The 283,926-nt window shown below is 38.2% G+C and overlaps 17 protein-coding genes and 3 long non-coding RNA genes across 25 annotated transcripts in view; 8 read left to right on the top strand and 12 right to left on the bottom strand.

Annotated features, from left to right (window-relative positions):
* LOC309501669 (uncharacterized protein) overlaps positions 1 to 3,035 on the top strand; it is a 12,799-nt gene extending 9,764 nt beyond the window's left edge. Inside the window, exons 3-5 of the mRNA XM_082173837.1 lie at positions 290 to 568; positions 1,084 to 1,250; positions 2,092 to 3,035. Of these exons, the coding sequence (XP_082029963.1) occupies positions 290 to 568; positions 1,084 to 1,250; positions 2,092 to 2,136 (491 nt within the window). The 3' untranslated portion in view covers positions 2,137 to 3,035. The remainder of the gene's footprint in view (positions 1 to 289; positions 569 to 1,083; positions 1,251 to 2,091) is intronic.
* Positions 3,036 to 3,167: 132 nt separating this feature from the next.
* Positions 3,168 to 13,062, bottom strand: LOC309501664 (uncharacterized protein). Its single transcript, XM_082173830.1, has 10 exons — positions 13,008 to 13,062; positions 8,269 to 8,482; positions 8,045 to 8,185; positions 7,893 to 7,959; positions 7,384 to 7,613; positions 5,608 to 5,656; positions 5,079 to 5,145; positions 4,826 to 4,924; positions 4,360 to 4,457; positions 3,168 to 3,447 (listed from the first exon to the last, which is right to left on the bottom strand). Exons 2-10 carry the CDS (start codon positions 8,413 to 8,415, stop codon positions 3,374 to 3,376), a joined length of 972 nt encoding a protein of 323 aa, XP_082029956.1. The 5' UTR covers positions 8,416 to 8,482; positions 13,008 to 13,062; the 3' UTR covers positions 3,168 to 3,373.
* Positions 13,063 to 16,264: 3,202 nt separating this feature from the next.
* Positions 16,265 to 17,854, top strand: gng5 (guanine nucleotide binding protein (G protein), gamma 5). Its single transcript, XM_082173857.1, has 3 exons — positions 16,265 to 16,436; positions 17,145 to 17,296; positions 17,378 to 17,854. The coding sequence occupies exons 1-2, from the start codon at positions 16,356 to 16,358 to the stop codon at positions 17,268 to 17,270; spliced, it is 207 nt and encodes a 68-aa protein (XP_082029983.1). The 5' UTR covers positions 16,265 to 16,355; the 3' UTR covers positions 17,271 to 17,296; positions 17,378 to 17,854.
* Positions 17,855 to 18,000: 146 nt separating this feature from the next.
* Positions 18,001 to 22,080, top strand: zp3b (zona pellucida glycoprotein 3b). Its single transcript, XM_082173800.1, has 8 exons — positions 18,001 to 19,146; positions 19,348 to 19,463; positions 19,544 to 19,647; positions 19,719 to 19,899; positions 20,458 to 20,575; positions 21,211 to 21,296; positions 21,375 to 21,637; positions 21,722 to 22,080. Exons 1-8 carry the CDS (start codon positions 18,742 to 18,744, stop codon positions 21,991 to 21,993), a joined length of 1,545 nt encoding a protein of 514 aa, XP_082029926.1. The 5' UTR covers positions 18,001 to 18,741; the 3' UTR covers positions 21,994 to 22,080.
* Positions 22,081 to 22,187: 107 nt separating this feature from the next.
* On the bottom strand, positions 22,188 to 25,773 carry arl14 (ADP-ribosylation factor-like 14). Its single transcript, XM_082173848.1, has one exon. It carries the CDS (start codon positions 23,357 to 23,359, stop codon positions 22,757 to 22,759), a length of 603 nt encoding a protein of 200 aa, XP_082029974.1. The 5' UTR covers positions 23,360 to 25,773; the 3' UTR covers positions 22,188 to 22,756.
* Positions 25,774 to 26,339: 566 nt separating this feature from the next.
* Positions 26,340 to 36,701, bottom strand: ppm1la (protein phosphatase, Mg2+/Mn2+ dependent, 1La). The gene is made up of 4 exons (XM_082173762.1): positions 35,853 to 36,701; positions 29,231 to 29,405; positions 28,999 to 29,160; positions 26,340 to 27,542 (listed from the first exon to the last, which is right to left on the bottom strand). The coding sequence occupies exons 1-4, from the start codon at positions 36,249 to 36,251 to the stop codon at positions 27,193 to 27,195; spliced, it is 1,086 nt and encodes a 361-aa protein (XP_082029888.1). The 5' UTR covers positions 36,252 to 36,701; the 3' UTR covers positions 26,340 to 27,192.
* A 3,869-nt stretch (positions 36,702 to 40,570) lies between these two features.
* otol1a (otolin 1a) lies at positions 40,571 to 49,012 on the top strand. Of its 3 annotated transcripts, none has more exons than XM_082173802.1 (5): positions 40,571 to 42,250; positions 42,362 to 42,817; positions 42,909 to 42,998; positions 45,162 to 45,233; positions 45,835 to 49,012. In XM_082173802.1, the coding sequence occupies exons 2-5, from the start codon at positions 42,373 to 42,375 to the stop codon at positions 46,716 to 46,718; spliced, it is 1,491 nt and encodes a 496-aa protein (XP_082029928.1). In that variant the 5' UTR covers positions 40,571 to 42,250; positions 42,362 to 42,372; the 3' UTR covers positions 46,719 to 49,012. The 3 variants fall into 3 exon arrangements, with proteins under 3 accessions (XP_082029928.1, XP_082029927.1, XP_082029929.1); XM_082173801.1 differs by having other exon boundaries at positions 42,336 to 42,817; XM_082173803.1 differs by having other exon boundaries at positions 42,317 to 42,817.
* Positions 49,013 to 50,058: 1,046 nt separating this feature from the next.
* LOC309501628 (structural maintenance of chromosomes protein 6-like) lies at positions 50,059 to 89,875 on the bottom strand. Of its 2 annotated transcripts, none has more exons than XM_082173776.1 (27): positions 89,783 to 89,875; positions 85,880 to 86,018; positions 85,581 to 85,698; positions 74,964 to 75,069; positions 74,742 to 74,878; positions 72,369 to 72,430; positions 72,194 to 72,274; positions 71,999 to 72,100; positions 71,738 to 71,857; positions 71,018 to 71,116; positions 69,420 to 69,566; positions 66,803 to 66,891; positions 66,538 to 66,702; positions 64,303 to 64,481; positions 60,958 to 61,159; positions 59,837 to 59,951; positions 59,593 to 59,753; positions 58,759 to 58,894; positions 58,588 to 58,668; positions 58,341 to 58,511; positions 56,599 to 56,736; positions 56,369 to 56,514; positions 55,540 to 55,665; positions 55,218 to 55,323; positions 54,848 to 55,000; positions 50,508 to 50,605; positions 50,059 to 50,405 (listed from the first exon to the last, which is right to left on the bottom strand). In XM_082173776.1, the coding sequence occupies exons 2-27, from the start codon at positions 86,015 to 86,017 to the stop codon at positions 50,321 to 50,323; spliced, it is 3,261 nt and encodes a 1,086-aa protein (XP_082029902.1). In that variant the 5' UTR covers position 86,018; positions 89,783 to 89,875; the 3' UTR covers positions 50,059 to 50,320. The 2 variants fall into 2 exon arrangements, with proteins under 2 accessions (XP_082029902.1, XP_082029901.1); XM_082173775.1 differs by having other exon boundaries at positions 85,880 to 86,026; positions 89,792 to 89,838.
* Positions 89,876 to 92,334: 2,459 nt separating this feature from the next.
* On the top strand, positions 92,335 to 95,827 carry LOC309501650 (serine/threonine-protein kinase pim-1-like). Its single transcript, XM_082173811.1, has 7 exons — positions 92,335 to 93,697; positions 93,971 to 94,237; positions 94,322 to 94,515; positions 94,634 to 94,684; positions 94,804 to 95,182; positions 95,294 to 95,470; positions 95,708 to 95,827. The coding sequence occupies exons 1-7, from the start codon at positions 93,529 to 93,531 to the stop codon at positions 95,806 to 95,808; spliced, it is 1,338 nt and encodes a 445-aa protein (XP_082029937.1). The 5' UTR covers positions 92,335 to 93,528; the 3' UTR covers positions 95,809 to 95,827.
* A 66-nt stretch (positions 95,828 to 95,893) lies between these two features.
* LOC309501692 lies at positions 95,894 to 106,342 on the bottom strand. Its single transcript, XR_014206971.1, has 3 exons — positions 105,853 to 106,342; positions 105,647 to 105,732; positions 95,894 to 96,009 (listed from the first exon to the last, which is right to left on the bottom strand). It is a non-coding gene; the product is annotated as an uncharacterized lncRNA (long non-coding RNA).
* An 8,580-nt stretch (positions 106,343 to 114,922) lies between these two features.
* Positions 114,923 to 117,914, bottom strand: LOC309501673 (structural maintenance of chromosomes protein 6-like). Its single transcript, XM_082173842.1, has 5 exons — positions 117,893 to 117,914; positions 116,816 to 116,994; positions 116,302 to 116,503; positions 115,312 to 115,426; positions 114,923 to 115,228 (listed from the first exon to the last, which is right to left on the bottom strand). Exons 1-5 carry the CDS (start codon positions 117,895 to 117,897, stop codon positions 115,079 to 115,081), a joined length of 651 nt encoding a protein of 216 aa, XP_082029968.1. The 5' UTR covers positions 117,898 to 117,914; the 3' UTR covers positions 114,923 to 115,078.
* A 188-nt stretch (positions 117,915 to 118,102) lies between these two features.
* LOC309501654 (uncharacterized protein) lies at positions 118,103 to 122,938 on the top strand. The gene is made up of 2 exons (XM_082173817.1): positions 118,103 to 119,288; positions 119,344 to 122,938. The coding sequence occupies exons 1-2, from the start codon at positions 119,022 to 119,024 to the stop codon at positions 120,361 to 120,363; spliced, it is 1,287 nt and encodes a 428-aa protein (XP_082029943.1). The 5' UTR covers positions 118,103 to 119,021; the 3' UTR covers positions 120,364 to 122,938.
* Positions 122,939 to 126,610: 3,672 nt separating this feature from the next.
* LOC309501695 lies at positions 126,611 to 131,979 on the bottom strand. Its single transcript, XR_014206974.1, has 2 exons — positions 131,261 to 131,979; positions 126,611 to 127,770 (listed from the first exon to the last, which is right to left on the bottom strand). It is a non-coding gene; the product is annotated as an uncharacterized lncRNA (long non-coding RNA).
* Positions 131,980 to 134,461: 2,482 nt separating this feature from the next.
* LOC309501644 (uncharacterized protein) lies at positions 134,462 to 145,247 on the bottom strand. The gene is made up of 18 exons (XM_082173799.1): positions 145,167 to 145,247; positions 144,976 to 145,048; positions 144,678 to 144,813; positions 144,515 to 144,604; positions 142,752 to 142,826; positions 142,589 to 142,645; positions 142,363 to 142,446; positions 140,498 to 140,590; positions 140,217 to 140,312; positions 140,034 to 140,126; positions 139,863 to 139,949; positions 138,407 to 138,511; positions 135,961 to 136,113; positions 135,781 to 135,888; positions 135,498 to 135,593; positions 135,236 to 135,322; positions 134,934 to 135,029; positions 134,462 to 134,832 (listed from the first exon to the last, which is right to left on the bottom strand). The coding sequence occupies exons 2-18, from the start codon at positions 145,031 to 145,033 to the stop codon at positions 134,763 to 134,765; spliced, it is 1,584 nt and encodes a 527-aa protein (XP_082029925.1). The 5' UTR covers positions 145,034 to 145,048; positions 145,167 to 145,247; the 3' UTR covers positions 134,462 to 134,762.
* A 763-nt stretch (positions 145,248 to 146,010) lies between these two features.
* On the top strand, positions 146,011 to 153,733 carry LOC309501681 (uncharacterized protein). Its single transcript, XM_082173852.1, has 4 exons — positions 146,011 to 147,616; positions 147,776 to 148,095; positions 151,834 to 151,928; positions 152,820 to 153,733. The coding sequence occupies exons 1-3, from the start codon at positions 147,466 to 147,468 to the stop codon at positions 151,888 to 151,890; spliced, it is 528 nt and encodes a 175-aa protein (XP_082029978.1). The 5' UTR covers positions 146,011 to 147,465; the 3' UTR covers positions 151,891 to 151,928; positions 152,820 to 153,733.
* LOC309501676 (serine/threonine-protein kinase pim-1-like) lies at positions 153,725 to 159,617 on the top strand. Of its 2 annotated transcripts, XM_082173845.1 has the most exons (6): positions 153,725 to 154,963; positions 155,043 to 155,116; positions 155,573 to 156,117; positions 156,233 to 156,283; positions 156,406 to 156,784; positions 156,896 to 157,128. In XM_082173845.1, the coding sequence occupies exons 3-6, from the start codon at positions 156,055 to 156,057 to the stop codon at positions 157,030 to 157,032; spliced, it is 630 nt and encodes a 209-aa protein (XP_082029971.1). In that variant the 5' UTR covers positions 153,725 to 154,963; positions 155,043 to 155,116; positions 155,573 to 156,054; the 3' UTR covers positions 157,033 to 157,128. The 2 variants fall into 2 exon arrangements, with proteins under 2 accessions (XP_082029971.1, XP_082029972.1); XM_082173846.1 differs by lacking the exons at positions 153,725 to 154,963; positions 155,043 to 155,116 and adding an exon at positions 157,305 to 159,617 and having other exon boundaries at positions 155,253 to 156,117; positions 156,896 to 157,071.
* Positions 159,618 to 172,432: 12,815 nt separating this feature from the next.
* On the bottom strand, positions 172,433 to 175,300 carry rgs13a (regulator of G protein signaling 13a). The gene is made up of 5 exons (XM_082172828.1): positions 175,142 to 175,300; positions 175,007 to 175,048; positions 174,842 to 174,903; positions 173,460 to 173,626; positions 172,433 to 173,350 (listed from the first exon to the last, which is right to left on the bottom strand). Exons 1-5 carry the CDS (start codon positions 175,210 to 175,212, stop codon positions 173,165 to 173,167), a joined length of 528 nt encoding a protein of 175 aa, XP_082028954.1. The 5' UTR covers positions 175,213 to 175,300; the 3' UTR covers positions 172,433 to 173,164.
* A 21,853-nt stretch (positions 175,301 to 197,153) lies between these two features.
* On the bottom strand, positions 197,154 to 202,291 carry rgs1 (regulator of G protein signaling 1). Its single transcript, XM_082173744.1, has 4 exons — positions 202,249 to 202,291; positions 201,945 to 202,024; positions 201,199 to 201,365; positions 197,154 to 198,495 (listed from the first exon to the last, which is right to left on the bottom strand). Exons 1-4 carry the CDS (start codon positions 202,281 to 202,283, stop codon positions 198,319 to 198,321), a joined length of 459 nt encoding a protein of 152 aa, XP_082029870.1. The 5' UTR covers positions 202,284 to 202,291; the 3' UTR covers positions 197,154 to 198,318.
* A 10,838-nt stretch (positions 202,292 to 213,129) lies between these two features.
* Positions 213,130 to 219,437, bottom strand: rgs18 (regulator of G protein signaling 18). Of its 2 annotated transcripts, XM_082173840.1 has the most exons (6): positions 219,247 to 219,437; positions 219,006 to 219,097; positions 218,022 to 218,114; positions 217,773 to 217,834; positions 215,873 to 216,039; positions 213,130 to 213,639 (listed from the first exon to the last, which is right to left on the bottom strand). In XM_082173840.1, exons 2-6 carry the CDS (start codon positions 219,056 to 219,058, stop codon positions 213,397 to 213,399), a joined length of 618 nt encoding a protein of 205 aa, XP_082029966.1. In that variant the 5' UTR covers positions 219,059 to 219,097; positions 219,247 to 219,437; the 3' UTR covers positions 213,130 to 213,396. The 2 variants fall into 2 exon arrangements, with proteins under 2 accessions (XP_082029966.1, XP_082029965.1); XM_082173839.1 differs by lacking the exon at positions 219,247 to 219,437 and having other exon boundaries at positions 219,006 to 219,210.
* Positions 219,438 to 254,172: 34,735 nt separating this feature from the next.
* On the bottom strand, positions 254,173 to 256,951 carry LOC309500263. Its single transcript, XR_014206521.1, has 3 exons — positions 256,405 to 256,951; positions 255,487 to 255,520; positions 254,173 to 255,238 (listed from the first exon to the last, which is right to left on the bottom strand). It is a non-coding gene; the product is annotated as an uncharacterized lncRNA (long non-coding RNA).
* Positions 256,952 to 283,926: the final 26,975 nt, after the last annotated feature.

The following is a 283,926-nucleotide window of genomic DNA, read 5'->3' as shown; positions in this document are numbered from 1 at the left end:
AAAGATCAAAAAAGATCCTCCTATATAGTGCTAATTAGATTCATCTTTGTTATTCATCTTAATGAACTTTCATGAACCTTTCATGAAATCAACACTGCACACACTCCTGTTTTGAACTGTTGGAGTGTTTTGCATAGATTAGCACCACTCACACTCTAGTTCTATCAAGCTTTTCACAACTTCTTAAAAAACTTCAAATCCTTAAATCATACTTTCTCAAATCTTACCTTCACTACTTTTTCGTTCTATGTTCAAAGCTTGTGTTTCTGTGCCAATCTTTCTCCTGCAGGTTTTTCTGTTGGCGGCAGCTCATCTCTTTCTTATGTGAAGAGCACCGTTTCAGATTCAGCAGCCACAGCTCCTGCAACATCCATCAGTCCAAGTGAAGGACATCAGACCTTCTCCACCTCAACCAGCAGTGCGTCCCAGTCAACACAAACAGCTCCACCATTCACTTCCAGTTACCCTCAGACATCTCAGCTTGCCCTGACCAGCAGTTCAGCGGTCACTGGACCCGCTCCTTCGGAAGACCAGGACGAGCCCTCTGAACTGGACGTGGGTGATCAAGGTGTGTGGATAGCGAAAATAAAAATGATGTCATCATTTAATCATCCTCATGTAATTTCGAACCCATAAGACTTCAGACCATAAGATATTGTGAAAGTCATCCATATGAATCAAGCGGTTTAATGCAAGTCTTCTGAAGAGACACGATCACTTTATGTTATGAACAGATTTAATTTAGGCTTTTTCACTCAAATATGGTCAATTGAAGCTCTGCCTTTTAAAAAAAATGTATTTCAAGCTTTTTTTATTTATGGTTGAACTGACCCTTCATGCTCTGTTTGACTAAGGCTAGAAAGATATTCTACTTAAGTATGAGAGAGAGAAAACCTTTGATAGGTTTGAGTGGTGTCTTTGGTCTTGCAGTAGAGGTCTAATAAGCACATGATGGATGATAATTGAATTATTTTTCCATCTACATTTACTTCTGTGGTCTGTGCAGAGCTCCATTATGTTCCTTCGGTTTTATTAGTTCCTGTGATAGTGATAATTAGTTTCCACTCTTTCTCAATCTTCCAGAATCAGGCAAGGCTCCTCACCGCCCTACATCACCCCTGGACCCCCTGCTTGCGGCTCTGGTCACCATTTTCATCATTTGCACTGCCATGGTCTCGGCCGTCCTCTTCCTCAGGTTTCGCCAGCGGAACGAGCATCCAGAATTCCATCGGCTTCAAGATCTCCCTATGGTGAGTCTCATGCCAATATCACATATCTTGGATATTTACAGATTTCTGCACACATCATTTGGGCAGCAAGTCGTAATACTGAAAGGGATAGTTCAACCGTTGTATTTCTGTGAATGGCATTTTACACATTTGTCACTACTTATCTGCAGCTTCAAATTCAGAATACAGGTTTGTGACTATTGTCCGGGAGTGCAAATCTCAACATTCAACTTTAGATTTTAATTTGACAGGTTTTCACATTGGCGCTGTGAGTGTAAATATTAGCGTACAAGTTCTCAAATTCACATCTACGTGCTCTCGGGTTTTGCTACTCTTTTACCTTCATGAATTACTCACCTTCATATCGTCCCGTTTCAATCAAGACTTCATTTGTGTTCCAAAGATGAACGAAAGTCTTACGAGTTTGGAACGACATGAATGTGAGTGTATAATGACAGAATTTTCATTTTTGGGTGACCTAATTCCTTTAAAGTGCCCCTATTATGCTATTTTAAAGGCTCCTAATTTTGTTGTGTCTCCTACAATAGGTTTACATGAACTTTACAAAACACTTTAATTTTCTCATAATATACATTGCAGCATCACCTCTTTTCTCACGGTGTCTAAACGATAAATGATTCGGTTTCTCTCAACTCCTCCTTTCTGAGAGCCTACTCTGCTCGTGGTACAGTCTGTTGTGATTGGGCGACTGCTTACAGTGAATTTCAGCTTCCTCAGCACTTTATGCACAGTGATACGAACAATAACGATGGCGTCAGTTTTACCGTATCGATTTGGATGTGGCATGTTTTGCAAATCCACAGGCATCTAAAGTAAAAAAATTTATTGCTTTTTTTTGCAGGATGATCTCCTAGAAGACACGCCTTTGTCAAGATACACCTATTAGCAAAATTGAATTCCACCATTTCATTATTTGATTCCTCAGGCAGCCAGTGTTGTTATTGTTGCAATTCCCCTGAAAGACAGCTTTCTCAACTGATCTCTGATTATGGGTTTCGATGATTCTCAGGAGGCCTTGATGCTGAAAAGTGGTTGCGTAATAATAGAAAAAAAGGGTTTCATAAAATAGAATAAAACAAGATATTCAGTCTTATTCGCTGCTCAAATCTGCAGTTCCCTAATAAAACAGTTTAGTTAAGAGAAGGGAATAAGATTCACCGCAAAGTTTTACCATGTAGGAGAAGCATGTAGTATTTTAAAGTAAATTAGAGCATTTGCCGAAGATAATGCTTTTCATTTTTTAGACACTATACTCAATATTATAACACTATTATTTTGGTTAATCTGCTTCACTCTAACAGTGACTTTTATAGAACAGTTTGTTATGAAAGGTCTACATTTCTTGAATCTACACGATAAAATAGTGCTGCATGTTCTTCTTTTCAGGGGCTTATTTTCCAAGAAATGTTTTTTGGAGAAAAAAAGTTCCCTGGGTTTAGCATACATGTCTCTGGACTTTTGCACTGATATTTAGAGCTAAGACAGTGTAGTGAGGAACATTTAGCTTTTTATGTGACAGTGTTCTACAATGAGTGCAATTTTGGGGGTTGAGTTGAATTGTGATTTTGATATTTATGACAAAGGTTGATTGTCTCGATCACTAATGAAGGTATGTGAAATAACTTGAAATGTATTTTAGCATATCCACTTCTGTCTATGCTGGTATTTGTGGTAAACCTAGTGCCTAATGTACTTTGTGCCAAAACAACCTGATAAATATATATTGCATAGTTGTGTTGTTGAACCTGTAAAGATAAGAGTTTGTAATAAAAGAAGAAAACTTTATTTTGTGATGCCTCATGCTATAACACAGAGGACAACATTTAATATTATGATAAAAACAGGAGTATTGTAACAAACATGGTATCATCAGAATAATATAGAAAACATTGAAAAGTTGCATAAGTTAATTTCATTCTTAAGACGAATCTTGTTTATCATAGGTTACAAAATATCACAATATTATAAACAATGACAAAAATCTGTTAAACCATCAATAACATGTTAATACAACTAAAGGACTTTCAGTTGTTTAAAAATTCATAACCATGAACACTGATTTAATAAGTCATGCCAGTTTTGTCTGAAAATAATGGCAAGTCATCATCGATTTTATGATCGATCTATGCCTGTGAAATGATGATGTCACCATACGGCACGTCCTGTCGCACTGTGACCTCTCTTGCAACCGTTTGCTCTGTAAACACAAGACGAAACAACAAGACTGCATAAATTCCCAGGCGACTGAACTTTTCAATAAATTAAGGGGAGCATTTGATTTCATTTATTTTGTTAATCGTGGTGTTCCTTCTCGCACCATTATTGGCCTCTAGCTGGTGATTTTCTCCATTTAATTCTTTGTTAGTTGAAAATAAAATTGGTTTAATTTAATTGGCCCACAAGTCGACCATCCCACCGGGAAAATTGCTCACAATTTTTGAAGCAAACCCTTGGTTTCATAATTTCATTATGTTCATTTAGTCTTCACTAACAAGGGTCAGGCATGATGGGATGGTAAAGCCTGGTTTAAGCTTGGTTCGCCGCGTCCACACCTATGGTCCGCACAAGTGCACAACAAAAATGACATCATCGCGGTGTGGGCAGTCGTGTGCGAGACCCCGAGACCCAAAAGCCAGTTTGCACTTGTCTAAATTAATTGTTTACTTTTACAAAATGAGCCTACAATAGCAGAAACCAGCCTTTTAAAGAAAATAAAGGTCCATATTTAATAAAAATGTTCATGAAATTAAATGAAAATGCCTAATGAAATCAGAAAATATTTAAGAGATTGTTGTTTAATTTAGTTTTATACATATGTTCTCATATCCATATATTTTGTTGTAATGTCACAAGTAATAATCTCAAGGTGTATCGGGTTTAACACGATTATTTGGTTCTTTTGTAGCGTGGGATTGGTGAAGTGTAATAAAAACAAACATCGTCACATGTGTAATTCTCCTCACCACTGCTTCCTGATGGTTTAGAGGACAGTTACTCAGAGTCGCCCCCTGTCGTTTCAAAGAATAGTACAACGGCGAGCGAGTCAAGTATAAACGCCTCATCCGGTTTAGCGAGGCGAAAGTATAAACAAGGCTTGCCACAATCTTACCTAGCAATCTCCAAAAGATTCGGGCAACAATTCTACGGCTGGCCTGAATGGGCAGCAGAGAGCGAAAGGTCACTAAATCTTCAATGACATCCTGCGGCCTTCAACAGAAGAAAGAAATACATTAGAAATGTGTTCAGAGTAACAATCCACTGAAATGGGCAAAGCAACAACAACAACAAAAATCATAAAATAATATATGAATCTGTAAAGCTTTAAAAGACCTATTCAGTAATAATATTACAATAATAGTAACCTAATATTCAGTAATAATATTGATTTGACTGCAGTGACACTACTGGACAAAACTTGCTGGATAATGATAATGAGCTTTATAGCAGAATAATTTCATAATTGACGAACTCTACAACATCTACACTGTTATTGAACTGAACTGAATCAACATTGTACTGCTTTTTTTTTTTTTTTACATTGACATCAAAAAGAAGCAGACAGTTTTAAGCTTTACCTTAATTGTTCCTCAATATCCATTGCAATATCTTCCATCACTGGGACCCTCTCCTCTGGGATGTCCTCTAGACCGAACTGAATTTCTGGAACAGGGGATCTAAACCCATGAAAGCAGAAGTAATTATTCAGAAGGCACTTAATTATGCAGCGACTGAGTGTGAAACTCACACATGTCAAACCAGTCTCTAATGAGAGCGACAGCTACTTCCGTCTCACACTTTCTGTCTCTCTTTTACCATCTCTCTTCTCACCGTCTCATCTCAGGTGTCTCGAGTGGAGAAGAATCCTTGTCTGGTGTCTCCAAAATGACCAAAGAGGCTGCAAATACAAGGAAAAGTGAACATTCTGTAGCAGCTAAACCTGTTATTCTCTTTTCTTTCCCTCCCTTCAAAACAAGCCAATCAACTGTGATCTGAAAAAATCAGCCACAACATTAAACCTCCAGACAGGTGAAGCGAATAACATAGATTTTAAGGGGTGGGATATATTAAGCAGCTGGTGAACAGTCAGGTCTTGAATTTCATGTGTTGGAACCAGGAAAAAATTGCCAAGCAAAAGGAAAAAATAGTGGCTAAACTAGATCCATGGAGGCTCCACCTCACAACTTGCGGGACTTAATGGATCTGCTGCTTATGTCTTGGTGCCTGATCCCCCAGGACACCTTGAGAGGTCTTGTGGAGACCATGCCTGTTCTGGCAGCACGAGGGGGACCTACATGTTATTAGGCAGGTGCTTTTAATGTTCTGGCTGATCTGTTCTAATGTTATACTGATATTTTACCTGGTGTTTCTTCCTGGAGGAGGCCAGACTCCACCATTTCTCTGGGAATCTACAATAGTAAGGATGCCGGAAAAAAGATCAGTCACTAAAACAGAACCACTTGTTATACACTTAATTTAAGTTGTATGCATTTGAAATGCATAAAAAATATCCATCCATTTGGATCACACAAACTAATAGACTATGGGCCAGATTTACTAAACTGGGCAAATTACCGTGAGAGCGCAATTCCAAAAAAACGCCGATGGGAATGAAAAGAGCTGACGAAAGATGTTAGTAAATCTGGCCCTAAATGGGATGCATGTCTTTCAGTTGTTGACACACATGCATCACTTTGTTTATTAGTTTCTTTATGTTTAAACTAAAATCTTAAATTTTTGGAATATTTAAAATTTCTACACTTTTGATGTCACTGGTTGTTAGGGTGTTGTTAAAGTTTTCTGGGTGGTTGATATGTGGTTTCTAGGGTGTTCAGGGTGTTGCTAGGTGGTTGGGTAGCACTGATTTAAAGCCGGGTGCACACTGTGCGATTTATTATCGTCCTTACGATTGTTGCTTTTCAGACTGTACGAACATGATCCTCGCTGTAAGCCATGTCACACTGTAAGATCTCAGTTGTCATTAATGTCAGACTGTATGGCAGGCAAGACGCGTTAAAAACGGACGCAGGCAAGAAAACCTGTCCAGAGTTTTACATCATCAATCAATGACACGTTCGGTGACTGTGAGCTGCGTTACACGCGGGATTTAAATGATGGCTACAAAGAAATCTCTAACGTTAATTTTGGTCACGGCTTGTCTTGAAAAAGATAATTTGTCAACAATTTGACGGTTGTTGTAGGAGAAGTCACACTGCAGGACTGAGAGTCAAATCTTCTGACACTGCCAGAATTTCGTCGGAGGTCAAATTTGATCGCAATGGTAATTAATCGGCTGTCTGTGAACATGTCAAACTAACGATCAAAGACTTCATATTTTAGCCTAGGATTAGAGGAATCTTTTAGGATTTGCTAAATTTGTCTCAGACGGCCAAATCGTGGCCAAAATTGCACAGTGTGCACCCAAGACAGGGTTTCCCAAACAGGGAATGGCAGAGGGTTTGTGAGCTGATGGAACGCGAATCTTAAATATAATATAAATATAACTCATAAAAATTCAATATTAAAATGAATAAATAATTTTAAAATAAAACACCTTCTAAAAGTATATTTTATTTCTCTACTTGCATGTCATGTGACCACATGCAAATGTGTTATTAAATTATTCAAATATTAACTCAAAATCTCAGGGTAATACAAGTAAATATTTTAGGTCAAAGGGGTTTTAGCTGAAAAAAGAAAGTTTGTGAATCCCTGCTTTGAAGGGTTAGTTCACCCAAAACTTCTGTCAGTAATTACTCACCCTCATGTTGTTTCAACCCCGTAAGACTTTCGTTCATCTTCGGAACACAAATTAAGATACTTTTGATGAAATCTGAGAGCTGGCTCACTCCTATGTCTTTACTAAACAATGTCTTTACTAACTTTTCTGGGATGGCAGATATCGATTACCTAACAGCCTATGAAGGAGTGAGCCAGCTTTCAGATTTCATCAAAAATATCTTAATTTGTGTTCTGAAGATGAACGAAAGTCTTACGGGGTTGGAACAACATGAGGGTGAGTAATTACTGACAGAAGTTTCATTTTTGGGTGAACTATCCCTTTAAGGTATTAACACAAATGGTGTGGGATGAGTTACATCTTAAAATGTAATAGTTAGTGTTAGTGGAAGTAGACCTCTCTTGGGCTGAGCTCTCTCTCCTCTTCTCTCTCTGCTGGTTCTGGTCTTTCCTCTTCTCTCTCTGCTGGTTCTGGTCTTTCCTCTTCTCTCTCTGCTGGTTCTGGTCTTTCCTCCTCTCTCTCTGGTATCTCCTCAGCTGCGGGAACGTCCCAGCGCGGCCTGGATGGAGGGATGGGCCTCACGACCGCGGCCTGTTTCCATAGCGCCAGGATTTCATGTGGAAGGCCTATGTAGAAAGCAGAACACTAAACTGTCAATATTATGCGCTTTAGCTTTAGCTCTGGACTGTATAAAGGGATAAAGCTTAGGATGATTTAGTGAATATCATGGAAGCTATCATGAAATATCAATAAAGGTCATATTATGACATTATAAATGTCTTTGCTGTCACTTTTGTTCAATTTAATGCATCCTTGCTGAATAAAAGTATTAGTTTCTTTCAAAAGCAATATTATGATTTTAGGGTGAAATATGACTGTATTAAGTCGGATATTCACCGACTTACTCATGCAAGGGTTCCCTAGCAGTTCTTTAGCACCCTTTTTTTCAAAGCGTGGTTGGATGAGTGTCGCCTAGGAGAAAAAAAAAAAACACAACTGACAACCATTTTATTCACAAAAATAATTCTGACTTGAATACAGACTGTTCTGGACTTACAAAAGGCCTGGTCTCTGTCTCCGCATCATCAATCCGGGCCTTCATTTCCTCTTGAGATAACTGTGTGTGTTTATCGATGAAGAGCAGCTGTCTCCTCCTCTTCCTCGTCCCCTCAGGAGATTCAGGCCTCGCTGCAGCAGGCTGACAGAGGGACAGATGGCTTGATGACAAATGTGTCAAATGCTTTAATGTTTCATCAAGACAGACCTCACATCCTAACACACCTGAGGAAGAGGGCTCCTCTCTCTCACCGCCCTCTCTCTCTCGCGTTCAACGGCCATTTCCTCCTCTTCGATGGGCAGAGGGGATGGTATGGGTACAGCCTCAGATACTGGCGTCCTTTCTCTTTCCTCTAACACAGGCATCTCCATGGGAAGCCCCAAATCCTCCTCAGGCAGCAGGACAACTTCCTGGCTTGATGCGCCAGTGATTTGTGCCCTGGGAAATCATAATCTTAGAGCGTAACTTTGGCGTTTTTAAACCGGTATAACATTGTGGGCCAGATTTACTAACAGCTTGGGTAAAAATGCTCTTTTGGCGTTAAAAAACTACTGTCAGGATTTACTAAAGAAAAATCAGGGCTGAAAAGGCGTGGAAAGGGTTATTTTTGCGGCTGATCTTGTTGCATATGCATTTGTAGGAGTTTCCCTTCAGACGCAACATTTATGGGAGTAGAGTATTTAAATGAATCATGCACGGTGATTTTATTTACTAAGGTTTGTGCTTGTCAGTTTACTGGTGTTTGCGCCATTATTTACCGCCCAAAAAAAGCAGGTCTTAAACCAGACACTAATTTTCTTGGTAGATTGTGTTGGTCATTATGGAAATGATCTGCTGCGTTTGTTCTTTAATTTGCTCGTCGTCAGTAAATCACGCGCAGAACTTTCCACTCCAATCTGCGCTTTTATGGGATTGCGCTCTCACGCTAATTTACCCTGTTTAGTAAATCTGGCCCTAAAAGTGAAAACTGTTTTTTTGCTTATACATTTAATGCATTTAATTTTAAAACATGAAATAGGGGCTGGACATATTAAAGAGCTTGCATTTAAAAAAAACTTTCTAATAGCTTTAAATGTATGTCTTTGCCAGATAAAACCACACTTGACAGCTTGTATATGGATAGGGATGCATGATAATGGTTAAACTGATAACCATGATTATTTTGGTTAGAAGATATAAATCGCAATTATTAAATCACGTTTGTTCTCATTTGAGAAATTTCTTTTTAAATTACATCGGAATTATTGCACTTTCATGTAAACACAAATCACGAGAACGTCAACTCAAACGTAGGGTATATTTGACCTCATCTACACTGTAAGAAAATCTTGTTGGTTTAACTTAAAGCAGTGGTTCTCAAAGTGTGGGGCGCGCCCCACTGGTGGGGAATAGAGACGTGACAGGTGGGGCGCGCAAAACGGGAGGAAATTTTCCTTTTTATGGCTTTATATCTTTATCCAGACATCCCAACTGTCCCGGAAGTTCCAGGAGTCTCCCACATATTGATAGCTGCTCCTTGACGCCCGCAAATGAGATCCAATCTCCCGGAATCGTGCACTAGAGAGTGACTGCGCACGCATGTGTGTGTGTGTGTTTGTGTGACTATAAAGGCATATTAATATTAGCGGAACAAACTTTCACGCCCATAGCTATATCTATGTTTCGTGCCGATGGGTAGCATGCTAGTGTGGGCAATAAATAAATTGTGCAATGCAAAACAGGCTCATTGCAGCCACTAATGCAGGGATAAATAGACCTGTCTTGCCAAATGGATTTATCTTCTTTTCTTTTTTAACAGATTGCAAAGTGGCACTTTTATTGCTTTTCTATTTTTGAACTTGATACAAATTTTGACACAGCTGCACTTTTATTTTCTCTTTTTTTGAATTTCATGCAAATTTTGACACAGCTGCACTTTTATTTTCTCTTTTTTTGAATTTCATGCAAATTTTGACACAGCTGCACTGTGTATTTTTGAACTTGCTGTTATTTGATGTAGATAGTTAGTTTGTATTTAGATATAACTTGTTACTATACTGATACTACTTGTTAATTAAATAAATTTAAACATTTTATTTCTTAAGCATGTTGAGGCAGGTGGGGCTTGGAAATTCCCCCTTGTCCAAAGTGGGGGATTACCGAAAAAGTTTGAGAACCACTGACTTAAAGTAAGTTACATGGTTACCTTAAATTTTTTAGTTCATTGGTAGTGCAATGAAGGAGATTGGTTTAATCAATAAAAACTCCAAATATGTTATCTGAACCACATTAATTATCTTAAGTTGATTAGATAAAAAATTAAAAGTTAAAATAAAAAATGTTTTACAGTGTAGTTTCCTGATTTATTATATTTATTATATACATTAACAGATAATTAACAACTTTCATTAACAACTTTCTCTTATGAAAGTTGGTAAAACCTTAAGAAACTTCTCTCAAAAGCTAAAACAGTGAAATAATCAAAATATATGTAATAAAAATGGAAGCGTCTAAGAGTGTGCAGACGAAACGCAATAAACGCTGTCATGTTATCTTGCGTTCGGATGCTGGTGTTTGGGAACACAATCATGTGAACAACTTTGAAAGGTCATTATACCAAATCATTCTGATGACACACTTTGGCTCACGCATTTCAGAAAGATCAAACCAACATTTGAGATGCTGTGAGATTTTTCGTAGCGCACTGTCGGATTTATTTAGTAAATGTGTTTCCATCATAGTTTCAGCGCATGTCTTCTTATCGGATAAAACAGTTAGCCGCCTCAATGGAGCGCATACGTTTTTTATGCTCATCTTGGCGTTTCCATCCAGCTTTTTTATGTGATATCCCAAAATTTGCATGAAAATAGGTGGATGGAAACGGCTACTGAGAAGGTTTGATCGCAGATTTATTCACAGAAAATAGTATAAGCGGCATTGTGAAGAAACACAGACTGGTTATTCTGCACCTTCATTTGAGCAGAATATCGCAGTGGAGGTTGCTAAAAATGCATGTTTGTTGGTGTTTCAAATCATCAAAGTCTGGGTGGAAAATGCATCCATTTAGGAGACTGTGGAAATGAATCACTTGACATCTGAGAAGCCCAAGCTTGAAAGCTTGTGGAGGCTTGCTATACCAGTGCAAGATCATGAAATATCAAATCAAAAAGGATATATTTAATGACTACGATTATGCTTAGTTAATCGGGAGAAGCAGAAATCATGACCACAATTAAATCATGGTTAATAGTACAGCCCTATCTATGGACTAACCAAGGTGAAAACTACAGCTTCTGGATTCAAGATTTAGATTTCATGAGGGACTTTGAAGCTATCAACCCTAAAAGCTTTCTTTCCAAAACTGGGAAGTTTTCCATTTTTAGTATCTTTTGTTTACTGAAAGCGTAAGAGCAAGTTTCTGAAGTGTAGTTGTCTAAACGTACAGATCTAAAGAGGCTGATGTTGTCAGATCTCTTGCTGCCTCTCTCTCAAGCGCTGCTCTCTCTTGCTCTCTTTCATCAGGCATCCTCGGCTCTTCTGTCTCTTTCTCTATTTGCTCTCTTTCTCTGTCTATCTCCGGCTGCCTCTCATCTTCACCTGCAAAAAACAGTCCCTTCTCAAGTTTAAACCTGAAACTGATTTATAATGTATGCAAGACACAACGTGACAGAAACCGCAGAGATAAAACCACGTGAACTGAGCACTGACTCATAATGAGTGTTGGAGCAAATCTCGCCAAACCTGACATCAACAAATTCTCATTATCATAACAGATGTGGATGTTTTATTTTTGGGTTGCCTCATTATTCTTAATGGTTATTCTTATTAGATTCTTATTACTGCAATAACAAAAGAGTCTTATTGTAAATTAATTTGTTCCTTTTTTTTTTTTTTTACATTTATTTTACATTATAGATTATTTCATTTAAATTAGTATAGTTTTAAGGAAACACAAAAAGCTACAAATAAGTATAAATACTTCATTTATTTATACTTAAGTATAAGTATTAAAAAATATTTAAATGAGCATAGTTTGAAGCAGCACAAAAAGATACAATGAAGTTTAAATACTTGACATTTTATTTTAGTTATTTTTTATTTAATTATATATATATATATATATATATATATATATATATATTATTTTTTTATGAGCCAGCCAGCACAAAATACTACAATGAAGTATAAATACTTGACATTTTATATAGCATTTTTACTTATTTATTTAGTTATTTATTTTACATTTTTTTATTTAAAAAGGCATAGTTTAAAGCCAGCACAATAAGCTACATTGAAGTATAAATACTTTTAAATACAATACTAGTATAGATACAATTTATATAGTGTTTTTGAATAATTTCTTAAATGTTTTATTTAGATTAGCATCGTTTAAAGCCAGCATAAAAAACTACAATGAAGTACAGTATAAATACTTTATATTTTACATAGTATTTTTAATTATATATATATATATATATATATATATCTTTTTTTTACATTTTTATTTATTTAAATGAGCACAGTTTAAAGCCAGCACAAAAAACTACGATGAAGTATAAATATTTCACATTCTTATGAAATATAAATATTACTCTTTATTTTAAGCATTAATGTATTTGTATTAAAGTAATGAGAATCAGAGAGTAATGTGCTTAATTGTCATAAAAAAAAATATTTTGAAGAATATCGGTAGCCAAACAGTTGATGGACCCCATCGACTTCATTAGTATTTTTTTCCTACACTGGAAGTCAATGGGGTCCATCAACTGTTTGGTTACCGATATTCTTCAAAATATCTTCCTTTGTGTTCAACAGAAGAATTTATTTATACAGGTTTGAAACAACTTTAGGGTGAATAAATTATGACAGAATTTTCATTTTGAAGTGAACTATTCATTAAGTTCATTATATATCTGTGCAAGTATAATCTGCCTCTTCATCTGGCACCAGGATAATTCTGGTTTTGAGTGAAAGCAGCACTCACGCTCAAGAAAGTGTTCGGGCTGCTCCAGCAGTAGTTCCACCAGGTTGGACTCCGGGAGATCTGCTCCTTCAAACTGAGGAAACAGAGAGACGACACCGTGGAGACACACAACTGGAGTTCAGGCAGTGATGCTGACAGTGACTGAGTGACAGCTGTACCTCTGGCTCAGACATGACGACTGGTTCTCTTTCTGTCAGAGTGATGGACTCCTGACTGGCCGTGATGCCTAGAGGGGAAACAAGGAGCTAAAAATACACTTACATTTCTATATCCTTCTTTATATTGTTGGTGCTTATCATTTGTAAAATCCCATAGCATTACTTGAAAGACTATGGATACATGTAATTATGTGCTGCAAATGATAACATATCACTTTTCAGTGTGAAGTAATAAGTGCTCACCATCTGAAGGTGGTGTTGTTTCTCTAGCGGGCGAGACATGCTCTCGTGAAACCTCTTCCATTCGCTGAGACACAGTGTGACAGGTTAGACTACACATGACTTCATTTCATTGTTAAATTATAAAATAATGAACAACACCTAGAAATGAAGTTTGGTGTCAGTAGGATTTTTTGTAATATTTTTGAAAGGCTCCCTAAGGGTGCATTTATTTGCTTAAAAATACAGTAAAAGCAGTAATAATGTGGAATATTATTACAATTTAAAAGAACTGTTTTCTATTTTAAGATATTTTAAAATGTAATTTATTCCTGTGATGCAAAGCTGAATTTTCAGCATCATTACTCCAGTCTTCAGTGTCACATGATCCTTCAGAAATCATTCTAATATGATGAATTTGGTGATGAAGAAAACAGTTGTGCTGCTTAATATTGTTGTGAAACCATTATACAATTTTTATAACTTTATAAGAGTCTTTACTGTCACTATGTTCAATTTAATGCATCCCATAAAAGCATTTCCTTAAAAAAGATCCTCCTGGCCCCCACCTTATGAATGGTACGTATGGCAGAACTTTAGTGTTTCTTTGAAATTGTGAGTTATATTGCACCTGAATGAGGTTGCTTGGACTCGGCAGGCTGTACATGCCTTCCATAACCCCGAAGAACGGATCCCTCGCACCCTCGGTTTCATCAAACAGCGCAGCAGCATCAGGGATCATGTGACTCTGCCTGAAAGGAAAGAGGAGGAAACTGTAAATGTTAAATACATCTTATACGCATCAAACTCTGAATCTCTTTTTCATTCATATTTCCAATCTTTGTCCTGTTGCTGCTCTCGCCTAAAATTCTGGATGTAAAACTGTACTTTTTCTTTAATTTTAACCTTGAAAAAGGCCTCTAACTAAAGTTAGAATGGGTTGCAAATACTGCAATGTTGTTTTGTAATCTAAAAATAACATGAAATGTTCATTTTAATCTTTTTTGTAGGCTATGTGTTTTCAGGCTGATGCTGTGACATTCTGTGCAGGGACTACAGATGAAAAACCATTCTGACACTATTACAGTAATGTTTATTAATGTACCCTGTTAAATAAACTAATAAATAAAAGAATCTGAAGTATTGAATCCAAAGGTCATTGTTTAAAAAGGATCACAGACAACGTTCATCAGACATAATGGTTCCATTCATCTGCATTAGCACTATTGATATCATGACAACATAAAGGATGCTCATGTGTAAATGTAAATGAAATAGTGTCTGACCTGGTTTCCTCATCCATCAAATCAATGTTAGCCTTCCGGTTAAGGCGGAAGAGTCTATCAATTGCCCCCTGAGTGTCCTCTGAGAAAAGCACACACAAAAGTCTCTAAATGCTATAAATATCATGATCCTTATCAGCCCACAGTGTCATCTTAAAGGATAAATATACAGTCAAAACAGCAAAAAACATCATTGTTATATGTAAAATATGTTATATATTTTTGACACATGGACCCAGCCCACCTAACAATAAATCGCACTGTCTGTGGTAGACCAGCACCACTCCATACTGCAGCTGAGAGGACAGGTACAGGGAGAACCGGGGGCGGGGCAATCCTGACAGCGGGGGCGGGACTCTGACCAACACGTAATCCATGATGTCATCGCTGTTTGAGAATAACGCCATTCATTTATTTTTTTATTATAATTAATTTTATTCAATAAAAAAAAAAAAACTTTATTGTTGTCTTTAAATGCGATCATGTAGAACATTATTGACAAGTCATTTATTTATTTAATTTCGTTGAAAGGATAGGCTGCTACTAACCAAGTGCGCTGGACATTGACTTTAAGCATATCTCTCCGACTGATCTTTCGTCCTTTAGTGGCCGCCAACCTGAATAAATATATATTTGGGTAGATATTAATAGCTATGCCTCAGTTTTAGGATTAGACCTTTTAAATGGACAGATTATAACATTTATCCTTCATGCAATGGATATGTTAAGCACACCTTCTCATACAAATAGTCAATAGGCCCAACTCTCTGAAAGAAATGAAAACTCACCATATCGTGGCAAAGCACCCAGTCCGATGATTGAGCACCGTAGGATAGAAAAACATTGTGAACAGGTTGATAAAGACAGGGTAAATTTAAAGCAAAGATTCAGCAAAAACTGCAATAAAGTGATCATGAAACAAATGAAATCTCTGAGGTGAAATCCAAAGTGTTTTGATTGGAAATGGGGACTAGCCTATATAGTAGGCTACTTCAAAGGTTGCTGTGGGGGAAATTGTTTTGAAAGATCTACCAATCAGTTGAGCTTTGTGAATAAGACAAACCAATCTTATGAAGACTTAGTCTAGGAAGCATTTTATTGGACTGTCTTGTTTCCATAATAATTCCAGTTTTGTTATACACGTTACAACATCATAAATATTGAGAAGCATTCCAATATTTACAGCATTCTAGTCATAAAACAGCATCATTAAGGGCGGGTGACAAATATATAAATAGGTTATTACAATATAAATATAAAGAAGCAAAAGCGAGAAAAAAGGATGAGTAGTGTATTGCATCTAATCTCCATCAGGTGGCGTATGTTGTTGTAAGCCATGACGTCTGTTGAAACCTATGGGGTCGCTGTGTCCAGTAACAGTTTATATACTGTCTATCTATCGTCTACTACGAATACTTAAGTTATGAATATTAATTAAGTTCGCCCAGTAACCTTAACTGATTTGCTGAATGGCTGTACAGCAGCTAACGCATGAACCAATCATAGTATGCTAAAAACCTAGCCTTATTAATATTAATGACTGTAGCCTTCGCCATAGTAGGGTTCGAATTGACGCGAACGGAATCGTTTCAGTAGTGCACACTTCCGGACTGAACCAAACCGGAAACTGCCTTCTTACAACTTTTGTCTTCGCGGTTGCACATCGTTTGGAAATATCATCAGACAACATGTCGGGCTCATCAAGTATCGTTGCGATGAAGAAAGTCGTTCAGCAGTTGCGCTTCGAAGCAAACATCAATAGAGTAAAGGTCGGTTGGTTTCTGTTAGCGGTTTAATCACGAATGAGACCGAAGCTAGGTAGTTAGCAGCCGGGTTGAGCTTGGGCGTGGACCGGGAACCCGTTAGCTTTGTTTTATCGGCTTCTCAGATTATTTATTAAAATAGTTTTATTTTCCAGTGAAGTAGTACAGATATCTACTCAACAAACTGAATATTTAACACGTTCTCGGGGGGAAAATACTGAATATTTGATCTACACCAGGTCTAGCTAACTACGATGGGTAACGTTAGTTTGTTTATCTAGACCAGAGGTTTTCAATTTTTCAGATCCCATGGACCCACAAAAAGATCATCCTAATGTGAGGGACCCCATCCCTTAACATTTAAAAAGCAGTTATAGATTTCAAAAGTAGGCTATAAAGACCCAATTAATGCTGATAATTGTTTCCTATTCTCTGTAGTTCGGTTCTATGTATTTGAATCAAACTTTGTTTTAATAATTACAACAAATCTAATTTATTTTAATCTTAATTTGTTTGTTAGATTTTCTTTATTTTTAAATGTAGTTAATAGTTATATATTTATATGTTCCTCCCTTATTTATATACAAGAAAAGTTGGCAAGAAATACACACTTCTCAGTTAGTATGAGCTTGTATTTAGCATTGCAGCTGATTGTGTATAATATTTTCTACAGTTTCCAGATGTTTGACCTGTTGTGCAATTTTGGCCATTTAGGTTTCTCAGGCGGCCGCAGAGCTTCAGCAGTTCTGCATTCAAAACGCCGTTCAGGATCCGCTGCTGACCGGTGTGTCTTCAAGCACCAACCCCTTCAGGACACAGAAGGTTTGCTCCTTCTTGTGAGGGTCCACGACGGCCGTCTGCTATTGGTGAGGATCATTATCAAATTGCATTTGATTAAAAGCCTAAACATTACAAAATTGAAACTAACAATTAAAATGTCTTTTCAGGCTTTTTTTCCTGTTCCTGTGAAAATTCCGCTGGGGGAAAAATAAGAAAACCACTGCCATGTGTAATCGAAAAAGCAACAGCACAAAAGCTGTCCACTTGCCAGTTAATACCTCATGCCATAAACACCGAAATAAGAACTGAAAGGATTTTGCCGATCTGGCCGCTTTATGTCTGTTAATGGTGCATTTTCTTTCTCAAGTTTTCATTGTAGAACAAGAAACTTTTTTTTGAATATCTCAACTTGTGTTTTACTCTTTCACAACCTTCAGATTTCTGTTTGAAGACCTCAAACTAAAAAGTCTGCCTTAATGAGTGATAAACAACGCTCCAGTTTTTTGGAGGGAAGGCTTTTGTATTTTTTATGTGGCACAGCAGAGGAAACTTAGTAATTTATTGTGCCTTTTAACATTGTAGTCTATTTCTCTATCTTCTCTGCCTTAGACTTTTTATAACCCAAATAAACCCATTGATTTCTACATGTCTCTATTGTTTGAATAATTTGATTACTGTGAAAGATTTGCTCGGGATATGTTAGCTTGATAACCAAATAAATTACATGAAATTACCTCATTTGTTTAATAGATTGTGAATATACACTCAGGAAAAAAAGGTACAAAAGCTGTCACTATAGGGCGGTACACTTTAAAAAGACACATCTTTGTACCTGAAGAGTGCATATTAGTACATCAAAGGCACATATTAGAACCTTTTTAAAGGGTACTGTCCCAGTGACAGCTTTTGTGCCATTTTGTTTCTGAGAGTGTCATGATATATTTTTATGAGACTATTATACCACACAAAATGACATGGTGTTTTGGCAGGCTTTGTGTTTATTCATATTTTACATATACTTCATAAAATAGTTATTGTCAGTGTGTTGCAAGCAGTTTCTTGCTATGTGACATCCTGTACCCCCACCTAAAACTTATTTTTAATGTACATAGTTGTTCGAAGTTCACATTGAATAAGTTCATTTGTCACACTGCATGTGAAGATTAAAAGCTGTACAAATCTAAAACATCACATTTTGAACTTGATTTTCAATGTAATGTTAGTTTTCATCAGAAGTTTTAAAAAATAGGCTATTCATATTTTAAAGTCACGCCATATTCCGACCTCCTCGACACAGGTGCGTCATCTCACAATAATTACTTATAAAATTTATGCATGGAACCTAATTGGCCTGAATAAATCGAAATCAGGTGTAGGAATCAGGTGTAGGTGGTTTGAGTGATAAAGCAGTAACTGCTCAAGCAAGAAGCAGTTTCCATAAATACGTGGTAAAAACGACGACCAATACGGTTCTTCATTTGTATGTCCGAGAAGCCGGTTTTGTGTGTAATATAATTATTTAGCAGGCGTGATGTGTCTGACTAGCACGTTAATATGGTGGATAACTGTCTTTCTCATGATATCCCTCCGCACTGAATGTTATCCTCGCATGTACCCTCGTACATTCCAGGAAAGAGGATTGTCTTCGGCAAACCAGCAGCTGTTCAACAGTCAGTTTCAGGCCGCGGTTCCTCAAAGTCAGCCTAAAATAAGCGACCCTGTTCCACAACAACGTCAGAAAACGGTGTCCGTGCTTTGCCATGATGCAACGATCGAGGTCGTGATAAACGCAGACCTGTTTGCCTCGGGCTTTCCTGTCTACCCAGGGGAGCTGTGGTTGGGTCCCGGAATGTCTTCATCATGTGGAGCTGTGCAAACTGGAGGATTAGTGTTTACCATAATTGCTTATTTCAAAGATTGTGGAACCAAACTATCTGTAAGTTTAAACAATTTCTGGTTGTCTGATTTTAGTTTGTTGAAGACCCAAGTTTGGTTTGAAGATGAAAAATGTACCAAGCACAATGTTCTCTCCCCATTCCTGATTTTTAACTGGAATTAAAAATCCCCCCCCAATCCTGGCTTAATCTAAGTCCCGTCTGTGAAACCAGGCTCATGGGTTTAATTTGTTTTCTCACAGGTAACTGCTGACTCTCTGGTGTATTCAAATGTCCTTGTGTACTCTCCTTTACCATCTCCTGATGGTGTGCTTCGCCAGGAGGGTGCAGTCATACCGGTTCAGTGCCAATTCCAGAGGTAAGCTGACCAAACTCAGATTAGTTAATGACTGATTTTGAGCTCTTAACATTTATTTTTCTTTCTCAAATCCTCTTAAGGCGGTTTAATGTCGACAGTGCGGCAGTGGCGCCTGCTTGGGTTCCATTTGCTTCCACTGTTTCGTCCACAGATTATCTGGACTTTGCTCTCCGACTGATGAGTGGTATAGTATTTAAATTTGCCAAGTTCTGCTTCAGAATTATTTATTATCACTAATATTTGTTTGTTTTTAAGATGACTGGCGGTATGAGAGGGGCTCAAACATCTATTTTTTGGGGAATGCGATACACCTTCAAGCATCAGTTACCTTGTCCAATCACTTGCCCCTACTTCTATATATTGACTGGTGTGTGGCTACACCAACATTCAACTTTGATGCCGATGCCATCAAATATTCCATTGTAGATTCTCATGGGTGAGTTGATTCAGACTTTGCAGTGTTGCTTTTATTACATCAATTAGATTTAATCGAACTGTTCCTTTTAAAACCTGTGCCTGGTTTCACAGACAAGGCTTAAGACTCTTAACTGAAAGAAACTTATCTTAATGTCAGTCAGTGCCATTGTCTGTCTCAAGATGCACACCAGTAATGTTTAAGGCATGTTTAAAAAAGCTACTTAAATGTCCTAATTGAACTAAGGCATAATCCTGGTTTAATCGAAGTTCTGTCTGTGAAACCGGTCCCTGGTCTTGTGTCTACCAGTTTCGTGATGAATGAAATTGGTCCTGTGGCGTAAATGAATGGTGCATTCAAAGGATGTATAAAATTGAGGGTTCCCCAAAGAACCTTTTGGTGAACTCCTCTTAAAAGAACCACTTTCATTGTGTGGAAGACATTTTAATCTAAAGAACCTTATGCACCTTGTTTCATGGTTCCTTGAACATTTAACATCCATGGATCGCCAATATAAAACCCTTTAGTACACTTGAATTCAGCATTTTGAGCTCCTCTAATCATGTAGACTGCTTTCAGATGTCTTTCAGACAGTAGGAGTTCATACTCCCACTCCAAGTTCTTGCAGAGGAGTGAAGGCAATAAGTTAAACCTACTGTTGGATGCCTTCAGGTTCCACAATTTGACGAGCAACATGGTGAGCAGAACTTTTAAGATTGATTTCAAAGGATGGTTCACCCAAGAATGAATATTGTAATTTTAAAGCTTGAATACACAATTTGACACTTCGGCTTTTTTTTTTTTTTTTTTTTTTACCCACATTTGCATTCTTGACAAGTCTGCACTAGTTGCCAGTTTGCAGATTTTAGGCAGAGTTGGCAGATATAAGTGAATAAATTGTGCAGTGCTTATAATTGGAACAATTAAGCTTCAGATTTTAGTTCCATCCAGTTGGAAAATATAAAACCTGTTTGATATTTTGAGCTGGTTTAAGGGCTCATTGGTTTAATTTGCCATGCATCACGGTTTCTGCTTGAGTTTGTTCAGAATGAATTTAAATCTTGTAGTGTTTGATCCTCAGTCGTTTAGTGTACGATGCCCAGATTTTTCTCTGAAACAATTTACAAAGTCGTCAAGTGTATGATGCCTAGTGTTTTAAGTGTAGTGAGATTGTCATGAATCATGTCATTCTAAACCTCAATGACCTTTGTTCTGTGAAACGCAAAATTCATCAATCTGGCTTTTTTTTTGGGAGCCCTTTGATTACCATTGAATGGACAAACTGTTGAAAATATTGTTTTCACAAGTCATACAGATTTTTCTTTGAAACAGGTGTACATCACATGTTACCTAAAGGCCATACCTGCTGTGTATTCTGAGAGCACTCAAAATCGAGCATGTTCTTTTATTGATGGAAGGTAATGACTTGCTCAAATATTTAAATCTTGGTATATCAATCGGTGGTTCTTTATGTAAGAACCATATGAACTCTGCAGGTGGCAGTCTGTGGATGGAAATGATGGGGTGTGTAACAGCTGTGAGCCATCCAGACAAGGTGCGGCCGAGCCTGAACAAAGCAAGCATTTCCGCATCACACAAGCCCCTCCTGTCATGCAGCCAAAGGTGGGACACAAATCTGGGCCTGCCGATTTTGTTGAAGTGAGACCCGGTCAGTCATTGGAACCCTATAGAGCTCTCATGAAGTCAAGGCAAAATGCCTATGGCGGTCCGACAAAGAGAGGAATCAACACGAACGAAGGTTTGCATGATTTTAATGTTTCATTCTTCATCCGTATTAATTCTAGCTATGTGGCAATCAAACACCCTTCTCCCTTTATAACAGACTGGAAGCTTGCTACCTTGGGTCCTCTGCTTCTGATCCCAAAGGAAGAAACCACCACCCAGTCAGTTGCACGCCCAGCTGAGGTCTTCTCCGCGTCTGTTAACGAGGAGCCAGAGTTCTTATTCAACTTGACCCAAATGAGTCCCGTGACGGATGAGCTGGAGTTTGAAACCGCTCCGGAGACTAGAAGCTTCCATCCCTTTGAGGACAGCCTGTTCCTTGATGCTTCTGATCTTTTTTCTTCAGAAGAGGGAAGTGGGCTTGAAAAATGACCCACCCTTCCACTTAAAAATGGGCAAGAATAAAAATGGAAACTGACAACATGACCTTTTCTAAAAATAAAAGTTTTATCACATCTCGTCTTGGTCCTTGCCATTTACTGTGGATGCTGCAGTCACAGAAAAAGTATGCAAGCTAGTTTGTTGAATTTGTTTAAATTTATAAAGGCACAAAGTTAGTACTAAAGTAAAATTGCACAATAGTACGTTTATTTCACAGCGTATACTGTAACATACATTTATGGATTATAACTGAAGGTAACATTTAGCACCTTTTATGGTACCTTAAATTTCTCATCCAAATCACATAATTGTGTACTATAATTACATTGTGTAAATGTGAACATGTTTTTGTTCTAAAATAAAGAAAATGGACAACTTCACAGCACATCAATAAATATATTAATGAATTCAAAATCAAGGTAACATTTAGCAGCTTTTACAGTGCCTTAACTCAAATCACATGACTGAACATGATGTAACTTTCTGTGAGTTACAGCAACAGGTTTTGATGTTTGCATAGGCATTTGTTTCTTTATAAAAGATTTTGTATCTTTATATATTTCAAAGGCTTGGTTGCTATATTCATGAATTTCTGAATTCATTATAACATTTCAAGGTAGCTTTCAGTATCTTGCAAATGTGCAATTCTTCATTTAAACCTTGTAGGGTTGCACATGATTATGAACTGTCCAACTATATGTAGTAGGATAGTATACAACCTTCCATAAAAGTGATTAATAAGTTACCATGTGGGCTATTTCTTCATAACCGATTTTGATCTTATATACTTCACAGTCTCTTTGATGTTATTGTCCTCGGGTGTCTTTTTCACATGGTGTGCCATTCGTCTGAAGCCGTCCACTAGACCTGCTCCAGTCAGCGCCGAACACGGCTGAATGAACCAGTCTCGTTCACTGCAACTCTTTCTCAGGTTAAACTGCTCTGTGATCTCTGTTACTGTAGCAGCTCCTACAATATCTTGCTTGTTGGCAAGAACCACCACCGGGAGTCCCCTGAGGTGCTCGCTCTTTAAGGTCTGTTCCAGGACGCCCTTGGCCTCGTCCAGACGCTTAATATCAGAAGAGTCCACCACAAACACAATTCCAGCTGTGTCTTGGTAAAAATTCCTCCAGTGCGATCGCATCTTTATCTGACCGCCAACGTCCCACACGGTGAGGATGATTTTGTCCCTGTTCTTCTTGGCTTCGATCATTTCTACATTAAATCCAATTGTAGGAACTGTGTGGAAGTCCTCATTGTATTTCAGTTTGTAAAGAAGAGTTGATTTTCCAGCTCCGTCAAGTCCTAAGAGGAGGATACGTGCTTCAGGTTTGTGTCTGGATCCTGAAAGGCCCATTGTAAACGTCTGATGTTTTACACACACCAATGTTTCTTACAGTCTTCTCTTGGCAAATGTGAGTTTACTTAAGATGGAGTCGGCCTGCGTTACTCAGTGATCTATTATATCTTGCTTATCTACATAGAGCTTTATGAATAATGGGTCAAAGTATCACAGGACACCTCCCAAATGATATGCTAAGAATGCCTGAACGGTGTCCTGTGGAATTCATCACTGTACAAAACATTTAAACGGAATAAAATATTCCGTGACAAATAAATTAAATTCAATTGCATCTCTTTCACAGAATCTCATGTTCAACCTCATGTTCAAAAATCTTTCACTGTTTAGTTTAAGATCCAAAAGAAAATAAAGATGATGTCAATTGACATAGCCTACATGAAGGAACTTGAAATTCCTGCAAAATAAATAAATGAAAACAAGGTTCTCAGTTAAGTTGCCCTGAGACTGGGATATGTGACCATAAGTTTAAAGAAATAAGTATGGACTTCCCATTACTTCTATCAGCTGACCACATGCATGACCATGCGTGACCTGGCATGAAGTCACAAGTGGACTAGTTTTAAAAATATAAAATAACATTTGATGATAAATGTCTTGGAAAAAGTCTTCAAATAAACATTGTTCAATCTTTCCATTCCAGTAAATGGAAACCAAAAAAAAAAAAAAGAAAGAAAGAAAGTGAATGGTATGTCTCCCTCAGATATCTAGGAATGACCATCCCAAGCCTTCCAGATACTTCCAATTCCAGCACTGGTTTGACTGTATCAGCGTCACCTTTAGAAACCCTCAGGTCAGGATAGATTTCAGGAAGCAACAAGAACAACAGCGACCATAACTTCACATCCACGGCACGGGCTCACCGTTGTCTTCCGAGGGTTTTATCAATCCACACCCCGCCCGTTGTATCTGCCACGAACACCAGTCCAGAGCAGTCCCCGTGCCCGTGCCCGCGGCGTCGTCTGTCCGCGGCCGCTTCATACGGAGAGTCGTCCGTTCGCCATTTCCCGTGCGGAATGCCAGGAGTGCGTTTTTCACACATCTTCATAGATGTAAGTGACGTGAACTCGTTAAACTGCTCGGGTGTCCTTGAACTGCACTGGCCCATTCTTGTGCTTGGGCTGCGTGTGGTAAAATCCAACTAAATAGGCCTCTGTAAACTCAGTGCCAAAGCGGACCCCAAACGTACAATTTATACGTTACGGCAACTGAACTACTAGTGTCAGATCCAGTAAGAGTGTGTAGGGGGAGATTTATAGAAAGCTTACTCAGTGGCAACAGGCACTTAGGGGCTTTAATACTGGACTTCACAATGCTGGTGCTATTCTGAGGCTTTACACCTGCTCTCTGTTGTCACCATGGACTGCTCAGCATCATAAAGCTCGGTATGCTTCAGGAATACTGCACTGCAGTGTAAGGTTACTGTGCAGATCAGTATGTCACTCTGACTGGAAGAATGCAACCATGCGTCATACGCTTATTCTATTTGTTTATTAATTTCCTCTTAATCTATGAGCTTATACTGTACCAGGTTCCCACATGAAAACAAAGTCACTGTCTGATGAAAATACCATCTTGAACGTCTGGTTTTGCTGGTCTCCCAACCTGCTCAGGCTGGTTTTTAGAGGGGTTAGGCCATATTTCAGCTGGTGTAAAATGGTTTAGTGGTCCCCTGGTCCCTGGAAGAGGGTACAAATTGGTCAATCACATTTGTTTATATATCATAACACCACATGTTGGCCAAAGTGCTTTACATATTGAGCCTACTTGGATTTATAATTGTATGAATGTGTTAGGTCCTGGTGTAAGGCAAATACAAAATTGCACAAAATGAAGTAGTCGAATGCAAGTGAGAAAAGATGAGTCTTTAAATGAGTTTTAAACGCAAATTGGTATCCCATTTTTTTAAACTGATGCACAAATATGATAATTGGGGAGAAAACTATAAATGTACACATCTTAATTAAAACCGAACAAAATAAAAAATGTCGGTAACACTTTACAATAAGGTGGTTCATTAGTTAACATTAGTTAGTGTATTAACTAACATGAACTAACCATGAGAAATACATGGGTTACTGTAAAAATCCAGCTGTTCATTGTTAGTTCATGTTAGTTCACTGTGCATGAACTAATGTTAACACGATTTTAATAAAGTATTAATAAACGTTGAAATTAACATTAACAAAGATTAATAAATGCTGTATAAGTGCAATTCATTATTAGTTCATGTTAACTAATGTAGTTAAACTAATGCTAACTATCGAACCTTATTGTAAAGTGTTACCAAAATGTCTTATGAATGTTACATGTTTGTTCTGCTGTATTTTTGTTACAAAGACCTATCTAGGAAATCATTAAAACGTTACTGGTACATAAATTAACATAAGTACCAAGGTTTGACCACAAACTGAACCCATTTAAAATATTTTAGTTATTGAAATGCTTATAAAAAGGTTAAAGACAACAGCTTTTGTTTAAAGATACTAAAGATTTGATGGAGGAAAGGGGCATTTTTCCAGTTGTCCCCTAATATAATCTATACACTATATGGATATAACAGCTTGATTGTATACACCTGTGGCAATGGGTCTGATCTAAACAACTGAATTCAGTAATTAAGAGGGTGTGTCCCAACACCTTTTAGGGTCAGGAGGAGTTTATTTTTATATATACATTTTTGAAAGAAGTCTCTTATGCTGACCTTGAATATATTTTTAAATGTAATTTATTCCTGTGATGCAAAGCTGAATTTTCAGCATCATTACTCCAGTCTTCAGTCACAGGATCCTTCAGAAATCATTCTAATATGATGAATTGATGCTCAAGAAACATTTCAATGTTGACAAAATGCTGCTTAATATTTTTGCATAAACTGTTAGACTTTTTTCAGGACTCTTTAATTAATAACTTTTTTAATTGTATGTGTCCTTGCTGAATATCATATAAATATCAGAGAGAACAAAGACAAGCAGTATGAGCTTTGACTTGTTAGGTTTATTTATCGCTTTAATCTCCCACATACATTTCACACAGTGCAATATAATTCAACGTTTGTGTAGATCAGGGCTGGTGCCAATCCCAGTAAACTAGGAGGAAACTTGGAGGACTGTCCGCCAGAATTAATTCAACAGTCTTCACAAATGAATGACATAACATACGGTCTTCAATCCGGCCACATTTTTATTCACATAACCATTAAAACAGTGATTTAAAAGAGCAGGACTGACTGGAAAACTCTTCCTTCTCACAATAATGATTGGGACATAGACCAATTATGAAGTTTAATCAAAGATTAACATTCTTAATCTAACACAAACTTATACCACCCTCATTTAGACAAACCGATGAGCAGCACCAGTGTAAATCGGCATAAATGCCCTGTACTGATATGAATGGATCATGCACATCCAAATTCAAGAGCTGGATACATTTATCAGCTCTTTAATTCACAAAAACAAGGGGGGAAAAACAAACGAGCAAAAATATAAAGCTCTGATCTGTTCTTCTGAACAAAATATTACGAGTGCATTTTCAAGGCAATAAACATCCTTCTGCCATTTATGCCAATTGCTGTTTCACAAATAATATTGCTCTATATAAGGAAGGCCAGGATACGTCATCTTTACAGTGTCAAATAATTTTTTGAAGTGTCCATTTGGCACGCACACAAAAACAAAAAAACAAAACTGGGAATGCATGTGTTTGCACATGCGTATGTGTGCCAGTTTATTGTAATTGTGAGAAAAAAGGTTTGTCTCTTACATTACACCATCTAGCGATATGCATTAATGGAAAGACAATCAAGGCTGTTTATTGGTGGAGTAAAACTACTCTCCAGTTTTTGTCCCAGAGCTGCTCTTGAACTTCACCACCATGACGGTGATGTTGTCGGGGCAGCCGCGGTAGAACGACTGCAGGACGATGCTCTTGGCGCCGAAGTGCGGCTCGTCCAAGCGTTCCCGCACGAAGCGCACGGCCTCCTCGTTGCTGAACGCGTCCCACAGGCCGTCCGAGGCCAGGATCATGAACTCCGGCTGGAGCTTGTCCAGGTCAAAGGTCAAGATATCTGGGTCTGGGATGACTACATTCAAGTTCTTCAGAGGGTAGTCACCGAGCGAGCGCGACATGGCCAGGATGCCTTGCACACGCCAAGAACCGTTGAAACTGATGAAGCCACCTGATGGATGAGATCACAGACACGTGTTATATTCACACTGTCAAGTCATCGAGAACTGCCAGAAAGGCCACCACAAGTGCAAAACTGTTCAAATCATAGTCTTAATCACAGATCTGATAACTGTATTAAACTTTTGTAAATATGCAATAAAAAAAAAAGGTAAATGATCAAGCTTATTAAATATGCACACATCTGCATATTAAACTAATAATGTGATTGTGTACACTACAGAAAATGTTACAACTCCTATTATAATATGCAGAGGTCAAACTCATCAGAAAAAGGTGACAAAAACGAAAACCCCATAGCGGGCTCTGGGGGCAGTTATTGTGATTATTATTAAAATAACAATTTTATTTGATAATAATAATAATAATAATGTTATTTTATGGGGGTTTAAAATTGAAAGGTTATTTAAAAAAATTATATTATTGTTGTTTTAACAAACAAAGAAGTTATCATTATTAATATTAATAATTATTATTATTATAAAAATTACAGGGATTTTAAATCAAAAGGGTATTGAAAAAATAAACGTTGTTTTAACAAACAAAAAAAGTTATCATTATTATTAATAATAAATTAATTTAAAAATAAATATTGCCGTTTTAACAGAACTTATGATTATGATAATAATAAGACAATAATAATAAGTTATTTTATTTTACAGGTTTTATAAATCAAAATGTTATTAAAAAATAAGAACTTGTTTTAACAAACAAAAAAGTTATTACTATTATTATTATCATCATCATCTTTAATAATAATAATACAAATACAAATATATAATAATACTATGTATGCAAATAAAATAAAATGCCTTTATGATGCAATGGCCCATAAAATGTCAACTGTCATATCAAACTACCAACCACTGGAAATCAATGTGTATAAATTAAAATGTTTTTGTTTTTTTGTTGTTGTTCTAACATATAAATAATAATAATAATAATAAGAAAATACAAAATGATACATGTTCAAAAACCCCTCTAATCAGAATGGCCCATAAAATGTCAACTGTCATATCAAACTACCAACCACTGGAAATCAATGTGTATAAATTAAAATGTTTTTGTTTTTTTGTTGTTGTTCTAACATATAAATAATAATAATAATAATAATAAGAAAATACAAAATGATACATGTTCAAAAACCCCTCTAAAAAAATTATTAGCTTTATCATTTAAGAAGTAATTTGTCTAAAAATAGAGATCTCAATTATACACCCTTTACTATATGATCTTTTAAGAAAATGGCCTTAAAAAAATTATCATAATCATTGATAAGACAAAATCAAGGTGAAAAAGTTAAATACATTTTTTTTTAAATGTCAAAAAGTGTTTTTTGTTTTGTTTTTAAAGAAGTTTTTTTTGAAAGTCTGGTAGCTGAATCATTTTGGTTTGTTTGTTGCTAAAGTCTAAAGCAGCTCTTCTCCCCTTGAAGTGGGCAAACTCACCGGCTCTCTTGATCCTCTTGCGCTCCTTCAGCTGGTAAGGCTTGTGATCATGTGACAAGGCCACAGCGTTGCCGTCCTTGTCGCAGAGAACGCCGCGCGAGTCTCCAACATTCGCCACGGTCAGTTCACGGTCTGACAACAAGGCGACCAAACATGTTGTGCCTGAAAACAAAGGGGAGGAGTTCAGCTTGGTTTACTGTTTCCCTAAAACACACGCTCATCCCCTGCTCACCTGCTTCATCATGAGAGGCGGAGAACTTTTCCACCATGTCCCGGTCCACAGCCAGAATGCGCTGCTCTAGGATGGAGGGGTGGGAGAGAGAGCTGTCTTTCTTCTCCCGCTCGTAGGCCTGCAGCTGCTGTTTCAGAGTCTCGGGCAGGTGGGCCTTCACATAATCAGCAGCCGCCTGAGAGACAGACAACAAGAACAAATGCAGATGAGCTCACGGGGGAACAGGAATCTCATAAAAGTGTCACGCTTCACCCCCAAAGCTAAAGAAATAATATTTATTAAAGACCATTAAGATTTTTTGGGACATTATTTTCATGACAATTTAACAACTATTTAGCACCCACTGTATTATAAGTCACTATAATTCTGGTCAATATACTGAGATCACGCTAATTTAGAGGAATTACTCACTGATTCCGGAAACTTCATTCATTTACTGAACTTTTTTCTTTTAAATTGTATTTTTGAAATTTCCATTCTTCAATTGTGATTCTCATTATATTCTCAATGATGAATTACTGCAAAATAATGATTTTTATATTTAATTCAGCATAAATGAAAGGCAGTAAAACAAATACCACACACATTAAATAATATATTCTTTCTCATTACAGTTTAATATTAAATAATAGGATTTGTTTTTAAATTTTGGAAATTAGATTTACAGACAGACAGAGAGACAGAAAGTTGACAGAGACAGACAGACATATATACATATATATATATATATACATAGATAGACAGACAGATAGATGATAGACATACAGATAGATAGATAGACAGACAGACGGATGACAGACAGACAGATAGAGATATAGATAGATAGACAGGGATGATAGACAGATGACAGATAGAAGATAGACAGATAGACAGATGACAGACAGACAGATATAGATATAGATAGATAGACAGATAGATAAATAGACAGATAAACAGACAGATAGAAAGAGACAGATGACAGACAGATAGACAGACAGACAGATAGAAAGAGACAGATGACAGACAGATAGATAGACAGACAGATAGATATAGATAGATAGACAAACAGGCAGATGACGGACAGAGACAGACAGACAGATAGAGATATAGATAGATAGACAGATAGATGATAGACAGATGACAGATAGATAAACAGACAGACAGATAGATGATAGACAGATAGACAGACGGATGACAAACAGGCAGACAGACAGACAGATAGAGATAGACAGACAGATGATAGACAGATGACAGATAGATAGATAGACAGATAGACAGACAGACGGATGACAGACAGAAAGATATAGATATAGATAGATAGACAGATAAATAGACAGATAAACAGACAGATAGAAAGAGACAGATGACAGACAGATAGACAGACAGACAGATAGATATAGATAGATAGACAAACAGGCAGATGACGGACAGACAGACAGACAAGACAGACAGATTGATAGATAGATAAACAGATAGAGATAGACAAACAGGCAGATGATGGACAGACAGACAGGCAGATGACAGACAGATGACAGACAGACAGACAGAGATGTATAGACAAACAGACAGATGACAGACAGACAAACAGACAGATGACAGACAGACAAACAGATGACAGACAGACAGACAGAGATGTATAGACAAACAGACAGATGACAGACAGACAAACAGACAGATGACAGACAGACAAACAGACAGATGACAGACAGACAGACAGATGACAGACAGACAGACAGAGATGTATAGACAAACAGACAGACAGATGACAGACAGACAAACAGACAGATGACAGACAGATGACAGACAGACAGACAGATGACAGACAGACAGACAGAGATGTATAGACAAACAGACAGATGACAGACAGACAAACAGACAGATGACAGACAGACAAACAGACAGATGACAGACAGACAGACAGATGACAGACAGACAGACAGAGATGTATAGACAAACAGACAGATGACAGACAGATGACAGACTGATGAGGGTGAGGAAATGATTTTTTTTGTGAACTATCGCTTTAAGAGAGGCCTAGAGCTCTTGCCAGTTGGAGTTTGCAGCAGAATACAGATGAAGGGACAGAAAGTCTCTAGAGATCGAGTGCCCTTTCCAAATACTGCCAGATCACCAAAACAGAGTCAAAGAGCATTATTCCATCGCCTAGCTCTGTTGTCCGCATCATCAGTCAGGATGGTTTGGATTCCTCTCAGCAACTCACACTACAGCCTTGTGCATCTTCAACTGTAAACCTTCGCCAGTGACTCAGCAATGCCACGCTATAAATACAGTGATGAAACCAGAGAAGCAAACATAATACCTGTCTGCCAAGAGAACGCTGCAGTCTCGTTCCAAACACACTTCCCGGCCAACACGGGGCTGCTGCTTTTCAGAGAAGACAAGGCAGAGCCTCCTCATGAAGCCATGCATTATTTACACAGAAGCCGTGCTCACGCAGAACACTTACAGAATAAGCATACAGCTCAGGGGCGCTTTGCACATAGCGCTGATTTTAAACCTGTAAATAGCTCAGCGTTGCTATGAACAGGAGCATTTCAGATCAGAGATTGAGGCCTTGCTGAATTCTGCTCCTCCTAAATTGTCCAGATTGTAGGTATATAATGTCATAATAATCAAAATAATTATGTTTGCAATTGCATAAATGACTTTAGCATAATTAGACTTCAGCTACCATCTGAAAAGGGCAAAGTAGTCAATCAACAATAGCCAATAACAATTATGTTCGTCAGTATATCGTGAGCCTGGCAATAGCACAATTTGCAGGGTGTCACAGTCTGAATTGTTGAAACTATGTTCATCATTGTGTCTCAGGAACAAAGACAGTGGGGCGGGGGTGACCCGCAGTGACCTCTTTCCGCTCAAGACCCTCCCACCGCAAACACACTACAGTCAAGCAGCCATTTTACTTCATTCACACACCAACACAATGAGTGCTTTATTACTGGTGTTACGCACCTGTGTGTGTTTGGAAGATTTAGGGCTTTAACAGGTTTAACTCAAACATAGCAGCGCCAGTGCATTCCTGTCAATCTCATGAAACATCTCAAGTTTAAAGAAAGCAAGTCTATTTTTAGGACCATCAAGATTTTTTTGCACAAATTTTTTTTTTATTATTATTTATTTATTTATAGACTAAGCTTATTTATCACCCAAATTCTGATTACTACGATCTATGAAAGCTTGTTTCCGCCACTGAGAAAAAATTAGAAAAGGTAATTGCGACTTTATACCTCGAGTTTATATATCACACGATTCTGAGACAAAAAGTCACAATTACCTTTTTTTTTTTATTATTCTGTGGTGGTCGGAAACAAGCTTCCATAGCAATCCTGCACAAATATCGTTTTTAAATAAATAGTAAATTACTACAAGTATTCATCTTGGCAGTATTTGCTGCATTGCATTTATTGTAATCAAAATTTCCCAATGCAAAAAAATTTAAAAATGATGGTTTCCACAAATATATTAAGGGACACAACTGTTTTCAACACTGATTAATTATAATAAGAAATGTTTCTTGATCAGAAAATCATCATATTATAATGATTTCTGAAGGATCATGTTAAACTGAAGACTGGAGTAATGATGTTAAAAAACAAGTATTTATTTTAAGTCAAGTCAAGTCACATTAATGTATATAACGCTTTTTACAATACAGATTGTTTCAAAGCAGCTTTAAAGAGATAACAGGAAAATAACGCAAAAAACTTTGTTTCCAGAAGAAAATAGCATGTTTAGCTATAGGATGTTTAATTTTTGTTGTAAAAAAGTTATAAATTTTGTTAATTTATATATATATATATATATATATATATATATATATAGCCACTCTGGAGTAAACCGTGATGTCATCATCCAGCTCAGTTCAGTTCTTGTATAATAGTGTCAATGCAGATCAATATTATTGTTGAATATGAAATTAAATGTAGTAATCATATTTCACAATATTACTGTTTTTACTGTATTTTTCCATCAAATAAATGTAGCCTTGGAGAGCATAAGAGACTTCTTTCAAAAACATTACATAAAACTTTTGAACTTGCTTTAAATTTTTAGGTACAATCAACTTGGATGTTTAAGTTAGCCTATTTCATCTTATATTTTATATAATATTATATAACTTTTAAAAAAGGTAGAAAATTGCTTAACTTATTGTAATGAGTTAAAGCAATATAACAACATATGTTGTCATAACTTACTGATCCAAATTTTTTACAGTGAACTCACACTTATTTCATACTACCATTGCTAATTAAAAGCTCAATTTACCAGGCCTAATTCAAGATTCGAATGAGGAGAAAACCAGAGCACCAGGGAATAAAGGACGAGCACGTGACAGAAGAGTAAGAGAGGCGTTGATTAGGCCGACTGTGCTAGTCACTGTTAGCGAGAGCTCTCATCATTAGCAGTCACCACAGGGCAAAATCATGTAACAAGACTCTATTTAACAGGGTATTTTTAACAGGCCCCCTGGATCAAATATTTCCAGACCTAGTTTTCACTTCTGACATTTCAAATCACGACTTATATTTGCATATATGTTGATTACACATGCAAATTCTAACCAAAGTATGATTTGTTGACTATCATCTACTGCTGATCAGTTGGCTGTTGTTCAAGAAGCCAATCGCAGCCCTTTCACAGCTGCAATAAATAATAATAAAAAAAGATCATTGCTAATTGCAAGCAGCTTAAAAAGTCAATCCAAAAAATCGGCTCAGACTTTTGACTGGGTTGGTTGGTCATACTTTTGTTTGGGTATCAGATTTATGCACTGAACATCGTGGGAGGCTGGAAAGACTCCCTCTATAATTTCTGGACAAATAAATGTATAATTAAACCTAAAAGTGTTGCTATTCTGCTCCTCTGGTGCTGTTGTGAAGAAAAGAGAAAAAATTTGAAAAGGTAATTTCGACTTTATACCTCGAGCTTATATCACACGACTCTGAGACAAAAAGTCAGAATGCATATTTTATATATATATATATCCTATATATTTCTTCTTTACAACATACATAATCCTAATCTGGTCAGCTCTTCTGAATCCATCTCATCCCTCTTTTCCTATTAAAGTCTACAGTGTTTGAAGCCCTGCTCATAACAAAACAAGTTCAGCAGTAGTAAACAAATCCAGCACTCTTCTTTCCAACGAGTGGATGTGCAAGTTACCCAACATTAAGAGTTAAGTTCAGGAAATAATAATCATCATGGGCTTTCACAACCAAAAAACGAGCCAGTATCAACATACAGATTAGACTCAAAATGTCAGGACGTTTGAGTCAGCAAACATTAATGAGAGGAGATAGTGTAGATTAGAAGACCTTTTACAGGGGCCGAAGAGCATGAGGTTGGCACATTTTAATCTATTAACTGCCTGGATTGCAGGGAGGCCTCTGGTCATTTAAACAAATAACACTATAAATAGATTTTAGGCATTCCATATATGATCGTGGGAGCCAGAAACAGCAGACTTGAAAGCGGAGGAAAATGGTGGATCGGTAAAATTCAAATGAAAGAGTTTTCTGAGCTGTTTTAATAGGTTTCCACATGCATCGGCTCTTGTGAGCTGTTAATTTCATCACTCAAAAGCATGAACATCTGTCTGAGCTCCATATAGGCTGGGGAATAAGGCTGGTCGAAGCAGATGTGGGGTGGGGTGGGGGGATTCTCAATAGGCTACATTAGATACTAATATAAATATAACCATTATAAAAGGCAGATTGTTTTTTAATTTTTAACACACCAAAAAAATGTGTGGGTTAACTGTTTATTATTTGGAAGCAATACTGAAACATAAGTATTTCGAGGGAGGTGTAAATTGTGGTCAACCAAAAGTATATTTTTAATGGCTGATACCATGATCATACCAGGAGCACGAAAAAAAGAAAAAAAAAAGAAAAAAAACCCACAACAACAAAAAAGTAAACAGAAAACGTGCAATGCCTTCACAGTAAATTTTTGTACTAATTCAAGTCGGTTTGATAATATGAATTAGTGTATAAACTCTTGAAAATAGTCAGTCTTAAAGGGACAGTTCACCCATTATTTACTCACTCATGTTGTTCCAAATCTGTACAACCTTCTTTCTTCCTTCTAACACAAAAGACAATTCACTCATTGTATGGAGTAAAATTACACCAGAAGTACAATAAAAGGTTATACAGGCATGAACGTGTGAACATTTTGCGAATTAGGCTAACGTTACTCCTTTAAGAATATCCACTCTCTTATTCGTTACTACTTCGGCACCTGTTCAAAGTGATTTTTGTGATAATTTATTAACTTTTGGGATTTCCAGTCCCCATCCGCTTTCAGTATATGAAAGAGTGTCCATGATTTGCTTCGTATTTTTCCCTTTTATGTTCCACAGATGTGAGTCAGTAATACGGGTTTGGAACAACACGAGGGCGAGTAAACACATTATTGCATGAACTATTCCTTTGAAGGTCGTCCCAAATAACACAGAACGTGTTTGGTTATTCTGGGAACCAACTCCTAACGTTACTCGAACATTATTTTTATGCTTAACATATCAACAATGGTAACGTATCGTCCTGGGAACCACGGACATTTCGTATGTAAATCTTTCACGCCGACTCTCCTCAGCATCCACACTTCTTACCTCCCCGCCGTGTCCGTCAAAAATGGCAAAGATTGAAGGGTGGCTCCTGTTGACCAGGTCGGTGAGGACCTCGAAGCGGTCCTCCATGTGGTCTCTTCGGCCCTGTATCGAGTACACCGCGACATTGTTGTTCTTGAACTCCCATGTCTTGGAGAACTCCGCGTCCAGCACATCCAGACCGCCGAGCCTGTCGTTCATCATCATCTCCGCCACTTTCCCCTTCACCATCTTCACGGCATCCCGGCTGGACTTAACGATGGTTTTCACCTCGTCCGTGTGGAAGAAGTAACTCCAAAGGGCCAAGCTTATACACAACAGAAACAAGGTCTCTGGCCTGAGCAAGAAATAACGCATGATGCGACCCAAAAGAGACAAAAGCGTCATTGTGTCTCCTATCATCACACGCTCAAGACTGCACACGGGGACTGGAGTATGGGCTTCAAATTACTTCATTTGACCGATATTAAAGCCCATCTGCAGCCCGACGTGTGAGATCCCACCTGAAAGCCCGAACACAGCGACGCAAACGCCTAAATGTCCGGCGGTTATGTTATAATCTGCAGATGGAGAGAGATCCCGGTGCTTTCAGTTGCAGTATGGTTTTGCTCTGCCCTACCGACGGGCTGCATATAACCGCACAGATCCCATTACCCCCAACAACAGCGAATCCTTTCCCTCCCATAAAGCCATCCGTGCCGCTAGCTAGCGTCTTCAACGCGTCTCCGCTCCAAACTGACTGTTATTTGCCCGTTCTCGTGCGTCACTGACAGTTTCAAAGCACTCTATATATCGCTAATTCGTCACTGCACATGTCATGCTGCTGTTCTGACTTCCTCCGCGCGCTGCGTGACCGACCGACTGACTGACTGCAGCAGCACCGGGAAACAGACACAAACGCTTAAGAAATTACATCATATCTGTCCGTTAGCTTGAGAAGCCTACGTCAGACTACATTTCAACAAACCGTTTTTTTTTTTTTTTTTTTTTTTTGTATTACCGATGCCGCAACGTGACGTACCAATCGATGACTATGAAAGGTCGTGACGTCATGCGTAGCTGTGCTCAGGATAAAAACAGGGCCACGCAGAGACTGAAGGACCCTGGAGTATTGTTATATTGTTATGGTATGACAAAGAGGACAATTGGTGTTACTGTTCTTTCATGCATTAAAAAAACAACCAAAAAAACCGGGCCAGGCGGTTGACACTGGCTGCAGAATAGAGGATTTGTTTTGTACTTTGTTTTAGCCTAGCCATTGTTTTTAGGGGGTAAATTTCATAAGCACAAAAACAGTCTTGTGAAATGTAAATTATTTTCAGTATTTTTAAAATTTATTTTTAGAACTTTTAGTAGATTTTTTGTTGGGTTTGTACGACAAATTAGAGAAGAATCGTTTAGGCCTAATATTTCTTTCATCTAGATGTTGTTTTTTTGTAATTAGGCTATAGCATTAATTTATTTTTGTTTTTATTTTTGTCAAAACCAAGGCAAATGAAAATGAAAATGCTAAAAGGAAGAAATAGCCTAGTTAAACTGCTAATAGCTATACTAAAGTATTCTTTGGCACACTTAAAAGTAGTCAAACATTTTTCTTAAAATTTTGCAGTAATTTGCCACATTGTAAGATAATTTAAAATGAACATACAAAGGCAAAAATCATAGAATCATATTTGACGAATTTCTTAATCCTCTAAATTATCAAAAATGTACCTTTTGTACACAGTCTTTTACATTATCCATATATCATTTTCAAGAAAAAAATGTTAAAATGTATAAAATGATACAACACTCTCTTGAGGAATATTTGTACATCTTTCAATCATCATTGTATTGCATTGCATTGCATTATATATTTTTGTTATTTTCGATTTTTGTACATTACAGCTATCAGAATTTCATCTCACTTTTTGGCCATTTAGATAACAACACATGCACCAAATTGCATATTTTTATCCTCAGTTTGGGCCATCAAATTGATGGTTTTTTTCACCATCTATTCTCCAATATGACTATATGGTCAATAATAGCCTTATCAAATATCATACAATACATAAAACATATAGGCTTATGCAAACTTTTTTTTTCTCATTATATCACTTATATTTTGTATCTTATATAGTTCCATTAAAAAGTTTTTCTGACTATTATTTTGTATGTATTGTGAAAAACTGGTGACCCATTATGTCCTAAATACACTTTTCCCATATGTTAATCAAGAGGGAGTGAAAAAATAAGATAATGAATGTCCATGTTACTGTACATGTGTCAGCCACCAACTTAGAACTGCAATGCGTTTTACACATTTGTCGATGAAAGATTGTTGTAAACCTGTAAACCAGACAGTTGACGGCACCCATTTACTTCCATAGTATTTTTTTGCTACTATGAAAATCAATGGGTGCCATCAACTGTTTAATTACCAAAATTCTTCAAAATATCTTTTTTTTTGCTCAACAGAAGAAAGAAACTCATTCAAGTTTGAAACAACATGAGGGTGAGTAAATGATGACAGAATTTAAATTTTTGAGGGAACTATCCCTTTAACTCTTTTATTTTACATCATGCCCTGACATGAAGTTGCATGACTTATCCAGTGAAGGATCCGTTTAGGGATGCAGCAAGTAAACATATGTATAAATTGATGCAAAACTGTGATTCAGAAAAGTGCTTAGCATACTGCTGGCCTTCTAGAGGCTGAATAATGGATGCACATCTTATTGATTTCAGTTTCATCATAGAAGTCCAATGGGATTTATTTTGTGGTGCACTAGTACTGGAAGCTTAGTGAGGTAGATCTTTGGTTTGACTAATGGTTTCCATTTTGCCTACCTGGTCATTTAGCACAGGGCATTTGAGCCTCAATATGGCGTATGCAACGAGAGGGTGTGTATCTCAGGCTCAAATAACAACCCACTGCATCCCCCCACACTTCTCATCTCGTTCTCCCAAATGGTGCCCTTGTGTACACAGAAACAGTGTCAGACCAGTCTAATGGGCACTGTAAGTGGAGAGGGTAATGCCTGCTAAAACATTGAACTGTTTGCTAAGGAAAGCATCACTATGAGCTACTACTGTTAGTAATAGTTTGAGATTTTAATAAACCTGTATAGTATTCAATTTCAGTGCATACACTTTTAAAAATAAAGGTTCTTTATTGGCATCTGTGCTTCCATAAAGAACCTTTAACATCTATGGAAACTTTCCATTCCTAAAGTGGAAAAAGTGTCTTTGGATAATTAAAATGTTCTAAGAAAAAAATGGTTGTTTTAAAACGGTTCACTGAATGGTTCTTTGGGGAACCCAAAATGGTTGTTCTGTGTCATTGCTGAGGACCTGTTTTTCCTTTTTACAAAGTCTTGATTTTGTTTTTGTGGTCTACTAGAATAGGGCTTAATGCTTGAATGTTCAAAAAACATTATTTTTCACATAATTGACATTGTTGCAGCACCTCTATTCACAGTCTGTCAGTAACACTCGTTTAGTTCCTGTCTCTATGAAGCCCCTCCTTCTGAAAAGCACAATGTGCTCTGATTGGTCGGCTTGATCAGTGTGTTGTGATTGGTCAATTGCTTTGATCGTGTTTCAGAAATGTCACGCACCTTACCATAACCAAATTTGATTATGGTTGGAAGTTGGAACTAAAACAGCATCTCTTGGAAATGGCGACACTTCTAATGCAACTCAACCAGGTCTCGCCACTTTATTTTTTTAAATGCCTTAAGGGGCGATCCCACTACACATTTCGTTCCATTGACTTCCATTCATAAGCATTCGAATGCATCAGACTGGAAATGCAATGCATGTTCATCCGAAAAGTTTTGTATTTCGCCGCATTAAAAAGTTCAAGTTTGGTGGACTGCGAATTCGTATCACGTGAAGATGTGTGTCGTGTGACCAGTGGAAGATCGATACGTCACCTCTTGCGTGACCTCTTGGCTGAATTAAATGAATACATATTTTTGCAGTAAAGTCAAGTAGATTGCATATATTTACATTTTGAAAGTATTACTATTAGTTTTATGTTGAATTCATGTTTATAAAAAAGACGCAAAATGTGACGTCACATAACAACCGTTACAGTATCTGTATGTAACTGTTGTAAACCTCACTCTCCTGATCTCAAGAGGCGCTCTAGGACTGATGCTGGACGCCCGCCTCCCATGCCAGAGACCAAGGTTCGAATCCTGCTCGGGTCGAGTAGAACTGGTTACACATAGAAATTTTGTGTGTTCAAAGTTTAGTGTGACCGTGAGTTTAGGCAGGAATAATGTAAATGAGGAATATTATGACTTGTTTGTTCCTGGAAGAAAACTCAAGAATACAATGGAGGAGTTTTAGGGAGTTCAGAAACAGTGTGCACTGATAGAGAATAACTCCCTTTGGAGTGACTTTCAGCTTTTTATCTGAAAATGAATTTAAAAACACTTTAAAAAATCTAGTTTAAAACAGTTGGCAAGTTCTTAATAGATTTTGAAAAACTTTTATACTACTTTTAACAAAAATGTTATTTAATTTCTAAAAATGTAATGTAAAAATAATATATTTTTTCTTACACCTTAAATGTGAGTCACATCATAATCATTTTCAAAATAAATACATTTTAAGATAAAACCTGTTTTTTATTCACAAATACTTAAAAATAATTATTTTGGATCATTATAGATTAATATTAAAAATATAAATAATTTATATATATAAAAAAATGTTTTCCATTCCTAATAATTCATATACTGTATATGGGTGGAGTCAAACATGATATGTTACAACCTCCAACACCCCATAACTCCCAAGCTTTGTGGCAGCAAGTTTCTTCCTAAAAGTTTAGATAACGTGTATTGTTGAAGAGTTTGACTATACCCAGATGTCACACCTTGGTCATGAACACGGGCAGGCTTTAATCACACTCCGCTGATCTGACAAACACTGGAGGTGTAATTGAAAAGTTTTCTCCTTGAATGATGTCATTGCATCTGGGAGACATCATATCGCATCGATGTACAAGATGAACATCTTAACTCTGGGGTTACTCTGGTCAGTAACCCCCTGAGATATAAAAGTCACTAGTGCTGGATTTCCTGAAGGAGGGCCACAGAATGACTGCCATGACTTTGTTTCATGGGCCAACGTCTCATTTGCTTTGATTATTTAGCTTCCCTTTGAGCTTCGGCCAAATGGACCAGTTACACAGAATTCAGGCCACATTTCAGTAGAAGGCAGTTTTGACCCAGGGTTTCTTCGTTCAAATTTTGTACGTTTATACTGTTAGGAAGTAGACTGTGTGTCTGATGGAAGGGTTTGAAGGCGTCTAGGATACACGACCATTCGCCCCCCAAGTGTTAGTGTTTTCTCCGCTGAGACCGTTAAAAAATCCCCCAAAAGTCTCTGATTCTCTTTGATCCTTGGGAAAATCATGACTTACTCAACTTTTGTTTCACATTGTGGAACACACAATTTTGCTTCTGAAAGTTTGCAGGAGAACATTGGTGTTCATGGGCTGATATGATCAGTTAAATATTTTATAATATACAATACATAAACATTTGCACTACCATTCAAAGTTTGGGGTCCATAAACATTTTTTTGTGAGAGGAATAAAAAATGTATTCAGCAAGGATGCATAAATTAATCAAAAGTGAGAGCAAATACGTTTATATTGTTAGAAAATATTATTTACACTGTAAAAAAGTTGTAAACTTCAAAACGTCTTTCTACTTCAAAACGTAATGTTTAACTGTGTTACCTGCCGTTTCTTTGTGATTATTTGTGAAATTTACTAGAAGTTTCTGAGTGAAAATAATTTTCAAGTAAATCCTACAGCAAATTATATTAAGTCTAATTCAAGTAAATGCTTTTCTTTTGGACTTTCTAATGATTAAAGAATCCTGAAGAGAAATGTATCTTGTTTTAAACATTGATAATAATAAGAAACCAGCATATAAGAATGATTTCATGATGCTGAAAATTCAGCTTTGTAAATTACAGCTTTGTATTGTAATACACTGTTTTTACTGTATCAAATAAATTCCTGTTGATTCTTAGTCAAATGAAAAATGAAGAGGATACAGACAGGTGTGTGTGTGTGTGTGTGTGTATGCCCATGATGTGTAAACATCTGCACTTTAATTGTCCTTGTGATATAACACAACTAGGGAAACAGATGCATGAGAATGAGGTGGACTGATATGTTACTTTCTAAAGCCATCACATTAGCTTCTCCTCAGGTATCAAATCCTCCGGTCTGTGCCAAGTGTATGTCACCTGCCCATGCTGCAGAAAACACTCTCATTGGCTGGACTAAGGGGGGACGGGGAGGCACAGGTTGTTAAAAGCTAGTGATCTGGATGCAGATTTCTCTTAGAGAAGGGAACGAAGAAGCGGCACTGAAGATCGACGACTGGGTAAGTATTAGCACAACGTTTTTCTTTTAGAAAATGTAAAGACCTAGTTTATCAATGTCCATTTAGTGTCCACTTCTGTCCTCAGTGCATTTAGCTGCTGTTTGTGTGCAGCTATTGGTACAATGCCCAATATTCTCCACCCTGTCATCCTGCTGATGGCCTTGCTGGAACTAACAACAGGGACTCAAGCATCACTATCCAAGACCACACAGTGGCCGCGACTGAAACCCACTAAGAAGCCTCCGCCTCGAGATGAAGGAGGTCCTCCACAGCCGCCCGCCCGCTTGGGGTCCCATTCGATCACTACCACTGTGAGTCCCACCGCTATCGGCGTCACCGAGGAAGTCACAGACTCCATGATGGATGCGTACTCTATTCCCCCCACCGACAGCACCACTTATTCCAGCGATGCTTATTCTGCTGACTACCACACGGAGGCCATGGTTCCTCCTGGGGCGGGCCCTGGGAACTACACGTTGGACTACAACGAATGTTTTTTCAACTTCTGTGAGTGTTGTCCACCAGAGAGAGGTCCTCCAGGACCGGTAGGAGAAAAGGGACTGGCGGGTAAGATGACGAGTGGTAATTGCCTATAGTGGATCGCAATCTGAGTCAAATGAAACATTAAACTAAACATGCACATTTGTAATCTTGCAAGGCATTCCAGGGGAAAAGGGGGAGATGGGACCTTCTGGACCTCCAGGTCACGATGGACTCACTGGTGCTCCAGGGTCACGTGGAGAAAATGGTCAGTATTATAATGTCATGAGCTTGTGTTTAAGTTCAGTATGAGCAAGGGATGATTAAAATAGTTCAGTAAACAAAACGTAAATGTTGAGTACTTAACATTTTAGACAAAACTTTGTCTGTTTTTGCTCTGCCGAACAAAATCGTCCCATAACAAAGCCAAAGCAGAATCAACTGTTGCGTCTCCGAGCAACAAACAGTAGTTCCTTAGGTTCCTTAGTTAACCATTGAACTTGAACGAATTTGGTTGAGTGAACCATTCAATAGATATGTTTCCATTCACCTATTTTTATGCACATTTTGGGATATCGCATAAAAATGGATGGAAACGCCATAATTCGTATGAATTTCTAAAACGTATACGCATCATGGCGTTTCCATCCACCGGCCAATTGAAAACCTGCGTATAAACTACAATGGAAACACAATTACCGAACAAATTCTTTGATGCGCATCAAAAAAGACATGTGACTTTGCGATGGGACGGGACACCTGGACCAAGCAGCGGACGCAGACCGACCTCATTGCACATAATCTGAAATGCTGTTTTGGTCATTCTGAAATGTCTGAGCAAAATCTGTCATGGTTCCAAAGTGGTTCGGTATAATTACCTCCCAGAACTGTCTTGGGTCGCCGTCTGCGATTCCCAAAGAGCAGGCATTCGCCTCCGAAAGCAAGAGACTGTTTATTGCATTTCATCTGCACACTCTGAGGCGCAAGTAATTTATTATATATGAAAATTGGGTTCTCCTACTGTAGTTACTTCCATTTTTCTTTGTGAAATTTAGCGACAGTTTCTAAGAAAGTGACGCTTTTGTTCTTGTCGACTCACTAGATGGAAACAATGCTTTATTTGCAAATGATTTATGCAATATTCCAAGTTTGCGCATAAGTTAAATTCGCAACTTTGGATGGAAACATAGCTTATTACTCATAATACATTAGTTTGTTTCTAAATAAATTAGTGCCTGCGTCTGAAATCGCAACAATTACATACAGTACATTTGACAAGGAATGAACTTTGCAACCATTAAAAATGTATGTTCTGTATAGTATGAACGAAATCAGAATGTCGTGACAATGTGGATGTGAACTTTGGAATCTCAGCAGAAATACGTCATATCTGGGTACTTATCACATTGGCACTGTTTTATGAAAACTACAAATTTGGACACACTACTCATTTCACGTGCTGTTTTACTCCTATTATATAGTAGATCTGTAGGCGTATTTGGATGCAGAGACTGTTTTTGAACTAAAAGGTTGAGGGACTGATTCAATGACCTACTAATTGTGTAACGACAAAGTTCCTTTAAGTGTAATTCTAGTCTTTGGTAATGATCTAACCTGAAAAATCCCCACCACAAATACACACACTGACAGTCTGTCTAGAACACACCAGCACAAACAAGAAGAGTAATACAATCAGTGAAAATTCCCAGTCTAGTTGGACTGTATTTCAGCAACCAAATTCAAGGACTGGAAATAACTGTTGTATCAAAGATATTAGATCTTTTATAAGATATTATAATAATAAGTTTTACATTTAAGATTCCATATAAAGGAGTCAAAAGGAATTTAGCCAAATACTTTTTACACAAGGACCATCATTCTTTTTTTCACATCTTCTAGTTAGTCTATCCAAAGTTATAAACAAACGATTAGGGAAATCATGTTGAATGTGTATACAAATATATTTGTGTTGCGAGGACAAACACCTGAGAAGACCTTGACCTTATCTAAGGAGAATTACATGGAGTTTGTGTGTATTTTTAAGGCTTCTCCTATGTCCATATTAAAAAAAACAATTGCCACGCCTAGATCAAACAGACTGAATCTTTCCCTTTCTTGTAGTCCTGCATGCTCACACAAGTTGGCAAAACCAATTGTTTGTCTTGAAACCGGCAATGCTAGTACCCTGAGATTACACAAAAGGTTGTCTACAAAATTGTGTGTCTAGAGCTCTCTATCTCTGATTCTTCCCTCTTTCTAGCCTGAGCAAGCTGGAGTAACCACTGAAGTTAATAAACACACCAGTGTTCAGGGTTTTTGTTTGCTTGTGAGCCTTGTGTATTCTTAAGGATTGAGATCTATTCAAAATCACTGTGTCGGTAAAGAGTAGACGTGCAAAACATTTGTAGACAGATTTCCTTTCCTCCTTTAGGAGAGAAAGGTGATCCTGGAGTGAGTGGGCTACCTGGGATTCCCGGTGTTACTGGGAAACAAGGAGAGAAAGGTACATTCATTTGTGACAAAAGCTCTAACCCAGTCTTTGATGCACTTTATGATATGCCTATTATGCTGATTTATGGACTGTTCTCAGGAAACTGTGCCATTACTACTACTACTACTACTACTACTACTACTATTATATATATATAGATAGAAGTACTATCAGAATTTAACCAGTTATCAAAGTATAAGAAATGCAAATTAACTGTGACCGGGTTGAAATAATATAGAGCTTTAGGGTTACAAGTAATATCTAACTATTGGTATTTATTTTATATATTTATATATTTTATCATATTCAAAGTCATCAGTCTTTTTTACCACACCTTTCTAACTGATATAGGTTTGTTTTACAGTCTTTCATTACATTTACATTGACCTTATCAAGCTAAATACTTCAACTCTGTAATGGTGAATCCATAATAAGAGCGAAGATAATCCTTCTTTTTTATTACAATGTGTAATTTCTTACCAGGCACACTGAAACTGAGCGATACTATATTCTCTAAATACATTAAAAATGTAAATGTGTTCACCAGTAGCCTTTTAGAACAGTAAAGAATTGGCCTTAAATTTCGAATTCTAGTCTATGTTAATGTGTGCAGGTGAAATGGGCCTCCAAGGAGACAAAGGAGATACCGGTTTACCCGGGCTGAAAGGAGACCCAGGGGACAGGGGAGAGCCCGGCTGGAATGGAACAAAGGGAGAAGTGGGTGAGCCTGGCATACAAGGACTGACTGGCCTCCCCGGACCAGATGGCATCAAGGGGGAGAAGGGTGACAAAGGAGACTGTCCATTTGGAGAGAGAGGGCAGAAAGGCAGTATGGGGGAGCCAGGGCATCAAGGGCCAAAAGGAGACATGGGTGCGCCAGGTCTGAATGGCACAGATGGGCTTCCTGGGGCTAAGGGGCTGAAAGGAGACCCAGGACCCCCAGGTAAGCAGGGAGAGCCTGGTCCTCCAGGACCTCATGGACCACCAGGGCAGAGGGGAATGCCAGGGATGAAAGGCACACGAGGCCTAAAGGGAGCACGAGGTGTTAGGGGATTCAAAGGCCTTCCAGGCGAACCTGCCGTTCAGAAGCGTTCAGCCTTTAGCGTTGGTCTTTTTCCTAGCCGATCATTCCCGCCACCTGGCCTGCCTATCAAGTTTGACAAAGTCATTTACAATGAGGAGGGCCACTGGGACCCCCACGGCAGTAAGTTCAACTGCACTCATGGGGGAGTTTACGTCTTTTCCTACTACATAACCGTGCGTAATCGGCCCCTGCGCGCAGCCCTGGTGGTGAACGGCATTCGGAAACTGCGAACTCGGGACTCCCTTTATGGCCAGGACATTGACCAGGCCTCCAACATGGCAGTGCTTCGCCTATCATCTGGAGACCAGGTATGGCTGGAGACTCTGCGGGACTGGAACGGTGTTTATTCCAGCAGTGAGGACGACAGCACGTTCTCTGGATTCCTGCTCTATGCTGATGCCACCAAGGACTGATGGCCAGGAATCGCACTGACCTCTGGATGAACCATTTTAGACTTTTAGACTTTGTTTTGTAGGGGTGAATTGGAAGACACCTATATTAACTAAATACTTGAGCCCTGAACTTAGATTTGTCTACTAACAGTTAATTGTACAGCCACTAATTATTATGCTACCTGTTTTATCACCAGAACAATCGTTGCTTGATTGTGTTTATTTTTTTTTAATAAGCTGATGATTTGTGGCAGCTATTTGTGTAGGTCGTAACATATTTATACAACTGGCAGCTTATGCAATAAAATAAATTATGCTTTATTTTGGTCTTGCTTTCTTACCTAAAGTTCACACTATGATTTGTAATTTTTTTGTTAATTTCTTTTTAAATAAATACAAGTGTTAGTTTTGTTGATTATAAGTGATATTTTTTTTAACCTATAAAATTAAATCTATATATCAAATAGGCTTTGCATCACAGCCATGATTTCTGATTTGGGTTTCACTTTATTTTGATGGTCCCTTTAACACATTCTGTTGACTATAAGTAACATTGCACCTACATGTCTACTAACTCGCATTAGGGTGTCAGTAGAGTATTAGTAGACTGTTAGGGTTAGAATAACTTGACATGTAGTTGCAAAGTTACTTAAAGTCAGTAGAATGTCTGTTGGAGGAGCATCACAATAAAGAGTTAGCAGACATTAAGCAGACAGTCAACTAATACTCTAATGAGAGTTATTTTACATCTAGTTGCAAAATTACTTATAGTCAACAGAATGTTCAAAAGGGACCATCAAAATAAAATGTTACCGTGATTGTATGTTTGTTGGTCACAGGTCGTATTAGGGGGATGGACATTCTCATTATAGGGAGGATTTGATTGGACAACGATCTGTGTAGTGCATGATGAGTCATTATTTTTGGTTTATTTTTTCCGGAGAAGAAATACTATAAAATGATCAAATGCATGTTTCTGCTAAAAGATAGCTTTGGTAACTATAACGATATAAATATCTGATTAAAGATAACACGCAGACAAAAATTCACAAAGCTCTAATTTTGATTTCACTTTAAATAATTGTTTGGTTACCATGTTTGAACATTAGGGAACAACGAACAATGACTGAGCAATGACCAGGCAACAAAAAATGCAAAATGTTCAGTCGCCAGTTGGCACACCAATCAATCACAAAAACCACAAATGTATTTATCAAGGGGAACCGCCTCAAAGAAACGACAGGATTTAATCAATGACAAGCTGAATCAACAAAGAGGAACTGATCAGTAAAATAAGAGACTCACTGAGAGATAGATGCTTATCGCAACTGAAGTACAAACTCAGATTACCACAGAACTGAATCAGTGCCATTGTGACTGTATCATAAACTGCACTGGGAAACCACAATTCACAGCATTATTTGCATTCTGACCATTCAGAAGACAGAAGTGTGAACAGCCAACCACCATGAAACATGGAGATCATCAGATGATTCACTTCTCACGAGTCGGCACAATTCGCTTCTCTGTTGAAGATTAAGAAATCGGTATGAAAATGATTATAAACACATTTACAAGGCAGGAAGAAACGGCTGCAGCCACACATGTTTGAGAATGCAGCTGAAAGAAATGATGGCTATATTAATGCAACTGAATCAACTGAATTTAAAAGAAAATATGTAAATGTAGTAGTTTTAAAATCTTTATATATTCTAAATGTATCAAATAAACAAACAATTTGCTGAGATAGAGATAAGAGATACAAAGGGTGTGGCTTTACTGCATAAAAAACAATCTTGAAGCCCAAAAAACCCTTGAATTTAGTTTGCTCCATCTAAACTCAACCTTACATGGGGTAGCCATGACATAGTTAACTTTCCCCGTCAGCGTTTGTTTTATAAAGCTGCCAGCCAGCACAAGGATTATTGATCATTTTCAGAAAAAAAAAAAAGAAAAAAAGTCATGGCCCATGAATATTCTGTTGTCAAAAGAAAGAACCTCTGCTTAAAAATAAAATAAATTTGTATCAACACTTGAATGTGGGCAAGTTTCATAAAAAAAAAGCAACATTTTGAATTTGAACAAAAAGCTGAGAAAATCGTATGTGTCAAAAACTACGTCTGGATCAGATTCAGACCGATGATCAAAACACAGATGGAGTAGATCGAGTCCATCAACACCCCTTAAACACAGTCCAATAGCTCGTCATGGGTCCACATTTCATTCTGTAACATTAGGCAGCTTTGATTTATATGCTGTTTAATGTTGATAAACATGTTAGCTCACATGTGCATAAGCAATGCTTCTATGGCTTGCTTCTGCTTCTTCTTCACCAGTGTATTGATCAGGAGATTCAGTACTCTTTCAGAAGTGTAATGGCGCCCCCTACCGTAGAACAGTGAAATACAGAAAGCCGGAGAATCTCGTCAGTGGCAGGGAAAGAGTTAAAGGAACACTCCACCGTTTTTTGAAATAGGGCTTATTCACCTTCTTTCCCACATTTAGATAGGTGGGCAAATGCATTTTTGTCTCAGTGCATGCATTGTTTTAGTTTGACAGGGTCGGCGTGAGCTTAGCTTAGCATAATGAATGGAATCCTTTGTTGCCAGCTAGCATGTCCTGAATAAAAGTGATATAAAAAAAAAAAAAACCCCACCTAATTACTTCTTGTGGCCTGCGTATTCACAACAAGTACAAATAGCGATGCAGATTAACACTAGGCGATTTCCTAGGCAGATATTGACTTATATATTAAGGACTATATTAGGGGGAAGCACAGGCGAAGCACTGCTACTTGGGCGTGATATCTCTGCGCCCAAGTAGCAGTGCTTCGCCTGTGCTTCCCCCTAATATAGTCCCAAGTCAAAATCTGCATAGGAAATCACCTAGTGTTAATCTGCGTCGCTATTTGTACTCGTTGTGAATACGCAGGCCACATTAAGTAATTAGGTGGGGGTTTTTTTATTCTTTATATCACTTTTACTCAGGACATGCTAGCTGGCAACAAAGGATTCCATTCATTATGCTAAGCTAAGCTAAGCTAGCGCCGACCCTGTCAAACTAAAACAATGCATGCACTGAGACAAAAATGCATTTGCCCACCTATCTAAATGTGGGAAAGAGGGTGAATAAGCCCTATTTCAAAAAACGGTGGAGTGTTCCTTTAAGGTAGTTTCATGAAATAGACCACAGTGGTACAATGAATGAACAAAATAAAGTGACAGATGATTGTTTTAATTTCATCAATTTAGAAATTAAAATGTTTCCCATTTGAACAAAAGAAAGTTCAAATAGTAAACATTTTAATTTCTAAATTGATAAAACTAAAACAATGGAAGACTGAAAAAAATGAAGTAAAAAATGACTTATTCAAAAGGTTTATTCAACCAATTAACAACCAATGCAAATAACATTGTAATAACATTTGTATTATAAAACTTAAAAACTATTATTTTTAGAAAAATTTAAAGTGCAGCACTAAACAGAACCTGCAAATGTTGGTCTTAAATAACTAAATTAGTTTATAAATGTACAACTTTGAAAAAGAAAACTGTAAACATGTATAGGTGTAGATGGAACTGTAAAGTGCAGTGGTGTAAACCACAGTTCAGCAGACAGCAGCTTTATTCTGAGTTCCTCTGACTCGACTGGCTACGGTCAGGGTCGTTGAGACGCAGGATGCGGATCATATTGTTTACAGGAAGCGAGCTGGGAAAGGGAAAGCAGAACAGTACGTTATTAAGTGTAAGAATAAGGCAATGTCTTCTAATCCAACTCCAGTTTTACATTAACACCAGAGAAGCGCTTTACCTCATGCTCTGCGGCGTAAGGAAAATGAATTGCCGGTACCGCTGACTGGCAGCGACTTTAAGCATCATATCCATCGATATTCGCCGGTTCACCATATCCTGAGAGACACACACACACACACACTAGAGTGACTGGCTGCACACTCTTCATCATGACTCCAGTCACATGATTCTCATCAGTAGCAATGACAAATGTCTTTTTGTATTCACACAATGCTCTTTAGACTTAATTCAAATTCATTTTGATTTGGATGTAATATCTTTTTAAGCATGACATTAATTCGACATGTTATTGGGTACTTGACGCATCAAGCAGTGACAGCAGAGTCCTTCAGTGTGACATGCAGTTTTTAACGTGCCCCATTATACTTTTTTGAATATTCCCTTTCATGCAGTGTGTAAAATGGCTGTTTGTGAAGGTAAAAGGTCTGCAAAGTTTTAAAGATCGAAGTGCACAACAAAGTTAATGTCTTCAAAAGAAAGAATCGATTCTGAACTGCTGAAACAATCAGCAATTCTGTTACAAACCTAAATTTGCAAAATGCCAGTTTATGGTCTTCATTGGGAACCAAGAACAACGTCTGATTTGATCTGCCCTCAAAAACTGTAGATGAGGCCTAAAATATTTGAGTTAGTCTTCTGGTGATGTTTAAACTAACAGGACTTAAAAACACATGCAAATGATAAACTTTCACTTGATGGTGAAATTTAGCAATTAATCCGCGAACCAGGGTGCAGCTGGCCCGTACAGATCACAGATCAACTACAATCCCGATACTTGACATCGCACATCCTGCGATGTGACTAATGTGGTTGAAACGATATATAATGCAACCCTCGTTTAGAGAGACTGAATCTTAGAACAAACACTTTTTGAGAAATGAGGTGATGTGCAATGTATATTATGAGAAAATACCTTGGATGTATGTAAATCTATTGTAGGAGACCTCCAAAACAAAATTAGGAACCTTTAAAATAGCATAATAGGGGCACTTTAATTCAAAACAACTATAGACTTTTTTTTCTACTGGCATAATTAATATGTATGCACACTTTACTGCCACCTATTAAACTACACTTAATTTTTGTATGTGTAAAAAATAATTTATTAACATTGTAGAAGCTTTTAAATAAACTACAAAAAAAGCTAAATTATGAAGAAATAGTGATCAATTACAGCACCTACCATATACACTGAAGACAAAAATAAAAATAAATAATGCTACTTAAATTTAATTAGTAAATATTACTTAAAGGCCGGAGAATGCGTTTTTCAGCAAGGTGTTATTTTCAACACAGTTGTTTCTGAGAAGAAAAAAAGATTGCCGAAATGTATTTAAACTACCATTCAGAAGTGTGGGTTTGGTAATATTTTTTTTAATGTAGATCTCTCTTATGCTCAATAAAGGTTGCATATATTTGATCGAAAATACAGTAAAAACAATAGTAATATAAAATATTATTACAATTTGAAATAACAGTTTTCAGTTTTAATAAATTCTGAAGTGCAATTTCTTGTGACGGTAAAGCTGAATTTTCAGCATCATTACTCCAGTCTTCAGTGTCACATGATCCTCCAGAAATCATTCTAATATTCTGATTTGGTGCTTATTATTATCAATGTTGGAAACGGAATAATTTTTATATATATATATATTAGGGCTGTCAAAGTTAACGCGTTAATAATGCGTTAACGCAAAATCATATTAACGGCACTAATTTTTTTAACCCGCGATTAACGCAGCGCGTATTTTCTGTTTGACCCGTGGCCCAACCTCTAGTTGGAGAAATGGAGATACACAGTGTTGCCAACTTAGCGACATTGCAGACCCCTTTAGCGATTTTTTACCTTCAACAAAGCGCCCAAACCTTATTTAGTTTCTGAGAATCTACCGGTACTGCTCTCTCAGCACGCGCGCGCACCTCTCGCGCTCTCTCTCTCTCTCTCTCTCGGAGGAGCAGCGCTTTAATTCAGTTAAGCACAGATATTATGTTGCTTCACTAATTTTACAATTATAGCCGAAATCAGAGCACAGATATTGTCTTTATCTTATGTGAATTTGATTTCACCAGACGACGGCTCGATTATCAGAATTGTTGTGCAGATTAACTTAACATCTTGGAAGGGAGAGCTGGTTATTTCTTAATGGGTCGCGTTTCAGTCACCATTTCAAATTCATTCCGTTGTTTGACAACAGAAACAGTAAAATATACCAATGAAAACAATTTTATTGAGAATTTAGCTTCATCAAAATGGGCACAGAGAGAGACAAACTACAATGTAATAATAAATAATAAATGTACATTTATCATTTTCAGAAGAGCTGCCCTGTCATGCAAAATCTAAACATGTTTGTGTTAGTAAATTGCTCAGTGCAAAGAAAGAGAAGTAATGGTAACCTGGTATTTCTTTCTACATGTGTCTAATAGACATGAACAAGTTATTTGAAAAACATCTATGACCTTTGAAACATGTCTCGTCCAGAGGTGGAAGTAACGAATTACAACTACTCACGTTACTGTAATTAAGTCGTTTTTTGGGGTACTTGTACTTTTTTGAGTATATTTTTAAATCTGTAATTGTAATTGTACTCAAGTACATATTAAGCTAAGTAATCTACTTCGCTACTTGTAAAATCACATTTCGTTACTGAGTACAATTTGAATTGATATTCAAATCTTTGAATGGCATTTCGGTAGCCAATAAAAATATTCGATCGTAAACGGACCAATAAAACCCCTGATATTTGGCCTGAATGAAAGCCGCCGCAGTCGCAGCAGGTTTTGAAGAGCTGATCATGAAGGAGGAGAGGAGCTCAGAGTGATTAATGGCTGGACTGAAAGTTTGGAACAACAAACTACATAGTAGTACTGTCAAAATATCTATATTTTGATACATATCAATACTGAAATATCTGTCAATACTCATTTTGGCATATACACCAATACGATAGCTACCAGCTGCGCGTTCTCATTCTCTCATCTCAACGACAGCGAGTTTGACACACCCGCCTCCCCTCAGCGCGGGATTGCAGGTAGGCCTATTACGCATAATTGTATTAATACCTGCAAGTTTCTATGGCATATTTTAATGGCAAATGTCACGAACAATATTATAACGCGAGGGCACATTCATGTAATCGCAGAAAACTGGACGCGAGCTCTCAAATGTAGGCTACGAATGACCTGGACTCGGATATTGAGTGTGCGCTCTCGGACTGTGTGTCATATCATGTGTAAACGCGAATCTCTCCAAGTGGTTCTCACTGCAGACTCAAATGACGTCCAGCTCCAATCTCTCTATGCTCTTGAATTAAACGCTGTCAAAAGTTATGAAAAATCTAGTCTTTTTGCAAATTAAATTCAGTTTGAATTGAAATCAAGCTTCCTTGTGCTGTGTGTGAGCTATTGCAACAGTTCACGTTACCCTATTGTAAAGACAAATACACTGAGTGAATAAATATTAGATTATTGTAATGGTTATTGATCAATGTTTAAATATGTAAACAAAAGCCTAAATTAAAATCTCACCTTATAAAGTGGACGTGTCTCTTCAGAAGACTTGAATTAAACTTTTCCATTCAAATAGATTACTGTTACAATGAGTGTTGTGCTTTTCAATGCTTGAAAATAATGATTGCCTTGACAAAATGGATGGACAAAAATGTAGATATTAAAATATTTAGTATGTAGTAGTTTTCCCGATGGTATTAAAAATTATAGGCTAGGCCTACTGAATATTGACATATTTCAAGGTGTCATATTGAAGTTAGAAATTCCAGTATCCACTAATTAATGTCCTTCGACAATAAGGTAAAAATGTGTTAAAAGTAGCTATTTTCTACATAAATCTATGATTTGGTTGTATATTTTTATCGGTAATGCATTAACTATCGCCAGCTAAAAAGTAATTAGTAACTAGTACTCTGAGTAGTTTTTGAGAAGAGTAATTTGTACTTTTACTTAATTACTTTTTTGACACCAGTACTTTTACTTGTAATTGAGTATTATTTCAGCAATGTAACGGTACTTGTACTTGAGTACAAATTTTCAGTACTCTTTCCACCTCTGGTCTCGTCCTTATGCTCTATATTGACTATGGTTTCAATAATAAACATACATTTGCATAAAGCATCTATATTTATCCATGCCCACGTTGATTAGAGTATTACAAACTTAAAAAGTATTAATTTAAGGTACATTTAGAACAAATAAAAAAATGTGCGATTAAATGCGATTAATCGCGAGTTAACTCATGACAATCATGCGATTAATCGCGCTTAAAAAAATTTATCGATTGACAGCCCTATGTATATATATATGTAATTTAATTTTTTTTACCATATAAACGTCAAACTCATCCAATGCCCGGAACGGAGCTTCGGCTATGGCCCACAGTGATAGGACGAAGCACACGGTAGAAAATGAACGCTCTCCTCCAGACAGAGACCGCATGTCACTCAGAACAGCCTTCCCACCCTCTCCTGGCTGAACCTGAGGAAGAGACCGATGACGATCATCAGGGAAAAGTATTGTCACGGTTTCATGCATAGTAAAATACTGACCCCAAAGACACACTGAGAGCATGGGCCAATTAATAAAATTCAATAATACTAGCCTGCATGAATCTATGTATATTTTATCTGAGTCATCCAGTGCTAATTCATCAAGAAAACAACTACATTCATGATGTTATCATGCAAAGTCTTACTGAGATGGAGAGAGCCTCATTTTTGTGATCAAACGCCATCTTCCCTATGTACCCTCTCTGGGACAGCATGGAGTCAAAGTAATACTTGCAGCGTACAGAGAGATACCTGGAAACACAAAATGCACAAACCTTTGCTGATTTAATAGGAAAAACACATGCAAATTTCACTTGATGATGGTTAAACTGCAAATAATCCGCGAATCACATGTGTGCCGAACCGTGGGGCCGTTCAGTACGGAACAACCACGATCCGTTTAACCTCTACAAATCAGTCAGCAAGAATCAACCAAGAGCCTGTGATGCAGACAAAAGTGAAACTTACATTCGCATTTCAGCGTAGACATTGTGTCTGGTGTTCATGATCTCAGACAACTGGCGGATGAAAGCCTCCAGACCCTTTACCTGTCGGGCGATGTTATTGAAGTTTTCCTTCGCCTCATGGTATTGCCTAGAAGTTTCAATGACCAACAACTTAAGTATTATAACGGTATAACAAATACACCTCACCTGCATTGTATATATGATAAACAATATATGTAGATGCACTTCACAAATATGCAGGCAAAACAACCCTTAAATAAAAGTACTGTGTCAGCACCATAGTACATTCTCAGATAATATCATGTAAAATCTGAATGATTACCATACTCATTTATCATGGTATGAACATAGTAAGCCAACATACTTCAAAGAAAACCCCAACACTATGATGTTACATGTCCAAAAACATGTTTTTGCCTGATACTTTTAGCTACTTTTGTTCATTTTGGTATTTTCTCATAATTTTTTGTATTCCTTTTTAAAAGATTACACACATTTGGAGAAAAAAATGTGTCAACAATCCTAAAATATTTACATTTTGGAAACATCCCTCTTTGAAAATGTAAATTTTTTTATTTCTTATCTGGACATGGATATAATTATTTGATATCTATAGAAAATAGTTTCATATAAGGATTAGTTAATTTTAAGATCTGAGAGGAAATGTGTTTAAATGTCATGCAAATAGTCTCAATGCAACCGATCTTAACCGTTCTAAAAATAGGCTTCTGTTTTCTTCATGTCAAATATGATTTCTTATTTCTTTCTTTGATTGTGAGGTGAAATATCATCCGGTCGCATTCTTTTGACATGTTTTGTGAGATCTGTACCTGACGATAGTGTCTCTGTGTCCTTGTTGGTCCTGCTGTGTGTTAATCTTGTGTTTAAGGCGGCTGATTTCACTGTCCAAACTCTTAGCCGTTCTCCTCACATCCAAGCGGTCAGGGCAGATTTCAGAGGCTTTTGCAATGGATGCCTGTCGAAAAAAACAGATTCAGTCAAACAAACGCTATTCTTTTCAAATCTAATGAATTAGTGTAAGATGTCAATGTTTGGTCACTTGTAACTCCTGCTCCTTGACATTCAGGTTCCTCTTTAGTGTCTCGATCATTTCCACATGAGTTTTGCGTTTGTCTTCATAGTGACTTTTGTGGTGTTTACTCCTCGACACCTCCTCATCGCTGTTGCTCAATTGCTCCTACACAATCACATAAAACAAAACTGGTTACTAGGTTGGATACATTGATATTTAATAAATACTAAAATTTCATTCAGAATTAAGTGAACTTGAGAATCATGAGCCTCATTTTAAAGAGGACTTATTCTGCTTTTTGATAGTTCTAACTTTCTTTAGTGTGTAATGTTGCTGTTTGAGGATGAAAAAGATCTGCAAAGTTACAAAGCACAAAGTCACTCCAAAGGGAGTTATTCTCTGTATTAGGGATGTCAACGATTAATCGACGATCGATTAATTGTCGATAATACATTTAATCGATACAACTTATCGATCATCGATTAAGCAGGTCTTCATGCGCGTGCGCGCTGCTCAACCGCGAAACATGTAAAGCGAGCGCGCCGGAGTTATGTTTGGGACCATTTTACACCTTCATCATGACTATAAGTTTGCGTGTGCATTCGCAGCCTTTTGTTTTGTGCAAATGTAAGTTGTAATACGGTTTATTTTCTGTAGGCCTATCTATATCTGATTGATCTCATATTGGATGCATTTGGTTAAGAATTAACTCTGTTGTAAAGCGTCAGCTTCAGCGCGCGCAGCTCAAACGGCAGTGCACGACTAATAATGACTATTGGGACTGTAATATTACATAACATTATAAAGATTACAATATTGTAATAAAACATTGTGAATTATTTGGGTTTAGTTGCCGTGTCGCGTTGCTCCAGGAAGAGCGCGTCCACAACATGAGTAGTTCTGAATGAATGGCACGTACCTTAGTTCAAGTTCACTTGTGCATGAATTTGCGTCATTTTGTGCAGATATAATTTGTAATATTATGTTTATTTTGAATATATCTGATTAATCTCATATAGATAAATAGTTTCTTTTAGATAAATAACTTGCTAGCAAAGTGCTCCAGTTTAACGGTAGAAGATTCATTCAGCGCGTGCGGTTGTTCCAGGAAGAGCGCGTCCACAACAGTCACACATTCTAAGCGCATATGAGGCGGCGTTGGTGACACGTTGTATTAGTAGTTATATTTGATTATTAAATAATTAATTTAATTATCAATCACATCGAAACATTTTACAATCCTACTAGCCCTTTATTTATATTTAAAACCATTCTAATTGATTTGGTGAGGAACAGCGTTTTGAGCAGCATTTGCAGACCCTGTCATGCTGTCATAGCCACTGCAGCAGACGCATATCGCAGTATTAAGGCTAACGATTAATCGATTAATTGATCGTTAATTTAAACGACGATCGATCATGGGAATTTGTGAAAATTGACATCCCTACTGATCAACACACTGATCCAGCCGACCAATCAGAGCACATTGTGCTTTTCAGAAGGAGGGGCTTCATAGAGACAGGAACTAAACAGAGTGTTACTGACAGACTGTGAAGAGAGGTGCTGCAACAAATCAAATATGTGAAAAATAATGTGGCTTTTTTTTCCTAGTAGACCTCGAAAACAAAATCAAGACTTTCGAAAAGGGACTTGAAGCTTGACATATTTAAACATTAGCTGAGAGGAATCTGGTGGTTAAAAGACGCCCAGAAGCGGCTGGTCAGGAGGAACTAATGATGTTACACACTCTTGAATAAAACTTCTCTGACCTTAATGGGCTCAGCTTCCTCTGCGATGCTGTTAAAAGCTTCCCTCTGCTGCCGGTAGAGCTGCTCAGCCTCCTCATATTCCCTCTTGAGAGTCAGCATCTGCTTCCGCGCTGCTTCAAATTCCACTTGACACGCACTTATCCGGCTGTTGAGCTCCTCCAGTTCCTCCTCCTGAACACAGAGACATAATGAGACTTAGAAATGCACCATCACACTTATCTTCATAATGAGGGAATCTGTTTGTTACCAAAGGTTTCAAGTCCTCAGACTGTGGTTCCTCAACATTCTGCAATTCTGTCAACTCTGCCTGAAGCTTCCGACAAAGTTCCTGTTAGTCAAAATAGACAAAAAAATACATATTAGGCCACATTCAGTCAAACACTAGGATGTGGTCTGTGCACGGCTGGTATTTAGTGACCTGGGCCTTCTTTTGGTCTTCATAGGCTCTGTGAAGATGAATTCGGTTCTGTTTCTCGTCTTCACTAATCTGCTGCATGTCTTGCTGAAAGCGATCCAGATGTGTTCTCTGGGAATGTAAGGCAGACTGCAAATGTCTGCAGAACAAAGAAAAAGGGTTTGATCTATCTTGACAGTTTATAAGTCCATAATAATATCAATTTCAAATTCAAGTCACCATCAAATTAATGAAAAACATCCAAGTAAAATAACAACAAAAATACACACACACACACACACACACACACACACACACACACACACACACACACACACACACACACACACACACACACACACAGATATTAAGTATCAGTGCAAAGTCTTGTTTTAAGAGAATTTTGAAAACAGTTGTGCTGCTTAATATTTTTGTGGAAACCTTGATATATTTTCTCAGGATTCTTTGATGAACAGAAAGAAAATCATTATTTAAAATTGTATTTATAACATTATAAATGTCTTTACTGTAACTTGATCAATTTAATGTGTTCATTTAATCAATTAAATTGTTTCTATGTGCTGTTATCATTATGGAGTGGACTATTCTTTTACATTTAGAAAGTTATTACATTATAGTCATCTTCCTTTGTATGAAAAGGGATTTTCTCTCCAAATGTTTTGATGTAAAAATATCTTTTTACTTTTTTAAAACTACAGTTGTGGGTATCGCCCTGCAGTTTAGTTACATGTAGAAATTTTCATTTAAAGTTAGGGATTTTGAAAGATCAAAGACTAGGATAACCATATGATATGTTTTTAGCCATGCATCTCAAAAATGAGTTGAACGTTTTCAAACCTGATTTCCTCTTCGACATCTTTGCTGAGGTAGAGCGCTCGGTTCTGATCGCAGGAGTAGTAACGGTTATAGTAGACCTGGTCCCCTTCTTGTGTGTAAGCCTCCCTGCAATTGCGTGGTGGATGTCCACTCATCATGACCCTTCTCGCATCTTTAGAGTTCTGTGGAAAAGATGAACAGAGTCCTTCACTTCACAGGATGTGGAAAAGCAGTAAAATGCTCGTGGTCCTCCTCCCAGTCTCACCTTGATGAGCAGAATGGTTTCGATTCCCCTCATGTCGATCAGGCAGTTGGCCACAACTGGATTCTCAATGTCAAGTGCCTGGAGGACTGATGGGTATTCAGGGTGATTGACAGCCCTGAAAAAAAATGAAAAAGATGCAGATATTTCATCCATCTTCACAATCAGACAAGTTTCCTTTTGTACTTTGAAGGACAAACTAGTACTGTCTAAAAACCAGCATGAGATGAAACCAACCCGACAGTGACTACATTTACATGCACCCTCATAATGTGATTATTATGAGATTTAGGCAATATTGCGATTATACTTTACCTCATGTAAACAATACTTTTTTTGCGTATTAAATTAATGTGATTAAGCTCATACTTGTAGTTACCATAATCGTGATAAAATGTGGGATATACAGATTTTAAATCACAGTAATAAACAGGCATTTAAACACTTAAATTTTATCTATTTCATTGACAAAAGTGAGCATGTGCTTGTGACGTACACAGATGACTTTTTCATGTGTAGATTTGTAAACAGCAGTGAAGAAGGCAGAACATTTTTTGTGTGCTGAAGTTCATGTTAACAACATTGCACGACATGAATATAATGCAGTATATTAATAGTCAAATATATTGAAATTAAGACATTTTAGACACGCCCATAGAAATGTGTTTTCTATTTGATGCAAGTAGATTAAACAACTGTATGTGAGTTCATCATTTGTGCTGCGCATTGGGGTAAGTGAATAATGGTGGTAAAAATAACCACAATTCTGTGAATAATCAGAATAATGAAAACCATGTGAACGGGAGTGAAGAGGTTTGCTCTTGACATGTAAGCATCTAACTGTGCTTAAGTTCTTACTCTGATTATTAGAAATAATCACATTACTGGTGCACATGTAGTCATGTTTCCAGGTGACATTAGAAAGAAAAAATTCCTGCAAATATGACCTTTTACAAAACAACTCAAGATGCAAACCAAATGTGGATTTACCAGTATATTAACAGCATTTAATACTGTCAAAACACATTTACAGGAAATTAAAATAAAGCAGAAAAATAAGAATAACAGAAAACATTAGGTAACCATTGCTAAATAAGTTTGCAGGTCAGGTGATCTTCAGCTACCTGCTGCCGACATTGTAGAGCGTGTCAGTAAATGCGCTGACGATGATCTGAGGTCTTCTGCCAGGCGGGAAGCAGCGACTCATGATTTTCTGTAACTCTCTCTCGTCAGCGTAGTTATCGCAACAGAAAGCTAACATCAGAGATTTCAGACAGCTCTCCACTGCAAGACCCAGCTCTGGATCCCGAAGTCGGATGCAGAATCCTAGAAACAAAAGAATTCCATATGACATTGCTTTTCAAAGTATTAGGGGTGACCCCGAATAGTCGAAGATTCGATGCTTCGATAGGAGGAGCCTGATTCGACTACCGAACTCACGGTCGAATCTTCGCAGAGGTGTTATGAAACGAGGATCATGCCACGTTGGCTATATGAGGGCGCTCAATGTCTGATTTCACATAGAACTAGCTTTTATGTCAATACGTTAATATTCAGCCTATTATGATAATGCTGTATATAAAAATGTGCAAAGAAAGAAGCTTTTAATAAATATTTTTTAACGTGCGTGAATAAATCCAAACACCCCGTGACAGATTTGAGTTTCACTTTCAATCCGTGACCGACAGAGGAGCGTCTTCGCGGCAAGGATTTAAATCTTTAACAATGTCTGGGATAAGAAAATCTAAAGAGTGGATGTACACCATCAGAAAGGATATTCTCCAAGGCTGGATTTAGCATCAGGAAAACCATGATCGCTATGTTTCACGCTTAGACTGGGTTTCACGTTAGAATGTATTTTATCCGCGCGCACAATTTGAAAAGACTCCAACGGACAGACAGAGTGAAAGACTTTCAGGATTTGTTCTCTCGATCAGGTACAAGTGATTTCAAAACTTTTCAGCCGGTTCTAATTTTATTTTTGGATGCTGTGAACATTTTTAGCTAAAAAGACTGCCTCTCCAGTTTAGCATTTATTGTTGTTTCTGCAGTTAAAAAGACAAAGTTGAAAATTCTGGATACTATCGTTATTTTAATCATTTCTTTATTTTTATTTTATTTATTAATCTGTCAGGGTTATCTAATCTAACTATTTGTGACTTGTGTTTTGAATGTATGTTCCCCTGCACTTTAGGCATTTTGCACACATTTGCTCCTCATCCTGTGACTTGATTCTGATTTATTTCGTTTTGTATTTTTATTTATTAGAAAGGTATATTCTGTTCTAATTTAATTTAGTAAATTAATTGTTTATTTTTTCGGTGCATCAATGTTGTGCTGTAGGCTGGCCTGCTCGCACAGGTCATTTAGCCGATTTAATTTGATTTGCATGTGAAATGCAAATCTGCAGTGTGGCATTTCTGGAGTTATTTATGTTATTTCTTAGTTTTATTGATCAAAAATGTTTTTATAAATTTTCTTCTTTATCTTTGTGTGATTTTCTGTACATCGCGGCTTTGAAACGTTAAAGCCCCGCCCCCATACACATGATTCAACTATTAGTCGACTATAGGCAAGACATGACGATTCTGATTCGACTATGAAAATCCATAGTCGGGGACAGCCCTACAAAGTATACTCCATTTGATGGTGTGTGTGAGTTTCATCATTGTCTAGTATTTGATCTTTTTCTCTTCAGAAGTTATGATGAATAAAACTGTCTTTATACTAATTTTAACTAGAGTTGCGGTATATTTTGATCATTTCACATAAGCGCGTGTCAACATAGGCATTGGCATGAGCAGGGATTAAAGTGAAAAAAATTCTTCTGACTGAAATTTTTTTTTAGGCCAAGTCATATACCTTTTTAAATAGTCGAGACCAATAGCGTTTTAAGGGGATACGTTTTAAACTGCTTTAATATTGCCAGTAGGCGTATCAGTGAACAGTTGCAAAATCAAATGAATAAATAATAAACAGGTTTTTTCACCTAAGTTAGGGCTGCACGATTATTAGAAAAATCATAATTGCCGATTATTCCCTTCGAATTGTAATTGCGATTTATTAATTATGATTATCAAAGTTTACATCTAATATAAACAAATTTTGTTTAAACTTGTTCTAATTTGCCTATATACATACATATATATACATACATATACACGTATATATTATATAGGCAAATTATAACACGTTTACACAAAATTTGTTAACACACACAAGTACTTTTCCCCTTTATTTAACATAAATTGTAAGAATATGACTAATAGTAAAGACTAGTAGCCTACTAATAAATAAACATTATGCTAAAGCTATTAAATAGCAGTTCCAAACTAGTTTTTGTTAATACAATGTTGGAATGAGCCACTACAGTCATTTAAAAATATAAAAAATAACACAAAGAAAAATAGTGGCATTTTGGGGTTAATATGGAAACGACAGTTACCATGGTGAATACACAATATTAACAATAACTGTTAATGAAACATGGAAACTGCTCCTGGTGAATAGAATGAAAATCATACCGGCATTACTTTTATTTCGTGTAATTTACAACGTAGCTAATGGCGTTGCATGCTCGTAGTTTCTTTTGCACTTTATATACAGTGAGGCGATATACAGCACGCGCCGCCGCATTTGCGCGTGCAATTGAAGAGTGTGCGCTACGAGAAAACGATAACGGCTGACAGGACAAGAAAGTCCGTCTTTCTGAGGTGAAAAACTTTATTTCAGCGTACACTTATGTCACTGCCAATCGTATTGTGCTGGGTTTTCTGAAGTAGTCATTATTCGCCTCTCATAACATAACATGCTCTAAACGCACGCAGAGTGGAAAAGGAGGAGCGGAGGAGAGGGGCGCGGGGAGCAAGGATCACAGCGCAAATTTGAACTATATCGATATATGCGATATGGTCTAATTCCATATCGCATTTAAAAATATATCGATATATCGCCCAGCCCTACCTGCATTATAAGTGTGTCCACGGTAACTGAAATATAGTTCTCTACCTCAGCGCTCAACTGTAGCCTGACATGCACTTTCCGTGAGCGGTAATTGAAAACCCGGAGTGGACCATAAGCGAAGTGATTACAGAATGCTTAGAGTGGAGAGAGGAACGTGCTTTTGCTCCACTCCAGGCTTTGATCACATCCCCCTCAGAAGGGTGAATACAATACACCTCGTCTTTCCTTAATTTAAGACCTATTCAAACTAAAATTAAGACATTTATTACACTATTTGAGAAATGAAAGCCTATTTACGGCCTTAAATTTATGAAAAGTGAATTTAAGACATTATGGACAGACTGGAACCCTGCAATTAACGGAAATCCGTCGTAGCGACGGAGAACTTTAATCCCTGCATGAGTATGCGTAAACTGAAGTATACTGTGGGCTTAAGAGCTAAACTACATCCTGAAATAAATGAGAGAGAAGTAACTTGTCCAAGCTGTAAAGTTCAGGATACTTACCGAGTGGTCCAACGGGTTTCCTCTTGAACTGACCCCGGCGGTCAACCTCATCTATAGCCCTCAGCAGTGCTGGCATGTGCTCTCCAAAACGACAAATTTGGTTATTTCGACTGTTTTCCATAGCAGCCAGGCCACGTTGCTTAGAATCTATCAAACGCTGCAGGTCCTGCTTTTCACGGCTACAGAATGAAAAGAAAGTAAAAGTGAGATAAGTCAACAGACAAGAAGCATTTGTTCAAGATCCAGTGGAGCCCACATATTTTTTTTTAGAAATGCTTCATTTTGACCCTTTTCCCACCCAAATTTAATACGTTTCATTATGAATTATGTGGTCAGAATTTCAATAAAAGCAAGAAACTCTGCTGGGATTGTCTGTATAAAGAGTTCCCATGGTCAGTGTCAGTAATAGAAAGCCACAGTCAGGTTCCAAGAGTAAAAATCCCATTCATTTTCTCCATAGGGGAAATGATTTTGAACGATAACGAATAACGATAACCCTTAAAAAACAGACTTACTGTGAGCTATGAGGTTGTTAAAAGATGGTATTATGGTTCTGTTGAAGCATCGGCCTGCTTTATTTCAGCTTTTTTAAAAATTTTATAATCATATGAAAGCAGAATTCCTTGTGAAAAACTACATAACCCATTATTTTTCAGAGAAATGTCCACCAATCAGAGAAGTAACACCAAAATAACTTTTTAGCACCCCAGTGCTTTTTTCCAGCTGTGTTGGCAGGCCCATGGGGAGGGGGCGTCGCCCATGAGGTGAATTGCCCTAGGTGTTTAAACCTCCCATAAGTATTATAATATGATAGGCTCCATTTAGAGCGGCAAAGCGATTATGCGCATCCCGTGCACAGAATGATGCACTTTAAGCAACGTGAGGTTACAGCGTGCAGCGCTTCGCATTGAAAAGTTCAAACCACAAAGCGAAGAGATATTTGGTGCTTAGTGTATTATATCTCTGCAACAGTTTAATGAGCCTTTTCTTTTAACAGTTTTAAATTTCAGTTACAGTGCGCATGAAGGACAATTGATAGTGCTCTCTACTCCAGTGCTGTAATCTAACAGACACCCGGGAGAAAGGAATATGATTTAGAAAGCGCAATAAACTCCAAGATAAAGTCATTTTATGTAAACCATAGACCTTTATCTACAAATAAAGTATAATAATGGGAACATTGATCTTGGAGAGAGTGTCATCGCGTTACTGTCGTAACCGAACACGAAGCGCTGTTTGAATGCTGAATGGAGAATGACTGAGGAGAGATGAGTTTCCATTCACTTTAACTTAACGACTTAAATATTCATTTTTACCTCACATTATGCTCTCGAATGACTTTAGAAGTCTTGAAATATAGTGCACGAAAACTTTATGGTACTTCACAATTTTTTTTTATGCCTTTAGTGGGGCTTGACAATAACACAATAGTATGCACAATATCGGACCTCAATGAGAAGCTGCAGCCGTGGCGGGATGATTTTTGGTGTGGCGGACCACCATGGCAGAATGAATGTAGCGGAAACACTGCACCCACTCACTTCCATGAAGCTCTGCGAATGACGTAGAGTTCCTACACTCTCAAACTACTTAAATATTTGTATGCATAATATACATGTTTTGCAATCAATGTAAAATAAATAGTTTCTATATAATCAACATCTGTGAATAAAAAGATTTATATTTCTCCATTGTTCTTAATGCGATTATGTAATTTGCGATGCTTCATGAGATTGTTCATGAGACTTAATGTCCTTTCCCTCAATAAAGCCACAAAGTACAGTCTTGAACCTTTGTCTTTTTGTTCAATTTTAAAATTTGCTTTAAATAAAAATGTGCAATGCTGTGTTTTTCTTATACAGTACTGTGCAAAAGTCTTAGGCATGTTAATATATATATTTGGAATATTAACATACCTAAGACTTTTTCACAGTACTGTATGTCTTACATGTAATGTCTAACTCTTAAACATAGACTTTTATAGAATCCCTTTGGGAAAAATATTTCCTGAACTAAGGCTGCTGAAAAAGTGGGCTGGCACTCTATAGAGAGGTTTCAATACCACTATTTAACTACCATTACAAGTCTATAAAAAACATGGAAATTTCCATAAAAAAATATTTTAAATGGTGTGACTTTTCCAGATATGAAAATGTTCAATTTCCCAGATATTTCAAGGCTTGATCATGGAAGACCTTTATTTAGTGAAACCCATTTACCAACATCTGCACTAACCTCATTCTGCCCAGTCTTTCTTTCGCAGAGTCGCAGGCCTGTTTAAACTGATCGATCTGCTGAGCCAGAGTGGAGTCCTGGAAACTAAGATCTTCCAGCTCAGCCTGAATGTGATTCATCCTCTCCACACGAGCCTGAGTGTCAGCTGAGTTCGCCTGACTTATGCTGGACAGAGAGGAGGGGAAGGGTCATAATGTAACAGCTGGAAATGGTACAAGGATAATGTTGTGTAACATTGTTTCCTTTCGGTGCACTTTTCAAGTACCTCCGTTTGAGTTCTTGGATACGCTTGTTGAGCTGAGCTTTATCCTTCTCAAGGTCTCTTAAATTCGTTTTTTTCCGATGAAGTCCAGCCTAAGCCAGAAAAACAAAAACAAAGAGAATTTCTCCTCCGTCAACCAATCACCACTGAGATGTGAGAGCATAAAGGCAACTGTTCAGATCCGATTTGTGTGTCCTGTGGATACATTTTTCATTTAGCAGAATATCTGCATTGGTTTCTATGGTAATGACGTTGTGTTGGTAAAAGCTGGTTTAAATTTTTTTTTTTTTTTTTAAATCTCATTCTAAAGAACCGATATCGATTCATCTTTCTTACGTGTACTTTAAATGTAAGCAGCCAACAAATCAGTTCATTTCAACCTTTAATATTATAGTGATGTACTAACTGGGCTTCCCTGAATAGGTTTACAGCATTATTTAAGATATTTTTTTCCCAGTTAATCGATATCAAATCAAATTGAAACGTAACATTTTTGAATCAGAATCAAATCGTGGAAATTGTCAATGCCCAGCCCTAAAAACACAACAGCAACATGGAGGGGTTTGTAATACAGATGTTGTCTTACAACATGATGTGTGGCCATGGCACTGGAATAATATGCCTAATGAAGCAGCAGCAGAACGTAGGAGGCTGGCATGCACTGCTTTAAGGCCCTTTGACACAGAGCGTGACGCGATAAAGTGAAGCAAATCATAGACAAATGGTGCTTTCACATCGAACGTGAAATGATTGTTCGCCTTCGGCTAATTCACGCCTGCTCGATAGATGGCTCTGACCAAGAATGCATTTTTTTCTTGTGTATCTCGTAGGTTTTTCCACATGGCTTTAAGCTCACCTGCTGCACAACATACAACAGTGAATTGAGATAAATAAATGTTGTTACTACACCAGCAACACAAACTATCTATAATGCTGACAAGACCTTACAATAATTATTTAAATAAATACATCAAAATACATCATAAAATATAATCAGCTAAGTAACAGGTGCATTAGAACTACAATTAGCATCAAGATACACACAATTTATAAGATTACTGTTTTTGCTCAAAACCCACTTTAAACCATCGGGTGCTTGTAATGACTTCCGATTGCGATCTAAAGTGGATTTTGATACTATGAGAAATATTGGTATAATTGTCTCGTTTAATAAATTTCTTTTCTAATAGACCTTGAGTCTTGAAATAAAGTTGAATTCTATATAATGGGCAGACATGCATTATTTTTAGTGTTTTATAATGGACTGAACGCTACACCTTCTAACCATTTCTAATGTAAACATCCTTTGCTATAAAAATACCCGAGCCACATACATAAAGAACATTTTATTTCGTTGTAATCACAAGTCTATTTTGCTTCATGTTTCATTTGTAGAAACGTTTCTCTCAGTTGTTTATGTATGGAACTCAGAACGAGGAAGAATACAGGACGTCGACATCCAGAAGGGAAAAAGTTATGATCACATAATATGATTGACAAATCTAGACCGAATGAGCGCTCTCTGACTCATAACACACTGGCACCTGGAAGAAAACAGGTTGCATAATTCAGAGGAAAATGAATAGAAATTATATTCTGTAAAAAATAAATATGAAGTAAACATGTGAGACTGTTACGTTTTATGCGTGTTTGTTGCTTTGCTTCTGTATGTGTTTTTCACTCACTCTCTTGTGTTACGTCTCCTATTAAATCAATATTTCTCCAGATGTGCACACTTTTCAACTAAGATTGCCACTGGAAGTTGATGGGAAGAAGAGAAGCCATGTGAACTCAAATAAACTGGAGCAGATGCTATTGAATGTGTGTGTGTCATATATTCTATTCAAAATATCAATAAATACTGATTGTTATTTTGCACTCCTCAAAAAGTTCTCTGTCACAGGCACCAACGATAACAAGAACTCAACATCTATTCTCTTCTCTCTTCCGGAGTACTATTATTCTGTGTTTACACTGGTTTTCTATTTATATTTGTGCAACAGCAACTGCTCCGGGCACGTGATCTAAAGCTCAAATCTAATTGGACGGCCCATTTTATCACAGGGCGACAGGGAAAATAATCATAAAACTAGTCAGAAAAAAAATTATCTTGCTTTGTCAAGCCACTATTGATCATGCCCAGTGTGAATAGCTCCATAGGGATCTATTGTTTTGTTTCAAGAGAGTCGTCGCATTGTTTAATCGTGTGTAGACCAGGCCGACTATCAGCATATTGTTATTTTCCACTCAACCTGCACTTCGCAGCAACAATACAACCTTGTTTCTGCAGCGACTTTCAGCATGTTTCCAACATCCTTCATGTTTAGGTTTCACTTGGTAAAAAAAAAAAAAGAGACAAAAAAAAAGCAAAGCTGTGCGAAATCAGATCAGAGCGGTCGGACTGAAATGGATTTCCAGAAGTGTGATTTGAATAGGATTTCAATAGCTTGCAACTGATTTATAAAAATCGTATTTCACACCTGCTTGCTAAATATGATCCGATTCCAATCGTATATGCACAAAAATCAGACCTGGACTATCAGTCTGAACAAGGCTAGAGTTTCCAACCTATTGTGCTGTGCATGCATGTTTGTGAGATTTTGAGAGTTGGATTTTGCACCTCGGCTGCTTTGAGATCTCGGTTGCGCTCCTGTGCTCGGCTCTTCAGCTCAGCACACTGTGGCTGCAGCTGCTGCATCCGCTCCGTCACACCCTCCAGCTGATCCTGCAACTGCTGGAATATCCTGTTGGCCTCCTGAACTTTCCCCTACAAACAATCAAAACCCAAAATAGACACCGCACATTACTGTCAGTCAAACATAATTAGATTTGAATTAGCATTTTCTTCACAATGAGAGAACTATTAGGGCTGTTGGTGGTGTACAACTCAACAGAGCTCTGTAACAATGGCAGAAAGAAAGCTTTGAGGCTGGAGCCGAGGGTTGCTAAAAGATGACAGTATGAACGCAACTGGAATATCAAAGAGGTTGCAGGCCTGATGTACTGTGCCCGAGAGCATATTTTGGCAGTAATGGCCTCCTGTTACAAATGGTCTCTACTCTACATCATTATGAAAAAAATTGATGCATGTTACAGGAGCATTAATAACTGTGTTTTGTCATTTGGGTTTCTGAGTGTTTCTCATTGTTATCAAAACACAATAAGAATAAGGAAATCCTGGTCTGCCGAACCTGATGATGATCTTTAAATGTTAATGAGCAGATGAAAAAAACAGAAGTCATGTCATCATTGTGTTTATAAATTTGCAGCAATGCAGCCCGATAGAAAAATGTGCCTGTGCTTTCTTCAGAGGCTTTGTGTCAACAAACTAATCTTATAGTAAAACTAGATGGAAAGAAATGGCAAAACAGGCTGTTTAAATCTGATTGGCTGGAAGGGAAAGTTCACCCAAAATTTGTGTCAACATTTACTCACCCTGAAGTTGTACCAAACCTGTATGAGTTTCTTTCTTCTGCTGAACGCAAAAGAAGATATTTTAAAGAATTTCGGTAACCAGACAGTTGATGGACCCCATTAACTTCCATAGTATTTTTTTCCTACAGTGGAAGTCAATGGGAACCATCAACTGTTTGGTTACCGACATTCTTTAAAATATCTCATACATGAAGAAACTCATACAGGTTTGGAACAACTTGAGGGTAACAGAATTTTGATTTTTGGGTTAACTATGCCTTTAAGCACTTCTGAGGAAGCACTCAATGGTTAGCGGCATACAATTTTGAATGTTTTACAGACTTTTGTGTTTGATGCACTTTTAAAATCATTTCCAGAAATTTGACGTATTTTCAATACAACCATGTGACTGCTGTGCTATTACTTACATTCCATTTGGTTACACTTTATTTTAAGGTGCCCTGAATACAGTAATAATACAAATAAGTACTGAATAACACTAATCAATTACGATATATCTTATTATACAAATTGTCTTCAACTTAATGTTACCAAAGCTTTGTCAATGTAAAGATTTTTTACGTCTGAATCTGTATTGTGGAATAATGTAATTCAGAAAAACCCGACCCTTAATTGTGAAAACAAAAATTGTAAGAGATGGCTTTACACGTCGTTCTCATTCTAGCCAAAAAACACCTACTTAAAAGCTGAAATCTGGACCAGATTGTATCCTGTAGTCAAATGTCTAGCTACATGACACTAGAGGATACTGGATCACAGGAACTGCAGATAATATTCAATCACCTCCCACTCTTCCACTTTCTTGTCATATTTGACGGTGGATTTCTCTTCAGCTGCGATTCGTTCTCTCATGGGCTTCACCTCCTGTTCCATCTCTGCCACCTGATGTACACAGACATACATTTCAGTATGAGATGACAATGACAGCAAAAGCAACTCACAATCTTCAGTAATATGAGATATTTAAAGAGCTTTTAACATTTTCAACTTTCTTTAGTGTGTAATGTTGCTGTTTGAGGATGAAAAAGTTCTGCAAAGATACAAAGCACATCCAAAGGGAGTTATTCTCTGTATCAGTGCACACTGTTTCTGAACTCCCCGAAATGCCTCCATTGAAGGTTATAAGTTTTCTTCTGAGAACCTGCATGTCACAATATTTCTCAATTCAATAATTCCCACCCAAGGCATATGCAAAATAAAGGGGCGAGGCCTGGTTGAGTTGTGTTAATAGTGTGTTGAAACTTGCGGTTATGGTTTTCTTTCAAATTAACCATTCGTTTGTGAATCAGACTACACTGATCAGGCTGTATGTTTTGTTGTTGTGTGCAACTTAATTGAAATAGGATGTTAAAAGTACAAAATTTGCTTTACACCGTAAAAAAATTACAAAGCCATTCCAAATATAATACAAATTAATAAATCGATCAAATCTGGTTCGGAATTTGGAATTTTGATTAGATCCATGCAGTCAGAGCTCATGTTGTGCTGGCGGTGATTCCTGACCAGAGCCCAGGCCATCTGATTCTTCAGCTCATCCAACTTCTGCTGCATTTCATCGAGTGAAGCCAGGTTTTTATAGCGCTCTTCTTTCTCGTGGTACTTTCTCTTTAGTTCTTGCAGAGTCTGCGTGAGAGAAAAGGGTGTGTCAGAAATAAACTATGCAGTCGTCTCAAAGAACAACTAGTTCAGCAATCCAAATCACAAATTGTTTTCCACAGCTGCTCCACCCAAGGCATAGAAAGGTGTGATTATTTTAGCACTCACTTCCCTGTGTTTCTCCACTGTATTATGGGTCATGGTCTTGGTCTTCATGATGTAACTGTAATCTTCCTTCATCTGATCAAGCTGAGTGGCTTTCATGAAAAACTACCAAAAAAAAAAAAGAGCAATACAAATTTCAAGTTTGCATTTGTCTTAAGGGAAGCAAATTCACACGTACACACAACCATTAAGACTCACTTTGTATTTGTCCCCCTCTCCTTTGGAGTGGAGAAAGTGTTTACTCATTTCCTGGGTAAGGATAGAGACCGGATTGTCCACCTGAGGACGGAAGAACCAAACAGATTCATCAAAACAGATTCCTTAAATAGTTTTGAGCAAGCATTTTGAAAACTGAAAAGATCTTGAGCAATACCTGGATGTTAAAGTGATCCAAAATGAAGATCAGTTCTTCCTTTTTGGATGACACTAGGTGACCTAATTATAAAGGGAGGCAAATAATAAATCAAATAGTCAGACTTCTGTGCTGATTTATCTGTCATGTGGTAGAAGCTAAGCAAATCGGGCAGATGCAAACACGTACAGGTTGTGTTACATGCCCTTTCCCTCAAAACCCATGAAAAAAACCATGCAAGGCAAAATAAATATGAACCAGACTACTTCAAATACAGGTTGACTAAAGAGTATAAACATGGTTCATACCAACCAACCACAGTGCGTTTTCTGCAGTGAATTACTAAGCAAGAAACTATTGAATTTGGTATGATTAAATATGAAGTACCAACGTAGCACTGAAATTGTCCATCTAAACCAGTGGAGCACCACAGACGCCACATATGTTGAGCATATGTGCACATCTGACTCGACTGGCTGTCGATTACACATCAGGAAAGAATTAGATCCTGGCTTTAATTACGAGCACTTCAGCAAATCTTCACTTGCCTTTGTCACGACAGCACAGACGTTAAAAGTTCAGGGCTCCATCGTTTGGAGAAAAAAAAAAATCATACTGAGATTATGATTTTGAGATGAACGCTTTTTAAAAAATAAAATTCCTTCAAAAATAAAAAGCTTCAGGTTTGCTGTGCTTGCTTGAAGGGCTACACAATCTGACCAAAAATGTTGTAATTATACATCAACACAGGGCTCCAGACTAACATTTTAGAACAATGAGCACTAAGTTCTACAGATGGTGGCGCCAGTACCTGATTTGGTTGCACTTAGGGGGATTGTTAATCAAAAAGGCAATTTAATCCTAAAAAATTATATTATTAGTAACTGCATATAAAACTGCAGTTACTAATAATATTACATGTTTATTTCTTAGAAATGCACATTTGAACAGTAAAGCACTAAGCTTCAGTTGAGATGCAGATCAAATTTACTTTTAACAACATCCTAAGTTTTATAGGGAAATTTTTTATATTCTACTCTAATTAAATGTACCATTGTTCTTCTAAAGAATCATAATGAACTGACTGACATCTTCATTGATTATAAAAGGAGCACTCTTTACTTACTTTCTGTGTAATTCTTCGCAATTTGAAGAAGTTTTTTTATGCGACTTCGTGTCTGTTCCTACTTCATAGTTTAGTACAAAAAGTGTCAAACTTTGACAAAAATTGATTTCTTGACGATTAGATTTTTTATAATAGGGAATTCACAATATCTAAACATCAATTTTAAAGGCAAAGCGTGGGGAAAAACACTATTTTATGGAGTGGAAATGGCTAATAAGTGCTCCTCTGCCACCATCTACTGGTTATAGTGGTAATTTCTTACTTTTTACATTTTTAAAGGCACACTATGCAGTTTCCGTTTTTCTCAAACAGCGACCCCTAGAGTCGCTGTGGAGTACTTGTATTTAACGTTACAGCCGTAAATACCACTCACGCAGAGCTTTCTCTGATTTTGAGCCTTGCTGATTTTGCCATTGGCTTTGCTATCGGAATGATTCGCCCTACTACGAGTTTGTTTACCAGCTAAATGATTTCGAAGCTGTTATATTAAGGTACAAATCTTGCATAGTGTGCCTTTAAATAAGAACGTTTGTTTGGCACGTGTTAGTTTTCCTACATCTTTAAACTTTTAGTTTTACAAATGGGGACAATCTTTGATAGATGAACAAATAATGTTTTTGGTCATCACATTAAAAAATAACATTTAGACTGGATTATATTTAGAGCTTTGAAATGCTGGAAAAAGTGTAAAGCACTTGAAAGTCCTTGAAAAGTGCACAAATGTCACTCTCAAAAGGTTGTACGAACCCTGAAATGAATTAATGACTATGACTATTTCTGCCACAATACCATGGTTACAGTTAGCGTAACTACATTAAATCCATGGTGAATGTTTCTGATTTGTGGACTGAAAAGCCTAACTTCTTAGTTCACGGCACAATGTTTCACCTGGTTTCCACGTCAACGCTGTTTGATCTAAAATGTATGAAAAAAGGACAACCGACAACATGCTGAAAACACAGACTCATGATAATTACACTAAGCCATAATGGCAATTTTGGTTTTATTTTGATTTCGGCACTACTTATCCCAGGTTTAAACCTGTTTAAGGACTTATATCAACTGATTACCACTTTCAATTGAATTTGTTACATGATTAATCAATCACTATTACCAGACAAATCAATATTTGCTGAAAAAATATGCCTCTTGAAGAATGAATTCCTCTGAAATTAGTTCTAAATTAACGTTATCTCACAGCCCTAGATTAAACTACCCAAAGTAAGTGAGTACCCAAAGGTAAAATGGTTTTGTAATTGTAAGTATACCTGTTTTACTTCTTAGTTTATAAGTCCGTATTCCCTCGCTGGAGATACGAAGATCTACGATGATGGATTCGCCAAAAACTTCTGGTTTATACGCATCACGACCCCTGTTCCTCAGAGTGATGGAGACGTCTGCAGAGCTGAACATTAAAGACACAAAACAGTGTGAGAGACTATAAACAGACTGTGACAACATGCAGAAAAAGCAGGATAGGAGAGCTGTACCTTTCTCCTTCCTTAACAAATCCTTTGAGTGAGGAGCCTCTGTTGGTGGCTTGAGCTTTACCGCCCAGGGCCACAATCAGAGCCGTCAGCACCGCACTTTTCCCACCTAACACACAAATACACATGAAGCCATTAAAAACTTTCCAGCATAGACAATGTAAAACAAGCTTTCACAAAACTCATAATAGGTTGCTTTCTTATTATTACCTCTGATAGGTCTATTTAAAAATCTATGATTATGTAATCTCTCTTCACATTTGGTAAAACTGAAGTAAACTAATCTAACGATTTTAAATTCCCCCCTAACCAGACATTACAAATATTCATTTTAGGGCTGTCAACTTTAACGCAATTAACGCAGCATCCGTTTTTTCTGTCATCCTTCGGCTAGTGTAATATTATATGATCACGCTCTTCTTCATGCAAATGCTTTTAAACCTTTAAAGGGTAACTAAACCCCTGGTCAGAGCCAGACTCCACCCACTGGCAATATTTGAAAAATGCTGGAAAAGTAGGCAGAGCCCAGTGGAGAGGGGGTGTGCATCTGTGACGTATCTCTCTGTAGGCAAGGGCGTGGTTAGCTGGTACCCTCTGACGTCAGAGTGTACCACAACTTCCAATAGGAAAATTCAACTGCAGTAGCCACTGTTCAACCTGAAGAGGGCAGCACTCAGACGTTTTTACACCATATTTTGTAAAATTAAAACACTTTCAACACAAATGTCAAAAAAACTACTTGAATCAATGAACAGCACTAATAAAGCCCCATTCTTACAGATCATTAACTAAAAAAAGTTGGTTTAGGGTTTAGTTACCCTTTAAAGCACGACAAGACAAAAGAGAATGCGCTGTCAGCGTGCCAGAAACGAGTTCTCTTTCATGCTTGAACAAACAATAACACAATTATGCCAAAATGTCCGTTTTGTCGAGTATCCTCATAAGAGCAGTCTTAAATTAGTTAAATGAAGTCTCAAATGAACGTAAAGAGTTGTGAGAGAATGAGACGTGTCATGTGCAGCAGAGGCTGGTCTTAAAAGTATTCAATTTCTGTATATGTCCTACCTGTTAGGCATTTATTATGGGTTTAGGTGAGGATTGTTTGAAGTTCACTTAAATGAAAAGTTATTATATTTTTTGAAGCCTAATAAATGTTAATTTATAAAAAGATGCCATTAAACAAGTATTTAAAATATACTGTCTTTATGTTGTCTCTACATTAATTTGGAGATGAAAATCTGTGAAATGATTACATTATAAAATGTATTTAAAAAAAAAAAAAACATATAAAAACTGTAAAAAGTGTTTTTTAAATTGTGATCAATCACAGAAAAAAATTGTGATTAATCTAGTTCATTTTTTTTATCGATTGACAGCACTAGTTTATTTCAAAAAGATGTCAGCTGATTAAGGTTCAAACTAGAGAGCTCTTATAATTAATGCAAGAAACATTCCTGAGAGCCACATTTCACACTCCTACAGCTGATGTTCCTCAACCAGGGGTCTGTGGCCCTCTAGTGGTCTGGACTGTGGTGTCCCTATTTTATCTCGAAATAGAAATTCTGTCATCACTTACTCACCCCCAAGTTGTTCTAAACCTGTATGAATTTCTTTGTTCTGTGGAATTCAAAAGAAGATATTTCAAATAATGTTGCTAATCAAACAGTTTCTGGACCCCATTGACTTCCAAAGTTTTTTTTATACTACGGAAGTCAATGGGAACCATCAACTGTTTGATTAGCAACATTCTTCAAAATATCAATTTTTTTGTGTTCAACAAAAGAAAGAAACTTATACAGGTTTAGAACAACTTGAGGGTGAGATTCATTTTTAATAACGATTTAAATATATTTTAGTTACACTTGACAAAACACTGTTGATTCTGTTTTATCATGCTTTTATCGAATCAATTTTGTTCTTTTCTTTGGTGTCCTGGTATGGGAATTTATCTTTCAAGAGCCTGAACTCTTTTAACCAAATTGTGAAATGATCCAGTGGGTTGATTGGGGAGTCGCTACTTACAGGTACAGCGAATAGGTGTTTCAATTTTAAAGGTGAACTAAGTCACTTTTTTTACCTTAACTGAACAGCTTCGGAGTCATTGGAATGGTTATATTACTTATTTCGGGTTGAATGGTGGTCGTTTCGCACCCCCCTGGTGCCCGTGAGCGGAAAATACGCACTTGCAACTTTGAGCCGGCGGGCTGCGTCAGGAAGTCTCACGTGATATCAGGTCTCGCGATGTAAACAATTGCTTTACGGCCAAAAGAAATCTGCTAAAATGCTGTCATCATTGCGCTCCCTCACGCTGTCCGAACCCGAATGAAGAAGACGTTTTAAAGAACGTCCCGTCTGCTTTGATGTCGTTGATCTATAGCCTCTGGTGTCTGAGAATCAACAACGAGTTTTTACAACAGTGTTGTCAAATATCTATTCCGAAGCTGTGGGGGGAGCTCTAGAGAGAAACCTGCGAGCAAAAAGCGAGAATACAGCGAAGAAGTCCCGAAGCTACTGAGTGCTGCTTTAAGGGACATGCATCATCCCCTGTATTGAGTTCCCGCACCTTCCGTTTAATCAACGGTTTAGTGTACAACAAAAAGGTATAAGAACAGCTTTGTCCCTGTAGTGATTAATCATATGAGTAGTAATAAGATGAAGTAGTGGGTTTATCATAATGTTTTATTGGTTAGTGTTGTTTTTATAGTGTTGTCTTATGTACTGTCTAAAGGCCAATTTATACTTCTGCGTCGAGTGTACGCCGTAGTGTACGTCGTAGGCTACGCACGTAGGCGACGCCGTCGTGAGCATTTATACTTCTGCGAATGTCTGTGTTGCTCTGCAGTTACACCGCCGAAACGCTAGTTGGCGCGGGTGGGTTTTAATGTTCCACTGTGTTTACATTCCTCGCGGCTGTTTTGAGTTTAGGTTTCTACGAGCAATGGCGACTGAAGGAGTCATACAGATGGCTGTATTTCCGCACTTCTTCAAGCAATCTCTCGGTCACTTGGTCTATTTCCATGGCTCTTCACTGATCTTCGGAATTTAAAAATGGCGGGCGGGCGGTGCAGAGTGCAGAAGATCATTCCGGAAATGCGTAGGAGGAAACGCGATGCTATCCAGCCGACCAATCACAGATCTTGCGGTCCGCGTCGCCACGACGCGTAGTTACATTTTTGAGGAGGTGCTCGTCAGGGTACGGCGAAGGGTACGACGTATGGTACACGTCAATGCGTATGCTACGCCGTACCTTCTACGCGCACCCGACGCAGAAGTATAAATTGGCCTTTAGGCAGCACAATATATCGAAATTATCGAAATATCGCAAATGTGTATATCACGATATGCATATCGCAACGGCTTGCAATAACTGGGGTCATGAACAAAAGACAAAGAGAAAATCTCTCACTGCTCTTGGCTAAATAACTTTTGTAGCTTTAATAAAAATCAGTATATATTTAGGCCACATCCACACGAAGCCAGAGCTTTCCCTATCCGATATTTTTTTTTCCCGTTCAAAAAAAAAATTCCGTAAACACGGCGTCGTCTCAAGAAATATCTGCGTTCACACGAAACCACTGAAACCGACTCAAAACGATGTAGTATACATGCCAGACCAGTATGTGGCGCTGTAATTCTGCCTCAGACATACACTAAAAACGGAGAAGAAGACTTGGAGCTCGCGCATAAACCTTGCGCGCTGTATACAACAATAATATTAGGCACAGTAGCTTCTTTTTTTCTTTTTTCTTTTTTAATCAAGAACTTTGTTGAACAATATGAAAAACCATAAATGTAGTTGCTGTGACTTAACGGTGTCTGACTAGTTGACACTTGGTGTGATGACATCATCGTTTCGCAAAATATACGGATTGGCCGTACACACGAAAACGCAAGGGCGGCGTTTTCAGATTTATCCACCTTGGGACCCGGTTTAAAAAAATAGCGGTTTCAGTCTCCGAAAACGCCGGATCCGTGTGGACGAAACACCAATACGATAAAAAATGTATACGTATACAGCGAAACGCGTCTCCGTGTGGACAGGGCCTTAATTCATACAGTGAAAACTAAGCAGTGTTTTATTTTTACATTTGATCATTATTCAGTTTCTGTTGTTAATTACACCTAATGTAGGCCTACCTAGGGGTGTGACGATAACCGCATCACCGCAATATCGCGTTAATGAGATGCCTACCGCGGTGTGAGGTCATCACCGCACTTCTTTTCTTTTCTTTTTTTTGTTACAGGAGTGCATATGATTAGATTAGATTAGATTAGATTCAACTTTATTGTCATTACACAAGTACAGGTACAAGGCAACGAAATGCAGTTTAGGTCTAACCAGAAGTGCAATAGCAGCAAGTGCAGGATATACAGTGGTTCCATAAGTGCAGAACATGGATATGTACTGGATAAATATAGAGTTGAATACTATTATAAACAAAAATTTACAGATAGATTTGTCCTATGAATATAATATACAGATAACTATTACTGTGAACAGAATTTACAGCTAGATATGTACTGAATATAATATACAGATGGCTATTACTATAAACAGAATTTTTACAGATAGATATGTGCTATGAATACATATACAGATGGGTGTTACTATAAACAGAATGTGAGCATAATATACAGATGGCTATTACTATAAACAGAATTTTACAGATAGATATGTACTATGAATATATATATACAGATGGGTGTTACTATAAACAGAATGTGAGCATAATATACAGATGGCTATTACTATAAACAGAATTTTACAAATAGATATATGTATAAGTTAGGCTAAAATGAGCAGTATAACAATGGATTTAAAGTAGTGCAAATAAAGTTTGGACAGAAGCTATCCGAGTGAAAGTGCAGTGGAAGTAATTGCATATTACAGTTAAAGTATGATATTGCAAATGTATATGTAAACAGTCGGTACTGTAAATAAACAGTCGGCCGTGCAAATTGAGCATATTCCAGTCAAGGTAGTAGTGCAAGATGCATATGTAAACAGTTGTTTCTGTAATAACAGTCAGCAGTGCAAATGAACATTATAGTATTGCAAATAACAAAATGGAGGCAGGTGTGAGGAGGGAGAGGAGAGTCAATCAGTATATGAGGGGAGTGGGATCAATGAGGGTTAGAGTTTAATAAAGAGACAGCTCTGGGGAAAAAACTGTTCTTTAGTCTGCTGGTCCTGGTCCGGAGGCACCTGAAACGCCTGCCGGAGGGCAGGAGAGAAAACAGTCTGTGGGCTGGGTGAGAGGAGTCCTTAAGGATGCTGCGAGCTCGATGCAGACAGCGTTTCCTCTGGATGTGCTCGATGGCAGGTAGTGGAGTCCCAGTGATGCGCTGGGCGGTTTTCACCACCCGCTGCAGTGCCTTGCGCTCTGCAACAGAACAGCTCCCATACCACACTGTAGCACAGTTGGTCAGGATGCTTTCTATTGCACAGCGATAGAAGTTCACCAGGATAGTGGAGGAAAGCTGATTCTTCCTCAGTGTCCTCAGGAAGAAAAGGCGCTGGTGAGCCTTCTTGACCAGGCTGGAGGTGTTGGTTGTCCAGGTCATGTCCGCCGAGATGTGGGTCCCCAGGAACTTGAAACTGGAGACACGCTCAACAGCCATTCCATTGATGTGGATGGTGTCGTGTGTGCCTCTTGACACTTTCCTGAAGTCCACGATGAGCTCCTTCGTTTTGGTGGTGTTGAGGAGCTGGTTATTTTCAGTGCACCATGTGGCCAGGTGCTTGATCTCCTCCCTATAGGCAGTCTCATCGTTGTTGCTGATGAGACCAATCACCGTAGTGTCGTCCGCAAACTTGACGATGGAATTAGATCCGTGCACAGGCTTGCAGTCAGAGGTGAAGAGGGAGTAGAGAAACGGGCTTAGCACACAGCCCTGTGGTACACCAGTGTTGAGTGTGATGGACGTGGAGCAGTTGGAGCCTGATCGAACATTCTGGGGTCTGTTGGTCAAAAAGTCCAAAATCCAGTTGCACATGGAGGTGTTGATGCCCAGGTCTCCAAGTTTGGCTATTAACTTAGTTGGGATGACAGTGTTGAATGCTGAGCTGAAGTCAACAAACAGCATGCGTGCATAAGTGTTCTTATTGTCCAGATGTGTGAGCACAGAGTGCAGTGCTATGGAAACTGCATCCTCTGTGCTCCTATTGCTACGGTAGGCAAACTGGTGTGAGTCCAATGTGGATGGAAGAGAGTCTTTTAGGTGTGCCAGGACCAGCCGCTCAAAGCACTTCATTACGATGGGTGTGAGTGCTACAGGGCGGTAGTCGTTAAGGCACTTCGGGCTGGAGTGTTTTGGCACTGGCACAATGGAAGTGCATTTAAAGCATGTTGGTACAGCTGCTTGGGCAAGAGACAGGTTGAAAATGTCTGTAAAAACCCCAGCGAGCTGCTCCGCACATGCCCTGAGTACGCGTCCAGGGATGTTGTCTGGTCCAGCAGCCTTGTGCGCGCTGATCCTGCTCAGTGCATTGCAGACATCTGTGGAGGAGAGTGTGATCGGCGGGTGGTCAGCTGAGGATTTGAGCTTGGTGGCAGTTTCTCTGTTGTCTCTTTCAAAGCGAGCATAAAAGTCATTTAGCTCGTTCAGGAAGTTGACATCAGTGGCTGCGGGGGTGGAGTGAGAGGGTTTGTAGTCACTGATGGCCTGAATGCCCTGCCACATGCGCCGAGGGTCAGCGTTGGAAAAGTGTCCCTCTATCTTAAGCTTGTAGCAGTGCTTGGCCTCTTTGATGCCCCTTTTCAGATTTGCTCTGGATGTGCTATAGGCTTGTGCATCTCCTGATCTGAAGGCAGTGTTGCGTGTCTTCAATAGGAGTCGCACTTCCCTGTTCATCCATGGCTTCTGATTTGGGTATGTGGTGATCTGCTTCTGGGTTGTAACACTGTCAATGGTGGTATTGATATAATCCAGTACAGAGGAGGTGTAGCAGTCAATGTCCGTGTGAGAGCCCCTGGTGGCTTGAGAAGCAAACATACTCCAGTCTGTGTGTAGAAACCTTTCCTGGAGTGAGGAATCTGCCCCCGCAGGCCACACCTTGATGGTCTTCACTGATGGCTTCACGCGATTGATGAGAGGTGCATATTTGGGGGTGAGGAACAAAGAAAGGTGATCTGACTGTCCCAGGTGGGGGAGGGGTGTCGCGACGTAAGCTCCAGCCATGTTTGTGTAAACATGGTCTAAGGTTTTGTTTCCTCTGGTGTGACAGGAAACATGCTGGTGAAATTTCGGTAGCACTGACTTTAAGTTTGAATGATTAAAATCACCCGCAACAATAAACGCAGCTTCCGGGTGAACGGTCTGTTGTTTACTGATGGCTGCGTGAAGTTCTTTCATAGCAAACTTGGCATCAGCATCCGGGGGAATATAGGCTGCAGTTATAATAGTGGAAGTGAACTCCCGCGGTAGATAAAACGGTCTACATTTAACCATGAGAAACTCAAGGTTAGCTGAACAATGTCTCCCAACAATAGCAGAGTTTGTGCACCAAGCTTTGTTAATGTAAATGCACAATCCACCACCTCTGGTCTTACCGGAGCCATCTAATGTTCTATCCGCCCGGAATGTATGGCGTCCCGCTAGCTCAATAGCGTTGTCCGGTATTCCGCTGTTTAACCATGTTTCCGTGAAAATTAGAACATTACAGTTCAAAAGTCTCTTGCTGTATGTGATGTTGAGTCGAATCTCCTCCATTTTGTTCAACAGCGACCGTACATTGGCAAGGAAAATGCTGGGTAAAGAGAGCCGGTGTGGTGTTAGCTTTAGCTTAGCTCTTAGTCCTCCGCGCTTCCCCCGCCTTTGTTTACGATCTCGACACCGCCTGCGAGCACTTCCGCCCGGCCGGGCAGAGTGCATAGCCCCGGGTGTTTTGGCGATCTCAGGAAGGAGTCGAAGGTTGTCCATAAAACTGTCGGAAATTCGCAAACCAATATCCAAAAGCTCACCTTGGGTGTACGATGTTAAGGCACAACTGTTCTGCACGAACAGACCCGAAATGAGCAAGAAAAATACTACTAAATTGCAGAATCTGGAGAGACCGCGAGCCTCGCGATGTACTCGCGCCGCCATCTTGGTTTCCCAGCCCAGCTATGGTGTGTGATATGAACTATAAACACATTAATATTTGCTTATAATTTACTGTATTCTGCGAGTCCCATGTTCAAGTGCTTCTGGAGAAAAAAAAACCGCTTCCTGCGCAAGGGAGGGACTGTCCGTTAAACATATGGGGGATTTATTTTTTTGTGTGTTTCTGATTATTATTAATGAACTGCTAGGTTTCAGTACTTGTGATGTTTACAGATAATGTTCAATTAAATACAAACAAACACAGGCATAAAAGACAAGCATAACGTAAACAGTTGGAGTTAGATTTTAATTGCAAGTAGCGATCTCTCTTATGTGGTATAGGCAATAACAGTTGACGGCGCTAGCCGAATGACATTATTCCAAAAATAGCCACGAATCTAGTGTCTAAGCCAAATACTGTGTCGCCTTTGAGGCAGGTGACAATTAAGGGCAATATGCCATATTTGTCGCACAAAAGTATCCGTCTCGCGAGGACATACCACTAACTTAAGACCACATCTTAGAAAAATTAACCATCCTGTGGCGTTTGCTGGACTTAAGTGCAGCACACCTACCTTAGGTCGGCGACACTAGCTGCGTGGCGTGTCTGTTTTTATTTCGGCTCCCATGCTAACAGGTTAGAGCTTGCACACTGCCTGCGTGAGATGCGCGTCTCAGTTGCGGCACGAGCCGCGCGGAAAAAAAGCGTGCATGCTAGAAATAGAACCGACGCCTATTTTTCACGCAAGCCTGTTGGAAGCGTTTCCTGGCAAAATAGAATAGGAAAAAAAAATGTGTATGTCATTTTGACATGAATACATATTAATAAATTACATTTTGATGTTTGAAAGTTTAGGTTTTGACATAAATGCAGATATAAATGTAATTAAAAAAAAAATTATCGATTTTCAAATATTGCACCTGTCAATACAGAACGAAATATTCTGTAGCCTATTTTGCCATCAATACTGCCCACGCTGTCTTTGCTGTTATATATTTATGTTTAACATTAAGTATAGGCCTTCCACAACTCTCTCCCCATATGTCGAATATATCACCAATGAGGCTTATATGTCACCTAGCAGCAGCAGCGCTGTTTCTGGTGTGCAAAGACATAAAAAAAGCCACGCAGCTGACACGCAACAGAAACGCCACACTCACACCACGCAGCCAGTGTGTCGCCGGCCTTAATTAATAGTTAATTATTAATATTTAAAATTTAATATAAATGTTAATTTGTTTATTTGTTAATAAAGAATACTGCTTTATGTTATTCATTTCCATTGTCATTTACAAGCTACATGCGTTCTTGATCGCGTCTGCAGTGTGTGACGCGGCCGCGGGTGATTTTTTTTTTTTTGGGGGGGTGGGTGGGGGGTCGGTTAACCGCCAAACCGCGAGATGTGTTGCTTCTTTACCGCGGTAAGAAAAAATCCCATACGTCACAGCCCTAGGCCTACCTGAAACCCTGAACCCCGGGGTTTACACTGATGTTAAAATAACACTTCTTATGCTACAGTAAAACACTGCTGTTCACTGTCAGAAGTTGTAGGGATGTTTTCTTGTCACAAAAAGAATGTGAAACACTATGTAGGTAATATAATTTTAAATATATTTGAAGGATAATTTAAGTTTATTTTACACACTTTAAGCATTATCGTATCGCATATCGAATATTGCATTATTTAATGAGTTATCGCATATCGCAATTTTCTTCAATATCGTGCAGCCCTAGTATTGTCTATGATATGTATGAGAACAGCCTGAATTTGTTCCCTGAAACCTAATTTACCTACGGGTATAAAATAAAGGAACCTGAACCATATTTTAGTTACACTGCGTTATTGCTTAAAGTGTGTTCACTAACTAAGAATGTTCACTAACTAGAGGCTACATTTCAGCTAAAATGTGGCTTGGTTTTTTTCACACTGTCACGGTTACAACCAACAGAATAAATTAATCTATTATCATGTCAAATTACAAAGTCTTAAAGGGATAGTTCACCCAAAAATGAAAATTCTGTCATCATTTATATGTGCATATTTATATTTTTATATTTATAACAAATGAAGATCTTTTAATGATATCTGAGTGATTTCTGCCCTTCTATTGAAAGTCTATTCACCCAAACGTTCATTCTTGCAGTCACTCCACCACATTTGAGCTATCACAAGATCCAATGAGATTTGTTCTCACACATCAAGCAAGTACGGCTAAGCTTCTGTTTACCTTATTTGACGTGCTCTATGTATGTTCGCTGATCAATGTTTATGCGTGTATAAAAGCCAAAATTAAACCTGTACATCATATAAAGCAATTGGGTCTCTTCAGAAGACTTGGATTAAACCACTTCAATTGGATTAGATTTACGATCTCTTTAGAAACATTTTGAAGCATCAAGAGTTTTGGGTGAATAGACTTTCAATGGAGGGTTTCATTAAAAATATCTTGTGTTTCGAAGATGACTGAAAGTTTTATAGGGGTGAACTACCCCTTTAATGCCATTTAAAAAAAGAAACATGAAGAACAACTTACTTCCATTGTTTCCTACGACAAAGTTGACGTTTGGACCAAACGTAAAGGGACCAAGCAACGAATGACACATGAAGTTCTTTAGAGAGATACTCTCTATGATGCCCACCTCACCTGTGGCCTGAAAACATACATACATACGCACATGTGTAAGCAAAGTCTATGCACAATGTGCATACTTACGATAAGAGTACAGCCACTAGCACACATTCTCTTATTAGGACAATAAAGTACAAGTAGGGTATTTTACAGGTCGAAAGAATATCAGTTAATACACTTGTTGTATGCTGCGAATGTCTTACACTCTGTGATGAATTTGTGCCATCTCCTGAACTGAAGTTGCCCGTTTCCTCGTCGTCGTCCTCCTCCTCCTCGGGTATAGAAAACCGGCTTCTCTTGTCAGGCTTTTGCCTTGAATTACTGCCCTTCCTCTTCGACATCCTCTCCCTCTACACACATCAAGCAATTATCATTCACAATAAACACACAGTCATATACTCCCATATCATGCATCAGAGTTTTGTGTGAATTAGGGCTGGGCGATAAATCGATTTTATTTTTTTGAATGAAAATCGGTTTTCTCTTTAACATTCGCCGACGCTCCCCTCTGGGCTCCCGTAGCTCCGAACGGGCTCAGCTCTTCCCCCGCGCGTTTGGCAAAGAGATACACAAACAACACGGCAAGGCCGCGGCAGCACAAGCACACCCGACAAAAAACAACCTACAGTCTTACAAACTGAATCCGCAGAGCTGCCAACTCTCAAGAATTCACTGTGAGACGCACGCAATCGTCACTTTTTACACGCTCTCACGCCACACATCCATTTTCTCACGCAGAGAAAAGTCGCGAAGCAAAGAGGACACTGACACCGACAGACAAGACAGAGAAGGTTACTATTGCTATGAAACAAATTCTCAGCTCTCAGATTCTGTCGATTTAATTACGAAATTCAAACAATAAACACCGTTTTGGCGCTTGACAGATCGCTGACAGAGTTCAAGCGGCACGTGAACCGATCATCTGTTACTCTTTACTACTAGTTAATAGTAGGCTAAATAAACAGGAATGATCAATAGGTAATTTGAAAGATACAGTTCAACTTACCGAAATGAAATAAAATCGATCGATCTGTGTTTTTCAACTGCGGAAAGAGGTCTATAATAACAGCTAGAGGACAATACGTCACGTAAAGTTACTTTTACCTCTGGAAAGCCCATTAATGACCATAGCACGTTAGTTGGACTTTAAAATAATTGCTGTAGAGAGTAGTATTTTGCTAAATATGATAACTATATTACATATTTATTATATTTTTACCTATATCATTAAAATATTATAATGTTGAACTTGTTATTATAAAAAAACGCATAATATTTAATTTGAGATGTTATTTTTAACCTTTAATAATAATACCAGCTGACAGGGCTTTAAATTAACATGTATCTACTGTACCTAGTATTTATCCAAAGGAATCGATATTGAATCAAGATCAGAATCAAATCACAAGAATTGAATTGAAATTGTGAAAGCAATAATAAAAACAGTAGCATACCAGTCATTGTACCATGTAAACATTGTGTTGTCACTAAACTTAATAAAATTCTGTTTAGTTACCAAATGTTTTGACAATCACAATACACTTTATTGTGATGTACTTTTTTTTTTTTTTTCACGTTCCCCACCAATCCCAATCCACCCATTTCATGTTATGTTACGTTATGTTATGTTACATTTTCACTGTTTACAAAGGCAGGGCCTGCCATCTTGTCTTTTTGGCTTGTTGTTCCCGATTGCACTTTAACCCCAAGGGGAAAATCCAAATTAAATCCCAGAAGGGAAAATCAAAACAAAATAAAGTTAAAAATTGTTTTGAACAATTTCTTTGTCATCTGCAGATTGATTTTAAGTAAAAAAATAATAATAAAAAAAATCGATTTAAATCGTAAATCGGATTTTTTGCAAAAAAAATCTGGGATTTTTTTTTTTTAGGCCATATCGCCCAGCCCTAGTGTGAATAGACTTTCAGTAGCTTTGTTTCCATCTAAAGTTACAAATTTAACTTGTGTGCAAAAATAGGAATATCCATAAAACATTTGTGAAAAATGTGTTTCCATCCCACGTGTTCAAGAGAACAATATCGTCACTTCCTGGGAATTTGGGGCAAAATATCTGTAATAAAAATGGCTGTTTTGGCATAACCTCTGGCTGTTTTTCCTCCATCATAAATGACTTGCGTCTCAGAGCACGAAGACGAAATGCAATAAACGCTGTCATGTTATCTTGCGTTCGGATGCTGGTGTTTGGGAACACCAAATTTTTGTCTAAAATTATAAAATGAAGGTTTCTGTTTGTGACCAGTTCAAGGTACGTGCTGCAATAATCATGCCTTGAAACTGTTGATGGTATGTCATATTTGTATATCTCAAAATGTCCATTTCTATACACAAAACTTGCCAGAAGTCATGGTTTAAGGTAAAAAAATAACCCCCACCCGCACCTTGGTAACCACCTCCAAATTTCTAGGGGAAACACTGAGGTTCACTTCACATTTGGATAGAAACCCCCAGCTAGTGTATGTAGTGTTTTATGCTATTGCTTACATTTGTTTATTCAATTTCTTACTTGAACACTACTGTTAAATACACCTACTGTGAAATAAAATAAAACATTTTTTATTTAATTTGTAATGTGCTTCTTTGTTCTTGTTTTTAATAACAAAGATAAAATAATAAAGATTTTCATCTTCACACACCCCTACTTTGGCCTAAATGGCCTGTCACTCTTTTTTCTTTTATATTTCGTTACCTTGTAAGACTACATTTTTAAAATAGGGAAATTAGTTTAGCAGTACAGCTCAGTCACTTGCAAAATAGTAAAACCAACATGATTTTTTTTTTTTTTATCGTGATTTTCCTTAAAGAAATCATGATATTTGATATTTATAATATATAAACTTACGTATTATCATTTATCATTAACAATTATCATAGTTTATGTGCATGTCTGTTGAGGCAAAGTCAAGTTTTTTTTTGGCTTGGATTTATTCGGTAAATGTGTTTCCATCGTAGTTACAGCACGTCTTCTTATCAGATAAAAAAAATATCCACGTCAAATAAGCGCACAAGTTTTATAGGCAGATTTTTAGACTTTATTCGCATCTTGGCGTTTCCATCCAGCATTTTATTATGCAATATCCCAAAATTCACATAAAAACAAGTGGATGAAACATGGCTAATGGAGGGACAGAAAGCTCTCAGATTTCATTGAAAAAGATCTTCACTTGGGCTGCGAAGATGAACAAAAGTCTCATGGGATTGGAACAGCGTGAGGTTAAATAAACTGATGACAATTTTCATGTTTGGGTGAACTAGGCTATATCCTTTTAAGAATCTTTGACCAACAGGCAAGTCAGAACATGTAGGATGGATATCATTTTTATAAGTTCTGATTACAACATGGAAAATTTACAGGTAAAATAGTGTAACTTATGTGTAGTGCAGTTTAAAGATGTTTAATACAGGTATTGCATTATACAGTAGGGTGACAAATAAGGAAAGCTGTAAATGTGGCATGTTTTGGTATTGGTCTAGCTTTGATTGGACATTAAGCTGGTTTTGGGCTAGTTTTGAGTTGTCATTGAGCGGTTCTGGCCATACAGAGACCAGATTAATCACGATCACAGAAATCAAGACTGTAAAACCACTAAAGGAAATGTGACATAACTGATGCCATCACTGTGTGCACCACAGAAAACCATTCTCCTCTTTCACGGAAGGAGGTTGAATCACGAATCATCAGATAAAGACACAATCCCACACATACGTTACATCATGTATTATACTAACAGACACTTTTAACTGACAATGAAATGTAAGTTAACGTAAAGTCAAATTAAATCAAAACATGAAAACGAAACTTGTGACATTATTAGAGCCTAGTTCGGAAACTTTAATACATCAAACTTACTATGTGTGACTGGCATTTACATCGTTGCTTACGTTTTATAAATAACAAACAATTATGTCACGGTGAAATTCGCTCTCTGCTAAAATGTTAGCGAACGCTCGAAAGACCTTAAAAGTTGAAACCATTCCTCAAAACCACCACAGACATGACAACAGGATAAGAAGGAGCTATATGTGTGTGTTTTAATGTATTTATTTTAAATATATGTAAGTAAATATGTCAAGTGAGTGAAACGGACGACACATACCAATAAACCCTCCTGCTCCTCCGCGCGCGCTTTGAAGCCTGCGTCAGTGAGCGATGGCGTCAGATCGCTTCCGGCTTGTGCCCACCAATCAGATAACAGCCAAGCGATTGGTGGATAACCATATATTATACCATTTTTTTTTTTTTAATGATTTTAATATTATCCGTATAAATTATGTCCAATTGGACATTTTAAGAGCGATTCTTATAATTACCCAACAGAGAGCTCACCTTTTTTTTTTTTTTTTGATGTTTTATTTCATTTGGCAATCGTGCGCTGTCTATTCATAAAGTTTGTTTGCACTGGAACTGGAGCTGACTTTTATAGCAACCTCTTTATAAAACATTAAAAAGACTTTAAAGACTGCTTCTTTAAAACGAGTATTATAGAGAGCATTATCATCATTTGATGATTAAATAACACAACACATAAAACAATGAGCTTGCAAGACGTTTGGAATGTCAGATTACTCCATGAGTTGAAAACTAATAACATAATATTATATAATATAATATAATATAATATAATATAATATAATATAATAATTAAACTGGCAAAAATGAACTGATAAAATGTATGTACATTGACACATTTAACAAAGTGTTTGGCAAATGCTAAAATGTAAACCACTCGCCACTAGATGACGCTATTGACCATATTTTATTTTAAATCAATCCTTTGAACGGCATGGGATCATTTAACATGCAGCCTGCAGATATTGATTTGTTTAAATTCAATCAGAAGTGTTATTTCTTGATACCAACAAAGACATGCATTATCATCATCATTCTCCGTCAGCCTATAGATTCTCTTCTGTGCCTTCAACCTTGTTCAGGCCATTTACACTGTAAAAAATTATATGGTCACTAAGTTATAACAGCAATGGTTAGAATATTTTTTTGGGTTTACATAAACCAGCTGCGATACAATTAAAGGACACACCAATAAGGTTGAAAGCAGGAACATTATAATTGTTAATGAAGATCATGCTATCATAACCATGCCAATAAGTACGGCTTATGTGTCCCGCTGGCTTCCCTAAAGTGCCATAGACTGCACACACATCTCCATCAAGGCCCCACCAGGCCCCAGTGAAGGGGATTTTGTAAACCAAAAGGGGTTCACAGAGTACATGTGCTGGTAAGTAACTATTAGGATTCTTCAAATTCCAGATTAGTAATATTATATCAAATTAATAAAGAAATGGAATAAAAAAGTATGCGGTTGACTGACTAAAATCTCTTAGATGGTGTGTGACTCTATGTGTCATATTACAAATATGGAAGCAAAATAGCCAGGATCTGTGCATGACTCAAGAATTTCCAGAGAGACACATTCATGCACATTATTTGAACGTGGTAAGGGAAATATAAATGCCAAGCTCACTGTATTACATCCACTTATTTAATGACGCCATTCCCTGACCCAAACCCGTTACGATGCAGCTCTAGCCAGGATAAGGGCATGCATTGAAATGGAAAGATTTCAGCGTGTGAAAAGTCTGAGGGTTGCATCTGCGACATTATTGTTACACGTGCCGTATTACACAACACTGCCCCCATCAGAAAGCAGAGGACCCCTGTGGTGGAGGAGTGCAATCTCATGATGACCTCCAGTAGTGCACAACATAGTGTTTAATAAAAGACAAGACAAATATACTTAGTGCCTTGAGAGTTTTATTTCAATTATTCATTGGGAAAAAAATGTAAACAGTAAGTCATCTTTGCCACTGATAGAACTTCATCAAGGTCTATTTCTCCCCTTTTTTTCAGGGAAAAATACTCTATTGTGTTGAAGACTCCGTTTATATAGGGAACGCATGTCACCCTTTGCCCTCAAAACAATGAACACAATACATGTCTCATTCATCAAAAATAAAAAGGAAAAGCACAACACCGCCCCTGTATCACTTCTGGGCCTTTCTGGACTCCTGTCACTCATATTGCAGTCAGAAAATACTAGGATCATGAGTAGCCTACAAATTAAGTTATTTATGCACTTACAGATACTTCCTCCAAAGGACAGTCATCTGAAGGGTTTCTTCACTGTCCTGTGCAATGGAACGCATTACAAAGCAGGGGTGTGTGGACTCGAGTCGCATGACTGGACTCGAGCCCCAAATTTGATGACTTGCGGACTCGACTTGATATAATCAAAGATGACTTGCGACTCGACTTAAACTTTGACAACAATGATTCGCGACTTGAGCCCTGTGACTTGGAAAGACTTGACCTACCTTCTAACGGTACTGATCCACTTGTCCGTGCGACACTTCTGTCGCGCCGCACTGCACTTTTTTCGGCAAATTGTAACAAATGTGTTATGCAATAATAATAAAAATAAATAAAAAATAAAAATAAAAAAAGAAGTCTATTTTATGCTGCCCGTGAACCTGTCAGTATTTGCATGCTTCGCGTCAGCTGGCGTTAGCCTATAAGACTTCAGCAAAAGTGGAGAAGGGAGTTCCCATACGTCACCTGCCGCCTCTCAGGGAACCGAGGTTACTATAGTAACCGGATAACTATAGTAACCGATACACAACTATTGTCTCGCGCACAGACTTTTAAAGCCGTAAAGTTCACAGTAGTGCATAGTTAGTTACTATAGCTCATTCTGCAGTTGTTAATATCGAGTTATCGGGTTAACGTTAATTGACAGCGTTTATCATGAGTGGACTGAAGAGAAAACTGAGTTTTCGCAGCGCTCAGGTGTACGACTTCCATCAAAGTACCGGTTCACCTTCAACATCGAGCAACGAAGTGGACGTGACATTTGAGAGTGAGTTTACTGCCATAACTTTAAACATTTAACTTTACACACACTGCTGCCAGTGCTTGAAATATTTATCTTTTAATAGATGACATTTTGAAGCGGTATGACTGCAGAGTGTTTGGTGAGGGAAGATACAGAAGCTTGGAGGATGTCTTTGAGGTAAGTTAACACATTTTACTTAATGTTTATCTAGGAAATTGTTGCAAATCTCACTAATACCTTATTGTTAATTGTTTAATTTATATATATATATAACGTTATTACTCTAACCCCCGGGTTCACAGACAAGGCTTAAGTCTAGTTTCAGACTAAAATGCAAGTTTGAGCAGTTTTAACTTGCATTGAGATATCTTAAAATATGTCAGTGCCATTGTTTTGTCTCAAGATGCACTCCTGTTGTGTTTTTTCCAAAGCATGTCTATAAAAGCTACTTAAATGTCCTAATTGAACTAAGGCCTAATCCTGGCTTAATCTAAACCCGGTCTGTGAAACCGGTCCTTTTTGTATAAGTCCACCATTCAGTGCAGTTTACATGCTTAAAATGTGATTGACCAGCTCACTGTTTCTCTTTCCTATTTTTTTACCTACTGTTTTATGTTTGATATTGTGACATGGAAAGAGTGTGAAGTCAAATATCTTCTAAGTGTAATGCATGTAAACAACAACCCTGATTTCTGTGTTTTTGTGCTCCATCAGCCCTCCAGTGTTAGTAAGGGAAATGATAGTCAGGAGAGAAAGAGCAGGAAGAGTAGTTTTGACACGAAAAGCAGCTCAGGTCAGCAAATGCAGAACCTAAATGTTCACCTAAATATGGGTTTCCATTAAGGATGACTTAATTAGGGGAACCTTCTCATTATATGACATGAATGACCATAAGCAAAAATAATCCACTCTATCACACATTATATCAAAATTCAACTCAAGTTTGATTAAGGCCATGATTAGATTTTTATTCCAGGACGTGTATGTTAAAATATTTCCACACAGATGAATCCAAGTGTTCCACCAGCTGGAAGAGAAAATGGTATCAGGTGCACAAGTACTATAAGAGTACAGCCAGCAGCAGTGTGGCGGAGGACCATCAGCCCGTTACTACCCAAACTGCTTCTCCAGTGTATGAAAGAAGCGCTGATGGTAAATCAATTATATTTAGAGCTCTGCGCATCAAAAACGACAGCATTTTCATCTAATTTTGTCTAGCCAATAACGTATGTGTTCAGGGTTTGAAATGAACCTTTTGACTCACCGGCCAATTTGGCTACAACATTTTTAAGTTACCGGCCATTCACTTCTACTAGCCAAAAATGAAAAGAAATGAACCTTGAAATGAAGACATTTTTACATGCATTTGGTGGGCTTGCAGGTGTTAATTTCAAACCCTGTATGTGTTAAAATATTTCCACACAGATGAATCCAAGTGTTCCACCAGCTGGAAGAGAAAATGGAATCAGGTGCACAAGTACTATAAGAGTACAGCCAGCAGCAGTGTGGCGGAGGACCATCAGCCCGTTACTGTTGATGAGGAGGAAGAGAGGCCGGAGAGAAAGAGGAGGAGGACTGATAGTGTTGAGGAGGAGTCCTCTCTGTTTTTCTTCGACCGCAGAGGCAGCCCAGGTCAGGCTGAGGAAGTGCAGGACCAAACTGATGTGCCATTATATGAGAGAGGCATTGAAGGTAAATCAAATAACCTCGTTATGAGAATAATCATAATCAAAAAATGCCCCTAACTGAAGAATCATTTAATATTCCCCGCTTTAGATCCCAATCTTCTACAGGACATTGTCTCTTCTGTGGCGGATCATGGTCATCAGGAGCCTCTGTCTATCGGACTTGATCTTCCTCCCCATGAAAATCAGCAGAACATTTTAAGCCGATATGAAATTGGCAAAATGCTCGGGAAGGGAGGATTTGGCGCCGTCTATGAAGGCACACGCTTGGAGGATGGCCTTGAGGTATCGTAATCGTAATTTTACTTATAATATTTAGCTAGCAAATTGTTTGATGTCACTCTGTACATTTCAAGTCCACTATTTTGTGCACATGTAACCAATTTTTTGTTGTGTTGTACAGGTGGCGATAAAATTTGGCAAAAAGAATAGGAACACGCGACGCATCAACATTGTAAGTAGACTACTTCTTTTCACAGTTTCTCACTGTAAACAATTAGTCCAAGACAGGTCTAAATCTTTATTTGAGAAAGCAGCTACATTGAACAGTCCTAAAAATGATCTCTCCTCTAGCCTGGCCATCCCACACCCCTTCCATTAGAGGTCGGCCTTTTAATCCTGGTCAGTCAGGATGCTAAAGTTCCTCACATCATTGAGATGCTGGAATGGCAGGAGCAGATTGACCAATACATAATGGTCTTGGAACGTCCCTCGCCATGTCAAGATCTGGGGAATTATGTCCATCGCTTTGGAGGGACCCTCGCTGAGGACTTAGCGTGTCTTGTCATGTGGCAGGCAACTTACGCCGCTGACATGTGCTGTCGCCGTGGAGTTTTTCACAGAGACATTAAACTGAACAACCTGTTGATCAATTCAGAAACCCTTGAAGTCAAGCTTATTGACTTCGGGTGCGGGGATCTGATGAGAGAATCTGGTTACGACGTCTTCTGTGGTATGTATTATGCATCAAACCTGTAGTTTAGGACTTAAATTCTTGTGACGAGTTCAACTATATCCCACTGTTTTGTAAGCTTACCCTTCAGACAAAATGTCTTTCTTTCAGGCACACGAAAGTACTTCCCTCCTGAGTACAAAATGGAGGGCAGGTACCACGGGAAACCTGCTACTGTGTGGTCGCTGGGAGTGCTGTTGTTCGTCATGGTGTGTGGACGCTATCCAGAAACCAACGACCTGCTGGCGATCGATCGGGGGAAATGGTTTCAACCTGGCTTGTCAGATGGTAAGATGGCATTCATCACAACAAAGAAGACCAATTGTGATTCTAAACTGTACAAAACAGAAAAAAAAGAAAGAAAAATAAAGGGTAAAAAAGTAACATCTTAGCCAAGTGGTTAGAATTTTCCAAGAATTTCTGACCTTACAGTTTAGAACAGTCAAATCTTGCAGATTATTACAAAGACAGCAGGTGTAAGGTTCAAGTCTCTCATCTCTCCTGCTCTCCCATTGTTCTGCACAGAATGCTGCCTTCTGATTGGATCCCTCCTGCAGCAGAACCCAAGCTGGCGGATTGAACTGGATGAAATTCTTAACCATTCATGGTTTGCAAAGTTTCACTGACCCCTCCCACACCTTATCGTCTTGCTGGGCTGGCAAGCCTTGGTAACACTAGTCCCAAAATGCCGTCAACTGTCATAAGGGTCCCAGAAGTTGCTCTTATGGTCGCTCCAGAGGTTTCCTGTGAAAGCTGTTCCTGCCACAGCTGCTCCAGAGGTTCCTGTGTTGGCCGGGACAGAGATTCCTGTCTCAGCTTCTCCATCCCTCATATGGGAACAAAATACAGAGAGAAAATGTGTATTTTGTATCCGGGTTCTGTTGTATTTATTATCGCTTGTTTCTGACCAGCAGGTGTCACCAGTGTGTGGCGTTTCAAGTCCTTCTAAAGTGAATCATTTTAACAATCAATTGGCTCAAAGGATTTGTTTGTCACTAGCACACACAAGATGGGATGATTTGATGAATGAGAAAATCCTGAGTAGTCATGCAAGTTGTTTCTTTTTTAAGGACAGCTTAAGGAAATAATTATTGTATAGAGTTCTCTCTAAAACTCACTAGCATCATTGTAAATTACATAAAACTCAGAGACAAGATAGATAGCAGTGCAGTGTCTAACACCATTGTGGTACTACTGAATACCCCTTTAAGGACCCCATGTTGGAGCTGTGTTGTCTATATCCTCTCTTGTGTTATGGCTGCGGTCGTAACATAATTGGGGGCTCGTCCTAAACGATTACGTTTTTGTTTTTGTTTTTCCATGTGTGGAGGAAAATGTGTGACGTATTTTGCCCGTCCTGGAAAGTGTTTGGTGTAATTGCTGTGGTCCCACGTGAGTATTTGCCCTGTATTTTGTAGTCGTCGGGTAGGTTGGACCTGCCACTTTGTTATTTAGCTTTTTTTATTTTTAGTGGTTATTCGGAGTGGGGGTACGTTTCAGTTCACGTGTGGCTGATCTTGTTAATGGGATCGGTGCGCAGGTGGGCATGAGTTTAGCGTTTAAAGTTGCCCCGAGCCCCTAACGCCACTGAAGACTAGATGGTAAAAATAAAACTGTTACAGGGTAAATACATTTTTTTGTGGGATCGCTGTTAGTTACAATTAGTGTTAGCCGCGTTTGTTTAGTTGCGTAAATGATCGTTAATTAGTGAGAGCAAGTTGTTTGTATACGTGCATGTACGTTTGACATTTATTCGTTTATTCGAGTGCGGATAAAAGTTCGTTGAAATGGCTTCGGTGGTGGATACTTTTCATGAATCTCCATCTGAAAAACTGCTTTCTTTGTATACAAAGGAGCAGTTGTTGCAGATAGCAGAGTTTTATAAAATAGAAATAACCTCTAAGGACAGGAATTTAAAGGAAACTTTGCGGACCGTACTGAAAAGTAATCTTGTTAAATTGGGTATTCTAGAAAGGCCCTTAGCAGAGGAAACGGTTGGTCCTTCTATGGGAGATCATGCCATTCGTTTGAGAGAATTAGCTTTGAAAGAAAAAGAGTTGGAGTTTGAAAATGCAAAATTAGAGTTTCGAAAACGTGAGTTGGATCATGAGTTTGCATTAAAACGAATGGAATTAGAAATGGCCACTAAGAAGGGTACTGCTGTCTCTGAATTTGATGTGGGACGAAATCGGAGGATGGTTCCTCCTTTTTGCGAAAGGGATGTTGAAAAATACTTTAGTCATTTTGAGAGAGTTGCGATTACTTTAAAGTGGCCTGCAGATTTTTGGTGTTTATTACTGCAATGCGTGATCACTGGTAAGGCGCAAGAAGCTTACTCTGCCTTGACTATAGACAAAGCAGCCGATTATGAATTCTAAAAGCCTATGAATTAGTTCCGGAGGCGTATAGACAGCGTTTCAGACATTATGTAAAACTTTCTGATCAGACTTATGTGGAGTTTGCGCACGAGAAAGAGATATTATTTGATAGATGGTGCGCGTCTAAAAAAGCTGAAAGCAGAGAACAGTTGCGACAATTGATGTTGGTGGAAGATTTTAAAAATGGCTTGCCTGCTGTTCTTTCTACATATTTAAATGAACAGAAAGCTGAGACACTTCACAACGCTGCTATGTTAGCTGATGACTTTGTGCTGACGCATAAGGTAGCGTTTAAGGAGAAGTCATGGGACCGATCTCCTGTTTCTTCATCAGTCTTAAGTTATAAAAAGTCGTCTGGCAATAAAACAGTCGTTACTTCTGGCGACAGGGCTTGTTTTTATTGTAAAGCTTCTGGACATTTAATTGCAAACTGTCCCATTCTTAAAAAGAAGTCCAGCCCAAAGTCTGTTGGTTTGATTTCAGGTGATTTTTATTCGAAATCTGTTCTTCCGTCTGACTCCATGACTCAGCCCGAGAAGGCTGGATATGGGCCATTCCTGAATAGTGGAACTGTGTCCGTGTCTAGTCCTGATGAGGGTGTGCCAGTAAGCATCCTCCGAGATACTGGGGCCGCTTTGTCATTCATTTTGGAGGGAGTATTACCATTGTCTGAGAAGACCGCTACTGGTACTTTTGCTCTAGTTCAAGGTTTCGAAATGGGAGTTCTAGAAGTTCCGTTACACCGTGTTCACTTGAACTCTGAATTGGTGTCGGGGAACGTGATAATAGGTGTTCGTTCGTCTTTGCCCATTCCTGACGTAACGTTCATCCTGGGAAACGATTTAGCTGGAGGCAGTGTGTGGAGTTGTTCAAATGTGCCACCAGAAGTTGTAATGTCACCTCTTGCTGCTTCTTCTGATGAGTGTGCTGTAAAGCACCCTGATGTGTTTTCAGCATGTGCGGTTACACGATCTATGGTTAAACCGGATGTTCACCTCTCAGAGGAGGTGGATTTAAGTGGTACGTGGTTTGAAAATCCTGATTTAACCAATTTGTCTTCTGTTGCTCCACAGGAGGAACTGGATTCGCATCGAAAGTGGGTGCCTTCTAACTCGTCTGGTATCTGGAATGTTGTTGATCAAATTGTGATTCCAGTGGGTTATCGAGACATGATATTAAGTGTGGCTCATGATGGTACGGCTGGTCATTTGGGTGTAAGAAAAACATACCATCGAGTGTTGCGTAACTTTTACTGGCCTGGTTTGAAGAAAGATGTGTTCCGCTATTGTCAAACTTGCCATACTTGTCAAATGGTTTGGAAGCCTAATCAAACTATTCCTCCTCTTCCGTTGTTTCCAATTCCTGTGGTGACTGAACCTTTTGAACGTAATCATTGACTGTGTTGGGCCTCTTCCTCGTTCAAAGTCTGGTTGTAAATACTTGCTGACCATAATGTGCGCGACTACACGTTTTCCTGAGGCGGTACCTTTACGTACTATAACGGCGAGAACGATTTCTAAAGCACTTGTTAAGTTCTTTACACTGTTCGGTTTACCGAAAGTACTCCAGAGCGATCAAGGTACTAATTTTACATCTCGTATGTTTTCGCAAGTGCTCAAACGTCTCCACATTAAACATAATTTTTCATCTGCTTATCATCCTGAAAGTCAGGGCGCATTAGAAAGGTTTCACCAGACCTTGAAATCTGTGCTTCGCTCTTACTGTTTCGAGTTAGGACGAGATTGGGAGGAGGGAATTCCATGGCTACTTTTTGCTTCACGCGAGGTAGTGCAGGAATCACTCGGGTTTAGTCCTGCTGATTTGGTCTTTGGCCATACTCCGCGTGGACCTTTAACAGTCCTGAAAGAAAGTTGGCTATCCGATCAAAAATGAAAATCTCTTCCTGAGTACGTTACTGATTTTCGTACCCGTCTTCATAGAGTCCGTGAGTTGGCTAAACAAAATCTTGAGAAAGCACAAGGTAAAATGAAGGTCTGGTATGATAAGAAAGCCAGAGAACGAAGTTTCAGACCAGGTGACAAAGTGCTGGTTTTGTTACCTGTGCTGGGAGGGTCGCTGCAAGCCCGGTATAGTGGTCCTTATGTAGTGGAAAAGAAACTTTCCGACCGTGATTATGTTATTCATCTCCCAGATCGCCGTAAAAGTTCCAAAGTTTTCCATATTAACATGATCAAGATCTATCATGAGAAGGAGTTGAGTATTGAGAAGTCTCTGAAATGTGTTCCTCCCAGTATTAAACCAGGACCAGCTGACATGACTTCTGCTGTATGCTTAGTTGTACAGGAACCGTTGTATGAAGAGGTGGGACCTTCTAGGTGTGTAGTTGAGGGTCGGTTGAAAAATTCTGAAGCGTTACTAACCTTGACTAGTCAACTGTCACATTTATCTGCTGTGCAACAAACTGACATTTTGGAATTAGCAAAGAACTTCTCGATATTGTTTAGTGACATTCCTACACAAACGTCTGTTATAGAGCACGATATAGATGTGGGGCTTAACACTCTTTTGAATAAAGAAGTTCAGTATATGCTAGAGAATCAAATCGCAGAGCCTAGTATTAGTCCCTGGAGTTCACTGTGTTTGCTGGTGGAGAAGTCTGATGGTAGTTATCAATTCTGCACTGACTATCGGAGAGTAAATGCTGTAACCAAGGCTGATTGTTATCCATTGCCGAGAGTAGATGACTGTGTAGATCGTGTAGGTTACGCTACATACGTCTCAAAACTGGACTTGTTAAAAGGATACTGGCAGTTACCTTTAACGGAACGTGCTAAGGAGATTTCAGCGTTCGTAACTCCTGATGCGTTCCTTAATTATAGGGTAATGGCTTTTGGAATGCGAAATGCTCCTAACACGTTCCAGAGACTCGTGAACACTGTTCTAGCCGGCGTATCTGGTTGTGAAGCCTATTTGGACGACCTAGTTTTATACAGTTCTTCCTGGGATGAGCATTTGAACTTGCTTAGGGAGGTTTTTTTCCCGTTTGGCAGATGCAAAGCTGACTGTCAATTTAAGTAAATGTGAATTCGGTAAAGCTAACCTAATTTATTTAGGTAAAGTGATTGGTGGGGGACAGGTTCGTCCAGTTGCGGCAAAGGTTACTGCAATTTGTGAGTTTCCACCACCTGTCGATCGAAAACAACTGCGACGTTTTCTAGGGATGGTCGGTTATTATCGAGCATTCTGTAAAAATTTTGCAACTGTGGTTTCACCCTTTACCGATTTGCTAAGTCCTAAGCCGTTATTTCACTGGTCAGATTCGTGTCAGAGTGCTTTTGAGAATGTTAAGTCCTTGTTGATTTCAGCGCCTGTTTTGATGGCACCGGATCACTTAAGACCTTTTTGCCTCGCAGTGGATGAGAGTGACGTGGGTATCGGGAGCTGTTCTCCAACAGAGGGGTTCTGATGAGGTAGAACACCCTGTCTGTTACTTTTCAAAGAAGTTCGTTGCTGCCCAAAGGAATTATTCTACTATTGAGAAGGAGGCTTTAGCTTTAGTCCTCGCCATCTGTCATTTTGAGGTCTATTTGACTTGCTCTCATCCTATTGTTGTGTATTGTGATCACAATCCTCTTCTTTTTTTGAATTCAATGCGCAACACTAACCAGCGTCTTATGCGTTGGAGTCTGACGTTACAACCATATGACCTCGATATCAAACACGTTCGAGGTAAGGATAATGTGGTGGCTGATGCCCTGTCCCGGGTCGGTTAGGGGCGTAAACTAGAAAGGTACTGAAAAGGTGAAGGTTCACTTTTGGGGGGTGAAGGTGTTACATATTCATGTATTTGTGATTCGTTTGTTCTGTTATGATCTGTTTGTCCTCTTGGGGGCGAGTATGTTGTGTCTTTGTTTTATTAGGGACTGATTGCCGGCACCTGTGGATCCTGTATGTTTGGCATAAGAAGTTCAAGCGGCCAAATCTGTGCGGCGGGCGGGGTGTTCGGCAGCGGTTCTGTGTGCTCTCCTGTTGTGTCTAACCCCGGTTAATTTTCCTATCGTTATGTCCTTATTATTTTTGTAATAAATCCCCTATTGTACGAGCTGTGTTGTCTATGTCCTCTCTTGTGTTATGGCTGCGGTCGTAACACCCCTTTAAAGGGGTGATCACATTCAGGGCCGTGCAGAGACCTCTGGAGGGGCAGGTGCTCAAAGTATAAAAGGGGGCACGTGGAACAAGGCTTTAAATAGGGCTGTGCTCAAAATATCAATACAGCAATATATCAATATGGATGATTCTGTATCGATATGGCAGCAAATGCATTGATGCAGTTTTGAAAAAGAAACAGAACAGAAAAGACTAATTTTAAGTTTAAAAGTAAAACAATTTAAAATGTATGTGCACCAATTAATAACTCTGGGATTAGAAACTGAAGTTATCTTAAGTTGTCCCAACCTGATGGATTTTTCTTCTCTGTTATACAGAATAATAAAGAACAGCTGTAACAAAGAGTATAAAGCCCAAGAGGCGAAACTCTGTTGTGTTATGGGTAACAGTCTGTAGATGGCGCTGCGGAGGCGCGTCCGCCATTATGGACTGAAAGCTGCAGAAATCGTTAGCGGTAATAGATGGTGGTGTCTGATTAATTACTGAGATCTTATGGCACCACTTCCATTTTAGTACTGTTTATAGTTCATGTGTGCACTTGCTAGATTGCACATCTTTTTTGTACCTTTCCGCCAGTAATAGGACATTCACAGATTGTTTTTGTTCTTGCCATTGAAACGTTCACTGTGTGCACTTTCACTGAAGATGTTGAAAAAACAAGTTGTTAATATTTTTGTGATATTCTATGTAAAAGATTAACTGTCTTCAGAAATGTTCATTTATAATTGTATTTATTTATTTATTTATTTTTCCAAATCATATATATGGTGATGTTCACTAATTTCAAAATCAACATTAATTTGAATAAATATCTTATTACTGTGTGTCTGCCTATATATTATTTAATTAATTTCTGTTATTCATATAACAAGGAAAATGCATAATAGAACATAAATATTGATAGATTAAAGGTTTGCAGTAATTTTATAATTGTATCTTTGCAAACCGTAAGTGGTAGGCTAATGAAGCCGATTCGGTGGGGCACATAGCCTACCCTTACGAAAAAGTACTATAGGAATCTTATAGTATTTTGGGACAAAATATTATAGTAATCTTATAGGAATACTATAGTAATTTGGGACATACTATAGAAGTACGATAAGACTACTATAGAAATACTATAGCAGCTTTAAAATATTTTACAGAACATCACAGAAGTATGTTATGTTCTGTAACACCTCTATAATATCCTAGAGCCGCTATAGTATTTCTATAGTAGTCTTATAGTACTTTTATAGTAATATTTTGTCCCAAAATACTATTTTCCTAAGGGTAATTAGGCCATGCATAACCAACACAGACGTAACATTTTCTGTCATTTAACGTCGGTCATCCTCATTAATGTATTTTAAATTGTTTAAAATATGACTTTTAACAATTTGTTGTTAAAATGACTTTTAACAATCATATCTAAACGAATTGTTTATATATGACGGCCAGAAAAAATTAAGTTATGTTAAGTTTTTGTTATGATAAGTTGGTTCAGTGCCATTGACTCCCATTCTTTTTCGGCGTTTTCCTTCAGTTTTCAGTCCATAATGGCGGCCGCGCCGTCACGTCATGGGGGCAACTGTTGCTATGGAGCGTTCTATTGAGTTTCGCCTCTTGGGCTTCTATACTCTTTGGCTGTAATAGTAAACTGTGTAGGACAAAATCAACGTGGCCCATGTTTCGTTCAGTACAGTATAGGTTATTTAATGCCATGTCAGCATCTGTGGCTACTTTCATGGCATTAACTGATTTACAAAAATACAAGAGTTACATTTATACGCCCACGTATAAATATAATTAATTATTATTCATAACGGATTATGATCAATAATTAATAATTTAATTATTTTCAGAATTTACTGTAGCAGAATCAATAGTATGATCATTTTATCAGTTCATCCAAGGAACAGAAAGCATAAACGATTATTAACTCTAGGAAATATAATATCTTCCTGGCCAAGAAAGAATAATCCCCAGCTAACAGTAAATAAAGAAATAGCCTAAATTAAGGGTAAAAGCATAGGTAACTTAGATCGAAGTTCAAGACAATAAATTCGTAAGCACACAACACAAGTAATGCAAACAATACTTTATTGATTATCTAGGCTACTCACACATAAAATAATATATCTAAAATATCTAACACAAACACACGCACACATTCATACAAGTTACAGAAAGAAAGAAAGAGTTTGGAAAGAATGAGTTTAAGGGTAGAGGAAGAAATCCCGAATTTCTATATGCACTCAAGACATGACCTGAACGAACCATCAATCATTAATTTAACCCTGGTCGTTCCTTATGCAGGTTATAAAAGTTTATAATGCACCAGTTCAGTTAAGAGTCTGGAGGTTACTTGCGTTTCTGCGTTCCGTTTGAGGGTTCCCTTTTGTTGGGTACAAGGGTGTTTTTCGGGGTCCGTTGGTTGATCTCCTCGTGCTTGGATATAGTTCAGGGAGAACCAGTCACGTGGTGTGCTGGCGGATGGTTGAAGCGTCTTTGAAGTTGAAAGCGTGCGTTGCCGCCGTGAATCGTGGACCGAAACTTTGCCGCAAAACTTAACTTAAAACCGAGACTTTCAATCGGAAAAGAAGAATAACACCAAGAAAGAAAGAAAATGAGATACGAAAGTAGTTAGATGACTGGAAATGAATCTAACCCATCTGATCTTAATTTGGGTTGGTCTGGTCGTCTGTTACATAGTTAGGCTATAACCATCGTCTGCTCTTCTTCATCTTTGTTCTGCCCCCGTTCTGCTCACTTCTGCCCAACTTCTGCTCACGTTCTGCCCAACTCTCTAACGCTCTGAGCTGGGTTTTTAAAGGGTTTCTGCAGTTCTGACTGCTGCTTTGTTTTCAAAGTCGTAAATCATGTCTTCCCTGGGGGTGTCGGTTCTCTAGCTTTAATTAGAGACCAGATGCAACAGTTTAGGCATGATTTCTAATTATCAGAATATGAAACATTTTACACAGATTTAATTCCAGCCATCTTTTGAATTAAGAACATACGCTGACAGGAAGCATGACACACTTTCATTCACACACCTAATAGTTTTTATATGGCATGTAAGTATATTAGATACACACAGATATTGTAGAAACAACATAAAATGATGTAGTTGCATGATGTTTGATTACAAGTCCATTGAAAATTGTTCTTGGATGATTTTATGTATAGTTATAGGCAAAATCTCAGTTCTCTGGTTTAAAGAGAAGAGAACTCTGGTTTGGTCCTTCAGAGGTCCTACCGGGGGAGGGGTCAGGAATGTTGTGGGGTCCAGCAACATCTGCTGATATCTTGACAGGGCACTGAGTTGTGCCATCTCTGAACCAATCATTCTTTTAAAAAAAAACTCACATTGACAAGTTTTTCCGTTCGTTTGGCCCTAAAAAGTTCTCATTGTAGCCTTACTGGCGCCGGGATGGGTGATTTGAGCCTGGAATGTGAGGACTCTGTGTGGGACCTTGGTCTCTGTCTTTCTCTTAACCAATCAGTATTCGGCAACAAAGCTAGCATTGACCAGTTATTTCGTTAGTGCTGGGGGCTCTTCTAAATAGTCAGACCGGTGATGCCGGACCCGATGGCAAGATTGATGATGATCATGAGACGTTCTGAACAAATCTTGCCCCTTCATTCGCGAGAAGCAGAGAGTTTGAATTAATCTTCTGGAAGAAGATTAGTCTGTGTTTGGTTCATACTCGCAGTCGTTACAACAATTAAAACTAAAAACAAAGCAAACAGAAAAAATACAGCAATTAATACTTTACAAGATTTTTTAACATTAAAGGTATAGCGGAGGATGTTTTACTTCCTGGTGGGTAGTCTAAACTATTGGTCCTCCTAATTGTCAATCATTCTGGTGAATCAATCAAACTTTTCAAAAAGTGGAGAGGGCGGGTCTTATCTAAAATTTGGAAAGATCCTCCGCTATACCTTTAATGTGATACCTGTTCTGGTAAATTCTTACTAAAGTCCTTAAGTGAGTTTGCTGCCTTTGCTGTTGTTGTTGTTGCTGCTGCTGCTGATGATGATACTGCTGGAGCTGATCTGAGACTGTAGACATTAAAACAAACATATAGAAGATATATTAGATGATTAAACAATTTGTATGTGACCATGACAAGATGTAAAGATTGCTGACAGTGTATAGAACTGGCTCACTAGCTCACGGACCTGCTGTAAAGCTGCAGATTCTGCCCAGGCTGCTAGAGGAGATGTTCACAGAGGCTGCTGCACACAACAAAACATAAGATACTGGGGTAAGCCTTACCAGTGTTGTGATAATAATTTTTTAAGGCACTCTACGGTTTTTTTTAATGAATACTGTAGAAATAATAATAATAGTTTAAAGTATAAATAATAGTTTTTAGTCAAATAACATAAAAAGACCAGACCCTCTGAAACTTTTCTCCCTCAAACAGCAAGCTAACGTTACTTCTACAGCCTACACACAGCAATATAAACAACATCTCTGTCTGCATGCTCTCTTCACGTCGTTCTTGTAAAATAATAATAATAAGTAAACAAACATCAAAAGCACTTCGCTGAGAATGAAACACCACTTACCAGCAGCCGCAGAGTTGAAGATATCCTCTGGTAGTGCGCGTAGCGGCGCGAAATTAAAAAATGCGCGTGCAGCGTGAGGAATCGTCCCGGATGAGTTCGTCAGGTCATCATGTGGGTCATTTTATTTACGGCTAAATTATTATTCATTAATTTTACTAATAGTTAGATTGGGCAGGCATCCACAAAAGGGCCTTTAATAAAAATAAAAAAGGGCAGGTGCTCGAGCACCCAACGCCCAATAAATATAGGTTTATTATAGGTTGTGGCCTATGTTTTAAAAAAAAGACGGCGCAGAGTGTGACATGCTACATGTGTCATGCTATTTTTGCAAACATTTGCTTGTGTCTAGTGTGGAATTGGACAGAATGTCGTGCTGTGACTGAATGTCGACTCTAAATACTGTAGAGTTTTTCAAGAGACTGAATGCACTGATTCACTTTAGCATAAGACAGTCTGAAGGAAAACAAACACGAGGCCTTATATCCAGAAGTTCACAGCCCTTAATTATAGTTTAAAACAGATGTCAATCAATACCTTCCTGTACCTTCTTGATTTACTCCTAAGAAGTGACTTTGCCATTTCTGGGTTTTCCCAGAGTAGGTGCAATTTCTGTGTCTAAGATATGCATCTGTGAATGAGACAGCTAAAAAGATAGTGTATTTGTGGTTCGAATGTTTTGCTTACGTGTTTCGAAACGTATGTAAATGTGCTGTCGTTTCTAAATCTTGCGACCTCCATTTGTGCTGTTTTGGTATCAGTACCTACATCACCGAACAGAGTGAACTGATGAAAGGATGTGGCTTTGCATGTGCGCTTATACACTGTTAACCTCTGCTTTGACGTCTCAGCCACACGAATCGTGTCAGCCTGAGCGTGTATTATGACGCACTAGACTGATTCACACTACATGTGAATGCCTGAGTAGAGCCTGATTTAACACAATTATAAGCATTGTTAAAATCACCATTAAATCTAAACTGACTATTATTTTTTAAATTTGTATTATTATTAATTAAAAATGGTTTATCCGTGCACATTATTGTTTTCTTCTCACTTTATTTTTTTAAATAGCTTTTATTTGGTACTATTTTCACATGTAAGGGGTACATTTTCAAAACTCTTAGTACAAAACTTTAAACTGATCACACTTAACACATAGTCATTCTTTCAAAACCTGATCTCATGCTTTCATTCTAGTTGCACACATTTTCATTTCACATAATCATTGTTTCAAAAAACACAAGATCATTGTGATATGTAATGAGAACATTTGGTTTAATCACCAAAACACAACAGTTAGATCTTCTTTCAACTTAGTACTTTTAACAATCAGTTCATTCAGTAGCAAATAATACAAGGTACAGGTTTAAAATCACCCTCGGTGCTGAATGAATGTTACTTTACTGCAGAACTGTACACAGAGACATCACAATGAATGTTACACTTAGGTTCAAACAAACTGTCAAAAGTGTTTTAAAAAAAAAATGTTTTTAAAGTTTATACAACAGGATAGCCTAGAAATCTAGACGCACCCTAGCGGCAGCTAAATGTATTTTGCAGCCAGGGTAGTCTAGCAACTCTCCATTGACTTTCGTGCTGGAAAAACCTAAATTGGGTCAGGCCAATCACGTCGTGAATAGAGTAGGCGGGGTGGGCTTAACATAATGACGACAGAGTTGCGACGGTTCCCTGCCACTTGAAAACAAAGAAGAGCTGCTGCTGGAGAATAGTCTTTCGAATTGGCTTTGGCCACGACTCTGGAGGACTTGGAGTTAAAGGGTTAGTTCACCCAAAAATGAAAATTCTGTCAGTAATTACTCACCCTCATGTTGTTCCAACCCCGTAAGACACAGAACACGAATTAAGATATTTTTGATTAAAGACATCGTTAATATAGTCCAAGTGACTCCAGTGGCTCAATCTTAAGTTTATAAAGCGATGAGAATACTTTTTGTGCGCAAAAAAAAAACTAAAATAACGACTTTATTCCACTATTAATTTTCTTCTCTCTGGGCCTCGAGTCTTTTCACGTAGTGTAATAGCGTAGCGCTTCTGTGTTGTGCATCACACGCATCACACACATGACCAGCGTCGGCCAATAGTGAGCCTACGTGTGATGTATAACACAGACGCGCTACGCAGTTAGTCTACGTGAAAAAACTCGAGGCCCAGAGAGAAGGAAATGAATAGTGGAATAAAGTCGTAATTATATATATATTTTTCGCACAAAAAGTATTCTCGTCGCTTTATAAACTTAAGATTGAGCCACTAGAGTCACTTGGACTATATTAACGATCTCTTTAATGCATTTTCTGGGCCAGTAAATCTGCTCTTTACCTTAAAATGTACTAAGACCACCATAATAATACAGGAGGTTTAACAGAAAGCCACACGATGAAACAAGAGTTGATCGAGTGGCCTGTTCACTAGGCCATGGGTCATACACAAATGCTAAAATAATGTCATAAACCTTAATTAAATAACAGAAAGTGTGATACAAAACACCTGAATGCACATTACTGATAAGAAAAACAAGAAGAAACAAAACGATTTAAATAACATAATCATATGATATGTGTCATGCAGGGACTCCTGGGAAGGTCCTTTTACTGTGATTTTTTATTTGTTATTTTACTGTAAGTTATTTGGTAATACATAGTTTTTATATCCAAAAACACACATTTAACAGTATTTTACAGTAAAATTACATATATAATGTGAAGTTAAACCATTTTAAATTTTGACAATTTTTATTTTTAATAAGCATTTTACTGTAAAAAGCATATACTCCATATACTCTTATATCGTAGATATCACATCACAGATTTATTGCCATCAAGGTAATCTTGAATTAAATGTGTTTTTCAGATCACATTGACATTCAAACATATAGCTGACAGCATTAGCAGCTACCGGATTAATTTTTCAAAAACAATGAAGTTCAAAATAAGGAACAAGTGACAATTTGGGGTGATTATGGAGTTTTCTGACTGGTACAATGTACACGTATCATCAACAGTTAAAAAAAAAAAAAAGAATAGTAATTTACACTATGCTGCTTATTGTGGTGAAAGGTAGGCCTGTCACGATAACAAATATTACTGGACGATAAATTGTCCAAGAAATTATTGCGATAAACGATAATATTGTCGTTCGAGACCATTTTCATCTAATATAATGATAATGGCATAATAATGCAGGTACACCTTTTCAAAGATCTATAAACTTTTATTTCTTAAGAATATTAAACATTGAAAACGGAAAACATTTTAAATATCCACAAAAAATGAACAAAACAACCAAAAACAATAAAAGCATTGGACTCTCAGTGTCTGTTAACAAAAAAAATCACTTGAATAAATACCAAAAACAATAAATAAAATGGATGTAAACAAAATTGCACTTCAAAAAATATTAAACATTAGGCTCAGACATAAATAGTGATACATTCCATAACAGGCAAAACTGCTGGTTAGGACATTTGTAAACAAATAAAAAAAAAAGCCTCAACAGGCCATATCACACTATTTTGCACTGTCCTCCTGTTACTTTGTCCAGGGGCGTGTCTAGGGGGAGGCAGTGCCTAGGATAAACCCTACCTCCCCTGAGAAATGATCTGTCCATCTGATGATAAATAAAAATGTAAAAGTGGATTTTTTTTGTGCATATTTTTCCATCGCTAGCAGATGGGTCTGACCCAACAAAAATTGACAAAAACAGCAGACTCATACCTTTTCTTTTGCATTTAAATTTTAGCACAATAAATCTTGCAATTCACAAAGAACTTGTTTTTCCACCTAAGGAAGAGAGATTTGGTCATTTTGGCACAAAAAAAAAAAAAAAAAAAAAAATCACAAAAGGTCTGGACATGAATGAATTTGTTTCTGAATTTGCCAAGACTAGCCGCAGACTGGTCCTGTAGATAGGATACACTGGATGTATCAGGGACCTGATGAAATCCATGAATAAGTACTACAATAGTTCACAAAAAGGGTAAAAGAATAATAATATTTGCCTATGGCAAGCACCACTAATAATAAAAAATAAAAATAAAACTATATTTAAAAAAAGTTATGTTGCCTCTGCTAATCATATCATAATTTCAATTCTTATAGTTTCACAAAAATAGCTTTTATTTCAACTCTCTAGGTCTCCTGAACCACTGTAGCCTAATATGTTTCCTTTAATCTAGACCTACATGTTTAAATTTACATTTAATTATTTAGCAGACACTTTTATCCAAAGCCACTTACAACCGGAGAATAACATTCAAATACTGTTCTCATTCTGTTCAAATAAGCATATCAAAATTTTTTACCTGGGGCCGCATTCACAAAGAATCTTATAAGAGGCTACAAGTAGCTCCTAACTGGCGAATTTAAGAGAAACTCATAACTTTAGACTCCTAATGTGTTTTACTAAGAGTAATTCACGAAGCATTCTAGCCCTAAAAGTAGCACCTACGTCTGGAACAGCTTAGAAGAAGAAACAAATTAATTTACCTCTTGTCTATACAAACGTGACTTCAGATTCATTTAAAAAACTCTCGTCCTTCTCGGTAGCCTATTCGTGTACATCTTCTCACAAGCAAACACCTGTCACTCATCATCAGGCAATCACCGTGATCTGATATATATATATGAATCTGTCAATAATAATAATATCATCATCATATTATTAATGTTGACCTGGTTTAACTAACTTTTATGTGATAGTCCTATAGTCTAATAGGGGCCCTGTGCCTATCTCTGGGTTCCTGGCTTAGAAAAAGATATGCACTAAAACAGATTGTGTGTAGTATAGCTTAATTTTGCGCCGATTTTTTCAATTGTTAATGTTGCCCCCCCCAAACAAGCCAAATGCCCCCCCAAACATGACATCCTGGTAACCCCTCTGACTTTGTCGACTAAACAAACGCCCAAGTGATTGTGTAACTTACTGTCGGGAAGACGGAGATGCACTTTATTGAGTGTATATGCTACGCACTGAAAATACTTGGTTAGGATTAAGGCCAATTTATACTTCTGCGTCGGGTGCGCGTAGAAGGTACGGCGTTGCATACGCATTGACGTGTACCATACGTCGTACCCTTCGCCGTACCCTGACGCGCACCTCCTAAAAAATTTAACTACGCGTCGCGGCGACGCGGACCGCAAGATCTGTGATTGGTCGGCTGGATAGCATCGCGTTTCCTCCTACGCATTTCCGGAATGATCTTCTGCACTCTGCACCGCCCGCCCGCCATTTTTAAATTCCGAAGATCAGTGAAGAGCCATGGAAATAGACCAAGTGACCGAGAGATTGCTTGAAGAAGTGCGGAAATACAGCCATCTGTATGACTCCTTCAGTCGCCATTGCTCGTAGAAACCTAAACTCAAAACAGCCGCGAGGAATGTAAACACAGTGGAACATTAAAACCCACCCGCGCCAACTAGCGTTTAGGCGGTGTAACTGCAGAGCAACACAGACATTCGCAGAAGTATAAATGCTCACGACGGCGTCGCCTACGTGCGTAGCCTACGACGTACACTACGGCGTACACTCGACGCAGAAGTATAAATTGGCCTTTAGGGGTGAGGAGTGCGTGCGTATTACACGCCATAAAGTGCGTTTCATATGCACGCAAAAACAATTGTTTGCGTATAAATCAATATTGAAATGGCACGAGAAAAAACATTTGTGGTATAGATACGCATTTTCATGAGATCGGGCTCGCTGTCGCGTTTGGCTTTGAAACCAATTCCATCTTTTTCTTTAACTCACAACTAGTGTCTTTTCTCTCTCCCGGCAGTCGCCGCAAGCAGTCCCGCCGGCGCTTTCCCATACAAAGACCATGTGACTGACAAGTGCCGCCTCCCCACACAAAGACCATGCAACTGACAAGAGGGTTCACTCCTCCTATACGCTAAGGAACCGAGAGTGGTCATCCAGTCTCTTTGGTAGAGAGAGAGAGAGAGAGAGAGAGGAGGAAAACAAACAAGCATGCAAATGGAATTATCGCGGCCGGAAAAATTATCGAGCTAATTGTTTTTATTGTGCGATTAATTGATTTATTGACTATCGCGACAGGCCTAGTGAAAGGTACAAGACAATGGAAGTAAATTACGCAGAATTTTTACCAAGCACCTGACCGGCCATAAAACTTGCAATATTCTCACAGAGGAAATACAAAATTGGGTAAGTTTACACAACAACTATGTACTAGAAACGTAAAAGTTTACTTTTGCGTATTCCGCAAACAGGCGGCAATGTTGTCAAAATGGCCCCCGTTAACATGGATCCACAAAAACGACTAAAAACGCGGTATTTTCTATAGTAAGAAATCAGTGGTATTGTGTGATGAATCAAGGAAAATACAAGCCTTTTTTGAAATTTGTTGGCCTGATGAAGTAATATCCAACTGAGGAAATCTAGACAATTTGAAATAGTTAGGTGTGTTATACAGATTATTGTGTGAATAATATTTATAATTAATAATAATAATTGTGTGAAACCTTGATATATTTTCTCAGGATTCTTTGATGAACAGAAAGAAAATCATTATTTAAAATTTTATCTATAACATTATAAATGTCTTTACTGTAACTTGATCAATTTAATGTGTCAATTTAATCAATTAAATTGTTTCTATGTGCTGTTATCATTATGGAGTGGACTATTCTTTTAAATTTATAACGTTTTTTTTTAGAAAGATCATTATAGTCATCTTCCTTTGTATTGTAGCGTAAACGACTCGGGGTAAATGTGAATTAGCTCAAGAATATAGGGGATATTAATATTTATGACTCATGGTCATAATTCATAAGTCGCATGTACATTTATTTTATCAATTATCGAGATTACCTTGTTCTGTACTGTCTGATCATTACAGTTAAGAAGGGGTTATCTCTTTTCAAACTCCAAGAAAGTTTTATCTTCTGGCCGCGAATATCAAACTTTCTGAGTTTATGAATTAAAACTACTCAAGGTAGTCAATATCGAGCTTGTAGCTTTATAGATCTTTTGTTTCATTGACTTTATAAAAAGTGGGTTTTCAAACACAGAGCCAGTTAAAAGTATAAATGGGTTTATTAATAAAATGGCACACACTAGAGATTATATAAACTACAAACATAAACGTACGTAAAAATGCAAACAAACGAATAAACATTTAACCGAACAAAAACATAAACATAGCGTGATCAGAATGAAAATGGAATGAAAGAAAGAAAGATATAGAGGGAAGATAGAGGGTAACTTAAATCACAGACCTAAGACCTAGACACCTGGAACAGCTTTTATAGGAATCAATATACTTGCGAGATGTGGTACTCTTTCAGTGTGATGCTGAAAAGGGGACGCGCGTGCGCGTGTCCGGCTGGTTTGCGTCTAGCTTCTTCTTCTGGGTCGTTTTGAAAAACGATGTAAAGGCTCACTTGAATTTAACGTTACCGAGAAAGTTCAGATTCGTCTCCCGGGATGGGAGAGGCTGGAAATCTTAGTTGCAAAGACCGGCTGTTACGACTCGAACATGGGTTCGTTCGATGGAGAAGGCCAGGGCCTCCTTCAGATGTTCCTTGGAGAAGCGCTGCGCCGGGGAGGAGGGTCCAGAGAAGTTGGATGAGTTGAGAGGAGGGGATGAGAGAAGGTTTAGGACTTTTATCAGTGTCCCAGGTGCCGTCCCCTCCTTCGTGTAGGACGAATCAGCTGTCGAGATTTTTCGAGCGGGAAGATTCCTTTGTCCGGTTAGACACGCCCACTCGAATGAGTCATGATTGACTTTAACTGGAGAGGATTTTCTCCAGACATATGAACTTATAAAACAATGCGCATCACTGAATTCTGTTATTGGAATTCAACTCCGTTAGCTGGAGAGGATTACAGAGATATCAAAAATAGAATCTAGGCGTTGTAGCCATGCAACGATACATTATTATGCATTTGTATAGGCAATAGCAGTTCTATTAAGGTCACAAATAGGACATATGCTTTCCTATGGTTTACACACACCTCTTAACACACACATTTATATATTTAGTACCTTTAAGAGTGACTTTATGGGTAAAAGTCCTTTTCTGTAGGGGGTTTCTGTTTCACAGTCCAAAGTGTGTTTGTATGTGTGTGTGTTGGAATGTTGCGACCCTGTTATCTCATGCATAGGGCTGGATAGCTCTGTGGTCAAATTTTATGACCTGCCAATGAGCTCGGGTTACGGAATGCGATTCTACTGGGAGAACATCCTTCAAAAATACATTTCAGATCCAAACACTCGAAGATCAGAACTATATGATCAAAACAACATTAATCACGCATACATTCAGGAAGTTCAGATACCAGTCTGAGTTACACACATTTTAAGTTAAACACAACAGGATGTTGGTGTGTGTGTGTGTGTGTGTGTGTACGTGTGTGTGTGTTCTGGAATGTCACGAGTCTGTGAGGTTGTAAAAGTCACAGGGAGTCCAGAGCTGAAATGGGGGTTTTAGAGGGGATTCTAAGAAAACAGGGTTTCCTTATGTGACTCAAATGTCCCTCGGGGGAGCCACAAAGATGCAATTTTGACCGTTCAAGCAGACTTGGAGATCAGGATTTACTAATTTGAACAGCATGTGACCGCATGTCATAGTCATTGTCGTTACAGTATGAACAGGGATTTTCTCTCCAAATGTGTTGATGTAAAAATCTCATCAATACAGTTGTGGGTATCGCCCTGCGGTTTAGTTACATGTTACATGTAGAAATTTTCATTTAAAGTTAGGGATTTTGAAAGACCAAAGACTAGGATAACCATATGATATGTTTTTTGCCATGCATCTAAAAAATTTGTTGAATGTTTTTCAAACCGGATTTCCTCTTAGACATCTTTGCTGAGGTAGAGCGCTCGGTTCTGATCGCAGGTGTAGTAAGATTTATAGTAGACCTGGTCCCCTTCTTGTGTGAAAGCCTCCCTGCAATTGCGTGGTGGATGTCCACTCATCATGACCCTTCTCGCATCTTTAGAGTTCTGTGGAAAAGATGAACAGAGTCCTTCACTTCACAGGATGTGGAAAAGCAGTAAAATGCTCGTGGTCTTCCTCCCAGTCTCACCTTGATGAGCAGAATGGTTTCGATTCCCCTCTTGTCGATCAGGCAGTTGGCCACAACTGCATTCTCAATGTCAAGTGCCTGGAGGACTGATGGGTATTCAGGGTGATTGACAGCCCTGAAAACAAATGAAAAAGATGCAGATATTTCATCCATCTTCACAATCAGTGAAGTACCTTTGGTACTTTGAAGGACAAACTAGTACTGGCTAAAAACCAGCATGAGATGAAATCAATCGTGATAAAATGTGGGATATACATATTTTAAATCACAGTAATAAACAGGCATTTAAACACTTAAATTGAATCTATTTCATTGACAAAAGTGAGCATGTGCTTGTGACGTACACAGATGACTTTTTCATGTGTAGATTTGTAAACAGCAGTGAAGAAGGCAGAACATTTTTTGTGTGCTGAAGTTCATGTTAACAACGTTGCACGACATGAATATAATGCAGTATATTAATAGTCAAATATATCGAAATGAAGACATTTTAGACACGCCCATAGAAATGTGTTTTCTATTTGATGCAAGTAGATTAAACAACTGTATGTGAGTTCCTCATTTGTGCTGCGCATTGGGGTAAGTGAATAATGGTGGTAAAAATAACCACAATTCTGTGAATAATCAGAATAATGAAAACCATGTGAACGGGAGTGAAGAGGTTTGCTCTTGACATGTAAGCATCTAACTGTGCTTAAGTTCTTACTCTGATTATTAGAAATAATCACATTACTGGTGCACATGTAGTCATGTTTCCAGGTGACATTAGAAAGAAAAAATTCCTGCAAATATGACCTTATACAAAACAACTCAAGATGCAAATCAAATGTGGATTTACCAGTATATTAACAGCATTTAATACTGTCAAAACACATTTACAGGAAATTGAAATAAAGCAGAGTAACAGAATAAGCAGAATAAAGACGAATAACAGAAAACATTTGGTAACCATTGCTAAATAAGTTTGCAGGTCAGGTGATCTTCAGCTACCTGCTGCTGACATTGTAGAGCGTGTCAGTAAATGTGTTGACGATGATCTGAGGTCTTCTGCCAGGCGGGAAGCAGCGACTTATGATTTTCTGTAACTCTCTCTCGTCAGCGTAGTTATCGCAACAGAAAGCTAACATCAGAGATTTCAGACAGCTCTCCACTGCAAGAGCCAGCTCTGGATCCCGAAGTCGGATGCAGAATCCTAGAAACAAAAGAATTCCATATGACATTGCTTGTCAAAGTATACTCCATTTAAAGTGTGTGTGTGAGTTTCATCATTGTCTAGTATTTTAGCTTTTTCTCTCCAGAAGTTATGATCAATAAAACTGTATTTATACTCATTTTAACTAGAGTTGCGGTATATTTTGATCATTTCACATAAGCGCGTGTCAACATGGGCATCGGCATGAGTATGCGTAAACTGAAGTATACTCTGGGCTTAAGAGCTAAACTACATCCTGAAATAAATGAGAGAGAAGTAACTTGTCCAAGCTGTAAAGTTCAGGATACTTACCGAGTGGTCCAACGGGTTTCCTCTTGAACTGACCCCGGCGGTCAACCTCATCTATAGCCCTCAGCAGTGCTGGCATGTGCTCTCCAAAACGACAAATTTGGTTATTTCGACTGTTTTCCATATCAGCCAGGCCACGTTGCTTAGAATCTATCGAACGCTGCAGGTCCTGCTTTTCATGACTACAGAATGAAAAGAAATGAAAAGTGACAGAAGTCAACAGACAAAATAACTAGACTAGAAACAAAAATAAGCATTTGTTCAAGTGTGTTCAAGCATTTGTTCAAACAACCTGAAGTTGTTTAGTGGAGCCCACATAATTTTCTAGAAATGCTTCTATTTGACCCTTTTCCCACCCAAATTTAATACATGTTTCATTATGAATTATGTGGTCAGAATTTCAATAAAAGCAAGAAACTCTGCTGGGATTGTCTGTATAAAGAGTTCCCATGGTCAGTGTCAGTAATAGAAAGCCACAGTCAATAAAAATCATCCCATTCGTTTTCTCCATAGGGGAAACAATTTTGAACGATAATGAATAACTTTAAAAACAGACTTACTGTGAGCTATGAGGTTGTTAAAAGAAAATTTTTTATAATCATATATAAAAGTAGAATTCCCTCAATAAAGCCACAAAGTACGGTCTTGTACCTTTGTCTTTTTGTTCAATTTAAAAATTTGCTTTAAATTAAAATTTGCAATGCTGTGTTTTTCTTATATGTCTTATATGTTATGTCTAATAACTCTTAAACATAGACTTTTATAGAATCCCTTTGGGAAAAATATTTCCAGAACTAAGGCTGCTGAAAAAGTGGGCTGGCACTCTATAGAGAGGTTTCAATACCACTATTTAACTACCATTGCTCTTGGGTTAAAAAAAAAAAAAAAAAATGTTACTTTTTTTTTTTTTTTACATTTACACCATTTACATATTCTGCTATAGAAATATCCATGATTTTGTTTTACTTTTATGTATTATAAGTCTATAAAAAACTTTTTTTAATTTCCCAGATATTTCAAGGCTTGATCATGGAAGACCTTTATATAGTGAAGAAGCCATTTACAAACATCTGCACAAACCTCATTCTGCCCAGCCTTTCTTTCGCAGAGGCGCAGGCCTGTCTAAACTGATTAAAGAAGTAAATGTAATTTACTCATCCTCTCCTGTGAATTTGTACCCTGGTCGCCCGCCTGTTATACGTGGTGTTTTGAGTATTATCACTGTTTTAACCTGTCGTCAATAAACTGCTTGCTTGCATTTGGATCTACGACTCTCATTCTGACAGAACAAACCAACCATCAATGGATCCAGCAAGCACGGCGGAATTGCAGAATGTACTGGCCAGTTCAGGACTCAGCAGAATGAGCATCAAGATCCTGCCACCTGCTAACATGCGGGAGAGAATGGCTCGTCATCGTGGTCTCACTGCTCTTCGCCAGGATGGCTCTGAGGTGGGTTTTTTTGCCCAATTCTTTTGGACCATGTCTGTGGGGCTAGATTATAATGACGCTGCTCTCAAGGACATTTTTAACTCCTGCTTGGATGACCCCCTGCCTGCAGGGGAGATGGATTCTCTCAGTATTCTGGATTTCTGGGGTTTCTCTAGGTACCTTGTTAATCGCAGTAAGTGGGGAATGCCAAGTGGACCAGAATCTGCTTGCTGCAATCACCCTGCCCTTCATCACCTGACACGTCAAGTTTATGATCCTCCTCTGGCTTCTACCAAGAAACTAAGATCCAGAGAGAAGAGGGCAGTCCAGTCCATCACAGCTACCCCAGAGTCAGTCAAACTAACCACCATCTTCTCCCAAGCATCCAGGTCAGTCCCAGTCACTTCAAAATCTGGAATCAGAAGTGGGTGCTGGGACCGCTCTCTCAGCAGCGGGGGCGCTGGGACTGAGTTCAACAGAGTCAATTTCTGTTATTCAAGAACCAGGCAAGTCAACTACTGTCATCTCTCAGACATTCAAGTCAGTTCCAGCCATCTCTGAGTCTGCTGACTTAAACTCTGTCTTCTCTGTAACTGCCAAGAGTTTTCCTGTTACTTCAGAGTCTGCCAAGTCTGTCTCAGTCACTGCTGAGTCGACGAAGGTCACTGCTATTCTGCCTGGGTTGGCTGAGTTAGCTGAAGATGTTACAGAGGCAGTCCAGCAAACAGTATCAGCTCGTCGAAAGAGGAAGAAGAGAAAGGCCCGCACAAAACAGTCTATGATTCTCTATTCTCAAGCTCCAGGTCCAGTGGTTCCTGAGGTATCAAGTCCAGTGAAATCAATTTCTAAGCCGTTGACTAGTAGTGTCATTCCCTCCGAGACAATTTCTACCAGTCCTTACATGTTCGCAGAGGCCAGTTCCAAGATGCCTGTTATCATTGCTGCAGAAGCCTTCTCTGAATGTCTTACAAATCTTGTCAAGTCCCTAGAAATTTCTGCCAAACCTGTTGTGACCACAGAATGCGAGCCCGCTGCTGTGAAGGTGGTCCCCCCGCCCACTGCTGAGAGAGCGGTCCCAGCACCCACTCCTGTGAACTCAGTCCCAGCGCCCCGCTGCTGAGAGAGCGGTCCCAGCACCCACTTCTGTGAACTCAGTCCCAGAGCCCGCTGCTGAGAGAGCGGTTCCAGCACTCACTCCTGTGAACTCAGTCCCAGAGCCCGCTGCTGAGAGAGCGGTTCCAGCACCCACTCCTGTGAACTCAGTCCCAGAGCCCGCTGCTGAGAGAGCAGTTTCCGAGCTAGCTTCAGAGGAGGCTGTTCCCGAGTCTGCTACAGAGAGCGCTGTTTCCGAGCCAGCTTCAGAGGAAGCTGTTCCCGAGTCTGCTACAGAGAGTGCTGTTTCCGAGCCAGCTTCAAAGGAAGCTGTTCCCGAGTCTGCTACAGAGAGTGCTGTTTCCGAGCCAGCTTCAGAGGAAGCTGTTCCAGAGTCCGCTGTTCCTGAGAGCGCAGCCCATGAGGGCGATCCTGAGTCAGTCCCCTTGCACGCCAGCGCAACCCAGGAGGGAGCACCTGAGTCAGTCCCACTACCGGTTTCCAAGACCTTCACCGATCCTACCAGTTCTGTCTTTGCCCCCAAGTCTGTCAAGCCCAGTTGGAAGCCCAGATCAGTTAGGCCAGTTCCTGTGTCTAAGAGTGCCTCTTATCAAGTTCCCATTCCTCCCATCCCACCCTCTGCGTTTCCTGGTTATGGTTCCCCTAAGCCGGCACCTTTTTTGTCAGCCTTGAACTTTTTTCCCGGTTCTGTTCCCACCCGTCCCATCCCTCCCTCTGTGTTCCCTGGTCAGTTTGGGACTTCCATGTTTTCGCCCTACCCACCTCCCCAGTTGTTTCCCCCGTGGACTTCTATGCCTGGTTTGGATGCCTGGAGGCGTCCATTAGAAGGGGGGTACTGTCAGGGTTCTGCCCTGGCAGCTTTGTCTATGTCTTTGTTTCATGTGTCTATGTTTGTGTTGTACTTCAACATATGGCTCTATCTTTGTTTGTGTTGGCCATGTGCTCCTCTGTTCCTTCCTCGTTTCCCTGTACCACGCCCTTGTCTAGTTGAGTCCTCATTTGTCTGAGTGTTGTCACCTGTTCCTTGTCTGAGTGTTGTCATCTGTTCATGTTCTCTGCTCCCTTGTTTGACTCCTTGTTTACCTGAGTGTGTTCACCTGTTCCTTGTTTGAGTGTGCTCACCTGTTCCTCTTGTTCTTAGCTCCCTTATCGACGATTACAATCGCCAGGTAGGCTCTCCTGGGAGTGCCAGGAGGCACTCTTAGGGGAAGGGGGTACTGTCACGGTTCATCGATCCATGTGTTCATTTTGTGTATCTGTTGGTTGTTGTGGGTTTGGGGTCTGAGTGTGTAGTGCTTGTTTGTTGCTTAGTAACCAGCTGATCACTTAATCAGTCCGCAGCTGTAGCTAGTTACTTCTGTTGTTAGCTGCCTATATCTAGCGGGAGTGATTATTGCTGGGTGTCGGTTCGTCACTCTGGTTTGTGCTCTCTTACCCAGTTCCAGTGCCTGAGTTTCCTTACGGAGTTATTTCCTCAATCTCGTCTGTGTTTCCAGACTTCTGGAGATCGTTTGGAGTTCTCTTCATCCAGTTCCAATTTGGCATCCGCATCCCTGCTATTTGTGGTGTTTTGAGTATAATCACTGTTTCTACCAATCGTCATCATATCGTCATCATATCGTCTATCGTCAATAAACTGCTTGCTGGCATTTGGATCTACGACTCTCATTCTGACACACTCACAGTTGAAGAGTACCTATGATAAAAAATTACAGACTTCTACATGCTTTGTAAGGTACATGTTAGTTAAAAATAAAACAAAAATAATCTGTAATACCATACTGTAGCCACTAGATGTATGTATAGCCCTTTACATAAATATACATTCAGGGCTGTGTGTTCCCAAGTTGTGGAAATGAGACATGATTGCTTAGTTATAATAGTTTTTTAGCTACAACATAGATACTCTATTACAGCTATATGACATTTTCTTAAATAGTTTATATTTTGGCAATATTTTACACTGGACCAAATTCTTAATAAAAAAAAAAAAAATGTTTAAATAATATTTCTTCTTGCTTGACTTTATTTAGATATGTGACCTTGAAGCAAAAGTAATCAGATTACATTACTTTAATATTGTGGTACTTGGATTACATTACGGAATACTTTTTTTTATGAAGTATTTTGTAATTGTAACGGAATACATTTTTAAAGTAACCCTCCCAAGCCTGATAGTATGCCTACGCGTACTGCATTAGCTTAAACTGGGAAGAGTCATAGCACTTGCATAATTGTTGTCCTCCTATTGTTAGTTTAACTGTAAATCACTTTGGATAAAAGCATCTGCTAAATTACTAAATGTAGCCTAAATGTAAAATTGGCTTGACATTGGATATTCGCACATTTAGGGGCCGTCTCTAAAGTTGCATACAACATTGGCATACACGTTTCTAACTTCAATAGCAAACTTCAATTTATTTGAATAAATATCAAAAATCGAAAGGATGCGCAGTATGCCTGACACTACATGAACACTTTACAGTTGGTTTTATGACTAAGTCGTTCAAATGCTATTGAAGTTAGAAACGTGTGTATACCAATGTCGTATACACTTTAAAGACGGTCCCTAAATGTGTGAATGTTCAATGTCAAGCCAACTTTATGCCAGTCTATCACTGGGAAACGCTCAGCATTAAACTTTGCGCATTATTCTGAGTCCATCTGCTTGCCTGTGAGTTTGGTCTTTTATATCATTGTAATTAGTCCATTAAGCTATGTTAAGCGTTTTATATGTCCAGCAGGGGAATCCTGAAGTATTGAGGGAAACCCTAATAGCCTGCATGCAGCACATCGCCACAATATAAAGTTAAGGCAACTAAACAACCAAGAAAAATATGTCAACCTCAAAAATGTAACATTGGATCTGTATATCCGCATCGGGGAATAACATTATAATCTCGTTCACGGTAGAGAAAGATGCATGTAGGCTACACAGGAAAAGTAACCGTGAAGACACTGAATTTAACATAAAACAGCCGTCATAATAATCACAAATACACTTACATTGCTGTAAATTAGTTTTATGAATGAATGGCTTGTTCTAACTGTTGCTGGTCTTTTTTTAACAACACACGCTTTTGTACCCCCTACTGGTCAGATCGACTAACAGCAGATGGAGAGTATGCTCGGTAATCTACTGCTTTTCCTGCAGTTCCTGGATGTCAACATAGTATTTTCTGTCGAATTTGAACCACTGAATTTGTGGAAGCGAACTTGCAAAGCGAAATAAAATGGACCAGAAATTGCCTGTTGAATATTTTAGGTTGTATTTTTAAACAGTTTGAATATTTTGCAAGTGAAATATGAAAGGTGAATATGGATTATTGAATTTTTGTTAATGAAAATGTGTTTGAAATGTTTTGAATTGAAATATTCACAGCTTAAATATTCAACCATGTTGAATTTCAGCCCATAAAAATGCAAGCCCTAAAAATACAATGCATTAAAATGCAAGCATGGTTAATGCAATGCCTATTTTTTTCAAGCAGTGCAATTCAACAGGCTTTTTTGTTTCAAAAACATTTGGCATTATTTTACTTCAATACCCAGCTAGTGCATGTAGTGTTTTATTTTTACATTTGTCTACATTTGTTCTACATTTGTACATTATTTTTCCAATTTCTTACTTGAACACTACTGTTAAATACACCTACTGTGAAAAAAAATAAAACATTTGTTTATTTAATTTGTATAGTATATTGTATTTGTAATGTGCATCTTTGTTCTTGTTTTTAATAACAAAGATAAAATAATAAAGATTTTCATCTTCACACACCCCTACTTTGGCCTAAATGGCCTGTCACTCTTTTTTCTTTTATATTCCGTTACCTTGTAAGACTACATTTTTAAAATGGGGAAATTAGTTTAGCTGTACAGCTCAAAATAGTAAAACCAACATGATTTTCCTTAAAGAAATCATGATATTTGATATTTATAATACATACACTTATGTATTATCATTTATCATTAACAATTATCATAGTTTATGTGCATGTCTGTTGAGGCAAAGTCAAGGTTTTTTTTTGGCTTGGATTTATTCAGTAAATGTGTTTCCATCGTAGTTACAGCACGTCTTCTTATCAGATAAAAAAAAAATGATCCGCGTCAAATAAGCGCATACGTTTTATAGGCAGATTTTTAGACTTTATTCACATCTTGGCGTTTCCATCCAGCATTTTATTATGCAATATCCAAAAATTCACATAAAAACAAGTGGATGGAAACATGGCTAATGGAGGGACAGAAAGCTCTCAGATTTCATTGAAAAAGATCTTCACTTGGGCTGCGAAGATGAACAAAAGTCTCATGGGATTGGAACAGCGTGAGGTTAAATAAACTGATGACAATTTTCATGTTTGGGTGAACTAGGCTATATCCTTTTAAGAATCTTTGACCAACAGGCAAGTCAGAACATGTAGGATGGATATCATTTTTATAAGTTCTGATTACAACATGGAAAATTTACAGGTAAAATAGTGTAACTTATGTGTAGTGCAGTTTAAAGATGTTTAATACAGGTATTGCATTATACAGTAGGGTGACAAATAAGGAAAGCTGTAAATGTGGCATGTTTTGGTATTGGTCTAGCTTTGATTGGACATTAAGCTGTTTTTTGGCTAGTTTTGAGTTGTCATTGAGCGGTTCTGGCCATACAGAGACCAGATTAATCACGATCACAGAAATCAAGACTGTAAAACCACTAAAGGAAATGTGACGTAACTGATGCCATCACTGTGTGCACCACAGAAAACCATTATCCTCTTTCACGGAAGAAGGTTGAACACATATAATACATGTAACGTTATTAACAGACACTTTGAACTCACAATGAAATGTAACGTAAAGTCAAATTAAATCAAAACATGTAAACGAAACTTGTGACATTGTTAGAGCCAAGTTAGGAAACTTTAATACATCAAACTTACCATGTATTTACATAGTTGCTTACATTTTATAAATAACTAACAATGAACGTTATATCACGTTGAAATGTGTGTGTGTTTTTAGTGAGGTATTTATTTTAAATATATGTAAGTAAATATGTCAAGTGCGTGAAACGGACGACACATACCAGTATGTGCTCCTGCTCCTCCGCGCGCGCTTTTGAAGCCTGCGTCAGTGAGCGATGGCGTCAGATCGCTTCCGGCTTGTGCTCAGCAGAGCCACAGAGAGAGAGAAAAACAAAAACTTACTGACATTTTGATTCTGATTCTGAGATGAACGCTTTTTAAAAATAAAATTCCTTCAAAAATAAAAAGCTTCAGGTTTGCTGTGCTTGCTTGTAGGGCTACACAATCTGACCAACAATGTTGTAATTATATATCAACACAGGGCTCCAGACTATTGAGAACAATGAGCACCAAGTTCTACAGATGGTAATAAGTGCTCCTCTGCCACCATCTACTGGTTATAGTGGTAATTTCTTACTTTTAACATTTTTAAAGGCACACTATGCAGTTTCCATGTGTGAATAATCAGAATAATGAAAACCATGTGAATGGGAGTGAAGAGGTTTGCTCTGGACATGTAAGCATCTAACTCTCTATGGCTCTGGTGCCCACCAATAAGATAACAGCCAAGCGATTGGTGGATGACCATATATATATATATATATATATATATATATATATATATATATATATATATATATACCACTTTTTAATAAAAAAAAAATAAAAAAAAATTAATATTATCCGTATAAATTATGTTCAAATGCCCATTTTAAGAGCAATTCTTATAATTACCCAACAGAGAACTCACTTTTTTTTCTTTCTTTTTTTTTAAATGTTTTTATTGCATTTGGCAATCGTGCGCTGTCTATTCATAGAGTTTGTTTGCACTGGAACTGGAGCTGACTTTTATAGCAACCTCTTTATCAAACATTAAAAAGACTTGAAAGACTGCTTCTTTAAAACGAGTAATATAAAGAGTATTATTATCATTTGATGATTAAATTACACGACATATAAAACAATGAGCTTGCAAGACGTTTGGAATGTCAGATTACTCCGTCAGTTGAAAACTAACAATATAATATAATATAATATAATATAATATAATATAATATAATAATTAAACTGGTAAAAATGAACTGATAAAATTTATGTACATTGACACATTTAACAAAGTGTTTGGCAAATGCTAAAATGTAAACCACTCGCCACTAGATGACGCTATTGACCATATTTTATTTTAAATCAATCCTTTGAACGGCATGGGATCATTTAACATGCAGCCTGCAGATATTGATTTGTTTAAATTCAATCAGAAGTGTTATTTCTTGATACCAACAAAGACATGCATTATCATCATCATTCTCCATCAGCCTATAGATTCTCTTCTGTGCCTTCAACCTTGTTCAGGACATTTACACTGTAAAAAATGATATGATCACCAAGTTATAACAGCAATGGTTATAATATTTTTTTTGGTTTACACAAACCAGCTACGATGCAATTAAAGGACACACCAATAAGGTTGAAAGCAGGAACATTATAATTGTTAATGAAGATCATGCTATCATAACCATGCCAATAAGTACGGCTTATGTGTCCCGCTGGCTTCCCTAAAGTGCCATAGACTGCACACACATCTCCATCAAGGCCCCACCAGGCCCCAGTGAAGGGGATTTTGTGAACCAAAAGGAGTTCACAGAGTACATGTGCTGGTAAGTTACTATTAGGATTCTTAAAATTCCAGATTAGTAATATTATATCAAATTAATAAAGAAATGGAATAAAAAAAGTATGCAGTTGACCGACTAAAATCTCTTAGATGGTGTGTGACTCTATGTGTCATATTACAAATATGGAAGCAAAACAGCCAGGATCTGTGCATGACTCAAGAATTCCCAGAGAGACACATTCATGCACATTATTTGAACGTGGTAAGGGAAATATAAATGCCAAGCTCACTGTATTACATACATTTATGCCTAACAGAACTGCATTTTCCCATTATACAGGTGATTATGACGGGATCCTGCTTTGAGACAGGGGCTACGCTTGCATTTTATGACGCCATTCCCTGACCCAAACCCGTTACGATGCAGCTCTAGCCAGGATAAGGGCATGCATTGAAATGGAAAGATTTCAGTGTGTGAAATCTGCGACATTATTGTTACACGTGCCGTATTACACAACACTGCCCCCATCAGAAAGCAGAGGACCCCTGTGGTGGAGGAGTGCAATCTCATGATGACCTCCAGTAGTGCACAACATATAGTGTTTAATAAAAGACAAGACAAATATACTTAGTGCCTTGAGAGTTTTATTTCAATTTTTCATTGGGAAAAAAATGTAAACAGTAAGTCATCTTTGCCACTGATAGAACTTCATCAAGGTCTATTTCTCCCCTTTTTTTCAGGGAAAAATACTCTGTGTTGAAGACTCCGTTTATATAGGGAACGCATGTCACCCTTTGCCCTCAAAACAATGAACTCAATACACCGCCCTCTGTATCACTTCCGGGCCTTTCCGGACTCCTGTCACTCATATTGCAGTAAGAAAATACTAGGTACATGAGTATATACAAATTAAGTCAAGTTATTTATGCACTTACAGGTACTTCCTCCAAAGGACAGTCATCTGAAGGGTTTCTTCACTGTCCTGTGCAATGAAAACAAATGGGCATGAAAACAAGTGTTGCAATTTCTTCCCTTCTGATGTAAAAAGTCCACTTACTGCACATGCTTCAGCCAGCACTTGCTTGGGAACAGGTAAAAGTGTTGGTGTGTAAAACTGCACAAAAGGGGAAAACACAATGTCATCACAATGAACTACACTGTAAAAAAGTGATCAATAACTCATGGCGGCATTTGTTTTTACATTAACTCTAAATAAGTTTAGCAGTTTAAGTCAAAGCAATTAATCACTACTCCAGATTTAACCGTTGAAATGACTAGCAGCCACTTGGATTATTCTTATTACAGCAACAAATTATTTTACCACTGAGAGAATTGAAAGCTCATTTACCATGAAGGTGTTGCTGCTACTGGTCCCTGGATGTGGGTCTAAGGAAGAGCTGAACCCAGGCCGGGATGCCCTGCACAATGGGTCGGTTCACATTCAACCCAAGCGCCGCTGCCGGGGTATAACGTGGGGGTGCAGGACCACCACGTGTTTTTGTTTTTCCCCCAGACTTTTTCTTGGTTGCTAAACAGACAAACACATAATTTAACAGTGTCTTTTTAAAAGAGACTAAGAACAGTATAAGTAGTAAAGATTATCATTTACAATATTCATGTATTTCACTTTTACTTGTTCCCTTTTGAGGCGGCTACTTCAACATTACGTCCGCGTGACGTATGGGAACTCCTCCCTTCTCCACTTTTGCTGGGGACAGCTGGCCAATTGACGCGAAGCATGCAAATACTGAGGGACTGAATTTAAACTCCAGGCTCAGAGAAAAATCTGAAAAAACATGGTCCAATTATAATGGCCCTCATTTATCAAAAGTGCGTACACCAAATTCCCAGCGTACACCTGGCGTACACCCAAAACCACGGTGACTTTGAGATTTATCAATATGAACGTTGGCGTACGGCACGCTCAAATCCTACGCCAGCTCAGGAGGTGGTGTACGCACGTTTTGAGTGCGGGAATGCGCAGAAAAACAATTCCTAACACCACAAAACGCACTGACAAACTAAAAGATATGATATATTATGACCCACTGTAAAAAATAAAAAAAAAACAACATAGTAGGCTAATTATAAACTTCAGTGTTTATTTTTGTGCAACATGGACTTCAATGTTTAAGTTGTGTGACTTTACCAAAGCATTTGATTTGTAGGCATATGTATTCCTTCAGTTGCGAGCCTGTGCGCTTTACCTGACGTTTCAAGCCTTGTTAAATACTTTCGCCTGGCTCCGCAGCGCGAGTCTCCACAGACTGCGCGCGCACCTCCCCAAACGGACGAGGCGTTTATACTCGACGCGCTCGCCGTTGTACTATTCTTTGAAACGATGGTTAGGCCAGGGTTAGGCCCGGCAGGTGTGCACGGACTGGCTTCAGTAATGAAAGGCTTTCAATGACCAACAAAATTATTCAGACTGACAAAATAATAAAAATGACATTCTTCTTTTAAATAATAATAGCCTAATAATACAAATAATAATAATAACGACATTCTTCTTCTAAATAACAATAAGTGTCATTAATAATAAAAATCTAGAAATCAATTTTGTTTCTTTCCACTTCCCTGGTTTCGCTTTCTCTTTCTCAAAGAAGTTTCTCTTCTTTGCCGTCTTCCGTGTGTCCATGGCGTAAAATGAGGGCGTGGGGGAAGCGGAGACTTGAATATATAGGGGCGTGTTATTCTAATGACGATCGTTTTCAGCCGCGGCATTTATCAAGGGCAGGTATTGCGTACACCTGGATTTCAAAGGTACGCACAGCTTCATAAATCAGGCGATGAGAGGAGTGTAAGCATAATCTTACGCCAACATATACGCCCGTTTCTACGCAAGATTGATAAATGAGGGCCAATGTGAAGACAATTCTGTATTACATTTTTCACAGGCGTTTTTCTCGTGTTTTAAATTACGTTTAAATTACAACATTGTGTTGTTTTGGTGTTGAAGAAAATATCCGTAAACAATTTTTTTATTCTTACAGTGCATATTAACTGTATATCATCCCATTATTTTAGTTTTTATTTTAGTTTTATTAATATAATTTTTTTTTTTTTTTTTTGTAATTTCGAGATTTGCTTTTGTCATTTTATTGGTTTCTAAAAAAAAAAAAGTAGGCTTATTTTTTTTTATCTCTTTTTAGTTTTTATCTATTTATAGTTCATTATTTTAGTGCAGCGGTGCACATAAAGTGCAAATAAGTGCAATTAGCAATAGATGATAATTACACTATAAGTATAGCCTCAAAAAGTATTTTCTTTATAATAAGTACAAATAGTAATAAATGTTAAATGCTATTTATACATTTACATTTAGATTTAGTCATTTAGCAGACGCTTTTGTCCAAAGCGACTTACAAATTAGGACTAAATTAAGCGAGTCATCGTGAAGAGGCAAAAGCAACGCAAGAAGTGCTCAAAATACGAAGTGCAGGCATTGGTCAGCGCATAAGCCCGATAAGCGAGGATTAAAGGTGAACTAAGTAACTTTTTTTACCTTAACTGAACAGCTTCGGAGTCATTGGAATGGTTATATTACTTATTTCGGGTTGAATGGTGGTCGTTTCGCACCCCCCTGGAGCCCGTGAGCGGAAAATACGCACTTGCAACTTTGAGCCGGCGGGCCGCCGGCCACTGCGTCAGGAAGTCTCGCGTGATATCAGGTCTCGTGATGTAAACAATTGCTTTACGGCCAAAAGAAATCTGCTAAAATGCTGTCATTATTGCGCTCCCTCACGCTGTCCGAACCCGAATGAAGAAGACGTTTTAAAGAACGTCCCATCTGCTTTGATGTCGTTGATCTATAGCCTCTGGTGTCTGAGAATCAACAACGAGTTTTTACAACAGTGTTGTCAAATATCTATTCCGAAGCTGTGGGGGGAGCTCTAGAGAGAAACCTGCGAGCAAAAAGCGAGAATACAGCGAAGAAATCCCGAAGCTACTGAGTGCTGCTTTAAAGGAAAAGGAAAGATTTTATTTTTAAATTTTTTTAACGAGGTTAAGTGCTCACGGAAGAGATGGGTTTTCAGCTGTCTTTTGAATGTTGTCAGGGATTCTGCATTCCGGATGCGGGTGGGGAGATCATTCCACCAGCATGGAACCGTGAATGAGAATGTTCTGGAGAGTGATTTTGTTTTGCTCTCTGTGATGGAACCACGAGACGTCGCTCGTTGACCGACCGAAGGCTTCTGGTAGGGATGTAGACTCGTAGGAGTGAGTGAAAGTAGGAGGGAGCTGAGCCTGTGATAGATCTGTAAGCAAGCGTCAGTGCCTTGAACTTGATGCGAGCAGAGAGAGGTAGCCAGTGCAGAGAGATGAACAGAGGAGTGACGTGGGCCCTTTTGGGCTCGTTGAAGACAAGATGAGCTGCAGCGTTCTGAATCATTTTAGTTGCACACGATGGAAGTCCAGCCAGAAGAGCATTGCAGTAGTCAAGCCTAGAAATGACCAGGGCCTGGACGGGAAGTTGTGTTGCATGCTAAATTAGGAGATGTTGTGCAGTGCAAACCTGCATGATCGAGCTGTCATTGAAATGTGATCTGTGAAGGTCAGCTGGTCATCCAATATTACTCCAAGATTTCTGACCGACCTTGATGGGGTGATTGATGATGAGTCTAGCTGGATAGTGAAGTCGTGTTGCAGAGACGGATTGGCAGGGAGGACGAGAAGCTCAGTCTTTGCCAGGTTGAGCTGCAGGTGATGTTCCTTCATCCACGCCGAGATATCCGCCAGACAGCTTGAGATCCGTGCAGCTACTGTGGGATCATCTGGTTTAAATGAGAGGAAGAGCTGTGTGTCATCAGCATAGCAGTGGTAGGAGAAACCATGTGCCTGTATGATGTGTCCCAGTGATGTGGTGTAGATGGAGAAGAGGAGGGGTCCAAGAACTGAACCCTGAGGAACCCCTGTGGTCAGTTGATGTGCTTTGGATACCTCACCTCTCCAACCCTGAAGGACCTCCCTGCGAGATAGGATTCAAACCAGTGGAGGGAAGTTCCTGTGATGCCCAGTGAACTTATCCTAAGTTTTAGTTATTTGTTTATTATTTAAATATTGCTATTTAGGTAAAAAATAATAATTTCATTTTAGTTTTTATTTATTTCTAGGTAATAATTTTAGCGCTTTAACTTTTCAAACATTGCAACATTTCAAATTTTTCTCATATTAATATATTTTATTCCAGCTTTATTTCTAATAACGGAAATGTTTTAATAGTTTTATTTTTTAGTTAACAATAATAACCCTGCATCATGCATTTTTGGTTTTACCCTGTTTTGTTGATTTTATGTTCTTCCACAACCCACTCTGCTGCTGCCTTTAAATTGTCCAAGAATTTCAAAAACCCTTCAGCTCCCATTGTGAAGAGTTTGTATGCCATTTCATAGTCTTCATCTGTTAGGCTCACACTCTCCACACCTGTATAAGAAATCAAATCAGAATAAACTAAATTATAATAAGCAGTAGTAACATTCAATGACTGGATATGACCGCAGCATATGTTAAAAAAACAAAACATTGAGAGATTAAGATGACCACTCTTTTAAGAGAGCTGCTGTGTCTAATAAGAGATCAGATACCACCGGATTACAACAAATGAAAAAATATATGAAAAGAAGCATTAGCTTTTAGAGAGAAGAACAGTTAAGATTAAGATGGCCAGTGACTTATTCATATTACTGTTTCTTTCTCAGAACAAAAAACTGAGTAAGAAAAACGATCACAACATGTCCACTGGACTGTCCGTTAACGTCAAGAGTCAAAACCTAGACTGAACTTTATCTCCATTGATATGAACTTTCATCTGTTCAAACACCAACTCCATTGCAATCATGGGAATCGGTTCAATGTAAACTCTTCTTAAGGTCACAGTAGAGCAGACAGTGCATGTTTAAATTGCTCTTTTCATTTGAAAGTTTATCAACATCAGGTTTGGGTCAGGTTGATATTTTGGTAACTTTATTTCCACACTCTACTAACTATAAGTAACTTTGCAACTACACTAACTACAGGTCAACTACCAGTCATTAGAGTACTAGTAGACTGTCTGCTTAATATCTGCAAAACCCCAACAGACATTCTACTGACTATATGTAACTTTGCAAGTAGGCTACAACTTATTCTATCAACTCGAACAGTTTATTAATACTATAATGAGAAAGTTGACATGTAGTTGAAAAGTTACTCATATAGAATGTATAAAGTGAAGAATTGAAATAAAGTGCAACAATATAGTAAATAGTAAACTGTATGGATATTTGACAGTAAATATGGTACAATGTCAGATTGTTGCAGGCTTATGCACCTTTTTTTTTTTTTTTTTTTGCAAGAAATGCAATCTGTCACTATTAAATTGAATGTAGGCCATGAGTTCAATGCACTTTGCATGGTTTTGTGTGCTTCTGATCAATATTTCTTCAGTCAACAGCAGTTTTTAGGGTCAGTAAAAGGCAGCCAATCAGGATGCTCCTTCTCTTTTCCACTAGTGTTATTGTTTATTTTTACATACTGATAAAATAGACCTGCTTATCCTGCATCATTTTCAAGATCAATTTGCCTTAAATTTACATAAAATGATATCACATAAAAGTCATTTTGATGTGCATTGTAACAAAAAAAGTATTCACCAATATATGCCAATATAAAATCAATTTTGTAGTTTTGTTATTGTTGCTATTTCATATGGTATGACTGTCTTTTGAAAGGATAGAATCCCTTTTTTTATTATTTTTTAATAATATGTATTTAATGTGATGTGTTTTAATTTTGTGTCGTCTGTTGTTTTTTATGAAGTATGGACCATGAGTCTGCAATAAAGTCTATCTATCTATCTATCTATCTATCTATCTATCTATCTATCTATCTATCTATCTATCTATCTATCTATCTATCTATCTATCTATCTATCTATCTATCTATCTATCTATCTATCTATCTATCTATCTATCTATCATACTGCAGGGACACATTTTTGATGAGTATTTTTATTTAATTTGCAGTTGTGTATCGGAGGCCAGCTAGTGAGATGAGTGCACTGTATCAAATGATTAATTTAAATTAAGTGAAAATTAACACATGTAAATAGATCCAGATGTTGTTGATTACAGTTTTTCTCAGTCGCTTTGGTGCATTTCTCACATCACTATTTACATTTGCACAACAGTTAATGCAGTTCTCCAAACAATTAGTACAAACTGCAAAACCTGATAACCTGCAAAAGCGTGTCACTTGCTCAAAATGGAGAGCTCATTCCTCAAAAGCAAGTATTCATGTCAATGAAAGTGTCAGTGTCATCAAGATGAAAAGTCTTGACACCATTGTTTATGAACAAGATGGTCAAATGGCTTTGTCATGTTTTCATTATGACAGTTTACAAATGTTTTCCAATGCAAAAAAGTCAGATCTTGGTGACACTACCTGAAAATGCTCAAGACGGCACTATATACTATTTGCACCGCCATTTGAAAAATACAGTAAAGTTACACATTACTGTATTTAGTGAGGTAACTGAGTACAAGACACTGAATATGTATGTTTCACATTTTTACTGCATATGCTCTTTGCAATTCTAATTTGTTCACAGCATTGTGCAAAAGAAAAAATACACCCTTATTTACAACAAACATAAACTCCCTTTGGGTAGAGCTGTGCAACACTGTAAACAATATTGCAGTACATATTGGAACTGAACATACAACATAGTACTGTAATCATTCATGCACATCCAGATGTTCCTCTCTGTCTGGTATAGACATACTGTCTATGGGACATTTTCAGGAAAAAAAAAGATTTTACATTTTTTTTGTAAAATTTGCTTGACAGATTTTGACAACAAGTTCAACATTTTTGTATGTAATGACTCAAGCAATGAAATGAGGACTATTAGTTTTATATGGAATGACTATTCAGCATTAACAAGTATAGTTAATTTTGACTGACATGACATAAGCAAATGATAATGTTATAAAACAGCAGAGAGTTGTATGAAAGCAATTGATGCATGTCCAAAAGCATTTGCAATTTGTTAGAAGGAATGAGAAACTGCTACTATGATGTGCACAAATGACTAAATGTTGTGGAGGTTGAACTAACTGTTGTGCAAATGTAAATAGTGATGTGAGAAATGCACCAAAGCGACTGAGAAAAACTGTAATGTGTTCAGATGCTGGAAGATATATAACAAATCTAAATAAACAGTTTGTATCATGTAAAAACAAAGTTTACAGTGGAACAAACTTTTTTTTTTTACTCAGTATGTATAATGTATTTTATTTTTCATTTCAATAACAGCATGTTAAGTACTGTTAATAATACATTGCTGGTATAATCCTACTTATTGACAGTCGCTGCAATCATATGAAAGAATAAAAAATAAAAAAAGGGTAATTGCGACTTTTCATATCACAATTCTGACTTTTTTCTTTTTTCAATTGCAGGTTATAAAGTCAGAATTGCGAGATATATACATGCAATTGTGAGAAAATGTCAGAATAGTGAGCTCACTTTTATTCTTGGGACTTTATAACTCAAAAGTTCGAGTTCATATCTCACAATTCTGACTTTATTTATTATAAATATTAGTTTATATCTTGCCAATTCTGATTTTATAACTCACAGTTGTGAGTTTAGGCTATATATAACAATTCGGACTTGCAATTCTGGGAAAAAAAGTCAGAATTGAGAGATTAAAAGTCGTAATTACCTTTTTTTTTTTTTTTTTTGTGGTGGAAACAAGCCTCTATACAATCCTGACATTTTCTTCATAGAGAGAGTTTACTCCACTAGCATATCCCAGACTTCATGAATCCCGATGTTTGTGCGATGCATTGAATTCTCGAAGGCTCTGAGGGAAAAATTAAAATTGTGAAGATTGAATAAAAATGTATATTTATCTACATGGCTTCTGTTCAAATGCGAATGTGGTATGAAAATGACCAATCTTACAAAGCAGTTAGATCAATAATTTCATCAAAGCCATCAACCAAATCAGTATACTCCTTCAGTTTCTCCAGGATCCGATGAATGGCTTGAATAAAGTTCCTTTATGATTCAAACAATGAAAAACAAAAAATAACTTGTCAAATATGAACTGATTTCAAAAAGATCAAACAAAGATGAAATCATTAAATCAAAAAGGGGAGTGAAGAGAATACATGTCTCAATATATTCAGATTTAGAGCAAACAAAGTATTCATAAATAAATCATTGTTCCTAAAATAACACTTGCTCTTTCTTATTCCTCTTACTTTGGTGCTTCTTCAAGCTGTTTTCGGGTAAATGCTTCACTTTTCAACAGCTCATTAATGACAGCGCTCTTCACTTGATTCCATTCACTGTCAAATATAAGTTATACCATTTCTGACTGATTATTTGATTGCAAAAATAATATACAAGAACATGCTAAATTTCAGCCAACAGTGTTTCCGAACCAGGCAGTGTTTTAACCAGATTTCCAAGATTTTTTACTGAACATATGAAAAATAAAGAGGATAAAAGTCCATTTCTTACTTCACTGATTGCTGGAGTTCAGTCTCATCAAAACTGCTGTATTGGTAAATGTTGACAAAAAGGTACCAAATTTTGAGGACCACTTTCCTAATTACACTATAGCAAACAAAAGAAGATTGTGAAGAGGAATATATTATATTTGCATTACACAGAGAGCACGAAGCATTAGTCTTCTAGATAAATATATCAAGAACACACAACTTGTCTTTACTGAAAGGTGATCATAAAACAAGATAATTTATTCACTGTTTTATTTTTTTTTATTTTTTTTACTTTGTCTTACCGCAAAGGCAGTAATAGTTGATTATCTTCGCTCTTGGTTTTCTCCTGTTCAATAACTGGACTAAGCAGATACAAAATGCCCCTAATGATGATCTCCAAAAAGGTCGCTCTGCAAGATAAAGAAAAACATATTACATATTAATTCAATGCCATAATAATTAAAATGTTTCTTGTCCCTTACCTGTGAGTGCCTGATACATCATTCCCTTCAAGAATAATGGTTATGTGATTTACTCTGTGCAGAAACCTGTTGATCTCGGTAATCCCAAAGCCGACTTCAGAAAGTTCTTCATAAACAGGAAGAGAGTAAACAACAGCGCTTTTGCCAATAGCCCTGAACAAAATGGAGGGATCATCTTTATTTTACCATTGATTTGTCAATAATATCGCTTTAAAATCTCACAGATGTTTACGAAGTACAGTACTGTGCAAAATTCTTAGGCATGTTAATATGCCCCCCCCCCAAAAAAAATGGTTTTAAAGGCAGGGTAGGTAAAACATTTATTAAAAACTTTCTTCCAAATTTGTTTAAACTATATATATATATCAATGCATAATTAAAATGTAAGAACTCTGATAAAAAGAGTATAAAAATTGAGTGACTCTAGACCGTTTAATCTGTATTAAACACAGCTCATTATTTCCATTCGGGACGAAACATAGGATTGGCTTAGGCGGCTGTCACTCTCTCGCAACCATGGCAACCACCCATTTGCCACACAGAACCTGCCCACTTGCGCGTCCCGTTTGATTTGAGGAATTCAAGAGGCACCTAGGAATACCAAAACAATGGCAGAGAAAGAGCAAGCAAAATTCACAGTACCGGCCTATGCAGTTAGTGAAGGCAAACCAGGCAAAAAAAGGAAGACAGTAACAGTACAAGAAAAGGCATTGAACAAAAAGTCTTTGGATAAACAAAGAAATAAAACGCGAGTTAATATCGGCGTACGTGGCTTTCCAGAGATGGCGAGAACTGAGGGACCTCAAGGGGCTGAAAAGTGACTCCTCGATGGCTTTATTTCTGCTGGACAGGTAAATCTTTCTTTTTGTATTTTGATCATACATATTTTTTTGTTTATTTTTTCATGAAGCATGTGTCATTAGCACACGTAGCTGCGTAATATAGGCTAGCTAACATAACATTACTTAGCGAGCTGTAGTAGAGATAATCTATAATCTATCGTAGTATAATCTATTGGTCTAGCTCAAGATGATAGCTATAGTGTTGAATTGTGCATAATTTAAACTTTACCAATATCAATATGCTAGCTTGATAGTGAGTACTAAAATACATCTTATTTGTTTATATTCATAATGATAAAGTTCAATTTTTTTATTACATGTGATTCTGACATGATGTCACTGCATGCACTGCGCTCCTCTCCACTCGTCTCAGGTAAACAATGCGTCTTCAGCTCAGCTGTCGGAGTCGCGCGTTCATGTGTTTTGGGGGCGTGGCTTTGGAAGGAGCCCAGAAGGGAGGGGGTGGAGTGAATGGAAATAATGAGCTGTCTTTAAAACAGTCATGAGAGGTCTACAGACACTCGATTTTTATACTTTCTTTTTCAGAGTACTTAGATTTTAATTATGCATTGATATATATATAAAGTCTAAACAAATTTGGAAGAAAGTTTTTTTTATACATTTTTTACCTACCCTGCCTTTAAGTCAGTTATTTATATCTTTTGCTGTAGTGTGTCAGTAGGAAATATCAGTTTACATTTCCAAACATTCTTTTTGCCATTAATTGTAATAATCCAGTGAGATTTGTGTATGCACAAGGAGTCTGACAACAGCCGGTATGATCTGATCTCACCATCATCGAGTCCGTCTGTGATTACATGAAGAAACAGAAAAAACGGAGACAAACTAAATCCAGAAGAACTGCGGGAACGTCTCCAAGATGCTTGAAGAAACCTTCCTGCAAAGCTACAGTCCTGTGAAAAGTACTGGCACTTGTGTTAAAATGCTGTAAAGTGAGAATGCTTTCAAAAATAAAATCACAAATTGAATTTATTTATGATTTAACTTCTATTAACTAATTCAAATCAATATGGTGTAACGACCCTTTGCGTTTAAAACGGCCTTTGTCCAGGTATTTGCGCATAGTTTTTCAGGTAGCTTTGCAGGAAGGTTTCTTCAAGCATCTTGGAGACGTTCCCGCAGTTCTTCTGGATTTAGTCTGTCTCAGTTTTTTTCTGTTTCTTCATGTAATCACAGACGGACTCGATGATGGTGAGATCAGATCATACCGGCTGTTGTCAGACTCCTTGTGCATTCAGAAATCTCACTGGATTATTACAATTAATGGCAAAAAGAATGTTTGGAAATGTAAACTGATATTTCCTACTGACACACTACAGCAAAAGATATAAATAACTTTATAGAGTTATTGCAAAAGATATAAATAAGGGGTTTAACATGCCTAAGACTTTTGCACAGTACAGTAGGCCTATATCTACATGTTTACGTGTCATTCCTTTCTGAAACAACAGATGCACAACTTTTGAATCACAAACTGCTATTTCCTTAAGCTACTAACAAACAAAATCTAAAGTATCAGATACATGGATACAAATTCATTAATCATAAATCATGTTTAATTTCATACAGTATAGATCACTTGCCAGTTAGACTGATTGAATCTGTCCGAACCAAGAGCTTCATTTCCACGACTGTAATATTCCAGGGTCAAGGCGTCAAAGAATTTATCAAAATGAAGTTTAGTCCAACTAGAAAAGAAAATTGGAATCAGTTACAATAAAATTCCAGCCCTTGATTCTGATTGGTGGAGCCACGTTCGATGTACATTACTCTTTAAGGATACACGTGACCTCATTACTTAATATTGAAATAAATATTTTTTTATGAACTAAACGTTTTATAAAATCAATAAGCCCTGAAAAGCTATGGTTTACAGTGAATTTAGATCTGTAAACCACAGTTGGCCTATTTACAACAGCGCCATCTTTGATTTTTAATGGGACTGAAAACTGGGCTGTGAGGGATAGGCCTACATCTCTTCAGTGGGTTGTACTGTTATTTAACGTGTTTTTGGATTGTTCAGCTGACAAAACACTGCAAACATATCTTTCCAAGAAATTTCAGTAGATGAAAAAAACTCTAGACAACATGAGATCTGGGAGCTTTATACATCGGATGCCATTGATAACACTTTAAGCCTATCCCTCACAGCCTCGCTTTCATACCTGTCATGCTCTGAAAAAGGTTTATTGCTTTATTTAACAACATTCAACAGAAGCCCTGAATCACATGTGTCAAACTGTCCTGCAGAGCGTATCTCCAACCAGCTCCAAAACACATGGCTGGATGAGCTTGATTCGCTGGTTCAGGTGCTTAATTAAGGTTGGAGCAAAACCCTAATTAAATACAAAGGACCGTGGCACTCCAGGAGGGATAAATTGACATGGTAATGATTTAAAAATATATATAAATTTAAATCCTTTTGTGTTCGCTTGCAAAACTTTTGCTTCTCTCTCAACAGTATTGCATTCTTTATAGTGACGGGAAGTTTGAATCATTTTACTGACTCTCTTGTTCGATCTCGTTCATCAAAATGAACGAATCTTTTTTCGAGTCATTTCGTTAATTTAAGGGGCTTTAAATGTTATACTTTTAACAGGCAAATTCCCCCGAACACATCCACCTATTGGATCATAGTGTTGATCATATTCTGAATTAAGAAATCATTATAATGCAGTCAAAAATAATTTACAGGGAACATATATAATTACTTTACCTTCCGAATCTTTCGTTCATTTGATCGTTCAATCACTAATCCTCAAAAAAACAAAAAAACAAACTTGACTTTCACACGCAAAACTTTGGCATCCCCCAGGGAAACTTTGCGTTAACTCACAAAACTTTTGTGATGGAAAAGACATGAGGTGGGAGGAAAAACTATATTTCTCGGGGTAACACAAAAGAAGGATCATGATCGTTCAAGTGGTTTTAATGATAATTATGAAATAGTTTTAGTTGTCTGAAAAGATGAGAAAAGCCACGGTATAACTATTAATTATGTTGTGGTTTAAATGATATTTGTAATATTGTCTTCCTTACTTCAAAAGACCATGCCTTGTATCCGGGTCTAAAAGCACATGATACTTTTCACTTGCGTTCCTCAACTCAATCAGCTCTGCCCATTGCCTGTAACACACAAAATTCTGTCATTTTTTTAATGCTAATTTTACTTTATATTTATCAACCTGTCAATCAGTAGCATAGTCTTACTTCTTAGAATCCAAGTATTTCGCGTGGAATGATGGACTTTCAGTCTGTTTCAAAACTTCATCCCAGTAAAAAACAATCAGTCCAGATGCGGTTCTAGGAAACACAGAAGAGAAAATGTTTTATTTAGAAATGTCATTAAGTACAATATTGAAGTTTGGAATTGATGTTAACAAAGGTTCTTACCTCAATGATATAAGGAAATCATTCTTCTCTTTTTGCCTTTCCAAAACTGACATTTCAAAGGCTTTGTTTCTAATCTGATCCATAACCATCTGCACTCTTCGGAGGGGATAACAAGTGGTTAAAATTACACTATGAAATTTAATAATTTTTTGTCATGGGCTTATGTGTTTAGCCCAACACTTAAGTTTGGAGGACAATAATATAAAATGCATCTATTTTATTGCATCATTAATCCATAGTTGCTATTTACTTTAACAGCATGGCTTTAAAACAGCTCTTACTCCTCATGAAGTTGGTTAAAATCTATTTTTCCAATGTCCAAAACAGTATCCACCCCAGCTTCGAGCATGTTCACCAGCCGGGATCTCACCACCCTTTTAAATGTCAAAATACAGAATGTCACCTTTTAATATGCTACACTTAAAAACTACAAGTAAAATTATTTTGTAGTACAATGCATGTTTTACTAACACCGTGTCTACACTGGATGCGAACGGCGCAATGCGAAGCACCAAACGACAATAGAAACCATTCAAATCAGTGGTGTTGTCTACAATGAATATGGCGCAGCACAGCGCGACACGACACAACAAATTCCCAAAAATAAACTGATGCCTCGTTCAATTTATGACATACTCCATGCACCCACGATACTTCTCACAGGAATGACAAATGGATTTGTTACGGTAACTTTTTCGAGATGCGACACGTCAACGGTTGGGTCCGGTGTTGACACTGTGTAATCATCACAGAATCTCATGGAGCCCCTGAAGAGACATGGTGATGGGAAAAAATTGAGATGGGAGAAAAAAATATATGTCAATGCTTTAGCGTTCCCTTGCAAAAGTTTTGCGTTCCCCCTAGAAACTTAGTGTTCGGTCACAAAACCTTAGTTCCCTTGCAAAAGATTTGCGTTCCCCCGAGAAACTTAGTGTTTGCTCACAAAACCTTAGTGTTCCCTCGCAAAAGTTTTGCATTCCCTGAGAAACTTTGCATTCTCTCGCAAAACCTTTGCGTTCCCTCAAGAAACTTTTGCGTTATCCCATAAGAAACTTTGCTTTCACTTGCAAAACCTTTGCGTTCCTTCACAAAGTTTTGCGTTCCCCCGAGAAACTCAGCATTTGCTCGCAAAACCTTTGCATTCCCCCAATAAACTTCGCTTTCGCTCGCAAAACTTTTGCGTTCCCCCAAGAAACTTTGCTTTCGCTCGCAAAACCTTTGCGTTCCTTCACAAAAGTTTGGCGTTCCCTCACAAAAGTTTGGCGTTCCCTCACAAAAGTTTGGCGTTCCCCCAAAAAACTCAGCATTTGCTCGCAAAAGTTTTGCGTTCCCCCAAGAAACGTTGCTTTTGCTCGCAAAACCTTTGAATTCCCTCGCAAAACTTTTGAATTCCCTCGCAAAACTTTTGCGTTCCCCCAAGAAACGTTGCTTTTGCTCGCAAAACCTTTGAATTCACTCGCAAAACCTTTGAATTCCCTCGCAAAACTTTCGAATTCCCTCGCAAAACTTTTGCATTCCCCCAAGAAACGTTGCTTTTTCTCGCAAAACCTTTGAATTCACTCGCAAAACCTTTGAATTCCCTCGCAAAACTTTTGCATTCCCCCAAGAATCTTTGCTTTCGCTCGCAAAACCTTTGCGTTCCTTCACAAAAGTTTGCCGTTCCCCCGAGAAACTCAGCATTTGCTCGCAGAACCTTTGCATTCCCCCAAGAAACTTTGCTTTCGCTCGCAAAACTTTTGTGTTCCCCCAAGAAACTTTGCTTTCGCTCGCAAAACTTTTGTGTTCCCCCAAGAAACGTTGCTTTTGCTCGCAAAACCTTTGCATTCCCCAATAAACTTTGTATTCCCTCGCAAAACTTTTGCGTTCCCCCAAGAAACTTTGCTTTCGCTCGCAAAACTGATGCATTCTCTTGCAGAAGCTTTGCGTTTCCCTGAGAAACTTTGTGTTCCTTCAAGACACGTTGCTTTCGCTTGCAAAACCTCTGGAAGAGAACGCAAAAGCATTGACATCATTTTTCCTCCCATCTCATTGGTTTTCCTTCACCATGTCCCTTTAGGGACTCCGTAGAATCTGCGCATAGCTAATAATGATAATATTTTAGATACAACATTAAACAAGTTTAAATTAAATTATAGAGAGGTCCTACGCCTTGGCCAGAAGGAAACTGAAGAACTCCATGGGTTTACTGTAGATTGGAGGGGCTCCTGGTAGATAGTATGACTCCACTTCTCTGTAATAAACAAGTCAGATGAATAAATCAAGTTATGAGCAGAACAAAAGGTACATGGTGTGGATGGTGGATTTGTAAGGCCAGTGCACCATCACATCTTGGACAAGCACTTTGACAAAGGAACACTGGATCATGTGCTTACTTCCAGATCTCCACCATCGTCTCGTTTTTAAAGATCTGGCGGTAAATGTTGAAATACCTGTAGAGCACATTCATATGTATTATATTGGGTTTCAGAGAACTTGTCAGAAGTAAACGAGATCTTTTAGTGTTTTAAGAATGTGTAAAGTTGATGAAGATCTTACGGAAAGAAAACATTTTCAACGATCTCGTTGATCGTTCCAATAAATATACCAGCAGCCGCCATCGGAAATAATTTCCTGTTAAATAAAGAACAGGCAATATAAATATATTTTTTTAAATCACCAAAAATCCTACATAAATAAAATAAGACAAATTTGTTCTTTATCTAATAATTTTGACCAGTTCTAACTATAACCATGAGATTCTAGATGACCAGCAGCCATGTCACCCTGTAGCCCAAGACTGGTTGCCCACTGAAGCTAAGCAGGGTTGAGCCTGGTTAGTACCTGGATGGGAGACCTCCTGAGGTTGCTGCTGGAAGAGGTGTTAGTGAGGCCAGCAGGGGGTGCTCACCCTGTGGTCTGTGTGGGTCCTAACGCCCCAGTATAGTGATGGGGACACTATACTGCCAAAAGAGCACCGTCCTTCGGATGAGACGTAAAACCGAGGTCCTGACTCTCTGTGGTCATTAAAAATCCCAGGATGTCTTTCGAAAGAGAAGGGGTGTAACCCCGGCATCCTGGCCAAATTTGCCCAGTGGTCTCTGTCCATCATGGCCTCCTAATCATCCTCATATACTGATTGGCTTCATCACTGTCTCCTCTCCACCAGTAAGCTGGTGTGTGGTGGGCGTTCTGGCGCAATATGGCTGCCGTCGCATCATCCAAGTGGATGCTGCACATTGGTGGTGGTTGAGGAGATTCCCCCCTTCTATGTAAAGCGCTTTGAGTGCCGAGAAAAAGCGCTATATAAATGTAATGAATTATTATTATTATTATTATTATTCTAAAAATCATTCTAACTCAATCTAATGGTTCTAAGTGAATAGCAGAGTGAGTCCACACCACAACTGTGGAAACAGAGGAAAGATATTGGTCTAAATTATTCTTATTTTGTCTTATGGAATCAGGGTTTAAACAACAATTAATATTTAGGGACATTATGGATTTAACTGCACTGACACTATATCGGCGGAGAACAAAATTTGAACTGAATTGAACTGGATAATGACACTAATTGAGCTAAATAATGAAACCATTATCTTCCATTGAGACGCTTATAGCTGAATTAAAATGGTCTCATATATGATGAACTTTGCAACATTGACACTGTCATTGAATTGACTTGAGGAGAACAATAACATTTATTTTCTGAAGATCTGCTTTACAGCTGAAATTGAATTGGTTTCATAATTGATTAACTTTACATTAACGCTCTTATTTTCCTGTTTATTAAAACGTAAAGTTGCTTTGAGACGATCTTTAAAGTGCTGTATATAAATAAATGTGACTTAAATAAATGTGAGACTTGTAAATATCTTCTGAAGCTTCTTAAGGGCAGTACTAAACAAAGCAAAAAAGATCTTTAAACAAAACACAAACAATTCACACCAATCATTCTGTTCAAAAGTTTACACCCCTGTTTTGCCTTTTTGAACATCAATGAACTCTTGCACCTTTTGTAATAGTAAAGTTCCAGTCCTCAGTGTGAAAAGATGGATCCCAAAATCATACATTTAGTGTTGGAAGGGGTTCAAATATGCAGAAGATGCAGGAAAAACAAACAAAGAAGGTGCAGGACCTTTTCTGTAGTTTCACTGCTCAGGACAAAGGACTCATTAACATCTATCATAAAACATCCAGGTATTAAGAATCATGCTAACTTTTCAACTGGTTCTTTTGAGATTTGTATTCATGACTTGTGCTTAGAATAAACATAACATTACAGTCATTACACAATATTTGAGACCGTTGGACAGACTTACGGTATTACATCTGACTCATACTGGCTCCCGCCATCATTCTTTGGTTTTACAAGCTCTCTTAATTTTTTTACCCAACTTTGGACAGCGATCCTGTAAAAACAGAAAAAGGTTATGATCAGGAAACTGTTGAACCTACATATACATTATCCACTGCTGGTCTTACCTAGTTTTCCTGAACTGATCATCTCGCACTATTTTCTCTGTAACGTTTCTGACTTTGTCCAGGAAGTCTAAAAAGACTACAGTCCCAGAGTTGACGATTTCTTCCCTTAAGTTGTGAGATGATAGTTCAGCACAATCTTTGTTCAAAACAAAGACAGAATCATTAAAAACTACAGAGAAACCGGGGGAATTAATTACTATTGTTAGAGCTATCACATAAATGATGCTTTTGTCTATTAAAGTTTAAAGGTTGATTTTAATTGTTCGACCACAATAAGAGGGAAAACAACGTAGCCTACCGTAGCAGCAGAGCAATGCAGTTAGGCCTAAACTTACAACAGCCAAAAGCTTATACATTGTTTCCGTCTTATGCTAAAAGAGAGAAAAAAAAGATCCAAGTAGGCTACTAAACATGCCAGAAAGGAACAAAAACCAATGGATGTGTACTTTGTACTGAATATTATTGACGACAGAAGAGACAAACACTTACTTTTGGATCTGCGAGTTTGTGCACACTAAATATCCTTCCCTGTCTGACTCTTGGCTAATATGGGTCATTACATGGTCAACTGTCCACAGTAGAGCAACCGAGCAGGGCAAAAGGGTAGCTAGATGGGTCTAAACAAACATTTATCCGTTAATATTTGAGTGTTTTGTCCATCTTACTGTTGGTGTCATTTCAGGTTACATTTCCAAATTGAAAAATAAAAAAGACATGTACCAGGGTGAAATCCTTATTAATAATGTACATGGAACTAAATTGTAACATACAGTATAGAGATTAGTTTAGCATGGACAAGATGATGTTTTATTCAGAGGAATTTTAGGATCAATGACATACTATAATAGCCTTTTTAATATTTTAAATTTGTATTTGGTTGTGTTTATGTCATTATTAGTAAGCACACTGACGAAGGTAGTTTAAAAAAAAAAAAATTACATTTTAAATTAGTTTTGTCTAAAGAATGTCTGTAGTTTTATATTTAAAAGTTTTAGTTTATTTGTTCAATATGTTTTGATTATTGTAGTACTTCAACTAAACAAAAATAAAAATGGTCTTGGCAACCAGCTGATTTTTTTCAAAGTTTTTTTTATATATATATATATATATATATATATATTTTTTTTAAATGGTTTTAGATATAGTTAATAATGAATCTGGTTGTGCCATCTGTTATATTATTAAGAGAAATAAACTGAATCATTGGAAATTTTTAAAAAAAAGGCATTGTGGTCAATTATCATACAGATTTATGATAAATGATAAATAATAAAAATAATTGAAATGTAAATGTAATTAAATGAAATTACTATTATCGATATAAGTTAAATAACTAATATTTATTATTATGAATTCTAATAAATATTTCAACTTTATAATAAATGTAATACTTTTTGACTTTCCCCCCACCAAATTTAATTTGACCTTGCCCACAAATCCGCCAATACTAAATAATACATCTTAAAAATTTTCAGATGAAAGTCAAAATAAATAGTTAATAAATCCAAATTAACTATTTGCAAGATTTTTAATGTGTCAAATCAAGTTAAAGTTCATTAAAGGCAGAACGGAAGCCATTTTTTATTTAGTATAACATGCTGTAATACAGTAAACATGATCAGTTTTGTTTTCATGCCAACTTAAAATATTTAGAACAAAAAAAATTCCGGAATGTACTTTGTTAAAATATCTTTATCTTTATTATGTACAGAACATCATAAATAAAAAAAAGTGCGTAGAAAAATTTTACAGATTTAGAAATTCTTGTATACAACTATACACAAAGTTTCACTTTGAGCTGGATCACGTTCCAGCAGTTTAGCACCAGCTTTGAGACACCAGTACCAGCCCCTCGCACTCATGTGCCACCATCTGTCTGTAGTCGGAGAAGTTCTGCAGTGTATGCTGATGAAGTTCCTCCATCCCGAACTGCCCAGTGTGAGCAGCTGACGAGACAGATGGAGGACCTTACAATTTCACAGAGGACGCCACATGCTGCTGAGGGTCATCACGCACCACTTCAGAGGTCATACACCTACTCAGCCTTCTACCAGCAGATGCGAGTGAGCGCTTTATGTACTGATCATCTGGACCAGGTTATGTGAAGGCATTCAAGTGCCTCTTCGAGTGCACTCATTAGTGAGTATGTTGGAGCAGTTGGGTTCAGAAGGAGCAGCTGAATTAGAATGTGGTTCACATGTGTCCAGGCTCCAAGGCAAGCTTCACCATGAGCTCCAGATCAGCTTTAAGAGATACGTCCACCCGTCTAGGATCAGAGTTCCTACCCTTCTCGACTTTGCTAACTGGTCAGAGTACGAGCATCAGGTCCAAGATGACACCGCAAAATCAGTCATGTATGCTCCATCCTTACCTACCAGGAAAAGAGAAGGTCGTCATGACACCAAGCCGCAGGCAGATTTACAAGCATCCTGCTGGGTGCTGTGAAGCCCACTGCTGACAGTGACTGCAGAGTACCCGCTACAGGCCCAGCTCGGTCAGGTACAGAGAGAAGTCACGTGCCTACTGTCCTTATTGTGACAATTCTAGTCACTTCCTTAATGGATGCCCCAACTTCAAGGAGCTGTCTAAAGAACAGAAAGAGGCATATATCCGCAATAACAACAGGTGTTGGCAGTGTGGCCGCAATCATCATGCATCCAGATGCACGCTGAAGGCTCTGTGCAAGACCTGCAACAGGAAACACCTGCTTATATTGCATGACCTAAATGAGCGAGCTGTGACTACCAGTGCTGAGACTGAACCCAAGGAGAACTCATGTCTTGTGAGGATGACAAAAGGCATCTTGTATGCAGACCGTTCTGATGTGTACCAGTGGCAGGTGCTCCCCTTTTGGCACCACGTGCAATCCATGCTGTGCTACGTATGCCCTGCAGAGACACGTGATGGACCACAGTCAGCTGGGAGACCAATTCAGAGAGGTAACGGAGTATAATTTTTTGTTGCCAATTATTGCTTCCCCAAGAGGCTAAAGACCTAGTTGATCGACTTCAAGCACTTCTAGCCACTGGAGGCTTGAAGCTTCAGCAGTGGGCCAGCAATTGTCCGTCTGTGATTACTCATCTCCCCACTTAATCCAGATCCAGTACCTGTGACCTCTGGCTCAGTCAAGGCCAACAAGACTTTCACGAGTCTTTGCTTGGATTGCAGTGGCATTGTCAGTCTAACACTCTCCGTTATAAGCATCGAGCACTCTTCCCCAGTAAAGATGCATCAGATCTACCGAGTGCTAGTGAGCCAATATGATCCTCTTGGCTATCTTATCCCTTACACCACCCGGGCTAAGATTCTGGTACAGTGCCTGTGGGACAAGAAGCATGACTGGGACGACCCACGGTTGCCTAAGGATCTGCTTACCTCATGGTACGAATGGGAGAAGAAGTTGAGTGGACTAGAGGAGGTACAGTGGGTACGGAAAGTATTCAGACCCCCTTAAATTTTTCACTCTTTGTTATATTGCAGCCATTTGCTAAAATCATTTAAGTTCATTTTTTTCCTCATTATTGTACACACAGCACCCCATATTGACACAAAAACACAGAATTGTTGACATTTTTGCACATTTATAAAAAAAAAAAAAACTGAAATATCACATGGTCCTAAGTATTCAGACCCTTTGCTGTGACACTCATATATTTAACTCAGGTGCTGTCCATTTCTTCTGATCATCCTTGAGATGGTTCTACACCTTCATTTGAGTCCAGCTGTGTTTGATTATACTGATTGGACTTGATTAGGAAAGCCTCACACCTGTCTATATAAGACCTTACAGCTCACAGTGCATGTCAGAGCAAACTGCCTGAGGTCAAAGGAACTGCCTGAAGAGCTCAGAGACAGAATTGTGGCAAGGCACAGATCTGGCCAAGGTTACAAAAAAAAGGCTCCTAAGAGCACAGTGGCCTCCATAATCCTTAAATGGAATACGTTTGGGACGACCAGAACCCTTCCTAGAGCTGGCCGTCCGGCCAAACTGAGCTATCGGGGGAAAAGAGCCTTGGTGAGAGAGGTAAAGAAGAACCCAAAGATCACTGTGGCTGAGCTCCAGAGATGCAGTCGGGAGATGGGAGAAAGTTGTAGTAAGTCAACCATCACTGCAGCCATCCACCAGTCGGGGCTTTATGGCAGAGTGGCCCGACGGAAGCCTCTCCTCAGTGCAAGACACATGAAAGCACACCTGAAGGACTCCAAGATGGTGATAAATAAGATTCTCTGGTCTGATGAGACCAAGATAGAACTTTTTGGCCTTAATTCTAAGCGGTATGTGTGGAGAAAACCAGGCACTGCTCATCACCTGTCCAATACAGTCTCAACAGTGAAGCATGGTGGTGGCAGCATCATGCTGTGGGGGTGTTTTTCAGCTGCAGGGACAGAATGACTGGTTGCAGTCGAGGGAAAGATGAATGCGGTACAGGGTACAGGGATATCCTGGACGAAAACCTTCTCCAGAGTGCTCTGGACCTCAGACTGGGCCGAAGGTTCACCTTCCAACAAGACAATGACCCTAAGCACACAGCTAAAATAACGAAGGAGTGGCTTCACAACAACTCTGTGACTGTTCTTGAATGGCCCAGCCAGAGCCCTGACTTAAACCCAATTGAGCATCTCTGGAGAGACCTGAAAATGGCTGTCCACCAACGTTTACCATCCAACCTGACAGAACTGGAGAGGATCTGCAAGGAGGAATGGCAGAGGATACCCAAATCCAGGTGTGAAAAACTTGTTGCATCTTTCCCAAAAAGACTCATGGCTTTATTAGATCAAAAGGGTGCTTCTACTAAATACTGAGCAAAGGGTCTGAATACTTATGACCATGTGATATTTCAGTTTTTCTTTTTTAATAAATGTGCAAAAATGTCAACAATTCTGTGTTTTTGTGTCAATATGTGGTGCTGTGTGTACAATAATGAGGGAAAAAAATGAACTTAAATGATTTTAGCAAATGGCTGCAATATAACAAAGAGTGAAAAATTGAAGGGGATCTGAATACTTTCCGTACCCACTGTACCTCTGCCCAGGTGCTACTCTTGACCACACCAAGACCAATCCTTAACTTACCATGAGTAACGAGTGTTTTTTGCACTTCACTTTGATATTAAACCATACAAGGTACAGTGCCCGCCGTCGCCTTTGTGCATGCAATTGAAGAGCACGCAATCCGAGTACAGTAGGCTACCGTTTCCACGCTCGTTTGACTCACGCCTGACGCTGAAGTGAAGCTGGAGCGCGTGTCTGAAACATCTCTGGTTTGATGTGCTCGAAAAGACGCTCTGTGACTGAATAAATGCACTTCTTGTCAAGAAAAAAAATAGCAGTTATGAGCGGGGTGGCCAACCCTAGCCATAACCCTAGCCTAGCAGGGGTGGCCCCTGCGTTAACGGTGTCAAATAATTTGTATGTGTTAAACTGAAAAAATGTATCGCCTGCATTAACATGGTAATTTTGACAGCACTAATTTCAACATGTTACATCTGTTATTTCTGATAACTGAAAATGCATTTCTGATATCAATATAATTTCTGATATCTAAAATGTCTTTCTTACTAGTAAAAGTCAGAATGTTATACCATAATGCTCTTTCCTCCTGGAAAATAAATTTTACTGTGTGTGGAACTGTGATGCTGATTTGACATTTTATAACAGATATTCTGGTGGTGGTATCAAGGGTGTTTCATCCACCATTCATTTACTGAGATGAACAGAACAATGGCGAAACAGCAAAAAAAAATTTATTTTTTATAATGGTGATGATTGTCTCAAGAATCTTGTTTAGTAAGATAATAATTTTTTGGACTTTTTTTCCTGGACTACAAAAACTAAATGTATACTAGTTTGAAAATTATATATATATATATATATATATATATATATATATATATATATATATATATATATATATATATATGTATATGTGTGTATGTGTGTGGTACTATGTTTATTATGTATATATAAATACACACAAATACAGTATATATATTTTGAAAATATCTACAGATATTTACATGTATAAATTTATATCCATATAATTTATATTATATAAAAATATATTTAATATATAAACATAACATAGTTTTCTTAAATATATGAATGCATGTTTATTTAAACAAACATTACTGAGAGCACCTTAACATGAAGATAAACAATATTACTTACCCTGAATGTGGCAAGACAAAAATGTGAAGGAGGTGGGGAGACAGTGGAAGATGATGCAAAAACTATTACATGAAAAAACAAAAATGATAATAATATATTACTCATAAACATTAAAGTACTCAACTTTACAAATGTTGTATGCATGCTGCAAATTATGCTATCGTGAATATCGAAGCTATATCTAAAGTAAAATTATAAGAATGTGCCTAGCAGTTAAAAACAAGGAGAAAAGACCAAAAATGAGTGAGATATGTCTGTACAGATTCAAATGTTTTCAGTTCCATCAGTGATTATTAATTAATATGTTATGATGAAACTGGGAAATCAGAGATGCAGGATTCCATTCTATTAATTAATTAATTAACTTATTTATTCATTCATTTATTTTTTTAAGAATTGTCCCTTTAATGTCTTCATTAAGACATTACTAACATGCATGATGTTGCTTTTGATTGATCTAAACCCAAATACTGAGAGGTATCTGATAATCAGTCAAAATATATACTCACAAAGCCAAAGACGCTCTCGTGATGTGGATCTTAAAAGAGCCTTTGGGGTGTATGTAGCTGCTGTTGACACAAGCAAAAGAGAGAAAAGGGAGAAAAGACCAAATATGAGTAAAATATGTCTGTACAAATTCAAATGTTTTCAGTTCCATCAGTGATTATTGATCAATTAGCATGTTATGATGAATCTGGCAAATCGGAGATGTAGGTTGACTTCTAATACTAACAACAATCAGATGGCAATCGACACTGAGAAAAAAAGAGCCATTCTCTTCAATGGCTTCACAAAATTCTCTTCCCCCCCACAAATGAAAGCGTTGGTCATTCTTGTGTTTTGAATTGTGTGGCCACCACAGATTGAAAGATGGAAAATTTTAAATCTCCATTAAGAATTAATTGCCTCAGCTGGTAAATGTACTATACTACTGGATGGATGTTGCACATGAAGTGGCTGCCAAGTTCTTTTTGTTGTGTTTGCCCAGCAGACATTAGACGTTCACACCTTTCTTTTCAACCAACAACTGGTAAGTCAGGATTAATTTCAGCCTGCCACTGAACAAAGAGTGAAGTAGCAAAGGTCAGTAGCCTTTCACCTGTCAGTGTCCCTTAATAATAAATGCTTTTAGAAAAGTGCAACCTGGTTACACTTTATTTTGATAGTCCACTTTAGACTTTCTACTTACTATAAGTAACTTTGTAACTACATGTCAACTACATGTCAACTACATGTCAACTAATTCCATTAATTTGCAACTACATGTCTACTAACTCTCAGAATAGACTGTTAGGGTAGGTTTAGGGTTAGTAGAATAAGTTGACATATACTTGCAAAGTTTCTGATTGTCAGTATGTTGTGGACCCATAAAAATAAAGTGTTAGAAGATATTAAGCATGATATTAATCCATGTGTCCTTCTGTGTGCATTTATCAAAACTATAGTACTTGTTTGAGTTAGTTATATAAATTGATTCTGTGATGGGAAGTAACTGAATAAAAGAAGTGATAATACTAATTAACCTAAATTTACATTTGAATCAGTTCATTCAGTTCAAAAACTTACTTTACTGGTTCATTTGAGTCTCTGTGGGGCTTTTTCTTTTTTTCTTTTCTTTTCTTGTGCTTCTCACGAGGCACCGAACAATCAATATTATGATCTTAAAAACCATTTACTTGTTTTTTGTGCAGATAATGTCATATGGGATTTGATTATTCAGAGAAAACATTGCAAATTTATAGCTTTGTCTACCAGCATGAGTTGTCATTCTCAACTGCGGAGATAACCAACCACTGCTGAAATAGGGGGGTTTGTGACACTCTAAGCATTTTTCTCCCTGTTCAGTGTTAATAATTTTTTTATTATTTGATGCCTTTATGTATAGATATGAGTACTATTGAAGCCCTTTTGTTTACCTGTATATTATTATTATTATATTATTATTAATTTCATCTCTTCTTATTATGTTTGCAGGTGGTGATCTGTTAAAGGTTTCCACATTTAGCAGGTTTTGAAAGACCAAGGAAAGGTGTCAGGAAAGACACAGATGAGTGGAAGGCGCATGGGTGGCGCAGTTGATTGGGGTATGTACATAATCTGTGACATCTCTGCATTGCAGTCCAACAAAGGCGTGTTCAAAAGTGTGCGCACAACAGATAAAAAGGATATCTGGCAAAGAAGTGCAATCTACATCACTGAGCAGGTGTTGTTTGTAGAAGAGCTATAACAAAATGAATGTTTCCATGGAAATATGGGTTGTAAACCAAGCTACTTTGCTACTAGTTAATCCTGACCAGTTAGGTTGTGATCATTCAAAATGGTTTCTGTAATTTTAACTAAAACCATAAAGTTTCTCGAGCCCTTTGTAACACATAATAAAATATGGTTCAAAACATAAAATATGGTTTAAAAATTAAAACACAAATGCAATAATTAATATTATAAAAGATAATGAACATTTTATAGTTCATAAGTTTAAAATGTATACATTTCAATGAGAGTTTATAGGGAAATTCAAATAAAAATCAAGGATGCCTATAGAGATTGTATTGACGCTTCCCCTTTAAGAGAATCACTCTTGTACAATGGCATAGTAGAATAGCAGCAGAAGCGAGAGAATAAGCGGGAAGATTACAGAGATTAACAAGTGCGATATTCCATTATAAGAAGTTGATTTTGAAACCCTTAAGGCTTAAAGAGACAGAAATAATACTTACCTGATTGAGTATCTAAACCGAGTGGTAAAAAAAACTGTGCTTAGTGCCTTGAGAGTTTTATTTCAATTATTCTTTGGGGAAAAAAATTAAACAGTAAGTCATCTTTGCCACTGATAGAACTTCATCAAGTTCTATTTCTCCCCTTTTTTTTCCAGGGAAAAATACTCGTGTTGAAGACTCCGTTTATATAGGGAACGCATGTCACCCTTTGCCCTCAAAACAATGAACTCAATACATGTCTCATTCATCAAAAATAAAAAGGAAAAGCACAACACCGCCCTCTGTATCACTTCTGGGCCTTTCTGGACTCCTGTCACTCATATTGCAGTCAGAAAATACTAGGATCATGAGTACAAATTAAGTCAAGTTATTTATGCACTTACAGATACTTCCTCCAAAGGACAGTCATCTGAAGGGTTTCTTCACTGTCATGTGCAATGGAACGCATTACAAAGCAGGGGTGTGTGGACTCGAGTCGCATGACTGGACTCGAGTCCCAAATTTGATGACTTGCGACTCGACTTGATATAATCAAAGATGACTTGCGACTAGACTTAAACTTTGACAACAATGACTCGCGACTTGAGCCCTGTGACTTGGAAAGACTTGACCTACCTTCTAACGGTACTGATCCACTTGTCCGTGCGACACTTCTGTCGCGCCGCACTCCACTTTTTTCGGCAAATTGTAACAAATGTGTTATGCAATAATAATTAAAAAAAAGTAAATAAAAAAAAAGAAGTATTTGTCAGTATTTGCATGCTTCGCGTCAGCTGGCGTTAGCCTATAAGACTTCAGCAAAAGTGGAGAAGGGAGGAGTTCCCATATACGTCACCTGGACGTAATGTCTCGTTCCCGCCTCTCAGGGAACTGAGGTTACTATAGTAACCGGATAACTATAGTAACCGATACACAACTAGATCTGTGGCTGCGTCTTAAAGCGATGATATCACAGTGAGGTGAATGTTACAAACATTGTCTCGCGCACAGACTTTTAAAGTAAAATTCACAGTAGTGCAGTTAGTTTACTATAGCTCATTCTGCAGTTGTTAATATCGGGTTAACGTTAATTGACAGCGTTTATCATGAGTGGACTGAAGAGAAAACTGAGTTTTCGCAGCGCTCAGGTGTACGACTTCCATCAAAGTAACGTTACCGGTTCACCTTCAACATCCAGCATCAATGCGGCGCAGGACCGCCGTCAGCCCGTTACTGGGTGTGAGGGAAATGAGATGCCGGAGAGAAAGAGGATGAAGAGAGAGAGTTTTGACCAGGCTACTTTCAGTGGTCTTGAAATTCTTCCTCTTTAAAACCAGCAGCAGGTTCAAACCCCTCCAGCTCAAGTCCACCACAGCTCAGACAGTCCAGTTGACAACAACGAAGTGGACGTGACATTTGAGAGTGAGTTTACTGCCATAACTTTAAACATTTAACTTTACACACACTGCTGCCAGTGCTTGAAATATTTATCTTTTAATAGATGACATTTTGAAGCGGTATGACTTCAGAGTGTTTGGTGAGGGAAGATACAGAAGCTTGGAGGATGTCTTTGAGGTAAGTTAACGCATTTTACTTAATGTTTAGCTAGGAAATTGTTGCAAATCTCACTAATAACTTATTGTTAATTGTTTAATTTATATATATATATATTCATATATATACATATTAGTTTTATCTCACTCAGCCCGTTACTACCCAAACTGCTGCTCCAGTGTATGAAAGAAGCGCTGATGGTAAATCAATCATATTTAGAGCTCTGCGCATCAAAAACTCTACAGCATCTAATTTTGTCTAGCCATTAACGTATGTGTTCAGGGTTTGAAATGAACCTTTTCACTCACCGGCCAATTTGGCTACAAAATTTTTAAGTTACCGGCCATTCAGAACTTCTACTAGCCAAAAATGAAAAGAAAATAAATTAACCTTGAAATGAAGACATTTTTACATGCATTTGGTGGACTGGCAGGTGTTAATTTCAAACCCTGTATGTGTTAAAATATTTCCACACAGATGAATCCAAGTGTTCCACCAGCTGGAAGAGAAAATGGAATCAGGTGCACAAGTACTATAAGAGTACAGCCAGCAGCAGTGTGGCGGAGGACCATCAGCCCGTTACTGTTGATGAGGAGGAAGAGAGGCCGGAGAGAAAGAGGAGGAGGACTGATAGTGTTGAGGAGGAGTCCTCTCTGTTTTTCTTCGACCGCAGAGGCAGCCCAGGTCAGGCTGAGGAAGTGCAGGACCAAACTGCTGTGCCATTATATGAGAGAGGCATTGAAGGTAAATCAAATAACCTTGTTATGAGAATAATCATAATCAAAAAATGCCCCTAACTGAAGAATCATTTGATATTCCCCGCTTTAGATCCCAATCTTCTACAGGACATTGTCTCTTCTGTGGCGGATCATGGTCATCCGGAGCCTCTGTCTATCGGACTTGATCTTCCTCCCCATGAAAATCAGCTGAACATTTTAAACCGATATGAAATTGGCAAAATGCTCGGGAAGGGAGGATTCGGCGCCGTCTATGAAGGCACACGCTTAGAGGATGGCCTTGAGGTATCGTAATCGTAATTTTACTTATAATATTTAGCTAGCAAATTGTTTGATGTCACTCTGTCCATTTCAAGTCCACTATTTTGTGCACGTGTAACCAATTTTTTGTTGTGAACAGGTGGCGATAAAATTTGCCAAAAAGAATAGGAACACGCGACACATCAACATTGTAAGTACACTACTTCTTTTCACAGTTTCTCACTGTAAACAATTAGTCCAAGACAGGTGGTCTAAATCTTTATTTGAGAAAGCGGCTCCATCGAACAGTCCTAAAAATGATCTCTCCTCTAGCCTGGCCATCCCACACCCCTTCCATTAGAGGTCGGCCTTTTAATCCTGGTCAGTCAGGATGCTAAAGTTCCTCACATTATTGAGATGCTGGAATGGCAGGAGCAGATTGACCAATACATCATGGTCTTGGAATGTCCCTCGCCATGTCAAGATCTGGGGAATTATGTCCATCGCTTTGGAGGAACCCTCGCTGAGGACTTAGCGTGGCTTGTCATGTGGCAGGCAACTTATGCCGCTGACATGTGCTGTCGCCGTGGGGTTTTTCACAGAGACATTAAACTGAACAACCTGTTGATCAATTCAGACACCCTTGAAGTCAAGCTTATTGACTTCGGGTGCGGGGATCTGATGAGAGAATCTGGTTATGACGTCTTCTGTGGTATGTATTATGCATCAAACCTGTAGTTTAGGACTTAAATTCTTGTGACGAGTTCAACTATATCCCACTGTGTTGGAAGCTTACCCTTCAGACAAAATGTCTTTCATTCAGGCACACGAAAGTACTTCCCCCTGAGTACAAAATGGAGGGCAGGTACCATGGGAAACCTGCTACTGTGTGGTCGCTGGGAGTGCTATTGTTCGTCATGGTGTGTGGACACTATCCAGAAACCAACGACCTGCTGGTGATCGGTCGGGGGAAATGGTTTCAACCTGGCTTGTCAGATGGTAAGATGGCATTCATCACAACAAAGAAGACCAGTTGTGATTCTAAACTGTACAAAACAGAACAAACAAAAAATAAAGGGCGGGAAAAGTAACATCTTAGCCAAGTGGTTGGAATTTTCCAAGAATTTCTGACCTTACAGTTTAGAACAGTCAAATCTTGCAGATTATTACAAAGACAGCAGGTGTAAGGTTCAAGTCTCTCATCTCGCCTGCTCTCCCATTGTTCTGCACAGAATGCTGCCTTCTGATTGGATCCCTCCTGCAGCAGAACCCAAGCTGGCGGATTGAACTGGATGAAATTCTTAACCATTCATGGTTTGCAAAGTTTCACTGACCCCCCCACTCCTTATCGTCTTGCAGGGCTGGTAAGCCTTGGTAACACTAGTCCCAAAATGCCCTGTCAACTGTCATAAGGGTCCTAGAAGTTGCTCTTATGGTCGCTCCAGAGGTTTCCTGTGAAAGCTGTTCCTGCCACAGCTGCTCCAGAGGTTCCTGTGTTGGCCGGGACAGAGATTCCTGTCTCAGCTTCTCCATCTCTCATATGGGAACCAAATACAGAGAGAAAATGTGTATTTTGTATCTGGGTTCTATTGTATTTATTTGCACCATCGCTTGTTTCTGACCAGCAGGTGTCACCAGTGTGTGGCGTTTCAAGTCCTTCTAAAGTGAATCATTTAACCAATCAATTGGCTCAAAGGACTTGTTTGTCACTAGCACACACAAGATGGGATGATTTGATGAATGAGAAAATCCTGAGTAGTCATGCAAGTTGTTTCTTTTTTAAGGACAGCTTAAGGAAATAATTATTGTATAGAGTTCTCTCTAAAACTCACTAGCATCATTGTAAATTACATAAAACTCAGAGACAAGATAGATAGCAGTGCAGTGTCTAACACCATTGTGGTACTACTGAATACTCCTTTAAGGACCCCATGTTGAAGACCCCTTTAAAGGGGTGATCACACTCACACTTCACTTTTCATTCCATTGATGTGAATACTGGAGACAGGAAAAGTTCAAGTTAGGTGAACTGTTTCCTCAATTTGTGTCATGTGAAGACACGTGACCAATAGTGGATTGATATGTGACCTTTATGAGAACTTTACATCTAGAGGAGTAGATTGCATATTTTTACATTTTGGATGTATTATAGGTTTATTATAGGTTGTGGCCTATGTTTTAAAAAAAAGACGACTCAGAGTGTGACATGCTACATGTGTCATGCTATTTTTGCAAACCTTTGCTTGTGTCTAGTGTGGAATTGGACAGAATGTCGTGTTGTGACTGAATGTCGACTCTAAATACTGTTATTATAATTTTTTGAGTCATAACTTGGGCTACATAAAGATAGAGTTTCTCAAAAGACTGAATGCACTGATTCACTTTAGCGTAAGACAGTGTGAAGGAAAACAAACACGAGGCCTTATATCCAGAAGTTCACAGCCCTTAATTATAGTTTAAAACAGATGTCAATCAATTCCTTCCTGTACCTTCTTGATTTACTCCTAAGAAGTGACTTTGCCATTTCTGGGTTTTCCCAGAGTAGGTGCAATTTCTGTGTCTAAGATATGCATCTGTGAATGAGACAGCTAAAAAGATAGTGTATTTGTGGTTCGAATGTTTTGCTTACGTGTTTCGAAACGTATGTAAATGTGCTGTCGTTTCTAAATCTTGCGACCTCCATTTGTGCTGTTTTGGTATCAGTACCTACATCACCGAACAGAGTGAACTGATGAAAGGATGTGGCTTTGCATGTGCGCTTATACACTGTTAACCTCTGCTTTGACGTCTCAGCCACACGAATCGTGTCAGCCTGAGCGTGTATTATGACGCACTAGACTGATTCACACTACATGTGAATGCCTGAGTAGAGCCTGATTTAACACAATTATAAGCATTGTTAAATAAATTTTGTTTTCTTCTCACTTTTTTTTTTTTTAAATTGCTTTTATTTGGTACTATTTTCACATGTAAGGTAGCCTAGAAATCTAGACGCACCCTAGCGGCAGCAAAATGTATTTTGCAGCCAGGGCAGTCTAGCAACTCTCCATTGACTTTCGAGCTGCAAAAACCTAAATTGGGTCAGGCCAATCACGTCGTGTATAGAGTAGGCGGGGCGGGCTTAACATAATGACGACAGAGTTGCGACGGTTACCTGCCACTTGAAAACAAAGAATGACGGCTGCTGCTGGCGAACATCTTTCGAATCGGCTTTGTCCGCGACTCTGGAGGACTTTTCTTTGAGAAAAGAGCATAGAACAGCACTTAAGTCATTCTTTAAAAAAAGGAAGATGTGTTCGTAGTTTTGCCGGCCAGATATGGCAAAAGTTGAATCTATCAACTAGCTCCGCTGTTGGGAAAACGCTCTGGTTGGTTGAAGCGCTGTCCTATTGAGTGCAGAGGGAATTTGAAAGACAGCCGCTTATCCCGCCCCTCGGATTGAGCCGTGTCTATGGAGAGTTGCCAGACCTAACATCTTGATGTAGGTCTGGCTTGCCAGGCTACATGTAAGGGGTACATGTTCAAAACTCTTTAGTACAAAACTTTAAACTGATCACACTTAACACATAGTCATTCTTTCAAAACCTGATCTCATGCTTTCATTGTAGTTGCACATATTTTCATTTCACATAATCATTGTTTCAAAAAACACAAGATCATTGTGATATTTAATGAGAACATTTGGTTTAATCACCAAAACACAACAGTTAGATCTTCTTTCAACTAAGTACTTTTAACAATCAGTTCATTCAGTAGCAAATAATACAAGGTACAGGTTTAAAATCACCCTTGGTGCTGAATGAATGTTACTTTACTGTAGAACTGTACACAGAGACATCACAATGGATGTTACACTTAGGTTCAAACAAACTGTCAAAAGCCATATTTTATTATGGGTATGCATATTTTAGCCATATTTTTACATTAAAGCTGCCGTCGGCAAGTCTGGCAGATTGGGTCGATTAGCCAAAATTTTGAATGTTTACAACTCTCATGCCCCTCCCCACTACCAGCGAGCACCCTCCCATCGAGGTCGTGCTCGTCAGTGCGTCACTGTGCGTGTGTACCTGATTTTCTGTGAACGCGTCCGTCTCTTCAGCATCTATCAACACCATGGACTCGGAGGTAGGCTGCCCTGGCTAATCTAGCCATAGATAGCAATAACCGGAGGAATTGGAAGCTTGTTAGTAGATTTTCTCTCCGCCATCACGCTTCATGCAATCTCCAGGCGAACTTCAGGCGTGGCGTGTGCATGTGATATTAACGTGCGCGAGTGAGGGGGGATCTGTGGCGTGTGCACGACCTGTGATTGACAGTCAGATCTCACACCCCCCTGCGCTGATTGGACCCGATGAAGCGGGAGCGCTGGATTTTTGCAAAACAAATAACACGCTCCAGGTGGAGTTAGAAGCTCGGGTTTTTTTCTAAAACCACCTTATTTATGTTGTTCTGTCGGATTATAGTGTCGATTACACTGAATATGATCAAAAAAATGTTGCCGACGGCAGCTTTAAAGTTTATACAACAGGATAAAAGAACACAGCAAAAGTAATTTACATAAGCATAAAAATTGGTAACGCTTTAGATTACACCCCGTAAAGTACTGCGTAATTATAACAAATTTACAGTGTAACTTTCAGTAATTATAGTATACCTATAATGTATTTGCATGTAAGTATAAGGGAACAATATCTAAAGTTTGGGGACTAAAGGGGTAACAACCAGGAGAATTAAAAATTACTTAAAGGTATAGCGGAGGATCTTTCCAAATTTTAGATAAGACCCGCCCTCTCCACTTTTTGAAAAGTTTGATTGATTCACCAGAATGATTGACAATTAGGAGGACCAATAGTTTAGACTACCCACCAGGAAGTAAAACATCCTCCGCTATACCTTTAAAAAAAAACTAAGAGGTACTTTTTTACAATTTAGGAAATAATGGTGTACCAATACATACTGTATAGGCTTTTTAAATTTTACATATCTATGCATTTATAACGTTTTTTTTAAAAGTTTTTTTATAGCAAAAGTGCAGATGTTTAAGTTTGGCCTTACATGTTTCAAGGCAAGTAAAGATTTAACTATTGCAAAAAAAATTAAATACTGGGAAATATACTCTTGTTCCATGTATTTACAGGGTAAGTGGTGCTTGTTACCCTCTTGTTTCGTGTAATTACAGGGTAAGTGTTGCTTGTTACCCTCTTGTTTTGTGTAATTACAGGGTAAGTACAATAAAAAATACATACACACAATCTAATATCACTGACTCGGAAACCTTTATTTGAAAAACAACTTATTACAGTTGGTCTGAAGCGATAGTCTACAGTTGAAAAAGTTTAAAATATTGTCATTTTTCTTACAAACACCTATAGTTTCACTTCAGAAGACATTGCTCCATCCATTGGGGTCGTATGGATTACTACAGTTATTGCAGTATGTGCTGAACTTTTAGGAACACATGAGCTTACATTATATGTATTTCCAGAGATGTATTTTTTATTTTATTTTAAAACCTTAATTTGTGTTAATCTGAGGAAGGAAAGTCTACATCTTGGATGGCATGAGGGTAAAAGATGAGTAAATGGTGAGGACGTATTTCTAGGTGTATTGCATTTTCTTTTAATACATAATACACAATAGCAAGAGACATGATTTCTTCTTCAGATTCAGTGGAAATAAATAAAAAGAAGAAGAGTAACAAAAGGAAGAAGCCAAGCAAGAGAAAAAAGTGGGGACCAAACGTGCTACTTTCTGTCATGACTTGAAAAGAATTGTTGATTAAAAAGAGAACTTTTAAACAAAGAAGAAGTGTTGTAAATCTGTTTTGAATTAAGTTGTTTTACAAATAAAAGTTTCTGAGTCAGTGATATTAGATTGTGTGTAAGTATTTTTATTGTACTTACCCTGTAACTACGTGGAACAAGAGGGTAACAAGCACCACTACATTAAACAAGAGTATCTTTCCCCAATATTGATATATTTCAGATAAAAAGATGACTGTATAAATGCATAGATATGTATGTAAAAAAAAACATTATTACAAAAAGGTACGCAGTGAATGTTCTTGCTAAATTGCTCCCAAATGCAAGATTGTTGTATATTAGTGGAATCAGGACCCCTTAGTTCTATAATACTTACAAGTATAAATAATTTGTTATTCTCCTGGTTGTTACCCCTTTATTCTCCAAACTATTACATATTGTTCCCTTATACTTACATGCAAATACTTTATAGGTACACTATAATTAACGAAGTTACACTTTAAAATCGCTTTAATTAACGCAGTCCTTTACGGGCTGTAATCTAAAGCGTTACCAAAGTATTTTATTTTACATTTTACAACATTACGGTGGTTGCATTGTGGGGAAAAAAAAGAATGAAAAGAAACTATAAATGAATATCTGAAATACACAAAATATGAATTAACATCAAGCTTCAACATTTGGCAATCCATTTTCATCAACATCACAGTGCATGTCCTCATTGTTCAGGCACCGTGGGGAAAACCTTCTAGCATGACGAATCCAGGCTTGACATTGCTCTTCAGTTATATCATTGCATCCATGGCTTGAAGAAGGGTGACATGCTCATGGGGATGGCGATCATACACCTTCCACACCGCACACATTGAGATGTTTCCTCCACGCTGTTCAGGCACTTGGATGGTTGCCCTTTGGCCAATAAGGTCCACGGCATCTGGTTTTAGCCAGATTGAAACCCGCCTCATCAACAAAAATATACTTGTGATGATTCACAGCAGCATCCACCTCCATCGCCCTCTAAAATGATAATTTGGTTATTCTTTTACAAATAATAGTTGACATCGATAGTCTGTACAGGACTGTAAATAGCATGTCTGGCACATACAGTAAAAGCTGCACAGTACACAGATTTAATGTTGTACCTGAACATATTCTTTGTAACTTACAAACAATCAGACCAGTTGAAAATCTATGGACATAATAAATGATTAATTGGTTAAATTAAGATAAGTTGAATTAAATGGTAGACAAATGTATTACTGAATGATAAGAGAGATGCAAATCAAAAGTTTGATATTGATTACATTATGAAAGGCAGTTATACTGTGAATGAATAATTGATACAGATGAAACGCATATTATCTGTATTGAAAAGGAAAGGATACTTTGTGATTTTGTGTTTTGTACTAACACAATTGAAAATATGCTGAAATGTTTGAAAAAAAGTTCACTTTTGATGATCTGTTGTGATATTAGTACTAAGAGTTTTGAAAATTTACAATCCTGGATGCCAGCCGAACTTAGCCCCGCCCACAACATTTTTAGGTGGGGAAGTTCGGTCTGGACTTGATCCGTTGTGGAGCACATAATAAATACATAGACGCCCTATTGGCCGCTTTGGAACGTTGCTGCGATGCGCACGCGTCCGCCATTTTGCGGAGGGCAAGACTGCGCTGTAACAGAGAATGTCTGTAATCAAATGCAAGTAAACAGGTGAGCTGCGGTTTTTCTGGATAAAAACCAAAAAAAATTTACATTTATCAACAGATTTCAGTGGTTTGTATGTGGTGTACAAAAAAGTTCCATCTCTAGTTATTTAAAATCTCGATAGTTAGACCTATAAAATATTTTTATTAATAAGGAATGGCCGAAGCTCAGGCTTGTCATGTATTTGGCTTTTTATTCTTGGATAAGAATTGTGAACACCCCCATACTGAGATATAATTTAATTTTCACATTAAATAAAATAAAGTTTTCTTATTGTGGAAAAAGCATATTCTGTCATTGACCCGATTTTAGCAATAACAAAGATAACTGATGGATCCTTTATGGTAATACATATGATACACTCTAAACAAAAATGGTGCTAAATAGCACTAAAAGTGGTTCATTGGCTTGTAATCATAGGGGAACCACTTTAAGTGCCATATAGCACCTACCTTTGTCAAATGGTGCTATGTAGAACCATAAGAGGTGCCATATAGCACCTTAACCACCCCAAAGAACCGCTAAAGAACCGCTGAAGAACCAAACTGGGCTTAACAGGTTCTTTAAATGGTAGTGGTGCTATATAGCACCTTAACCACCGCAAAGAACCCCTGAAGAACCGCTGAAGAACCATTTTTTTTTAGTGTGTATGGTACAACTACAGTGCAATGCAAATAGTAAATATAAGATAAAGTGAGAAGTAGGCTAATAGTAAATAGTTTAGTCAATAAAATAAACAAATAGTATACAGCAAATAAAATAGTAGGCCTAATGAAAAGTATAATTATATAATATCATAAGTACTATAATATAATAATAATAATAATAATAATAATAATAATATATTGATAATAGCATATAGTTTATGTATAATACTATAATAATAGCAATAGAATATGAAATATCAATTACAGAATATAGGCTAGACAATAAAAAATAATAAGTTAAATAGTTACTAGAATAGTACAATAATTTAACAGCATAACTATAATAGATTGATAATCGCAAGTGGTATATTATTATAATAACAATAATAAATAATGTAAATTTATATATTTGAAAATATTCTTACATAAAATGACGCAACCCTGTCTCTTTTTGTTAAATTTCAGTTTTTAAAAGGTATAAGAAGCTAAGTCAAGAAATAAAGTAAACGATTCAGTCAAACATACAGCAGGCTACAACGTTAAAGTTATATAGCTAATATATAAAGTTATGAAACTTCACTTTGCCCTCAGCCAAAACGATTTGCCAAGGAACATTAGCGTTTCGCCAAGCCCCGCCCCCTTAGTTACTGTTGCTACGTCCGACAAACAAATGGTCAAACACGACCAGCGCGATAGATTGCCATGACGGGAAGAGGTATACCTTTTTTGGAGCAATACCTCCGCGACAGGCCCGCCCACAGAAATAACTGGGCCCCTGAAAAGGTCCAGTGAATGGGCCCTCCCCAAATCTGCTATAGGCTACTCATATCATGCGTGTGTTCTCTCTCTCTCTCTCTCTCTCTCTCTCTCTCTCTCTCTCTCTCTCTCTCTCTCTCTCTCTCTCTCCTACATTAACACATACATTTTACTGAGAGAGACTCAGGGGTGGGTATGCAGCAACAATTTTGAAAAAAACAACAACAAATAAATAAGTGTGCCATGTAATGAGTGAGTAGGAACGAGTGAGATTTAATAGATGAAATAAGTTAAAAAATAAAGTAATTTATTAATATAATTGAACTATACTCCACAGTGATGAATAAAAATAAATATATATATAAACAAACTGCATTGCCATAGCAATACCAGTGTTTCTTACAGGATTTTGGGTAAAGCTGTGGTGAGTTCCCCCCACCTACCTTTCACCATCCACTTATTTAGCTGCTGTCGCATCAATTGACATGCCATCTCCTTTTCCCTCTTTCTTTTTCTATTTTTTAGCCCCAGCCAGCTTTTTTGCTTTATCCATCTTTTTCGACGACAACTCAGTCGTTCCTGCTGCTCGCTCAGCGCTCACGGCGCCCGCGCCCGCTCACCAGCCTGCTCAGACCATTTTCAGGAAAGGGGTGTTTCATTATGACACAGGCTATATTTTACTCGAGCAACATTAAATAAAATGCATTTTTTTCTCACTTTCAACAATTAATGGTGCTATTTTGGTTCAAAATAAAATATGGTAACCTTTGCTTATATTTAGGATGAACATAATTATAGCTGGACTGCATGGGCCCCCCCCTAGCGGCTGGGCCCCAGAAAACATTCCCCTTTATCCCCCCTTATGGACGGACCTGCTCCGCGATATCCTCCAGATCGAGGCAAAAGGGGTTACAGTATGCAGTGGAGGGATATATTCAAAATATAAGAATACGCAATGAACGAGACACGACTACTATCGAGGCGTACCGGTCTCAAGCGAAATCTGAGAAACCCCATGACAATCGCAAAAAAAATACCCACGCAATCGACATAAACACACTTGCAGACGGCACCTTGGAAGTTTGTGATCAACCAGCATCCGTAGGCATCGTAGACCTCTTCTTCTGTCTTGATTTTCTCAGATTTGTTGCAGACAATCGCAGTTATCTGAGCTGTTAGCTATATTTTGCTCATTTTTATTAGCAAATTTGATTTTGATTTTTTTGTTCCAGTTCAGCCCTGCTAACTTTATGTGCTTTGTTCTTGGGGAAGGGAAAAAACTAACGTTAGAGTTGCCAAATGTCCCGTATTTTGGGCATAATTTATTTGTCATAATTAATAATGCATAATTTATATCTCCCTTGTCCTGTTTTTTTTACTGCAAAGCTGAACCACTGACTGATACAGCAGCAGTGCTAATCACGACACCTGTTATCATCCTATCAATAATAATAATAATATATTATGATATAATATATCATTATTTTTATGACCGCCGCTAGCGTAGCTAGCCGGTCATATAGGGATTGTCAAAGTTTTTTTTTTTTTTTTTTTTTGTCACCTTACTGAATTTTTCGTCAACGATACCAGGGACACCAAAGCACCGGGGAACAACAAATTTGGTGGGCATGTAGCCCCACTAGACTTCTAAGGAAAAATTTCGTTTGGTCCCCGGGGGCCACTCCCCCCCCCGCGCTGGGCCCCCCCAAACCCAAAAAAATGCCGTTTTTCCTAAATAACTACCTGAACCGTGGCACCGAGGATGAAGACATTTTTATGGTATGTTGGTCTACTAGACTTTTACGGAAAAATTTCGTTTGGTCCCCGGGGCCACTTCCCCCCCCGCGCTGGGGCCCCCGTAAATTTTTCGTCAACGATACCAGGGACACCGAAGCACCGGGGAACATGAAATTTGGTGGGCATGTAGCCCCACTAGACTTCTACGGAAAAATTTCGTTTGGTCCCCGGGGGCCGCACCATATTTCATGTGTATGATTAACTTGACAACCTCTGGGGGTATCCTCTGCTAAGTTTTGTAGAATTTCATCCATGGGGGGGTATAAAATAAATTCATTTATGTGCACATTTAGTGACTGTACACTCATCGGCCTGTAGATGGTGCTGTTGAGCGAAGGGTTGCTGGTTTAGGATGATACTGTCACACACACACATGCAGGAATACAAACAAACGCAAGCATGCACACACACTGACATCCACACGCACAGACACACACCCATACACACACATACAAATCCACATGCACAGACACACACACACACAAACACACACGCGCACACATGTACGCACACATACATACACGCACAGACACACACACACACACACACACACAGACACACACATACACAAATACACACACACACACACACACACACACACACACACACACACACACACACACACACACACACACACAGACAGACATGCACATACTATTACTTTTTTTAGGTATATACATAAACACGCAATACAGCCAAATTACTCCACGTCATTTATTTTTGTGGAAAGCCAGTGCAGGCCTGAGCGGCGGTCATATTTTGTACATCTAGTTTAGGGACAAATCATTGTTTGATTTATCGCTCCGAGCGGGACTTTCAATGTCAGCATTTTGATTTCGGCAAATCAGTTTCAAGGCGAATGCAAACAACGTGATTATTGATTCCAACATCCACCCACGCAAGAAAACGTGCAACCTACCTGAGGGAATACGCTGATTTACTGCTCAATAAATATTTCTGATTGTTATCAATGTAGAATTTTTTTTTTTTCAGGATTCTTTGATGAATAGAAAGTTTCAGAGTTTTCTGAAATAGAAAGCTTTTCTAACGTTATAAATGTCTATACTGTCACTTTTGATCAATTGAATGCATCCTTGCCTATTACTTTTCTTAATTTCTTAAAAAATCTTACTGACCCCAAATTACTTTTACCGGTTCTTTGCGGCAAGCTTTATGCGTGCGGCCGTGCGCTTGAGTGCGGCTATATTACGTAAACGCTCATTATCCTGTATTTAAGTAATTCAATTAATATAAAGGGGCGATTTGTCCACTAATGGCTTAAATGAATAACTATAGTCGACTAGAAAATGTTTTTTTTGTCGGAGGCAGCCCTTATTCCACATATTTACAAACGCCGTGGGCGCACCGCTTCACCATCTTGCTTGGAGATGTTTGTCGGACCTGCTCACATAGTAACGGTTGCTATGATGTGTGATTGGACAATGGCCGTTTTGGGGGAGGGGCCGGCGAAAGGTAACCCAAAGTACTCCCCCCGTATTCCAGGCTGTGGAAGAACAGGCCAAGACTGTGGAGGGATGCTGAAAACTGTCAAGGAATGTTAGGTGAGTTGACAGAGTGAATAAATATATGCTTCCTCTCATGCTGATAGGGTAGACATGGTAGCAGGCTAATTGTTTGATGACAAGTTGATTGGATTGATTATTTGAACGTGCTCCTCCTGAACTTTGTTTATGAAACATGTGTAGATTCCGTCATCGCATCTGTTATAGAAGATATCGACAGCGCATTCATTTTAAAATAGGAACAGAGAACCGTGATCAAGGCATTTGTTGATTGGAAAGATGAATGAAGAACATCCGTTGCGCCAAAGCAATTAAAAAAAAAAAACTGTAATTAATGTGACCCTTAAACTTTAAACCAACTTCTCCCTCTTGCGGCTCATCTCTTCTCTTCTCTGATGGCGTGAGGGCGGGACAACCAATCCACCATGGACAAAATCAAGTCCCGCCCCACATTTTTTTCATTCGAAAAGCTGTTTCACCGAAATATAGGGAAGAAAAAATGATTGACTCCTATTTCATTCTGTTTCACTTAACAACACACTATCAGGGCTATTCGTTACTATTTTACATTTTGGCGAATTGGTGACGAATTGAAATTAATTCATAAGTTCTCATTCATACATTCTGCTTACACCCAACTGAGGGTTAGGTTTAGGGGTGGGTAGTGGGTGGATCTTCATGCTTGCTTTTGGGCCAAAAATGTAATTATTTTGATTGTAGTTCATATTTTATGTTTTATTTATCTTTTTTTATTTTATTTTTTTAATATATTTCAATATGGTATTACTGTAGAAATGTAGCAAATTGCGCATTATGTTAGGATTTTAACATATTTTGTTAGGATTTAAAAATAGTATGTAAACGTGAAAAATGGCCTGTAGTTTTGGTGGTGTTTGTGTAGTGAAAATGTGTTCATGTCATTTGAAAGATGTAGTCACTGAATGCATGTTGTGCCAATGCAATGATAAATACAGTAATCCACAGTTTAGCCCACAGACTGATGATGTGCTCACTGTGTCAAACGTTTTGAAAAGGAGACCAGAGTATTGAGAAAAGTGTCCTATAGTGATTGTAAAAAACTGTAATGTCAATAATAATAATAATAATAATAATATACAAAGTTACTTGTACTAAATCTGCTCTTTACCTTAAAATGTACTAAGACCACCATAATAATACAGGAGGTTTAACAGAAAGCCACATGATGAAACAAGAGTTGATCGAGTGGCCTGTTCACTAGGCCATGGGTCATACACAAATGCTAAAATAATGTCATAAACCTTAATTAAATAACAGAAAGTGTGATACAAAACACCTGAATGTACATTACTGATAACAAAAACAAGAAGAAACAAAACTATTTAAATTACATTTAAAATAATCATATGATATGTGTCATGCAGGGACTTCTGGGAAGGTCCTTTTACTGTGATTTTTTATTTGTTATAAGTTATACGGTAATACATTTTTATATCCCAAAACACACATTTGACAGTATTTTACAGTAAAATTACATATATGATGTGAAGTTAAACCAATTTTTTAATAAGCTTTTTACTGTAGCATTTTTACTGTAAAAGCAGTTTTATTTCTGTAAAAATTACTAACATATTTTACAGTGAGAGATGGTTAATGGTCCCTACTCCATATACTCTTATATCGTAGATATCACATCACAGATTTATTGCCATCAAGGTGATATTGAATTAAATGTGTTTTTCAGATCACATTGACATTCAAACATATAGTTGACCGCATTACTGGATTCATTTTTCAAAAACAATGAAGTTCAAAATAAGGAACACGTGACAATTTGGGGTGATTATGGAGTTTTCTGACTGGTACAATGTACACGTATCATCAACAGTTTTTTCCTATTTAAAAGTAATTTACAGTATGTTGCTTATTGTAGTGAAAGGTACAAGACAATGGAAGTAAATTACGCAGAATTTTTACAGAGCACCTGACCGGCCATAAAACCTGCAACATTCTCACAGAGGAAATACAAATTTTCCTTTGCAAGTGAGCAAAAAAAAAAAAAAAAAAAAGAACTATATATATTACGTGTGATATGATCATTTTTGTCCTGGGTGAGGGGTACTGAGTAGTCACCTCAACTTCCCTTCTGTCTGTGATATTTGAAAAGAGTACGATGACTATCACACTGTCTGTGTAAATAGGGAAGTGGTGACAGAAACTCAGTACACCATGTGATGTTACCCCCGCCTCCCCCTCCCCCTTTCGGTCATGAAACAGAAAGCAGCATGCTGAAGGGGATGTCCAATATCAATTTCTTATATCTACATCTGTGTCTTATAATTCAGGTGATATTTTTAATTGTACAGAAAAGTCCCTAGAACTTTGCATTGAAACTCTGATTTGTATGGAAAATTTAGACCAATTAAACATAAGTGACATCAACAAATCTTTCTTAGAACTAACTTTTCTGAACCATGAAGTTTCCATTTTGAACAGAATTGTTTTATCATTTAAGACCATACAAATATTTTTGGGTTACAATATTTCGATAGTCCACTTTAGACATTTTATAAAGTATAAGTAATTTTGGAACTACCTAACTGTAACTAACTCTCATTAGAGCAGTTGATCTCAAACTTTTTGAGTTCCGATTGTCCACAACAATATTTGAGGGTAAAATCATATATTTTAGATATTTTTAGTTGTTTTAACTTATTTTAATACTGGTTTTGTCTTATTTTAAATAATTGTAAGTCATCTTGAGGCCTCCGGCCCCCTGGTTGAAAGTATTAGTAGACTCTTAGGGTAAGTTTACACAATAACGATGTACTAGAAACGTAAACGTTTTCTTTTGCATATTCCGCAAACAGGCGGCAACGAAGACGACTAAAAACGCGGTATTCTACTGCCAGGCCAGTAGTTGGCGATGTCACTTTGTAAAGAAACACTACGCGCCTATAGACTGAACACGTAATACCATAGACAGTATAAGAAGTGGACAGAGCCATCTCATTGGAACTCAATTGAGACAAGTGAAGCCTATTTTTAGCGATTTTTTAGCACTTCCGTTCCTGACGCGCAGACTCAAACCGACTCAAACTAAGCTTGATGACGTGAGCAACCTGTCTGACAGATGTAAATCTTCTAGTCGCTGTGCGTGAAAACTGCCAACGTTAATCTTGCAGAGACGGCAAGCTTGAGCAAAGAGTTCTTTGGCGTGAGTGAGCAGGAGTAAGTATTCTGATTAATTATTTTGACTGTATAATATATCTATGGGCTTCTCCCTTGACGTCCCCCCGATTGCCTGCGAGCTTCTCCTCCCGTCTGTACGGTAATCTCTCTACTGTGCGACAGAGAGTCGAGTGGTTATGACGCAATCGTTAGCCTATTTTTACAAAAACTGTTTCTACGGGGCCATAATGTAACATAGAAGGTAATGGAGGCCCTTTATACATTGTCGTGTTTCTTTAGAAATAAATAATGGACAAATGGAGTCTTTAAACGCCTCAGATGTAAAGTTATTCGCTGTCAAAGTGACGCCAAAATGAATGGGAGTCAATGGAATGCTAATGCAAGTGAAGTTCTGCTACAAGATGGCGGCACGCGGCCGGCTTCAACTTCCGGTCGATGGATTACCCGCCTGCGTAATACACATGCGCATGACATCACCGTTTTTTGTAGTTTACACTGAGAGGATAAAGGCATCATTTTCAAAAACTTGCACTTTTGCTAACATCATGTTTTCCCAAAATGCCATTGTCATGTGTAAATGAACGACCAAAACGCATACAAAGTTTTCCATTTTTTGTTTAGTTAAGTTAAACGGTGTCATAAAAACAGCTCCTTATGTTACAAGTGTTAAGGTTCGGGTTAGTAGAATAAGTTGACATGCAGTTGCAAAGTTACTTATAGTCAGTAGAACGTCTGTAGAGGAATCATCACAATAAAGTGTTAGCAGATATTAGGAAAAGTCTATTAATACTCTAATGACTGGTAGCTGACATGGAGTTGCAAAGCTACATATAGAATGTCTAAAGTGGACTATCAAAATAAAGTGTTACCATTTTGCTCCTTCCTTAAAAATAAATGTCACTCGGTTCAGAATCTACTGCAGTGACATTTAAATACATTTTTGAATGTTGAATGTAAATTTTCCCCATAACAACAACATACGACTTTCTATTAGCAGTTGTGTTAATTAAGTTATTTATTGGCTCTTAAATATTAACATCCAGACAACCTTGACAACCAACTTTTCTTTTTTAAATCAGTGTTTTTCTATAGTAAGAAATCAGTGGTATTGTGTGATGAATCCAGGAAATACAAGCCTTTTTTAAATATTTGTTGGCCTGATGAAGTAATATCCAACTGAGGAAATAGACAATTTTAAATAGATAGGTGTGTTATACAGATTATTGTGAGAATATCCCATCAGTTCCCCACTGCGCACACAAAAACAGTCAGATTTACATTTGCTCTGTACATTGTGTGTCCATGAATCATTTCACGTCACATGAAATTGTTCATTTTATGTCATTAGTATTATTTCCAAGTCATCTCATGCCAACCATATATGACACTCATCCAGAATTGAAAATAATGAAAGTTAAATAAGGTCCATATGGTGTTCCTGTGGTTGCAGCACGTTTCAGATCTCCTGTGGTTCATCACAGGTGAGCTTCACAGAAGGCTCTTTTGTCTTTGTGTATCCCACAGCTGTGTGGGACAATAGAGCAGTGTACCACGGCACATATATAAACAGTAGCTTATTCAAGCTTTTATGTGGATCGCAATGTTCAGTGCAACCTGAGTCCAGGCCTACATATCGGCAAAGCCTGATTATGCCACGGCCATCATGTCCATTGCACCAACAGTCCCAAAGATGTGTTTGAAGTCCAACAGCCCTTCATTTACGATGTTCTCAGACCTTAATCCTATGCGAGACTGATTCCAGAAGGGATCTGTACATGTCCGAGCGAAGAAACCTGGGATAGGAATCCCTCTCCATAAGACCATAGACAATCCTCTGAGCCTCATCGAAGCACACTCTAGTTGGAGCTTGGACGTTCTGCTTGATAAGGTCTCTCGTGACGTGGTCGATGTTTATCTGAGGAGAGATTGACGGAGAAGCAGTGAGAAACATATTGACGTTGATCGATTGCTCCATCGCTCAATAAAACCACATAGAGATCTTCAGACTGTGCTAGTGTGCTTACCTCTTTGGGAGCTTCTGCCTTGATGAAATGCTCAAATATCTTCTTGGCCCTTGAGGATAGCCTGGACGAATTCCTGATTTTTTTGTAGTCTTCACAAACCAGCCAAAATTCAATGTTCTCATCGCTGAACTCGGACTTAAGGAAGGTGTGGAATGTTGCCATGCCATCTACAAGAACAAACCGCAGGGTTAATCTATGGCTCAATGCAAATGCACCTGTTTTGCATCAGTGCGGCAGCTTGTGTTTGGACACCTAAATGCCCCTGAATAACTGAATTTCATTGTGTTAGATACCAAATATGAGTATAACCAAAGAGCAGCTGCAACATTTTTTGCTTTTCTCAGAGCAAATGCTTTTATGAGAAAAGAAAAAAGAAAGAAATGTATGTAAGCAAAAGTGGTTCCTATTATACAAACCGAAGCTAAAAGCAGCTTTAGTTTTATAAAAACTGTTTGGACATTGAAATATATCAATGTTATTGAACGATTTTTTGAAAGAAGTCTCTTATGCTCACTAAGGCTACATTTATTTGATCAGAAATACAGTAATATTGTGAAATATTATTTCCATTTAAAATAACTGATTTCAATTTTATTATATCTTAAAATGTAATTTATTTATGTGATGCAAAGCTGAATTTTCAGCATCATTACTCCAGTCTTCAGTGTCACATGATCCTTCAGAAATCATTTGAATATGCTATACATTGTGTGCTAATTTTTTTTAGGGTTTTTGATGGCTAAAAAGTTAAAAAGAATGGCATTTATTTGAAACAGAAACATTTTGTAACACTTGAAATGTCTTTACTGTCACTTTTGATAAATTTAATGTGTCCTTGCTGAATAAAAGTAGTAATTTCTTGATAAAAATCATAACAATGCCAAACTATGGTAAATATAGCCTATATCTATATATATCTTTATATAGTTCAGGTGACTTTATTTCCATTAATGATTGAAAAAGGCAAACAAGACTTGTATATGAAAAAAGTATATTAAATATATATTATTATTATATTATATATATATACATGTTTTTTTCCCCAATTGCAATTATATCCTTACATTGTAAATTTTCATGTGTAGCTTACGTGTTTTAATAACTTTTGTATAACTAATACTGCTTTTCTCTTTTGCTTTGCATACATATAGTCAGTTCTTTGATCCAGCTATCTGACCATCTAGTAAACAGTGCAGGTTTTGTTCATGTATATTTGCCTAGTCCTACATGATGTCAACTAAATCCACAATGCAAAAGAAGTGGTTTTGAATGCTGTGATGAAATGTTCTTGTGAACATCACAGACATGTGTGCACAATGTCAAACGTATTAGATTCGATACATTAATTAATAACTATAAGAATACATGCATATGCCACTTACATTTGGATCTTAGGAGATTTTCCAATGACTGGGACCAAAGCAGGGTCTCACCAGGGTTCAGTCTGTTTGAATAAATCATAATTAGTTTACATTCAAACGCAATCAACAATAGTTGATTACAATTGTGATTATATATTTCACAAGAAAAAAGTCAAAGTAGCTTACTTGTCTGTCAAGGGGCAACGAAACCGCCACTTGTCTAGTCTCCTAAGGAGTGAGAATTTGTTTGGTTAAATTTCTAAGACAAATGCTCCAATTCCATACATTTTAAAAGTAAATACTACAACAAACACCACTTACCGGGGATTGACTGTTTTATCCTCCTGGTTCATGTTTTTTATTTCAGTTGAAGATGACAATATGGTTGGCATCTTAACAAAAACTTTTCTGGTGCTGATACGTGTTGCTGTGCTGTTGTGCTTCAGTTATTTCAGTTAATAAGAGCGGGCTGTTCTCACAACCCTTTTTATGCAGTATTGGCGTCATCAGTTTAGAATCACAAAACCACAAACGAAAAAAAAGAGAGAGGAAGTTTTTGGGGTGACGCTAACTAGCTGAGACAGGCGCAATGGTGTTTCTGTCTATGAAACCAGCTACAACAGGTCTGTGCAGATGCAGATATGCAAATCAGACTGGAAAGTTCATGGCCAGATAAGCAAATGCTGACTTTTACATCAGAACTTTTTTTTTTTACAAGCTTTTGTGTTTGTATTTAGAAAACAAACCATGGTATACTTTCATGTGGTGTACTTTAGGAAATAAAGTCATCTGAACTGATGGCTACAATGTAATATGTAACCACCCTAGTGAAAAAACCTGTACCAAAATGTGTTTAAAACACATTTATTTCATACTAAGTATATTACAAATCCATTTTACAAATTCCCTTTATTGCACAATGGACATTTCTTAATATTAAACCTAAAATGTGTTTCAATATCACTATTAGTAAGTATAGTATGATCACTGCATAATATCAGTCTTTAAATGCAAGATATTTAAATTGTACCTAAAGTATACTTAAAATAGTCCAATTTAGCACAGTCAAATATACTTAAGTATATCTTTAGTTAGACCTCAGCACTATTTGTAGTATACTTAGCATAAAATAAATGTATTTCAAATACATTTTAGTATATTTAGTTTCACTTGGGCACGTAACACATTTCTTAATTTGATGAAAAAGGGCCAACAATATAGACCTCTCGAATGTTATTATTGTCTTAGGGGCTGTTTACACGATACCATTTTCAACTAAAAACTTTATGCGTTTTGATCGGTCATTTACACGACAGCAGCGTTTTGGAGGCCTGAAAACTCAAGCTTTTGAAATCGGGTTTCAAAGTGCAAGTTTTTGAAGACGATACCGTTATTGTGTAAACTACAAAAACGCAAATTTGTGAAAACGGTGACATCATGCGTGTGTGTATTACGTGTCATCGCCATGTACTGGCCTGGCAGCAGAAGACAGAGTTTTTAGTCGTGTTCTAAATCCTTTTGATCATTTTGACAATGATGACAGTATGAAAAGAAAAAAAGAAAAGGAAAAACTTTTCAGTTTTTTTGTTGTTGTGTAAACTTACCCTTAGTAATAGGCGTCCCGTGATATCTTCTTCTAGTTAATCAAAAATGCTTCTCTTAAGCATTTAGCGCTATGCTATGCTAAACTAGTATAGGCAAAGGTGTTTGTTTGCTATCCAAAGGAATAAGGAACACAAAAAGAAAGCGAAATGTTTGGTCACATGTGCACACTGATGCCATTGCTGTGGCCCAAATATATGATTATTCACTATTCCCTATAGCTAATGCCATATATGTGAATGTATGAATTAGGGAACATTTCAAAAACTTTCTGCAAGTTTTGTTATCCCAAGTTTTGATATCCAGTTTTTTATCTCAAGAATTGTGCTTATTCAGTAATGAGCTCCACCATAGTTAGTAAAGAGGTAACAACATAAACAGATGGTTAGCTAATATCTGGAGTTGTAGGGACATTTGCTTGTGGTTCATAAGAAATATGATTTTGCAGAAAGTGAAGAAAATTGTAAAATGCTTGAGGGGTTTTTGCTGAGGAAAATAATGTACCGTCTACTGAGGCAAGTCACTGTAACACAACAGAAAGCCCCATTCAAGTCAACAGTTTCACTTCTGTTTTTGATGTTTTCTCTGAGACTTCATTTGTTTACCCATACGGCTATACATATATGCAAAAAAAGAAAAAAAGAAAACAGGTTTGATTAATGGATGGATGGATGGATATAACCTACACAGCAACACAGCAACACATCTGGTACATGTGGATTCAACCCATATAGATGTGGGCCGGATCTGGGCCGACACTATGTTTCTGTCTGGGAAGTAACTAAAACTTATTCAGACCATGTAAATATGTTTTAAAATCTATTTAAGCAATATACATTTTAATAATTGGAAATATATGAAAAAATCTATGGATATATACACTCACCGGCCACTTTATTAGGTAGACCTTGCTTGTACTGGGTTAGACCCACTTTTGCCTTCAGAACTGCCTTTATTCTTCATGGCAGAGATTCAACAAGATGCTGGAAACATTCCTCTTTGATTTTGGTCCATATTGACATGAAAGCATCACTTAGTTGCTGCAGATTTGTTGGCTGCACATCCAAGATGAGAATCTCCCGTTTCTCCACATCCCAAAGGTGCCCTACTGGATTGATATCTGGTGACTGTGGAGAGTTTAGTGACTCACTGTCATGTTCAAGAAACCAGTTTGAGATGATTTGATCTTTGTGACGTGTGTGTTATCCTGTGGAAGTGGCCATCAGAAGATGGAAACACTGTGGTCATAAAGAGATGGAGATGGTCATCAACAATACTCAGGAAGGCTGTGGTGTGTAAATGATGCTCAATTGGTACAGAGGGACCCAAAGTGTGCCAAGAAAATATCCTCCACACCATTAAACCAACACCAGCAGCACCAGCTAAACCGTTGATACAAGGCAGGATGAATCTCTACTTTCATGTTGTTTATGCCAAATTCTGACCCGACCATCTGAATGTTTGCAGCAGAAATCGAGACTCATCAGACCTCAGTTTGCTGTTCTTATCTCACAGGAGTGTCACTCTTGTGTCTTCTGCTGCTGTAGCTCTTCTGCTTCAAGGTTCAACATGTTCAGAGATGCTCTTCTACAGACCTTGGTTGCCATGAGCAAGACATCACTATTGTTATTGCTCATACTTAAACTTCGGCACGCTACTCCTCCTGCACTGTTTGTCGTAGACCCATGAATGAGGTGTCAAATCGACCGGTTTATTGAGGAGAGGTGTGCTATGACTTTTCTAAGCGATCAGGTGTACAATGTTTGTCCGGCGGATGATAAATCGTCCGAAAAAGTTCCATAGACTTAACATTGTCACAAAATTTGTAAGATCATATCTTTCGATCAGAAGGTCAGAGAGACTTGGGGTTGGGCTCTTTTGACTCGGCCTATCAAGTAACCAAGAAGTAGTGACATAACAACTTCATAGCCATGCCGTAGCAACCAGTTACAGGACCCTAGCAACCATTAAACAACATTAACAAGCAAAATCTCAGAACATTGTAGAAACACAGAGTTGGCCTTTTTCAACTCAGACTGGCAAACATTCTTTAAATATCAACCCATAAACTGCATAAGCAAACCCTAGAAACCATAAAGAGTACCCTATCAACCGTACAAACACATGAATAAGCTATATCTCAGCACCAGAACATCGTATATACATAGAGGTGGGCTTGTATGTTTCGGTTGGGAAACCAGTCTGTAAATATCACTATGGTAACTGTGTAACCACACCATAGCAACCGCTTAGAGCCACCTAGCAACCATATTACAACATATAGAAGCCATATTCCAGCTCCACAACATCATACAGACATGGTTGTTGGCTCGTATGCAATCATGTACAACACCCTAGCAACCGAGTGCCGAGTTTTGCCACTGCAAGCACCACTCACATTTTCTTCAGGAAATGTACGTTCTAGTTTAAATTGCTGTTGCCTTTTTATCAGCTGAACCAGTCTGATCATTCTCCTCTGGCATCAACAAGGCATTTTCACCCACAGAACTGCCGCTCACTGGATATTTTCTCTTTTTCTGCCCATTCTCTGTAAACCCTAGAGATGGTTCTGTGTAAAAATCCCAGTAGATCAGCAGTTTCTAAAATATTCAGACCAGCCGTCTGGCACCAACAACCATGCCATGTTCAAAGTCACTGAAATCCCCTTTCTTCCCCATTCTGATGCTCAGTTTGAACTTCAGCAGATCATCCTGCACATGTCTACATGCCTAAATGTATTTAGTTGCTGCAATGTGATTGGCAGATAAAAGGATTAGTTCACCTCAAAATGAAAATGTCCTGATAATTTACTCACCCCAATGCCATCCAAGATGTTCATGTCTTTCTTTCTTCAGTGGAAAAGAAATTACGTTTTTTGAGGAAAACATTTCAGGATTTTTCTCCACACAATGGACTTCAACGGTAACCAAATTGTTCTAATATTTGCTTTAAAATGCAGTTGAACAGGTATACCTAATAAAGTGGCTGGTGAGTGCACACACACACACACACACACACACACACACACACACACACACACACACACACACACACACACACACACACACACACACACAGTATATATATATATATATATATATATATATATATATATATATATATACATTTAGATTTAGAGCCTACTGTTACTACTGTAAAACAGACAAGGAAATATGAGATGTATATCATGAACAACTGGCACACTGCAGCTTCTGCAAATTCATATTCAAATCTATCTCAAGCAATTAAACAAGCAATTTGCTTGCTTCTATGCACCTGTTTTATACATGTAACAGGCTGTCATTAAAGAGATTATTGGAGCACCATGTTTGCAGCAAAGTTGTGCTTGTGTTTGCATCCTTAATCTACGCGAGTTCAAAATGTGTGGAGAACATGATAATTACGGCTTTATTAATAAAACATTCACACTGAGCGACAGTCAAGGCCTTCAGATGCAACCATGTCTGAAACAACCAGAATGACACCAGTTTTCATTTCACAGCAGGTCAAACTTTAAGTGAAACAGCATCTGCAACACATTTCATTTCCACAATGCAATATGTGGCAGAGTGACACAGGATATTTAATATGAACAGGTAGAGCAGGTATTTCAACCAGGCCAGTAGCTACAACAGCTATTTGTCTATTAATTAATATTATTTTCCCTGCCTGTGTAGTCAGTAATGTCAGCTGAATTTTTTTAGTTTTTTTTTTAAAAACATGCAATGATAGATTGTGCAAAATAGGTCCAAAATATGTATCATGAAACTAAGGGGCAATTTTTATTTTACATTGACTGTATATTTCTATTTTCATCAAGGTGCGTTCATATTAGCGAAATTTCTACAAAATTTTGTGGCCAAAAAAAGGCCCATTATTTATTGTCAATAATGTTGTGATGAATGAAGCACAACTCACACAAAAGTCACTTTCATACCAATCAGCTTTCTATTTGTCAACGAACTTATTTGTTTGACGAACTTAAATGCAAGCATTCACTAATCAATTAAGTAAATTTGCGACATTGATAATGTGGACAATGTGGCAATTCGGTCTGTGCCTAAAAAGTATCAATCTCAATACTCAACCCTACTCAGAAATTAATTAAAATGAAATGCTTAGTATTACACTGCAAATTAATTAAAAATAGAAACATTTTTAGTTGTGTGTGGGTTTTGGACCCTGCAGTACACTTTTCTTGTACATGCTATATACAGTATGTGGTACTAATGTTTCCAGTGTGGAAAGGAACAAATCATTTGGTTTGACCTCACACATGGAAACTGATATACATCTTGAATTACATGATTTTCATGAAAACGACACCAGAGTGTCCTTAACATGCATGAGACAAAAAACTACTAGCTACGCTAGACAGTCAGTTACCATCACCTTGGTGCTTTAAAATGCAAGACCAGATTTTATTGTAAAACTACATGCATAAAATAAGCAAGCATCATTGTTTGGGAAACTTTTCAAAATTTTCACACCCTTTACGATTCATACCTCTCACAATTTACATCCTAATGCATGCACAGTCATTTCCTCTCATGCATCACTACTTAATCAAGAATGAGGGCTGAGAAAAGAATGACTAAAAGTGAGAGTGTCAGACAGGAAACTGCAACGGCAAATCCATTTGACATGGATTTAGACTTACATTATCATTGTAACCTGTTCTTGCCCTCTTAAATATCATTTATTGAATATTTTTCACAAAAAAACTTCAATGACTCTATCATCTCAGTACAAATGATATGAGCAGATAGAGTCAGATCACTGGTTTTGGATGCTATTTGCATAATTCTGTCCATCACATAATGTATCAGACAGTTTCACGTGACAGTGTTCTTGCCTAAGGGGTACACATGCCTGGAAATGTTCTTTGTACTTGATGCAAAGCAGCACTCTCTGTTCATTTCAGAAAATTACGTCAAATACTGTATGTGTGTATTTGTGCTTACTAAGGCAGGTATCACTATTACTATTGTTCAAAGTTTAGAGGGTTGTATAAAAAGTATTAAACTTCAACCTGCAATTTACAAAAATAGATTTTTTCGCCTGGTAAACAATCAAGAAACTAAATTAATAAATAAATACATCATAAAAATATATTAAACTCCATAGACCAGTGGTGAGGCCAAAAAAAATTTAAAATAATAATTATTATTTGAATGAGTGGATCTTGGTGAAACAGTGGACCTCTATTCTATGGCTCTATCAAATTATATTATTTATAATGGACCCTGTTCAGACTTCCAGGGTTCTCAGATGTGTAAGTCCTCATTTTGGGGTAAACTTCTATAGTTGTGGCGAATGGAAAACATTTCCCATTTGCTTAAATAGTAAAAAACATGACAGTGTTTTATGACGTTATAAAATAGGCAAAATCGAGAACTTAATTACGGTCGTCAGAAGAGAGAAATACTTTCAAATTTTCCGTCACTCCCTCAGCCGTAGTGTTAGGAACTTACGCAGCAGTGTTAATTATTTCCCTTTCGAGGGAACTTGACGCTGCGTCATGATGTTGACACTATGGGAACACCTTCAGTGTGTCTGAAGCGTTTGAAATCACACCAGTGCCATTGGCATATAACATCACTGGCACGCCGACATGTCTATAAAAGGGCACCGGCATTAAACTAATCGGCTTCTTTGTTTTCAGGAAGCCGCTGGTTTGAGTGTGTGTCTGAGAGAAAGAAAATAGATTGTGTCTGTTAGTTTGTTTGAAAAAAGAAACAGAATGGCAAGCACTAGTAACACATTTCGAGCTAGTGCTTCACCGTGGCCCAGTTTGATTACGGGGAATGACGCATGAGCTCCGTGTCATTTGTTTGGGAGCAGAGCATGCTCGTTTAGCTCTTAAGGGGAGATGGCTGCCCTCACTGTGCTCGTTTCACAGTAAGGAAGCTCTACTCTCACCTGGCTCTCTTCGCGAGGGATGGGAACCAGGCATTTGCGCCTTGTGGTGCGGGTTCTACTGCAGCAGAGGCAGCTGCAGAGGTGGCTTCGATCTTGGGGATCGCAGGTGGAGCTGGCGGAGGAATTCGAGCCAGGTATTTCCCTTTCTCAGGCCTCACCCACTAGCTCCAGTGCTCTTAGGCCGGATCGGAAGCCCTCGGATCTGGAATGCCGCTCTGCTGCCTCTTCGAATCTGTCCGAGAGCATGTTGTTGCCAGATGACATCTAGGCTGGTTGGCAAGCCTACATCAGGGGTGGCGAATGTCGGTCCTGGAGAGCCACAGTCCTGCAGAGTTTTGCTCCAACCCTGATAAAAGCTCACCTGCCTGTAGCTTTCTAGTAACTCCAGACCTTGATTAGCTTGTTCAGGTGTGTTTGATTAGGGTTAAAGCTAAACTCTGCAGGACTCTTGCTCTCCAGGACTGACATTCACCACCCCTGGCTCTGCACACTATGGCAATGTTGCAGGCCTACCAGACTGAACTTCTGAAGGATCTGGACCAGTCCTGGAGCTTCTCGGAGCAATAGATTTACTTTAGTTCAATAAAAGTGTTAATGTTGCAAAATTCGATTTAGCTATAAAGCAGCTCTACAGAACACAATAATCTCATCATTCAGCTCAATTCTGTTCAGGTTTTGTTCTCATTTGATAGTGTCAGTGCAGTCAAATTGATAATATTATAAATATTAAGTGTATTTTAAACCCCAACAAAGCAAGCCAACGGCGACAGTGGCACGGAACCAAAACTCTGTCATGTGACAAAAAGAAGAAAAACCACTGGGAGACCAGTTTTCTTCTGGCCAATCGAACATAGTGTGATTTATGATTCCAGGCTGCATCACAAGTCAGATTTGTGGGTTGATATTATTCAAACATTTTCCATTCAGCTCTTTCTGCTTGAAGATCTGGATATGAACAAATACAATTGAGAGGTCAGTTTAGGAGGAACTGAATGCATCAGACATTCCAACGCTACGAGAGAGAGAGAGAGAGAGATGTTAAGACAAAGCAATTCACTAGAATGAATCAAACTTTCCAATATGAGAGAAGGAGGACTGTTCAAGATACGCAATTTACTAGAATGAATCTGATTTGCAAGAAAGTCGAAAGTATGGTTATTTACCTCCACCTGCTCGGCAGTAAAGTAGTAAAAAAACAAACAAAAAAAAAACAGCGATAGTTGCGCTACACCGCAAATTTTTCTGCTGCATTCATAGAAATATAGTCGTCGCGACTCTATGATTACATATTTGTAAAAATGCACATTACAAAATATGTGTTTCATTTTATTTTCACATTTATTATTTCTGGAAGGAAAAGTGATCAATCTGGGTAGGCAAGAGTTTACAGTTTCTGTGAGTTTATTTGCTGATTTAAAAAAAGATAATTCTAAATAATTATAATTGACAAAACATTTTTTTTAAATGAACACTATCAAATAAGTAAGGGATAATCCACGGCTAGCTGTGCATTAAAGTGCTCCTATTATGCTATTTTAAAGGCTCCTGATTTTGTTTTGGAGGTCTCCTATAGAGAGACCCTGGAATACCCAAGCAACTGCACTGAAAAAAAACAAAAAAACAAAAAAAACAATCAGAAAACCTTAGCAAACACCCTTGCATTGTGGTGGATCAAGTACCGCTTACATTTTCTATAAAACAATGTGTAAACTTTGGTGTAAAAAAAGTGCCATTTCCAAAAGACAATGCTATGAATATTACTGATAAAAAAATACGACACAGGAAAAAGCATGCATGACATCATATCTACTGAAACAACTTGTTCTCATGATGATGAAGCGAACGTTTCCTCTTTGGATATGAGCGTACACTAAAAAAAAAAGAAGAGGAAGTCACTGTGGTACACACGAGGGTACAAACACAGACACAAGCAGAAGAACATGGACACATCTGTCTGTTACCATGTCAACCTGAGGCAAAGACATCCAAAGATCAAAAGAGCAAACAAAGAGGTGTGAAAACCAAACCCTCAACGGGTCTGTCTTAAGCCCTATTCGCACTGGATTAGTGTTATCTGGGGACCACGTCTGATTTAGAAATTACCCACCCACATCTGAATTTTCGTGTGCCGCATTTTCACGGAATAAGCAAAGCCTGTGATTTTACTGACTTAAACTCGAATTTACTGACTTATCTCCCGGATATGATGTCAATAGGCTATTGCTTGGAAAAGTCTTGTCGTTATAGGTCTAGCTGTATGATATAACATAAACAGAAGAATGTTCCTTACCGCATGCTGCTATACATGTCATTCATCTCCATCTAATCATTCTTTTTGTTTTTGCTCTTCTGGTGGTTTTCAGCTTTCTCTTTCTGCAAATTGTATAGTTGTATGGTAGACTAGAAATCTAGACGCACCCTAGCGACAGCAAATGTAATTTGCAGCCAGGGTCGTCTACAACTCTCCGTTGGCTTGCGAGCTGGAAAAACCAAACTCAAGTCAGGCCAATCACATTGTGTATAGAGTCGGTGGACGGGCTTAACATAATGACGGCAGAGTTGCAACGGTTCCGCGTGAATTCCGTGCAACTTGAAAACAAAGAAGATGGGTCTTTCGAATCGGCTTTGGCCACGACTCTAAAAGACTTGGAGTTAAGCTTTTCTTTGAGAAAATAACAAAGAACAGCACTGAAGTCATTCTTAAAAAAGGAAAATGTGTTTGGAGTTTTACCGACCGGATACAGCAAAAGTTTAATCTATCAACTAGCTCTGCTGTTGGGAAAACGCTCTGGTTGGTTGTAGCGCTATCCTATTGCGTGCAGGGGGAATTTGAAAGACAACCGGTTACCCGTAAGCCAATCACATAACGTTTGGTTATGACGTGTGTTATGCGCAGGCTCAGCCGCATCGAACTTCCACTGTAAACACATGTATGATGCGAAAACAAAACCATCGTGCGAAATACCAGAGTGAACATGGCTGTGAACGACTTTTGCAGATTATGTGAAGTAAATCTACGCATCCACGGTACAATCAGCGTCTACGTCACGGCTCTCAGCCCGCCCTCTGTTCGTTGATTGGCTGGCTGTTTTGAGGCCGGAGGAAAACTGGGAGATAGGTCGCTATCTCAGAGTACAGAAGCGAACTGAAATTGAGCGGAAGTACGAAGTCTGACGTACTCAGGCTACAAAATACTATCAAAACATTCCAACGCAGCCGCCATTCTTTGCGAAAGATGGATAAAAAAGCGCACAGGTAACAAAAACCTTGAAAAAATTATATATGACCCCGCCAAATCACAAAGATGCCGATTCGCACGGGACTAATATTATCACAGGACCTCGGTGTTCGGCGAAATATGGTAGGTCATTTATGGGGGAATTTTTACTTTGCAAATTACAGACATGGCTGGTTCGCACGGGATTAAGATCACAGACAACCTCCGCAATTATTACAAATGAAGTCACCAGGTAATACTTATCCTGTGCGAATAAGGCTTTTGTTGCCTCAGACTTATTTAATCTTGATTGAATTGTAAAACAATTTAAAATCATGTTGACTAAATAGCCTATTAGGCCAATAATAAAAAATGCCGTTTAATGCATAATAACACTGACTTAAAATACACAGGCCTACTTACTGTCAGCAAGCAGGTATTGTTTTGGAAGTTTCTGATAAGACTGCTTACTTTTTAACATAAAACCATGCAAATTGTAAATGAAACACCAGCTACTTGGACCTAATTTAGATACCTTGATGGTGTTATGTTCTCTTTTTAGGTTGAAAGTACATGACGTTGTTGCTGGTTTCATAGAGACTGTTCTGCAGTCTTTAGGTGTGCTGATGTAAAAACAGCCACATATTTTGCATGCCAATGTCTATATTGTAACCAATGCAAATAAAAAATAAAAAATTATGTACGTAAACAAGTATTTGTTTTCTCCTAAAATACATCAGAATAGGGAAGTTTGATAACCGTGACCATTGTTCTTGATTATATTCAATTGTCTTCATGCCTTTTATTCATGCAAGTCTTCTTGTGAATGTTTACGTCCCTCCAAACGTATGTGTGAGCGCTGCAACAGCTGGCTGAACAGATAACGATAAACCATGGTTTACTGGGAAACAGCTTCATCACGCCAAAGAGGATGCTTACAGAAGTAGGGATAAAATATTGTATAACCAGGCCAGAAACAGACTAACAAAGAAGATCAGAGTGGCTAAAAGAAGCTACTCTGAAAAAAGCTGAAAAAACAGTTCTCAGACAACGTCCTGGCGTCAGTCTGGACAGTACAAGACCCCCCCACCCGATATGTGGGGAATCAACAACTGGCTGAAGATCTGAATGTGTTTTAGGTTTGAAGAGCCCCACACCTGCTCTGATCTGCACATTTCACACATACACCGAAACTTCCTGCAACCCCCCTCCTCCCACCTCCTGCTATTCAACCTGCGTTTATGGTCTGTGTGGAGGATGTGTGCCGGGTCTTCAAAAAACAGAAGACCATGAAAGCTTCAGGCCCAGATGGTGTTTCACCTGCCTGTTTAAAAGTCTGCGCTGACCAAATGGCCCCAATCTTCATGCAGATCTTCAACAGATCACTGAAGCTTTTTGTGTGAAGTTCCCTGCTGCTTTAAACGCTCCACTATCATTCCGGTACCCAAAAAAAAAAAAAAAAAAAAAAATCACTGGACTTATGGGGCCGATATACTTCTAGCGAAATCGAAGAACGAACTGATCAAGCCAAACGAACTTCTTTTGGAGTTTGTTTTGGGAGTTTGAAACTGCTTGCCAAAGTGAACTTTTTGAAAAAGTTCACTATGGCTGATAAACACCTTTGCAATAACATTGGTCTGTGGCGATTACATAATAGTTAGGTGTGCGCGGAGGCTCCGCCTTCTTTCACGTGGAAATCTTTTCCAGTTAATTTCTCCTCATGAGTCCATCGAGATCAGACGTCCGTGAGCAAAAACATGAACACACTGGAGGAGCTGCTTTATAGTAGAAAATGAAGTTGTACTTCTGATGAAACGAGACATTGACACTGTTTTTCATGTTTAATATGGTAAAGCTGCTTGATTTTAAGCAATCTATTGTATAAAGTGCTATATAAATAAACGTGACGTGACTTTACTAGAGTGCCATAGAGCTCGTGCAAACATATCCACCTTGCTGTCAGATGCTTTCCTCTTGTTTATAAAAAAATGCTTTGTTTTCTCAATTTTGTTTTGTGTTAATTTTTGTCATTGAGAGGAAAGCGCGCAGCACATATTTGCATATTCATCTAACCGTTGCTCTCAGCAGTGTGGGCAGTGTCGGATGGTCACTAACCGTGTAACGCTGGTCACGTATTTCGAACTTGTTTTACCCCTAAGCGAAGAACGAAAAATAACTTCGCCGTGAGTATATCGGGCCTTTAATGACTACAGACCTGTCACTCTCACATCTGTGGTCATGAAGTCATTTGAGAGACTGGAGTTGGCCTACCTGAAGGACATCACTGCTGGATCCTCTTCAGTTTGCCAACAGAGCAAACAGGTTTGTGGATGATGCAGTCAACATGGGACTGCATTATTTCCTGCAACCTATCGACAGATTGGGACTTATGCAAGGAAACTCACATCCAGGACTCTCACTATCAGCACTGGCGCTCCTCAAGGTTGTGTCCTCTCCCCACTGCTCTTCTCCTATACACAAATGACTGCACCTCTAAAGACCCTTCAGTCAAGCTTCTGAAGTATGCAGACAACACCACTGTCATCAGCCTTATCCAGGATGGTGACGAGTCTACTTACAGACAGGAGGTCGAAGAGCTGGCTGTCTGGCGCAGTCATTACAACCTAAAGCTTAAAGGGGAACTATGCAGTTTTTTTTAGCTTAATTTACCTTAACTGAACAGCTTCGGAGTCATTGGAATGGTTATTTGACTTTATTCGGATTGAATGGTGGTCTTCTCACACCCCCCTAGCGCCTGTGAGCAGATAAACCACCATTGCAACTTTGCGTTTGCCGGCTTCTTTGAAAACAAATGCACATGACCAGAGGGAGAAGATGGGAGAGGGGAGAGATGCCAACGAGTTTTTACGTTTGTTGTCAAATATCTATTCCGAAGCTGTAGGGGGACCTCTATAGAGAAACCTGCTAGCAAAAAGTGAACTGCATAGCGCCGCTTTAACACACTCAAAACAGTGGAGATGATTGTGGACATCAGGAGGAACAGCCCAGCACTCCCCACTCACCATCATGAGCAGCACTGTGGCAGCAGTGGAGTCGTTCAGGTTCCTGGGCACCACCATCTCTCAGGACCTAAAGTGGGTCAATCACATTGACTCCATTGTGGAAAAGGCCCAGAGGTTGTACTTCCTTTCCTAGCTGAAGGAGATCAACCTGCCACAGAAGCTGCTGACACAGTTAGTGTCACATATTCTGTCCTGTATTCATCTATACCTGTCTGGTTTGATTCAGCAAATCAGACATCAGGAGACTAGAACTGACAGTCCGGACTGCTGAGAGGATTATTGGTGCTCCCATGCCCACCCTCCGGGACCTATACTCTTTCCAGAGTGAGAAAGAGGGCAGGTAAAATCATCACAGACTCCACTCACCCCAGCCACAACCTATTAACTCTTGCGGTCTGGACGGCGATTCAGATCACTGGGCACTAGAACATCTAGGCACAGGAACAGTTTCTTCCCACTGGCTATTTCCCTCTTGAACAGTTAAATGCCTTGCAAGTGCAATACCCCACTTTTTTGTGCAACATTCTTTAAATTAATTTAGTCCTATTTATTCCTATTACCATACTGTAAATATGTTCATTATCTGTAAATGTTTATTCTGACTAAACCTATACGCGTCTTTATAGTTTCTTTATATTTGTTATTCTTGAATGTTATAATGTGTCTTTTTATATTCAGGCTAAAAGGCACCTTTGATTTTACTTTCCTCTAAACCACTAGATGGCAAAAAAACTTGCCACAGCACTTTCCAAAACATCCGCTTTTCAAGATGCACGTTGAAATTTGGCTGATTCTTGACGCGATCGGGGGCCGCAGCGTACTAAAGATGATTCTGTGCTAATATGATAGGGTCAGTGTACCCATTAAGCCCATGTACCCTTTAAGCCCAGTTTCAACTTTGAAGTCAAATTTAAAAAAGAGAAAATCATATTTTATGCTGCTAATTATTTTTACCAATTCAGTGATTTATTACTTCCCTGAATTTTTTTTTTATTACAAATCACATTTGGCAATGTTGGGTTAGCCCCACTCATGTGCATGCTGTCTCAGGGGACCTCATGCAAAGACACCCAAAAACGTTGGTGTTTCGGGAACCTTCAGAAATCAACACATTTCTGCAATTTTCAGCTATTTCTTTGGTAAGTACATTGATATTATGTCAAATAAGAGATACATGTTTTTTTTGTGTATGAAGAAATAGTACTTTATCATTTTATATAATTTTCCTTTAAATGGAAAGATGAGTTTTATTAGCTTGTGCACAAAGCTAATCTCAAGGTCAAACCATTAGCCTTACTGAAAGATCAATGTGATCTCATGAAAATATGTGTGTATTTTTACGTAAAGAGTAGTTCTACCTCACATACATTTACTTCATACACACTGAAACGTATAATATTAACTTAAGCCTGGTTCACACAGCAGGATAATTAGGCCGATTTTAGCCCCGATTCACCCCTTCCGACAATCTTAAGGATGCTCCGATTATCGTAAATAATCTGATCAGATATTCCTGCCATGTGTGGTGTGTTAAGACTGCTCTCGTCTGCTCGGAAGAACGCTGGGACCGCTCTGATCTCAAATCGGGGATATCCAACATGTTGGATTTTTTTGGCCCGATTTCTCCTCGTGTGTGGTGTCCCCCCGGGGACAAACGAGCACGCAGCCTGTGGACTGTGGCGTGTAGCCAATCAGAAAGTGAGGTGACGAGGCGGCGAGGAAGCACCGGGAAACAAAATCAAAATAGCCGGCGGCATGGCGCACCAGAAAGTCCAGTGGACGTCTGAGATTTTCTTTTGATAACGCTTTTTTTCGGTTAAAAACAAACTACAAACTATCGCCACTGCATCCTCTTCGTCTGCCATGATTGTTTACTCTGAAGTCACGTTTGATCTCGAGGGATTTTGCGAGATGTCCCGTCTGACCTGGGAATACTCGGGAGTCAAATCGGTTCGTGTGTGATGTGTTGATTTTGCCGTGTGGCTGCGCACCACACACTGTACGACCAAAACTGTTAGACCCGTGATTTTTTTATCGCCGTGTGTGGGGTCTCTCAGGTTTGGAAAATCGCCGACAATTTTAAAATCGTCCCGTGTGAACCAGGCTTTATTGACTGATGTTCAAATATGTACATATTCCTATTTATGAATATAAAAATTGTGGCATTAATGTTTTGACACTATTGTATTCAATGGTCATATCAATTACATGTTTTCATTTGCATTTATTAAATGCAGTTTACTCATCTACAAGAAATAATAACATTTCGCTCTGTTCGTGACTTCTGCTGCAAACTCGTTTCAGAGGATAACATAATGTTAAACAAGACTACATTTTAAAACCTTAAAATGAATCACATTTCAAGTCTTTAAAGTCCCCCTGTAGTCAATAATTGTAATCTACATGGTTCTTTGAATATGCAAATTAGCCCCGCCTTCACTCACTCACACCAGCTCAAAGATCCACTCGTTGACGATCACACGTTGACCTGATTGGTTACAAGGTAGTTTGTGACGTCAGCAGGCGCGTCGTTAGAAAGCCCCGGATGTTTTTTTTATAGCCCCGGATCTCAAAAAAAAATATTTATTGATAATTATTATTAGGCAAAGTGGCAAGCAGCACGAGTCCACGAGCCGTGAGAGCAGGGCGTGGACAGTAGCGCGAGTGTTAATCATAGACAGTATATAAACTGGACAGCGACCCCATAGGTTTCCAAAAGAAAAGTGAAGCAAATTAGAAGCACTCATTTCCTGATTGCCGAGCGAACTGCGCAGACTCAAACTGAGCTTGACGACGTGAGCAGCCTGTCTGACAGTTGTAAGTCTTCTAGTAGCTGTGCCAAGAGAAATCTGAATCATTCCCTTCCGAAACTTGCAGAGACGGAGAGCGTGAGTAGGAGCTGTCCATGAGCTAGGAGCAGGAGCAACTTTATGACTCTCTATGGGCTTCTTCCTTGACTTTATCGGACTTTATGCCTCCACGTCCCCCCGATTGACTGCGAGCTTCTCCTCCTGTCTATACGGTAATTTCCAGAGAGTCGCGTGGTTATGACGCAATCGTTAGCCTGTTTTTACAAAAACTGCTTCTACGTGGCCATAACGTAAGATACAAGGTAATGGAGCATTTTATACATTGTCGTGTTTCTTTAGAAATAAATAATGGACAAATGGCGTCTTTAAACGCCTCAGATGTAAAGTTATTCGCTGTCAAAATGATGCCAAAATGAATGGGAGTCAATGGGATGCTAACAGCAGGTGAAGGCTTGTTAGCCAATGGCGGCCGCCGGGGGTGGTACGGAAATCGAGAGCTCGATTACCCCCCTGGTGTTAATGAGTCACCTGAATTCAAGTTCAAGCACTGGTTTCAAGTTTCTCACGGATGAACTTCGGGGGCGCGCGCGCCGCACCGGTTTAAAAAAAATAACGCAGTCAGCACCGCCGCACAGTCTTCATTCACACCAGATGTTGTCAGGCTATATGTCAGTAAAACTCAGAAAAACTAACTTACTTACGTCGTGCCAGCCGTTTGCTCGCGGCGCGCACTCTTCAATCACGCAAATGCGGCGTGCCCTGTATCACGCAAAATAAACTAGCATGTAACGTCGTGTTCTGTCGTCAATTAAGTATTGAAATAACCAAAAGGGAGATTAAAGCTGCGTCAAAACTCTATGTCGGGGCTTTTGTATTCCTTTGTTGGCTACATTTATGTTACACATTTTGGCGTAGCCCTACTCAATTTTCATTATTAATATTCTAATATTTTATCAATATTGCAAAGTCATCAAAACTGACTAAATATTTTGTGACCAAAAATGTGAAAAATAGGCCTACATCTAGCCTAAATTATCGTTCATGACATCCTTTTAACTATAAGCAACCCAATTTGTCTAGATCTGTATTATTTCCTTTGTATAATGTGCTTAAATATTGCTGCGCAGTCGTGTGATTTAGTCTGCTTGATTAACATTATTACAATGTTTTCCTATTTAACTCTGATATGTAGCCTATATATAAGGTCCTCGAATGTGTTCGAATAATTCACCAGCATCAGCCTTTTCACAGTTTCTATCACTCCGCTTGTCTGTGTTTGCACAACTTGCATCATTAGGCCAGTAATGGTGACAAGTGACTGTCTTTATGAGTGAACAATTGAAATTTAATTGAACTGTTTTAATAGTGCCAAAAACATTGATTATCTCAAGAAAGAAAAAACAAGTTGCTGAAACCAATCTTTAATGCTAAAAAGTTTACATCTATGCAAAATAATCCTTGAAAGAATTCTCATTTAAGGCCATTCCTGTTTGGAATATGTGGTTGTGTATTGTCAACAATAAGCAGAAACATTTTGCATTTCCATTTTATAGTATGGATCATTCATTTAAACATTTATCCTCATTCTCATGTTTAAGAATCTGTTATCTGCTTGACAAATAATTTATGCTACTGCCCACTGACATGCTTTTAAAGCTATTGTTATCAAAAATTTTGGCCTTCAAACACCTTAAAATGCACATATGTAGGTCTGAGAAATCAAAATTTTCGAACCCCCCTAACTACCTCACATTTTAATGTGTGTGTCTGTGTGGTAGTATGGCCTGGTGTGGCTACAGTGCCAGGACTGAAGTTTTTAACCAGTCTGCCCCCCTGCATATAGGCCTAAAATATACATTATTCTCTGTATCGAATCATGTTATCTTGTTACCCAGCCCCTGATGTTTTGGGCTCAGCCCCTGGTGTTTTTAAAACCTAGAAACGCCCCTGGACATCAGAAACACCAGCGATTTCAAACCGCGTTTTTGAGTCTTTGGTCCACTGCAAGTCACAGGTGTTGACTTGTACATGGTTTGTCTTAAAGCATATTAAAAACACCACATAGACATAAAACAACATTAAAAGCTTGATTTTCACCATAAGATGGGCTTAAATGGTACAGCACCACAAAACACATGCAAACTATGGCCAACAAAAGCTAACCTTGAATGAAAAAAACAAAATCATATTTGTATAGCCTATAGTATTAATCATATCAGATAGGCTAACATAATATAATTTATTGTCACTACTGTAAAGCTATTAAATTATTATGGGATCTCCTTCAATGCTTTCAGAATCTTTACTTTTGAAATTTTGAAATATATTTTTATATTAACATATTTTAAAGGGATACTCCACTTTTTTTTGGAAATAAGCTCATTTTACAACTCCCCCAGAGTTAAACAGTTGAGTCTTACCGTTTTCGAATCCATTCAGCCGAACTCCGGGTCTGGTGGTACCACTTTTAGCATAGATCATTGAATTGGACAGGACCATTAGCATATCTCTCAAAAAAAATTACCAAAGAGTTTCGATATTTTTCCTATTTAAAACTTGACTCTTCTGTAGTTAGGCTACATCGTGTACCTAACCGACGGAAAATGAAAAGTTGCGATTTTCTAGTCTGATATGGCGTAATGATATGACGTAGCGCCGGAAAATAGTCCCCAGCTCTGTAACTTCCAACGTGACCAGGACTAAGTTTGTTTAACCTATTAGACCTATTTTCCGCCGCTACGTCATATCATTACGCCTGCTGCACTCATGGTACGGCAGCAAAGTTTCTTGATTATTACGCAGGAATGAGAGTATAGTTCCTAGCCATATCAGACTAGAAAATCGCAACTTTACATTTTCCGTCAGTCTTAGTACACGATGTAACTACAGAAGAGTCAAGTTTTAAATAGGAAAAATATCGAAACTCTTTGGTCATTTTTTTGAGAGAGATGCTAATGGTCCTGTCCGATTCAATGATCTATGCTAAGCTATGCTAAAAGTGGTACCGCCAGACCCGAAGATCGGCTGAATGGATTAGAAAACGGTAAAACTCAACTGTTTAACTCTGGGGGAGTTGTAAAATGAGCCTATTTCCAAAAAAAGTGGAGTATCCCTTTAATGACAGTATATTTATTGAACAAAAATGAAAAAAATTATTTATCAAAATAAACTGAAAATATGTACAAACTTTGCTAGTTATTGTTTTGAACAAACCAGTGCGCGGCAAAAGGCCCACTTGCCACCTCATACATTTATACGATTTTTAAAACAAAATAAACCACTTTTATGATTTATTTTTTACACAAAATCTGTTGCTCCATCAATGTTCAATTCAAACATATATAGCTATATTTTTCTGCAATCATACACCATAAGAATAGTGAAAAGCACATTTTCCATTTTCCTGGAAGCTTCAATACCAAAGTAAATTCCTTGTGTGTTTGCAAGCAGCATGGCAGTAAAGCTCTTACTGATATATGATTCTAAATGGGTGAAACGAACAAGCTAATTTTTATTTGCGCTAACAATAGCATGCACCAGGCCTTTCGTTCCAACAGGGCATCTTCTCCACTTGAAGTTTGTGCTAGAATTTTAAAAGTGCAAGAAAATTTAACAAAGAACCCACATTTTACACAATTCGACTGCTAGAATGAGACTGTTAGGAGTTTAACTTCAAGACTCCACATGCACGTTCTTAATCCGACACCCGTTTTCTTCATGTAGGGCCTAGGCCGGCTACTGTAGAAAAATCATATCCGAGCCCACTAAAACATAAACCGATCTACACAGCTAGATTTTTGCCCCTTACCCCGATTTCGCCCGGTGTTGTGCCGAATTTGCAAACACACCTGTTTTCAGTTGGTTTCTTGAAGTGCGCATGTGTGTGAAATGTAATGCAGACCGCTTTGTTATATACACAAATGAAGATTAGGTGTTGTTGCCACTTGCATGAAAACTTGAATGGAATTTGGTTTGCATGTAAACCGGTACAACAGGTTATTTAAATATGCTGACTTTTGTGAATTATCAGTGTATGGGTGTCTTGAGTTTGTGTGATTCATTTCAGTTTGATGTTGCTGTATTACAGAACTGATTAATTGTAGTACTCTGTCGCCACCAAGTGGTCAAGTATATGCAATAAATTAGCTTACCTTAGTCTCAGACCTCCTACAGTCCACTATTCACTGTCCGTAGCTGTCACTCCCTGATAGTGTTGGGAAGTCCGGGCTCTTTTCAAAGATTCGGCTCTTTTGGCTCTTCACTCGGACTTCTATTTTAGCCTAATTTAGCAATTGTGAATGATTTGTGTGTTGGTAAGCAATTTTTTATTCAGTGTTTTAATAAAAGCCTTATTTTTAAGCATTTTTCCGTTACAAAAAATACACAGTTACTATTAACATTTCAATAAAACTTCAATATCAGATGCCTCAGCTTGGATGGGCTGATGTGATTTCTCCTCTCTGTCATTATTTGTACTGTTTTTGAAAGGTCTACAGTATCATTGAAATGCAGCCAGATGCTGCTGCTTTTTCGGTTTTCGTTTATTTCTTCACTCTCTCCCAACGCGCTAGCATTTAAATCCGGCTCCCCGCCTCTCTCTGTCACTCTGTGTACCTGGCCTGTACCACTACACTCGCTATTTTCGGAGCGTGTCCCCCCTTTCTTGCACATAATGGTATGATCCTAGTCTGTCTGCCCATGTGATTGGCCGCATGGTGTGCCCATCCAAAATAAAGTCCCGCCCCTGCCTGCAGCTGAAGATTCGGCTCTTCCCGAACGGGAGTCGGCTCTTCTCGTTCGCTACAAAGAATCGGCTTTTAGCCGGCTCGTTCGCGAACGACACATCACTACTCCCTGTCCCTGACAGCTACATATAGACCTTCTCGTGTAACATCTATGAACACTTGCATAAGTATTACAGGCCTAATGCAATGTGAATGGGACTGCATAGTTTTAAACCAATTCGTATAAATTATAGTATTAACTGTCCATGAACTTTATCATCCACACAAGTTCATGACTATGAATCATGTACAGAAAAACTTCCCAGCGCGGATTGAAGAGTTCAATGATGGCCTGTCAAAAAAAAATTATGTATATTATTTTCATGCCATCCACAAAGGTGAATAGTTAGGTACTATATTGTATAGTTAAGTAATATTTTATTTATTTATAATGATCATTTTACAAACTTAGGAACACTGTAAATAAACTAAAGTAACCTACATATATGTGATGTGTTTCACAATTGTCCAGAGCCTTCTCTGGGTCATTCACTCCTTCACTATAAAGTGCACTACAGTGGCCTACTGTATGTGGCATTATAACGACTGAGTGAACTGTTTTCAGACACATGAGTTTGATAAGTATTAAAAACACACACACACAAAAAACAAGAACTTCAAAAATGTGCAAGTTAGTTTGATTGGCTGAACTTTTAGGACACTGGTCCATAAAGCCTATACAGATTTCCCACTTCATAAAGACTTTTTCTGGCATAATGAATTATTATTATTATTATTATTATTATTATTATTATTTTAAATGGACCTTAGTTGTTATAATTTGTTTAAAACCCCATTAACTTTTGTTCCTCATTGTCAAACTAAATATGCCATCTACTCATGGTCCACAAAACTGCAAAGATAAAATAATAAAAAAAAAAAAATATATATATATATATATATGTATATATATATAAATATATAAAGTACTCACACAATTTTTCATGTTTTATGTTCATTTATTTAAATTTTTTATATATATTTTCACTTTTTTTATATAAGGAATCCAGGATGTTCCTTTATAAAGTGGTCATATTTAAATGGTTCTTTAAATTCATTTTACAAATTTCCTCCTGACGGTCATAACATCAATCATAAGAAAACTTAAACAAAACATATTTTAATAACAAAAAAGATTTACATCATCATCCCCCGTCAGGTCATTTTGATCTGACATTCATTTTCTTTTAATTTTAAAAAATAGAGTGTTCATTGGAGTGGTCCAAGACCTTGGGAGATTTGTTGTATTAGACTTGTAACTTGGAACACACACACACACACACACACACACACACACACACACACACACACACACACACACACACACACACACACACACACACACACACACACACACACACACACACACACACACACACACACACACTTACACTTTTTGATTTTAGGTTAGATTTGGACACATTTACAATGCAGAAAATGAAAAATAACAAAATATCTCCCCCAAAACTGCACTACAAAATAGAAAAAAATGTTTTTTTCAAAATTAAATGATATAAGCTTTCTGGACAAAAAAAATGAATAAGAATAATTTTAGGGCTTCAGGTCATTCTTACCTGCGAGGGAAAGATTTGTTATAGGTACGGGAGGAGAGGATAAGGTTTAATAATAAAAATAATAAATTGTTTGAAAAAATGTCTGACCGATAGGTTGCACTAAATGAATTGTAGATAAATTGGCTGTACAAGTTATGTTAAGAAAGCAGTATTAAAATTCTCAATGTGTTATGATTTTTGATTTCTCAACAGTATGCTGATAACTAAAATGACTGAATTCGTTAAAGCCCATAACAGATCCTTCGAATCCCACATGGGATGATTCCTAAAATTTTTTGTGACTGCATGATTTTCTGTTATTGTACAGTATGAGATGCAGTTAAATGGTTTGATTTTCTGTAAAGAGAAAAAATAAAACAAAAGGCAACAGTGCAGCAGAAAACAGAATAGATCCTAATGTGACACTGTAAACATGTTTTTCCTTAAAAAAAAAAAAAACGTATATGGCAACATCATGATGAAAATAGAGCTATTTAAGAGCAGTCCAAAACTAAAAAGGTCTTGCTTACCAAAAATATGTGTTGCTGGTAATAGTTAAACTCAATGTACCATTAGTCATTATGAAATCAGCTCTTTCCATGCTTTTGCTGAATGCACTGGTAGATGTCGGACTTCAGAAACCTGGGATAGCAGTCTCTCGCCATTAGACTGAAGATCATCTTCTGTGCAGTATCAAATGAGCTCAGGGTCGGCTCCGAGATGTTGTTTGTAATATTTGTGCGAGTCCCGGAATCAATGTTGACCTGAAAATAACGGCAATACATTTTTTCTTTTTTTCCCCTCTTTCTTTTTTCTTAAAAAAATAAAAATGAGTAAACGAACGAATGAAAAAATTAATAAATCATATCTAATTAAATAACTAAACAGACAAGCAAGCAAACAAACAAATAAATTATTGTGTATTGTTCAATTTTAGCCATCTCAAAGACATAGCTGGAGTTTGGGATGTCACTGTCAGGATGGGGCTAAAGATGTTTAATCATTATTTGAGAATGTTAATAGATCAAATTAAAATTTGTGATTCTTTTTTTTTATTGTTGTGGACAGTGTTGGTATAATACATTACAAGTATCTTGAGTTGCGTAATCAGAATACTTTTTTGAAGAAACTAGTAACGCATTACTTTAAAATGTACAACTAAATATCTGAGTAACTTTTTCAAATAAGTAATGCAAGTTACTTTGCTTTCCTATTGATTGAATGACAGAGAAATCAGGAGTAAGTACAGAGGCGTTGTTTGCAGTGTGTGAACTAAATAATGCAATATTGTAACGCATTACTTTTAAAAGTACCTTTAAACCAATTCTGGTTATGGATATAATGGAACTTATGTAATTAAAGGGATAGTAACATATTACTTTCCATAAAAAGTAACTAAGTAACACAATTTGTTACTTTTTAAGGGAGTAACACAATAATGTACCGCATTACTTTTAAAAGTAACTTTACACCAACTCTGGTTGTGGATATAATGGGACTTATGAAATTAAAGGGATAGTAACGCATTACCTTCCTTAAAAAGTAACTAAGTAACACAATTTGTTACTTTTTAAGGGAGTAACACAATAATGTACCGCATTACTTTTAAAAGTAAGTTTACACCAACTCTGGTTGTGGACATAATGGTACTTACGTAATTAAAGGGATAGTAACGTATTACTTTCCATAAAAAGTAACTAAGTAACACAATTCGTTACTTTTGAAGGGAGTAACAATATTGTACCGCATTACTTTTAAAAGTAACTTTACACCAACTCTGGTTATGGATATAATGGGACTTATGTAATTAAAGGGATAGTAACGTATTACTTTCCATAAAAAGTAACTAAGTAACACAATTCGTTACTTTTGAAGGGAGTAACACAATAATGTACCGCATTACTTTTAAAAGTAACTTTACACCGACTCTGGTTATAGATATAATGGGACTTATGTAATTAAAGGGATAGTAACGTATTACTTTCCATAAAAAGTAACTAAGTAACACAATTCGTTACTTTTGAAGGGAGTAACACAATATTGTAACACGTTACTTTGAAAAGTAACTTTACTCCAAATCTGGTTATGGATATAATGCGACTTATGTAATTAAAGGGATAGTAACGTATTACTTTCCATAAAAAGTAACTAAGTAACACAATTAGTTACTCTTTTTTATGGAGTAATGCAATATTGTAACATCATACTTTGAAAAGTAACTTCCCCAACAATAGTTGTGGATATAATCGGACTTATGTAATTAAAGGGATTGTAACGCATTGCTTTCCATAAAAAGTAACTGAGTCACACAATTTGTTACTTTTTAAGGGAGTAACACAATAATGTACCGCATTACTTTTAAAAGTAACTTTACACCAACTCTGGTTATGGATATAATGGGACTTATGTAATTAAAGGGATAGTAACGTATTACTTTCCATAAAAAGTAACTAAGTAACACAATTCGTTACTTTTGAAGGGAGTAACACAATATTGTACCGCATTACTTTTAAAAGTAACTTTACACCAAATCTGGTTATGGATATAATGGGACTTATGTAATTAAAGGGATAGTAAAGTATAACATTCCATGAAAAGTAACTAAGTAACACAATTTGTTACTTTTTAAGGGAGTAACACAATAATGTACCGCATTACTTTTAAAAGTAACTTTACACCAAGTCTGGTTCTGGAAATAATGGGACTTATGTAATTAAAGGAATATTACTGTATTACTTTCTCTTTTTTTTATGGAGTAATGCAATATTGTAACATCATACTTTGAAAAGTAACTTTCCCCAACACTAGTTGTGGATATAATCGGACTTATGTAATTAAAGGGATTGTAACGCATTGCTTTCCATAAAAAGTAACTAAGTAAAGCAATTAGTTACTTTTTTAAGGAGTAATGCAATATTGTACCGCATTACTTTTTAAAGTTACTTTACACCAACTCTGGTTGTGGATATAATGGGACTTATGTAATTAAAGGGATAGTTCATCCAAAAATAAAAATTCTGTCATCATTTACTCTCCCTCAAGTTGTTCTAAACCTGCATGCGTTTCTTTCTTCTGTTGAACACAAAAGAATGAAACCTGCAGCATGTAACCAAACAGTTTCTTTCATGGAAGTCAGTGGGGTCCAGCAACTGTTTGATGACCCACATTCTTCAAAATATCTTCTTTTGTGTTCAACAGAAGAAAGAAACTCACATGGGTTTAGAACAACTTAGGGGGAGTAAAGGATGACAGAAGTTTAATTTATGGGTGAACTGTCCCTTTAAGACTAAACTAATATCTGATTGCTCTCTTTTAAATGCTGAATTCTTGCAGCCCCAAAGGATGAAAGTAACACTTGCAGCAAAGGACTTTCTAACAAACTTTTGAGCAGCAGGACCTACTAATAGATTTCTTCAGTAGGACATTACAAGAGCTCAGCACAGTTCAGTCAGAGGGCTGTAATTCACCTGTCTAGGTGCTTCCGTTTGCACAAACTCAGTGTAGATTTGGTTTGCCATGCTGATCATCTCTGGTTCACTCTTGATCTTTTTGTATTCCTCACATGCCAGCCAGAACAGAATATTTTCCTCACTGTATTCCGACTTCAAGAAGTCCTGGAAAGCCATCTGTCCCGCTGCAGCATGATACCATTGTTAGAATTTATTATGGAAAATAGTTAAGTATTCGTTCTCCAATTTATATGATGAAACTGAAATTTGAAAAGTTTGAACATTTGAATATAATTCAAGGAGCTAAATTGTATATAAGATACAATTATTTGATACATCTTTATACAGGAATGAGATTGAGATGACTTCACTTCAACATGAACTATTGACTTAAGTCAAACATAATTTGACTAGTCTTTACAATCGAGCCACTCTTTATTTATTTGCATTATGCCATTAAAAATCATCAATCATCAACTGCATAATAATCAAGTATCCTCTTATGCTTTCCATACAGACAATAAACAAAAAGTAATAAATCTACAATGATTCTCTAAATATATTACCTGTATAAAACATTATTAGGTATTTTAAAATATTTATCATATAGTTCTATTTTATGTCTTATATGTTATGTTATTATTATGGGATAACCATTAAAAACAAATGTGAACACTGGTTATTGCCGATAAAGAACAAATCAAAACCTTTTGTGAATGGCACAGGATATTCAATCCACTATCTTCAGAACTGAATTTTCTCACCTTTGCAGGACAGAAGCTTCTCGATGGACTCGCCCCAGGAGTCAACATCATCAACAGGTTCCTGAGAAAAGCAACAAAATCTACCCTTGAAAATTACATGGAGATCCTTCACTGGTGAAGCTGATTGTGATACAGATTTCAAATATATTGATTACAAAACATCTAGCATTTCAAACCAATTGCATTCTGCCAAAATTATTCCTAACTTCAAATCCTTCGAATCTGAAATTCCTCGTGACCAGTAAATTCAGGCGTAGCAGTCTTGAATATCATTTAAAAATATCATTAATACGCAGGGACTCACTTTATGGCCATCTCTGTCAGCAGTGTCCTCTGCATGGAGTCTCCTTCACTCTCTGACTCTTTCTGGCTCTGGAGGGTCTAAACACATTTACTGGCATGAATGGAACACATGGAAATCAGCATGCAAAGCTTTGGGCAGGGTCACCTCCTCAGTCTGTAAGGTCATGTAGAAAACATCTTCACCACGGAGGTGATGGCCTGCTCATCACTGAAAAAATGAACTGTGGTTTATGAGATAATGCAAGTCAAGTGATGCTTATGAGAAAGCATCATTATGTTGATACCTGCTTTCATTTGTAAATCTGTGAAAAAAAACATGAACTGGCTTCACCGTGTTTCTCAGCATTTAGCTGTGAGGCACTTTTTACAAATAATAAATTAAAATTAAAATTAAAATTAAATATCTTTAAGCATCTAGATGAGGCAGGGAAAATTCTAGGTGGAAATGGATGGTGTGATGCAGTTGCTAAATTACAAAGAAGAGACATTCTTCAAAAAAATAAAAATCTTCTTTTACATTACACAGAAGAAAGGAAGTCATACAGGTTTGGAACGACACAAAGATAAATAATGACAGAATTTACAATTTTATGTGAACTATCCCAAGGCGAAGGTAATAGGTCATAAGCCCTCCATAAAGTAATGTGTAGTTTAAAAAAAATTGTTGTTGATGTTTCAAGCTTCTTTTGCTTTACGTATAGTAAATGTCAATAGTAATAAATATATTTTTTAATGTATGAAATATATAAAATGTAAATATTTTAAATAGTATATTTAAATATGCAAATAATACATATTCAGTGTCTGTATCTAAAATTAGTCAGGGGCAATTAATGCATTTTAATACTTCAAGATGTAACATTTCTGATTGATTGATTGTCTTGAAACCTGCCATGCAAAAGTAACAAAAGGTGACACACGTGGGAAAGAGCAGTTTAGATTTGTGCTGAATAGCCGCTAATAATTCATCCACATATTATTCTCTGTATTTGACTGCAAATTTCAACGTCTGAAGTATTGGTCACAAAGAGCTCATTAATGTAATCCATACATTTTTATATGAACATTGGGTAATGTTTCAAATAAGTTTAATTATGCTCAAATACTTAGTAGTGTTACTAGCGCATAAGTTTGAACTTGCCCACCGCTGGATCTGGTTGGTACCACATGAACACCTGCCTGTGTGATGGTCCAGGTGGGTCTCCATTAGGTCATCACCACATATATCCACAATATTGAAATCAAAGAATGGAAATCCTGCCATAATCAAATAGCATGTGGTTGAAATAGACCTAAATTGAAGTATTTGCCTGTTTATGATCTAATCCTGTCAGTGATACCTGAATACAGGATCTCCTGCTCAATTTTCCATCATTCCCCCATAGTCAAAGCTACAAAACGTAAGAAATCTCAAATATCATATCATATAACACACAGTTATGCCAAAAAGTATTTGGATGCTTGAGAAGCACTTCTGAAAGTTATTGCATTAGACACAAAACACCAAACCAAGAGGCATCTGCAAACAAATGATGCTGAAGATTTTCTCGTAAATCAAGCCATTTTTGGCGATGATTCGAAACCAACTGGATTCAGTGTGATTTTAGTAGATGTATGAAGTCAGTTCTCCTTAAAGGGATAGTTTTGTGAATGAGTCTCTTCTCAGCCTCAATTCATATGGATTAGTTTTACAATCTCTTTATGAACTTTTTGAAGCGTCAAAGTGGTAGTTGCATAGACTGTCAAGAAATCTCTCAGATTTCATCAAAAAGATCTTCATTTGTGTTTTAAAGAAGAACGAAAGCCTTGAGGGATTGGAACAACATGAGGGTTAGTAAATGATGACAGAATTTGCATTTTTTGGGTGAAATATCTCTTTAAGTTCACACCTTCATCACATTAACTGTGAACATGATCCACCAATGTTTGACATCCAGAAAGTGTCTTCGTCATACCTCATCATTTTTAACAGTTTTATTGTTTAATCATTTAAAACAACAATCTCATTTTTATATAATGCTTTAGTGCTTAATAATGCAGAAGTGTGCTTGTTCTGTTTTTGAAATTTTTTGTTTGTTTCCAACTACTTCTTCCACTGTCGTTTTGATTTGAGGGTGCCCGAAATCAGTACAATAATCATTTCTATGTTTTGCGTGTGTCTATTTGGTTTACTATAATGAGCTGCGATTTTGAATACTGTGGGATCAGGGGTTGCTACACCAAAGGGTTTTTTTTTTTTTTTTTTTTTTTTTTTATACAGGAAAAGATGAGTGATGGTCATGGGCGGCCAGTGGAAAAGTGGTATTTAAACTTCCTACCACAGGTTATGGTTTTGATTAATGGGTAACACAACATTTGAAGGTTAGGGAACAGAGGAATGTCCCTTTTTTGACCACTTTTTTTCTTTCTATTTTTGGACACAACAGTGTCTCAACTGCAAACAAATCACCCATCTAACCTTTATCTGAATGTCATCACATAAAAAAAGAAAAATCTCTAGTTGATCCCCTCTGAGCTCTCCTTTAATATTGTCTCAGTCTGTCAGCGCCCATGTAAATCTCTAGAAGCAATGGAAAATCCTCTGGCAGATTTGCATGCATAATGACTTACACATGGCCATGAGAATTTGGTTTCCAAAAAAGCTGGCAAGAGTGAGGACATGCTCACCTGTGTTGACTGCTGAAATCAAAGATATTCATTCACTCTGACACACAATAACATTCAGCTTTATTTATCCATTGGCTTTGTATTCAGTCTACTTTTTTGCTCATCTCCCTTTTGTTCATATTTTTCATACTCGCGGGGATGTGCACAGTTTCAGAAATTGTAACATCATTAATAATTCACATTTCCATATTTCCAGACTGGGTAGAATTGACTGTAATGCATCATTACATTTACACTGGGCTGTGAAGTGAATGCAGAGCTGAAAACAGTCTTGTTGGAGACTCACTCATTTGTCTAAGTCATTTGTTTGTAGCACCTGTGTAAACCCATGAGTGTGTCTGACGTCTGTGTGTTTTTTTGTGTTCGACAGGGTCAGTGAGATCAGGTATTCCCTTTGGCAAGCTTGAAAACAAGAAACCAAATTTTGAATTCTCTTTGTGAGAATCCAGATAAAAATCAAGCTGTGCCTGCCAAATGTTGGGTGGTAATAATAAGTAAAGTTGGGCTGGAATGATCCGGTATCATGAAATGTTCAATATGTCTATCTAGTTCAGTCTAGGACCCCAGGGGTAATCATTTGTAATGCCTGATCAAACAAAATTGCATACAAATGTATAATTGAGAATTTGCGTATTACAAAGGCTAAGCTAAAAGCCTAATTGGCTACAGTGGTATACAGTGGGGAGAACAAGTATTTGATACACTGCAGATTTGGCAGGTTTTCCCACTTACAAAGCATGTTGAAGTCTGTAATTTTTTTATCATAGGTACTCTTCACATAATCCATGACGGCGTAGTGTGTTACTAATGGTTTTCTTTGAGACTGTGGTCCCAGCTCTCTTCAGGTCATTGACCAGGTTCTGCTGTGTAGTTCTGGGCTGATCCCTCACCTTCTTCATGATCATTGATGCCCCACGAGGTGAGATCTTGCATGGTGCCCCAGACCGAGGGAGACTGACCGTCATCTTGAACTTCTTCCATTTTCTAATAATTGCACCGACAGTTGTTGCCTTCTCACCAAGCTGCTTGCCTATTGTCCTGTAGCCCACCCCAGCCTTGTGCAGGTCTACAGTTTTATCCCTGATGTCCTTACACAGCTCTCTGGTCTTGGCCATTGTGGAGAGGTTGTTGGAGTCTGTTTGATTGAGGTTGTGGACAGGTGTCTTTTATACAGGTAACGAGTTCAAACAGATGCAGTTAATACAGGTAATGAGTGGAGAACAGGAGGGCTTCTTAAAGAAAAACTAACAGGTCTGTGAGAGCCGGAATTCTTACTGGTTGGTAGGTTATCAAATACTTAGGTCATGCAATAAAATGCTAATTCATTATTTAAAAAAAACATACAATGTGATTTTCTGGATTTTTGTTTTAGATTCCGTATCTCTCAGTTGAAATGTACCTATGATAAAAATTACAGACTTCTACGTGCTTTGTAAGTGGGAAAACCTGCAAAATCTGCAGTGTATCAAATAGTTGTTCTCCCCACTGTATGTTGTTAACTTGCAAAACATAAACTAGCTGTGGATGATTGGGACATTTTTTATTTAAAATAAACAATCTATAGCTTTTGTCCAATACTATTATTTAACAGTTCAGGTAATGTACATCATAAAGCAATTTTGAAGGATTCCTAACCAGGTGTTAATTAAATGTTCTTTCAGAACAAATTTATCAACCCCAAATTTTGAATGGTAATGCATATACAACCCCATTTCCAAAAAAGTTAGGACATTTGGTAAAATGCAATGAAATCAAAAATCTGTGATTTGTTAATACTCTTGAACCTTTTCACAGTATTTAATCTCAGATAGTCTAAAAGTAGTGTGTTGGAAATGTGTGCTGTGGTCAGATGAGTCCACATTTCAGCTTGTTCATCAGCGACAGGTGCAAAAGCAAACCTCTGTTATGGTATGGGGGTGCATTAGTGCAAACCGCATGGGTGACTTGCATAATGCGTGATGGTACCAATGACGTGGAGACGTACAGTATATTGCCATCAAGATGACATGTTTCCTGGGAAGCAAGACAATGCCAAGCCTCCTTTCGCACGTGCTACAACAGAGTGCCTTCTTAGACACTATACACCGTAGAGTGGATGTGCTTTCACACCGGAGGAACGTTTTCATAATTCCTATAACTATTGGCGGAAGTACTCACTTTTTGGCATCTTCATGATGGAAGCTAGGAACGATTTAGTTTTGGGGGGACTAAATTAGCTTCTACTTCAGAGTAGGGTCTAACCCAGCACAATAGGAACTACCAGTGATGTAAGAATACAATGATTGGCCGAACGCATGCCATACAAAACAGCACCCGCCATTTTAAAAAAGCTGTGTAAACACACAGTTTACCTATACTTGCTCCAAGAACGAACTCTATGAACATGGATAAAAAATAATAGATGGTCCAACGGCGAAGTTCAGGCACTTCTCAACCTTAAGGGGATAGTTCACCCAAAAATAAAAATTAGCCCATGATTTACTCCCCCTCAATTCATCCTAGGTGTATATGTATATTTTATTGCATTTTACTAAATGTCCCAACTTTACTGGAAATGGGATTGTATAAATACCACCAGATTAAAGGATTTCCCCAACTTCAAAATCCCATTTAACTCCTGTTTATTGCAGTTTAATGCAGTTTATTTGCTAACTTGAACAACATTCATGTCATGTGTCAAAGTGTACATACTCTGTCATCCAGCAGGGGGAGCTGTGGTTTCTAAATTAACTTCCTCTCCTTTCTGTTCCTCTTGGCCTGCTGCACAGTAAGCATCCCAGTGCACAACACCCCACCACTCTTACAAGCATCAACAGAGATGAATTTGTGTTATCAGGAAAAAGACAATAAACAAACAAAAAAAATCTTCACACACTGCCATGCCATCTGTCTGGTAGGCTAATGGTGACACACAAACAAACATAAGGTTCAAGTTCTTGTGTGTTGATTTTCTGTTAGTGTCAGCTAAAAGATATCATTAACTGACTATATACTGCTGCATGGCTGTATAATGGCGGTATGGAGAGATGAAGTGCTGTAAGTGTTTATTAGTCTGCTCTAGGATGACAACAAAAACGCCCATAATCCTTTCCACATTGTCATTTGTGTAGCTTAGCGAGATGATGGTGGTTTAAACGTCATATAGAGGAGTAAATACTTATAGGCTACTAAAGTCATATTGCTGAAACCCATTCTTCCCAAAAACTAAAATTCTGTCATAATTTACTCATGCCGTTTCAAACATTAATGACTTTCTTCTGTGGAACACAAAAGAAGATATTTTGAATAATCTTATATCGTTTTTTTCATACAATGAAAGTCAATGGGGTCCAAGCAATATTCAACACCATTGACTTTCATTAAAAAACAAACAAAAAAAAAAACACTAAGATATTTTTCATATTCCAAGGAAGAAATAAAGTCAAACAGGTTTGGAATGACATAAGAGTGAGTAAATGACAGAATGTATTTTTGGGTGAACTATCACTTTAAGTGTATAGCTTCTCTTACCCGTCAGGGTCAAATGCTTTGCAGAAACATCTGGTGTATCTAAAAGTAGCACTGTGGGGTGTTAAACACAACAACACATTTGATCATGGCACTGTAACACTCTTCTCTATTACACTTCCCACAACAAGAGTTTTGCCACTCTCGAACAAAAAAAAAACAATTTTTTTTTTTAGATTTAATATGGCCACTTAGAGCAAATATCCATTTAGGTTACCTTATGGTAAGTCTGAGCTATAATCAGTCTTCTGTTTATGTACTGACGACACATTTCTGCCCGATCTCACACAGCTCATGAAACAGTTCATTAGTCAACATCCATTTATGATTCATGAAACCTCAGTTCTTTCACTTTAATAGCTATTAAAATAATCGTTCTACCAAAATGCTTGATTTTGGGGCTAATTATTATCATTACGGTTTTATGGTGTTAGTCCGATTAACTTTAAGATTGATAATGCTTAAGGATTTTTTTAAGATTTATAGACTGCATCCTTAAAGGGATAGTTCACCCCAGAATGAAAATTTTGTCATAATTTACTCACCCTTAAGTTGTTCCAAACATGTATGAGTTTCTTTCTTTTGTTGAACAAAAAAATTATATATTTTAAAGAATGTTGGTTATCAGACAGTTGACAGCCATTTACTTCCATAGTTTTTTTCCCTACAATGGAAGTCGATCAGTGCCGTCAACTGTCTGGTTACCAACATTCTTTAAAATATCTTCTTTTTTGTTCAACAGAAGAAAGAAACTCATACAGGTTTGTAATTTTTTAAGCTTTAAGCTTCTAATAGGGGACAAGTAGAAATTGTAAATGCACTGTTCAACAAAATGTTAGTTAATGTTATCGCATTGGACTAAAACTTTTGGGATAATTTTTGTTATTTTTGGGGATTTTTTCCCCCACCTTGTTACACTTGTGGTGTTCCCCGGCAAAAATGACAGGCCTACACAAAATTGCTTATAAATCTCTCGTTATGCTATATATTATGATCAAATATTAGATTAAATATTTTTGTCAACTTGTTCTCTTTCAATTAGGACAGGTTTTGTATTTCTTTTTGAAACTGACTGATTGTAGGTCTCATTGATCTGAGCTTATATTAGTCAAAAATTACCATCCATTAAAAAAATAAGAGAAACATTTAGTGTTCAGGAGCATGTTCATGTTCACATATGATCATGTGTGATTGCAAAAGATAAAGGCCTCGGACCTGTGTGGATACATGCACATTCTTTTTCACAGAGATGAACTTTATCCTCAGATCAATGAGACCTACGATCAATCAGTTCCAAAATGAAATACAAAACCTGTCCTAATTGAAAGAACAAGTTTACAAAAAGATTTAATCCAATATTTGGTGATAATATAGCATAGCGAGCGATTTACAAGTAATTTTTAAAAGGCCAGTCATTTTTGACCGGGAACATCAAAGGTGTTACAGGGCTTTCAACACAGCGTAAGGGTAAATTGTATGAATTTGAATTATTTAATTCATTTTTGTACGATCTGCTTATGCCCCCATGACAGTTATGTTAAGTGATGGGGTTAGGGGCGGGTCTTCATGCTCATTTATTTTTCCCATGAGATCGGGTTGGTACTATTTGGCATTCACCTTTTACTTGAGGCCATGATGCACTTTTTCCAAAATAAATGGTTTGCAAAATTATTCTGCAGATTCATGCTGCAAATAGAAATGTATAGTAAAATGTTGAATATAAATATTTTTAATTCCATTCTGCTTGGTGGAACCCAAAGTTAGACATTATGCATTCCAGTAGTCTGTCTGCGCATGCATAATTGATATCTGCTATGAGACACTAGCAGTCTGATTTGATAGGATGACAGTGGAGCAGACGTGGGTCTCGCTGAAGACAGCTGGAAGCCTGACATGAGCTCTAATGATTCACATCAGGAGGTAGATGTGGCCATCTCCAAGAAAATGATTTGTAGGAAAGAAATAATAAATCACTGGACAAATTGCAAACACTGAGTACCTGTTAGCCATGTTTGCACAGCACAACTAGTCGCAGCCTCAGGCGGCACACTTGCACACCGCCCCAAAACAGACTAGACAAAAAACCACTGCGAGCTCCTGTCAGATTTCGTTCATTGGTAAAAGTGGCCAGTTCTTGGCTAAAATGAGTTGCAATAGAGTACTGCAGGGATGATGTATTTCTGTAGGCCAAAACCTGGAAATTAGCATTTTAGCATCACTGCACAGTGCACAGTGACAAAGTCAGTGGTTTTTTGTTTATGTTTTTTTGTTTTTGTTTAAATGCCTGAAATAAGGTCTGTGGTTAAGATATTTAACATTTTTAACATACAATACATCAATAAACCCCCTTGTGTGTGTGTGTGTGTGTGTGTGTGTGTGTGTGTGTGTGTGTGTGTGTGTGTGTGTGTGTGTCTGTCTGTCTGTCTGTGTTTCTGTGAGTGTGTTTAAAGCTTTTACTTGTCTTGGTTGCTAACAAGTGTCTAAATGGGACTACAGAGGTTGTTGGACATTAAACATAATCACACAGACTCACTAGTCCGCTTTCACAGCCTCATTGGGTTCATAATAGTGATCTTGCAAACTATTCTAACTCAAAATTTTAGGGAAAATGTTTTTATATAAAGTTGTCAGAAGATTAATGGTGGTGTTGCTTTTACATTTAGCTTTTTACTTCTGGTTATTGTATTTAGGCTTCAAAATTCACAAAAGTACATTTATGAAGATAAAAGCTGCAAGCAGTGATGATAGGACCCTCGCCACCCAGTGGATTTAGGAAAACAGACCATGGGTGGGCAATACTCCTATGCATTTAAGTAGGTAAATATAGGAGGACTGCGTCAAAGTCATTTGCATTTGCCACACTTCTTCCTGCCAGCTGGTGGCGCTATGACTGTAACTAAATTTTGGCGTGTAGATGTCTTAGGACCAGGACTCATCCAACATGAGAAGTTTGGGGCAGACTGGACATTGTATGCTTGAGTTACAACAACTTACTGTTTCATGGCGATAATAGCATGCTTTAGCAGTTAGCTAAGTGTTGCTAGAATGTTTTAGCTTGTTTTTAGCATGTTGCTAGCCTATTTAACACTTGCTGACACTTTTTAATATGTTGTTAGGAGTCCATAGCAGTGTTAAACATGTCACTTCCTGTTGCCAGCAGGTGGCGCTATGACTATAACTGAATATGGGCAAGGGCATGTGTTCAGGACAGGACTCTTATCAAACGTGTGAAGTTTTGGGCAGATTGGACATTGTTTTCCTGAGTTACAGCAACTTCATGGCCACCAGGGACACGACCTTTGACAAAACGCAAGATCTTCGCAATTTAGCATCACAAAGGCCTTATTAGTATACTCACCAAATTTAAAGATGATCTGATTAAAATTCTAGGTGGAGATTGTTAAAGTACAACGCCTGAAAATAAAAAAAATAAATAAAAAAAAGGCACAAAAATCGCTTCGCTCCAAGATACATTTTTATAGGTATTCGGAATTTTATACACGTACGTGAAACATAGCGGGAGGGGCGCTTTGTTGAAATTTTATAGGTGGCGCTATCAAGCCATTTTGTCACACCTAATTCTGAAACCCATTTCAGATGTAAATTTTCGCCAGTTCCTGACGCGTGTTTTCGAGCATGTTTAGGCCCTCACAAATGCGATTCATTTTGGAGAAGAAGAAGTGGAATAATAATAAACGGAACAATTCCAAGAGGGTCATGATCACGATGAACAAAACCAAGAATCATAAACTTTTGTTAGTTACAGAGCTTATTTTCTCCAATAATCCAAAAGCCAATTGAAAATCCTATTGGGTTTTTGTTGATGCTAACTTCCGGGCTGGCCTACAAAAACACATCATCACTGCAGTTCTCTATAAGGCGCATTAGCACCCACCCCCTTTTCAGCGACGTTGGCTCCGGAAGTATTTTTTTCCCATACATTTTTTTCCATAGGGATTTAGAAAAAGTCTTTGATAAAGAGTTATAAGCCATGAAGAAAGCCAGCCAGCTACGAGATGAAAAAACGTATCGAACAACAAAAAGACAGAAGTACAAGATTTTGTACTTAACGACTTTAGTGAGAGAAAGAACTTCAATCCCATGAAGCATTGCGTACAGCATTATTGAATGAATAAAGATGGAGAAATCTAACACTACTCATTTACAAATGTTGATTATAAATACATATATAAACTTAAATATATTTTAAGTTTATTGTAAAATATGCATATATATATATACACAAATTTAAGTATTTTGAGAGTTTAGGAAGATTGACTAGATCATGTCATTTGCCTCTCTGATTGGTGTAATTTTCTGTACAGCATCATAGGAAATGTAGTTTTTCACCAGGAATTCCACTGTTAAACACGATTATTTTAAAAATATGCTGAAATAATGTGGGCTGACGTCTTCAGCAGATGCAAATACAATGGATTAACAACCTTGTAGCTCACAGTATGTCTTGTCTTTAAAGGTTTATAAACTCTTGTTCAAAATCATTTTGAACAAGAGTTTTTACTTCCGGAACCTGACTGTTGCACTCTAGTGGACCAGATTCAAAGTTGATAATCAAAAGTCTGGCAACGTGAATCAAACTTCATTGAGTTCCACTTCACATTTTCCTCTAAAATGTGGTTTTATTTTTCAATTCTTCCAAGTTATTGCTCTTTACTGTCGTTGAATCTGACACAATTAGCTGTAGGCCTATAATTAGATGACATTTATTTACAGTTTATTATACAGACCGTTAAACAGATATTTACAATATTAGGCATTTTAAACATGTAGATTAAATTAAGCTCGGCATGACATCTTTCAAGCAGAACTAAAAGTTTGACAATCTTAACAGAATGATTAGTATTTAAATACCAGCCCATTGGAACTAATGTTAATAAATAGCTACAGTATAAGGTGTCACTTGATCAAGTGCTATTGACAATATACAACAAAAAACTAGCATTACAGTACAAATCTACCAGGCCGCTGTGCCATCAGGGCGCTCACTGAAAACGAAGGAGCGGGACCTTCTCCTGGTCATAGCTGGTGGGCCTGTCCTCTTGGTCAGGGTCAAGTAGATGTTGGAGGCGAGGAATCGTGGGTAGCAGTCTCTTTTCATCAAGCTGTAGATTTTATCTTGTGCTACATTAAAGCAGGACCTAGTCGGCTGGAGGATGTTCTTCTCAATGGCGGCCTTGGTTGAGTGGTCGATGTTGATCTAAGGGGTAAAGTGCAAAACGTAAAACATGAGGCCATCTAAAATTAAATTTTTAGGTATTGCACACTGTAATGAACAACAACATATTTGGAGTGATGCAAGAATTTTTGTGGGGCAACTAGGATTTCGTCATATGGCTGATCTGTGTTTTCTTCTGCTTTATGAAAATGCTATGAGCAGGAGATTCTCAGTGTTTTGCCTTTCAGTCCTTTAAGTCTATTTTTCAGGGTTTTTTTCCATGTGAAAAAAAAAAGAGTCTACTGTAACACTGACAATCTGGATTACAAAAAAAAAAAACTAAACCTGGAAATAGACAACGTTTTAGTATTTTAAAAACAAAACAAAGAAAAGGTTTTATTGTAAAAAAAAAAAAAAAAGATATTGACAAATATGCTTTTTTTTTCCTAAGTAACTAATTTGTGATTTTTTTTGAAGGCACATGATGCTCTGAAATTCTGAAAAATCTGCTGAAAAATCTTTAAAAAATTTATTTTCAATGTAATAATTTTCAATTTAAAAATAAAAAACAGTGACATTATCTTAGTCATAAGATATCATTAGTAATAATAATGATAATAGCAATATATATATATAAGGATTTTAATATAAAAAATTACATACAATTCACAAATAATATCACAAGTTATTCAAATTATTAATTCATAATATGATTACATTTTTGGGAGTGGACAATGAGTTTACAACCTGAACTAGATTTGCCTAAAAATGTCAAATTATTATATGCATTGTTAGTGTTTTTATTTTATTTGATAAATTAACAATCAGCCCAAAATAAGAGCGTCATGTCATTGATCCACTGGCAAAACCAAATACTAAGACACTCTTAAGTACATGCACATTTTTAATTAACACTTAAATACTGTTGTGGTGATGATATAATTTATGCCAAATGTAAAAAAAAAAATGTAAAAAAAGGTGCATTTTAATTAGTAGTCTCAGGCTTTTGCACTTTGCACATTGTACAGTGTGTCGGTTTCATTTGTTATTCTTTTCTGACCACAGCAATTCCACTGACTCATTCCCCCTCTCTTTGTCCAGGCCACGGCTACTTCTTAAAAAGCATTTCTCCAAAAGTACTACATCAGACTAACACACGTGTCTGTTGAACAGCACTTCTGCAGTGGTGAATTCTCTCAGATCTTAATATAGGGCGTTAGAAGCTAATTTTATGCAGGCACTGCTCCTCATTTATGATACAATATTAAGGTTTTCCTTTCCCAGCACTGATAAGAAAAAGCTGGCTTTCAGCAGTGCTACATTTCAGTCTTTCAGTTGATTATTCGCTGTCACTTTGGTCAGACAAGAGCGAGTGGTCCCACTGCCTCATTTTCACTTCTCAGTTTTTCAGAGTCTATTTTCTCAGCTGTGTGGGCGTCTGAGGGGGAGTTTGCAGCCAAAAGCAGGAAAACCACACGGTCACATATCTGCCCCCAGTCATGCGGCCGGGGGCCGACAGTGGCCTCTGCAGAAACACAATGGTAGGTCTCTGATGCAGCGATGCACTACACCGCAGATATCATTTAACAGAGCCTTGTTTGTTTTTATTATGAACCCCCCATTGAGGTTACCCAAAGCGCTGCTAACAGCAACTTATTGTCGTTCGTCGCCAGCAAGAAGGTGTTTTCCAAAATGGTATTGGTTTAATTTTTGTGGGGTCTGATAAATGTGTTGTAGTGTCTTAAATAAGTTGACTCAAAAAGGACATTTCTTAAGAATTGGAACATAGTGCACAAGTTGCATTGTTGCACTGTTATGGTACTTTTGTGGTGCTTTTTGAAGCTTGAACACTACATCCTCCATTTATTTTAATTGTACACACTTATAAAGTTTACAAAAGGGAGTTTTCACAGTGATGCCATGGAAGAACCATTTTTGGTTCCCCAAAGAACATTGGTTCTAAAAAGAATGAAGTGTTCTCAGTGTGAAGAACATTTTAATAATCTAAGGAACATTTTGTGGAATGGAAAGGTTCCATGGATGTTAAAGGTTCTTCATGGAACCATCGATTCTAGTAAATACCCTTTATTTATAAGAGTGTATGGAAAAGAGAGACCAGGACGTTCTTCAAAAAAAATCTCCTTTTGTGTTCCCGCAGAAGCACGAAAGTTTGAAATGACATGGTTTTCTAAAGTTTTTTTCGTTTGTGCAAAATTAAATATGGTATCCACTCCGATTAAAGTCCGTACTGTTCATGATGCAAATGTGTTTATACCTCTTTGGGGGCTTCTTTATCGATGAAAATGGCGTGTATCTGTTTGGCTTTAGTCTGCAGTTTGGTTGCAGACTCAGTGGTTTTGAAGTCTTCACAGGCTAACCAAAACTCAATGTTCTCCTCGCTGAACTCAGTGCGCAGGAATCGCGTGAAGACTTCAACCCCATCTATAACAAGATGCCAAAAAATATTCATTGCTAAATGCATGATTACACTTATACACACACACGCACGCATGCACGCACGCAAATGGTCTACTGAAATAAAGTGTTAGCAACCAAAGTGTTAAGTTGCTGTTTCTCCTTATAACTCAGGGGTGGCCAACGTCAGTCCTGGAGAGCCACAGCAAGCAAAAGGGTTGGAGCAAAACTCTACAGGACTGTGGCTCTCCAGGACCAACGTTGGCCACCCGTTATAACTGTCGAACTGAATAGCCTAAATAGTTTAATTCCTTGAATTATGCAGATTTCAATGATCAAATGTCTGCCTTTTCAAGTTCATCCTACAGTTGTTACATTTGCAACCTACAGTACAAGCCAAAGAGCACAAACCACAAGAAAAAAGCTATTTTCTTTTTGGAATAACTGTAAAAGTAACGCCTCTTTGCTATTCACTGTAATTCTGGAGGCCTGCAAAATACTACAGCATTACATAATTGAATGAATTTTTGTTTTTCTGCAAAATTAGCACAGAATTCACACCAAATTTTTTGGTATTCGACATGATTTTCCAGAAAAACCTTAATGGATTTTCAGAGTCTATACATCAAACAGGAAGTGAGGCATTATATCTACATCACTTTTGTAAGGAAAAACAAAACATTCTAAAAATCATTGTCACATTACCATGATAACACAACACAATTGTGGTTGCAGTGATTGCAAAACTTTGAATAATGGTATATTTCCTGACAGCCTTTGAATTTCTTCTCATAAATTCACCACCTGCAGTTCTGTCATGAGAGACTAGCATGTTAACTGTAATGGATATGGCAATGTTAATATATTTGGTCTTGATGGAATAGATCTGCTACGCTGCTGCTGCTGCAGAGCAAGTACCGAGACTTGCTACTGCCTATACATTCACAGACATTGCTCTAAGCAAGTAAGACTGCACATATAACATACATGAAATAACCCCCCATAGCAGATCTATACAGGTGGAGCTGGGGAAGGTGGAGGGTTTCTGAAAACTCACTGCAGGATGTCAATCTTTAGACTAGGGTCCAATTCTCACAGTTAACTAACTATTAACTATGACTTTTGCCTCAATAAACTCCTAATTGTGGTTATTAATAGTTAGTAAATTAGTTGTTAAGTTTAAGTATTGGATTAAGAATGTAGAATATGATCATGCAAAATAAGGCATTAATATATGCTTTATAATTACTGAGTATTCTAGTAATATGCATGCTAATAAGAAACTAGTTAATAGTGAGAATTTGACCCTAAACTAAAGTGTTACACTGCAGACTGCTAACAACAATCATCTATGCTGTGTAGCTGACGATGCGACCGCTACCAAATTGAGGATCTATCAGTCTGCACCATCTAGAGTTTCATGACAGAACTTGGTATTAATATGATTAAATCTACACATCTTGTCCAACTGGATTACTATTATCATCTATACAACAATGGTCATAGACATAGACATGCACCCACACAGACAAAACACATTCTAGGTGGCACAAATAAAACATTGCGTGCGTGTTGAACTATTCATTGGTTAGAATCACATGGAAACTAGAAAGAACACTGTTGCCACAAGCAGGTTTTCGCATAATGTGGTTACAATGGGATGCACACCACTTTACTTTACTTCTTCTTTAACACAGTATGACACTGAGAAGCATTTCATATGCTAACTACAGTATAATGCTAAGATGAGGTGATCATACCTGTGTGACTCAGCAACTCCTCAAATGAATCACTCCATCTCATAGCCATGTCCGGCGCAATGCTGTTAAAATCACAAATTAGTGAAGTGTTTTAGTGAAAGAAAAGTGCTTCATCATGAGTAGTGTCACATTGATACATCTGAATCATCCTATCTGAGTGACACTTCCATACTGAAGTTCAGTGAAGACTCCACAATTCCTTGATTAATGAAAATACTGAATCAATGTGTAAACATCATAAAGGCTTACTGGTTAGGTTTAGCTTGTGGCTTCTTCTCAGGACTGACATTTTCATGTGACCCAGACTTTGTCAGAAGAAGACTGAGTCGACTTTTTTTATTCCTGCAAAGAGAATAAGCAAAATGTCATCTCTATCTACAACAAACCCAAACCTTTTAAGTCAATTAAGTCAAGGCATCATATTGCATTGTGCATAGATGTATTGTATACATATGCAATTAGACACCGCATGTGTTACTTCCACCAGGAACATGCTAAACGAAGATTCGTGCCAACACATGACAGCTATAAGGGGAAGTGTTACCACAGTGCTAGCTATAGCACAAAAGTCAGTCTGATCAACAGCTATGAAGAAAAAACGTAAAATAAAAGAGTAAATAAGAGTTCTGGCAAAACATACAACAGACAAACAAAATGTCTATTGCTTTTATACATGACTCTCATGGCTTTACATGCATTTCTAGTTACTATAGCAATAGTTTTACTGTTGGTTCTGACTTTAACATGTTTTCATCTCAGCAAAAAAAGAAAAAAAAAAAGAAAAAAAAAAAGGTTTTAGACAGAGCTGTGGTTTAGATATTACCACAATTATTCTTAATATAATATACATTTATAAAACAAGGTACATAAGTCTAACATGTGAAGTAGACACAACAACAGGTGCATTTTGCACTGATCTACAATCTTTAGTTTAGGACGATATTCTCTCGCCTTTTTTACACTGAGGTGAATAAAATGTTGCTTTACTACATCCCAAAAGAGCAAAATTACAATAATAAAAGACAAATAGAGTTGTGTTTGCTCACAATGATGAGCTCTGTAAATAAAGGAAGTCACACACAACGAAGAGAAAACCTACCCAAACTTAATTTCAATGTACTTGCTAAAAGAATGTTCAAAAAAACCCAGAGGGTGAATGTGCAAGATAACATCTCTCCCTACCAATGCTTTCGGTGTTAATTTGAGAAAAGTGTAGGGGGAAAAAAACTGTACCTCGACTGGGTCTCTTTCATTCCGCAGGCAAGCAGCTCGTCCTCACTGAGCATTTTGAAATATGCTTCCTCCTTGGGGGCCGAGAAGTTGAACTGAGGAAACAGAAACACAAAAATCTTCATGCTCTTCCCTCTAGTTGACAATCATAGATCAACACAGCAGGTCCTCAGTTTAGTGTAAACTACCAAAAACTGAAGCTCATATTTGTGTGTTAAGTGTGTTAAGAGGTCATTTCCCATACCTGTCAAGATGACTTCCTGTCAGGGAAACTACCCGCAGTTTACTGTAATATCTCTCGAGTTTCCTTGCTGTAGTATATCCATCTGCTGGTAAAGTTTACGTATTGTTTTTGTTTATTTTCAGGCACATGCTTTGGTAAAGTTACTTAAATATGTTCTAAGCAACAGCAGGATGGTGGGCTGTGTCACCATGTGGTCAGTGTGAGGTTTCTGATGTATAGGGGGAGGACTGAAGACACTGAGGGCTGTTTTAGGATTTGTAATAAATCAGCATACTTCATCACAAGCAACCGTCATTATTTACGGCTTATATACTGCCTATCTATTGCAGACACAAGGATTGGTGTAGTACGTACTAAATGTATTTTCTGATAATATGTCTGAAAACAATCTAAGTTAAAGTCATTTTTCCAGTTCTTAGAAAAGCATTATATTCATGTTAGTTGCAAAAGTAGACAAATGTGACAAATTTTTAGTGTGACTCATATCTTATCAGTCTTAATTATATCAAATATATTACTTTCAAATGGTAAAATCCCAGGGAAAAAAAATCGTGATACAATTATCATCAGGGGCCCTATCTTGCACCCAGCGCAATTAACTTTGTACACCGACGCATGTATCATTCCTACTTTGCACCCGACGCACAGCAGACTTTTCCCTCCACAGACGCACGTCGGTAGCCTGACGTCGTCATGCTCAGATTCTAGTCAGAATATGAGTCTGATACTACTCCATTGGGCTGTGATTATGGGGCTTGTTTCAACCGAACCAGGAAGGAAAATGCCTCTGCACTCAATTGGATAGACCTACAACCAATCAGAGCAACGGAGTAAGTGACGTATGTTCTTCATTCATCTTTCCGATCGACAAATGTCTTGATCACGGTTCTCTGTTCCTATTTTAAAATTAATGCGCTGTCGATATCTTCTATAACAGACGCGATGGCGGAATCTACACATAATGTTTCATAAACAAAGCTCGGGAGGAGCACGTTCAAATAATCAATCCAATCAACTTGTCATCAAACAATTACCATGTCTACCCTATCAGCATGAGAGGAAGCATATAATTAGGCCCTGTCCCAAATGGCACACTTCATATGCACTTTCGGTCTTGTGGACTTACAATGGCTGCCGCGTGCGCGTGCGCGTGTCCGTTAAGTCCGTGAGACCGTAGGGTGTCCTATTTGTCATTTTAGGTTTCAGAAGGGTGCTCGCGAGTCGATATGCACCCTCGATGCGCACTTTTGCAGAGCCCGCACTGATGCGAGCTCCGCAGCAGACTACTTCCCGACAGTCAAAGCGGCATTACGTCACGAAAGTGCGTACTCATAGGAAGACCACGAGTGCTTAGGGTGCCATTTGGGACAGGGCCTTATTCACTCTGTCAACTCACCTAACATTCCTTGACAGTTTTCAGCATCCCTCCACTCACTCTTGGCCTGTTCTTCCACAGCCTGGAATACGGGGGGAGTACTTTGGGTTCGGGCCGAATATCGATCCCTGAGCCCTCTCCTCGGACAGTACGCCAAATATGCATTTATTCTATCTGACTTATTTGTAAGTGTGAAATTTCAATTCTCCAGCGGCAGTCATCTTTGTTGTAAACGAATTCAACCCAAGCGCTCGTTGGTGACGTGGATGATTACGTTACTGTTGATCATCTGTCCATCATCGTATAAATCCCGCCCTGACAATTTGATTGGTCCGAACAGCTTGGGTTCGGGCATAATAGCTCCACAACGGATCAAGCCAGACCGAACTTCCCGACCTAAAAATTTTGTGGGCGGGGCTAAGTTCGGCTAGCACGTCTGTAAATTAGGGAATGAACTTGCGCACCCAGGGGCGGTTCAGCGAAAAGAGGAGGCATGTTCCAGCGCAAACGTTACCTGGTGCTATTTTGCAGTTCCAGAAAACAATTCCGCCACAGACCAGGAAAAACCTTGTGTTTTCAGTGGCGCGTTCAGATGCTATTTTAAGGCCGCATGCTTGGCCAAAATGTAGCGTGTGCACAACGCGCATACACTTCTCTCATCTACACAGAGACGCAGCATTTGCCATTTTTGCAAACCATACATAATTACAAGGAAAAACATTCCACATGAGGGAAATCATTGTAGTGTCCATGAAGATGTGAAAAAATAGGCATAAATCTAGCTTACACATTTACCAAAATTAATATACGCCTGTTTAACCGAAGCTAATTTGGGTGGGTTTCTCCCATCCCCATACAATGTCACTTCTCTGTGTTTTACGGCCCTGACGAGAACGTCGGTCTCCTCGGCTGTGAACCGCTCCTGGCGTGCGCAGGGCAAATCCGCCGTTATAATAGCAACCCGCCATGGAATAAGCGCACCTGCTCTTAAAGGGAATGTGAGATGACGTTCTGATTGGTTTATTTCACGTTACGCCCAAACCACACCTATGAGTAATGTAGCTACTTCAGACCAACCCATTTTAGATTTGCGTTGGGCGCAAGAGTCAGAGGGCGAGATCCGCCCACAAAGTTACTTGCGTTTCATGTTTGATACTTGCATTTCAGATCGTTAAAATAGGGCCCGATATTGTTTATTTATACACTCACCGGCCACCGGGTTGGACCAACTTTTGCCTTAATAACTGCCTTAATTCTTTGTGGTATAGATTCAACAAGGTGCTGGAAACATTACATGAAAGCATCACTCAGTTGCTGCAGATTTGTCGGCTGCACATCCAAGATGAGAATCTCCCATTCCTCCACATCCCAAAGCTGCTCTATTGGATTGAGATCTGGTGACTGTGGAGAGTTTAGTGACTCACTGTCATGTTCAAGAAACCAGTTTGAGATGATTTGATCTTTGTGACGTGTGTTATCCTGCTGGAAGTGGCCATCAGAAGATGGAAACACTGTGGTCATAAAGAGATGGAGATGGTCATCAACAATATTCAGGAAGGCTGTGGTGTGTAAATGATGCTCAGTTGGTACCGAGGGACCCAAAGTGTTCCAAGAAAATATCCTCCACACCATTAAACCAACACCAGCAGCACCAGCTGAACCGTTGATACAAGGCAGGATGAATCTCTGCTTTCATGTTGTTTATGCCAAATTCTGACCTGACCATCTGAAAGACTCATCAGACCCGACAACGTTTTTTTTTCGAAGGATAGATGGATGGAAAATTGCAGCTGAGGGCTCAGACCTCAGAGTAAGCTGGAACTAACTGTACACTGTAAAAATTATTTGTTTCCAATTTGTAAATAAAACAATGTTTCACAAGAAAATGCTATCTCAGTTTTATCTACTTAAAAATTTCACAAATTTAATGAAAATTTCACAAATTTAATGAAAATTTCACAAAATTCATGAAATTTACCAATTTCTGAGTAAATATTGTTTCTACATCATTTTTTTTATTATTATTTTTTATGTAGTGTTGGTTGAAGGATCAAAGAAACTGAAGAAAAAGACACCCTCCAAATACCTACTGTGGCTGTTGCTTCAGCGGAGCCATTATAATGATGGACAAATCCATTTCAGCTCTATAAATGAGAGGAGGGAATAGAAATGTCCTCAGACAGAGACAAGGGTGACATCTTCATTTAATCAACCGCCGTAGAGGCACACTGACAAAACCACACAATCCTCAGTGTCCTTTTGAGGGCAGGATCTCAAGTGGATCACTTAAAGGCTCTGGGCAGTGCTTAGTAAAATGTTTTAATTTGAATACATAGACATCAACCATTCACGCATGAGCAGAATTAAACACTTCTTGCTTGTTGACAACTGTAACTATCTTTATTTGCTTCCAGGCTAGGCCAGCCCTTTCATCAAAATATTTGGCTAAATATATTCAAATATAACATATACGTTGTAAACAGTGTATATATTTTGTTTAAATACCAAAATGTACTTCAAAATGCAAGACATTTCTTTTTTCAAATCTTAATTTTGGGTCAATGTATATTTATTATTCTATATTATATTTATACAGTATATATATTATATTATTTTTTAAATATATTTGAGACAAATAAAAAAAAATTAGGGCTGTCAAAAGATTAATCGCGATTAATCGCATCCAAAATAAAAGTTTGTGTTTACATAATATAGGTGTGTGTACTGTGTATAATTATTTTGTATATATAAATACACACACATGCATGTATATATTTATATAATTTATATTATATATAAATATAATTTTTTTATATATAAATTACACAATTTTCTTAAATATATACAAGCATGTGTGTGTATTTATATATACAAATTTAATTATACACAGTACACACACATATATTATTTAAACACAAACTTTTATTTTGGATGCGATTAATCGCGATTAATCTTTTGACAGCCCTAAAAAAAAAATATATATAATTTATTTATTTATTTATTTATTATTGTTAGGAGTTCAAACCCTCTTTGGTAAAATGATTGTTAAACAAAAAAAAACGTTTTACTGCAGCGTTCATTTTATTGTCATGTGAAAATACTTCACTATGCAAATATTCCTCTTTCATGTCAAATATTAAACAATGCGCTGCTTTTGGCACAGTCAGACCTTCCTGATTTCCATGCTAAAAGCATCTATTACCATAAAACAGCTTTTCGTGAGGAACTGAAAAACAAATATATTTAAGCTGTGAATGACAAGTGACACCTTAAAATTTAGAAAAGATTGCAAAGTAAAGTTTATGTACACAGTAAAGAGAACATCTCTTTTCTTGACACTTGACTGTATGGTTCAGCTATGAACCATTTTTATCTGTCAATGTGCATTACCATAAGAAATGTGTTTTTATGAAGTAGCTTGAGATGGAGTTATTCAGAAGCTCTCCTCTCAGGATGTTGTTCATCAGTCTTTTACATCAAACTTTTACTCAAGTGTGATTCATTTGTTTCAGCTGTCAGATTCTCATAAGCTCTTGACAAAAAAGGGAAATGCGAGAGAGACAGAAATTGAAACTGAAATGTGCTGACGAGAAGAGCTACTTCCTGTCTTCAGCGCTGGTGAAAATACATCTACTGACACTGTCAAATGCCCTTTGACACCTGATTTGCATTCCAACTGCAGTGAGTTTTGCAGTTTCAGGATTGTGCATTATCCAAAAGTGAATTATGAATGCCTTTCAAATTCCAGTTCACATCCTGAATTGAATTTGATTTCAGTCAGAAATAAAACAAACAATGCATTCATTTAAATTTGAATGCAAGGAAGTACAGGTAGGATTAAAATGTTTGAAATTCAAAGAATTACAGATATCTGATGTAAAGTCAAGTCAAGTCACCTTTATTTAAATAGCCCTTTTTACAATACAGATTGATTCAAAATTAGCTTTACAGTGATAACAATAATATAATTAATAATATTTCCTTTCAGTACACTGTAAAATATTTCTAACCCTCCCAAATCAAAAATTTCAAGTGACCGATAACATCTAAATTTTTCAATTGGCCCAAGTGAAATTCTTGTTGCAATAGTCTGTTAACATTGGCTCAATGAGAAATAATACGTCAGACTAAGTGAAAAATGTAGATGTTATCGGTCACTTGAAATTTTTGACTTGGGGATGTAATTTTTTTTTACAGTGTACGAAATGACCCGTAAACATGATGTATATATGTTGTCATGCAACAAAAGCGAGAATTTCCAGAATTTGGGATATGCCAACCATGGAAATTTGCATTTAAATTTCATAATTATGACAAAAAAAGAAGGTTGTTCTAAACTAAAGCGTTCATTGAAGTCAAGCGTGGTACGGTGATAGGATGTCATGCCACCTTTGCAATAAGTCAGTTTGTGAAATTTCAGTCAACTGTAATTGGTATTATTGGAAAGTGGAAGCGTTTAGGAACAGCAGCAACTCGAAGCAGAAGACCACGTAAAGACACAGAGCGGGATCGGCGAGTGCTGAGGTGTGTAAGAGTCGCCAGTGCTGATTCTGATTCCATACAGTTCCAAACTTCCACTGGCATTGATACCAGCACAAAAACTTCATGGAATGGGTTTCCATGGCCGAGCAGCTGCATGCAAGCCTCACGTCAACAAGTACAATGGTGTTGTTTAAAGAATGCCATCACTGGACTCAGTGGAAACTTGTGGAGTGACGAATCATGAAGAACGTTACCTGGCCGACTGCATTGTGCCAACTGTAAAGTGTGGTGGAGGAGGGATGGTGGGCTGTTTTTCAGGGGTACGGCTTCCAGTGATGGGAAAACTGAATACTTCAGCATAACAAGACATTTTGGATATTGCTATGCTTCCAGCTTTATTTGAGTAACAGTTTGAGGAGAGCCCTTTTCTATTCCAGCATGACTGTGTCCCAAAGCAAGGTCCATAAAGAGATGGTTGGATGAGTTTGGTGAGGAAGAACTTGCCTGGCCTGCACAGAGTCCTGACCTCAACCTGATAGAACACAATTGGGATGAACTGAAACGGAGATTACGAGCCAGGCCTTCTCGTCTAACAGCAACATCAATGCCTGACCTCACAAATGCTCTACTGGATGAATGGGCAAAAATTCCCAGAAATACACTCCAAAATCTTGTGGAAAGCCTTCCCAGAAGAGTGGAAGCTGTTATCGCTGCAAATGGGGACCAACTCCATATTATTGTTGATGTATTTAGAAATCAATGTCATTACAGTATCTGTTGGTGTAATGGTCAGATGTCCCAATACTTTTGTCCATATAGTGTGTATACTGTATATATAGAGAAATATTACATAATAAATAAACCTGAAGACCATAGTGAAAAAAAGAACACTTTTGTTGTCAATTTTTGGGGATATTTTGTGGTGCTGCATGAGAAAATTTTAATTATGTAATAATTAATAAATTTAAATATGAGTTAGTATTAATAGTTAGTATTGGACTTATAGTATGGTAAGTTAATCAGCTTAAATAAATACATATGCATAATAATAATATTGGATTAGTATTACTAGTATTATTACTATTATTATTAGTATTAGTTTTAATAGCTTTTAATGTTTGTGTTGGATTGAAATTTTGAATTGTAATTTACTTTTCATTCCAGTTCAGCTTGGATGTGTATAAAAGCCAATTCAAATTTAAATTCAGATTCATGAATTGGCAGGAAGCCGATTCTTGAAGTTGGGATATTGAAGCTTGAGAATTCTGTATTAGCAGATCTTCATCCTCAGTGGACCACTTTCATTCTTCCGAGAGCAGAAGTGGCTTCAAACCGAATGGTTACTGGCCTGTGGTTAAAGGGACCCTCATGTGGTAGAGTCTGGCCAACTGCTCTCATCTACTCAAGGGCACTACGACATCTGTGATCATAGACTTCCTACTGTCTCCTGTCTCCATAACAGGAGACAACGCTTTATCATCATACGTTTGTTCTAGCATTCCCTTTCTCCTAGTTGCACATTCTGATTAAAGGCAAACAGGGCATGTGTCTCACTGCTGGTGCTCAGCCCCGGCCGAGGGAATCTCGAGCATTTACATTCATGAGTCATCAGCTGCTTTAAATATTATTTGCCATTCATTATTCTGAAACAACAAACGATTCTCTGCAAAAGACACATATGACTTTTCAGTTCAACTCAAGTCCAATTCAACGCAAAGCTATAAGGAAAACGACATGTGTCAAACTGAATTCATGCTCACCATACCCTTATAAAAAATGTCTTATAGTGGTATAAAATGATGTTATGATATTTAAAACTGCACTAAATGATTAGCATATTTCGTTACTATGGTTTCTACAAAGGATACCATATTCCAATATGCAAAAAACCATGGTACTGCTAAGGTACTTTTTGTTAGCGCATTGATTCAGCTACAGCAAAATCATAACAAAACATAAGATATTATCAGATTTTTTTTAAAAAGAAAAAAGTTTGTTGTGTTATGATCCTCAGTGTGCTTATAAGAAAGCAGTGACTTCCAGTAAATTCATTTCCCTAGCAGTTCAAAGTAACCCCAGACACCTGCTTAACAACAGCGTTAAGATTCAGATTCAAGTGACATCACTTCCTTACCAACACTTTTGACAGATTTGGATACAAAAAAAAAAAAAACCGCACTAGGCAGGATGCAGGGTTTTTCTCTCACAAACCTGTGAAAAAATAGAGATGTTTTAAAAAGACACCATGAAAGCCACTGTCAATATCACATGAGTAGGGGGTTTTTCGGGGATATGACACCTGATAAAAAACACCTTTTTGCTAATTTACTGGAACAGATCAAATTCTTGAAAAATACGGGCCAACTTTATTAATGTTACTGGCTGACACCATCAATACAGGCTGATGTTTCAGCAAGGACCCTGATGTGTCAGGGACTCTTCAACAAAACCTCCAGTTAAACACCGACGCAGTGCATTAAAACAGGCAGACAATAGCCTACATTATGCTGCAAAATGAATGGATACTTCATCCAAACATATTAATTTTTCACGTCGTTCACTGCCCTTGAGAAGTAAAACTGCATAATTAAAAAATTATACATATTATTAAAACACATTTAGGTAAAATATCAATTATGAGAGAATGAGGACTGAGTATGTCTTGAATAATGCCCATTATTTTAATGTATTAGTCTCATTTAGTTAATTTAAGGCCATTGTTTCTGCCTCTTGAAAAGAGTTTTGCTGCCCACTACAGGATGACCTGACACAAGCTTCTCAGTCTGCTGATTTATGAATATTGGAATCTGTATTCCCAACTCTTTTTTTAAAAGTGTGCAATGGACTTAATGTAAAATTTTCTACGTCAACACCATGTCATGATGTCATTTTCCTGTGGCTCCACCGTAATTATTTAGCTATGTGCCCATGTGCAAAGAGAGAAATCCTTTTGTGGGTCTGTTATTGAATGATAACAGATAGCTTTGTCCAGGTATTATACTCCTCCTTGAACTTGAGAAGTGACATGAAAATTGTGGGCTAACACATAAAGAATTTTATAATTATTGGCCTTTCTACTGTGAAAGTGTAAAAAATGTATTTCATTTGTTTGCTAAATGTAAAAGCTTTCACAGAAGCAGTTTGCTAGGAAACACTCTTCACTTCCCGAGCAAGTAAACAACTTAGCAATTTCACTTCATCATCTTCAACACAACAGCTATTTGTCTGAATCACTAAATATCATTCCTAAACACTACATTACTCTTAAATGTTCAGTTGAAAAGATGTTATTAAAATTTTAAAAACACATCTTCGCAGTTGTCATATTCTGAGCTTTTCCCCAAAGTTGACTTGACATGAAAATGTACATGTTTAATATGTGGTGCACTGGTTTTATGGTGCATGTTATTCCACATTTTATTTCTTGCTACTTCAAAAAGTAAATAAAATCAAAATGTAAAATATGTACCTTTATACTAAGTGGCTCAACCTCTACTTACTAGCAACATAAATTTGGTTGCTAATGCTGAATGTTGAAGGGAAATTTTCATAAATGTTCAAATTGTAATGCTTTTTATCTCTGTTGTGCAGCTGTGTTAGATGACAGATGAAGATGCATGCAAAATGTGTTTATCTGCCAGTCAACACCGGCAGAATATCTTTTGTCTCAAATTTGTTATTCTGAACATAAAATCAGCTATCAAAACTTGCTGTAAACACAATTATTCAAGTCAGAACGCTTGACATGTATTACCTCATGTATCAGTAGTTGTCAAACAATGCTCAGGTCTCCCTCTGGGAAAATGTTAGGAGAATAAGAAACATCCAGTATAGCATTCAAGTGACACGCGCAAAGTGATTCAAGTGCTCAAATATCTGCCTGTAGAGGAGTTAAAGGTGATGTGTGTCAGTTTTCAATACTTACTCTTATCCCAGCTTAATAGCAGAGAAAACTGTTAGCCATGGTTGATTCCCTCAAAAAGTGTAAACACTGTAGCACTGTGGCCAGTGTCGGGTAGTAACTGAGTATATTATTCTGGATTCCATAATCAGATTCCAAATATGAAATATTTGTAATTACTTGTAATTCAAAAGCTTTATGGAATTGAACACACAGACTGGCCACTATTCAGGTGACTACAATTACATGGAAAATTTAGAGGCGGCACAGCATAAACAACAGCAACAACAACAAAAAATGAACCTTTTTATCAGTTTTATTTTTATATGATTTAATTCTTATATTTTTTATGATTTCATTTATTATTAGCTTCTCATCAACTTATGAACCCACTGAAGTTCCTTCCCTAAATCTGGTTCGGGAAACGTCTAGCTTACGACTGTAACAGACTTCGGTACTGATTTTAAACTCGTGTCTTGTATCGAATTTTACAAAAGTGACTATAGCAGCATTTCCCTCAAACATTTTGAGCGCTGTTGAACGGATACTTAAACATCTCTGGTTGGTCATTGTGTTCAAGTGCTCAAAGTATGACTCTGATTGGCCTTTGTGTTCACGCGCTCAACATATATGTCTCTGATTGGCCATTGTGTTGACGTGCTCAACATGTATGTCTCTGATTGGCCATTGTGTTGACGTGCTCAACATGTATGTCTCTGATTGGCCATTGTGTTGACGTGCTCAACATGTATGTCTCTGATTGGCCATTGTGTTGACGTGCTCAACATGTATGTCTCTGATTGGCCATTGTGTTGACGTGCTCAACATATATGTCTCTGATTAGCTACAATGATCAACACTTCAAAAACATGTTGTAAATAGACGTCTTTGATGCTCTTCACCGAGCGCTTACACATTCACACAGGAGCATTTGAAAGCAGGCGTCTATCAGCGGATCTGTCGCCTGCTTTCAAGCGCTCCCATGTGTATCTGTGTAAGCGCTCTGGGAAGAGTGTCTATTTACAACATGTTTTTGAAGCGTTGATCATTGTAGTCAATCCAAGACATATCAGAGGTGTTTAAGAATCCATTCAACAGTGCTAAAAATGTTTGAGGGAAATGCGTATAGTCCCATTTTTAAAATTTCAGTACCGACTTGGTACCGAAGTCAGTCATTTTGAAACCCTAGGCACCGAAACTCCAAGGCGTCAGATCATGTGTCAGCCAGTGAGCGTTACACCTTGCATAAGATTGCTCCCAGTAATGACGTGATGTTAGCTTATACTGTATGCTCAAATTGGATAAGCCATAACCCCTTCCAGATCTAACACCCTCTAAAACATTCACTTGTACCCCGCACCTTCTTTAGAAGGGGAGGGAGGAGATTTTATTTTCCTCTAAAAACAAGTTGTTGTTTTAAGGCCCCGATATACTCACGGCAAAGTTATTTTTCGTTCTTCGCTTAGGAGTAAAACGAATTTAGAATTTCATCTGAAGTACAACTTCTTTTTCCACTAAAAAGCGACTCTCCAGTGTGTAACATTTTTTATTCTGACCTCGACCGACTGAACAGGAGAAATGAACCAGAAAAATGTCCACGTTAAAAGAAGGCAGAGCCTCCGCGCACGCCTAACTATTACGTAATCGCCACGGACCAATGGGAGTTTGAAGGTGTTTACCAGCCGGAGCGAACTTTTACGGAAAGTTCACTTTGGTAAGCCGCTTCGAACTCCTGAAATTAACACAAAACAAACTTCATTTTGGCCTGATTTTGTTCGAAATGACATCTATCAGTTCATTCTTCGATTTCGCTTGAAGTATATCATGGCTTTAACTCTCCTTTAAAAACAACCTACTGTACCCCAACACCCTCCTCAGAGGGGGAGGGAGGAGATGGGGAGGATATGTTTCGGCTCGTAAAAAGGAATGCTAAGAAGAAAAGAATGAAAAAGCGGGCGAAACGGGAGCCTTCATTGATGAGGATGTCCCCGGTGAAAGGTAATTCGCCAAATTCTCGCTCGATGGTGTTTTTAGCCCCCAATGGATCCTTCCAGGCAGCTAACCCTAACCTCAACCTTAAACCTACCCATCCCCTCGCTGCCTGGAAGGTGCCGTTGGGGGCTAAAAACACCAAACACCCAAATTCTCACACGGGGCATCCTCCCATAACCCCACTCGCTCAGCCCCTCCACATTCTAATAATCCAAAGCCAAATGAGGCATGTGAGCAGAGTATGGACATCTCCATGCACCTGACACCTCAGTGTGCAGGTCTGGAAGAAATGGAAGGCTCACCAGAGCTGTGCACTTATGACTCCGCAGATATCGCTCATCTAAACGACTGCCTGCGGTCTCATGTTTCAAGTCGACCATTCCGAACTCTGTCGGGCTGTGGCATGAGTCATAAGCCCCACTAGCTGTTTGAACTGTCTACTCACCATAATTCTGTTCTCTTACCTTCTCTTCCTTTGATACACTCTGCAATCTGCACACAGCACACAGACAAGAGGCTTCCTGACGACAATGAAGCTGATGACATGTTTTCAGGTGCCTTTCTTATAAGCTGGGGCGCACCTTGCGAAGTCATCGGCGTGTTGGTACACATGCCTCAGACACCTGGTTCTGCGAGACGTGTCCCATAGCGTCAGCTGACGTGGCGTTGAGTTCCCTCGGAAGGGAACCCTGACAATAATGTATTGTTTAATGCACTTCATGTTGAACATAACAAAAAAAGGAATAATTTTTCTTTCTCTTTGTATTTTTTTGTCAATATGGTACAAAATTAACTTAATTCAAATCAATGTTATAAACAAGTTGCACTGATTGCAATTATCTTGGCTGATTCCGATTTTTTTTTGTAAGTGTGACCAGCCGATACCAATTTTTGCCCATTCCGATTTTCTTTCTTCCTTTCTTTCTTTTACAAACAATTCACGAGTTCACACTTACATATAATTTGAGGGGGTAAAGTTTAATGCGTATTTGGCGTGCTGTCCGGAGGGAGGGCTCCGAGCTCGGAGTTCGGCCCGAACCCAGAGTACTCCCCCCGTATGTAAGTGCTTAGGACTAGAAGCGTGGAGAAGGGGTGGTGGAGGGATGCTGCAAAACTGTCAATGGAATGAGGTGAGATTGCTGAGTATATATACACCTCTTCCCATTGATTGCTGAGTGCTCTCCACTTGTGTTAATTATCTGAACGTGCTCCTCCCGAACCTTGTTAATAAAACATCATAAATCGTACTCGGTTACTAACGTAACCTCGGTTCTCTCTAGAGAGGAAACGAGTACTGCGTAAATCTTACGCTAGGGGAAAATCTCTTTTCCGCGAGATACTGAAGCCAAAAATTATCCTTAATTTTGAAATAATGTAAAACGCGTTGCGGCAGCATGCAGACACAGGCGAGACGGCTTGTGCGCCTATTGGCTGCCCTGCGGCAACTGCAGCAGCCTATCGATAAGGCCCACTCGTGACGTCAGCTCCAATGGGGGCGCTTCGCGCCCAATACGTCACGTCCCGCCAGAATGGGCGTGGTCTAGGGCTATAAACATAGCTTCGAGAGGCTAGCTCACTGGTTTTTCATCGCCGAAGCGAACCAGAGCGTGTGCAGGCACGGCAAGATACGCAGTACTCGTTTCCTCTCTAGAGAGAACCGAGGTTACGTTAGTAACCGAGTACGTTCTCTTACGAGAGGTACTCTCGTACTGCGTAAATCTTACGCTAGGGGAAACAGTGTAAAACGCCGTGCATGCTAAGATCCAGCACCAAAGTCCCAAGGGCAAGTGCCCGGGCTCATATAGTACATGATCATAAGGGACTCACAGAGAGCCCAGGAAAGAGTGGCAAGAATAGCATCATTCCTGTAATAATATAACATCTTATAAGGAGCAGTTATACTGATGATGTGTCGTACAGTCAGGGCGACCCCCGGCCTGGACTGACGAATATAGTGGGTCTTACACACTGCCCATAGAGCTGCGCGATCCAACAGCGAGCATTTGCTCAAGCAGTTTCAGTATTCTGGCCCGAACACATCAGGGCAGACAGTACCGATTTTAGACCGAAAGCAGCTTAGCCTGCAAAGCGGGAACCTCTAGGTTATAAAACCTTATAAATGTAGACGGGGAGGCCCAGCCTGCCGCCATACAGATATCTTGCAAGGCAATCCCACTAGACCAAGCCCACGACGAGGCCACGCCTCTCGTGGAGTGTGCTCTGACTCCAAATGGGCACTGTAAGCCCTTAGAGGTATAAGCCAGCGCTATAGCATCAACTATCCAACTGGATAGGCTCTGTTTCGACACGGCAAGTCCCTTAGAACGTCCGTAGAGTGAAAACAAAGAGCTGCTCTGTCTGTCTGAAAACAGACGTGCGAGACACATAAGCTCTTAATGCCCTGACTGGGCAAAGGAAGCTTGCGTCTCCTTCCTCGTCAGAGACCGGTAAGGCTGACAGGGAATGACCTGCGCCCTAAACGGTGTGTTGAGGGATTTTGGAACATAACCGTGCTTAGGTTTGAGTATAACTCTTGAGTCATTAGGCCCAAACTCCATACACGTCGCGCTTACTGAGAGCGCGTGTAAGTCCCCTGTGCGCTTCACTGAAGCGAGAGCCAGAAGAAACACTGTCTTGAAAGACAGGTGTTTAAGATCAATCGTCTGTAAAGGCTCGAATGGGTCACCTTTCATGGCTTCCAGCACTGTAGAAAGGTTCCATACAGGGACTGAGGGAGGTCTGGGAGGATTCAGTCTCTTAGCTCCTCTAAGGAAGACGATGACTAAATCGTTCCTTCCTACTGACTGACCCAGCGTTGTTTTTGAGAACGCTGCTATGGCCGCCACATACACTTTGAGCGTGGAAGGGGTCCTGCCCTTGTCCAACAGCTCTTGTAGGAAGGAGAGAACCTCCGTCACCCCACAGTCTAGGGGCGACACGCCACGAGCTGTGCACCAGCTGGAGAACACTGACCATTTCGAGGAATAGAGACGTCACATAGACGGAGCTCTAGCCTGCGTGATCGTGTTTAACACTCCGCTTGGGGAGGTCAGCGGGTACCCGTTGATGGCCCAAACATGAAGGGACCACAGCTCTGGGCGCGGATGCCAAAACGAGCCCTTGGCCTGAGAGAGGAGGTCCCTCCTCACTGGCACTGGCCATGGGGCAGTGCTTGCTAGCTGCATCAGAACTGGGAACCAGGGTTGGTTTTTCCAGAACGGCGCTACGAGTAGCACTGAGCATCCTTCTCTGATCCGTTCTATCACCTGAGGCAGGAGAAAGACGGGAGGAAAGGCATAGAGCGGGCGGCGGGGCCATACGTGAGCCAGCGCGTCCCTGCTCTTGGAGAAAAATTCCAGACAGTGAGCGTTTTCTTGAGACGCGAACAGGTCTACTTCCGCTTTGCCGAATTTCTTCCACAGCAGCTGGACTGTCTGTGGGTGTAGAGGCCATTCGCCTGTCGGAACATTGTTTCTGGACAGTCTGTCCGGTCCTACGTTCAGGAGCCCTGGCACATGCGCTGCTCTCGGCGAGAGCAGGTTGCGCTGAGCCCACACCAGGAGGCGTTCTGTCAGCCTGTGCAGGTTTCGGGACCTGAGGCCGCCCTGGCGATTTATGTAGGACACCACTGACATGTTGTCCGAGCGGACCAGGACGTGGTGTCCTCGTATTTAGGGACAAAAACGCGTCAGTGCGTTGTCTACTGCCAACATTTCGAGGCAGTTTATGTGTAGAAGCTTCTCCCGTTCTGACCATTGGCCGAAGAACGGTCTGCCCTTGAGCAGTGCTCCCCATCCCAAGGTGGAGGCGTCCGTAGACACTACCTTCACACTCGAGGAAGTCCCCAGGCTAACACCTGATTGGTACAAGTCGTTTGCTTTCCAAGGTTTCAGAGCTGCGATGCATTTCTGATTGACCGCTCGGCGCGGTACTCGCGCTTTCAGCCAGAACTGTAGCGGGCGCATGCGAAGCAAGCCCAGCTGAAGTACTGATGATGCTGAGGCCATGAGACCTAGCATCCTCGTACAGCGCACAGGTTGTACAGCGCGCTCGTTGGCTGCAAAATGCACATCTGCAGTCGCCTTTCAGGGAACTGACAGAGCGAAGCATTGGCGGCATAATATATCTGCCGTTAGACCGGGATTCGAACCCCGGTCTCTCGTGCGAAAAACCTAAGATTCCGCCACTGAGCCACAGGGGGGGAACACAAAGGTGTATAGATGCATGAGCATATAAGAGAGCGTCAACATGTTTTCTTCGGCGTTTGCTTGCAAGCGTGCGTGTTACAACAGGCTCGTTTGCTGCAATATTGATATTTCCAGTCGCCTAATCAGGGAACTGAGTTGTCTTTTCGCCGGTGAGTGACGCGTGAATGGGGCGCAAGGGCAGGGTAGCTTTCTTGTAACGTAAAGAAAAACTAACCCCGATCGTCCGCTTCCAGCCTCCCTTGTGAACGGCGCAGTTTGCGCGGCTCGAACAGAGGGAGAGAGAAAGCTAGCCCCGTGACCGTCCGCTCCTGACATCCCCTGTGAACGGCGCGGTTTGCGCGGCTCGAACAGAGGGAGAGCAGGTATCATCCCCCAAGCAGGCAAGGCAAGCGGGCGAACCGGCGAGCTTTGCGGGTTGGGGGGGGCGGAGGAGCAGTCTCGGAGAAGGATGCCAGGTGAGTCCTCAGAGTCACCATAGGCAGTAACTGGCTCGCAGTGAGGGCGGTCGCCGTCAGCGAGCGCGAGCGCGAGAGCTGCGTGATCCTCAGGAAAGGGGCGTCTTGAAAAAGACGCCCGGCTCTTTTAGTGCAATGAGAGTGTGTGTCGCGGCGGCGAGCACACACACATACACAAAACACAGTAGCAGAGAAAGGATATAACGCCGGATAGCGCAGCAGGAAGGCGACTGAAGGCGGCGCGGCCAGCGGCTTCAGAGTGTCGACTCGTCCCGCTGAAAGGCTTTTTCAGACGGCGCGGCTTCTCTCCGGATCCAGCGATGCGAGAGCTTCGCTGAAGAGATGAAAAATCAGTGAGCTAGCCTCTCGAAGCTATGTTTATAGCCCTAGACCACGCCCATTCTGGCGGGACGTGACGTATTGGGCGCGAAGCGCCCCCATTGGAGCTGACGTCACGAGTGGGCCTTATCGATAGGCTGCTGCAGTTGCCGCAGGGCAGCCAATAGGCGCACAAGCCGTCTCGCCTGTGTCTGCATGCTGCCGCAACGCGTTTTACATTATTTCAAAATTAAGGATCATTTTTGGCTTCAGTATCTCGCGGAAAAGAGATTTTCCCCTAGCGTAAGATTTACGCAGTACGAGAGTACCTCTCGTAAGAGAACTACTTTTCTTCAATGCAAATTTTTATTTTCATTAAAAAACAAGTAAAAAGGCAGTAATAAAATACAAACAAATTCCAGTTTTTTCTATATTTTTTAACAAAGCTAAATGCAGCCTTGGTGAGAATAAGATACTTCTTAAAAAAAAAAAAAAAAGAACCGACCTCAAACTTTTCAATGGTAGTTCAATGGTAAAACTCTATGGAGCAACAGGAAAATAAATCCTTGCTGATTTGATTTTTAAACAGGCTTTTCCAGGATTAGACCAATGATAAGGAAATAAAATGCATAAAACGACCTGATTTGAACGTTGCAAACATGAACCACAAAAAGGTCTTTAAAAGATTTAACATTGCTGCTTTCCCACAAGAAGTGGGAAAATGAGGGTTGTTATAAATAGGGGATATAGGCGATAACCTTAAAATAAATTCATATCATATTCGAAGAGTGATAAGCATCACTGAATAATTTGTGAAGCAAGAGATGGATATTGGCAACAAGAAGCGCAACAAACACTGTAGATATAGATGTGGAATTTTTGCTCAGAGGTAAGAGAAAATAAATGAGGTGATGTGAGCAATGACATTATTTGGAATAACAAAATAATTATAATTGGAATAATAGGTTAGTTTTTGTAGCTCAAATCCTGCCTGTAATGGCATAAAGTTTCCTGTACTTAGAAGTCAGATTTTTTTTGAGCAGAGCATGTAATGAACAACTTAAAACCATTCCCATATTTAAAACCAGACCAACTCTGGCTGACTAATCTGACAGCTGAGACACATTAATGTTCACTCATCTGAAAATTATTCTTATATGCACAGAAACAACAACAACAACAACAACTTTTCCCTCCTCAAGGAAATAAAATGACAGGCATACCAGTTATAAGCCTGGTAAAATTTGCATTCAAAGCATTTAACATAACCTCTTATCCAGAGCAACAGAGAAAATGCTCTGTAATTTTCATATGCGATGTGAAATCATCTGTATATAATGCTTTTCTGCATATAATGATCACCTTAACAGCTGCAAATTATACCTCAGATGAAGAGGATGGACCAGAGTGCTACAGCAGGAGTTTTTAGAGCTAGAGCAAATAAAAAAATTGTCAAATTTTAAGACTCAAATGAATGTTTTTCTTCAATTCTGAGTCAATAGGATGTTTCTAATTTGCACTAAATACAGGAGCCAAACATCTGTTGTGAAGAATAGGCCAGCGACACCACACTGTCATTTACAACGCTTACCAAGAGGTCAGAAAATAATTTCAAACATCATAATTCACAGTGAGTCACTTAAACAGCTACAGATACTCAGTAGTCTGGGCTTGTTGCCAGTCCAGAAAACACAGTCAACATTGAAAAGCAAACTTCACCCAAAAATAAAAATTCTGTCATTATTTGCAGACTTGTTGTTCCAAACCATATGCTGCTATATTTGTGGAACACAAAATACGTTTTTTTTCTTTTTTTTCAAATAGGCCTACATAACTGTTGCTGTCAAAGTCAAAACGAGACAATCATAAAAGAAATCCTATATTGTTTCGTTGGTTGTTAAGTTGTACACACCTGTTTCTGTTCAGTTGATTACTCTCCCTTGTATTTAAGCCCTTAGTTTCCTTTGTTTCTTTGTCCGGTATTGTTTATGTTCAGTGTGGTTATTTCCTGAGCTTCTTTCCTGTAATTCTCCTATGTGTTACTAGTTGAAAATACTATGAAAGACTCTTTTTGTTATCCTTTGTGATCGCGCGTTTCTTCGCTTAAGTAAAAAGTGAGCTTTGTAGGCCCGGTTTCACAGACAGGGCTTATAGGCCATCCTTAAAAATATTCTTGTTTGCCGTAACCCGACCGACCCTGTCAATTTAGGACAGACCCAATTATTATTATTTTTTCCTTTTAGGCAGATAAGAATAAGAAAGCGCAATAAGAAGCGCAATATATCGGGAGACATATGGTGTGGGCAGACATGATTTTGACACTTCATTAAGTTTGTTTTTGTAGAAAACCTTTCTTTGAATAAATATAAATATAAATATAGCTGGCAATATAATCAGGACACGGAGGCGCCGGTGCGTGAACTGGAGCTTGTCTCATAAATGAACCGAAACTCAGCGTATAAGCTACTTGCCTCACAGACCTGAGAAATATATCTATAGAAAGCTTGAAATGTGTACTTTTAAACAAAACAATTCAAAACAAAAGAAAACAGACAGCTCTCTGCGTATGTAATCCGTATGAAATGTGCATTTCTCTCCGGTGCGTTCACTACTGCGAAGATCGCGAGTCAGCACCGTCAACTTCATCTTTGCAGCCGACACTGACACAGAAAACACTTGTTTATTAATAAACAATTGAAATGTCTCCTTGCTATATTTGACATATTCATAATCATTACTTTTGCCGGTTCTTTGTGACAGCTTTTAGGTGCGTTATTGGCAGCGCCACCCTTACATGTTACATGAACGCGTCACCACCGCTCAATAGTTAATATTGTTCTTTGGTGTTCAGTTTTAACAGGTTTTTCCAATGTTATTTAATAAAAAAATAAAATAAAAAATCTCTTTTTTCTCTCGACACCACTTTAACTTGGCACGAAGTTCTGGAAAAACTGTCAGTGATGTCACGATATGCAAACCTGCAAATATGCAAATTCATACCTACCTTCATGGACTTTGGCTCATCCATGACCAAAATTTTACTTTTTTTTTTTGCTGTTACTGCAAACCAAAATATTTTTAAGGATGACCTTAGATTAAGCCAGGATTAGGCCTTAGTTCAATTAGGGCATTTTAGCTTTTATAAACATGCCTTAGAAAAAAAACTGGTGTGCATCTTGAGACAAAACAATGGCACTGACATATTTTAAGATATGTTAGTGCAAATTAAAACAGCTCAAACATGCATTTTAGTCTGAGACTAGCTTAAGCCTGGTCTGTGAAACGGGGGGATGTATTTAAGTCCTACTTAAATGGGTCAAAAAGCCCTCTTAAGTTCAACTTATTGCATTTAGTATAAATTTTAACTATAATACAATTTTATTTAATTGCACACATTGATTTTCCTTAATATTTTTTTAAAGTATACTATTACTATTATAAGTAGGCTACTGCTTTTTCACACAAGTTAACCGACTGATTTGTTATTAGTTATTCACACGCTGAAGCTTCTTGAATTCAAAAGTGGCAGAATATTATCAGCAAACAACATAAACGGGTAACGCTTTAGATTACAGCCCAGAATGTCACGTTTATGTTCAGTTCTGCCAGAAAGACTCGGGAGATAAATTGATATAACAAGCGCATGTTTATTAACAGCCCAGCAAGCATAAAAATTTATTTGGCGTAGGCCCCGTCCTTAGCGCGCAATGTGAGGGTAGCGGAAGCTGCATATCCTGCCTGAAGACGAAGGCAGGGGCACAGCCGACCCCCTGGAGGTAAAGGAAGGGACCATCCTGATGGTGGTGGCGAGGATGAAGGGGAAGGTACCATCTTGGTGGTGGTTGGGGAGGATGGAGGTAATTGGCAGCGTCAGCATCTGCGAACTCAGACAAATGTAAGTACCAATCTTTTATACTGCGAGTGTTAGCACATGATTGGTTAGAAGTGAGGTAATACATGACGCACTGATTGAGTCTTCCTGGCAGAACTTAACGCTAAAGCTTTCATTTAGTGTCACCTTCATGGACTTTTAGTTTGTTTGTCTACATGTCACATGTTTCCTTTATTCTATTGTTCCCCTCATTAGTCACCATGGACACGTATTCTCCACCACAGCTGCTCATCATTTAGTTTGTTATATCTGTGTATTTAGTTTCTCTGTTTTCAGTCTTCAGTGTTGGTTGTTGTTTGTGTGAGCAGTACACACTATTACACCAGTTCTTCCTTAGTTTTATTAAACTATGTTGATAATTTGATCCTGTCTTCAGTCCTTCGTCCTCAGTCCTTCATCCTCATCCTGAGACAGAAAGTGCAGCGTAAGTAAAACAAATTTACAGCGTACCTTTCGGTAATTATAGTGTACCTATAAAGTACGTACGTGTCGGTATAAGGGAACAAAATGTAAAGTTTGGGGAATAAAGGGGTAACAACCAAGAAAACTTACAGATTATGTATAATGTACGAGTACTTATTCTACTACAATAGGCAACAATCTTACATTTAGGAGCAATTTATTGAGAATACACTGTGTAGCTTTTTGTTATAGTGTACCAATACATAAAGGCATTTTTTGAATAACAGCGTACATAGTGCATTTATACAGTCTTTTTTTTTCTTTTTAATTGCAAAAGTGCACTGATTAAGTTTTGGCTTCCGTGTTTCAAGCCAAGTAAAACTATTGCAAGTTTATTTACTTTTTTTAAATACTGGGGAAATACTCTTGTTCCATGTAGTTACAGGGTAAGTGTGACATTGCGGGCTATAAATTAAAGTGGTGTTTGTTACCCTCTAGTTCCATGAAGTCACAGGGTAAGTACAATAAAAATACGTATACAATCTGTTATCATTGACTCTGAAACCTTTATTTGAAAAACAACTTAAAGTCCACATGAACCGGAAGTAGCAAACGACTTTTCGCCAGTGTTGTGAAGTATTTCCAAGTGAAACGTAATATTGACCAGAGGGCAGGGTTTTACTTTAGCGCTCCTCCTCTCCATCTCTGCTCATAGCAGACTAATGGTTTGAGGGGAGTGGTTTAGCGTTTTCAACCCAAGCCGTCAAACTGACGTAATCAAAAAAGGAACGCCATTCCAGACCGGAAGTAACTTTTCAGATTTTGATTGAAGATTACCACGGCAAACAGTTTGTTTCTGTGTATTCATTTTGCACGGATTAATTGTTCACCACATATGTGCTAACAAAGTAAATAGGGTCAATTTTGATTTCATGTCGACTTTAATTCAAAACAAATTTAAACTTTACCCCCATATTCCCCAAATTTGACATTGTTTCCTTATACTGACACATATATACTTTATAGGTACACTAATTACCGAAAAGTACATATTAAATTCATTTTACTTACACACTTTCCGGGCTGTAATCTAAAGCATTACCCATCAATTTGTCTGTCCCTCACACAAAGCTATCAAACGGCTTCAAAAGACTTGACAATTCTCTCTCATGAATTCTCTCTTGAGTCGTATTTTTATTTATTTATTGTTCCCAACTTGCAGACATGGTCACTATCAAGTGTTCTTTTATGGAATAGAGCTGTTTAGGGAGTAGGGGCTCTCCAAAAATATCCACTGTTTTGTTTCACACAATAATAACAGCATACGAGTTTGGAACGACATGAGGGAGAGTAAATAATAGCTGGATCAATTTTTGCTGTTCCTCTATGAAACTAAACTAATAAGAATGGTCCTAATGGAGACAGCTTATGTGTTATTATCAGCCGAGACAATCCTCAGACAATCAAAGATTGAGTTTAAATGGGAAAAACACATTAAAAGCATGCAGTTAAGTGGAAAGCATTTCAGCAGATCATCGTTTCCTCTCACTGACAGCTGGTGTCCCTCTTTCTCAGAACAGATTCTCTTGTTCAGTAGGCATTGAATTGCTGCTGCACGAACAGTGCATTCACTCGGGGGCGATTAATGGAGATGATTGGCCATTTTATATCCGGTCTTTCTCTCAGCACAGACTGTGCCACTGTAATATACCACTGGGAATACTCTGAAATAACAGCAACATTATCCTAGCAGAGGTGAATTCCAGTTCAGTTTTAGTCATCTCTGCTCAGAGCCAAAGAGACAGAGGGCATTGATTACAAGGATCGTTGTGTCTGCTAGGCCCATGTAAAAGTGAATACATAGCAATGAATTGTTTGTGAAATACTGACTAACAGTGTTACGTTTGCTTGACTACACTATATTAAACTAAATGGACAAGTTCAAGCTGCAGTCATAAAATGACGCACTCAATATGATCTGAGAGGTGTTTATAGAATAAAACTGACATCAAAGATTTGTGCTTTCTTTAAGGGTCAAAAACAAATAAGTGTGTCCATGTTAAGGAAAAATCTAGTTTAAAATATTACAAATCATGAATATTTATTCGTTCCTTAAAAAAAAAAAAAAACTTAGATAAATAAAAGATTATGCCAAAATAAAATTCTTATTAAAAATGTCATGCTTTCATTTAATTCTTAACTGAAATACACCACCCCCAAAACATAAAGCAGATATTTTATAGATAATGTGGTGACAATTAGCAGTGTTGTTATTGTTAACTAAAACTGTTCAAAAATAGTTTCTATCCATTGAAATAAAGAAATAATATAAAATATAAATATTACATGAAAAACTTAAAACTTGTTTCAATACAGCAAATAACAGAAATTCAAAATAAGTCGAAGTACTACATTTCTTAATACTGAAACTAAAAATAAATAAAAAATGACAAATAAATAAAGCTCAAAGATTTTTGATATACAAAAAATAAATAAAAATAAATAAATAATAATAAAAAACGGTGGTGTTTTCGAGGGAACTAAATGCTGCGTCATATTGACGATATGGGAACGTCAATACCTCATACTGCAAAATGCCTGGTCAATAAAAAGGTTGTGAAGATGTGCACAAGTCTATGAACAAGCCAGGAAGGAAAGGGTAGCTGAGAAGGACCTTCCCTTTCTCATTCCCTAAGGAGGCTGCAGCTGCAACTGTATTCGCCAACAACTTCAGTAGAAGTTTCAGACTAAGCATAGATTGCAACATCTCTAACTCTATGCCATTCCTGTAACAGGGAATCATGAACAGCACACTCTCACCTTCAGCTCACAATGCTGAAGGGGGCAACAGAGAAAGTGGAAACTTAGTCAACTAGTCAGGTCAAGTCACCTTCATTTATATGACTTTATATTACAACTACAGTTGCGTCAACCAAAGCACTTCCCATTGAGGTAGAGGGGGGCAACAGGGAGAGCAGCGATTAAACTGCTCTCTCCTTTATCCATCGCCCTTCCCTGGGCGTCATCTTAAAGGCTCTTACCACCGACCCCCAAGGGACCACTACAACTCTCATTCAAAAGGCCCAGCCAAGGACAAATAGTAGAAGGTGCCAAAGTGGTTGTCACATTCAGTGTTAGCAGGTCAGTCTGCAGGACGCTCTAGGCATAAAACTACCTCTACACTGGTACTCCAATACAGCTTGGAGGGGCAGGGGGCAGGATGCCCAAGTGCACACAACAGTCAATACTGCCCAACATCGACACTGCCCTTAGAGAAGTAAGCCATGATCTTAATCGCCGAGCTGCCTCTTTAGCCACAGGGCATAGACTGTCAATCATCATTGAAAAGAGACCTGTGGGAGCGGAGCTTTTCCAGTGTGAAACGCTCACAGTGCCGGTGGCTCGAAATAGATGATCGCACGTGCTCCGCTGCCAAACACTATTCGTGTGTCTATTTATAGTTTCGCTGACTCACTTACCTGTGGTCACCTGACTACTTTAAAGGCCAATTTCATTGGTGTGTTGGCACACGTGCTTCAGACACCGGCTCATAGCGTCAATCTGATGCAGCGTTGAGTTCCCTCGAATAGGAACAACAAAATAAAAATAGCTTTTGCATTCCCATTTGCTCCAATTGCAAAAGCAACATGACATCATGACTTTGCGTAAACATACACGCCACTTTCAAGTCAAGTGGCGTGTTATTTATACGCATTTTGAGCTATCCGCGTGTATGTCCACGCCGAAACGAACCGTCATCTTCCGCGTGTATGTCTACGCCGTTAAACGTCAGAGTGATTCCGCGTGTATGTGTACGCCGTTAAATGTCCGAGCGAAACTGAGCAAAATGTATATCTACATCTGGGGAGCAATATTTTTTTTCCTAGGATGGTAGGGGAACACTCATAAATGGTATTAACCCCAGTGACGGGTAGGTTTAGGGACGCGGTTGGGGTAGGTCATATTTATTTATATATACAGTAATGTAACGTTAAGTCACCGGCGTTGATAAACACGCTGAAAATCGATTATGCGTGTTGATAACACGCCAAAAATGGAAATACGAATTGGCGTGTCATACATACGCCATTTCATGAGATCAGTCTGGCAAAAGAAAGAAAAAAATATAGAACGATTGACTACGTTGGTCAGAAGATGACAAATTTTCCGAGGTGGCTAATTCGTACGAATTCATACGACCTCACTCGTACGAATTCGTACGAATTAGCCACCTTTTACTCACTCATATGAATTGGTCGTGAGATAGCGTAGAATTTTCCGTCACTTCCTCAGCCATTGTATTTAAAACATCCACACAGCAGCGTTAGATTTCTGAAATGTAAAGCCCAGATATAACACGAAGTATAGTCTTTTTTTACATTAAAAAAATTTCATTGAAAATATAAAAAACATTGTTAGATTTACTATGTTAAAAGCTGTAGAAATGCATCATCACAATCCGTGAAAAGGGTTCATGCTCATAATCAGTGATTTTGAATTCTGACAGCCACTTAAATACATTGTCTATAAGAAAGAGCATTGATCTTAAATGAACAACAAGCTCCTCAGTCCAGCGTGCACTTGTTAAGTACATTTATTCTACTTAGACTGGTAGAGAATGGCATACAGATCCATCTCCACTGGACAAGCAGACATGTAGGGTAGTGAGAGCTCAGCACATTATCCGATGCTCTAAGCTGAGATGTCTGCATAAAAAGGACAGAGTACTGGTCGCTCTGTCACTTAGCAGTGTCCCATTCTTCAGACCTGCTGAGTGATGCACTAGTAAAAAGGTTGGGACAGTTTTCTCTATTACTGGTCTATGAAAGCTTCACAGTCCCTGTGGTAATCAGATACAGATGCCAATAGTGATGGATTCCTGCACCCGAAAGGCCCCTGGCCTGGACAGCGCACCCATACAAATCAGAATTTACATGCCAAGTTCCCTTGATCAATGCACATTTTCCCCTTAAAACAGAGCCTTCTTCATTTTCTCTCATCCAGCTGAAATTGAATGCCACTTTTTCACAAATTGAGTTCCTGGGTGGGTCAGCTCTTTGGGGCAAGTAGGTTGGAACATGTCATGAAAATCTCACACTGAGAAACGAGCCTGAAGCTTCTAATAAAACCAACGTTTCCAATGCATCTCTAATTAGGGTTTTATTATCCTGTTGTTGCACATCCTTGCTAATTAAATTGTGAGTGTTAAGAGAGTTTTTCGGCTTGTACAAATGAACAGACCTTAAATAGACTATATTGATGATGCACTGCAGCAGATCCACAGTTGTTGTATTTTTAAGCATTTTAAAAGTCAAGACTAACGGCTGCTCTAGAAATGGTTATTGTTTCGGCACACAATTGAAAATACATAATTAAATTTTGATGATTTTCCCCTCATTCATAACCACGCATCATGCTGTTAAGATGCTGCAAGCCTTCAGAATTGCATTATAAAATGAGAATTCAATTACAGACCCAGCATCCTTATCTCTTTTGAATGCTTCTTTCTGCTTTTTTCTTTAATTGGTCATGGACTGTCTCATCAGTAGGCAAGAGCAGCTTAGTGTGGTATATGTGCACTGTTGTTCTATAAAGAGCCCTTTTTTATCATTAAAAAAATGTCATGAAATTTTCAAGCTGCTAACCAGTACTGACTTACAAATTATACATTGAAAATAAGCTGTCTTTGAAATAGTATAAAGTACTGAAACCTATTATTACTAATTATTATTGTTTGTACAAACATGAATGATAACTCTAATTATGTGGCTTGATGAATAGAACTTCTTTCTTTCTATTTTTGTCAGGCTGATGATAGAATGGATACATTTTTATTTATTTGTTCCTTACACAACACTATGTTATGGCCTGAAAACACTTTTACCATAGTGCATGATTTGTAAACTAATACATTTTTGATGTTTGCATCACATAGAGTTCCATGCGCTTGTTAAGTCGTTATGTGAGGAATACTGCTTCCGGTTCCAAGACTCTACTCAATTAAGAAATGTCTCCACAATGTTTCCAATTAGCCTGGGTTGAATTCCTAGAAACTAATAGCAACACCCAGGCACGTTCGCAATGTGCCAAGTTTCGCACAGACAAGCACCACTCGCATTATAAAGGGGTCCAATTATTGCACTTTTTTTCCACTTTTAACTTTCTTCAGTGTGAAATGTTGCTTTTTGAGCAGGAAAAAGTTCAACAAATTTACAAAACACAAAGTCCACTCCAAAGGGAGTTATTCTCTGTATCAGTGTGCACTGTTTCTGAACTCCTTGAAACGCCTCCATTGTAGTCTTGAGTTTTCTTCCAGAAACGTACACGTCACAGTATTCCTCATTTAAATAATTCCTGCCCAAGACATACGCAAAATAAAGGGACGAGGCCTGGTTGAGCTGCGTTGGTCGTGTGTTGAAACTCACGGTTATGGTAAGGGGCGTGACATTTCCGAAACGCGCTCAAAGTGGTTGTCCAATCACAACTCACTGATCCAGCCGACCAATCAGAGCACATTGTGCTTTTCAGAAGGAGGGGCTTCATCAGACCTAAACTGAGTGTTACTGACAGACTAGGAAGAGAGGAGCTGCAATATTGTAAAATATATGAAAAATTATGTTTTTTTCAACATTCAAAAAACCTCTTCCAGTAGACCCCAAAAACAAAATCAAGACTTTGGAAAAGTGCATAATAGTGACATTTAATAAGTAATTAGAATGAGTAATTAGAAAAGATAAAAAACCTATGAACCCTATGTGAGCTCAACTGGAGTTTGCCAAAAAGCATTTGTGGTTATTTATATGCATGAAAGGAGTTTGTTAGGTCTAGATTCAAAGAATTCAAAGCCATGCAGTGCAAAACTAGTCTTTCTCATACTTTAAAACCATACTTGCATTGAAGTGCTGGAGTGGAGGTGGCGTCAAGCTGTGGGCCTGCTTTTCATCAGTAGCGAATCAACATCTTGTTAAAAGAATAATGTGAACAACCATGAAAAAATATCTTATATATTTTAAAATGACTTGCTGGTCTTACTTGGTTAAAGCTGGTCTATCTGATCTCCCAGCATGACCAGCTAACAAGTGTCCATCCAGGGGGACCAGCAAAAACCACTGAACCTCACAAATGACTAATTTAAATGCTCTACAATCTACAAAGGAATTCAGGGGACCTATTAGCACAACTCAAATAAATGCATGGATGCAAGTTAAAAAATGTAATTTATTGATTGTCAGAATAAGTTTCTACACCTCATTAGTCCAGAGAAACAACTTTTTTTTTTAATGGTTTTAGTTAACAATAATAACCCTGGGTGGAACAACTTTTGCATTGGGAACATGTATGATGCCTATTACACCCTTTTCCAAACTCTTGATTTTGTTTTATATAAGGTTTTCATGCTTGTTCAAAAGCCACATAATTTTTCACATATTTGAAATTGTTGCAGCACCTCTCTTCACAGTCTGTCAGTAACGTTCTGTTTAGTGTCTCTATGAAGCCCCTCCTTCTGAAAAGCACAATGTGCTCTGATTGGTCGGCTGGATCAGTGTGTTGTTTACTGGTCAACTGCTTTGAGCGTGTTTCGGAAATGTCACGCACCTTACCATAACCGCGTTAGATCTATGGCGTTAGATCAGACATTTTTTCATCCTCAAACAGCAACATTACACACTAAATAAATTGTAAAAATGCATAACAGGTCCTATTTAAAGATGATCTTCTCCAGTCAAAAATCTATAAAATGTGTATTACATTTTTCCCCCCAAGGACAATGTCATTCTACATCGCCGTTTCATCATTTTGGACACTCTGCTGGCGCACAAAACCAAACCCTCAGACACTGACACCTGAAATATCTTCTCGCCCAGAGATGTCCTCATAGTCAATTCTGCAAAGTGACATCACTCCATGTTTCACACCTCTTTGAAGAATGATGAAATGGCCGGTCCGAGTTGTGACAGCAATTCGCTTCACTTCAGCGCTTTTCGGACAGGGTGGCGAGCAGGGAGGGCCTGCGACGGACGGGATGACACAGCTCCAGAATAGAGCAGATGATGAGGGGAGATCAGTTTCAACTGACTGATGTTTCACCGCGCCAGTCTGAGTGCCAGTCTCTCTCAGTAACAAGATGTGTAATCTTGCTCCAAGAACGCAAGGCAATTTTAGCCCAATGTCTGTTCCTTTTTTTGTGTGCAGTGTTTGATTACTGCAATGTAGAACATGAGCTGTAAAATGCACACAGAAGAAGCACTTAGTATGAATAAAAAGTACTGAAACCACCTTTTGTGCATAATTGCTCCCATCTGAGACATTTGAAATGTACGTGGTTAAAGTGAAAATTGCTAATACACATCCTCGCCCTCCAGAGAAATGGTAATGATGTATTGTAACAATTTTTAAACCCTACATCAGGTGTTCCCAGAGCACTGAGCCACAAACATCACGGACATCTGCGAGACGCACTTATAATTGGATCGAGCGTTCTCATTGCACACAGGTTTAGATCTGCATTGTTTGCATGCTGCAGAACAGACAGCAATTCATTTTGTTTCTGTATATTACAGAGTATTGTTTTCCCCGCTACGTCTCATAGGAATTCTGGTTTTATAGCTTCTTATTCGCATTTATGGGTTAGAAAATTGCTGCAGGGATGTTACTTTGTTTGTTGGCTTCTGAATTGTGATTCACTTTGATCTTTGCCGCTAGTGCAAAAGATGTGGAATGCTGAAGGAAACTTCTGTTCAGATAAAACTTCATATGAACAAAGCCACAGATTCAGCTCATGTGCAACGCTTTAAAGTTCACTAAAGTGACCTGGTTGGTCAAATATGAATTACTAATCTGGGTAAACACAGATAATCATTATCAAATCTCTGCAAATATCAAAGCTCTGTCTGAAAATCACACCAGTTAAGTCATACAGCACAGTTTTTGATCTTCTCGCATTCTGAGGCCTTTGAGACCATTAATATATATTCAAATTTATAAGTTCATTCTTAGCACAGAAATACCTCATAGTCAAATTATGGACCAGCAATTTTTAGCTATAGCAAGCTATCCACACAAATTCAGAATACTGCAAACACCAAATATTTTTTTTTCGTTAAATGTAAAAATTCTAATCTTTATATAAAAAGAATATTCTGGGTACAATTTAAGCTTAATCAACAGAATTGTTTGTATAATGTCACACAATTTCCATCTGTTAAAAAACAAACAAATCTGTGTTACAGGGTTTCCATTGTACCTACAATAGAAGTAAATGGGGCCAATTCGTAAATATTATTTAAACATTAAATAAAATGGCTTACTAACAAATTCTTAGTTGCCATGACAGTGATGCCACAACCTCTAGAATGGCTGTAAAAATATAGTTTAAACAGCTTTACAGCTCAAATAATGCACAAGTTTTATCATAAGAATTTGTGTAAGTGCTTTTATAAAATTATAAGCTTCAAAATTCTGCTTTTAAATCCAACAAAAACTGGCTCCATAAACTTCCATTGTATTTGTATAAAATTATGTATAAAAAAATAATTTTTCGTGGGAATCAACATTCGGTTGAGTTTAAATATTGAACTTACCGAACAATATCCCTTTAATATTAAATTGCATAGCTAATTTCTTGTGACACAAACACATATGTAGCCTACTTACTATATAATCATACATAGTGAACAGAAAGTGATAGAATCAATACACTCCAGTGTAAGATGCATAACTTTGTTAGCATAGCTCTTTAAACGCATCATATCAGCATTATGAGACCGTTATCTTTGAAATTCCCTTGCCTCTGCCGCCTGTGCTGAGCAACGAAATTAACATGCAGCAAAACCAGGTCACAACAAAATAAACCGACTGTCGTGATTCATTACAGTATCACATCTCAGCCCCTGTTCCCTGAGAAACCACATCAGCTAATCAATAGACAGCAGAGAAGCTGTCAGCATTAGCGCAAGAGGCAGACACCAGTGCATTATCCTTTTCACTGAATTTCACTGCATTTTCACTGATAATGAGGTGCATTATCACTTTCATTGCATTCAGGCCTCGGTCATAATGATTCAGCCTCATTTTCTCGCTATGAACCAATGTCAGAGAAGCTGCTTTAGATGTGTAGCTTGCTAAGCTAACAGCTCCTACTTTAAAGTGAAGATAGATTCATAGGGATCTTTTTAAACTATCCAAAGATATAATTTAATTGTTATAGCTATTTTTTCCCCCCGAAAAAACAACAACAACAAAAACAATGAGGGTTTTGAATGAATGATCTCAGTTAAGGTGATTTAAACTTTTACAGATGCATTTTAGACATTTATGCTAAAAACAATACTAGAACAGACCTATAGCACTGCAAGAATAAGTCCTAAAACCCAGAAACAAGAAATCTTCCTAAAGTCAATGGGCTTTTTGAATGGGTTTTTGGTTAAACGCCTGAAATAAACTATGTTGCTAACACAAGCTCAAGATATTTTCACATTTCATTCTACAATGTTTTACAATGGCTAAATAGGATTACAGAGGTTGTCACACCGAAGAGCTAAACTCATACTCACTAGTCCACTTTCACAGCCTCGATGTGTTTATACTCGCACTCTTGCAAACTATTCTCAAACTTTCCAACTTGTAGATTTTAAATACATACTGGAAAAGTTTTCTGAAGTTGGGTGACGTTGAAGTCTTGCGACCGTGGTGTAGTTTGCTTATAGCCTAACTTTAGCTTTTTGCTTCTGCACTGAAAAAAATGATTCGTTGAATTTATTAAATTTTTTATGGTAAGTGGTTGCACACAATTGATTTAAGCTACATTTAAACAAATGTATTAAGTTGAACTAAAATTGAATAAGTTCAACATAATGCATTTGTTTAAATGTAGCTAAAATCAATTGTGTGCAACCACTTACCATACATTTCTTTATTAAATTCAACGAATATTTTTTTTTTCAGTGTGGCGATTTAGTAAAAAAATTGGTGTTCATTTGGGAAGTTTGTCTTGAGGAACAAACCATAAATATCATGAACTTTTGTCCGTACCAAAGCAAAAGCCAGTAGAAAAACTCTGTTTGTCGAGGGAAACAGGGTGATGCTAACTTCCAGGTTGGCCTAAAAACTCATCATCACGGCAGGACTCTATATAATTGAATTTAAAGAAGAGATTCAAACACACTGATGAACAGCAGAACATACAGTAGCTAAATATAACATATTTCACTATAATAAACAAACCGGCATCTGTTGCTAGCTTGTTAGTGGGAAAACTATTTTAAGCTGTTGTCACTAGCTGTGTTGCCACATTTATTTAGTAACTCCACACAAGCTAATTAAAATTCTAATTAAAAATGAAGTATTGATAATGTATTTGAAAAACAGAACCATGTTTTTTCAGATGCTTTACATGAGACTATAGGGATACTGGAGCACTTATTGAAGAGCAAATATTATTATTAATACGTTATTCGCTAACAATTTTGAATACTGTTCTGTCATCAATGAATAACTACGCAGGAACAAATGAGTAATGCAATATTAACATTCTAGTTACTGCTAATAACTAACAAGAAACTGATTAACTAATTAGTAAGTAATGGCACTCAGTTGAATGAGGTAGTTCACTATTAGCTAATCAGTAACATATCTCATACCTCCCGGAGGACTACTAAGAACTACTACAGTATATACAGGTTCATAATGAACAGTATTCAGAAGTGAAAAACATGATAACTCTCAAGCAATGACTAAAGCCATTGTAAGCTTTTGAGGTTTTTGGTAAAGTACTGTATAGTTACGACTCAAGTGTTACTACATCATTCTAAAGGAACTACTAATTATTTGGATCAGTTTTTTTAAAGTGAAAATCATAATAACTCATGTAATAACTCAAGTGTTACCAAATCCATCGGAAGGAATTAGCCTACTATCCAAAACCTTACAAAAAATACCCCCCAAAGCTTACTATCATGATTACAATTCTCACAATTAACTAACTATTAACTATGACTTTTGTCTTAATAAACTCCTAATTACTGCTCATTAATTGTTAAGGTAGTTGTTAAGTAGGATTAGGGACGTAGAATATGATCATGCAGAATAAGGCATTAATATGTCCTTTATAAGTACTAATAAACAGCCAATATCCTAGTAATATGCATGCTAATAAGAAACTATTAATAGCGAGAATTGGACCCTATAAACTAAAGTGTTACGAAGAGTTCTGCTTTTCACAATATTTAGTATACCTTTAGAAGGATGTAGTAACACTTAATCTATTATTAGTGGGCTACCATGATCTTCACTTTAGAATTAATTACACATTTTGCATCATTCACATTAATTATGAAACTGTACACAGTAGATCTTATTTATCTGGGAGGAAACACAATAGTAGTTACTGATTAGCTAATAGTGAACTCTTACAACTGAGCGCTGTTACGTACTAATTCATTAATCAAAGTACTCATTTGTTCCTGTGTAGTTATTCATTAATGATGGAACAATATTCTAAAGTGTTACCCGCTATTCTATTATCAAACTGCTGGTCTGTTGATGACAAAAATCAGATCCTTTGTGTACAGATTTTTTATTCTAAATCTTGCTACTTTTAACAAGCAGGGTAAAAGTTAGAAACAAAGAGAATAAAACTTTCTCCTACTTTGTAAGACTCCCCCTCCCCCATGTCCTCATTTCAACATGCATTGCAGAATGGGAAAAAAGTCATGAGGCAGCAACCTCCTCCATTACACCTTTCGTCATACACACAAAAGAGACATACTACTGCTGCCTATGCATTATAATTGACTTTGTTCTCATCCCTCGGAAAACGTTAATTAATAGAGAATTAAATCACGGAGCTTCACGGAGTGACCCGGTGCTCATTATGGGCATCTCACAGGGAATCGGTTCATCAAAGGAAGCTCTTCGCGGAGGGGTGAGGAGAGTGTCCACATCTCCAGACGAAAACAAATAGATCATTAGTGCTGTGTTTTGCGTGCCTCCACCCCTAGGCGCTCGGTCTCATTGGACCATAATGTAAATCAGGAAGGTCAACCAGCACATGGTATAGCATTCCTCACTCTGATGCGTGATTCCAGACAGCAAGGGCTCTCAAAAACAGACTGCAAATCCTGAGGGGACGTGGCTTTGATATATATGCACCTATATAACATCCCTTTTTATGTTGATTTTATGGCACCTAAAAAAGAAGAAAGAACAGGAGGAAGGTGGCTGTATTAACACAACACAAACAGATGCTGAACGAATTCTGTCAAAATAACATAATTTTAGTACAATTAAAGATATAGGAAATAATTCACCTTACCTTTTATGCAAATTCTGTAATTGGGGATTTCATGTAAACAAAAAAGAGACACGGCATTTTAAATCCAATTTTTAAAGGTATATTAGTGTCATCTGGTGGGAGTAAAAAAAGAAAAACCACTAGATTCCTATTTAGCTCTATAAAGAGGCTTTTAAATTCTATAGTTGGTTTTAGACATTAAAATGAACTTTTATTGTGTCTATTTTGCACTCTTGATATTTTAGAGCGTCCCCCCTTCACCGCTGTGTGTCCGCATCATGGCTGATTTGTAGATTGCCCCCCCACAAAAATGTCCCGTTCATTTCCTACACTGTAAAAAAAAAAACTGTGAAAAAACGGTATTATTCCGGCAGCTGGGGCGCCAGAAAATTACCGTAAAATAACGGCAAAAAACAATCTCGTTAAAATACAGTAATTTTCCATAATTAAATAACAGATTATATCTTTAATATTACATAAAATCTTATGTAATTATTGGGATTTTTAACGTTTAAAAAAAGTCATATACACCTTTAAAACAATTAAATACTGTAAATTTAAGGTTTTATACAATTATTTTATATAATAATACTGTCTATCTACAGTAATTTTCTTTTAATATAGTTTTTCTGTGTAAAATAACAATGAAATTATGTATAAAAAATGCACACAAGTACATAAATTCAAATACAAATGTTTGTAAATTTACAGTTTTTATTTTTATTTGTACCGATCCAATTTCACAACATCTCTAATTAAGTTCTTAATAATAGCAAATGTACAGTCAATTTCTTTTAAATTAACTAAATGTATGAGTACAGAATACCTGCATATTTACAGTATTAGTAATTGAACAAACACTAAACATCAAGATAAGTGATTGATAGGAAATAGATGCTTAGTATATAATTTAGAACATGTAAATATATCCACAATAAAAAGCAATTACCGTATACCTTTACAGTATAACTTATTTTAACATTTACAATTACATTTTATCCAAAGTGACTAACCAATTAAGATAATAATTAAAGATAATAAAAAGCAACAAGTGCAGTGACAAGTCCCAGTTAGTCGCACAGTACACATAGCAAGGTTTTTTTTTTTTTTTTTTTTTTTTTTACAAAGATATAGTATTATTGGGTGAAGTGTTTATGAAAAAGATGGATCTTTAGCAGTTTCTTGAAAATGTGTTGAGTTGCGCCGGTCATTCCACCCCCAGGAAACAGTCCAGGTAAATGTCAGTGAAAGTGGTTTTGTGTCTCTTTGGGATGATGGCACCACAAGGCGCCGTTCACTTGCAGAACACATGCTTCTGGAGGACACATAGATCTGAAGCAGTGAGTTTAGGCATAGGGCTACCTTTAAAGACAACTCTTGCTACAGCATCTGGATCAGTTGCAGAGGTTTGACTGATACTGGAAGAGCTGCCAGGAGAGCATTACAATAGCCCAGTCTGGATAGAACAAGAGAGTTGTGTAGCTCCGATAGGAAGGGCCTGATCCTCCTAATGATAAGGCAAATCAGCAGGATCACAGCAAGTATGTTTTGGCTGAAAGTTGAACCATAAGCAGTTCTGTCTTGGCAAGGCTGATTTGAAGGTGAAGGTCATTCATCCAGCAAGAATTTTCCATCAGGTAGGCTGAGATGCGAGCAGCAACCGTCAGATCATCTGGCTGGATTAAAAGGTAGAGATATGTGTCATTAAGATATTAGTGATAGGAAAAGTCATGTTTCTAAATGACAGAGCCTAGTTAAAAAAAGAAAGAAAGATGGGTGGAATCTAACACAATCGTAATCTTGCTGTAGCAAATCCAAACCTTGTGCATACTTTTAGTGCAATCATATGGAATCAGAAGACTGTTATGAACATATGGAATCAGAACCATTATGATTTTTATGTTTTAATGAATTCTTCCCATACCTTGTTTGCCATGATCATCTGCTTTCCACGTGACCTGAAATCACACACACACACACAAGTTATTTTAAAACTCAGTATTAGATTTACACATGTCAGAATATGTTCCATTGGGACAATGCAAAAACTCAACTGACTATGATCTTGAAGCTGAGCTGGAAAAGCCAGCAGTAATATTTTGAGCTGCCATGTGATTTTAGCTAAGTTACATTTATAGCAAGTAACATTAAATGAATATGATTTACTGTGACCTAGACCTAGATACACCTAGGGGTTCATCATGTTGTATTCATATTCTAGTCTTCCTGTTCTAGGCTTTCCTGTATCATCAACAAGTACGTTAAGTTACAGACAGTATTTCGATTTCTTAACGGTCTTAATAAAGTTAGTCATGTTAACTATTACGAAATAAACAAAAGAAACACAGTAGGCCTATTTTTTAGTAAAACTGTGGCTATTACAATGGTAAAAAAATCAGCTAAAAACGTGTTTACTACAATTTTACTATAATAAAATAAAGTAAAAAAAAAAAAAAAAAAAAATTGAAAAAAAAAATTGAAAAATAAAGTTTTCAGCTTCCAGACATGGTTTCAAAATGTCCCGCCATTTAAGAGATTGGTTTAATGTTACTGACTATCATAACGAAGATTTTATACACAATTATGGACTTTAATATGAATAACAAGTCTACTAAAGATTGTTTTAGGTCTATAAGTTAACAAGTAAGTTAGAGTGGGTTCAACTGATCTTTCTTAACACAGATCGATAATTGAAAAGACCCATGCTGCATTTGTGTTTTGCCCTCGACGCCAGTTATGACTGAACATAATTTAAGAATGCTAACGTTAGCATGGAAACAGTCTAACCACTTAACACAAATGTAATATAAAATATCATTTACATGTAGTATTAGACTCTTACCTCAGCCGTTGATCGGTCGGGATGAGGTCTGCTGTGACGAACCAGGCTCACTGAAAAAGGGCGCGTTATTTCCGGAATGACTGACTGACACCAGACTACAACTAATATGTGTTCAGCAGCGCTCCTGCTCACGGCTGCTTCTGTCGAATACGATTATAGCTCTGAATTCAAATCTCCCGCTTGCCCTTGACACAGATCGACGACAGAGACAGATTTGTAGCTAACCGTTGTGGGCTGGGCGGGACTAAGCAACGAAACGTAATGGCGGATAATTTGAATCTGCGCGCGGCCGCGCGCGCGGGCACACACACACACACACATTCAAACGCACACAAAGCCACGCAATGTGCAGCAACGCAGATTTGGAAAAACGATTCATAAAATACATAAAATATAGGCCTAAATGAAATTTACGGGCAAATACAAATGATGATCAAAATGAACATCTATTTGCAAGACAAAATTAAAAGATTATAAATAATTAAATAGGCCTGCCTAATGTGTGGACAAATCTTAAAACTCACTTTAACCCCCACATGCTTAATAATCTTTAAGGAAAACATTTCTGCAGTTATACCTTATTTTCTTTGTTTTCTAATTCCACAGAAATAATCTGTAAAATATTACTTAATTTTTTATGTAAAATTACACATAACCCTATAAAATTACAGATAATTTCCTTTAAAAAACGTTAAATTAATGTAAAACCACAATAAAAGCAATTACCTGTAAATTTAATAGTGGATCTTTAAATTACAACAAATATCTGTAAAATAACAGGTATTCACTGTATAATGACAAAACGGCAAAATTCTGTAAAAAATACAGACAGTTTCCTGTAAATTTACAGTTTTTTTTTACAGTGTATGGGGGTCATTTCTGACCACGAACAACACAGATTTCACAATTTTGTTTTACAAACATTTAGCTTTTTCAAATCAAGTCCACGATTTTTTTTGTGGTCACATATCGACTGCCACAAAAGTCACAGAGTTTCGCACCGTGCCGATGAAGTAGCGATTTTCTAAAATGACCAAACAACACCAGAGGATTGCTGTATTCGTGGTGTAAGACGCAGAAAAATGTGCTGTAAAATGTTCGGTCTCACTTTAGATTATGATCCGATTGTCACAATTAACTAACTATTAACTACGACTTTTGCCTCAATAAACTTCTATTTACTACTTATTAATAGTTGGTTGTTAAGTTTAGATATTGGGTAGGATTAAGGGATGTAGAATATGGTCATTCAGAATAAGGCATTAATATGTACTTTATAAGTACTAATAAACAGCCAATATCTCAGTGATATGTATGCTAATAAGCAACTAGTTAATATTGAAAATTGGACCCTAAACTAAAGTGTAACCAAAAGTTCAATTTTATCCAAAACAGATGTGATTCTGGCAAAGTTGGTTGTTGTATGTATCGTGGCGAAATATGAGTGGTGCTAAAAGTTAAATGTACTTTTGTGTTTGAAGATAATATATCACCTACCTGAGATGTAAAGTACCTGAAAACCATACTTGTAAAAGTGCAGATACCTTACAATGAAAATTACACCATTACAAGTTACCAATTTTTTTAATACCATTTGAGTAAAAGTCTTAGAGGTTGTGATTTGAACAGTACTTAAGCATTTTACTTAATACTTAATATTATGTTCATTAATTTGATTTATATTTGTAACTGACTGACAGGTCAAATAAAAGAAAAAAACAAGAAATTTTTCACACATTTGTGTGGCAGGCAGATATCTTTATAAAAAATGTATTTGCCCATCTTGCTTTAATTTTGCAAAAGTGAGCATTTGTGATGTTTTAAAATCAATCCATGAGATCCATATTTCATAGCTGTCCAAGCTTTACCCCCAACTATGATATATAATCGCTTGCAAGAAAATCCAACACTTTAATGGAACAGAGGAGAATACATTATTCACTTGAAATATTGCTGTCAGTGTTATGAGAATCTAGAGTCAATAACAGCTATCAGTGCCATAATCATACACTCTGCGGTATCCCATAAGACAAAGAAAATATCCAATATAGCTTCCTTTCTAATCCTTAATTAAATAATGAATTTTTTACATAACCCCCACCCCCCATTCATTTTTGGCAACAGGCAACAAACCAAAAATATATATGATTTACTGAGTAAACTAATCTTTTAACATAAGGGTCTTGAATTTGTTTTTGTGGGGACATTAAAACATTTAAATTTTTTGTCATCAGTGCAAGTTATATTTTAAGAATAATTCATGAAATAGATGTCTGAAAGATGTTAAAGTTGTGCTAAGCCAGATATCTGCTTCTGTTATGAATCATAAACTATCCAAAAAGCACTATATTCTATTAAAAGTACAAGTATAAGACACATCTCCTATATTTGATTCTATAATGGACTTCAAACAGGGGATTTGTGTCATCTGCACCCCTTGAGTTTTTATTCTGCATAATCAGACACAAATATGTTTGATGTATGAATAATATATTCAGATGGGTGTCTAGGTCATACGTGCAAACCACTGACAGTTTATTTCAATTATTAATAACTTCAGTGCGGTAGCTTGCACAGAGGAACATATAATACGTAAATTTATACACATAAAATATTTATAATCTGTGATAATAGTGCAATCAACATACAAGCTTATTAAAAACTCATGCATCACAATGTAATGTTTTTAAGACAAGGTTATCCGTTATGCTGCAGATTAAAAAAGACAGAATCCAGATGAGTAGTTCAGCGTAGACAGAAGTCAAGTCATGTGACCTGTCATATCACTACAGGATGCATATATATCCTGTGGTTATGGTTTATTCAGTGTATTATAGCCTACCTATGGGGGGTAATTCATCTGTGCATTATTAAAGTGTGGCTGTGATTCGGCTGTGTGCATTTGAATGGAAATGTATGTAAATAATCAAGAAAATGATACCGTGAATTCAGGGATCTGCTGTTGCTAGTTCAAAACAAAAACAAAGTTAATGTTAATTAAAGGTGGGGCATTTTTTTCAAAATCACTTAAAATCCTATTCCTAACCCACTTACAGCCACTGAGTTAGAAGCACTGAAATGAAAATTAAGCAATTTAATCATCTGTGGATCGGGCAGGACTCGAAAAACTCCAGCCAATCATTTCCAAGACCACCTAGAATCACTGGACAGTAAGTTCGTCAATCAAACGGTCGTACCATACCCCCCTCCTCCCATCCCCCTTCATGTTTTTCGAATGGGTGGAGTCGTTGGAGGAAAGAAGGTAGGAACATTTGAGTTGTGTATTTTCAAAATCTGCCGGCTGTTTTGCAAATCCCATACCCTACCTTTAACTTACATTTTAGACACAATATCGCCAGTTACCATAGCTGTTTTCTCTCCTCCAATGAAAATAGTTCCAAACAAAGCTACAGCAGAGCTGCTGAAACAACAGTAGGGTTGCCAACTGTCTGAAATAAAAATAAGGAACGAGGGGGGGGTAATTTTTAAGTAATTTTTTACTTAAACAAATACAACATATAACATTCAAAACTCATCGGCTTAGACTGCATTTGAAGAAAAATAAACACAACAATTTTCTGTAGCCTTGTGTGAACTTATTCAATAGAATTAGACTTCTAGAATGTTCTTTCCAGTGCAAAAAAATATATTTTTAATTTAATTAGACAACATTTTAAGGAAGTGTAGTGCAAATATATTTATATAATTATACTTCCATTATAGTTAACTTTCTTTCCAGTGCAAAACAATAATACATAAAAAAACAGCTAATAAAGAAAATCTAAAATATTGCACTCAAATACTGCATTCAAGCAATACAACACCTGTATGCACATGGAAAATCTCACAGAAATAAATAAACCTTCAGACTAAGCACATTGTGCAGCTATTTTTTCCATGTGTACTTTTTTGATTTCTTTACAATGTCAGGCTAAACCTGTACTATCTCTTTTAATATAATCACTCTCTTCACAACTATATTTGAGTTTAAAAAATCCACATGATTAACGTTACATAGCCTACCATATCAGCCTCTGGAGACGTCTGACGGACAAGGAACCTTGACATTGCTCCCTCCTGTGCCCGGACAATCGGCCTTGTATTCATTGTCCCTCACGCATTCCAGCCACGGGCAGTCATTTTCCCATTCAATTCTATATGTTTGTGCTCTTTTCTTTTTCGCCGGCTGCTCGGAGGCGCTCGGAGGTAGTCATTTTTACATTTCCCGCTGTTGTCACTTGTCGTCATCGTTGCTACGATACGTGACTCACAATGACTGAAACGACCAATTAAAAGGGCATTCTCTGATGATGTTCCAAGATGTTAAATTAGAAATTAGTATCTACCGCACCGTCGGTTTTTTTCTTATCATAGCCTACTAATGTCTTCGTTCATAGTCTGACATATATTAGAAGCTATGTGTCTGTCATGGATTTGCACTGAATTGATTCTCAAAAATACGGAACAAAGTGCGTTCCGTATCAGTTCAATACGGAACAAGACTTTTATGTGTCAAATACGGAACGATTCCGTATTATACGGAACGGTTGGCAACCCTAACAGTGGTCTTGTATTTTCGAAATAATAATTTGGAAGAATGATTCAATGACTCACGGTTATACTGCATATAAAGGCACAACAACGAAGATGAAGAGTTCACACTAGTGATGGGACGGTTGGGCTCCGATGCTCCGACGCAGTTTTCAAAGCACTATTGTATCACACACAGCCCGTATCGAAATGACAATACCACGTGATTGATGACGTTTGAAGCTCCGAACATGCATCCAGGTTGGAACAGCCATAGATTTTAGGTGTGTTCGACATCGGCTGCGGCTGGATGTAACCGATCGGCGAGAGTAGCCGCGTGCAGGTGGGGAGGAGCTGCAAACGGAGACGTGAAGTCGGACACTTTCTGGTTCCCGTAGTGACCGCTCACGTGGTGTTTGCATACTTTACCACAGCTGAAGTGAAATAAATGTAATATTGGCCAAATAATACACAGATGTTTCAGAGACATTTTCATTCAATAGGCCTACTTTATGTACTGCTTCATACAGCGTCTGTTTGAACAAGAATAAAGTTCAACATAATTGTTACTATTAATGAAGTGGAGTCTATACGTTTTTTAATCAGTTTTAATTTGATAAACATGACACAATATAACATACGACATGAAAAGAGTGTTTACTGTTATAAAAAACTGATTTGAGAGCTTTAGAGGAACTAAAGGTGATCGAATAAACACGGAAAACACGTGATCGTTGTCATGCGGTGAATCCGGCCAATCGTGGGACAGCTGTGTCGTCATCAGCCCTCCTGCAGCCCAGTGCAGCCGCTCTTGAGAAGCTGCGCTGGCTGAGTTCTCCGGCTACTCTCGAAATGCTCTCGCGGTACTTTGATGGCATATGTCACAGTCACGTGGCGTCGGCGCTGTATCAAGTCGGACAAAATTTCTAACCGGCATGCACTGCTTCAAGTCAGCCGCCGATCGGTCTGCGCAGAGCTGTATGAAGTCGAACAAGCCTATTATATAGAGACAGAGAATGTCTAATATGGCGAGAAGTTTCACTCTCACTACACTTCCGGCTTCTGAACTGGTTGCAGTTCCACTCTGATTCCATATGAGGGCGCTCACAGTACGAGTGCAGAATGAATGGAGGTCAATGGCGGTATACCCCTCAAAATCCACTTTTCTCAGGATATAATTTTTTGTCTAGTAATTTGAATGTTGTATTCGAAAGGAGATGCAAAGAAATTACACATTGCTGGGTGTTAGATTTTTTAGAGTCACTTATTTGATTTAAAAAAGTCTTTCAAAATGTCAATGACGTCAGAATGCTGACGTCATTAGCAGAATGCTAGCGTGTTATGGGCAACAACAACTCAACCTGTAAGAAATCAAGACGACATAAGTACTCGTTCATTCAACTTTCGACCTAAAACCCATGTTGAACTTGCAAAATCTACAATCACATCTGAGATTTCTCAACGGCAATCGGGTGAAAGAGACAAATTTAGCCGTCTAGCCCCATTGACTCCCATTCATTTTGCACTCATGGCGAGCGCCCCCAGTGGAACTCTGGTGGTACTACAACCAAAATTCGGTACAATAGGGCTTAATAGGGAGTGGACAGGCTCTCCGTAGACGGGCTCTGATAGAGACTAGATGCCCTATTGGCCGCTGGGCACTGAGAAATGCGGCCGCCATCTTAAACCGGTCGTATTCCTAGTTTCGTTGCGTGGCAGCAGTTAAGATGCTAGAGCACTCTGGAATATTTTCCTGTTCTAATCGGCGGACCATCGCAAATAGGGCCCGGGGGATTACTTTTAACATTACCGTACTATTGGTTGTATTTTGTGAATAGAATATTACCAGATAATTGAGAAGGAGCAAGGATCTTTGATATTACTATACTGAAATCGTAGCCAGCTAACGTTAGCTAGGCAATGTTTACTGCACCAGTGTTCACCTGACATGGAGAGGTGGGGTAAATAATAATTACAAGAGCTTCTCGGTTATTTTAGTCCCGTCCGAATGTGCATCTCAGTAATCATTATGGACAATGTCAGTAAAGATTACGGCGACTTTTACCTTCTGTAAAAAGGTCCAGGAAAATTACCTCGGGTAACGTTTATATTAATAGACGAGACGTGCGAATAGACCCTCTGTAAATCAAGTAATTTCGTGTTTAAAAGTAGTTTCCTGTGGTTTTTCCAGTATTGAGACACTTGAAAAGGCATTCAGTTGCGTTCTGGACACTAGGAGAAGTCTTCCACAAGTGTTTTCTGGCTCCCTCAACGCAAGTGTTTTCCACATACCATTCAGATCAGAAAGAAGTTCGAAAGCACTTGTAAGAGGCACGAAACTTACTTTTAGCGCAATCCAATCTGAAGTTAATTCATAAATTTTTCGACCGGACATAACTGTTTTATATATAGGTTATTTGTGTTTGCGCACGTGATATCAGGAAGCAATGTAAATGTAAAACACACACGTTTCTTCAACTTATTAAAATATCTTACTTTACTGCAACTATCTGTTTCTGCTTCTTTATCATATTTATAGTGTGTGATTTATAAAATACCTTATATCCTACTACATCACATATTTTGATTTTGGACGTCTGGTCACTTTATATCTTAAATCAGAATATTATATTAATGTTAAGCCTACTATGAATATTAAAATATGCCGAACCATGTGTCCTGTATAATAGCTACATGAATGACCTTTGCAGCAATAAAACCCGCATGAAAATCAGTTCGGTATTCAGTGAGGTATGATTAATTAAATGCGCTGACAGCTCCTTGCACCTGCCATTCAGATTACACTGAGTGGAGCGAGTGACCGGTCTAAGATGGCGGTCCCACGGCTCGCCCGCGCCAGTAGGCAGTAGCGGGCGATAGGGCGTCTATCTATATTATGTCTATGGGAACAGCTGTTTTTATATGTTTTTTATTGGCGCTTCGCGACCCCACCTGATGCATAAAAGGGAAATGATTGTCAAGGAAGCTTATTTATTTAAATGATTTAACACTATGCTTCCCTATAACATAATATATATATATATATATATATATATATATATATATATATATATATATTATATATTATTGATCAATATGTGAATCCGTTCACCAGTTTACACATGAGGAGTTGTGGTCACATTGGCACAAATTAATTTATATGAGATTAGTTATATCCACCATATTCCTACACCCCATAATGCTTTGCACGAATTATAGCTGTAACTTCCATTAAGCTGTAAACAATCAGTGAAAAGTGTCTCGCTCTATGAACGCAATACGTAAAAAAAAAAAAAAAAAAAAAAAAAAAAAGTATCACAATGAGATTACATGAATCTTCTCACCCTTCAAACAATTTAAAAGTGTAAAAGCATCAAGGTAGGCCTATGCTACTTTCAACAGAACAAACAACCCCAAAAGCGCGAGTCTTTACACAGCAATAACGGACGGCCTTAATCAGAGCCGATCAGCCCTATACGCACACTACGCAAAGTGCGTAGGGCCCCGCAAATTACTCAAGGCCCCGCCTCCCCCTCGTGTCAAAGCGCGTCAATCAATGTTTACAATATCGATGAGAAAATGAAGCGGAACTATCCTTCTGGTCACGAAAAGAGAGAGAAAAAAACACCATAAGAGTTCATTGCAGGAACAGTTATCAGGCAGACTTGTGACTCCTCTCAAAGTTTGATGTCAGCAAAGAACAGTAGGCTAAAGTTAAGTTGATGTGAGTTGATTTATTATGTTTAATAAACGACAAAGGACAACGGTGTTTGTTTATAAACTGCAGCTCGGAAAAGATAACCGCGTCGCGCGTTAACATGCGATCATATCATATGCACGTGCATGAAATGAAACGCGCACTTTCCAGCAGAAACATCTGTTGTGAGTCGGGACCAGTACAATACGGGCGTGATGGCACTCCTCATTATAGTTTTAAAACAAGACGATGATTATCTAGTCGCTCAGTCAAGGTTTAGTTACAACTCTGCCCAAATGCAATATGGAAAGCAATGTATTGACATTGACTATTGATAGGCTCCATTGAATTTAAAATGTTGATTGGCTGGAGATTCTGGTCAATATGGATGCACATCCCTCAGTAAATAATAACCATCAAGAATCAAGAGTATCAAGAATTACTTTTATCATTTAAAACACAGTGACACATGCTATGGCGCCATTTTAGCTTTTATTCATTCACAGGATAATTATGCATTTTTGATATCAATAATTAAATTTGTACTATTTAAAATGTGAATTCTTGATATTAAGAATGAACTTTTTACTTGTAACAATGTCTTCTGATATCAGGAATTACATTTTCACTACAACTAGTTAAAGGAGGGATTGTAGTGGGAACACTGGGGTGTCAGGTGTGACTGTGTGGCAATGGCAAATGGTTCATGGCTCACGGGTCAGGTATGAGGGCCCCTAAACAGAATTTTGCTTAGGGCCCCAGGGAGGTCAGGATCGGCTCTGGCCTTAATCAAAAATGTTCATTAACTTCAGCATTACGTGATACTATTTCAAAGTGATTTCCGTCATTTTGACAGATTATCAATTGCATTTATCTGTAAAAAAACAAACATGAAAAGAGACTTGAGGATTTGAGGAGAATAATGAGAGATTCTTCGTGCATTCCAGTGAATTATTAATGGAATATATCGTAAATTAAATTCGGGAGAACAGACCAGAAATGTGCAATATATGTTGTCCTTTTTCATACTTTAACAGCGGATTGCAAAAAAAAAAAAAAAAAAAAGAATCATGAGAAAAAGAATGCAGCGACTGAAAAGGGCTCTTGCCATAGATATTCTTGTTATAACATGTCACGTTAAAATAACAAGTAGCCTATAACGTTATTCTCATGATGTCTGAAAATAAATCATGAAGTAAAATTGACAGCACATCCAGTCAAACCGACGGATCAGCTTTATTTGCAACTTTATGATTTGAAATTATTCGTTTCAGCCTTCTTGAATGGAAGTTCCCCAAACCGGAAGTGCCACCCATAATTCAAAACACAGTAATTGGTCGTCAGGAATAAGGTGGATTGATCCCAGATTGATTCCACTCTTGTGTCACGGGCCGTTTCTCAATATGCGTTCTTGTCTGTACTTGTGTTCTTGTGGACTTGTGAAACGTCATCAGTCGCTGCCCAAGTACTGTTCCAATTCAAAGTTCACATCTAGCCAAGTCCAGTTCAAATCCCCGGATGTGTTCTTGATCCGCCCCTTTTACCGAGGATGCATCGAGAGGTGACTTGTGCGGACTTGAGACAGCCAGGTATCCCAGAATGCATCTCACACCAACCAGCAAGCGTCAATAGCAGAGGAGAAACCCTGCGTAATTTAAAAATACTGCTGTTATTGTGTCACGAAATGTAGTTTTAAGAGTTTTTCAGGCGAGAATGTAGTTGTTTAAAGCTAAAATCTTTGGTTTATTTATAAAGATAGCGCCTATTTAAAAATTTGATCTGACGTTTTCGGAGTTGTGAGATCCAGGCAATCGGACGCTCGGCGCTCATGTACCCCGCCGAGAACAGCCTTTCCTCGGCTATAGTGCTGCTGACGTTTGCCGCTGGCTCGGATGTCTCTAGTCTAGTGGTTTAACATGAGATATAAATCGTCTTGTGTATCTAACGGGCGATTTATTTATTTTATTTGTCTCATTAATCTATAATTTGTTCCCTGACAAAACGTTTTAGCTGAGGGCAGAGTGAAGTTTCATAGCTTTATATATTTAGGGTATTTAACTTTAACGTTGTAGCCGAGAGAGCTGACTTATGTTTGACTGAATCGTTTGCTTTGTTATTGTATAGCTTCTTATACCTTTAATGCTACTTATACTTTTATAATGGCTATTATTGATCATTAAAGGTCCCTTGACATGAAATTTCCACTTTCTGAGGTTTTTTAACATTAATATGAGTTCCCCTAGCCTGTATATGGTCCCCAAGTTTCTAAAAATTGTAATCGGTGTAAATCGAGCTTTTGCTATTTTTCTCTGCCTTTGAGAAAATGGAAGCTCAACCGGGCTGATCTTGAATCTCCTCCTTATGACGTCATAAGGAGAAATGTTACCTCCCCTTTCTCTGCTTTGTCCGCCCATGAGAAAATGAGCTAGGAAGTAGAACGCGCACGCGCGATTTTAGTTTGTCCACGAGAGATATCATGGCTTTTGAGCAAGCGAAGCATAATAATTGCTCAATAATTGGATTGTCAGGGACCAAGGCAGTGAGGCAAGAGGACACAGGAGACTGTTTCCAAAAAAAGGGGTTTTATTACCCAAAATATTGAAAGGTTACATAAAGACCAAAATTAATAACTAGGCCTTAAAAAGAGGTCAACAAAAAATAACTGAATATAGGCTCAAATACATAAACTCATAACACAAGGTTAACTGAACAAAAACTGACCTGCCACAAAGACACAAAAGGGAGCTTATATAACAGCTTGACAAAACCAAATAACATAGAAGGGGTAAACAAACTAACACATGAAAACTCAAGAGCTAACTAAGGACAAAATCCCCCCCGGCACATGGTGAGACATGGTATGGCCTAATGAGCTGGCTCCCGGATATAGGTCTCCTCAGCCCTTAGCCACTCCTTTCGCCCAACCAGGAAGGGACCGCCCCAATAGTCCAGGTAACTCAACACAAAGAAACATGTGATTAGTGCACTCCCTGTAAATCAATGTAAAGGTAAAGCAAAATAAACTAAATAAAAAAACTGTTGTGTTCATTATTTAGACATCATAGTTTAGATGACTGTAAATGATAAGTGCAACAAACTAAAGAGATGAAATAATTAAACTAATCAAATGTTTAAAACCGAGGTGATGTTACCCTGTGTGGTCGTAGCCATCACATGGATGTACAAATGAACATCGAATGGTCAATACAGAGCTGGGCTTGCTGAACGTCGGACAAGTAAGTCAACAAATTATATATAAGTGTGTTGCTTTACTGTTTATGGTTACCTAGCTTGTTACACGTAGAATGTGGCTGTCACATTAGCTATGCAGTTACTTGCGCTAATGTAAAGGTAGACAGCATCAAGTTACACATACTGTAACGCGAGTGTTGTACATTTCTTTGTTATTTGGATAACCGTTTTCCTGTTGGTTATATGGCAGGATCTGATCCAGATGGAGAAGCAACGGATGAAGAAGTTCCAACTCAACGGCTCCAGCAGGACGTTTCCGAATGGTTAGTTTAAAATATTATGTCTGGATACGGTACTTTATTCGGATGGTTTACAGTTATCATCATGTAGCTAACGCTAACCTACTGTTGCCTTTTCATGAGAGATCTGTAACGTCTGTAATTTATCTTATTACAATTACATCAAGCTCTGCGATCTTGAAATGCGGATATCGCGCGTGCCATATAACCAACAGGAAAACGGTTATCCAAATAACAAAGAAGTGTACAACACTCGCGTTACAGTGTGTGTATTCACACACATACTTGATGCTGTCTACCTTTACATTAGCGCAAGTAACTGCATAGCTAATGTGACAGCCACATTCTACGTGTAAGAAGCTAGGTAACCATAAACAGTAAAGCAACACACTTATATATAATTTGTTGACTTACTTGTCCGACGTTCAGCAAGCCCAGCTCTGTATTGACCATTCGATGTTCATTTGTACATCCAATTATTGAGCAATTATTATGCTTCGCTCGCTCAAAAGCCATGATATCTCTCGTGGACAAACTAAAATCGCGCGTGCGCGTTCTACTTCCTAGCTCATTTTCTCATGGGCAAGAAATATTCTCTGGGCGGGCAAAGCAGAGAAAGGGAGGTAACATTTCTCCTTATGACGTCATAAGGAGGAGATTCAAGATCAGCCCGGTTGAGCTTCCATTTTCTCAAAGGCAGAGAAAGATAGCAAAAGCTTGATTTACACCGATTAAATTTTTTAGAAACTTGGGGACCATATACAGGCTAGGGGAACTCATATTAATGTTAAAAAACCTCAGAAAGTGGAACTTTCATGTCATGGGACCTTTAAATAAACAAACTTCAACAACATAATGGCAGATCCTTTGAGCGCTGCTGATGACGCGATGAAGTGACGCTTGAGTGATCAAGTATTCCAATGTATACAAAAAAGTTACATTCGATTCCTCCGTCCTCGCGTCTTTTCCTTGCAGCCTTCCCTCGCATCCTACAGGGGGGCGGAGCTGAGACGCGAGGAAAGGAAGCGAGGAAAGGAAACGAGGATGCACAAATAAGAAATGAGAAGCACCCTATAATTCTGCACCGAGGCTGAATTTTTGGAGAGATTTCAGATACAGTACTAAGGACCACTAAGGACTATATTAAAGCCTACAAAAAGTAGCATGTCATGGGACCTTTAAAACTGACATTTAACAAAAAAGGTTATGTCATTTTATTTTATATATTTAAAACATATAAAATATTTTATTATACATGTTGCTCTTCATTGTATGTATAATAAAATAAAATGACACAAACCTGTCTCTTTTTGCTAAATGTCAGTTTTAATGATCAATATTATATATTTTTTTATGTCTCATATTTTTAAAATGAAAACAAAAAGAGTCAGGGTTGTGTTTTATATTTCGTGTTGTTATAAATATATGCAGTGAAGATAATCAATTGCGTTGCCTGAACCACATTTGTGTGGCCATTTTGTTTAAGATTTTTTTAAATGAAAATGAAAAGAGGCAGAGTGGTGGTTTATAACATATTTTGTTTTATTGTAGCCTAAATATACATATATTACATATACATATAAGAGATAACCGGAGTAGCCAGAGCGAGCTGAGTGACGCTATCAAGTACGCCGCTGTTCCATTTTCAGAATTATCGGACTTGCGTCCTCCCGTCCTCGGGAGTTCGTTCTCCTGAGTCGAACTTGTCAAGTCCGAACTACCAAGGACTCAAGTCCGAACTTTGCGTACTTGGTATTGAGAAACGGCTACGGACTTCCGAAACTTTGCTTAGTCACGTGCTTTTTCGGCGGTGATTTGTTAGATATGGTGGAGAAAACAAGTCTGACCACCAGATGTCACTAAAGCGCATTGTGTTAAAAGCTTCGAGTAATGCTTTTTCGGCAATATTTGATAAAAGCCTCAAACGCCCCAGAAAGCCAGTTTCCCATATGTAGTTCACACTAGGCTACTTAATAATATCCATAGGGCAAATCCACATGAAGAACAGCAAGCAAACACAACCATAAGTAAACGAGACCGGATAAGGTGACCTGAAAACACAGGACATAAATACAGCTGACAGTGATGATGAATCAAATTAGTGATGACAGACTAGTAGTGGTGGGAAATGGTGCAAATAAGAATACAAAGTCCAAACAGGGTGAGACACTCATAACGACTCATCGTGACACTCATAAAGACAGTGGCTAAATTCGAGACTGCATACTGCTGTGATTGTTTTATCTTTATATGGCAGTATTAGAAAGTAAAGGCGGGATACACTGTGCGATGTCTGTGTGAATTCAGCAACTGTACCTACTCAAACTGAACGAGTAGATCGCATGCGATGTAAAGCCGACGCTCAGGATTTATGTGCTCATACTACACACGGTCCGAACGTCGAGCTGCGACTTCACTGCTCACACAACCCCCGTGCCGGGTAGCGCCAATAGACGATATCATGTATCCAGAGATATTGTCAAAACAAGCATCAGCTATCAATATCAAAATTATTTAGCATTTCCAATTTATGCATTCAATTATTATTAGTGTTTTTGTATTTATCATTATTATTATTATTATTAGGGAAGGCTACTTTTATTATTAAACTGATAGGCTATTATAATTAATTTGCCACGCAATAATTTCATAGTGCATCACCACATAACCAACGCCCTGTGAGGATGATAAAATATTACATAGAAGCTTCCTCCTTTTTGTCTAAAACATTTAGGTCGATTACAATGAATTATAGGCATATCATTAATTATTAACAGTCTATAATATGTTCGAACACTGCAATAATTAGTCATCAATGAAAATTAAATCCATCCATCCATCCATCCATCCATCCATCCATCCATCCATCCATCCATCCATCCATCCATCCATCCATCCATCCATCCATCCATCCATCCATCCATCCATCCATCCATCCATCCATCCATCCATCCATCCATCCATCCATCCATCCATCCATCCATCCATCCATCCATCCATCCATCCATCCATCCATCCATCCATCCATCCATCCATCCATCCATCCATCCATCCATCTTCTTCCGCTTATCCGGGGTCGGGTCGCGGGGGCAGCAGTCTAAGCAGAGATGCCCAGACTTCCCTCTCCCTAGACACTTCCTCCAGCTCTTCCGGGGGGACACCGAGGCGTTCCCAGGCCAGCCGGGAGACATAGTCTCTCCAGCGTGTCCTAGGTCTTCCCCGGGGTCTCCTCCCAGTGGGACGCGCCGGAACACCTTCCCGGGAAGGCGTCCAGGAGGCATCCGGAACAGATGCCTGAATTAAATACAACTTTATTTCAAAAACATTGTTTAACAAATTAATAAAAGAGGCACGGTGTAGATACATTGCAGGTGGCTTGGAAGACGTTCTTTTTTTTCTTTTTTGCTGCAGATGAAATGGTAAAACTTCTGTTTTCGCGCAGGCGCAGTGAGGGAAATTAGGGCAATCGGTTTGTAGCTTTGCTTCAACTGTGCGATATAGTCACAAGGAGCTACCAAAATTTCTGACATGCCAGAAATTCATCCGACCATCCGATTGCCGGTCGGGAAAGGTAAATCGCCTCTCGCTGTAGGCTACACTGTACGAATACTGCACGACAAACGATGCACGACAAAACTGAAAATCGGCCCGACCCGAAAAAGAGTCGCATGAGTCAGAATTCGGCTCAAAATCGGACGAAAATCGCACAGTGTATGCCTGCCCGCCTTTAGTTTTAGTCACATTAGCGAGATGTTAGATAAATTCGTAGGCAAAAAAGGTCCATTGTCTTTTGTCAAAAGCATAGCAATGTTTGACAGCATTTTGAGTTGAGCAGTTTGAGCACAGCTCAAACTGAAATCACTTTAAAAGCAAGCAGCATTCTCTTCGTCAGCGCACCGAATCAGCGTGACCAACTTGAACATTAGAGAAATCTGCATGTGGAACTTTTACGCTCACATGCAAAACTCCCAGATGCTCCTATTGAAATTACTGGATTTTGCCAATCAACAGTAGACCTAAATGTTTCGTTTCAGTGTGAAGTTCTGAATTCATCCATGCTTAATTGCATATTCTCTGAGTAGGTAGGCTACTTCTTTTGAATGAGCGATTACTTCACGGCTGTTAAAAATGTATGCTCTATGTATGACTGTGTGTAGTATGAATGTAATCTGGATGAACTACAATCGCCATGTTGTCATTATCATTTGACATACTAGCATTAGCTGCATTGTTTCACTGCCATTTACAACTTCCATGGCCTCATATGAGACAGTAAAGTGTCCATTGGATGCAGACTTCAGATCCTCACCGGAAGCCAGTGTTGGGGAGTAACTAGTTATGTTATTTAATAACAAAATAAATGTAACTGTCATCTGTTACAGTTACTAAGAAAAAATGTGTAATGAATTTACAGTAATGAAAATGTTAACGATTACAAAGGGGGTTGCATCTTAATATTTTTTGTTAAAAAATTAGGATATGTTGAATAATATGAATTTGTCGCTTTGCCTGTTTTTGATGTGCACGATGCCTCTTGCTATTTAAAGGCTCATTATTAGTAAAGCGATGCTATTCTGAAGCTTTTGACAGTTTCTCTTGTTTGAATGTGCAGCACACCACGTCTGCCAATTACATCAATCCACATTGTTTCTGAAACTTTAGGCTACATCCTGTCTGAGAGTTGCCACCATGGCGAGTGATAAAAATATGTTCCAGTGCTGGAAATGTAAAAATAATTTCCTCCAGAAATCAGAAAAGCGCTCAAATATAACAGTTCAGTGCAAAATATGTTTGCCAATATTAAAATGGTATTGACACTGAAGGCTAACAATGCTATTGACATTGTTAGATGCCAGGGTTTCCTGTCACAGCTATGCAAAGATGTGATTGCAAAAACAGTTTCTTGTTATCATTAAACTATTTCTTGTTATGATTTTAAATCCTCCCATTTATCGCAAAAAAGTTTTTACGCTCGCATGAAGTGGTTTTTCAGGCAATTCAAAAATAAATATTTCGCAAAACTGCAATGGAAACAGTTTTTGCGCATTTACAGGTCACCTGACGTAGATGACGCGGTATGTTTGGACAGAATACGAGACAGAGCTCTTTATTTAATTCATATAAGACAAAAGAATTACAGGAATAATGGATTCTAAACCTCAAATAAATGCCACAATCAAGACTTTGAAGCAGATATGAGGGAGAAACACCCAGAAACACCTCATATGTGCCGCTCACAAATATAATAAGGGTCATTCCTTACCATTAATGCTTGGAAAATGCCTTTAATGCCTTCGATAAATAATAATGGCTAGTGTAGTGGCTGGGATATAGTACATAAACCTACCAACGTCCGTTACCATGGTTTTTGGAATGATTTTACTTATCGCGAGAGGAGAAATGAGGTTTCAGTCGCATAACATCAGTTAATGGAAATGGCGTCATTTCGCAATAGTTTTTTGTCGACATTTAGAAAAAAATCGCAAAAGTTTTGGAATTTGTAAATCTGTAATGGAAACGCGCCTAGTGTTGAGCACTACTGTAAGGTTAACCTTGCCTGGTTAAAAAAGTTTGAAAATGATAAACATTTGAAAACATCCATTAGAAATTTAGAAAAGTAATCCAATGTAATCAGTTACATTACTTTAATAAAGTAACTGAAATAGTTATATACACTACTTATTGCATTTTAAATGGGTAACTTGTATTCTGTAACCTATTACATTTCCAAAGTAATCTTCCCAACACTGCCGGAAACAGAAGGCAATCCTGGTACTTTGTGCCTACTATTTTATGAATGCTGTGGCGCTTTGGAAATTCAAGCCGCTCTGCTAGAAGTTGTGTTTTTTCTAACATCCTAACTAGAAAAAAACTGTTTTGATGAACCTTGAAAGTTGTTCTTTTGCAAGGTTGATATACAGTAGGCTACATGTACTCACAGAAGCAAGGTTGTTATTTTTAAAGACTTTTTACCCTACATGGAACCCTAAAATAAAAAGGTATAAATGCTCTCTGAACCGAATCAAAATGCTGTCCGTGGGCTTCATAGATATGCATTCCCATCTGCAGAAATATGCACTGATAGAGTGTTCCACCTTTGGGGACCTCAGCATACAGTCCCAGTGGCAATCATTTCTATGAGAAAACCCAGGCGATTGCTTCATCCTCACGTCATCAAGGGCCCTGTGACCTTGACACTGTTCAACTCAATCTTATCAGCCTGTTGTCCTCAAACTGTCTTTTAAACTCGAGTTTAGGTGCTCCTACTTTGGTTTTGAATAAATATGTCGGAACTGACTTGTAATTACGTAACTGCCCCTCTGGTTTATAGGTTTTAATTTGTATGCCTTCACTGACATTAAGTCTCAATTGAGTCTCCCGCTACTAAAAGAAAACAGAGATTATTTCTATTTATTGTCCTTCTGAACTGATTCTACACTAATTTAGGCAAAATCTTCTTTAGCCCTGCATAAATCCTTAGAGCAAACCAAGTATCTCTAAATATAAAGGACTCAAAATTCTTAGAACTCAAATGTAAGATTTCAAGGCATACAGTACCATATTGTATCCACAATATACTGCAAGCCCAGTCGTAAACTTGCGCAAAAGATTCAACTAAAAGAATTCTGCAGCTCCAGGCACTGACGTCGTTCAGATATTTCCTTCATTGTTATCGACCCTTAGTGCGGGGTGTGTGCGCTCGCTAACAAGATGTGCCTGCATCTTCATGCCCATCAGAATCTCATTTGTGTCTCAAAACTTTGAAGTTGTTCTTCAGGTCAGCCCCCAAAACCCACGCAACTTCAAAAACCACGACCTCGGAAATAGATCAACGCGAGCACTCTCCCCGCAGTGCTCGCTTTCTCGGTTTTACCCTAATTAACCCACTTCGATTGCATCGTACGGCAACATTCAACAATACCTTTCATATCCAGCCAGAGGAGAGCTTCGTTTATCGGCAAGACGATCATTAGCAACCTTAAACTGGAAGAAATACTAATTAGAGACAGAATACATTTTTTAAAAAGATTGTATTTTATAACTGAGCTCATTGTGAGGACAACTTGCTATTCTTTGACTTCATGGAGGATATGAACGCCTGTCTGAAGGTCAAGTGTTTGATTGCTTCTATTTCCTTTGCTTCCAGTTATTTTGGTCATAATTTCAAACATCTTTCTTCCTTAATTTGGTGCAGTGTATTCATTTCTGAGTGCATAAGCTATCAGGCACAGAAATATTGCATTCTGGAGGTATTTACAGAAGCATGAACTCCAAACAGTGTTTTAGAATTGTTTTTATAAGGATGAAGTTATGAGAGATGTGATTATTAGGCTTAAACTCTCATTAGACCTAAAAATATTTGTTTGCGTTAACACGCCTGGGACTCTCAGTGCGTTTATTGCTTCTGTAATTGTATTGTTTGGTGATATATCACTGATAAATGCAAATGACTCTCTTTTTTTTTTTATCATTTTATCAATCTTTTTTATAAAAAGGTTTTCTGGATAAACCATGGCTCTTCAGAAAAACAAAAACGTTTATTAGGCTTTGGTGAAGGTTTTTGTGACTTTTGATGTAGACACGTTTGTCATGTTTAGTTGTTTTCATGAAATATTCAAGGCTTTGAAAACATTGATGATGTATGATGGCACACACATTTTTCTTTTTGAAAACAGCTATGTTGGAAAATGGCCCATTTCGTAATGCATAATTCATAAGCAAATCATATAATGTAAAGTGAGTGACTATGTCTGCTAGAAAACCGGTATATAACGTGTTTTGGATGTTGGGGTGGGCTTTATTCCACAAGGCAGGTTAAACAAAGATTCACAAGATCACACTTACAAATAAGTCAGATAGAATAAATGCGTATTTGGCGTGCTGTCCGAGGAGAGGGCTCCGGGCTCGGTTTTCGGCCCTAACCCAGAGTACTCCCCGTATTCCTGGCTGTGAAAGAACAAGCCAAGAGTGAGGAGTCGGGGTGGTGGAGGGATTAACTGCTTGTCCAAATGTTTTAACCTGCAAGAACCACATGATTCATTATAAGCTTAATCTGCAAGATTTACAGTATCATAATAGTATCATAGTACACAGTATCATAACTGGAATCAGTTCACCATTTGTATCACTCCGCTTGAGGCGACTGTCATGGCGGTCAAGTAAATCCACCATATATTTTATAAAAATACTACTGTTGTTGCGTCACAAAATGTAGTTTTACGATTTTTTTAGTCGAGAATGTAGTTATTTAGACCTCAAATATGTGCCTATATGTGCGAGCTCCAGGCCGTCAGCGGCCATTCAGCGCTCATGTACCCTCAGAGAGCAGTGTCATCTCGGCCAGTCCTTTGGTAATTTGCCGCTGGCTCTTATGTAGATAGTGATTACATTTACATTTACATTTACATTTATTCATTTAGCTGACGCTTTTATCCAGAGCGACTTACAATTGCTATATATGTCAGAGGTCGCACGCCTCTGGAGCAACTAGGGGTTAAGTGTCTTGCTCAGGGACACATTGGTGTCTCACAGTGGATTCGAACCCGGGTCTCTCACACCAAAGGCATGTGTCTTATCCATTGCGCCACCACCACCCCGGTTGGTGATTAAACATGAGATATAATTCATTTGGGGTATATCAAAAAAGGCAATCTTTGGTTTGGCAATCTGGCAATCTATTACTTGTTCCAGAGCAAATCGATTTTGGTTAAGGGCAAAATTAAGTTTCATAGCTTTAAATTTAGGCTATATTTCACTTCTTCCTGTACTAGAGCACTACTTTTGTACGTTTGACTGAATTGTTTGCTTGTGTTTATTTCCTATTGTCTTTTATAATGGTGATTGTTGTTCATTTAAATATTGTTGTTCAATAAATATTATTTTATATAAATAATATTCCATGTTTGGTATTGAGAAAGGATCGTGATCTGGACAGGAGACGTGAGCGCACCACACCTTCCCCTGCTGGAGGGCCAGGCGGGGAATCTTTGGTTCCCTTTTGTTTTTGTTTTGCCGCTCACACAAGTGGCAGAGGTACCCAAATTTTCAAGAAAGAACAGCTTTCGTTGGGTCACACAGCCTGCAGCTCAAACATGACGGACACGAGCCCTTCGCCTCCCCATGTTTGGCCGTAGCACACACAACCCCACACGGGTCAGTGTTGTGTGTTCCGAGGACGTGAAGCTTCTTCACCTGCCACCAGCTGGTTCTAGTCAGGGTTCACGGAGCAAGGTAGGTTTTACAGTACACCCTTAGACACGCATTCAGGATGCACTTTCCGACATGGCGGCCTACTTTCCGTTGTGCCACCCCGCCACAGGTATGTCAGACTTGGTTGCTCCTCTGGTGCCACTCGTACGGAGTTCGGAAGCCTAGCTAGTGCTTCCCAACCTGTCACGATGGCTCATCAGTACAGTCAGACTCGGCTAAGCGATTAAGTTCAACAGGTGTCCGCTCGGGTTCAATGACGTCTTCTTTGGCAGGCAAAGTGCAGAGTGCAGTGGCAGGCCCTGTCCCACATGTGGAAATTGCGGTCCTATTGTCCATCTCTTTTCTCAGGATGGAGTTGGACTCAGTCACTATGACGGCACGTCTCACAAACGAGCACACCCAGTTGGTGCTGAATTGCCAGAAGTCATGCAGGGGAAAAATAGCGGTTCCACTGAAACAATTTCAGAGGCTCCTGGGGCATATGGTGTCCTCTGCGATGGTAACGCTCAGGTTGATGCATATACGACCGTTTCAGCACAGTTTCAGTCGAATTCAGAGGAGGAATTCAACAATAGGCCCAGTACTCGTGTTGCATGCCCTTTTTAGGTCAGTACGGGTAGGTCATACTGTAGCTAGGTGCTCCATTTGATTCCCTGATGGTAATCCCATATGAGGTATTTTCCACATTACGGTTTTCCTGTCAATAAACCTGTGTCTTCCACTGGGCAGAGCCCTGTCTCTGCCGCCAGTCGCTGCATTTGTAGTAGTTCTCCTCTTTCAGGTAGGACCTACCGCAAGGACTTCTTTCCACGTGTGTTACATCCCAGGAGTTAAGTCCATGTGATGTATTCTCCAAATATTAACCTCCCCTAGGGTAGGATGTGGTCTCCGTAATGTCCTTTCTCTCATCTTCGTCAGCACTCTGGTCTGCAATCAGCTTTCATTGTCTTGCTAAGAAAAAGAGAAGAAGAAAAAAAAGACCAGAAAAGGTCAAGGAAGTCTGGCTGGAGAGACCTTTTCCCATTGTAAGTACTGTTCTTTCAGTACCCGAGTGGTATGAAGGATTTTTAAGGCTTACATGGGGTGTGGGGTAGGTTACGATGTTGTGAGTATACTTGTTACCCAGCAGGCAGTAGCTTGTAACTCAGCTGTTGTGGTGCTTTCCATTGAGGCCTCTAGTGTCAGTCTTCAACACCACATCGAAGTGACTTACAGATAGGGAACATCTCGGTTACTGTTGTAATCTATGTTCTCTGATGGAGGGAACGAGACATGGTGTCCCTTCTGCCACAATGCTTGATGCTTCACACAAATAAATAAATGTTTTAGAAACACTTACAGGAGAACGGTTTACTGCTGTGAGGAATATGATCAATAAAAACCACAGAGATTTATTGACTGGAACCTTTTCTGATGAAGGCAAAGCTGTGACGATTTTTTGTCCACCAATTAAGCATTTCCGATGCCCTTAAGCTGACTTCTTTGATTAAGTCAATGCTTTTTGCAAAGAATTACCGAGTTTTGAATTCCCTATTAAATTTAGATTCTCTGAGAACTCCGGGAGAGCCTCTTTTGTTCTCCACAATGCTGTCATGTCAGTGCACAGCACCATGTTGTTTATCCTTTGAAGAATATTATGTCTTAAAAACTCACTTTAAAAGAACTTCATGCACTCAGACATTTTACGATTCAATTTGGCTGTGACTTGAGTTTCTTGATTTTAGAATGTCAGAAGTCAACTTTTTTCTCTTTTTATTTTTCTAACCTTTTATCTATATTGCTGGTTTATATCAGCATTTCATCTTCCCAATGCTGCCTCACTCATCTTTTACAAAATGCCAGCAATGAAATTGAACAGCTGTCTCGAATGGCGAATGCAAGACAATCAATGTCTCCCTCTGAGTCTGCAAGTAAGCGGTCGGCTTGAAAATGAGGAGCAGCTCAGTAAAAAGGGAGTGTTTTTCTGAACCATAGGCAACAGAAAACACTTCAGCAGAACACACACAGGTTTTTAATGTAACTTTTAATGTGTTATATAACAGTGCTCTTTAAAGTGGATACTGCAGTGACATTAAAGCTTTATGGAAATGCTGTTAATTTGTTTGACCACATTTTACTGATAGAATTCAGTTAGGAGTTGTCTTACTGCTAATTTGCTGATCATTTTGATTAATGACACAATTAAAATGAATATGGGGTTTTCTTCAACTACGGGAATGATTATGTCCTAGAGGTTCAATTTTATTAAAACTAACAAACTTTCAACTGTTTTCTTTTTGTTAAGGTCACATTAAAACTGTATTGGACATTTTTTAACCAGACCTTCATCATTATTTTTTTTTTGTGACTTTAACAAACGTTTTATAGATTTTATTGTTGTACCCTTGTTCAAGAACGTCTTAAACTATGACAATACATCATAAATATATGCATCAATATGTCACAGTCTTGTTCAGTTTGTTTTAGTTTTCATGGACTTTCTGATTGTTTTCATTAGTCACATGTGTTCCTTTGTTCTATAGTTTCCCACCACTCATTAGTCACCATGGACATTAATCACAGCTGTTCGTCTTTTAGTTATAATCATCACTGTGTATTTAAGTTCCTTCCTGTGTTCTGTTCAGTGTCCGGTATTGTTCGTGTTTATGTTTACACGATGTCTCGCATGTTGGCTGTCTATTTGGATTTATCTATTCAACCTTGTGTTATGCTATCGTCATCGGATCTAAGCGTACACATTATATCCAACCCAAACAAAGTGAAATAACTTAGTTAAATGTTTATCGTGTTAATTATTTATATTAATCTTAACATAATTTTAATAAAGTCTTGCCAAAAGTTAATTTTGGCTAGTTTGCAGTGTCAATAAAGAGATTACTTGCAAATATTACTTGAAAGCTGTTAAAAAATATCTTTATTTTAAATATCTTATTTTTTTTAAATAAAATGTCATCTAAAGGTACCCTTTTTAAAGAAGTTGCTATTTAAGTACTTCATGTTTAAAATGTAATTTCCATTAAATGATTTAAGATGTGGTAGAAATTACACTTTGTTGGAAATGTTTTTTTGTTTTGTTTTGTGTTTTTAAATGACAGTGAGTTTTGAGTGTGTATTAAAAGAGTTTATTTAAAGCACAGAGGGCCAAAGTACCCTCTGTTAAAGAAACTATACAGTATATCACATCACTCGCATATCTAGTGCATTGGCTGCACTGGATTTAATTTCAAATTTATTCCTAGTTTGATTGAAAGCCTTTTAGGATTATAGAGACGTTTTAAAATACATCAGACAACAACAGGGCAAACTTCAGCTCCAAGCTACCGTACTGTAGCTCAATATACCGACATCAATAATCAAAAAGCAAAACATCTTTAATACCTCAGCATGAATTTCTTCCTGAAACAAAACAAATCCATTTAATCAAATACCCCATTGTTATCTTTCATTTTGATAATGTCAAAGTCTATGCATAATCTCCACAAAATGAGATTATTCTTGTATTAGAAATATCTGTTATTTAACCACAATTAAAGAAAACAATTTAAAGAAGGAAACAAATTCACAAAACAAAGTGTATTGGGTTTTAAATGATAAAATAACAGTTCTCTTTTGAGGGAACTCAACGCTGCATCAGTTGCTGACGCAATAGGGGACACCTCCTTGTGTAACCCGGTGTCTGAGGCACGAGTGCCGAAGCATATAAAAAGATTGCCTGCAAACGTGTCATCAGCTTCATTGTCTTCAGGAAACCGCTTGAGTTCATGTTATGTAAAAGAAGCAGTGTGTGTGGAAAAAGAATAAAAGGATAACAAAGAAAGGAGAAAAACTGAAAGGAGATGTCGCTGAACTGTGCATAGCCACAGACATGGCCCTTCGAGCCACTAAGCAGGCGGCTCTTTCCATTGGCCAATCCATGCTGGCGATGGTGGTGACAGAGAGGTACCTGTGGCTTAATCTATTGGCCATTAAGGAGAGTTAAAAGTTTGTCTTCCTTGAAGCCCCAGTCTCGTCTTTTAGACTTTTTGGCACTGCTGTTGAGAAGGTGGTAGAAAAGGTCACAGAGGCAAGAGCTCAGTCAGCCGCCTTAAAAAAATGCATCCCTCGTCGGGTCCAGGCTCCTCCTAGTCTTTTGACCCCTCTCCGGGAATGAGTTCTTGGAGAGAGGAGCAGAAGGCGAGTGTGGCTGCTCGAACCCCTCCTCTGAGGAGTAGGGGGAAGAAGCGTCCTGCTGGGAGGAAACCAATATCAGATCTGAGGGCTGTGATTTTGGCGAGAAGGAAGTGAAAGAAGGGAAAGCGAAGTAAAACATGGGCTCTTGCCCTTCTGTTTCCTTTCCTGGTTGCTTCAGTCTCTCCATCCAGTTTCTAGGTTGAGGTCTTGGTGCAAAAGTTGGATTATAGAGTGAGATTTATTGTTCTTAGGCCGAGTGTCCACCAAAGCGTTTTTAGCCAGCTGGAAACGTTAGGCGCTCTGCTGAAAACGCCTATAGCTGTGTGTGCTTGAGAGCATTTTGGTAGCGTTGCGTTTTTTTTCAGTTGAGATACTTTGCTTGTTATGATACGGAATATCCGCGAAAGTGTTACTAGTATCTCATTTCACACATATTTTGTTTCTGTGTTGATTCTATATTAAAATGCCAATACAATGTAATGTATTTTCTCTAACTCTTGTTTTAAATAATTTTGTTCCGTTATAATGCTTGTTGTTGTCATCTGTTGACGTTGTACAAGCAGAATGTGGCGGTTGGTCGGTGTGGTATTAGTCCCGCCCCTCCTCCACTGTGATTGGACGGTTGGGTAAAAAGTGACAGTGATGAGCGCTGCGTTTTACCCAAAGTTGAACATTCTTTAACTCTCGGCGACCTGTAAAAAATGCCGAACGCTCAGCGCTTCAGTGTGAAAAAGACACTCAGCGCCTCGTTACGCTCATGGCGTTTTAAAAATGCATTGAAAACAATTGAAAAAACATGCCAGTCGCGTGAAAAAAACGCTTTGGTGGACACACGGCCTTAGTATCCCAGTTATTGTTAACCCACTACAAAGTCAAGCTGTAGCTGATGTGGACTCTCCTATGGAGGCTTGTGAGGTAGAGACAGTTTTTATCTTCTCCCTCAGTTATTATATTTTTTTGGCCACAACAGGGCTATGCTCCCTTATGCACATCAGGAGCTTACTATGGGATGAGTATTAAGTGGAATGTTTTGGAAATACGTCCATCTCTCTCATCGGCTGCCCTTCCCAATCCTTCGGGTTGGGTTTCTAAGAAGGGCTATGCTCCTTGTGGATATCTGTTGGGTTGAACTTGACACCCAAGGCCTGTCCTCTCCAGTCTCTATTGGGACTTGAGACGGAGTAGGTGAGTTGATGTGGCCCAGGCTGTGGTTTGGCCCATTCCTCCACACTTAATCGGTTAATAATAAAAAAAAAAGTAGAGCTGGATCCCTTATCTGTCGCCTTCTCCAGATTGGATGTTAAAGCAAGGCTAAGTTCCTTTTTAGATCTGTAAGATAGTGCCTGACAGACAAAGTATATTGCCCCAACCCCACCCCCACCCCACCCCCACCCATGTATATTCTTGAGTAGAGCTAGATGGGTGAGCTGGTATGTGTATTTCCACTCTCTCACTCGTTTTCATCCCCAATACTTGGGTAATGAAGAATGATTATACTCCTTGGTGATAGAGATGATAGATGAAAGCTAGGTGTGGTGAAAGCTACTTTTTTATTTGTCGCCTTTCCCAGTCTTTCTACTGAGGTTTTTAAGCAAGGCTGTGCTCCTGAAGGTGGTTGCAGGGTTCAGCTGGGTAGACGAAATTATTGCCCTCCCTAGTTTTCTTTTTGAAATATGATAGTATTCCTTGACAGCCTAATTTCTTCCCATTCTACTTGGTTAAGGCTATCCTCCCTAGATTGTGCTTGTCAGATTAAATCAGTCACTGACAGGGTGTTGAAGTAGGGTGGATTTCCCTGGTGGTCCAGTTTCAAATCTCACCTTCCCCATCCTGTCTGGTCGGGTATTTAAGCAAGTTTATCCCTACCCCAGTTCATCGACTGGTAGTTGAAATAGGGTGGAGCTCCCTGGCTGGGCTGGCATGAATAGAGCTTGGCAGTTGGGATCGAGTGTGGGACTTCCCACTCTCTTGCTTGTCATCCTCTCCAATTGTCATTTTGGGTAGTGAAGTAGGATTATGCTCCTTGTGTACGGATTGGCCCCCATCCTGACAGGCCACTCGAATGTTGGCTGACAGTTGGTTTGTATAGTGGTCAGCGACCCATTCTCTGTTACCTCCCTGGATCATTAGTCTGGAAGCTGGGAATTCTTCTTCCTTCAGACAGTTTGAATCTGATGACGTGTTTGCAGGCACCCTTTTCCACACTACTATCGGCCTGTAGTATTGCCGTGAATTTAACCGTGCCTCAGACACTGTGTTTCCACAAGAATGCATCCCTCATACCACCAGCAACTGACGCAGTGTTTCATTCCCTTTTCAGTTACATACACATTTCCTGAGACATATTTTGAGATGTATTTTGTTTTTATAGCCTATATAAGGTTTGTATTTCATTTTCATTTTCATTGCGTGTTTATACAATAC

Source organism: Leuciscus leuciscus (genome assembly GCF_965113295.1).
Source record: "Leuciscus leuciscus genome assembly, chromosome: 6".
NCBI classification, from domain to species: Eukaryota; Metazoa; Chordata; class Actinopteri; order Cypriniformes; family Leuciscidae; genus Leuciscus; species Leuciscus leuciscus.
This window is presented reverse-complemented; position numbering and strand designations above follow the sequence as displayed.

Excerpts from the sequence above, each read along its gene's own strand:
- LOC309501664 (XM_082173830.1), bottom strand. The coding sequence starts at position 8,415 with ATGGAGATGCCTGTGTTAGAGGAAAGAGAAAGGACGCCAGTATCTGAG. Across the intron at positions 7,960-8,044 it reads AGACAGAGACCAGGCCTTTT|GCGACACTCATCCAACCACG; the intron begins GTAAGTCCAGAA and ends TTTTTCTCCTAG. Across the intron at positions 5,146-5,607 it reads CCTCCAGGAAGAAACACCAG|CCTCTTTGGTCATTTTGGAG; the intron begins GTAAAATATCAG and ends TTGTATTTGCAG.
- gng5 (XM_082173857.1), top strand. The coding sequence starts at position 16,356 with ATGTCGGGCTCATCAAGTATCGTTGCGATGAAGAAAGTCGTTCAGCAG. Across the intron at positions 16,437-17,144 it reads CAAACATCAATAGAGTAAAG|GTTTCTCAGGCGGCCGCAGA; the intron begins GTCGGTTGGTTT and ends TTGGCCATTTAG.
- zp3b (XM_082173800.1), top strand. The coding sequence starts at position 18,742 with ATGTGTCTGACTAGCACGTTAATATGGTGGATAACTGTCTTTCTCATG. Across the intron at positions 21,297-21,374 it reads TGTTCTTTTATTGATGGAAG|GTGGCAGTCTGTGGATGGAA; the intron begins GTAATGACTTGC and ends TGAACTCTGCAG. Across the intron at positions 21,638-21,721 it reads AGGAATCAACACGAACGAAG|ACTGGAAGCTTGCTACCTTG; the intron begins GTTTGCATGATT and ends CCTTTATAACAG.
- arl14 (XM_082173848.1), bottom strand. The coding sequence starts at position 23,359 with ATGGGCCTTTCAGGATCCAGACACAAACCTGAAGCACGTATCCTCCTC.
- ppm1la (XM_082173762.1), bottom strand. The coding sequence starts at position 36,251 with ATGATAGGAGACACAATGACGCTTTTGTCTCTTTTGGGTCGCATCATG. Across the intron at positions 29,161-29,230 it reads CGCCTCTCATGATGAAGCAG|GCACAACATGTTTGGTCGCC; the intron begins GTGAGCAGGGGA and ends CTTTGTTTTCAG. Across the intron at positions 27,543-28,998 it reads CAAGAGGATCAAGAGAGCCG|GTGGCTTCATCAGTTTCAAC; the intron begins GTGAGTTTGCCC and ends CTCATCCATCAG.
- otol1a (XM_082173802.1), top strand. The coding sequence starts at position 42,373 with ATGCCCAATATTCTCCACCCTGTCATCCTGCTGATGGCCTTGCTGGAA. Across the intron at positions 42,999-45,161 it reads AGGGTCACGTGGAGAAAATG|GAGAGAAAGGTGATCCTGGA; the intron begins GTCAGTATTATA and ends TTCCTCCTTTAG. Across the intron at positions 45,234-45,834 it reads TGGGAAACAAGGAGAGAAAG|GTGAAATGGGCCTCCAAGGA; the intron begins GTACATTCATTT and ends TAATGTGTGCAG.
- LOC309501628 (XM_082173776.1), bottom strand. The coding sequence starts at position 86,017 with ATGTCGAAGAGGAAGGGCAGTAATTCAAGGCAAAAGCCTGACAAGAGA. Across the intron at positions 59,952-60,957 it reads CTCTACAATGTCGGCAGCAG|GGCTGTCAATCACCCTGAAT; the intron begins GTAGCTGAAGAT and ends ATTTTTTTTCAG. Across the intron at positions 55,666-56,368 it reads CACAGAGACACTATCGTCAG|GCAATACCATGAGGCGAAGG; the intron begins GTACAGATCTCA and ends TGAAACTTCTAG.
- LOC309501650 (XM_082173811.1), top strand. The coding sequence starts at position 93,529 with ATGTTAAAATATTTCCACACAGATGAATCCAAGTGTTCCACCAGCTGG. Across the intron at positions 93,698-93,970 it reads GTATGAAAGAAGCGCTGATG|ATGAATCCAAGTGTTCCACC; the intron begins GTAAATCAATTA and ends ATTTCCACACAG. Across the intron at positions 94,516-94,633 it reads GCTTGGAGGATGGCCTTGAG|GTGGCGATAAAATTTGGCAA; the intron begins GTATCGTAATCG and ends TGTGTTGTACAG.
- LOC309501673 (XM_082173842.1), bottom strand. Across the intron at positions 115,427-116,301 it reads CTCTACAATGTCAGCAGCAG|GGCTGTCAATCACCCTGAAT; the intron begins GTAGCTGAAGAT and ends ATTTGTTTTCAG. Across the intron at positions 115,229-115,311 it reads AAACCATTCTGCTCATCAAG|AACTCTAAAGATGCGAGAAG; the intron begins GTGAGACTGGGA and ends TCTTTTCCACAG.
- LOC309501654 (XM_082173817.1), top strand. The coding sequence starts at position 119,022 with ATGATTCTCTATTCTCAAGCTCCAGGTCCAGTGGTTCCTGAGGTATCA. Across the intron at positions 119,289-119,343 it reads AGCCCGCTGCTGTGAAGGTG|TCCCAGCGCCCCGCTGCTGA; the intron begins GTCCCCCCGCCC and ends CTGTGAACTCAG.
- LOC309501644 (XM_082173799.1), bottom strand. The coding sequence starts at position 145,033 with ATGTATAAGCTTTTGGCTGTTGTAAGTTTAGGCCTAACTGCATTGCTC. Across the intron at positions 142,646-142,751 it reads GTTGAAAATGTTTTCTTTCC|GTATTTCAACATTTACCGCC; the intron begins GTAAGATCTTCA and ends TGTGCTCTACAG. Across the intron at positions 136,114-138,406 it reads AGATTCAATCAGTCTAACTG|GGCTATTGGCAAAAGCGCTG; the intron begins GCAAGTGATCTA and ends CATTTTGTTCAG.
- LOC309501681 (XM_082173852.1), top strand. The coding sequence starts at position 147,466 with ATGACAAAAGGCATCTTGTATGCAGACCGTTCTGATGTGTACCAGTGG. Across the intron at positions 147,617-147,775 it reads TGGGAGACCAATTCAGAGAG|ATCCAGTACCTGTGACCTCT; the intron begins GTAACGGAGTAT and ends CACTTAATCCAG. Across the intron at positions 148,096-151,833 it reads AGTTGAGTGGACTAGAGGAG|CAGACATTAGACGTTCACAC; the intron begins GTACAGTGGGTA and ends GTGTTTGCCCAG.
- LOC309501676 (XM_082173846.1), top strand. The coding sequence starts at position 156,055 with ATGCTCGGGAAGGGAGGATTCGGCGCCGTCTATGAAGGCACACGCTTA. Across the intron at positions 156,118-156,232 it reads GCTTAGAGGATGGCCTTGAG|GTGGCGATAAAATTTGCCAA; the intron begins GTATCGTAATCG and ends TGTTGTGAACAG. Across the intron at positions 156,785-156,895 it reads TGGTTATGACGTCTTCTGTG|GCACACGAAAGTACTTCCCC; the intron begins GTATGTATTATG and ends TCTTTCATTCAG.
- rgs13a (XM_082172828.1), bottom strand. The coding sequence starts at position 175,212 with ATGCCAACCATATTGTCATCTTCAACTGAAATAAAAAACATGAACCAG. Across the intron at positions 173,627-174,841 it reads AAATCTCCTAAGATCCAAAT|ATGGCATGGCAACATTCCAC; the intron begins GTAAGTGGCATA and ends TTGTTCTTGTAG. Across the intron at positions 173,351-173,459 it reads AGGCAGAAGCTCCCAAAGAG|ATAAACATCGACCACGTCAC; the intron begins GTAAGCACACTA and ends ATCTCTCCTCAG.
- rgs1 (XM_082173744.1), bottom strand. The coding sequence starts at position 202,283 with ATGCAGAGGACACTGCTGACAGAGATGGCCATAAA. Across the intron at positions 202,025-202,248 it reads CTGACAGAGATGGCCATAAA|ATTTTGTTGCTTTTCTCAGG; the intron begins GTGAGTCCCTGC and ends TTTCAAGGGTAG. Across the intron at positions 198,496-201,198 it reads AAACGGAAGCACCTAGACAG|GTCAACATTGATTCCGGGAC; the intron begins GTGAATTACAGC and ends CGTTATTTTCAG.
- rgs18 (XM_082173839.1), bottom strand. The coding sequence starts at position 219,127 with ATGAAGATTTTTGTGTTTCTGTTTCCTCAGTTCAACTTCTCGGCCCCC. Across the intron at positions 217,835-218,021 it reads CCACAAGCTAAACCTAACCA|CATTGCGCCGGACATGGCTA; the intron begins GTAAGCCTTTAT and ends TGATTTTAACAG. Across the intron at positions 216,040-217,772 it reads GGAGTTGCTGAGTCACACAG|ATGGGGTTGAAGTCTTCACG; the intron begins GTATGATCACCT and ends ATCTTGTTATAG.